Source organism: Tiliqua scincoides, chromosome 2 (genome assembly GCF_035046505.1).
Source record: "Tiliqua scincoides isolate rTilSci1 chromosome 2, rTilSci1.hap2, whole genome shotgun sequence".
NCBI classification, from domain to species: Eukaryota; Metazoa; Chordata; class Lepidosauria; order Squamata; family Scincidae; genus Tiliqua; species Tiliqua scincoides.
Genome location: NC_089822.1, coordinates 22,429,761 through 22,648,824, shown reverse-complemented (window position 1 = coordinate 22,648,824; position 219,064 = coordinate 22,429,761). Strand labels below are relative to the sequence as shown.

The 219,064-nt window shown below is 42.2% G+C and overlaps 4 protein-coding genes across 5 annotated transcripts; 3 read left to right on the top strand and 1 right to left on the bottom strand.

The window, feature by feature from the left end:
* Positions 1-21,753: 21,753 nt before the first annotated feature.
* Positions 21,754-122,346, top strand: PLPP1 (phospholipid phosphatase 1). Of its 2 annotated transcripts, none has more exons than XM_066614564.1 (6): positions 21,754-21,989; positions 64,519-64,670; positions 68,750-69,030; positions 100,065-100,122; positions 117,663-117,839; positions 118,313-122,346. In XM_066614564.1, exons 1-6 carry the CDS (start codon positions 21,932-21,934, stop codon positions 118,442-118,444), a joined length of 858 nt encoding a protein of 285 aa, XP_066470661.1. In that variant the 5' UTR covers positions 21,754-21,931; the 3' UTR covers positions 118,445-122,346. The 2 variants fall into 2 exon arrangements, with proteins under 2 accessions (XP_066470661.1, XP_066470660.1); XM_066614563.1 differs by lacking the exon at positions 64,519-64,670 and adding an exon at positions 47,176-47,330.
* Positions 118,598-164,228, bottom strand: MTREX (Mtr4 exosome RNA helicase). Its single transcript, XM_066614561.1, has 27 exons — positions 164,089-164,228; positions 162,369-162,506; positions 159,389-159,455; positions 158,196-158,258; positions 157,076-157,188; positions 154,926-155,100; positions 153,289-153,379; positions 152,771-152,895; positions 151,916-152,014; positions 150,967-151,069; positions 150,712-150,843; positions 149,514-149,593; positions 147,429-147,539; positions 146,501-146,602; positions 145,848-145,973; positions 141,211-141,361; positions 139,874-140,046; positions 138,574-138,642; positions 135,126-135,254; positions 134,191-134,301; positions 133,860-134,048; positions 132,577-132,740; positions 129,685-129,790; positions 125,714-125,770; positions 124,477-124,639; positions 119,206-119,310; positions 118,598-118,934 (listed from the first exon to the last, which is right to left on the bottom strand). The coding sequence occupies exons 1-27, from the start codon at positions 164,199-164,201 to the stop codon at positions 118,882-118,884; spliced, it is 3,108 nt and encodes a 1,035-aa protein (XP_066470658.1). The 5' UTR covers positions 164,202-164,228; the 3' UTR covers positions 118,598-118,881.
* Positions 164,229-167,048: 2,820 nt separating this feature from the next.
* DHX29 (DExH-box helicase 29) lies at positions 167,049-207,746 on the top strand. The gene is made up of 27 exons (XM_066616197.1): positions 167,049-167,229; positions 172,212-172,285; positions 173,485-173,598; positions 174,575-174,704; positions 175,819-175,955; positions 176,725-176,847; positions 179,148-179,274; positions 180,648-180,806; positions 182,271-182,436; positions 183,455-183,578; positions 184,282-184,884; positions 185,942-186,085; positions 186,205-186,381; positions 187,611-187,751; positions 188,284-188,428; positions 188,846-188,966; positions 190,624-190,708; positions 193,111-193,199; positions 193,930-194,058; positions 196,491-196,566; positions 197,405-197,629; positions 198,394-198,530; positions 200,028-200,121; positions 202,609-202,896; positions 203,662-203,793; positions 204,163-204,259; positions 205,553-207,746. The coding sequence occupies exons 1-27, from the start codon at positions 167,061-167,063 to the stop codon at positions 205,606-205,608; spliced, it is 4,062 nt and encodes a 1,353-aa protein (XP_066472294.1). The 5' UTR covers positions 167,049-167,060; the 3' UTR covers positions 205,609-207,746.
* Positions 207,747-213,401: 5,655 nt separating this feature from the next.
* Positions 213,402-218,752, top strand: CCNO (cyclin O). Its single transcript, XM_066618345.1, has 3 exons — positions 213,402-213,734; positions 216,947-217,132; positions 218,269-218,752. The coding sequence occupies exons 1-3, from the start codon at positions 213,402-213,404 to the stop codon at positions 218,746-218,748; spliced, it is 999 nt and encodes a 332-aa protein (XP_066474442.1). The 3' UTR covers positions 218,749-218,752.
* Positions 218,753-219,064: the final 312 nt, after the last annotated feature.

Sequence of the window (219,064 nt, the reverse complement as noted above, 5' to 3'; positions counted from 1 at the left end):
GTTCTAAATTTAAGAACAAACAACAGTGAAACATTCTAGTGAACGTCTGACAATAGCCAGTTTTGTGTCATTGAAAGATTACTATATTGCAAAAATCAGCTGACAATAATTACATATTTCTGTTATTGCGAGTGTTCATAGAAACAAAAGGCAAGCGTACAGAGAAACCGTGGTCCTCAGATCATTAGGGAGTTATTGGAAGACAAACAAATCCAGCTGTTAATTTAAACTTGAAGATGAGTAAGACACATGGGGTAAGATAATTGACTTTGAACCTCTGCTGTAGGTAGTGGGCTCATCTAAATGGGCTGTAAAGAAACAATTAAATGAATTTCCATGTATCATGTAGAGAGAGCTAGTGTGGTATGTGGCAGACTAGGACTGGAGAGTCCTGGGTTCAAATCTCTTGTCAGCCATGAAGTTCACTGGATGATGATGATCATCTTTCAGCCTAATCTACCTCACAGGCAGCCCAATCCTAACCTGCACTGGCACAGTGGAGCTGCTCGGCTCACATTATATCCTGCGCTGGGAAGGAGCAAGCCGACCTGGATGTCTCCTTGAGGTAAGGGTACCCTTACCCAAGGTAAAGCCCCAGCCTGCACAATGGAACTACTTGGATCTGCACCAGCAAAATCACTGGCACAAGTCCAAGCAGTCTTGTGTCGGGCTTCCAAGCTCAGGAGGGGGAATGGATTCAGCATGCACCAGCACTGCCACTCCTAACCCCTTCCTGCCATTCCCCCTGTACCACCTAGGGAACATACCTGCTCCACTGGGTGCTCCTTCTAGATCCAGTGCCAGCAGGAGAGTGTAGGCTTTCCCACCAGTGCTGCTTTTTTCCAGGGTGTTGCAAAGTGCTTTACAGAATTTTTGCGACACCCTAAACTGGCACTCATCAGGAATAGGATTGTGCTGTGGCTTGTTAAAGGGAGTCACATATGCTGTATTCCAACTCTGGAGGAAAGGGAGGCTAGAAAGGTAATTTTAAAAATTGTAGTTTTTGCCTACTAGCAACTAGAAGACATATATTTGTTTGCTTGAAGATTTTATATCCCTCATGTCCCATGCCGACCCAAGCAGGGCTGACCCATGACCTGACACTTGAGGTGCCATGCCAAATGCTGCCCCTCTTACCTGATGATATGACAGCTTGGCACTCTCCTCCCTTCCACATTTCCTCTCTGTCACCCTCTTCCTTTTCCATTCCAGGCTGGAAGGAGGAGTCGGAACAGTGGAGGAAAGTAGGCAGACAGTGATGGGCGCATCCCACCAATCTGCTGCTTGATGTGACTAATTCAGTTGGCCTCATGGAAAGGCTGACCCTAGACCCAAGGGAAGGCAAGAAAGAAGAACCCCGAGCCAGGGTGATCTTATCATTCACTCTTGAAAGGCTCTGAGACAACACAGAATTTTTAATGCTCTGCAACATGTTTTGGTCATTGGGTTTAGTATTGTGAACTGTCTTGGGAGCCTGCTTTGGCCAAGGCATAAAGGTGGTGAATAAATGCAAGCCGGCAAGGAAAGAAATGAAGAAAGGTAGGTTATTAGTTCATAACTCATGGTGTGCCTGCAACTGTTTATTCAGCTGTTGATTGTGATTAGCAAGAAGGGGACATCAGCCTAACATATTCTTAGGCACATTTCTCTCATACCATAATCTGGCACATTTTAGTTTTGTCTGTTCAATTGCTTGGGATGAGCTTATTCACTGAAAATTCACCTCTTCACTTTCTGATTTTATTCTCCTGTCTTTTATATGCACTGCTTTTTGTATTTTGTATTTTTTGTATTGTGTTGTATTGTATGGGTTGTGAACTGCCATGAGCATTTCAGTTTTTAAGAGGAAAAGTGGCATACAATTTTTTTTTTAATAAACAAGTGTTGGAATCCAAACTGGGGTTTGGTTGCAGTCAAAAGATCAGACTTGATTAGGCCTAGGTTTTATAGCAACACTGTGTCAATAGGAAGTGCGAGAATAGTGTCCAATCACACCTGATCCAGTGGCATGGAAGAATAATCTGCAGTGCAGATAGACTGAACATATAAAGCGGTTTTCAGCTCACTGCTCCATCAAGGTTTGTACTATCTACACTGATGGGAGGCAGTTCTTTGGGAATCTTTCCCAGCCCAGGGATTAAACTTGGAGCCACTGAGCTACAGCCCCAGACGGGAGAGAGACAACCCTAAAGTTACCAATCATACAAGAACTTGATGGACAATCCTCCAAGTAAATACTTGGGGATCACATCCTAAATAAAAGTATCTCATTCTTTATCATGGTCTGTTTAAGGCCTTCTTTTGTTGCCCATCAGTGTTCCAGACAGCACACTGTTCGTGAATTACAGAGCTAAAGCTGTGATCTAGTTTTGCTTCAAAAGAATGTCTGTGGGGCAGCTTTTATGCACAAAAGGATGAGGCAAATGAAAGAGCTTCTGACAGGGATTTAGAGGCAGACCTGGTTTGGTGCTCGCTCCACCCTCCTGTCTCCATTCCCTTGTTTCTCTGTGCCATCCCTAATGCAAACCATTCCAGAACTAGTTACTAGACTACAAAGAGTCAGTAATATAACCAGGGAGGAGGAGTGACAGAAGCATCTGTCCTGGGTGCTACTGGGCCAGGTGTTACAAAGACCATGTAATATATTAATAGTTATTAAAATGTGTGTGTGAGTCATTCAAACTTTATTTCTCCATTTGAGTGGTTCTTGGTAAGGCATTCAGTGGCAGCTATAACGCTATTCTCCCTAAGTTGCCTCCCCCTTTTCCTATTGACATTTCTGTGTGTGTGAATGCAAGTGTGTCTTGCATCTTGTATCTTGATTGCTTGTTGTCAGTTTCTTGCATGGCCATATTTTTAGAACTGCGTGTTCATTGGGCTCAAGGATATAACAAAGGGAGGAGGGTCAGAACACGAAGGAGAGGTGGGGAGAACTCTGAAGACAATCAGTATATGGAAATAAGTGTCAAGGTTCCTCTGCATTGTATTTGCTGTAACTATAAAAATAGCAAAGCAAGTATAAATAGAAAGAACATAGTTTTCCCCAATATGAAATAATTATGTTTCCAAATAGAAGAAAAGCCATATATCAGCTTGCTTAGAGGCTTAGTGAGAGCAGAAGGCCAGCTGTCACCTTAAACTTCAACACCATTTTATAAAACTTATTTTTAAATGTCCATGTAAGTGTCCTCTCGATTATGTTTCTTGCATATCACAAACTTTTGAATGGCAATTTCAGATAGTTTGTATTAGATGACATCCCTGGATTATAAGCAGATGGCTGTTATTGGAAGTGTCCCTTTATCTCGAGTTTTAAATAATTAATGTAGACCACAATGAAATGGGACAGCTGTATACATTTAAATCAATACGACTGAAAGCAATAAATATGCCTTAGCTGAAATACGTAATTTGTTTGGAACAAGGAAAACAGGTCCTCTTAGTGTCCTTTCTCCAAATCATCTGGCTAAACTACAGGTATTTTGCTAGATCAAAAAGTCAAAGATACGAACCCTTTGAAGGTGTGATGTCTAAAACCGGTGGCATTCATGCTGCTTTAAGAGGCTGTGCTGTTTGAGGATAAAGCTCATCTTTGCAAAATAAAGCACATGTAGCCAGACACTCACAAACCCTAATTTAAACTAATAAAATTACTGGTTGCTTTTGTTGGTGTTTTTTTTAATGAATCATTATTCTTTCATGAGCTTTGCTGTTCTTTGTTATGCTTTTCAAGTAATTTTATAGTGCCAAGATTAACAAATAGCTCCAGCAGTTCTGATCTCCGTTTCTTTTCCATGCTACTTGCCGTAAACTAGGTGACTGATATCAGACTCTTAATTTAAAAAGAAATGATGCCAGTGCTGTCAGAGTGGCCAATTCTTCAAGACTGGCCTTGAGTCTCCAATAACCAGCATGAATCTCCAGGTGACTACCAAAAGCAATTCTGGAGATTTTAACAGGGCCCCCAGGAATTTCTAACATTACATTCTGCTGATAACAAAAACAAATCTCCAGGAAAAAGCTTTAGTCAGAGCTGGCAGCTGTAAGTGCTGTAGAGACCAGGGTGAGAAGGAAGTGGAGCCACACAACTGGAAATGTAAGAAAGGCTAAAATAGAAATAAGATGCTTTCCCTTAAGAGAACAATGCAGGGCCTTTTTTGTTCTTGCCCCAGTGACAGATCTTGAGCGCATGTGAATTTATTTCTCCCTCTTCCACTTCCTTATTAAGCCAAACCAGAAGAAGCAGCCTCTCTAAGGAGATAGGCAGTGCAGGAAAGACCCTCCCTCTCTCCTTGGTCTCTTTCTCTTTTTTTTAATAGTCAGTTTACCAGAAAAGGGAGTAAAACTGTGTTTCCTTCCCTGCCCCCAGCCATATTTTTTTAATGCTGTACACCTTAGTGAATAGACTGCTTTTGTGTGGGTTCTACTCATCTGAAAATACTAGGTACTGCTTTTAGACCCTGCCCTGGAACCAGAGTTGTTGATTACAGACATGAGACGAACTGAAGTGGTTGCCTCAGGCAGCGGATTGATGGGGGGCGGGTTGTTACCATCTATGTCAGCCTACTTGCCTATTTTCCTCCACTGCAAGAGATGAAGAAGAGATGTGGAGAAGAAAGTGCTTAGCTAGAACATTGGAGTATGGGAAGAACAAAAGCTGGCACATCATCGGGTAATGGGGGCAGCATTTGGCATTCTGCCTCAGGCATGAGGAGGTATATGTCCAGCCCTGCCAGAAGCTTATAACTCTAGGACCAGTTCTGATGTACAAGTTTAACTTGTGATGAGGTAATTTGCAGGATTAAATACAATGTATAAATCCATTGGGTTCCCAGGGTACAAGTTGTCCTGGGGTACAAGTTGCCCTGATTTCCAGCTTGCTACTTTTAAAGAAATCTTACCATCTATTTTTGTTTGGGATTTGGTTGTAATTTTTTTTTGCTGCATTCTGGATTGTTTTTTAACAATAAACCTCAGTTTATTATAGACAGTTGAAAATGTGCAGTAATGTAAATTAACTAGCACAATCAAATAAACAGGAGGCACTTCTATTTTAAATCTCTTTTTCATCTCTTTTTCTTGGCAGCATCAATTAATAGGCCATTATGTTCCTGGTTTCTTTCTATAAGCTGCAGATGTTAAAAAAGGGGAGAAAAGGGGTAGTCTGACTACAGTATGCTACATGTTACTTCTGTCAACTGAAGATACATCATCTGAAGTCAGCACAAAGTACTGCAAGCCTTGGAAGCAATGTTAGGAGGCCAAGGACCATGTGGACAGTGGACTGTTTCTGCCTCCAAGAGTCCCAGATGTGAGCATGGTACGCAGATGGAGGGGATGTGTTGAATATTTATCTCTTCTCACACAAAGGTCCCAAGGCAACAAAAGCACTTGGGATTATTACGAGAATCTGGAAAAAAAAATACTGGAATACTTGGATGGCACGAGGGAAAAAAGCTCCAAAACAAATAATTAAGTGACACATATAATCCAAAACTACTTCCAGGAAAAAAATTGGCTTCACAGGGAGTCCATTCCACTGAGCCAAAATCCCTCCTCCTTCCACTGCAAAAGCCAGGCAAAAGCATTGGTACTCAAATGACTTGATTTTAATCTTTGTCATTCCTAAAGTTGCAAACCTAAGCAGGCTCACTAGGAGCTCAGAGCTCTACAAATCCTCACCACAGAGAAGCTACAGAAAGAGGTATCCCCACAATGTAGTGGCATCACTAGGGGGGTGTGGGGGGTGCAGCCCGCACCAGGTGACATGCACAGGGGAAGTGACATCACTACTGGTCAAAATTTTTAAAATCTTGGTATTTTTGAATAATACCATCTTGTTATATATCAACTGATGCGTAATTTAATTCGGAATGCAATGAGGCAAACCACATTGAAATAACTCTATGCTATCAAATGTTATAGCCAAAAAAACAGTGGGGGTGGGGCAATGGCACATCACCATGCCCACTGCCCAGGGCGTTGCCCCACCCACTGAATGGGAGGAGGTCCATCATAGGGGTGACAGGCTGGCCTCCCGCTCTGGGTGACGCAAACCCTAGTGACACCGCTACCACAGTGAATTATATTTCTGCACACACATACATTTGTCCAAGCTAATCACTGCATCTTGTGGCAATGAATTCCACAAATTGTATGCTGTGTGAAGCAATACTTCCTTTTATCTGTCTAAGGGTCCAATCCTATCCAACTTTCTAGGGCCTACGCAGCCACAATGCCGCCCTGAGGGAAGGGAACAAATACTCTTTTACCTTGAGGTGGCCTCTGTGACTGCCTCCCCCACTGTTTGATTCAGTACATGCCCCATTGGCACAGCTGCAACAGTGCTGGAAAGTTGGATAGGATTGGGCCCTGAATCTCTCACCCATCAGTGTATTAGAATGATGTCTGGTTCTAATATTGTGAGAGAAAATCTTCTCTGTCTCTACTCTCTCCACACCATTCATATTTTTAGAAGTCTCACAGTCTATTCCTACTTAACTCCCCATGCCATTGCCATTGGCTGGAGTTTCAGGTTTCAGGCTGGAGTTTCAGTTTCATTGAATGCCATTAATTCAGCCATGCCATTGGAGGAGTTTCAGGTTCCAGAGCTCTCCTCAAGGTAGGAGAGCATTTGTTCTCCTTTGCTGCCCCACTGGGTCTAGTCTAGCAAGGTGGATGGAGGCCAGGAAGGGGGATTGGATATCGGCACCACTGCTGCCATAGATACAGCGCCCTTCTCAGTCTTGATCCAGCCCCTCGTTTATCTGCTCCTCCCCTTCCACCCACTCCACCCCTGACACTGTTGGCAGCACTCCTAAATGGCCAGTGGTGACACTCTGTACACACCCCAGAAGCTATTTTAAAGCAGCAGAACACAGTTCCTCTGTTGTAAATGCTTCTGCGTGCTGGTCCAATTGGGGATAGGATTTGGCCGTCAGTGATGTCCCCCCTTAATTGCCATTTTTCCAAGCTAACAAAACCTACATGTTGTAGCATTTATGGCATGCAACCCTCTGATCATTTTAGTTATCCCTTCGATTGTCCTATATGGGGATAGCAATACTCATCTTACAGGATTACATCAAGGTAAATAAAGATAAATAGATAAAAGGCTGTGAGCAATATACAAATGATGATGATGATTGAACTCAGTAGGATATTTGGGAGTACGGATGTGCCTGGCCAGACTGTAATGTCCAAAGCTGATGAGCTGTATGTAAAAACTTTTTAGAATCAAGGTTCACAAGATATATATTTCCCATCTTTGCTATTTATCCTTTCCTGGCATTGCAGTTCAAGACTTTCTCTTTCCTCAGGCACCAACCCTGTAATTCTCTTTGGTCTCCCTCACTTTGACTAAAACAGAAGGGTTCTAGATAACCTTCTCTCTACATGGTAGTTTTCTGCATGAAGGAAATATACAGGTTGGTGTCAGGGGTTGGCATTGGGCCAGCTTAGACAATAAAGTCGAAACTGGCCCAATGAAATTAAGGAAAAGTGCTCTCACAGCTTATGTACATCTTGACCTCTCTCTTCACATCCAAGTGAATTTCTCTAATTGCCCAGACCCCAGAGACATTTCAGACTGTAAAGTATCCTCTGAACCAGCCCAGTGTTAGGCAACTGCCAAGAGTCCAGCATTTCAGGAAGGCCCATCAGCGCTGACCAGTGGCATAGCTAAGGGGGTGCAGAGGGTAGCAGTTGCACTGGGCATCAAGCTTTAGGGGGGCAGCAAGCTGAGCTTGATACTAGTGACCAAAATTGTGAAAATCTTGGTACATATGAACAATACCAGCATGTTATATATCAATGGAAAGGTAATTTAATGCAGAATGCAACAAAACAAACCACACTGGAATATCTGTATTCTATCAAAAGCTATGGCCAATTAACCAGAAAATGAAAACAACTGCCTTATGGAACAAAAAAGTAGATTTCTTTAACTCAGAACTGACCTATGAGACAGATTATTCTGAGAGCCAACGACATGTTATTATGTTTATTGACATGTTGCAATGACATGTTATTATGATACAGCATGGAACCAATTAGGTGTTAATTGGGTCAGCTCTCATTGCCATATAATACAGTTACCCCTGCTAACTGGGTAAGGATGCAATTCTTCAAGTGGTGCTCTTCTTACATTTAGCAGGGGAAGAATAACCTCTTCACTCCAGTACAGTGTCTCAAAACAATGAGGGGCACACTTTTTATTTGTTTACTTAAATTTGATTTTGTCTGGCGGGGGGGGGGGGGCTACAAATCTTCTTTGACCCCAAGTAGTAGATAGATGCCTTAGCTATGCCACTGGCTGGGGGTAGATGACAGGGCAAGTGGGCGGCAAACTGCTGGAGGGAGAAGACATGTTCCCCCCCACCAATTTTCACTTTTTAAAAGCCTGGGCATGACATCACTTCTGGTTGTGATAGCACTTCTGGGGTATCATTTTGAGCTTGGCACCGGGCTACACAATCATTAGCTATGCCACTGGCACTGACCCCTGACCATTGTTGCAGCAGCCAATGATGAAGACTGAGCTGCCTCAAACATTTAGGCACCCTTCTCTATGCTATACAGGGAGCGAAGGCACAGGGCCAGCCTAGTGGTGTGCCCAAATGAAATCCTTACTTCAAACAGTGAGTGGGGGGGGGGTACTGCAGACCCCACATCTGCCCACTGCCTCCCTCTAGCCTACCACACATTGAACCACTTCAATCAGCTCTCTGATCCTCTTCCCGCTAGCTGAGAACCAGTAGGAAGAGGATACAGCCAGCAGCAGCCCACCTCTTCCTCCAGCACCACTTTCCTAAGCAGCTGCATGTGGGCAATGAGCTAGTGGCAGCACCCCTGGAAGAGAAAAAGATGCAGTTAACACCTCTTTCCCCTCGTCCACACTCAGCTGCTTAGGAAAGCAGCCAGGCAGTCAAGGAAGGCATGGCGATCCACCCCCCAGAGCTCTGGCTCTGCCTTCTTCCTTTGTGCCATCCTGTTTAAAATAAAGGGCAAGGAGGGGGCAGTGTGTGCATGCAAGCTTTTGTGGAGGTGGTATTTGGCTGTTATTTGGTATTTGGCTGCTTCAGCTGGCATTGTGGCTTGGGCTGGGCCTGGTTGAGTGAATGGGGTTGGTTGCTGCGCCTACCCACTGTCACTGTCCTGCTTGCTTACTCAGGAGGGTGTCCCAGATAACTTTAATCTGTCACAAGAGGCCTGACTGCTTATGTATTTTCAAACCTTTCTCTGCAACCTAGAGACATCTGCTCTTTACATAGTGAAAACTGTGATTCTCAGGGAGTGATTTTCTTAGTGGACACCACAGAAGATATACAGCATCGAATGCATAGTACATTCAGGTGAAACTGATGATCTGGCCAAGGGATTGTATCCAGTTCAGGCAATAACCAAAAACTGTGGAATACTCCTGTCTTCTGGAAAGGAAAGAACAGTGCAGAAAGAAAAGAACTTGGCGGTTGAAAGGTGACATGGAGTGTGTGGGAGCAACTCCAGCACTGACTTTGTCAGTGGATTAGTGGAATGGAGGTGCGAAAAACATGAGGCTAAAGCAATGAATTCATGAGCTAATGTTAGGGTTGCCTCCTCTTTCTTTTTCTGACAGGGTTCCTGTGCTACATGATAGGCAGGAATTCAAGAAGTACAGTTTTTCCCCAGCAGGACAGCCAAAGTACAGAATGCTTCAAGTGCTCAATGTTTTAATATCATACTGATGTTATAGTCAAAGAAACTCTTCCAGTAAAAGATGGCAACCCTAGCAGCTATTAGATTTCAAAACAAATGTTTCACAAAGATTAGTGCATAGTAAGATTTTTTCGTCTTCTCTTCAACCCTTCTAGATCTTATTTCTACAGGATGTGCAATTGACTGTACAATGAATTCCAACACAAAGAACATCATTCTAGTCCAGTGTTTCTCAACCAGTAGTACTCCTACAACAGGTGGTACTTGAGGTGGTGCGGGATCTCCAGACTCCCACCGCATGGCAGCAAGACCAGCAATACAATTACAATGCAATAAGCACCAATAGGAGGTTTGGCTTGGTGGGCAGAGCTCCAGTGTGCACTTATTGTGTGGTCAAAAAAGCCCTCCCATCTGCTCTGAACCTCATACAAGTATTTATCGCATTGTATCGGGCCTTCCAATCCAGAAGTAACTGGTGATGACATCACTGCCAGTGGTACTTCTAGTAGGAGGACCCTGCAAAGTGGTACAGTGGGGGGCTGTTACCCGGCACCTGGCTCTGCTGCCATGGGTCTCCTTGGGAGCAGGGGAATTGAGTAAGAACTGCCCAGATCTGGCCAGGCCTGAGATCTCACAAGATCTCAGGCTGATCACACAGCTGGAAGGGCTGGGGCCAGCTGGGCTGGTTTGTAGGGTTTAAAAGGAGCCCAGCAGCTGAAGGGAGAGGTCATTCATCCTTGGGCTCCAAACCAGGAGAACATGGGGAAACAGTTGTGACCCCGGGCCCTTCCCAATACCTGTCCCTGGCCTGGAAGGGGCTCAAAGAACCCCTTGGAGGAATGGAGGGCCCTACCGCCCCGGGGCAAGTGAACCCCAGCAGGGTGTAAGGACCGCCCAACCCCTGGCTGCCCAGGGGTACCAGGTGCCCAGCTCCCATGCTACAGCCCCCCAGAGGAAGCCCTCCAGAGGTAGTCCCTTCATGGCTGCCAGCCCAGGCCAGCAGGGACAATACCAGCAGGCTAATGCCAGTGGCAATAAGCCCACCTGGGGGCAACGCTTCAGACATCGCCTACTTGCAGACGCCTCATCCTGTGAGGTGCAACAGGGTACGGTCTTTTTGACAAGGACTATCAGCAAAGACTTTTGGACCCCCATGATCCCTGTGACATAACAGAACTGGGTGCAGCCTTCTGAAAGGACTACGGTACTGGCATGGCTATTGTGAAATAACAGGGTCAATGAATGTGAAAGCCTTAACAAGAATAAACCACTTGCGCTGACCTCTCCAGAGGCGTTCTCGCCTCCTTCTCAGCCAGGGTAAGTTGGGAAAGTCCTGAACCCTTGACAGTAGAACCACATCCTGGGGAGAAGCTGAGCGAGCCCCCGCCAAGGATGTGACATGGACGCAACAAGGACAAACGTTTAGAAACACTGTTGTAGTCTACTCTTTTGGACTAGTCTATTATGCTACATCAGTTGTGAAATTCTGGAAGAATGTATATTTGAAAAATTGCTTCTTAAAAGCAAGGGAAGGAATACCTAGTCATCATGTATAATGACAATCCACATTATCTATGTCCAAGGCTATACGTTTCTCTTTCTTTCTCTCAATAAATAATTTCCAGCACATTCTCAAAACTACAAGTCTCTGGTTATTTGAAGAAAATTATGACACTTCAACCAGTTTCAAGAATTTTAATGTTTCCAACAAGGCAAGAATTAAATCCTCAACAAAGGAGGGAATGAAAGATAAAGGATGAAATAGACAAGGATATGGGTACATTTGCAATTTAGGCATATCCTTCTGTGAGACCACAGTGGCTGATCTAAAATCATTTGGATATGAATTTTGAGCATTTCTGAATGTGATGATTTTACATTTGCTAGCAAATGGCCTATGAAGATCATTTGGCACCCGGAGCCCATAAATTTTTGGCACCCCCAATGACAAAATTACTTTCAGTAATAGTCATGACATGAAATTTATAATAATGATGACCAGAGAAGAAGCGCAGACAGTGAACAGTTTAAGAACATAAGAACAGCCCCAGTGGATCAGGCCATAGGCCCATCTAGTCTAGCTTCCTGTATCTCACAGCGGCCCACCAAATGCCCCAGGGAGCATACCAGATAACAAGAGACCTCATCCTGGTGCCCTCCCTTGCATCTGGCATTCTGACACAACCCATTTCTAAAATCAGGAGGTTGCGCATACACATCATGGCTTGTACCCCATAATGGATTTTTCCTCCAGAAACTTGTCCAATCCCCTTTTAAAGGCATCTAGGCTAGACGCCAGCACCACATCCTGTGGCAAGGAGTTCCACAGACCGACCACACGCTGAGTAAAGAAATATTTTCTTTTGTCTGTCCTAACCCGCCCAACACTCAATTTTAGTGGATGTCCCCTGGTTCTGGTATTATGTGAGAGTGTAAAGAGCATCTCCCTATCCACTCTGTCCATTCCCTGCATAACTTTGTATGTCTCAATCATGTTCCTTTTCTTTTTCTCATGTCACAGTTTCTTTTATTGAACTGTGCATATATAATATACACTAACTTTGTTGTGTATAGATAGATAGATATATTGGATATACCCTTCTAATATATCTATATCTACATATAGATATATTTGTATATCTATATATAACTTTGAGTATATAATCATACCAATGAACAATTTAAAAAATTAAGAAATTTATAGCCAGCGTCACACCCGCTGCCATCTTAGGATGGTCCCTCTAACACTCCCCTGTGGCCTAGCATCGGGGGGCCAGTCCCTCTCTTCATATGTCACTGCTGCTAGCCAATTGGTTTTGTGGTTTGCCTGCTATCCAGGATGCTTGATTGATGATTCAACAATGAGAGCTAATGGAAGGAGATCATCTCCACATACATCCCTTGAGTGTTCTGAATTTTTATGTGTCAGAGCTTGGAGAGACACCCCACCAGCTGAGAAGGGTAAAGAAAAAGAAAAAGACAGAGAGAGAGAGAGAGAGAGAGAGAGAGAGAGCGCACACAGGTTAGAGTTTTGAGCTTGGAAAGCTCAGAGTTTCCAGCTGGAAACTGTTCACTGTAACTAGGAGTACAGCCTTGAGGGGACTGCAGAAGGATTTATTTTCTCCCAATATTCTCTGCTTGCTAAGTGGTATATGATGCAAACATTAGGAAGACACTACAAGTTTTTAGTGGTCTCCCTTTTGAAGGAAACTGAAATCCTTAGTACTGCCTTGAACTTCTTACCAATCAGAGAGCAGCGCCACTATACAAGCTGGGGCTTGACACAGGCTAAGACAGTGGTTCCCAAACTTTTTTGACTGGCGGCTCCCTTGATCTACTGGACCATTGGCTGCAGCTCCCCATTAAGGTTACAATTCTGTACATTGTATAGTGACTGGTTTTTCATGATGATTCTGTGACTTCCCGGCTGGTTTCCGGGGCTCTCCAGGGAGCCACGGTTCACAATTGGGCTAAGGCAGTGGTTCTCCCACATTTAGCACCGGGACCCACTTTTTAATAATGAGAATCTGTCAGGACCTAAAGGAAGTGATGTCATGACTGGAAATGACATCATCAAGCAGGAAAATTTTAACAATCCTAGGCTACAGTCCTACCCACACTTACCCAGGAGTCAGTACCATTTACTATCATTGTTAAAAGAATAAACATAGTAGCTTGTTAAAAGTATAGTTCTATAACATTTCCCCAAATGCAGTCACATACCATGGCAGCATCAAGTCTAATATATTAAAAAATAAAATATTGAAATAAATGGGGACCCACCTGAAATTGGCTTGTGACCCACTTAGTGGGTCCCGACCCACAGTTTGCGAAACACTGGGCTAAAGGAATAAATATCCCCTTACCCTGAAGAGGCTTCTGGCCTGCCCAATTTCAGCACTGGATCCTATTCAGTGCACCAGCACTGAATAGGATTGGGCTGTGGAAATTCAGACAGTTTTGCCAGTTGTAACCATGTACAGCTTTTTCCAGCTACAAATGTGAAAGCTCCTTGAAATTGATCTGTCCAGATCCACGTCTGTATATACAAAATAATAAAGTTGGACAAGCCCCAAAGACAAATCCAGCTTCTCCCCCCAATCTACCTAGGTAATATACACATCAGAAAACTGATGTATTGCACATAAGTGCTTAAAGAGCAAACAACTTTAGACAATTTGCCAAGTGATATAGTGCCAGGAAAGATAAAATAATCTTACACAATCACTGGTCAGCCTGACCTGTAGAAAAATTAATTTCTGAATCCAAATAACTGTCAGCCTGAGTGTCACAGGACTGTCCAAGTAAGAGCTCATGGCTTGTAAAAATGATGGTATTCTGCTTGTCCAGCTTTCAAGCTTTACGTACTTTCATGATGAGAACATCTATTATCCTCTTCAACCGAAGGAGTATAATACATAATTATATTCCTGTTTATCAAGGAAATCCAATCCAGCAGAACAAACAGTTCCAACCAGATTTGAGTAATAATACAGCCATGATTCTCTTTCTTCAGCATAGTTTGCTTACCTTAGCTTCACTAGCATTCAGCCGCAAAGAGATTGTTCACAGTCCAAGTGGCTCATGTATGTTGTGATGAATGCCCTTTCTTTCTCCCTATTTTTCCCCTATTTTTTCATATTTTAGACACTTTTAACTTCCCAGAAGCTCCTATGTAGGTTCAGAAATCTAAAAAACAGCTGCCAAGCAGCCGTCATCCTTCGTCCTGTGTTTGAAACATCAGTATTCACCATCCATGTGTTGATGTGGATTAACAGAAATTCTTTGCTGCCTGCGGGTAGTTAGTCTGCCTAAGACAGACATGCCCAGCCAACTAGGCAGCAAACCTGTCTGTCATAGTAACAAGGTGGAATGGAGAAGTCAGGTGGGGTCCACACCACCAGACAGATAACTAAATAACATCATCAAACCTCAGCTAATTAAGACCAAGGACAAGGTAGCTCAATTTGCTCTGCCAAGTTCTATCTATGATATCAGATGCTTAGCCATTGGGGTGCACCCATTTACTTTCCAGTAAGCCCCGGTGTTGCATAATTGGCAGCTTGATCATGAGAATTTAAAATTTAAATTTCAGTTAAAAATTCAAACATAGCCATTAACCTGCATTATAACCTCCTGGTACATGAGAACATATTTGCCTGGTGCTAAAAGATCATAAATGCAGGTGCCAGGAGTATGGTCTGAAGGCCAAATCCTTACTTGTGCTGGAACAGGCAGACCAAGTGGCCTGCACTGTATCCAGCACAAGGTAGGTGCTGGCTGGAGCACAACTTGGGATAAAGTGTCATGTGCCAGCCACCCAATGGAACTACTCGGATCGGCACCAGCAAATTTGTTGTTACAAGTCTGAACGGCCTGTGTAAGGCCAATTGGGCAGGGAGATGGGGTTGGGATGCAGCCTAAGGTGCCAAGGTCAATCCTACCCCTCCTGGCCCAATCCACCCCCCCAGTCTTCCCACTCCTGCCCCCAAACACTCCCTCCTAACCCTCAGAATGCCCTCCCACCACCCTCTCCAACCCCCTGCACTGGCCTGCCTTAGCCAGTGCAAACTCACCCAGTCCTGGCTGGGATCTGGCTACGGGAAGCTGGTGCATGTCCCCACACTGGCGGATGCTGCTTGCAAGGAGCTGCAAACATGTACGGTCTAGATTGTGTTCTAAATGTGTCATTGGCTCTGAAGTGCTTAATTTTTACAAAATAGCTGCTGGGGGCCCAATACGGCTTGGAACTGTGGCGGGGGGGGGGGGCGTAAATTACAGCCTGCAACCCTGTGCCTTTGGGTCCCTGCTGCTGCTACAGATCTTGAGAAGAAAGTTCCCATTGGCTCCAATCTCTTGGACATACTCCAGACTGAATCCATATAAAGTTTTAAAGGTTAGCACCTGCAGCTTGAATTATAATTGGAAATAACTGGTGAACCTGTCTCAAGGCTGATGAGGGTGCCAGTCAAAGCTGAGTACTACTCAGTAAACCAACACACACTTAAAGGAACATCCAAACCATTTCAAAAGGCAGTTTACAAAACAAGTTGTTTACAAAAATAGGAAACCAATAACACTGAGGATGTGTAAAAAGAAAACCAGAAAAATTCTAAGTACAATGTGATTGCTTGCATCTTTATGCCATCCAACACTCAACCCCCCAATTGTGGCAGTTTCTGGTGTCCCAGAGGAAGAGGGAGGAAGAGGTCCTCATACTCAATGCGATTGGATAAGTTGGTTCCCACAGTTACAACATTTGGCTGAAAATGAATTTGGCCTTTTGTTATTGAAATGCTTTGGGATGTGAAATATGGTTGCCACACAAACCACAATGGATAATCCCATGGATGGTGAGAATTATGTTGCTATGTCTGTTTTTAACTTAGTTCTGTGGGTTTCCTTTCCCCCTCTCTCCTTCTGACTTTGATATTATAACCAAATTCAGTGGGTACTGGGAATTAGGCTCACATCTGAGAAGTTTGAGCTTGGTCCAATGGGTTTTTATTAATAGTATGAAATAAAAAATGTTGTGAACTAATGAGTTCCCTTGGTACAACTGGGAATGGAAAAACTCCTCATATCTTTATGGCACACACACAAAACTCTGCTGACCTTTGTGAGTCCAGAGAAATAGTATTCTTATGAGTTTGCAAATCTTGCCCTCCAGAGATATTTTCCACAAACTTTCAAGTTATATTTATAGAAATATAGGATTGGTCTTTGTCAGTACTACTTATTGCATGTTCCCAGGACCTCGGAGATGGTTTAATGTTCGGGCAGGGGCTGCATATCTGTATGTTAATTATTTGTGTTAAATCCACATGGCATTCTCTTGGCAAATACTTTCATTGCAAAGGAACTGTAGTTTCCCAGCACTCAAATCACTAAATTGGTTTCTGGGAAACAATGAGTCTTCCAACAGCACAACTATTACCTGTTGTGTTAATGTCAGCCATCTATTGGACAGAGTCTTTAACAGTACCACAAGCACCAACCCCACTCACTGCAGCTATTTTAAAATACATATGGTATATTTTTCTTGTTTTTAAAGGTAAAACACAGAAAATTACAACAAAAATAATTACAGTACAAATCCCTTGTGCCAGCCCAAGAGTGTTGCAAAAGTGCCGTAAAGCACTTTTGCACCACTCTGCTGGGAGTTGGGCTGGTACACAGATGTGTGCTGGCCTCCCAGGGACAGGGTGAGTTGTGCCGGCTGAGCTCAGCCGGCACAGGGGTCTGGGGGGAGGATGTGGGGAGGACAGGGAGGAGGTGGGAGGGAGAGATTACGAGGTGGGGGGAGGGCAGGTGGCGGATGTTCCGGGGGGGCAGGCGGGGAGCAAGAGGTAGGGCCAGGACTTGGCAGTTATGCTGGATCCTGACCCCCGTTCCTGGGTGGCGCAAAGCAGCCCCTGGCTGCTCTGTAGTGCTTGGATCTGCGCCATCCCTTGAGGAATCTAAGCAGACCCATTGGGGCCACTGCAGTGTGACGTGGGGTAAGGGGAAGTGATTCCCCTTGCCTTGAGCTGTGCTGCTTTTGGCCCCAAACTTGCGCTGGATACTGCACAGGCCCACTAGCTCGCCTGTTCCCGCACAAGTTAGGACTGGACTGTTAGTAGCATAACTGTATCTAACAGAAAAAGTGTGTATAGGAATACAGTAATTGTAAGGAGCCACTGAAATAGAAGAGAACATTCCAGGCATCAATTCACTGGCAATTTAACTACATGTATCTTTGCAAAACTCTAAATGGGACTTGGATGGCCTGGAGTGGAAAGATTTGCCATTACATGAAAAATAAACGGGTACCTAGTTATGTAAACATATCCTGACTTGGCTAAACCTCTTGACAATTCTAACTGGGTGAGTCAGCTTCACCATGAGTGCCAAACGGCATACATGAGGCTGCAATACTATAAACACTTTCCTGGGAGTAAGACGCACAGAACGCAATAGGACTTCTGAATAGACATGCATCGGAATGTGGTATTAGAAGTCTAATTTGATACAGTGAAACCAAATGTACTGAATATTTTTGGATTTGGGTTCCCATGAGGTGTTCAAGTATACCCACATTCTTTTTAGTTTTAAAAATATTGATATTATGACAACTGTTTTTATTTACTACTGTTTCAGGAAAAAAAATCTTTTTACTCTCCCCCCCCCCCCAGTTTTAACATTGGAGGAGTATATTTCCCAGTTCCAGACTTGAGCTATATGTCATAGAAAGGATATTTCCTGTCATTACGTAGGGATAGAAAAGTCCCTGGAAATGATTTACATGATTGTGTAACCATGGAGCAATTTAAAGGGGTTGTCTTATGGAAAAAATGACCTTGACCCTAAACCACAGTTCTAATTACAAGCAATAATTACTGGATGGAGATGAGTAACCCTATCAGCATCGAAGCATTTCAACAGGTTCAAAATAAACTTCGAATGCACATCTATATCCATACTGACTGTGTACAGAAGTGAGCTTCTGTATATTGCCTGGAAAGCCAGTTGCTTAGAAAGACCCTTAGTCTTTTGGGTTGGCTTTGTTTGCCTCTCTTTGTGTTATCTGTCCTGTTATTGTTGACAGATGAAAGGAAAAAATAGTGCCTTTAAAAAGAAATACTAACTTTTTCACAAAGAAACTTTGTAGTCATCAGGACTACCAGTGAAAGAACCCTGTTAGAATCAGCAGTCAGTTTCACCTTCACAAACTGCATTTGGATTGCTGAACTTATATTTTGAACTCAGTGCTTGGATTTGGATCCAGAACTATATTTGGATTCAGTGCTTATATTTTCAATTTGATTTTCTTGGTCACATTTCCAGGTTGATTTATAAGACAAGACACTAGGGTTCTAGTGCTAATGTACTGATGTACTGATGTAATGTAATGTAATGTTGCTTTGGCACTGATTGCCTACTGATAGGGGTAGCCTATGGCAACCCAAGGGTCTATGTAGAATTAAGAGCCTCCGTGTCAGGCTGGTGGTCCAACACGGAGGCTCAGAATCTGGTGAAGCGAAGCTCCATTGGTCCCACCTCCCTCCCGCCCAACTCCCTCCCCTGGCATGCCTCCTCCCTGCCTTCTCCCTGCCCTCCCTCTGCCTCCCTCCACCCCGGAATGCCTCCTTCTCACCTTCCCCCACACCCCCACCTACCTCTCTGCTGCCTGGCTGTCTGTGCGACTACTGAACAGTAGAGCACCAGTGCTCCACCAGCACTAGCTCAGTGCTGGTCAGCACTGAGTTAGCACTGGTGCTCCACCAGTGCTGAGGGCCGCAAATGTGCCTTACAGCACATTTGTGACAGTGCGCGCCAGCGGTCAGCCGGCATGGACTGCATAGGATTGGGCCCTGAAACCCTAAAGAGCTACTACTAGAAAATGCTGTTTGAAGGACCAATAGCCCAATTCTGTGTGAAGCTATTCCTGGATTTTTTTTTCCAACATGATGTAATGTTTGGAATTCCTGAAGTCCCCATTTAAAATATCCAAGATTGCTTGGTAGTCATGTAGGGATTGATACAGAATCCTGGAGACTCCAGGCAATCCTGGTTGGTTGGTAATCCTAGATCTGACTCACTAGGGCAGTTTCTTATATAACCTATGTAAAGCTAGATTAACTTTACATACTGAGTGATGGCCCCTCCCTTATAGATATACATCTCAATTATAGACAATTATCATAAATATATGTGTATATTTTTAAATATGGGGCTTCAGGTTTGCATGCAAAGCTCATCTAATTTTACGAAGGTGATGGAATCAGATCAGACCTGGGGATGCCAATCTGCCAGGATTGGCCTGGAGTCTCAAGGATTCAGCATTTCCAGGGGAATAATGAGTAATCCCGGAGTTCTTTGATCATATGATATGTTTATAATAGAGGTGTCTGTCTTACAGGGAGGGACTGTAGTTCACTCGTAGGGCACACTGCATGCACAAAGTCCCAAGTCCAGTCTTTGGTATGCTTGTGCCAGATAGGGTGGAGAAAGGTCGGTTTCTTGTATAAAACCCACCCAGGTGAATGCCAGCCAGTAAACGAATTGCATTCTCCAATATATTCTATCAATGATTTGCTAAATAAGTCTAATTTTAGTCTGATTTGCTAAATAAGTCTGCTAAAAAAACTGGCTGCATATTGCCTGCAACTCTTGTTGGTGTGGTTGCACTTCTGTGACCTCCTACAAAATTCCCTGCTTCTCTCCCTGAAGGGAACAGACAGGGGTCAAGCCATCTTCTCAACCAGTTAGGCCCTAACTGCACTAAGGCCCAAATCCTAACCAACTTTCCAGCACTGTCATAGTGGTGCCAATGGGATGTTTGCTGCATTCTGCAGTTGGGTGGCACTCACGGAGGCCTCCTCAAAGTAAGGGAATGTTTGTTCCCTTACCTCGGAGCTGTGTTGCCCTTATGTTGGTGCTGGAATGAGGTTTAGGACTGCACACTAAGTCTTAGAATGTATGACAGGTTTCTGTGTGATCTAGATTAGGACCGTGGTCTCCCATATGAGAATAAACACTGCTCTGTGATTGCTCAGGATGTTAATTGCTCAGGATATTAATTGCTCAGGGGTATTTTAAAGGGTATATATAGATAGACATGTTCTTCTGATCCCTTCAACACTTTTTAAATTTTTTTTAATCAGTTTGGTATTTTTAACAATACAGGAAACAATATTATTTTCTGTGAAGTCTTTGGTATAATGCCTTATAGCCCAATCCTAAACTCAGGCGCTGCTGCGAGGTACAGTAACATCAAAATGGCTGCTGCTGTATCCTGTGGAGCCAGAGCAGCTGCCAGAGTCTCCCTAGGGTATGGGAACATTTGTTCTCTCACCCTGGGTAAAGCCTTGCTGGTGCCAATGGTGCTATTTAGTGGGTACAGAACCGAGGAGGCTCATGTCAGGTGGCTTGGCTTGGGAGGGGGCTTGGCAGGAAAGTGACTTACGGCATTTTTATGATACCCAGTGCCAGTGCTAGGGAGGGCAGGATTGGGCCCTTAGGCTGCAATCCTAGAACACTTTCCTGGGAGTAAGACCTATTGAACACAATGGAACTTACTTCAGAGTACACATGCAAAGGATTGTTCTTGTTTCCTTTCCCTGGCATAACTAACAGTTCAGGTCTATGTACATCTGCTCATTAATGAATTCATTAACAGTAAATTAAATTCAGTAGTACTTACAGAAAGTACTCCTGTACAGAAAGTACTTACTTACTTTCAGAAAGTACAGGAGTACTTACTCCTATACTTTCTGTACTTTCTTTCTGTACAGAAAGTGTGCACAGGATTGCAGCTGAGGCTTAAGTACAATATGCCTAACTGAAACAACTGCATGTTCTTCTCTGCCTGCCCCATCCATGCCCCCTCCCCTCCCACCCCCGTATCTACAGTGTAAACCTTTGAGAACAGCATTGCTTATATTACGCCATGTACACGGATGGCGTTGTGTGAGAGGGGAAAGAGCATCCCTCTATCCACTGTATCCGGCACCACGTCCTGTGGCAAGGAGTTCTGCAGACTAATCACATGTCTGTTCTAACTCTGCTAACACTCAGTTTCAGTGGCTGTCCCTGATTCTGGTGTTGCGTGAGAGGGAAAAGGAACATCTGTTTATCCATTCTGTCCAACCCATGGCACATCCTGTGGCAAGGAGTTCCACAGACACGCGAGGGGAGGGGACAGAGTGCGCGCGTACCTGCCTACCTGTACCTGCCTGTGGAGATGCGTGGCAGCTGATTGGTTGGTTTCTCGAGGAGGCGGGGCCAAGCGCGAGTGGAGGCGGAGTGGAGCGCGAGGCGGGCCGTCGATGTCAACTGAAAAGGAAAGAGACATGTAGAGCGATGGGGCGGAGCTTGAGGAGCGAGGGGGAGGAGCCTGAGGATGAGGGGTGGAGCGTGAAGAGCTAGGGGAGGGGCCTGATGCGCGAGGCGGCCTGAAGGGAAATCATTCGACGGCGCCTCAGCTCTGCGCGGGGGCACGTGACTCTGAGTGGGCGTGGCCTGGGGAGCAGGTCCTCCTTCGCCCCGCCCCCCATTCAAGTACCAGCCCGGACGCCCGGCGAACCGCAGTAGTGGCGGCGCCGTTTTAGCTGTCGTTCTGCAGGGCTGCGCGCTCGTCTCTCCTGGACCGGCCCCCTCCCTCAGCTGCACCCCGTGACTGGATGCGGCTGAAGCCCTCTCGCTGACCTTCCCCGCGCGCGTGTTCCGGCCGGAGTCCGCGGGCGCCGCCGCGATGTTCGACAAGGCGCGGCTGCCTTATGTGGCGCTGGATGTGATCTGCGTGGTCCTGGGTACGTGGTCCTGAGGGGTTGCCTGGCCTCTGCCTGCCCCGGCCGCTCGTCCGCTGCGCGCTGCTCCCCGCCCCGCCCGGGGCTGCTGCTGCTGCTGCTTCTGCGGGCTGCTGAGGGCACTGCGGGGAGGCTGCGGGGGCGGTGGCGTAGCCGGAGGGGGACAAGGCGCTGAGTTTGGCGGGGAGCCTCACAGCTGATGCTGGTGGCGTAGCCAGAGGGGGCAAAGAGCTGGGTTTGGCGGGGAGCCTCCGGGCGGCGTGCAAGGGGCCCCTTCGGAGTCATTCCAGGCGGGTGGGGGCAAGGCGTACGCCTCCATTTTGCCCCCCACGCCTGGAAAGGCTCCGAAGAGGCCCCTTGCACGCCGCTCGGAGGCTCCTCGCCAAACCCAGCGCCTTGCCTCCCCTCTGGCAATGCCAACGGCCATACCTACTGCTGCTGCCACCTCCACAGGGAGGGCAGAGCGGGTGAGACGGCCCAGCCCTGTGCTTGCCTACTCAGAGGTAAACCCCATCCTAATCCATGGGGCTTCCTCCCAGCTCAGTGTGCAGCCTCTGTGTCTGTCTGTGGGGCAGCTTGGCTAACATCGCAGCCTCTGTCTGTGGGTCTGTAAGAGGGCAGCTTGGCTTCTTCCATCGCATGTTGGGCAGGTTCTGTGGCTTCCTTTGCCCCCTTCCATCTCCCCCTCCAGTCTCCCATTGGCGAGAGAGGGATTTCAGAATTTGTAAGCTCCTCATCCCAGTTTTCCTGGTCCTTCCCACTTATGCAGGTTTACTCAGAAGGAAGTCCCATTAGAGTCAGTGGGGCTTACTCTTGGGTAAGGTGGATAGGATGGCAGCCTTAGAGCCCAATCTTATGTATGTCGGCTCAGAAGGAAGTCCTGTTAGAGTCAGTGGGGCTTTCTCTCAGGTAAGGGTAGAAATGATTGCAGCCTGAAATGCAACAGGGAACAAATGTGTACACCTGTGGGCCAGGCAGAAAATAGGTTAAAACTCAATTCTGCCCAACCCACAGATGTACACATTTGGTCCCTGTTGCATATATGCAAAGTAGGGCAGAAATGGCGTATCTCGTTTCGATCTGCTTGTCACAGCTTTGTCCATCCTTTTTTTTTTTTTTTTTTTTGCTGTGGTTATTTTATTTCTTGTCTTTTTGTCTGTCTGTTCATCCATCCACCCATCCATAAACAAGTTTAGTGGTAAAGACTTGAGGACTGTCTTACCTGGAGGCACTTGGTTGCTGTGATTCTTCTGGCTCAAGAGAACCTGATGTAGTAGTTGGCTTCAGTGATGGGCACACCTTGAGTGACCCACTGCGGAAAGCTGGTAGCGAATGGGCAAGCATTTATTGTCTGGAAGCATTTATTGTCAAGGAGCTGAGAGCAAATGGAAAGCTGGTGATCTCCTGTTTCCCTCAATCTGGACAGGCTCATGCTTCAAGAATAGGAGTGAACAAGTTGACTAGGTTGGATAGTGATGTTCAAGAATGTGGTCATGCGTCGCCCTAACAATGGCCCCCAACTTGCTTGTTGGTATATTACGTTTATTGTCTGTTCAGGCAGTCAAGAAGCAATTTTTTCATATTGGCTACATGAAATTGGTTACATAGAAATCCTTCTATAATCTTTCTCTGAACATTATTTTTCCATTCTGATCTTTTGGAGAAATATCTCATATTGAATGTCTGTGTGATCTGTATGAAAGCAAGCTTGGAAAAAAATGTATGCATGTGGTATTTGGACATGGCATACAGGTTTTCAAAGGGGATCTGATTTTTCAACAGTTTTTGGGTAGGAGATGTGTGTTAAATATGGCATTAGAGAGTTGTGCTGTGAAAAAGTATCTGGATTTGGGATGTCCTCTCAAAATCATATGTACTCCCAAAAGTACATATTACTGATGTAATATTGGACTAAGGGGCTCACTTCCTTGTAACTAAATGTTTCCAAGTGTTACCTGTGATGATGACAGCCTGTTGATGGTGATTCAGCATCCTTTGTTATAAATCTGTTACCTCTAGGACTTGATAGAGGTTTACATTTTTTAACTTTGCTATAAGGAAGGATGGGGCTGTGAGTCAGTGATAGTGCACATGCTTGCATGCAACTTCTCCCAGGTTCAGTCTTTGACATCTCCAGGTGAAGCTGGGAAAAGACCCCATCTGAAACTCTGGAGAGCTGCTTCCAATCAGTACTGAGTTAGCTGGACCACTGGATAAGGTGACTTAATGTTTTAGTCTGCTGCAGAGTGAGCTGCTGTGGCATACTGGCTGAAAGCCTAAAGCTGCAATCCTATACACACAACTGTCCTTTTGAAGCATCATTCCTACAAAATTATTTTTGTACCATGCAAAGATTTTTTATTTTCCCAGGCCACTCAACTAAGTTTTATATACTGTTATATCTGCAGCTTTGGGTTGGTGCTTATATTGTTGTTTTTTGTCATTCTCTTTACTGATGGTTGTTTTGGGGGTCTAAAAACAGGATGTGAAGAAAACAAATTCTCTTGTACCATCTACGTACCTGGGCCTTTGCAAGAAATCCCTGAGTCCCTGTCCCAAGGAACTTACTATCTAAAAAACATATAAGGGAGTCAACAAAGGAAGGGGAGAATATATAGGTAGGATAAACAAGGAAAGTAGGTATGGTTATTGCAGTTGCATGCAGATTTTTTAATTCTGACAGGGAGGACTCAACTGCAACGGTGACATTTGAACAAGGTGGCCCGATTAGGCCAATCATTCTCTCAAGTCTTGGGCCTCCATTTCTAGTGGAAGTATAATATGGACCTTAGAAGTAGAGGGAAACATTAAATGGAAATGACTTACCAACTTGCAGCTGTTATGCCTTTCATAGCTATCCAAACCCCATGCATATGTAGTGGGGTTGGCTGTTTTAATAAAAATGCAATGCAAATCATACTTTTATTTAATTATACCATTAATTGAAGAGGGTCTTGGTATAGTTTAATTCAACATCTTGGTTCAGGATGTTGTTGAAGTAGATGGTAGTAGATTTCAACTGGCTCATTTTGCATACATCATACCACACTATTGGTGTGTTGTGGTTTGGTACATGGTCTGAATTGACAAAGCTTGGTTTGCAGTCAGCTAACAGACCAGAGCAGAAATCCATAGTTTGGGTTTTGAGTTATTCCACCTGCTCTTTGGTGTGAGCGAAGAAGCGTCTTGGCTGCCCTTAAAGTGAGAGATGAAGGAGCTGCTTGTCAGCCAGCGTGGGAGGCAACTGGGGGCCAGAAGTGATAGCAGACCATGAAAGATCCATCTGAAATGTTGCACGGTTCTTGAAAGATAGAACCTTTCTGTTGTTGTAAAAATCCCCTCGGGGGTTTGGAGGTAGCCTGCCTATGTGAACTGACTTGAATAAAGTCAGAGGAGTAATCTGATGACCAGAAAGGTGGTATATAAATGCCAGTATTATTATTTATGAACCATAGTTAGTGCTAACTATAATGTGGCATGTGTATGAACTTATTGTCTTGGTGTCCATTCATTGTTAAGAACATAAGAATAGCCCTGCTGGATCAGGCCATGGGCCTATCTAGTCCACCTTCCTGTATCTCACAGTGGCTCACCAAATGCCCCAGGGAGCACACAAAACAACAAGAGACTTGCATCCTGGTGCCCTCCCTTGCATCTTGCATTCTGAGATAGCCCATTTTTAAAATCAGGAGGTTGCACATATGCACCATGGCTTGTAACCTGTGATGGATTTTTTCTCCAGAAATTTGTCCAAACCCCTTTTAAAGGCATCTAGGCCAGATGCCATCACCACATCCTGTGGCAGGGAGTTCCACAGACTTAACTACACACTGAATAAAGCAACGTTTTCTTTTGTATGTCCTAACTCTCCCAACACTCAATTTTAGTAGATGTCCCCTGGTTCTGGTGTTGTTTGAGAGGGAAGAGAGCATCTCTTTTTCCACTCTTATCCTTCCTGTGCATAATTTTGTATGTCTCAATCATGTCCCCCCTCAGGCGGGCATGTTCAGAATGAGCATGTGGACATGTATATGTCTTAAACGTTTCTAAAAGAGGCATTATGAATTAGCATTTCCATCTGAGGCTAGAGAAAATGGAATCTTTGGAGAGTTAACTTTGAATGGGCACACTAGTCAAATGGCATTATCCAAGCAATATAGATTCTCTCTCAAATGAAATTTTAGACTGGTAAGCACAGTTAAAATAGTCAGTACTTATACCCTCTCCATAACCTCTGAGGCCATTTGAGAGAGGGGAGGAAGTAGCCAGACATCTTTCCTTCATACCTGAATGCAGGCCTGCTGCGAACCCCTTCTTGCCTGAGCAACATTTTGTATTGCATTTTAATTAGTATTTGCATTGGATTTTAACTGCTGTTAACTTCTTTAGGAGCCAGTTTTGGCTGCAAAGCAGGAAAACAATACAATAAGTGCTGTAGCAGCATATAAATGGATTTTGAGGTATGGCTCTAGTGCAGCTATTTTCAAGCACTGTGCCATGGCACACTGGTGTGCCACGAATGGTCCACAGGTGTGCTGTGGGTCTTTGGGGAGAGTCATTTATTAGTAGGGCAAATGGGGGATTTGAGCTCGCTACCAGCAACATGGTATGTGTTGTCAGTGGTCAAAAAACTGATGGTGTGCGTTGACAATTGCCTTGTCAGTGTACTGTGAGATGAAAAACCTGCTCTAGTGTCTGACCTGCTTCTCACAGTATCTACTTTTGGAGTAAGGAAATTACAGGATGTCTGTTTCTGTGTCACTAATAAGATTATAGGATTGATTTGATACAACCATGGTTCTCGTGTTTATCCCAGAGAGAAACATGAGAAGGAAACTATTCAGATGGTATGTTTTGAGTGGCCAACTGCAGTGCTAGAGCAGAAGCAGAGAACTTTTCTTTGGAAAGGGGAAAATAATGCATTCTTATTTGGTATGCATTTTCTCTGAGCTGTATTGTCATGTCCAGAGTTCATGGAAAAGATACGAATCAAAGATTTTACAGGAAGTGCAGAATGACACTCTGTTGTTGTTTGCATCCTTCAGTCTTGGAAGACTATGGTATCGCGCTCTGAATGGTGGTTCTGGAACAGAGTGTCCTCTCCAGTGCGCGAAACCTGGGTAAAGTAGATATGGAGGATAGACTGTTTCCCATGCAGCAAATCCCCCCTCTCCACGTCGCTGAAATGGTCCAATGGAAAGGCAGAAGCCAATATGGTTGGTTTCAGTGGCATCGCAGGAGTTGCCAGAACGCGACTGTGTTCAGCCATGAACTGCCTCAGGGACTCTGGCTCTGAATTTTGCCTCGAGGTTGACTCCTGAAGCCTTTTCCATAACTGGATGTAGCCACAAGGCAGTGGAGGTTTGGGATCAGAGTTTTCCTTCTCTCAGATGAGCTGCCTTCCCAGGCTATCAAGTCCCATCTACCCGGTGGCTGTTTAGTTGAAAGAGTGGAGCGTGCATTGAATAAATGACTTCTGGGTATAATTGAAATGTGTTGAAAGAGTGGATTGTTGAAATGTGAACTGTCGGAAAGTGGTTTCATTAGCTACATGATCTGTTAGAAGGGACCCATTCCTCTTCCTCGGAATGATGTCCTCTTTCTTGATACTCTCATTTTCTCTTACTCACGGTGGAACTGTCAGCTCAAAAAGAGATACCTCTATCTCAGAGGTGTCCAAAGTTTTTGGCAGGAGGGCCGGGGGAAAAAAGAACTAATTTACATTTAAAATTTGAATAAATTTGCATAAGTTTACATAAATGAATATATTAAAGATGGAACTTGTATGAATGAATGAAGATCTTGCAATAGCTCAAGACCTATAAAAGGCCTTGCACAAAGCCAGACTGGCCTTTCCTTTGCTGCTGCTACTGCATCACAGATGTGAAACAACAAGCAGTGGAGGGAACCCTCATCCACAGCTCACGTGAGATGTCGAACAGTTGCCCTCAGGTTGAGAGCAGTTGTGTCGGGCCAGTGTGGGCTCCAACAAAACTACAGAGGGTCAGAGGCTCATTGGAGACTGGGGGCTCCCTGAGGGCCACATTGAGAGGCCTCGAGGGCCGCAAGTGGCCCCAGGGCCGGGGTTTGGGCACCCCTGCTCTATCATATCATCCACATACTTGTTTCAGTTTCTCTAGGTCAGCTACCCGGGCTTCAAGGGAACAAATTTGTTAACTGAGAGCCAGTTGCTCATTGCATTGAGAACATTCCCACAACATATGCCCAACAGGCAGACAGTCATAGTTAACGGCACTCTGTTCAACACATTGGAAAGCACCCACCTCCCTGCTGGCTTTACTTTCATATCTAGATGTTGGTTCATTTTGTTTTAGTCTTCTCTGGTTTCTTTTTTTTTAAAGCTTGTGGACCTGAAAATCTAAGTCTGCAATCCTATACACACATTCCTGGGAGAAAGCCCTGTTAAATACAGTGAGATGTACGTCTGAGTAGACATACATAGGGTTAAGCTGTAGGTCTTGCATTGCTTCATTGCACCTAAAATACAATGTAATGAGGACGTGCAGTATACTTTTTCCAATTTCCTGTCAATGATTCTAAAATTACTAGCTTCCTAATGCAGCCAATGAAGCCATTCTGAAGAACAATTTTCAGTTGGCCTTAATTAGCTTTCAAAGCTGTGAATAATTTTAAGTTCCACTGAATTTCAGGTTTGTTTGCCTGCTTCATGTAATGCTGCTATAGTGACTAAAACAGTGCTTGGGGCCCAAAGTACTTATTGTGCTTCAATGTGTATAATAGTAGCCTTATGGCCTGTTTCAATGAAGGAAAAACTGCTTTTGTCTGTGGCAATGAGGAACAGAAAATCTGTGGGAGGAAAAGCACTTAACCCATTTCTGCCCAACCCACAAATGTAAACATTTGATCCCTGTTGTGTGTATACAGTGTTGGGCAGAAATGGCTTGACTTGTTGGTTGTTCCTGTCTCAAATGCCACATTTGCAAGTTCCTTTATTTAAAACTGAGGCATGGGAGACCACTGGGAGGTGACTTTGAATGAAGAAGTGTAAGAATTGAATGCACTTCCATTACCTTTTCTGGAAGCAGCTTATCTGATTGGGCAAGCTGAAAATCTAGCTTGAAAATCTTGCTTTTTTTCTCTTGAATCATGGGAGGTCATATTAAGAATGTCCTCAAGGGAGGACATTATCAAGGAGGACATTGAGGGCACCAGGATGTAAAGGGAGGGCACCAGGATGCAGGTCTCTTGTGCTCCCTGGGGCATTTGGTGGGCCACTGTGAGATACAGGAAACTGAACTAGATGGGCCTATGGTCTGATCCAGTGGGGCTGTTCTTATGTTCTTATGACGTCTGAGTGGTATCAATGATTCTATCATTAAAATATTTTCAGGTTTTAGTTGCAAGATTAAATTAAAATGCCTTTAAACAGCTCTGTGAAAAGCACCAAGTACTGGGATTGTGAGACTTGCAAATATGTGAAAAAGTTAGATCAAATGAAGAGCGTGTATGTGGTTTCCCTAAAGATGTAGCCATAGTGTGATCCAGTCATTTGACTTCTGTGAATCTCTTCTCAGTAGTTCATAGGCTTCCGCCTGAAACTCTTTGTTGTAATGTAGAGCTGAACTTGGTTCATGTCACTGTGGCCTTGCAATCCTACATCCTTGTAAAATTCATCCTTGTAAAATTGTGGATCACAATGTTTTGTGCGACCCTCAGTCACAGGGCTGATACATTCACAGGGCTGATAAACTTTTATGATTCTTAGGTATTCCAAATGACAGTCTGAGAAGTCTAGATTACAAGCTGAGATTTTTTGACTATTATGTAGGATTATGTAGGATTCTGACTGTTTGCCTGAGGAATTGGAGCATGCTATGTATCTTTCTTCTAGAAAGGGCTCACCTGATTAGAACATAAGAACAGCCCCACTAGATCAGGCCATAGGCCCATCTAGTCCAGCTTCCTGTATCTCACAGCGGCCCACCAAATGCCCCAGGGAGCATACCAGATAACAAAAGACCTCATCCTAGTGCCCTCCCTTTGCATCTGGCATTCTGACATAACCCATTTCTAAAATCAGGAGGTTGCGCATACACATCATGGCTTGTACCCCGTAATGGATTTTTCCTCCAGAAACTTGTCCAATCCCCTTTTAAAGGCATCCAGGCTAGACGCCATCACCACATCCTGTGGCAAGGAGTTCCACAGACCAACCACACGCTGAGTAAAGAAATATTTCCTTTTGTCTGTTCTAACTCTCCCAACACTCAATTTTAGTGGATGTCCCCTGGTTCTGGTGTTATGTGAGAGTGTAAAGAGTATCTCCCTATCCACTCTGTCCATCCCCTGCATAATTTTGTATGTCTCAATCATGTCCCCCTTCAGGCGTCTCTTTTCTAGGCTGAAGAGGCCCAAACGCCGTAGCCTTTCCTCGTAAGGAAGGTGCCCCAGCCCCATAATAATCTTAGTCGCTCTCTTTTGCACCTTTCCATTTCGTCTTTTTTGAGATGCGGCAACCAGAACTGAACACAATACTCCAGGTGTGGCCTTACCATCGATTTGTACAACGGCATTATAATATTAGCCGTTTTGTTCTCAATACCCTTCCTAATGATCCCAAGCATAGAATTGGCCTTCTTTACTGCCGCAGCACATTGAGTTGACACTTTCATCGACCTGTCCACCACCATCCCAAGATCTCTCTCCTGATCTGTCACAGACAGCTCAGAACCCATCAGCCTATATGTGAAGTTTTGATTTTTTGCCCCAATGTGCATGACTTTACACTTACTGACATTGAAGCGCATCTGCCATTTTGTTGCCTATTCTGCCAGTCTGGAGCGATCCTTCTGGAGCTCCTTACAATCACTTCTGGTCTTCACCACTCGGAAAAGTTTGGTGTTGTCTGCAAACTTTGCAACCTCACTGCTCAACCCTGTCTCCAGGTCATTTATGAAGAGGTTGAAAAGCACCAGTCCCAGGACAGATCCTTGGGGCACCCCGATTTTCACTTCTCTCCATTGTGAAAATTGCCCATTGACACCCACTCTCTGTTTCCTGGCCTTCAACCAGTTCTCAATCCATGAGAGGACCTGTCCTCTAATTCCCTTACTGTGGAGTTTTTTCAGTAGCCTTTGGTGAGGGACCGTGTCAAACGCTTTCTGAAAGTCCAGATATATAATGTCCACCGGTTCTCCCACATCCACATGCCTTTGGTGCATAACTTCAAGATATCCAACAGATATTGCCTCTTCTATCACTGTACGTCAGTGCTGGGAAAAAACTGCTGCTGTTAAGGAACTGGAACCATGCTGGCTAAAGGTATCAACCTTGGGTGTATTGCCTTCCATCCCCCTATGCTTTTCCAGTATAATAAAGGTGACTGTGTGCCTCCACACCTGTGGTGTTGAATGGTGAAGGACTTCATTGTTCCTTGGATCTGTTCCCAACTGAATTGGGATGGAAGTGCAATGGAAGACAAAGACTATAAACAGCTTTCATGGAACAAAGTTTCCTTGAAATAAATGGGAGTCATTTCCTGGTAAATGTGTTGATGATTGGTGTATTATGTTTGGGAAAAGGGATGGTCTTAATTTGGAGTGACTCTGCTTTGCTTTGCATAGTATGAAAATCTGTGCTGAATACAAAACCTTAACAACATATCTATTACTGGAAAGCAATCTGAAGTGTCTACTTGCTAGCCCTTTTTTCTTTTTTTAATTTGGCATAGTTTCTCAGTCCTTGACCATGTCTTTGATGTAGTCTTGCTGTCAAGTACAGCACAAAGGAGCATTCCCTTTGTGGCATAATGGAGATAGTTGCACTTGTTCCATCATACTACTTCCTATGCAATACACAGAACAAATCTGTGCTTTTTCCTAGGCTGCAGGTTTGTTTGAAGCCTCTGTCTGTTTCTTACTTTTAAAAGGCAGAAGAACAAAACAGTTTAACTGTAAATTATCATCTTTTCATAATTTATTACATGAGTTGTAAAGGATCATCTTAGTTTTATTCCCAGCTGTTGATGGTGCATTAAATTTTAAGGACTTGTAACTGGGCTCTTATTTCTCTGACTTGGTGGGTAGAAAACTGTTAAGGTAGTCAGGTTGCTAGGTTATAAAAAAATATCTCATCAAAATGGTCTGGAAAAAAGGATGGGGATGGATGTAGCTGATAAGATAGTAGCTGAATAAGGGGCATTTTTCAGTTGGCTCAACTATATTAGAGGCTTTGCCTCTTAGGTAGTTATATGTACCTTAATCTGTTACCTACCTCAAAGTCTGTCATGTTTCCTTTGGCATAGTTCTTTTGATCTGTCATATGGAACTTTTTTTCTTATGATGTTTACCATTCTGCTTGCTTGCACCCACAGACATATAAATATCAACAAAAAGCTGATCTCCATCCCACCCTCTTAGCCCATATGGGCCAAATCTGGATGATACGTATGCAGAAGCATGTTGATGGAATTAGCACTGCATATGTTATGAAGAACTTCTGAAACCTAGTGACTCATTTTGTGGAGTTTTAAGTAAAAGCAAGTGAGATGGTTTGTTTTTTAGCCCTGCTAACTGGTTAAGAGGCACTTTTTCAAGTGGGTGCTCCTCTTTTATTTAGCAGGGGGAGAGTAACTGGCCCACCTCACCCCAGCAGTGTCTTTTCTAGTGGCTGTCTGCTGGTGTTCTTTTTGCATCTTTTTAGATTGTGAGCCCTTTTGGGACAGGGAGCCATTAGATATTTGACTTTTTCTGTAAACCGCTTTGTGAACTTTTTGTTGAAAAGCGGTATATAAATACTGTTGTTGTTGTTGTTTTTTACGTGACCAATTTATGTAATGACTATCAAGTCAAAAAAGTTTATCATATGATAAACTGATGCATTTGTTGGATGAGATAGCTCTGTGATGGCTGTTGTGGTGCTTGATAATTGTGTGAGTGTGGATATGGGAATTAGCTCTTAGAAGAGAATAAATAAAATTGTTCCATACAGGTGCCTTGTCTGCTTCTTGGTGTATGTTTGTAAAATACCCTTTAATCATGAATAATATGGGTCTTTTTCAAAACCAAGTTGTGTACAAATGACTTTGATTTAAATAGCCCACTAATCTAAGTGCCCAAAGCCCTAAACTTGAATATCTTTATAGCACAATCCTATGCAGTAAATTCAGCAGTAAATTTCATGATATTCAGTGGGGTTTACTGAAAGTGTGTATAGGATTGCAGCCTTAGTAAGGTCATTACATACATACATACATACTTACCACTCCTGTTACCAGTATTTGTCAGCTTATAATATTAATAGAATCCAACTAGTGCACATTTGAGAAACATCTGACTTTACCTTGAAGCAACATTCATAGTCCTAAGAACTAAAAACTTAAATTCTTTGTTTTTAATTACAGCTGATGTTATTGCAATGAAGTGTTCACCTTCAACCAAGCAACAGTTCCCAAACTAAGTACATTCCATGTTTACTTCTTGGGTACCTGTTGGCTGCCTTGGAAATAGGAGTATCTTGATTAATTCTATTAAAGCACTTTGCAGTGCTTTAAATGTGAATTGCAGTTTGGTTTATGTCCCGCAATGTAGTAATGACATGGTTTTAAAGATAGAGCTAGTACTGGAAATGCATCCCATCTTGCATACTGTGGAAACTTTCAGTGTGCCAAGGGAAGAGATGGTTCCCATTACACCCAGAAGGGTTTTCTGTTTTGCATTTTGTTGCATTGTATGTTTCACATACTATGGGGTAATACTGTACTTTTGGACGTACAGGGCTGGCTCAGGCTCAGTAAAGCTGTTATGAAACTGATAATAGTTGCTCCCATACTTTGTTCCTCAAGTCTTGCATGAAATGATAAAGAATTGCATCTTTTCCCCCAGTTAGAGTGTGCGGTTTACTCTTAACACATCTGCTCATCCAAAAGCAGTTATCTATTGCATTGTATTAGTGCCCATTAAAGTGTTGCACAAGAAAAGTGAGCAAACATTTGAATAGTTCACCACATTGTGAAGTTCTTGTTGGTCCTCATAACGTGTTGCTCTACTGTTTTGATTTTTTTCTAATGGAACAGCATGGCACCTGCATTTTTTTCCTGCTTGTGCAGCATGTGAGTACCAGTTTAGGATGGAGAAATGTTTTAAATAATTGGCTGAGTGCAGAGGCTTTGTGTGCAGTGGGAAACTACTAGACTGTTATAGAATGCCTTTCTTGTTGGAAAAGCATACCTAGCACTTCATGAACTTAGTAGTTTCTTAAGCAGCTGGTGGACCACTGTGGGAAACAGGATGCTGGACTGGATGGGCTTCTGGTCTGTTCCTGCAGGGTTTTTCTTCTGTTCTTAGGAAGTGGTATCAGTTAAATGCCCCAGTGTGGGAGGTGGATTGTCCAACATGAAAATGAATTGAATTATTTGTCGTAGACTGAGTTATAGATGCACGCGGATAATATCCTTGATGTGTGTCATGTTCTGGATTACCTATTAAGGGGCTTCTCTTCCCCAGTGTTTGAAGGAAATAATTCAAAACTGTAGTTGTAGCTTATTTTGGATTGTTTTGTCATGGATTCTACCGTAAATGCAAGAAAGATTGAGAGTGCAATCCAAAGCTGAATCTTTTCTGGTGCAGCAGAAGCTGTGCCAGTGGGGGGTGTCACGGACGTGCTATAAATCACATTCATGGCACCCAGAGAACAAGCGGTGCTGGTGGGGAAGCCTACACCACCCTGCTGACTCTGCGTCTTGAAGAATGGCTGCCAGTGGAGGTAACAAATGCACCATGTGGTAGGAGGGTGAAAATGAGGTGGGCAAGGGGTGTTTTGGGGTGAGGAGGGTGGAATGGGGGGTGAATCAGACCTGGAGCAGGTTTGGCAGAGCAGGTCTCTGCTGTATCCTAACCCCCCATCCCAGGCCTGCTAGCCTTACGTGGGGCTGCTCAGACTTGCACCTGTTATTTAGCAGGCACAGATTTGAATTGCTGCATTGGGCAGGCTGGGATGTTACTTGACATAAGAGGAGGGATATCTTCTTATCCTGAGGAGATCTCCAGCCTGCTCTAAAGCTGCACTGGATACAGCAGAGGCCATGTGCTGCCACTGCACCAGCATAGCTTTGAAATGGGCTGCCCTTTGCTTTCTCCGGACTTGGCATCTAGGTGCAGCCCTTTCCATTGCCTTCTGCAACTCCTCCTCTACTCATCATCCCTGTCCTTTTGTGGGTGTGACTGTCTTGCTGCACTGTCACATCTTTAAATAGAAGAGGTGAGACTAACATGAGTGGCCTTGGGGAGGCCTGGTTCTGTCAGTTGTAATTAGATTACAACTCATACAGTTGGGATGCAGTTTGGTAGGCTTGGGCTTGTGTAATGTCCCAGGTTCTCTTCATGGCAAATCAAGTGGCTGGGTTGGAAAAGACTTCTGCCTGTGACCTTCGGAAGTTGCTGCCAATCTGGAAATATAGTATTGGGTTAAATGGGCTAATAGCCTGACTCCGTTAGGCAGAAAATTAGTGTATGTGAGGGGAGACAACTTAGTCTTGTGCATTGGGACCTGATCCTAGTTAACAGCTCTTCTGTAGAAGTAGCTGTAGGTAGCTTTTTGCAGTTGTAGAAGTAGCTTTTTGCACTGGTACTTCCCTTCTGAATAATAGAGCTGATTATTACCTCTTATGTGGCTTTGTGTCACCCTTTTAATACTAGTGGACGGAAGCACAATGTAGTGCTTTGTGTTAAGACAAAACTTGGAATCTCTGCTTCTGAAAGCAATACCTACTGCTTTGTAAGATACCTGTAGTGCAGGCAAGGCACCTGTATTGTCCCTTTACTGGTTAGTTTGGCTCGGGTCCTCACTTACATATGTTGAACAGTATTATTATTATTATTATTATTATTATTATTATTATTATTATTATTATTATTATACTGCTTCTCAACAAAAAAGCGGTTTATAGGCAATGTGAAATGTTCCAAAAGGGCTCACAATCTAAAAAGACGCAACATAACATTACAGCAGCCACTAGATAAAAACAGTGCTGGGGTGAAAAGGGGCAGTTACTCCCCCCTTGCTAAAGAACACCACTTGAAAAAGTGCCTCTTGCCTAGTTAGCAGGGGATCTACCTTATTGTGCATGGTTCCATTTCTACAATAATATTTCCACATCAAGTTTTTTTCATTTTGTTCTGTATTTATACACTGAAATTTATATTCCTGTGCTTTAGTGAAATTCTGCATGGCATCATATAAATTTATATTCCTGTGCTTTAGTGAAATTCTACATGGCATCATCGCTGCATTCTCCTTGGAGCTGTTAATTAGCTCTGAATATAGCCATACAGTTTGGTTTCAGGAGATGAATTTTGATTTGTGTTTGGTGGTTAGTCTTAAATAATCAAGATATGGGTTGTCTTGGAGACTGTCAAATATTGGAAGCTAAAGGTATCTGAATTTGAGCAGGATTTTACTTTGGAGGCATCCAGCCCACCCATGTAGGTATGTTGAAGGAAGCCAACAGAGTGAATTTGGCACTTGAAATACCTTTCATTATTGTACGTGAACTAGTTCTGTAAAACTGTTTGGAGAAAAACTGAGAACACAGTCAAACAAATGCAAGAGTGTGTTTTCTCTGAGTTTTAGAACACGTTTCAAGATTACTTAAAATATGCCTAATTTTCTCTGAAGAAAATATCCCTGTACGAGTTGGATTTACTGCATGTTGTGTGTTGGGGGAAGCTGTGGCCCATCTGCAAAGTCTAGTACGTGTACAAACAAAGAAGTATTGCATGCCTGTCATAATAAGCAAATCTAATTGCAATGGTTATGCTTTTTGTTTCACAGAATACCTTTCTGTGCAGGAAATCTGTCACATTTGAAGAGGTGCTTCTTCCTTGAAGTCATAAAATAATATACTGTAATGAGAGGAGGATGAGACAAGATGGATAATACATTAGATTTGTAGTGTGTTCATATAACGGATTTGTCCAACACCAGTGTGACACCAGTTTTGATATTTCTAATTTTTTAAATTGACAAAACACATAGTTTAAAAAGAGCTAATATACTTGGGTACATTTCATTTCCTGTTTTTATTTTGGTACACCAGTAATTGGAATTGGATCAAGCATGTTTGTTTTTCAAGGTTCTGTCTCCTTTATACTTTTTATTAAAAAATACAAGGAATTTAAAATTTTAAATAAAGATTAGAGCACGCATCAGTTTTCATTAAAGATTAAAGGCGTAATCCTAACTGGCAGATGGGCCAGTGTAAGTCCCTTGCGCAAGTTCCGTAAAGCAGTTTCGCACCGAGTTAGGAGCAAGGAGACCAGTGCACAGATATGCGCCATCCTCCAGGCATTGGCCCAAACCCTGTCTGGCTGACGCTACAGTAAGCACACACTGGTTGAACCAGGCCAGTGCAGGGGTGTGTGGGGAGGGTGGGAGGGAGGCATTTTGGAATGGGAGGAGGGCAAGCTCATGGTCTGGCAGCAGGTGTGCAGGGGATGGGGCCAGGATCTGGCACTTGTGCTAGATTCTATCCCTGGTCCCAGGCAACCCCGGACTGCTTGGATCTGTGCCACCTCTTTAGGTAGCACATATCTGAGTAGCCCCATTGGGGCTGCTGCAGCTTTACCCTGGGGTAAGGGAAAGTGATTCCCTTAGCCTTGGACTGAGCTGCTTTTGGCCCCAACCTCGCTTTGGGTATGGGGCAAGCCTGCTGACCTCTGCATTCCAGTGCAAGTTAGGATTGGGCTGTAAAATTCTCATACTTTTGTAGATCATGCTATGATTTGATAAAGACAATTGTATTATAGATGTAAACAATTGTGTTAATGAATCTCCATCCACAGTACTTGGGGCTGTGCTTACAGTATTAACCTTCACTCCTCTCCAGTAATGGCAAATTGAGCCATCACAAACCAGCCTGTGTAATTGTTCATCTTGTTGCACCCAATATCTAGCTAGTAGTTGTTTTGGATCTTTTAATTCAGGTTTTACCACTTCTAAACTGTAGATTGATCAGAGAGATATTAATTTGAATAATTGGAGATGGTCTCTAGTATAATTGGCAAAGGGGAGCTTTAGTGGATGGGAGAGATTTAAGGGTACATGTATTTAATTATTGAGGTTGTTTTTGGCTTATTACTCTAATAGGGAGTTAGAAAATGAAAGAGAACCTTTGCTTCTAAGAGTGAATGGTAGCAATAGTTTTATTTAATATCTCCAAAAAGAAAACCTGTGTTGAAGCTTTGGTAATATAGGAATTTATTTAAATGTATTAATTAGAACTTATCTAATCTGTTGACAGTCCTACTACTGTCTGGTGTTCTGAATTTTTAAAAACTGTTTTCTGCCTTTCTGGTATTCCTTGGTAGTGATGCAAGTGGACTCTCCCAGCTTTCTTTTTCAGTTTGAGCTACAGAATACTGTTTACCAGCAAAATACTGCTAAAACCAAAGCTCCCTTTGTGTGAGGCTGTAACAAAGGAAAATTACTTGACTCTCAGAGCAGTGTCTAAGGGAGTTCTCTGTATTACTAGAGCCCCATGCACACACTGCCGGATATAATTCTCTGCTTGTCTGTTGCCCTAGCACCAGCTCCTTTAAATGGCAAGTGACACCAGCCAGAGACTGTGCAGCTGCATGCAAGTTCACCTCAGCTTCTGTAATCTAACACTTGGGACTAAGTCTCCCTGAGCCCTTTCCTCTGTGTTTCACCCATGAGAAATATCAACTGTTAATTAGGATATTGATTTAAAAAAAATAACCTGACTTGATGCTGTGACTTCAACTGTGAAGTTAGAGTTTTGTTCAATAAAATTTGCAAAAGGTTATTTAAGGCTTTCTTATTATAGTATTAATAAAGCAAATTGGGCTGTTTTTGAAACATTCTTTGCTTGCCTCTAGGGTTAAAATCTTCACTTTGAATGGGAATATTTTCCTAATATAAACAGATTAATGAAAAATTAGTGAACGGACTTGCTTTTGCCAAGGGAAGCACATTTTTCACCTCAGAGGATATTAACATGTTGGTACTCCTTTCCTGTGGATGTGAACTTGTTTAAATGAGGATTTCCTGTGAGCTTCCCCTCCCTGCTCCTACTTCCTTCCTTGATGGCACTTGTGCTGTAACAATTGCTTAGAGTTCTGTTCAAGACTGATACAGTTTGTTCTTTGGCTAGCTAGTGCTGTGATTGCAGGAATTGCTATAAATTGGAACAGGGACAGAATGTCTGTATTTGTGTTATGATTAAACCTTTAACATTTCCAAAGTTACAGGATAAAATGTCATTTTGGTTCTCAGCATTTTTTAATACTGAGATTTTTCTCTTTGACTTTGTGGAAGAAAAGCAACAAAACTGATGTGTAATTGTGCACTTGTAGTTTTCCAGTCTTAATTGAACAGCAGAGTAGAAGCATATTATTTTGGGAAATTGGAAGCACTATTGCACCAAGTCTGGGAAAAGTCTATTTTTCCAAGTATTCTCTGGCAGCAGTTCTTTAGGGTCTTGAGCCAAAGTCTTTTCTAACCCTATTTGGTATCCCTTTGACAGGGAGGGGTACAACCTTTCTGTGTTCAGAACTGCTGTAGGAAACTGCTTTATACTTAGACCTGAGTCATCTAGCCTAATATGGACAGACAGTGGCTTTTCAGGCTCTTCATCTAAGGTTGTTTGCTACTTGACAACCTCTGCTGCAGATTACAAGGATTAAACCTTGACCTGGGGATTTGTGTTCTTGACTCTTTCCCTCCCTCTTTCAGAAATGACAGCCTCTAGTAACTCTGTGGGTGTTATAGGGATCTTCCCTCTAGGACGCAACTTCTTTGAGGGATGTGACATTTTTTTAGCACTTGCTTAGGAATTTAATGGGGGGGGGTGAGAATTCAACTGTTCTCCTTCCCTGCCTGCACCTCTACTGCTATTGAGATTGTTACATGTGTTTTGGTTGTGTGATTGTCATAGGTACCTATTGAATAGTGTCTGTGCATCACTAACAAGAGGCGCAATCTTCCACATTATATTTAGTATTCAGAGTTTATTTTGTGCTAGTTGCTAAAATTCATTTCCATAATGAGGTCTTCCATGAGTCTGCATGAGGACTTGCATGCCCTTTTTTAGAACAAAAGCATAACAAAATGTGACAGTTACCCCTCGCCTGAAGCACCAGTTCGTCATTTTCAGATTCTCATTTGATCTTTACATTTTAAAAATAGTTTTAAATAGTTGCTCCACTGCTTTTTCCAGTTTGTATTTCTAAAACGTTTCAAATGCTAGTATTAGGATGTCTGCTGAAGAATGATTGGCAGCACCTACGGAGAGACTAGCACAACTTTTGCCTGAAAGTAAACTCTGAATTGCAGTGAACGTGTGGTCCCAAATCCCATGTAAGTTGAAATTTATGGATACATTTCCCAGGGAATACAGTAGCTGCTTATTTGGTTTGAGCTGAACTGTTGTCTCATGTTGACTTAAAAGTTTTTTTGTATTGATCTTGTAGATGAAAGCCTGTCTCACTGTTGCAACGTTATCTTGGTATTGCTTCTCTTCAGAATTGTGTCCTAGCATCAAACTGTTCTGTCTAATTTTATAGACTAATTTTAACATAACTAAATAGTCATTAATGGTTAACAGAAGCCAGGCTTCCTTCCAGCCAGACCCAGTTCTTGCTGCAGTAGCTGAAAGAGAGAATTTTCCTTATTAGATGGTTAATGTTCGTTGATTTTGTAAAATTGGAGTAATCCTGGAGCTGGTAGTTTGAGAAGGATTGTGTACTTCACCAAAATATTGAGTTGGCAGGTAGCTTTAAGGGTATAAGAGGTACTTATGTGAAGCAGCTGGCATAGTCAAAGTGCTGTTGAAGTGGCTGTTAAGAGGCATACTCTGCTCCTGATTGCACTCATAACAAATCTGATTGCAAATCGGAATACTTAACTTTCTGAATGAAGTCTGATAACTTTGCTAATAGTGCATTTTAACTTAAGCAAGTTAAAATGCACTATTTGGGTATAAGCCTGATAAGTTACATTGTAAGTCAGTGGCACTTTGTGTGTATACAAGTACAGTGGTGCCTCGCATAACGGAATTAATCCGTTCCGCGAGTCCTTTCGTTATGCGAGTTTTTTGTTTTGCGAAGCGCGTTTTCCCATAGGAATGCATTGAAATTTAATTCATGCGTTCCTATGGGCAAGAAAAGTCAGAACAAAGTCAAATTTGCTTTACAAAGTGATTATTAAGTGCTCTTTAAAGACATACATACTGTACAGAGGATTTCAAAAAGGGGGGGATGCTGAGTGGGGAGCTTGAAGGCTGTAATCCTGTGCACACTTTCCTGGGAGTAAGCATAATGGGACTTACTTCTGAGGAGACACGCACAGGATTGTGCTCTAAGCTGGGGAGGACACAGCAGTTGCATTCAATTGCTTGCTTTTGCTGTGATCATGGGGGGAAACGTGAAGGAAATGGGGCAGTGAGAGGGTGAATGAGCGATGGGGGGATGCTGAGTGGGGAGTTTGAAGGCTGTAATCCTGTGCACACTTTCCTGGGAGCAAGCTGACATGAAGATCCGCCCCTTACTAGGGTGGACGGGATCATAAAGTGACATGAAGATCCGCCCCTTACTAGGGTGGACGGGATCATAAAGTGACATGAAGATCCGCCCCTTACTACGGTGGACGGGATCATAAAGTGACATGAAGATCCGCCCCTTACTACGGTGGATGGGATCAGAAAGGGACATGAAGATCCTCCCCCTTAAGACAAACCAGGACAATAAAAAAAAAATTCGTTATGCGAAGCATAAGTCATAAAAATTCGTTATGCGAGTTACCAAACTTCGCACACCGCTTTCGTTCTGCGGGTTTTTCGCTGCGCGGGGCATTTCTTATGCGAGGCACCACTGTACATACAATCCTGTGTATGCAGGGGCAAGCTCCTTTCAACACTGTGCAAATTTTTTCTGAGTAGACTTAAGTAGGCTCAGATTGTAAATATGCTAAAGAAGTTTAGTTGAAATAAATTTTTGGTTGTATTAGATTGTGGATTGTGCTGCCAGTTTCTGTACTTTCGGGTATAGCTTATAGCAGTGGTACTCAAACTTTTCCGGCCAGTGGCTCCCTTGACCCCCGTGGCTGTTGGCCATGACTTCCCATCATGTTCCTGAGGGCTGGAAGTGACATCATTAAATAGGAAGTGGCCAGAAATATTAACTATATTAAATATAATATAATATTGTATGTATTATAATCTATTAAATATAAACTATATTAATATTAATTATATTAATTATATCATTAATTAAATGCAGATCTTAAAAATATATTATTAATACGCAGCAATATACATGCTTTATAAATGATCAGCTGCTGATCAGTGTTGGAGACAGGATGCTGGAGTAGGTAGATTTTGTCTGGTTCAGGAGGATTCATTTTTAAACTTTGTAAGCATACCAATAGAATTGTTTTATCAAATGAACTTTGTGAACAACCAGTCTGACCAACATTACACACACACACCCCTGTGAACCCCAATCCAACTAGTCATTTCTCTCATTCTCCTTGGATAGGATTGAACCCTTTATTAATTTAATGAAATTAAATTTTTCCAGCAGCTGGTGGGGAAAACAAAAATAGACCATAAAAATATATCAGAGCTGTTAAGGGTTTGGTTAGGAAGCTGATTTGTCTCCTATACTAGGAGATGCACAGCTCAAGCCTATGCATGCCTACTCAGAAGAAAGTCCCATTAGAGTCAATGGGGCTTACTCCCAGGAAAGTGTGGATAGGATTGGGCTGGCAATCACTTCATCAATGGCTGATAAGTATTCCCTTCAAATAGCAAGATTCATCACTTTAAAAATACAGCCTTTCCTCTTCAGTCAAACAACAAGATTAATAAATCACTTTCAAAACAGTACCCCTTTTCTGCTCCTGGCCAAGTAAAGTTTGTGCTTCTCTCTCTCTCTTCCCCCCCCCCCTTTGCCAACTGCATGGAAACAACTTTAAGACCCCTGGTGACTGGTAAGTGTTTTATTTGGGGAGGGGGAGGAAAGTGGGAAGGTTTGGAGATTGAAAGGGGGGAGTGGAAGAGGGAGGGGGTTGAAAAGAGAGATTTCACTTTGATGAGAAGTGATCCCAGGCTGGGAATTAGGAACCAACCAGACAAGGATCAAGGAGGGTTAAGGACTGCAAACTGAGCATGCTCAGTACTTGCCAGATAGGGGTTGGAGTCCAAGAGCTTTGGAAACAGCAAGCAGCGAACACAGAAGGCGGCAGCCTCAGAGTGGAGGGAGAAGAGGGTGAGGCGGCAGCAGCCACTCTCGCAGCTGAGCAACTCCCATTTCTTCTGCTTTAAGAAAAAGCACAGATGACGGGCAGAAGATGGGCTTGTATTCTGCCCAGGGGTGTAACTGTATCGCTGCGAGAGGACATCCCGCACCTCCCCTTTCAGTTCCTGGCGCTTCCCTAAAGAGCCGTGCCGCACAGTTTGAATAACACTGGCTTATAGCTACAATTAGATTAGACTCTAAGCAGGTTTTTAAGGATCTGGACAGCCTCTTCTGTTTTGCATGACATTTTAGAATAGCTATAGTAGTGGCTGTAGTTGAATAGCTATTAGTTGACAACCTTCAGTCTCAAGAGACTATGGTATCGCGCTCTGAATGGTGGTTCTGGAACAGCGTCTGGTGTGGCTGAAAAGGCCAATTCGGGAGTGACAATCCCTTCCACACTGGGAGCAAGTGCAGTCTGTCCCTGGTGTGTGTCCCTGGCTGTGGGCCTTCCTTCTTTGCCTCTTTGCCTCAGTCTGTTGGCCAAGTGTCTCTTCAAACTGGGAAATGCCATGCTGCACAGCCTGCCTCCAAGCGGGCCGATCAGAGGCCAGGGTTTCCCACCTGTTGAGGTCCACTCCTAAGGCCTTCAGATCCCTCTTGCAGATGTCCCTGTATCGCAGCTGTGGTCTACCTGTAGGGCGCTTTCCTTGCATGGGTTCTCCATAGAAGAGATCCTTTGGGATCCGGCCATCATCCATTCTCACAACATGGCTGAGCCAACGCAGACGTCTCTGTTTCAGCAGTGCATACATGCTAGGGACTCCAGCTCGTTCCAGGACTATGTTTGGAACTTTGTCCTGCCAGGTGATGCCGAGGATGCATCGGAGGCAGCGCATGTGGAAAGCTTTCAGTTTCCTCTCCTGTTGTGAGCGAAGAGTCCATGACTCGCTGCAGTACAGAAGTGTACTCAGGATGCAAGCTCTGTAGACGTGGATCTTGGTATGTTCCGTCAGCTTCTTGTTGGACCAGACTCTCTTTGTGAGTCTGGAAAACGTGGTAGCTGCTTTACCGATGCATTTGTTTAGCTTGGTATCGAGAGAAAGAGTGTCGGAGATCATTGAGCCAAGGTATACAAAGTCATGGACAACCTCCAGTTCATGTGCAGAGATTGTAATGCAGGGAGGTGAGTCCACATCCTGAACCATGACCTGTGTTTTCTTCAGGCTGATTGTCAGTCCAAAATCTTGTCAGGCCTTGCTAAAACGATCCATGAGCTGCTGGAGATCTTTGGCAGAGTGGGTAGTGACAGCTGCATTGTCGGGAAAGAGGAAGTCACATAGACATTTCAGCTGGACTTTGGAGTTTGCTCTCAGTCTGGAGAGGTTGAAGAGCTTTCTGTCTGATCTGGTCCGGAGATAGATGCCTTCTGTTGCATTTCCAAAGTCCTGCTTCAGCAGGACAGCGAAGAAAATCCCAAACAAGGTTGGCACAAGAACACAGCCCTGCTTCACTCCGCTTCGGATGTCAAAGGGGTCTGATGTGGAGCCATCGAAGACAACAGTGCCCTTCATGTCTCTAAAAAGTCACATGTGTAAACTTTTTAAAAACTCAGTTCCCTTTTTGGTCTTACGACTGATGTTTACTATAGTTAGCATTTGTGTAATATAGTGGTTTTAATTCTTTTTCATTTCATGGCACACTGACAAGGCGCTAAAATTGTCAAGGCATACCTTCGGTTTTTTGACAGTTGACAAGGCGCACCCATTGACAGCAGGGGCTCACATCTCCCAGTGGCGTACTAAAAATGACTCTCCCCCAAATGCTTGCGGCACACCTGTAGATCTGTCACAGCAAAGTGGTTGAAAATGGCTGGTATAATGCATCTGAGTGTTTGGAGTGTTTAAGCATGTATTCTCAGTAGTGATGGAAGGTGTATTTTATTTTATTTTTGTCAGTTTCTCCTTCCTGCTGCATTCTCAATTGTGCCACATCCTGTGGTGTTGTGGAAAGTTCCTTCAACCAACACAGAGGCTTTTGGGAAGATCCAGGAAACTGTACTAGGAAAGGGGAAATGGAAAAACTTTTCAGCTTTTTCTTCTGGAGTTCTGCTCTTGGAGGCTGGTTCTGCTCTAAGCCATCATGTTGTAGTACAATTCTCTGTGTCATAGACTTCACTGTTAAAATGTGCTTTAGTTGTGTTCATTTATGATGCATGACTAAACACAAGTTGAAAAATGAAATACTGCTAATGCAGGAGAATTTTCAAACTGTATTTCAGAAGAAAACTGCAAACAGATGCTTATGAGGAGTTCCTGAATGAAAAAGTTTGGATTCAGTGAACAAGGCTCTCTGGAAAGATAGCTTGTCCATTGCTACCAATCTTTCTGTGCAATCATATCTGTAGGGTTAGTGTCAGCTCAGTGACACACATTAAGTTCACACATTACCTTCACTAGAAAAGATGCAGAAGAGAGCTACCAAAATGCTGGGGCACCTCCCTTAGGAGGAAAGGCTGCAGCGCTTGAGGCTCTTCAATCTAGAAAAGAGGTGCCTGAGGGGGGACATGACTGAGAGATACAAAATTATGCAGGGGATTGATAGATAGATGGATGCTCTTTTCCCTCTCACACAACACCTAAACCAGGGGACATCCACTGAAACCAAATGTCAGGAGAGTTAGAACAGACAAAAGGAAGTATTTCTTTTCCCAGCATGTAATTAGTCTGTGAAACTCCTTGCCACAGGATGTGATGATGGCATCCAGCCTAGATGCCTTTAAAAGGGGTTTGAACAGATATCTGGAGGAAAACTCCATCACAGATTATAAGCCACGATGGGTATGTACAGTCTGAGATTGGTCACTGTCTTTAATAAAATAACACGAGTTAAACTCAATTGCAATCTGGTGCCTTTGCTGGGGGGCTGTGAGCATAAATAGAATACCAGATGAAGGGGAGTGGCAGTGAGATTCAAGTATTTTGTGGTTTTGTATGTGTTCCCTGAGGCATCAGATGGGCCACTGTGAGATACAGGAAGCTGGACTAGTTGGGCCTTTGGCCTGGTCCTGCGGGGCTCTTCTTATGTTCACATGGGGCAATGCAGGCAAAAGAAGTCTATGAGTGTCCTGTGTAAGTGGAATATGCTCCTTAGAACATACCTCATAACTACGGTCATGCCCCTGTGTCTGCAATGTATCCGTTCCATGGACCACCTTTTCTTGGGTACAGACTGAGGGTACAGGCTTGGGGTACAGACTGAGGCTCATGAGGGGGAGGGAGGTGGGCAAGTGTTTGTGGACTCCTGGAGGAAACACTTCCTTGTTGCAGTGAGCCTCAAGTGGGAAAGCAGAATAGAAATGGTAACATAATTTTGGTGAGTTTTAGAATCTTTTTTTCTTTAAACTAGTGGTGATTCCACCGCAGTTCAAGAGATGCTGTTCCACAGTTCAAAACCTGCTCCTAATTCATGAATTCATGAATGGTCACCACATTGCTTTCAAGAAATTATCTCAATACTTCCTTTAACTAAACTGGACAGACTAGCTTCTTGAACCTCTTTTCATTAATAGGTACTACATTCTTTGTCATTCTGGCTGTTCTTATTTATGTTGTATCCGTGTTTCAAATTCTTGTGCTTGTGTTACTCCCTTTCCCTCGTGAACAGGCCAGGTAAATATAATTTAGAACTTGCTTATCTAGAATATCATCTGGGATAATATTCAAGATCTCTGAACTTTGCACCACTCTAATTTCTGTGGTTATCGGCAAGCCTGGTTGCTGCTAATTAAAGGGACACACGGTTATGTGGGACTTTGGTGTATATTGCATGTTACTGAATACCCTGTTCTGACTTGTCAAAATTCTGCAGTGTTGCATGTTGCTCACTAGCTTCCTCCATGCTGGTAAAATATATTTAACTTTGTATTTTTTTTTCTTGATTTCCCCCAACAGTTGGCTTACCCCTTGCTGTTCTAAACTTGGCAAAAGTAAAACCGTTTCAGAGAGGCTTTTTCTGTAATGATGACAGCATCAAGTATCCGTTCCATTCCAGTACCATCACATCCACTGTCCTCTACACAGTGGGGTTCACCTTGCCCATTTGCTCTGTAAGTAGCTAAATATCCAGGCCGCTGTGTGGGGGAAAGTGTGTGGTGAAAATTAATCATTGTAATAAAGTTTTTGAATGAGAAATATTGACTTAAACATCCTTAGCAGTCTAAATATTTTGAAGAACCCCAAATTGTAAAAAATATTAAAATTATTACTTATGTGCCTCTGAAGTAACTTTTGAGTTTTTTTGCCATGAGTTTCACAGAAATCTCCAGGTGATAACTTTGCATTTGATGGAAAATAATTCCATCCATGTTAGACTATAATTATTACAAGATAAATAGATGTACAAAGAGATCAGAGGAAAATATAACTAGAGTGTTAATTGCGATTGAGAATAGGTTAGTCATAATTGAATAATGTCCTCTTTAATGTTAGAAGCTACTGTAAATAAAGTAGTTATTATAGAACTGGAGTTACCTTTTGTAATGCCACAAGCATGTGATAAAGTCTTAGCTCTTCAGAGACTGCTTTATAATGAGATTGCCTACAGGGAGCACATTAACTCATTATTAAAAAATGAATAGCTTGCATAATTTGATTTGACCTGGGAATTACTTGTCTAACCAATGGTAAATGCAAAAGCAAATAGCTGTACAAACTTAACTAAGAGGCAGTAGCTAGGCATCTTCTCAATAATAGTTGTCAAAACAAGACAGTTCTCCGCCTCCCCCAAAAAACCCTCCTGTGAATACAAAGCTAGGTGTTTCTGTTCTTCATTTGCCAGTTTTTGATACTTCTTGAGGAAGTATTCAATCATGTAGCTCACTCCTTGTAGTCTGAAGTGTACAGTCCAGAAACCATTTTACCACCTCAACTACTGTTTGTGTGAACCAGTGTAGTTTGCAAACTAGGATTTGATCTTTGATTTGATCCAGCCAATATCCTGGCTTGTAAGTCATAATTAAGCAACAGCTCCTGGGCTAGGTGGACACATAGAACAGTGGTATAATCAGCCTGAATTTTTCTCTCTCAACTGGGTACATGAGATGAGAAGGAAAGAGGAAAGGTTGTCACATGAGTTGTCACTCATTCATGTCACATTTCTTGAAGTGTGTGGCATGGGATGGTTGGGGTTAGGCAAGAAGGAAGAGGTGGTGATGCCTGTGCAGTCATGAGTAGGAACAAAATTGGAAGCAAGGACATTAGCCTGCTATGAATCAGTGGGAAAAGCCGCATGGTATAGTTTCAGTGTACATCAAGTCCTCACTTTAAGTCATTTCGCTTAAAAGTTGTTTTGTTATAAAGTTGTTGAGAAAAAAAATCAACTCCTGCATCTGTGTGGAGTTTTCATATTCTCTCCAAGTCTCCAGCACAGAAAGCTCATATTTATTTCAGTGTTTAATATTAGAAGCGTTTTGGTTTTTATTTAGAAGTTTGGTGAATTTTTTAAATCAGAAATATGCTGTGGCAACATAACTCTTGTATATGTATATCAATTAGCCTAGGATAAAATTGTTTTTGTTATGTTGCTTTGCTTAAAGTTGCAGTTTCCAAGAGCCTATAGACAACTTTAAGTGAGCACTTGCTATAAACTCCTGTATTTTAAGATACTGTGAGAAAAAATGTAAAGGCAGCTTTAATAGACAAAGACCTTTTATAGAAGATTGAAATGGACAGAATTCTTATGAAAACATAGGAAATAAGCATTATTGCAGTTTGGTTAAAAGTAGTACTGAATGGAAAGAATTTCTGGTTCTGTAGTTACAATTAAACATATTTAAGTATGGCCATGTTTGTAATTAGTGAGTTTGAAATGCAAGTATTGAACTCTTTTTTTAAAGTGATATGCTTTCATTTCTGTGTTTAAAAAGAGGTGGAAATATGATTGATTTGCATATTATAGTAATCAAGAACTCTCATTTTGGCATAGGAAGAGCTGCTGGTGAAAGAATGGGTAGGTTGAGGTTAGAAAAATAGGTTTGCTGCTCAAAGACCTAAGTAGACATGTGCCTGCACTGAAAAAGCTCAAAATTAGGTTTGCCTATATACTGCAGGTAAAATTAAAATAAACATTTGAGAGCTTTAGCAATACTTTTAAATGCATATGTAGGATTAATCACATGATCCTTTTGCATACTTGTTTGGATACAAGTCCTGCTGAATTCACTGAGCTTATGCTTATTTGGGTGTGTGCATAGGATTTGTTTGATTTATAGAGCCCCAAAAATTGCAGTTTTAGGATTTTTAGTAAGGCTGCTTCTTTTGTGGTGTTCCTAAAATGAGAGATCTGCATCTCAGTTAAGTGTAGCCCTTTATCACCAAAGTACTGGTCCACATTTTAAAAAATCGATAGTTAAAAGGCCTTTGGAAATACTGCATCACATGCAGTAGTGCAGTCTCGTTGTTAAAGGAAAATTGAAATGTTCACTGAAATGCATGGAGTAGTTGTAATCTTAACAGCAAAGATTATACTGATTTGTAAGAGTAACTTTTTGGAAGTAATATTTTTGCTGTTCGTTTATATTGCCCAAAGTCAATAGTGCTCATATGTTTGCTTTTTACTTTACACTTTACATTACAGTGTTAATACTCCAGATCTCTGTAAAAGCAAATAATCTGGATGCTTAAGCTTGTACATGCTGCTGACACTTAATGTCCAAATAGTTACTTCAGCCAAGAGCTGTTTGAATGCTGGAATGTCATTTTGCTTTCTAATGACTGTATGAAGAAAGTTGCTTGCCTTTAAGTTATAATTAAAGTAACCTAAAGCAGTATTTCATGTACAACAATTTCTTTTGCCATGCTTAAAACTGGAAAGTAAGAAAATGAAAACAGAAAATTTTCAACAGTGCATCCCAATTAATGTTTTTTACTTAAATCCCTCATTTCCATTCAAAAGGCAGCTCAGAGCAGCTTACTTGCAATTGCTGAACAAAGGCAAGAAATAGGGATTTCAGGATATATATTCTGTTAAGAATCTAACTTTCTTAGTGTTTCAGAACACATCTTGAACACAGGGATTATGAGAAGATTTATTTAAAGGAGTTAGGACACATTTATATAGTAGAAAGTAATACTGAGAGAAGAAATGTTGGGCTCTTACATTCTGTCTCCTTCAATGAAGATATTTGTGTCTATTTATAAATATATATACTACTTTGTTCCATTGAGAGAACAATGGTTCCAGATAGTCCATATAACATCTAGTTAAGACAGTGATTCTCGAACTTTTCTGGCCCGCAGCTCCCCTGATCCTTATGGCCATTGGCCACAGCTCCCCATTACAACACCATTTGGTGGGGAGAGTTTTGGAAAGTGATGAATTTGCTGGAGGAGGAGAAGACTTTGTTTTGTGTGTATCTGCTAATTGCAAACTGAGACCCAGAGACTGTTTGACAGCAATCCTAACCTCACTTTCCTGGGAGTAAGTCCCATTACACACAGTAGGACTTACTTCTGAGTAGACCTAGCTAGGCTTGTACCTTTTGTCTTACAATAGCAGCCAACATGGGAAGTATCCCCCCCCCCCCCCAAAGGAGGCAGGAGGAAAAAGGGGCTGAAAAGGAATGGGTATTTTTATTTTTTAATCAATTTTTGGAGACAAAGCCATCAAGAGTGGATTTTTTTCTTTTTTGAAGGGGGAGGAAAAAGAGAAAGGTGAAGATCCTTGGTTAAGCTGACACAGATGCCAAGCCTATGTAGGTCTACTCAGAAGTAAGTCCCATTTGAGTCAATGGGTCTTACTCCCAGGAAAGTGTGACTAGGATTGCAACCACACAGAGCAAGATTACAACTCACCCCCAAAGTAGATGGGAGCTGCTCACACACATACACCCCAACTTACAGATGCCACCCCTGTTCCCCCCAGGCAAGATGGAGGAATGCAGTCTGGGGCATTTGGACACCCCTCCCCCACTAAGAGCAGGCTGGGCTCCCTCCTTCCCAAGTGGAGGAAAGCGCTGCATACCTTCTAGCTTCTCCCAGTCAGCCTTGTCTCTGCACCTTCTAGCCAGCCTTCCCAGCCTCCCAGCCAGCCTTGTCTCTGCTGTGCACCGTTTCTCCCCCTACCCTCTTCTCTGCCCCCCCCACTGACCCGGAAGTAATTGCAGTGATGACTACAACACAATTACTTATACGCAACTACCTCCTTTGTTCCCTCTTTGAAAACAAGGGGGATCGGAGCAGGTAGCCGAGGCCCCCACGGAGTCTTATGTGCCGCTTACAAGCGGCGCAGAGGTCTCCATTGCAGCGGTCTGGGGCTGCTTCCAGTGGCCCCAAACCACTCCATTGGAGACCTCTGCGCCGCTTGTAAGCGGCACGGCTTCGTGGGGGCCTGGGAAGCGGCACACATCTCCTCTGAGATCAGAGGGGGTGGGTGCTCCTCCTCTGCCTCTGAGGGATGCCCTTCAGAGGCAGAGGAGGGGCACTCCAGCGGAGCGTTCCGCGCCGCTTGTAAACGGCATGGAGGTCTCCTCTGGAGCAGTCTGGGGCTCTGGAAGCGGTACTCCAGACAGGCGGGCTTCCAGCAGCCCAAGACCGCTGCAAAGGAGACTTCCGCGCTGCTTACAAGCAGCATGGAAGGCTCCGTTGGAGCCCAGAGGAGGAGGCGCGCACCACTTCCCCTCCACCTCTGACGGATGCCCTCAGAAGTGGAGCAGGGGTGCCCAGGAGCGCTCCTGGGAAGCAGCGGGAAGCAACGTCAGTGCCTCTCTAGGGCACCTGTCTCCTATCCTCCTATAAAGGAGAAGGGGAGGCGGGCGGCTCAGTTGGCAGCAAGCTGCCTCTCCACAGCGCTCCTCGGCACTCCTCCTCCGGTGGGGGGGTGAGGCTTGGGGTGGCGCCCCTGGAGAGTCGACACTTGAGGCATTTGCCCCGTTTGCCCCCCCAGGTCAGCCAGTGGCAGCAACAGTTTGCCCCCCCCAATATAGGTGGTGTCAATGTATAAAGATTTTTGTGTAGTGACCTGAATAGAGTGTTTGTATGGTTTTTCAAGGAAATGACCAGCTATGTTGCCTTTTAAGTGTTGGGACTTGCAGCACAGTTCGGTGCTCAGGTGTTTATACCACTTTATTCAATAAGGAATAGGATTACACCTATGTGTTCTTTTGGTAAAACAGACAAACCAAAATCCTGGCTGCCATAGGAAGGGGGTGCAGATCATAATACAAAAATTTGTTTTCCTGTTTTAATCCCCGAAATTGGCACCTGTCTTGCTGAGCCAATGGTTGTGGCTTGTCTTTTCATTGTTTCACATTTTGATGGTGTGACCATTTGCAAGTGCAACCTGTCTTGAATACTTGATGGTGATAAACTAGAAAGGTTTACTTTAAACCTTTAAGTTTTAGGCCAGGTCAGGTGGTCAGGTGACACTTGGAAGAATGAGCAGCAGAATGAATCCCAGCCCCTTGCCCTCCCATTTCCTAGCATGTTTGTGGGACTGCTGCTGCACACCCTTTTGATACTGCATCCTTCCCAAATAAGAGAACCTGCCTCCTAGTGTGGAAAAAGAGCAGAATGGCAAAGTGGGGGAGGCGGCCCTTCTGCTTTACTGCTCCCTTGCCATGCCACTAACAGCAGGAGTTAGCTGGCTGGTGCAAGAGAGATGCGCGTGAGGAGGCAATACCCTTGGTGACAGATGAAGCGTGGCTGCAAAGATGATAGGGAAAATTGGACAAATGCCACGCTTGTGTGTCCCCCAAATTATTAAAATAAAAAATTAGTGGGGGTGGGAAACAGTGCTAGATTGTTTTATTTTTTGAGAAAGGGGTGTTTGGTCCCTCCCAGACTGTTGATTATTAGATGTGTTCTTTATAAACAGGTTAAAGTTTTGCTCTTCAGTAAGTATAATGCCTCTTTCTGCATTATTAGTCTCAGTGCCGTGTGCTAAATTTGTGTGTACCACAGTGGGTTGTGATGTGGTGCATACCTGTGTATGGAAAACATTGCAGATACTGTCCTGGCTTTTTGGGATGGTTTGGATGTCCCTGTTGAACTGTTTTATTTTGCAATTTCACTACATAGGTAAATAAATTGGTATTTGGTATGGAAATCATCATCCTGCAAAACTTAGGTTTGACTGTTGCTTTTGTATTTTTATTACTTTTTGTAAGGAAGGTTTCTCACTATGTAAAACTGGGCAGGTAGGCTGGAAAGCAGGTACCAAGTTAGGCTGAGCAAAAGTGGGTGCAGAGGCATTTCATAAATTACCATGAAATGAGTCTCCCTGATGTGGCAAGGGGAGGGCACCCTAAGAGGGGATAAATTAAGTTTACTTGCCTCACAGTGCTATACAGAGTGTGATTTCTACCCTCTTCACTGACTTGACCAGAGAAGAAGTGGTTAACACTCTGTTTATCAAGCTGTGGTGTAAATACCTCCTTTCAAGTTGTTTCAGTGTAATCCATTTATCCCAGCTCTTGTTTAGAAAAGGAGTGAACTGTGTTCCCCCACAGCACTGGGAATTGTTTTCCTTAGTGACTGCAGCAGAAGTAAACTGTAACCACATGAAGCACCCCTCTTTTTGAGGGGTTGCCACATTTCAAAAAATATAGTGGAAATGTAAAAGGTGCAAAAGAGAGCAACCAAAATGATTACTAGGCTGGCGTACCTCCCTTACAAGGAAAGACTACAGCATTTGGGGCTCTTCAATCTGGAAAAGAGGTGCCTGGCAGGGACATGATTGAGACATACAAAATTATGCAGGGAGTGGATAGAGAGATAATCATTTCCCTCTCACATAACACTAGAACTAGGGTATGTTCACTAAAATTAAGTGTTGGGAGAGTTAGGACAGACAAAAGAAAATATTTATTTACCCAGCTTGTAATTAGTTGTGGAACTCCTTGCCATAAGTAGTAGTGATGGCATCTTGCCCAGGTGCCTTTAAGAGGGGATTGGACAAAAGTTTGGAAGATAAGTTGATCACAGGTTACAAGCCATGATGTGTATGTGCAGCCTCCTGAATTTAGAAGTAGGCTGTTTCTCAATGCCAGATGCAGGTGAGGAAAAGGCCATCACAGGTTACAAGTCATGATAGGTATGTGCAAGCTTCTGATTTTAGACATAGGCTACTTTAGAATGCCAGATGCAGGGATGGGCACCAGGATACAGGTTATCTCGTTACCTTGTGTGCTCCCTGTAGCATTTGGTGGGCCACACTGACATACCGGAAGCTGGACTCGATGGGCCTTTAGCCTGATCCAGTGGGGCTCTTCTTGTGTTCTTTTTAGCAAGTGCTTTTGTCGAGAGAGGAAGTGTTTCAATTTCTCAGCAAAAGGCATTGTTCATCTTGGAAGTCCTGTTTGTTTAGAGAGAATATATATATATATATTTCCAAGAAGTACTGTAGATACTCGTCGCGTAAAATTTCTTCCCAGAAAGGAAGCCTGAATCATTGCCCCGCCTTATCTCCGGGGCAGGCAAGCAGCGAGGGTGGGGAGGGGGGAGAAGCGAGTGAGCCAGCCAGCCACTCTCTATTGTGGGAGGGAAGGAGGGACGCTGAGAGGAGGTGTTGTGCAGGCTGCTGCTGCTGAGCGCTCCACGTGCTCCTCCAGGCTGTTGCCCAGCTGCAGGAGCTCAATGCGCTGGGCAGGGCAGCACAGGACAGGGGCATCTGCCACCGAAGCCATCGGCTGCCCCCCTCGCTCAGCACCAGCACCCACGGAGGCATCCTGGAGCGTCACCCAAGACAGCAGGACGTGCAGGAGACAATGAGCTGTGTGTGCATGTGTGGGAGGGGGTGTGAGAGAGGGAGCTGTGAGCAAGGGAGAAGCAGTCATTTGAAACAGCTGAGTCCATCTCCTTTTTCCTTCTTGTTCCCCCCTTCCCCACTGTATATAAACTTCAAGCACTTCATTGGAAAGCCCAACTTGCTAACCCCCTTCCTATCTCCCCACAGATGAAGCTGGACAGGGTGGGGGAAGGGGGGAGAGTGATCTTTTTACAAAAATAGAAGAGAGAGAGAGAGGCAGCCTGCAGAAGGCTGTACCTTTGTTTCTCAAGCCATTGAAAGGGTTAAGTCCATCTCCTCTTTCCTTCTTGTTTCTGCCCCCCCCTTATTGAATCCAAACTTTAAACTCTCTGTTGCAAAGCTGAGGCTTGCTAACCCCTCTCCCCATAATCATTCACAACAGATGTGGAGGAAGAGGTGGGGGCAGAGAGGAGAGAGTGCACTTAAAATAGTTAAGGCTACAATCCTATCCTCACTTTCATGGGAGTAAGCCCCATGGACTATTAAGGGACTTGCTTCTGAATAGGCATGCCTAGGATTGGGCTCCCAGTCTATTCCCTCTTCTGGTTTTCCTCTCTACCTCCCCCCCTTACTGTATACAGTCGCACTTCAATTTCTCCCTTGCAAAGCTTTTTGCAAACCTCCTTGTTAACCCCATTTTCCCCTATCCTCACCAATGATATTGGACTGGAGGAGAAAAGTCCCTGCATTTGTCTATGTGGGGGGGAGCATCTGTGTGTGAGAGAGAGAGAGAGAGAGAGAGAAGCAATCTTCCTGTGTGTGGAAGAGTCCAGGAGACCTTGCAAAGATGAAAAACACAGGAAAAGCAGAGTAGAATTTTAAAGTAGAATTATTCTACAGCAACAGGTATTTTAGCCAGAGATCTAAGCTGCATGCTAGCAGGACCTATGAAGCACTTGCAACTGCTACTTATGTGGTAAACTTTTAGGAGAGCGTGCTTGCTTCTGCAGTATCCCCAGGCAATTGGGCATATAGATGCGGGAGAATCCGTGGACATTATATATCTGGACTTTCAGAAGGCGTTTGACACGGTCCCTCACCAAAGGCTACTGAAAAATCTCCACAGTCAGGGAATTAGAGGGCATATCCTCTCCTGGATTGAGACCTGGTTGAAGACCAGGAAACAGAGAGTGGGTGTCAATGGGCAATTTTCACAATGGAGAGAGGTGAAAAGCTGTGTGCCCCAAGGATCTGTCCTGGTACCCGTGCTCTTCATCCTCTTCATCCTGTTCATAAATGACCTGGAGACAGGGTTGAGCAGTGAGGTGGCTAAGTTTGCAGACAACATCAAACTTTTCCAAGTGGTGAAGACCAGAAGTAATTGTGAGGAGCTCCAAACTGGCAGAATGGGCAGCAAAATGGCAGATGCATTTCAGTGTAAGTAAGTGTAAAGTCATGCACATTGGGGCAAAAAATCAAAACTTCAAATATAGGCTAATGGGTTCTGAGCTGTCTGTGACAGATCAGGAGAGAGATCTTGGGGTGGTGGTGGACAAGTTGATGAAAGTGTCGACCTAGTGTGTGGCGGCAGTAAAGAAGGCCAAATCTATTCTTGGGATCATTAGAAAAGGTATTGAGAACAAAACAGCTAATATTATAATGCCATTGTACAAATCGATGGTAAGACCACACCTGGAGTATTGTGTCCAGTTCTGATCACCGCATCTCAAAAAGGATATAGTGGAAATGGAAAAGGTGCAAAAGAGGGCAACTAAGATGATTCCTGGGCTGGGGCACCTTCCTTATGAGGAAAGACTATGGCATTTGGGCCTCTTCAGCCTAGAAAAGAGACGCCTGAGGGGGGACATGATTGAGACATACAAAATTATGCATGGGAAGGATAAAGTGGATAGAGAAATGCTCTTTACACTCTCACATAACACCAGGACCAGGGAACATCCACTCAAATTGAGTGTTGGGAGGGTTAGGACAGGCAAAAGAAAATATTTCTTTACTCAGCGTGTTGTTGGTCTGTGGAACTCCTTGCCATAGGATGTGGTGATGGCATCTGGCCTGGATGCCTTTAAAAGGAGATTGGACAAGTTACTGGAGGAAAAATCCATCACAGGTTACAAGCCATGATGTGTATGTACAACCTCCTGATTTTAGAAATGGGCTATGTCAGAATGCCAGATGCAAGGGAGGGCACCAGGATGCAGGTCTCTTGTTATCTGGTGTGCTCCTTGGGGCATTTGGTGGGCCGCTGTGAGATACAGGAAGCTGGACTAGATGGACCTATGGCCTGATCTAGTGGGGCTGTTCTTATGTTCTTAATCAGGCATTTATGCAGCAAAGTTTAGCTGTCTCTGAGATCCCATTGCAATGTTCTGTGCCCATGCAGGAGCCACTGAAACCCTCCTGGGGGAGAAGGAAGGGATTATTTGCCATCCCTGAGGTCCCCACCCCCCACTTGGGGTTGTGTGTGAATAATGTTATTGGCTTGCTTTGCTATACTTAACACTTCGGCTTTTTATTACTTGTGTTCTTGCAGCCTTGCTTATTGTCTGTTGTTTGTTATAATATGGATATTTTAAATTAAATTCTTGTATATGTGTTCCTAGAGGCTTTTGATGTTACATTAACCACTGGGGGGGGGGAATAATCTTATGCTTGAGAAATTATCTCTGAGTATTTTCTTGATCTTTACTAGTAATACATTAAATTTTGAAAGGGTCAGGAGAGAGAATAATTCCTTTAGGTGGAATAGGTGCTTTGATGGCTGCTAATTCTTGCCTTATTTCCAGTGGTCTTCCTTCACCTCACCCTCTTTCAATAGTCAAAAGTGGAGATAACTGGACTAAATTGTGAGGTCAGAGCATGCTGAATTTCACAGCAAGAGATTGATAGTGCATTAGTGCTTCTTAATAATTTGAATTAATTGTAGAATATATTCTTTAATTTTTATTTCATTGTATGGGACGTGCCAAAAATTTATGGGCCCCGAGTGCCAAATGACCTTTGCATGCCACTGAGTCAGACACCCCCCTAAGTTTAACCCCTGACTTATCCAAGGGTCATAGAAAATTCAATGATTTGTGGCTCAAAACCTGCCCTCAACTTATCTGTGAGGTCGACTTATGCCTGTGTATCTGTGGTAGATCGTGAGAGGAATTTATTTGTGCTGTGCTAGTCAGGCAGTTTGGGGGATTGCTTGATGCAGCGCTTTTGTCTGCAAAATCAAAGAGTGCTGCATTTTCTCATCATTGTGTTTGCTTCAGAAATGACTGTTGGTGGGACTGGGGAACAGTGAGGAATGGAGGGGGTGCTAGAAACTAGGAGTGAGGCATAAGCAGAGGTTAGGGTTCAGGAAACCTAAAAGTGGTCCTGTTGGTGTGCTGACAAGCTGCAGTGGAAGATATATGTGGCTTGCCATGTTGGAGACAGTAGTGTTCTATCAATTCATCCTTTTGGGTTCACTTTTACATTGGGTCTGCTGAACTGGGAAGGAGGCTGCCGTGTCACAAGAGAGGCAAGCCACAGGTAGTCAAGCTCCTTTCCAGCCCTGCTTTAAGCTCCTGCTGTTAGTGACACCTCTGTGTCAGATTGGCCACTCAAGCTGTGTTAGGGCACTGGTTGACTTCTCTGCCCCCCATTCTCTTGTTTAATTCTAGTTCTTTTCACTCTTTCTAAAGTAATAGAAGTTTATTATGTTCTAAAGCCTAATTTATTTTATGGTCTCTCACAAAAAAACTGAATGTGCACATGACAGGCCAGACTTGTACAAACTTTTTGGACAGTACATTTAGAGCCCATTTCAGGGCTGTCCCAGGGTGTAAACATGAGTTCAGGTGGAAAAAGGAACAGGTTTTGCAGGAGTGGAAGCAGGTTTCATGGGAGTGGTAAAATAAGGATGCAGATAGCACATGGGTCCTTTCAGCATGACTTGGTAGCATGCATATTATTTAAACAGATTTCTACTTCTGTGTTTTCTGCTCCTAACACTTCCTTTTTCTTTTCTTGCCAGTGTGATGCAGGTGATAAATAGTTTGGATTCCTAGTCAGTCATATTACTGATTTGTCTTAGTAGTGTCCGTTTGGTTCCCTACTGTTTATAAATCTAAATTCTCAACTTTAAATTACTATATATGGTTAGGGCAACTTCACATATTACATTTCTAGGTATACACCTAAATAGGCAAAGTTTGTTGCTTATTTAGGTGTACACCTAAATAAAGGATTTGTAAACCATGTACAGGATTCCCTGGCAGTCACCTAACCAGGCACTGCCTGACCAGATCTAGACCATCTTGGCTTCAGCAGTTGACTGTATCCTGTGCCCTCAGACTATCCTCTGGGACGCCTGAGATATTGGTTGCCTATTTAGGTGTATACCTTTTGCTGACAAACCTTGATTTACCTCTGACATTTGAAATGTTATTGTAAATAGAACTTAGACAAAATTGGTGAAATTCTTTTCTTGTTAAAAGGCTAAACATACAGTCTTGAAGTCTACATCTCATTGAGGCAATGGTGTTGATAAACAAGGTTAAGAATCTTCCAGGTAACCATTGTGGTTCAGTCATTAACATTGGGTTGGATATGGTACACCTAGGTTTCAACTCCTACGCAGCCTACTGAGTTCCTTTGACCAGTCAATATCAGTCAAACACGCGTCATAGGATTGTTTGTGCGCTACATTACAATTGTGAACTCTTTGGAGGAAGAGCAGAATGCAGTCGATAAGACTGTTAGTTTCAAATTCCTAATTAAGAAATTCTTTTGTCAGGAAAGATTTATGCAAACAGACTTAAGCATAGCCATTAGATATTTGATTTTCTCTGTAAACCGCTTTGTGAACTTTTTGTTGAAAAGCGGTATATAAATACTTTTGTTGTTGTTGTTTTTATGTTTTAATTACCTTTAAGCACGTTTACCAAATTAATTCAATTACTGCATTAATCGGCGTGATACTAGGCGTGTACAAACAGCATTTGGTAGCCTTCTGATGTCTAAATTTAATCCATCACATTACCTGATTATATTATGTTGTGTTTTGCACCACCCCATTTTCCCATATTAGATGTTGGAAATACATCCGGTGTGTCAGTTGCTGTGGTCTGGTTGCCTCTGGAGGACTTTCTGAAGCCTGCAGAGGCCGCACGTGCCCGCCCTTGGCTCTGCAGGCTTCAGAATGCCTTCTAGCAGCAAAAAAAACTACTTCCAGTTTTCGGAGGAAAATCGAAAGTGATGATTTTATTCCTTTAAAAGGCATTCTAAGGGCTGGGGAAGCCTCTGGGTGGAGGGTTCAGGTTGGGCTGACTCTGGCTCATTACGGTTCTGCAGGTGATAGAAAAACTGTGGATAAGTAGGCTCAGCCTGTAAAGATCTGGTCAACATTAATGTATTTAAATCTTTTGCTGCAATTGTATTGCTGCTGTTAAGAAGTTTGTGCTGTTCCTATATCTCCAAATAATAAACCTTTTTGAATAATGCGGAAAGGAATAATCATTTGTCTCATAAACTATTGGACTTCGGAAAAATCAGTGCATCCAAGAAAAAATGATCTTGTTAAATAGTTATTGATCTTTAAGGCTTAAAATAATAGTTATTTGGCTAAATTGGAGGGTAGGCCAAAAGTTATATCTGCAAAATATTGTTTGCTGATTTAACCAGTGGAGCTGATTATTTCTTAAAAATTATGTAAATGCTCTGTATTGCAAGATTATCATAATGTTGTTCTGGGTGTCTTTACAGAGGAGAGAACTTCCAATTTATAGGAAACATTAGAAAGATAGCTTAGCACCTTGAGAAATGACTGACGAAGGCTTGGAAGAATATGGAAATAGCCATTTTCAGAAAACCTTGCTAGAAAATTACCCTGTATGATTTAAGAGAGTACTGTATAACCTAGATAACAAATGTGACCTGACAGAAAGTTGTTATCATCTTGTATTGGATCTTGTAGATATTGACCATGCACTTGGATATACAGTACCTATTTATATGAACTAGGATGGGGAGGAAGAAGAAAAACAGTGCTTGCAGCTAAGAATCTCTAATTTTTTAATTAGATCTTCCTGGGACATAGCTGGTGAGGTTAACGATGAAATTCTGTCTTAGCTGATTGAATTAATTCTACCCATCCTCTTAGTTTCCTGGTAACCACAGATTGTTCCAGAAAATGCTTTAAGAGCCAGCTGCTCTTTGTATAATGAGTGGAATTGTGAATTCCTTTGCTGCCGCCCCCTTCTTCTAGTGCACTTTCTCCCTTTATCTTATCTTGTTGGGGAGGTATTTTTCTGTCCCCCCCCCCACCCCTGGGACAGTTGAAAGGTATACTGGAAGGAGGACCAGGGTGTGCACGGTCAACTCAAAAGCCAGTTCTTAAAGTATCCTTTGAATTGGCTCACTCTCAGGTTCTTGGCTGCTGAGACTAACAGTTTCCAAGGGACCTGTACCAAAGTGTACCTTCGGTTGTAGGTGAGATTTGGAAATGTCCAACCTTTCATCTTTCAAAGATTGATAAAAATTTTTGTCAATTTCCTTTGAGAAATTAGGGAACAAATTAGGTTTGTTTACATGGCATAAAAGTACTTGAAGTGGAAAAATTGTCCAAATTGCTGTATGAGATTAAGATAAAAAGCAGAAGAAAACCATGGGATTCTTGAACTAGAAAGCTTTCTAATGTCAACATGCTGAGCTACTGTTTATATTAATGAGGCTTACCCATTGCCAAGACTATGTATACCTCATGCAGAACGAAGTCTGGCACTAACACGGAGCTAGCTTCTTGAGCATATTGAGTTTCTAAAGCTAACTTATAATCTTTAGAATTGTTGAACAGTTTTGAAAGCTTTGGACAGAGGGTGTTGATTTCTAAGCTGAAGGTGTCGTGGTATGTGAATGATAGGAAACAGATTAGGACAGTAGTTCTCAAACATTTTAATGCTGCAACCCACTTTGTCAGCTGTAGTGGTCATGTTGCACCACAGAATTCCTTGTAGCTTCCGGGTCACGTTCCAGAATGCAAGGTTATAAGGAATTTTGGGGTGTGATGCAGCCAAAGAAGCAGGTCATGTGCCTTGCCACCCAGAATCCACAAGGCATTCTGGGTTGTGATGTGGCCCAGAATGTGTTGTGGCCTTCAGGTAGCACAGGACCCATGACTCACCAAAAATCAGGTTGTGACCCATGACTTGAGAACTGCTGGGTTAGAATGTCTCTGCCTGCTTGGCTGACTTTTATTGTGATGCTTTGCTTCTACTAACCTGGACCTACCCTGCTCTTGTAGAATAAATTTTTTTTAATGTCCTAACATCAAAAGCTGTCGTATTGAATCAGATCATTGGTCTTTCTAGGTCAGTGGTTCTCACACATTTAGCACCAGGACCCACTTTTTAGCATGAGAATTTGTCAGGGCCCAGCAGAAGTGATGTCATGACCGGAAGTGACATCATCAAGCAGGAGATTTTTTTAACAATCCTAGGCTGCAATCCTACCCACACTTATCCAGGAGCAAGTTCATTTACTATTGTTGTTAAAAGCATATACATAGTAGCTTGTTAAAAGTACAGGTCTGTAACATTTCCCCAAATGCAGTCACATACCATGGGAGCATCAAGTCCAACATATTAAAAACAAAATATTGAAATGAATGGGGACCCACCTGAAACCCGACCCACAGTTTGAGAAACACTGTTCTAGGTCATTTGTCTGCTCTGACTAATAGTAGCTCTCCAGTACTTCAGACAGACTTTCACATTCCTTCCTGGAGATACCAGGGATTGAAACTGGGACCCAAGTTCTATTTAAAAAACATAAATATAAGTGGAAATGTTTAGTTTTCTTCAGCACATATTTTTGGAATATAGTGTGTTTAGATCTTTCGTTTGTTTCTAAGTTTCAGGTCTGTCTTTTATCAGCTGTAGTGGTGGTAGCGAACAGGAAACTTAATATTGTTCTAATGTCTTATGTTAGAAATCCCTGGATGCTAGTACTTTGTGGTTGGCAGCTCTGAAATTCATTTTGTGCCCCAACATTTTTCCTCTTTATTAAAATGTTTAAAAAAATGTTGAGTAGGCACCATGCCTTCCAGCCTTTCTGGGAGGACAGAGATTAACATCCTGGATTTTATGCTTGATAGTTTCATGGGCGGTTCAGCTGAACTCTTAATTATGGAACACACCCCATTTCCCAATTAAGACTAAACCAACAGAAAATTTTGATATAGGTGTCATGATGGGCATATTCTGTAATTGTGGTGAGGCAAATGGGTGATGTGTAAGCTTGTTTACAACCATTTGTTTTCCTGAACATTTTAAAAACAAGCTTTTAAGGATGACAGCAAGCAGGCTTTCACTTTTTTGGAGTTGGAGCAGAACATTGCTAGGATTTGTACCCTTTTAAATAATTTTTAGAAATTACTGACTCACCTCTGGTGGGAAAGCATTCCACTGTCTTGAGCTTTTTCTGGTTTACTTCTGTCTATTTTTGCCATCTGCATCTTTTTTGTCTACTGTATTACTAAGTTTGGAATTTTTCACCCCTTGTGACCTTGGCATCATTTTGAGAAATACATTGTAGGTATGATGTATGGAAATGACTGGGTGGGTGTGCATGCCAAATTAAAACTGCCCTGTGGGTCTTCATCAATGGAGCTGGTGGAAAAACTGCTTTTGATTCTTTCTACAGTCTTGGGTCCAATAGGCAGTTATGAAGACATGAACATTCCAAGGCTGAGAGACTGAATGATCAAAGTGGAGCTAAACCTCAAACAGACATTTATCTGGCTCCTTATTCATAGTTTTCTGGTAGTGTCTGGATATAACTTCAATCCACTTATCTGCGTATAGTCCCCAACTCTTGTCAGATAGGTTTTGAGCCTCAACTAAATGTGACAAAAATGCAGGTTCGTTCAGACTTATAAATCCTGCTTGTTACATTCATTGAGGGATATTTTCTATTTAATGTTAAAATTGCAATGAATATATAGTTTTATACAAGATCTACTTGTAAAAGGAAATGTACGAAAGAAAAGTTGGTAAATGTGGTAACTAGTTTACAAAACAAGCAGCGACCAAGTTTTTCCTAGGTTCCTGTATGCGCTTTCCCTGCTTTTCCCTTCCTATCTTACGTCCTCCTTTGATAGTGCACTTGTGATTTTGTGAAATGGTATCACAAGTATTGATAACAGACGTTGTAGAACAGACAATACTAATCTGACTTGCTTTAAGGGTAAAGAAATAAAGGACACTGGAGTGGCCGTAAAATCATTTCGAGTATTTAGTTTTTGCAAACTGAATGTGCACTTAAGCACATTCATGTGGGTAAATAGAGTTGCTGAAAAGTCTGTGTCGTCCCCCCCCCCCCCGTTCACTCCTGTGAATCTTACTCAGTTGGGAGCCTCTAAACATGTATTGAAAAGAACCTAAAACATTCAAACTTTCTGCATGTATCCTTCGTGCTGTTGCTTTGCTCTGGATGGAATGTGCTTGGGGTTATAGCTTTTCGAAACATCCTATGTAATATAATTATCTTATTCTTTTTGCTAGCTGGCTTGCCTTTTGCAATTCTGACTGCGAGGCATACTCCCTTCAAACGAGGACTGTTCTGTAATGATGAATCCATCCAGTACCCTAACAAAGCTGACACCATTTCATATGAATTATTAGCGGGGATAATTATTCCTTTCGATATAATCGTTGTAAGTTTACACCTCATTTTCCTCCATTACACTGCATTTTAGAAGTTGTTGTATCTTGCTGTTTGTAAACATGATGTCAAAGGGGGGGAGTATTCTTGCTGGTTTGGAAGAAAGTAACATTTGACCAATAAAAATGGAATTGCTGTAGGTGTAAGCATTTTATTTATTTAGAGATGATTAATAGTAACATCGCACTAGGAGAGGTTTGCACATATTCTTGAAACATTGAAGCACAGTATTTGTAATTGCTTTTATTTATTTGCATATATACTCTATTCTAAAAGCTCAGGCAGGTCTTACTAAGTATTTGAATTATGGAGAATAGGTAAGATTTAATGAAATTCACAAGCACCCAACCCTGATTCACTCCAATTTAGCTATATCATGGCCCTCTTATAACTATCTAAAGAATAATTAAGAAGAATAAAACAACCACCTCTAATTTGAGCGTTGCATTTGGCAACCTTTTTTAAATGGCCATGGACTTCTGGCCAACTCCCCATCTGCTGGAAAAACTCCCTGTGTGTGCTGAAGCCTGGAATTTCAGTGGTAAAGGAGCAGTCCAATGTTCCAAGTCTGTGATCACAGGAGATTGCATATCTTTCCAGGGGCAGGTATCTCTCGCCTATTGATGATCCCTGAAGCTGACTCTGCCCTTGCTTATATTATATTAAACTTTGTTCAGGCTATGTGTAAGCCTTGAAATTGCAGGCCTTGGCTTAGGTGCAAAGGATAATGGAGGGAGAGATATATTAATGGCATGGAGCTTGATATCTGTATGATCTCACCCAGTGGCTTTGTGTATGTTGAAAAAATAGGGGCTATAAATTCAAACCTCATGGGAATTGCTCTCAATCTTCTGTCATCACTTTCTGTGTCCCATTAAATTGAACTGGATCCAGATTAACAGAAAAAGACTGAACCTCTGACAAAAAAGCCCTACTGGATCAGACCCAAGGCCCATCTAGTCTAGCTTCCTGTATCTCACAGTGGCCCGCAAGATGCGTCAGATCAGCTAAACACAACCAATTTTTGTCTGTGCATCTGTGTGCTCTGATTCAGTATTTCCCAAACTGTGCGTTGTGACCTGATGTGCGGTGGGTCATGATGCTCTCTGTTGCATGGCAAAGCATTGCTGGGAGCTTATGGAGGCTGCTTCCAGGTGTTCTGTAAGTAGCAATAGAACTGTTAAGTCATTAGGCAAGAAATGTATAGTTGTGTATTTGTTGGAGTATTGATAATACTGAACTCCATGATTTCTATATCTCCACATAGTTACACTTATTTATGATAACCAGTAGATAGAATATTACTGAATACTACATCCTAAGTATTTCAGAGATGATGAATCCATCACTGCTGATTGACTGAAACCAGATTGGCATTTCCAGTTCTCCTTATAAATGTGTAGCAACCCATAGTGATTCTGTACCAAATGTTAAGTCTGAGTGACTGGGCTGGCCATTTTTCTTCAGCTCAAAAACATCAGTAGATTTAATGACCTTACCACACGTGGTGCCTACCCCACAGCATCATTAAAAGTTAGATTCTGTTGCAGCTGTAGCACTGCTGGAATATTTTTTCAGTTACCTCTTTCTGTTGCCTGGGTTTGGAAGCCAGGCAACAATTTAGCAAACACTCAAATGTCAAATTAGCATATCAGCTCATTTAAGACTGACCAATATCATCTTTATGATGTATGTCAACAAAAGTATCACTATCCTGGCACTTACCTTGAACAAACCAGCATGTACAACTGATAGATGTGAGTCCCTGGCCTATGCCTTTTGCTTCCTTAAATCTACAAATTTCTGCTAAACCACACCTCCTTGTAGACCAGGGGTGTCCAAACATTTTGGCAGGAGGGCCACATCATCTCTCTGACACTGTATTGGGGGGCCGGGGAAAAAAAGAATAAATTTACATTTCAAATTTGAATAAATTTACATAAATGAATTTATTAGAGATGGAAATTATATGAATGAATGAAGGTCTTGCAGTAGCCCGAGGCCTATAAAAGGCCTTGCACAAAGCAAGGGCAGCCTTTCCTTCTCTGTCACTGCTGCATCACAGATGTGAAACAGCAAGCAATGGAGGGAGCCCTCATCCCATAGCTTAGGTAAGAGGTCATCGGGCCAGTACGGGCTCCAGGAAGTCTCTGGAGGACCAGAGGCTCATTGGAGACTGGGGGCTGCCTGAGCGCCTGATTGGGAACCCCTGAGGGCCGCAATTGGCCCCCCGGGCCAGGGTTTGGGTACCCCTGATGTAGACCAAAGATACAAATAGTCTGGCAGGAGTCAAAGCACTGAATGACGCTTTCAGCAACTGAGAGAGGCTGGTAGTGGCTAAAGGAGTGATTCTATCACTCATCCTAAACCTGCTAGAAACATGGATTGAGCAGTTTCTGTGCCATAGGATAATGGATATGATCCTGACATTGGGATAGGTTGCTATCAGTCTGAAACTTTCAGCATGGTAACCAAGCAAGCCAACAAGTTTGACCAAGTACCTGAGACTGAAATCTACCTCAGTTTAGATTAAATACTTTGTCAGTGCCTGAACTAAATATGGACTGGGTGGACTGCACGGACTTGTTGATAATTAATGCTAGGATTAAAAGGGCCCCCCACCCCACATGAACAGAAATCACTTTTTCATGCATATGTTACAGAAGTTCAGTGCAACCTCTTACTCTGAATAAGAGCCAACATAAAAAGCCAGAGCTTTCCAGAGCTTGTTGGTTCTCTCTGGTCGTCTTGGGGATGAGATGGACAGGGTAGGCAAGAGGAGGACTGTAAAGCTTTAGTGCAGCCTTATGGATGCCAGTTATTTTTACCCCCATGGTTTAGTTTTAGTTAATAAAACAGTATATGGTATTGGCAAAAGATGGGCATGTTGGATATTTTTGAAGGGCCAGTTAAAATATTTCATCCAGTTTTGATTTGTGTCCTGTGTTACAATTAGGTAGTTCACTTGCAGCGGATATTCCTTGCAGGCACTTGTGGTAATAGTTAATCTATGTGAACGTTCAGCTCATGTTCTCAAGGACACAATAATACCTATAGTCATGGGAATGAGCCACAGTCTCTGTGCTTAATGAACTTTGCACTCTATTTTAGAAGGAGATTTTTGTCAAGTATGTGCTGCATTTAATAATGCTTTAGACTTGACTTGAGATTTGCACTAAAGGAAATACCTTCCAGATCTTGATCACTTTAACTAAAGGCTAACTTCTCTTGTGTGTTTGTATTTTTAAAAAATGAATACTGTTTTAAATAGTCACTCATGCCCATTCAGTATGTTGAACTGCTAGCAACCAAGGAGAAATTAAGAGTAACTAAAATTGGGCTCAAATTATGAATGTGCAAGAAGAATTTGTCCCTGTTCTGTCAGACTAACTGTAAAAAATGAGCACCCCCTCAAAAATGCTGAAATACAAAGCTACTGTTCACCTCCTGCACCTTTGTTATTGTTTCAGTAAAACTTTGCTTCCTGGAGGAAGCTGCCTCTCTTAAAAAATATTCCATTTTCCTGAAGTATGGGAGGTTACCATGTTAATTTATTGACCTTTAACATCTCTAGCAAAAGTGTTCTTGCCTAGTTCTTTGCTTGGTTCTTGACTTTCCCGGGTAATGTTCTTGGCAAAGAAACCATTTCTTCTGAGCAGAAGGTTAAGAATGAGAGGAAACATGATGAAGAATAAAATGTTCTGCATGCTTAGGGTGCTTACCATTGGGTCTTTTGTGAAATAGTGTGGGAAAGGTTGTTATCTCTGGAAAAAACAGAAGGTTTCCAGTGCTTATGCTGCCCATTTAATTGAACCTTCACCTTATACTCAAATGGAAAAAGACCAGAAGTTCCTGTTGACTGTAGTGACTTTTAGCTCAACCATTTGAAACAGAAGTCCAAATAGCTTCCAGAAATTGTTTGGTTTTTTTCCTAGTCTGATGTTCACATTATCAAAAATCAAATGTATATTTGTGCATAGCAATGTTAGAGCAACTCCTACATGCGATAGCTTCTTTACTCTGAAGATATGCAAGTGTTTAACTCGTGTATTTCTGTGTTTTTTATTCCAGATACTCCTAGGAGAGGCCCTTTCTGTGTATTACAACCGTTTACATTCCAACTCCTTTGTCCGAAACAACTATGTTGCGGCTATTTACAAAGCCATTGGGACGTTCATTTTTGGCGCAGCTATCAGTCAATCTCTGACGGACATTGCCAAGTATTCTATAGGTAGACTAAGACCTCACTTTCTGCACGTATGTAAGCCAGATTGGAAACTGATCAACTGCAATGCAGGTTACATTGAAGATTTCCATTGCACTGGAGATAAAGTGCTGATTAATGAGGGAAGGTGAGTCTGCTAACCTAACATGTTTGGTCATGAAGGCTTTTATTTTGTTTAATGAATTTCCTGGCATCAGTGGAAAGTCTAATTGCTCTAACTGGGGTTTTGATCCCAGTAGGATGGGTTTTGTGCTGATAATGGATTTGAAGTACACCTCAAAGTACAAACTCAGTCTTTTCCTCTGTCAGCATATAGAATGCATTGCATATAATTCAGAGAGTGCTTCCATTAACAGAAACCACATTTCCTTAATTTTGCTAACTGATTTTTCAATTACAGATTGACAACAACTGCATCACTCTGTATATTAGATTCAATTTATGAAGCACTCATAATTATGGAACAAAGTCGATGACAAATTTGGTAACAGTTACTAAACATTGTTCTCATTATCTCTGCTTCCCTTTTAATATTATCAAGTGCAGGATGGCAGAAGTAGTAGAAAGGATTAATTAACCCACTAATCACTCTAAGCTTCTCCTTGTTGGTTTTTAAGCAAAAGTATCTAACACTTCTGTGACAGCAGTTAAAACAAAAAAGAAAAGAGTTTGGTACTGATACTGGAGGATGCCTGTATAGATCCAAAAGATTACATAATTTAGCTCCAAATGCTGAGGGTAGTAGATTTGTATTTCTTGAATAGCAACCTTTCATGCTGCTTGGAAAACTTGTTTGAGGGGAGCTTTAAAAGCAGTTTGTGAAGTGGCATAGGGAAGGCATGCTGTTCAGAAGGGAAAAAAGTAAAATATTCCTTTGAGGGTCCCCAGTCCCTTGTGCCTAAAGTAACTCTCTGAGTCTTAGCCATTACCGCTGAGTGGTCAGCTATGGCACCTTAGTTGATCTTCCAAAAGCAAGTTCTATAGGACAGTCTCCAGCCTCCTAATGACAGAAGACCAGATACTGCACTGTATTGCCTTGGAACCTCACAGTTGCCTTCTCATTTTGCTTATTCATAGAAGATTTTTCTGTCTTCAGTAGTATATCTAACCAAGTCAGAGTGGCAAGAAGTTTACTCAGCCAGTCTTGTTTTATGGTAGTTGGTTGTGTGTGTGTGTTTTAGGAAACATTATATAGATTATAACCAGAGGAAACCACTGGATATTCTACCCCATTAAAAAGCAACGTTAGTAATAAAACTGCTCTCAAAGATGTTTTATGTGAATGTTTTCAAGAATGGAAGAGAAATAAAAAATATATTATGAAAGCTAATGAAAACCAGAGCAATCTCTCTAGTAAGACATGAAACAAGAGACTAGCATGAGGTCTATAGAACAATAGTATACTAGTAAAATACAACTTGTAGTTTCTAGTTCCATTTATGTATTGGAAATGCTTACCATAGTTCTTAAGCTTCATATGTAGTGGTCCCTTGACATTATAGGCCTACATGATTGAGCTGGTACGCAGAAATTTAGGTCTTACTGTTCTCCTGACTTACATTTTAAAAATCTGTTTAAAACTGAGATTTAAAAAACCTCTTAAAATTGTGACTAGGAGTTAGGCAAGAGCAAGAGTTGGGAAAACTGGAAAACTTTAGAATAGCTCTTTCCTCAGCTATGGTCTATGTTCAGCATAAGTCTCAATTGATAGTGAAATCAAGGTTGCATAACGGTACAAGTAAAAAGTTGGACAGTAGATAAAATCCAGAATTAACAATGGAAGAATTTGTAAATAAAGTATTAATTCAGTTCTTCAAAATACTTTTCTAGCAAAGATACTACGTATATATAAAAACTAATAGTTTAGGAACCCTTGGCCTATACTCTGCTTCATGATGCCCTGGGGCATCACAAGACATTTCCTGGGGTGCCACAGGCTGCTGGTTGGCTGTCTCAGACTGCAAAGGGACCGTGCAATGGTAGTACAAGACTTGGCCAGGTAGGCTGAATTCCTGGATGTGGTTTTTGTGCACTTGAAAAAACACGCCTACCCTGAGCCATTTAATGTCATTTGTAGCTCCTGCCCCACTCTCCAAACCCGGAAGTAAGTGGCAATGATGTCATCACCAGTTACTTCTGGGAGCTGTGCACTGTGTTTGCAGCATGGGGGTGCATGTATGTTATGAGACACTGAAGATTGAGAAATGCTGGTGTAGGCCATTGGCATGGCTGCATACTGTTGTGTCTTATATTGGTTAACAGGCATTGGATAGACAGACGACTATCTGGCGACACACTTGTGAATGTGTGTTTGCTTTCTCTAGTGACTTCTGTACTCAATCTGGTTAGTACCAGTGGTGTTTGTTTTTTGGTAGTTTGATAGCTTTTCTACTTTTGGTTTGGAATTTAGGGTGTGTCTCTTTTCAAAACTTGTATGGATAGAACTAGAAGTCTAGAACTAAAAGTCTGAAGTATCATAAATACAGAATAAAAATTGTATAAATCCTCTCTGCAGCAGTCACATACTTTAAAAGAGTTACGGCCGACCTAAATGCCAGGAGATAAGAGGCCAAGTGCGACTTGCAAGAAGGAGTTTAAAAATCTAATTGCTGCAGCTGTGAAGTTGCTGTCTCCTGTGTCTTCCACCCATATTTCAGGCAGAATGGGTCATGGAACAGGGTCTCCCCAGCCAATTGGAGGGTTAGGATCATGCGGGTGCAGGTAATCTTTAAGGCCATGTCTTTGGCTGTATCTGAGTACAGTGGTGTAGCTAGTGAGGGACGGGGGTGTGTGGTCCTCCCTAGTTACAAGCCTTGGGGGGTGACACCACAAGTGATCTCAATTGCTAACATTGCGGTGGTTAAGAATAATACCATCATTCTACATACCATTGGATGCGGAATTTCCAGCAGAATACAATGAAAAAAAATCGGAATGAAATACTTCCTTTCTATCAAAAGGTATGGCCAAAAAACCGGAAAACAAAAAATGCATGGAGTCCTATGGAAAGTGAATCTGGGCTATATTGTGCGTTTACTTGCGAGTAGATGAACTTTCCCTAGTCCTTCAGAAAGGGCAGGCCAAGAGGAATCCAATGATATCAGAATGGTCCTGATTAAATGAATGCAGTCCCCCAAAAACACCTGAGAAAGAGATCCCTCTTTCCAAGCTGACGAATGTATTGAGTCCTATGGAAAGTGAAACTAAGCCACATGGCCGTGTTTACTCGTGAGTAAGCAAATATGTATTGGCTCTTGGTCAAGTTGGGCACAGGGGAATGCAAGGCTAGTAGCATGGTCCTGATCTGATGAAAGTGAAGCTCAACAAATACTCCAGAAGGCAGCACCCCCCCCTCCAAATAATAAAACAGGCTTGAGCTGGTAAGGTGGACACTGAGGAGGGCTGAAAATCTCACTTATTTATTTGTGTGTGTGTGTGTGGGGGGGGGGTGTTATTGTGGGCAGGCTACAGAGTCAATTCACATGGTGGAACAGGGCTGGCTTCCCATTATTTAATTATTTGTTTTTCTTTAATTTAATTATAATTATTTATTTTAATTTGCTTGATAATGTCACTTCCAGCCATGACATCATTTCTGGTTTGTCTCAGACAGATTGTCATTCTAAAAAGTGGGTCCCTGTGCTAAAAGTTTGAGAACCAGTGCCTTAACTCAAAATGAACCAATAAGACATCCTGGGTGGGGGTGACCCCCTTGTGACCAAAGTTGTGGAAATTTTGACTTTTAGGAATAATACCATCATGGTATATACCAGGCATGTTCAACTTTGAACAGGTCGTGATCTACTTTTTCCGGCCAAAAGTGCCGGTGATCTACCACCATGAAAATTAAGTTTCAAATTAGTTTCAAATTAAATTTTAACCCAATAAAGTTGGAGGATTCCCCCCCCCCATTTTTAATGAACCTTGTCATTTACTTGGATGTGATCAGCTGTTAAGCAAATTAAGCAAAAACAAAACAGAGACGAAGATCCAGTAAGAACTGCGAGGGGAAATTGTTGTGTACGTTGTGTACTCTTTGTCATTTTCAGATGGGAAAACGCAGATTTGCACAAATAAGTTGAACCGAAACAGGAGTGTACAGCTTCACTGCATCTTCTCAAGTTGGGAAATTTGTCTCTAGGCACTAGCTTCCAAAATGATTCTTGCTCAACACGGGTCTTGAGAAAAATGTTATTTTTAAGGGTTAATATTTAACCCTTAATATTAATTTAATATTTTCAAAAGATGGCTTGTTCAGTGAGTAATTTTTACTGATAGCAGCTGCAGTTTCTTTAATGTCCACATCTACTTTGAATGGGTATGATGAGTACTCCACAACTGTTCCAATTTTTTGGAAGTCACAGAATCTATTTTCGAATTCCTGGATAACAGAACAGATTTCTGTCACATACTTCTGAAAAACAAAATTTGGATATTGTCCCAGATAGACCTGCGTATTAGGAAAGTGATCAGAAGTGTTGTTTGCAAGGTCAGTCATCATTAGCTCAAATTTGCTCTTGTAGGATGAAACTGTACTCATCATCTTGCCAATGCATTTGTTTTTACCTTGTAGTTCAAGGTTCATATCGCTTAGTTCGCCTATAAAGTCAGCGAGAAGTGCCAGATCACATAACCACTCCTCATCTTCCAACTCTGCTTGGTCATCTCCCCCCTCATTCAAAAAACTTCTTATTTCATTCAGCAAATCATGAAATCTTTGCAGAAATTTGTGCCTACTTAGCCACTTTACATCTGTGTGCAAAATGATTTCCGCTGCCCCTTCATCAAGAGTAAGATTGAAAAGCCGTCTTTGAAGTGATCTTCTGCGAACTGAATTTACAATTTTGAAAGTGATGTCCATGACAGTCTTTGTATTGAGTCTCTTGCTTGCCAAAACTTGCTAGTGAATGATGCAGTGGTAAGAAAGGAAATCTGGGAAGTCGTCATGCTGTCTACAGAGGGCTATGAAACCGTTAACCTCACCTGTCATTGCTCTTGCTCCATCAGTAGTGATGGGAACAAGTCTATGCAATGGAAGATTACACTTTGTCACAAAAGAATGGAAAGAACTGAATATTTCCTGACCGGTAGTTCTCCCTTTTAAAGAAATCATTTCAAGTAGATCTTCTTTATCCGGATGGTTTTTGAAGACTTCAGTTTTAAAGACTAGTTATTGGGCTATGTCTCTTATGTCTGTAGATTCATCCAGTTGGAATGAGAAAGCAACACAATTTGAAACATCCTCCAACAATTGTTCAGTTGTGTCTCCACACATCTTTTCTATTTGCCGCACGATGGTGTTTCTTGACAATTGTACATCTTGAATAACAGCTATGATCTCTTTCTTATTTTTAAATCCTTCAAAAAGATTGTCAGCTGCTTCAAGAAAACAATCTTTTACAAATTCCCCTTCAGTGAAAGGTTTGCATTTCTTTGCGATCAGGTTGCTGACCTTGAAGAATGCTATGGTTGCATTGACCGAATGTGACCTTGGCTTCGCCATTAACTGTTGCTGAGCAGCCAATTTCAATTTAAATTCTTTGAGCTTCAGTTTATGAATTTCACTTTTGGGTGGAAAATCAGCATCAAACTTATTGCTATGCAGAGCCTTATAATGATGTTCCAGATTACCCTTTTTGGGCAAGGATATTGGGGTGTTACAAATTAGACATTTGTCTTTCACCATGATGAAGTAGTAGTCCATTTCCCATTCATCATGAAAGTGGTAGGTTTTGCTCTTCTTTTGCACTGCAAAATAAAATTGCAGTGTAGAATCAATGCAAAGGCTAGGCAATATAAAATTACAAAGGCAAGCAAAAGTCACAGTGGTTTGAACCAATTCGAAGGCAAGGCATAGGCAAGTTAGAACAAAATTGGAAAAGCCTGCCAAAATAACCAAGTTCTTGACACTTTGTTGTGTCTGCCCGAAAATGTTTAATGAAAGCGAACTATAAAGCGACCAATGACCAGCACACAACGCAACTAATACGGTAAGTATATTCAGTTAAAGCCCAGGTGAATGGATATCGCCCGGTATATAACACACTTCTAAGGGGTGTTGGGGTGGGGTCAGGAATGGGTGATTCTGAGAGGCAGGAGACCAGGTATGACATCGGGCCTGTGACGTCTCATCACGGGGCGCGGGCAGCAGCCCCCTGGGGTACCCACAAACTATTGGCACGAAAACAACGCCCCCAATACACCTGCAGGCAAGATTCCCACAGGCAGGGAAAAATGACAGGCAAAGGATCAGCGGCAGCGGCAAGCCCTGGGCAGACGACCTGCTGGCACGAGCTCTCTCCTGGCGACGGGGCGAGCTGCTGGAGAGATGGAGCCAAGTGGGGCTGGCAGTCTACCTCTGACCCCTCCGCGATCTACAGGTGGATCGCTATTTACTTGTTGGACATGCCTGGTATATACCATTTGATGCAGAATTTCATCCATTGCTTGTGGGAAATATTCACTGTATTTATTATCTGGCCATTGTTATTCATTTCATGTCATGACTATTACTATCTCTCAGTCTCACAGGGTTGTTGGGAGGACAAAATAAGGGAGGAACCATGTAACCCTGAGCTCCTTAGAGGAAAGGTGGTATAAAAATGTGTATACTTAATTAATTGTGTCATATGGGATGACAGAAATGTATGGGCCTCAGGTGTCAAATGACCTGAGTATCAGTATGATTACAAAACGACTTTGAAATCTGTGTGTTAGGCAGTAATTTCCAATCAGCAAGACTCAGAATCCTTGGGAGGATATAGTCAGTCATCCCTAGAAATTTCTATGCAAAAAAATAGTGACTGACAGAGATCAGCATACGCTTTAATTATACTACTTGCCTTCTACCTTTGTACCAGAAAGTGGATTTTAAAACAGGCAGAAATTTTATGATTAAAAGTGGTTAGATATGATTGAAGTCCTGATGTGATGGCAGCAGTTTCTAAAGTTGTGGCAGGAAGGGAGAATTGGACAGAAGCACTGAGAGAAAGCTTTGCCTATATCCTCCCAGTGCCCCTTCCAGATATTAAATATATGGGCAGATGTTGCTCATACTCAGAAGAGCACAGGTGTACAGCTAGCAACTGAGAGAAGGTTTTGGGGAAGCTAAACATACTGGCTTCCTGCTGTGAATTCAGCTACTGTGCCAGCTTTATTATTACTGCTCTGGGGTTTAGAAATGCTTGTCCAACTTTGAAGCTGCTTTTCCTACAGGTGATTGAGAAACAAAGTTTCTCAGATTTCTTATTGCCACACACACCTTTTTTCTCCTTCCCCCCTTCTTGCCTCTGCTCCCCCTTAATAAGGAATTTTTGAGAACAAGAACTCATTTGACTAATTTGGTGGTGGTGTTGAGGCTGCTTCAGAGGTATGAAGGACTTTGTAAATGTGACTTCAATTTTTGCAGCAGGCACCAAAATGTTTAAGACCAACACTTGCAACTGGCCACTGTTTCCGCCATGGTAAATTTATGAATGTGCCCATAAAGATAGTTTCAATCAAATTCCTTTGCTATCACTTTAACCCTAGTCTTCTGCCCAGGTTTAACCAACACTATTTGTGTTTGGTGAAAGACTTGCATTCCCATAGTATTTTGTATAGAAATAGGAATGTAGCAATACCCTGAGAAAGTATGGAAAATGAAATTTTAAAAAATCTACTCTGTGCCTTGTAAAAATTAAGACAGATCTACAAATGAGTCTGTTGCTTTACTACAACAGCAAGTGTTGTTAAAGCTACAAGTGTTTGAGAAAACAGTATGTTTTGAAAATTAACTTCCTAACTTGGTATAAAATTATATCACTTTCAAGGAAGCATGAACTTTCCCTTGCTTGGTCAGAAGGGCTTGGATTTGTGCACATTCCAAGAAATGTGCTTGAATCCTTAGGCCTGTGAAAACAGTCACTTTGTTTGCTCAGAAAGCACCCAAGCAGTGTTGCTAACATTATTGATTACCCCTGCTAATTGGGTAAGAGGCACTTTTTCAAGTGGATGCTCCTTTTTTTAGCAGGGGGAGAGTAACTGGCCCACCTCACCCCAGCAGTGTCTGTTCTAGTGGCTATCTGCTGGTATTCATTTGCATCTTTTTAGATTGTGAGCCCTTTTGGGACAGGGAGCCATTTAGTTATTTGATTTTTCTCTGTAAACCACTTTGTGAACTTTTTGTTGAAAAGTGATATATAAATACTGTTAATAATAATAATAACAACAACATCTCCCCTTGCTCCTCTGACCCAAGACACCCAGAAGGTTCATTTGAGGCATGAAGGGGGCTGTTTAACCCTTTTCCTACAGTGACAAGTCTTTGCACCTATAGCAGCTTAACTTCTAGAACAAGAACAGTTTTGGATTTTTTTGTTTGTGGTGGGTGGACTGTGGTGCAGAGAGAGTTAATTCCCATGCTGTGATCAAGATTGGCGACCTCTGACTCCTATCAAAACAAAACAGAAAACGAGAGAGCAATTTTATAACACATTTAACATTTACACATTTAACAGGGGCCCTAACAGGCATTCTTGGAAATCCTCTTGGTAGGTACAGGGGTCAGAAATTTCTGTGCTAATTGATTCTTTTTTAGCTCCTTAATGAAGTTGGCACTATGCAACAGTCAGTACTTCTCAGTTAGTGAAACATAAGTTGTTGCATACTGAATCAGATCATTGTTTTACCTTGCTCAACATTGTCCACATTGACTTGCAGTGGCTGTCTAGAGTTTCAGGAGGGATTTTTTTCTCTCTGCCTTACCTAGCAATTCTGGCAAGTTGAAACTGGGATCTTCACATGCAAAGGATGTGCTCTTTCATTGAGCTACACAGAACCTTAGAGAAAGCTTACATGTGATTTTTCAGATTGAGAATTAAATTTGAGTAGGAAGGATGAGGGTTTCTTTGCTTTCAGCAAAAGATGCTCATCTGTTCATAATATCTTTTTCATTTGTTCTGTTATTGCTAAAAGTGGAGCTCCAGCTTAAACTAAGGAAAACTTTTCTATTTGAGGTGAAGATAGAGTGCTAAAATGGAAGCTGAAAGGAAGTTAAATGCAACCCTAGAGGACGTGCTACATACACGTTATAATATTTTTAGCATTTAATGTAGGACTTGTATTGCCAAAAGCATAAATGTCCATAGTGGAAAATGATACATCACAGTTCTTTTTCAGAAAGGTCAGGTATATGGAGATGATCTTCCTAAACTTGCTGCTCTAATTTTTCAGTGTGGTAAGAATAACACTGAAGAAAAGCAGAAGATCAGAACTTACCATGTCTTTGTTTGGCTTTTTCACACCAGTCCTTTGTAAACTGGTAAACACAAACTGTGTGTATAATAACCGAAATAGTCCTGTCTTGTTGCAATTGATTCTTTAATTAAAACCAAACAAATAAAAAGGCAACATCAACTTTGGCAGAATGCTCTTTGTTTTTTAATTATTCCAGTGACTTATCAGTTAGTGAGCTGTTGGTGCAAGTTTAATTACCAACAGAAGGAAATGTTTAAACTGACTGTGAAACCACAAAAATGCAAGGCATTTTTTGCATCAGAGGTACCTGGAGCTAGCTTTTGCAGGCAAGGTGAAAGGACCTAGATTTTAGTTGACCAAGTTTTGGCATACAAGCGGTGGCATAGGTGGAGGGGGGCGTACGGCTCCGTTTTGCTCCCCCCGCCAGGAATGGCTCTGAATGGCTCAGCACTTGCCCACCACACTGAATCTCCCTGCCAGACTGGGTGTTCCGCCCCCCTCCAGCTACGCCAATGCATACAAGAACTGTTTTTATTTGAGAATTCTATTGCTCCAGTTCACTCTATTTATAGTGCAATCCTGTGCATGTCTGCTCAGAAGTGAGTCCCACTGAGCTCAAAGGGACTTACTCTTGAGTTCATAGGATTGCAGTCTTAATATATATTGGCTTCCCAAAGCATGGACATTCAGTTCTTGGACAGCTGTGTTTGCTCTTTTGCACAGGCACAATGTGTCCTTTGTGGTGCTTTTGCATAGGCACAATAGACTTAGGCTGGCAAGTGCCAACTATTTCAAGATACTTGTGTTCCAACTTCTGTACAGACTTCTGGGCAGGAGGTCTGGTCTAGAGGGTAGAGCCTCCATTTGCCTGAAGATTAACATCCACAAGGTCGGCAGTTCGAGGCCACCGGCACCGTGCGACCTTGAAGCAGCTGGCAAGCTGCAGCTGAGCTGTTCCATCTGCTCGGAGCGTGGGAGGATGGAGGCCAGAATGTTAAACCAGATCGGAGTGTAACACCTTGAATATGTAGTGGTTCTTGAAAGAGAGAACCTTCTTTCAATTTGTAAAAATCCCTGCGTGGATTTAATAAGCCTGCCTGTGTAAACCGCCTTGAATAAAGTCTTGAATAAAGACCAAGAAAGGCGGTATATAAATACTGTATATTATTATTATTATTATTCTGGAACCTGTACATATGCAGGGGACACAGATTCAGGATATCAAATATTATTGATTTGATATCTTGAATGAACTTTCCCCACTACATTACACTTTGAAAGAACTTCCTCCACTACATGCAAATATTTTTGGCAGTTTAGCAAGTGATTGTTCATCCATTTTTAAAGACTCAAATCTTTAGACCTGCACTTGACAGAAATGTCTACATTTCAGCCCAGCAGAATCATGGTACCATATGCTTTAGACAGGCATCAGAGAAGAGGATGGCTGTTCTTTTCATACCCTGTTTATGAGCTTCCATAAGTGTTTCAGACACTCGAGTGTTTGAAAACAGAACCTTGGTCAGATGGATTTTCAGTCTGATCTGGCAAGGCAGTTCTTTTTATCCATTTCAGTTTGTCAGGCTGCATATTGTACAGCATCATACTCTTAGTAGGAGAACATAAAAACATAAGAACATAAGAACAGCCCCACTGGATCAGGCCATAGGCCCATCTAGTCCAGCTTCCTGTATCTCACAGCGGCCCACCAAATGCCCCAGGGAGCACACCAGATAACAAGAGACCTCATCCTGGTGCTCTCCCCTACATCTGGCATTCTGACTTAACCCATTCCTAAAATCAGGAGGTTGCGCATACACATCATGGCTTGTACCCCATAATGGATTTTTCCTCCAGAAACTCGTCCAATCCCCTTTTAAAGGCGTCTAGGCTAGACGCCAGCACCACATCCTGTGGCAAGGAGTTCCACAGACCGACCACGCGCTGAGTAAAGAAATATTTTCTTTTGTCTGTCCTAACCCGCCCAACACTCAATTTTAGTGGATGTCCCCTGGTTCTGGTATTATGTGAGAGTGTAAAGAGCATCTCCCTATCCACTCTGTCCATCCCCTGCATAATTTTGTATGTCTCAATCATGTCCCCCCTCAAGCGTCTCTTTTCTAGGCTGAAGAGGCCCAAACGCCGTAGCCTTTCCTCATAAGGAAGGTGCCCCAGCCCCGTAATCATCTTAGTCGCTCTCTTTTGCACCTTTTCCATTTCCACTATGTCCACTAGGAGGAAAGAGCCATCTTTCTTACCACGCAAAAAATTATTTTGTATTGAGCTGAGAGATCTGATAAGACCGACAATTCCACAGGAATTTCCATGTGCTAGAAAAACCTCTGTGTTTCCTCCAAGAAACTATTAACTGTTTGCCTTCTAAATGTTCACTTTATCAGAGTGTTCAGGTTACAGGGGTGTGTGTCTGTTTTTTTAATTGGCACCTAACGCTTTTACATTTATTCTGTTCTGGCTTCAGAAGCAGCTAGAGATCTGCTTTTTAGCAAAATATCTTTTTGGCTCACAAATTTACGACACAGTGCTGCCAAACTTGCCACATCACAAGAACATGCTGTAGGGATTTTTCTGTGTCACTTTTTCCATGGGTTGGCATACAGTTTGCCATTGGATATATGACAGTCCTGAGCACCAGGGCCATTAACACCCCAGGGTGGCAACTTTCTAGCTCCATTTTGTCCTTCAAATTTTCTTCATTGTTTGTTGTAAAATGCTTAAAAGTATATTAAGTGCTATAGGAGGTTAAAGGACCAGTCTGCTGAAACCATTTGCAAGCTAAGTTTTTGAAAAGGAAGGAGATAATCTACAGCTGCTTAAGTATCCTCCTTTATTATATAAATATATGGTAAAAGTATATATAATAAAACAGCAGTATGGGAGAGATAAAACATGGGAGCTTTAAGCATTTATTAGAAAGAAGCATGATCAGTTGGAGAGGGCAGGGAAGGATATTTCAAATGGAAGGACTACTGAAGAATGGCAAGAACATTATGTGAGGAAGAACAGCAGGATAGGAACTTTAAAAAAAAAATGAATAACCTTCACCAGGGTGTTAAAACATAAGACCCACAGGTCAGATACAGCCTGCAGAAGCTCTTTATTTGTCCCATGTGATAATTGGGCTCTTCCAGCCCCACTATTAGCTGTTCTCAGCTGCTGAGCTACAAAGTGATGCATTGGCAGAAATAGTGCTGCTGAAAGTGCAGTGCTGGGAGAGCCCATTTATCATATGGGCAGCCCTTTCAGTGGCACTGCTTCTGCCAAGTCCTTGGGAGGCCTCAGAATGAGGAGTGGTACAGGGTAATGGACAGACCAAGATAGGGGGAGAAGTCAGATGCTGCTGAGGTACTCGGAAAGCCTAATTATCATGTATTGCACTCTTTCCAGCAGTGCTGCTTCTGCCAAGGCATTACTGCTGAACTGTGAAATGCCTTGGCAGAGGTAGTGCTGCTGAAAGGGGCTGCCCATGTGATAATTGGGTCTTCCTATATCTTGAAAATATGGTCAATACTTGCACATTTTCTCTTCTGTCATTTGCAGCTAATGAGTGAGAAAAGTGCTTATTTCTGGTCATCACCTGATCATCATTAATGATGTCACTACTGGCCATCAGCAGATGCCATGAATGCTATTCAGTCTGCTGTATTAAATGAGTTGGATATCCCTGACTTACCCTTAGTTACATTTATATATGTATACTTTTACTACTCTGATAAACTGTAATTTTCAGAGATCGTAAAAATTAGAGGAAGAAAGTACTTGGTCAAGAAGAGAAGCAAGAAACAATAAGACCCTAGAAAACTCAGAATCCAGAGAGTCCTTGAGAGCCAGGAAACTAGGCTGTACAAGGGAAGGCTTTGGGCCAGCCTGTAGCAGGCAGCTAGAGTCAGCCAGGAGTTTTATTGCTCAGCCATGCTCTCTGGCAATAGGGTAAAGGTATAGAGCCAATCTCCACAGTGACCTCTGCTTGTGTCCTATTATATTCCAGTGTACTCTGCTGCTTCAATTTGGCTCCAGGTCAGAACCATTTAATGCTTCCATGGTGCTGTTCGGCTAGTTGGGTACCTAGTAGGAATGATCTGGTCCAACTCCCTGCATGGAGAGAGAATTAAATTTCATTTTGGATTAGATTGAGTCTCTTCTTCTAAATTCACAGTTGAAGATACTTCATATCACAAATGGGAAAACTTGTTTGTTTACACTGTGTAGTACATAATGCTGAATTTTTAATGTTACACAGAGTTGCTGATTCCAAAGTTAATAGTTTTTTGAATCAAAACATTTGTTACCTTAAATTTAGTGTTTTGATTAATCTTATTACCATTGTAATATGTATCTTACAAATGCATAAATCTTGGAATAGCATAACTATTGCTACTATGCCATAACTATTTTCTATGCTGAAATACTAGTGGCATTTTAGAAATCTTTGCACCAAAATTAATAAAGAAGCATCATAATATTCAGACAAACACAAAATTGTTTGAATTTTATTACACCCTATATTTGTACATGGAGTTAGAAGGAATGATTTCTAACCCAAATACTTATCCTCTTCTAGATTTCCTGCCCCATTTTTATGGCAAGTTTATCTCATGGTAGCCTTTTGGAGACTTCTTATGCCTTTGCTAGTTTTTTCCCCCCAGGACTACCATTCAAAGCATTCAGCACTTTTCATTTTGAACGACAGTACAGTTCTACCCACACTTGGTTAAAACTCAGTATAACAGAGGCCAGACTGAGTTTTGGATCTGCAAGTAAAGCTGAGCCCTAACTACTGCTGACTAGAATGATATAGCTGTTTTGTACTCCAGTTTAAAAACTCCAGTACCCACTTCGTAATATTTAATCTTTTAAACCAACATTTTAGTTTACATTCATTCCGATGCATTTAAGAGCATCTTAAATTGGTTGTTCCAGTTGAAGACATGAGAAAAAACATGACCCACAGGAATAATTGGCTGTCCCATGTCAGCACAGCATTCCATTCCCTATTTATTTCTGGTGATCTGTTTTTCATTTATACAAATAAAGATTGGATATAAATTTTCCAAGTTAAATATATGTATTTGCAAGCATGGAAACAGTGCACCCAAATAGGTTTTCTTCCTTCAGAGGAGATCTCTCCTTTAGACACTCTATGAGCAAACTTTCCCCTCAGTGTTGTAGAAAGCATTTTTGAAGACAGATGTATGACATCAAGATTTAATGCACTTGACCTCTTTTGTTGAATTGATTGTATTCAGATATTTATCTTTGCGGACCTATTGAATACTGAGCTTGCCCAGCTCTGAGGCTTTTAATTTATTTTATGCTAGTTACTTTGGGTTGTATCCTAGGTGGCAGTAATATGAATGGAAATTGTTTATCTTTCCTGTTAGAGCTTCCTGTGCTGCATGTCATCCTTCTCTGGAGGGTTCCCTACCCTACAGGAGAAGATTTCGGAGAAATGTTGAGGGGCAGGAGGAAGGGGGATTTGGTAAAAATCATTCTTCAGTTGCATGAATAGATGACAGAGTGGTACTGACTTCATAGACATGTGTCAATGAAACAAAACCCCCATCAGCTTCAGTTCTGCAAATTTTCATAGAATAAATCAGTGTTCCTGCGTGAGAAGGCTCCCCATGCCGATAATTTTTCAGAAATTGTATGTGTCAGTTCAGAATATGAAGGAAACTCTTGTCCCCCTCTATGCATCTTGGCCTCTGGAATATCTGGAAGCCCACTCACTGAGGCCCATGTTCCCTTTGAACTTGTAGAATTGTTTCCACCAGTACCTCGCAAATCTGATTTATAGTAGAATTTTGTGTATGGGAGTCTTTTGAGGTGAGAGATACATATTCATAGATTATGGATAGAAGTTTGTATGGTTTATGCAGGATAAGATTTCCCTGGACACAATAGACGGGTACTCTGTCTTTCTCATCAAATGAAACCTGCAAGGGCTCTGTTACTGAACTCTTACCTCTCTCTATTTTGGAAACTATTTCAGGCACAAGCCAGGAGAGGGATAGAATTTCGTTTGACAGAACTCTGAAATCAAATCGTCAGATGTTTTCAAATTAACTGTCTTCTAAACTTAGTGAACCAAAAACAAGACTTCAGATTTTAAAATTATGTATGATCAAAAGCTGCCAAATAATCTTAGTGGGAGGCTTGATTAATCGGCTTGGATTTTCTGAATTTGGTGCCATTGAACAGGACTTGGCAATGGAGTACAAAAATAGTTTACAATCCTGATCTAGCCTGACAGACTCTCTTAATTGCAGCATGCGTCAAAGTCTCCAGAGATAGCTCTGCAGAGTTGTTTCAACAGATGTTTGTGTCACTTTTGACAGAGAAGATGAATTGGTATGTTAGCACATAAACATTTTTACAAATATTTCAATTCGATAAAGGGGTTGCCTGTAACTTCAGAAGGCTTGCTGAGTAGGAAAGTGTACCTTCAGAAGCATAAAAGGTGGCTTTCTTCCAGTGCTCTTGAAATCGGGAATGACAGAAATGGAACACACTTCTTAAAATGCTTCTTTTAGGCAAGAGAAGTGCAAATCATTAGTCACAGAAGAGCAGCCACTGCTCCATACTTCATACCTGTGGACTTGAGGTTCAAGTAAGGAATTTGAAATGGTCTCCAGTAGCACTGCCTTTGAGGAGGTTTGATGCTTTTCCAACCAAATCTGAGTAATTCCCTGCCCTCCTGCAAATACTTCTCTCTTTAGTTCCTGGATTGCATATTCTGAAACTGAAGGGGCACTGAGATGGTCACTGGCATGGCACAAAATGTTGTGATGGCTTGAAAAAGAAACTTGGCTGTTAGTCTGTTCTTACTAGAGATGGAACACTGGACTAGATAGGTCTGTGGGGAGATTGTTCATTATTTGAAGCAAGTTGATGTAAAATGTGAGGTCTTTGAAATGGCGATAACAAAGCCTTTGCTTAAGGCAGGTGGTGTGGTTTTTTTAATTGTCAGGTGTTGTCTTGTCTCTTGCCTTGGATCATGGTTATAGTTTTAGCATTGGAGCTACTGGTCTAGACTAATCTTTGAGTAGTAGGTTTTAGGTGGGCCGTGAACATCATCACCATGCTTGCTCAGTGGCACATGTAAATGCACTTATGTGTTGAATGAAACGTGAGGTAAAGATGATTTTATGAACCTTTGATTTGTGTTGCATCCAAAAAGAAGTTGGCATTACAAAAGCTGAGGTGCAAATATAGATGCAAATGTAGTATTGGATGGGTTAAGCTTATAATCGAATGGCAAGGAAATAAGAATGAATCAACTCTGTTCACAATAGTGTTGCCTAGGAAATGATGCTTGGCTATTTAGCAGTGGTTTCAGGGAACTTGAGGTGAAGAGAGAAAGTAACATTGCTCTTTGAAAGAGGAAAGGGGTGGGGGAGGGGCCAGCCAGCAGCTGAACAGACGTGCCTCTCTCAGGCTCTTGAAAGGCACTCTGTTTTTCCCCAAAAACTGCGGATCTGAGGAAATCCGAGGATTGTTTGTCAGGAGAGACAAACTCCTCCATGTGATGGCACGATTCCTGAGGAGATAAAAGCCCGACCAGGGGGCTTTCCCAGGAGACTCCGCCATCTTGGCAGCAAAGGTGAAGAATTCAGGTTGAATCGAGCTGAAGGGCCCCTGGAGGGAAAGTCGTTGAAAGACTTAAGTAAATGTTATTCCATTTGTGTATGCCTGGTGTGAACTGAATAATTTGATTGCCTGATTTGTTTTCTTGCCGTGAGAAGAGGGGGGGGGCTCCCCAGCTGTTTATCGATGTGAGGAGAAATCGTAGAGGAGATTTACCAAGCTTGCTATGGATATATGAAAATATAATTACAACTTTATAATTTTGAATTTCAGTGGATTACAAATTAACTGTCCTTAAAAAGTTTGTGTATTGGAGCATTTATTGCCTTGGTTTGTTACTATCATTTGGGAGTGCCTGAAGGAGCGACTGGATGTTTTGACATTCCTGCGTTGCCAAGGCTAAAAGTCTAAACAAGATAAGAGAAATATAAATAAAACTGCACCAGTGACATCTAGTGGATTTTGAAAGACATTGCAAGAACTGGATTTGTGTTTATAATTAAAGCAAGGAAGATAATACGCTGAGGAGATCTAGTGGCCTCTAGACATCTAGAACACTGCGAGCAGAAGGAAGGAAGAATGAAGATGGTGGGCAAAACAGTGAAAGTCCAAGGCTCACCAGCGTCGGAGACGGGACTTGGAAAATTACTACAAGGGGAACCAAAAGGGAAAGACTGGAAACAGACTGTGCAAGACAACATAGAAAAACTGTTGGTGATGGTACAGCAACTAACAAACCAATCTGTACAAACTCAAGCTAGTGTGGATGCTTTAACTAAATGATTAGATGATCTTATTGGACAACTGATGGAGGTGAAAATTACATCAGAAGAAAATAAACAAAAGATTGAGAGACTGGGACAAAAGATAAGAAAAGATCAAGTTAAAATATCGGAGATAGAAGAAAATCAGCATGATGCGGAGATAACGTTAATGGAAATTCAGATGGATAGTGCAGCCCGAGTGGTGAGGATACAAAATATACCAGAGGAGAAAGGAGAAGATACATCGCGACCGATTGTCAGATTAATATCAGAATGGATTGCTATACCGATGGAGGAGATATCTAAAGAATTGGAGTCAGTGAGAAGAGTGAGCACTTCTTATCTGAGAAAACACAAATTACCAAGAGAAATCCATGTGAAATTCTTCAGAACCTTTTACAGAGATAAATTATTGAAGGCCTCACAGGAAAAGGAATGGACAGTGGATAATAGTAAAGTCAACATTTTGAGACATGTTCCAAGGAGAGTGAGGGAGAAGAGAAAAAAATATGAAAACCTGACAAAATTTTTAAGAGAAAAGCAAATACCATACAGATAGCTTTCTCCGGAATGTATGCTTTTTCAGTATCAAACAGAGATATAATATACTCGTAAATTCAGCAATGAAAGCAGAAAACTTCTTGAGTACAGTGATGAGAGATGAGATAAGAAAAGAAGAAAAGGAGGAAGAGAGAGAAGAAAAGAATTAGAAGAATATAGATCAGAAATGGAGTCTGATGAAAAGAAATCAGATGATTTAGGAACAACAAATGAATCAGAGAGGGAAGAACCTAGAGGAGCGAGTAAGAGGCACTCACCAATAGCAACAAGAAAAAGACAAAAAGAGAGGAAGACCAGTAAAAAGAAACGTGATGACTAATGAATAGGGCATTGTTGGTGAATAAAAATTAGAAGTTTTTGTGACTTCAGATGAAAAAAAGTGTTGCTATTTATGTTAAAGAAAGATTGAGAACAAAATCAATATATGCATTATAAGATGGACTATTGGACTTTGAGATGTAAGAAGAAACAGTAAAACAATGCCTGATAAAATGGGCGTAAAATATAGGCCATAATATCACAATAGATATATGGAAACAGATTTGGAAGCATAATTTAAAAAAAATTTGCTAGAGCAACAAATTTTATATTATTTTAGATATTATAGATAAAGAAAATGATGTATACTTAGTTATTATGATTTTAACTGTAGTGAGGATCTTATGTTAGATAATGGAAGGACTCTAAAATACTAATGAAAAATGAATTAATAGAGAAAATAATGAATGTGACGGAAATGGACAGACTTTTAAAAGTTTTGGATTAACAACGAAAACTGACACAAATTGAGCAAGGGAAAAAACCCTTTTTGGGTCGGTTGGAAATGAAGTTTTAGAAATACATACGTGTGTTGGCAACCTTCAGTCTCGAAAGACTATGGTATCACGCTCTGAAAGGTGGTTCTGGAACAGCGTCTAGTGTGGCTGAAAAGGCCAATTCAGGAGTGATAATCCCTTCCACACCGGGAGCAAGTGCAGTCTGTCCCTGGTCTGTCTCCCTGGCTATGGGCCTTCCTTCTTTGCCTCTTTGCCTCAGACTGTTGGCAAAGTGTCTCTTCAAACTGGGAAAGGCCATGCTGCACAGCCTGCTTCCAAGCGGGCCGCTCAGAGGCCAGGGTTTCCCACTTGTTGAGGTCCACGCCTAAGGCCTTCAGATCCCTCTTGCAGATGTCCTTATATCGCAGCTGTGGTCTACCTGTAGAGCGCTTTCCTTGCACGAGTTCTCCATAGAAAAGATTTTAGAAATATATGATAGGGCATTTAGATGATTGCATTACATATATATTATCTTTGATATGATATGATACATGTATGATGAATGAAAAATGATATTAAGAGGTAAATTTAGAAGAGGAATTGATCAAGATATGTAATGATTTATTAGTTTTAGTGATATATGATAATGATATATGATTTCCTGCACCCTTTGTGTTTTTTGTATAGTGAAGTGTGTTATGTTTTTGTGTTATGTGTTATGTGTTATTTGTTTATAGTTTTTGGAAAAAAAAGAAAAAAATAAAGAGGAAAGGGGCAGCAGAATAAAACATCAGCATCTCTCCACTTGTATATTTACCTAGGAGGCAAAGAGGATTTTGGTGAAATCAAGGCTTACGGACAAGAGAAATTCTGTGACTAGGCATGGAGAAAGTAGGAATTCAAACCAAACTGCAGAGATGCAGCTGTGGCTTGCTTCGGAATAGTTAAAGGAGTAAATCTCGAAATGTGGTATAAGCTTCCTAACAGCTGGGACACAAATTCCTAACCTTTAGTGGGAATTTACAGAAGGGACAAAGTTCTCTTAATTGATGCACAAATGTCTCTGAATGCGATAGGGTCTCGATTTTTCTGTGCATGTTCTGTTCATTTTATAAGACTTGATGGATTGATTTAAAGGAAATTATACTTTTAGGGAATATGAAAGAAAATCTTCTGGGGGCCTGCCCTAATTGGTTAAAAGTAGAGGTCTAACCTTGTTATATACGGATCTTTTATACACGGGTTTGACTCAACACGAATGGCCACTGCAAATGAGAAGGAATGTGCTGATCCCTGAAGAAGGGGAAAAATGCATCCCTTTAAAATAGTTTTAAAAACGGCTTTTTACTGTTGTAGAGAGACTGTCATGCAAGTGATTACAGGTATAATCTAATTATCCACAGATTTTTCTATCTCCACATGATGGGAAGTACCCTTTAATTAAAGGAAAACAGTCCTTTAACAATAGCCTCATTAATGCAAGAGAGGGCATCCAGCTGACAATCTATCAATCATTCTTTCTCCAGGCCAAGGCAAACTCCTCCCTTCCCCCTGAGCATGTGAAGGAAGGCTAAATGGCAGTGATTATCACCCATTCTTTCCCCCTCACTGGGGCTCCTAGTGAAGGGAGGAATTGATGCCTCCTAGTGAAGCCTATACGCCTGGAGAGAGACTGATTGCCTCTGTGTGCATTACAAAAGGTCAGCAAGGCCAGAGCAAAGCAACTAAATCGCCAGAGCAAAGCAACTTTTCTTTTTAAATTGATTAGTGGTTTTTTGCAATCCAGGTTAACAGAAACCTCACCAGTAATGAGACACCACCTGTAGTCTCCAAAATACAGACATAGCCTTTGGATGGAGATTTAACACACATCTTTTGGAGCTGTTAAGCATGTAAACCTTGTAGAGATGTGCAGAAAGAGCAGCGGAACACACTGCCTTGTGGTCTCTCTGTGGAGGAAAGGGAGAAAGTGGTCAAGGTAACATCTCCTAAATCTGCTGGGACTACTTTCATAATGACCTGCATAGGTGACATGGAAAAGGATCAAGGTTCTGGGTAACATACTCAGAGGTACTCTTTGTTATAGCAGTAAACCCTATAATTGAAAATAGGTTCCATCCAAGTACTGAATTAAATGTCAGTCCTGGGAAGAAAATAAACTACTTCTCATATTTAGTCATTCCGTCAATGATAAGCCACAATATTTCCGTCAATGATAAGGCCACAATATCAGTGTATGATATACACTGATATATACACTGATATATACACTGATATACATAAAGCCCTTGGATTCTTGTAAATACCAGTTAATCCTGCTTTTACAGGAAAAAAATGTGAAAACTGTATGTTGTGCTTAGCAGGTTAGCACATCATTGAGAAATATTAGCATTTGCAATCCAGCGACCCCTGGCAATCACCTGAAAACAGCTTCTGGATATGGTTGAATAACTGGAGTAATTGGTGTGTGCATTTGCTGAAAATTTCCTCAAAAGCAGGGGTTCACTTTCCAATGAACAGAAAAAGGAAATTCTCAGGGGCATCTGCAGCAAAGGCATGTTGCCCAAATTTTGGTTCTAAAATTCTGTGGCTGAACGGTGGTCGTGCTTAAGATAAGTGTAGTCTGGTTTTATGCAGTTTTATGATAAAGCATTCTGCAGGATCTGCTTGTATTCTTTCTTCTCTCATAAATGAGGTGGTGAATGCTGCTGGAAAATCCCTTTTATGGAAAATTAGAAATGCTTAGTTCTAATCTTATTGTAGTCACTTGTCCTGGGCAAGTTTTTGTCTCCTCAATAGGGATAGTTCTTATAAAAATCAAAGGCTCAGGTACAAGTTGTTTTGGGGATATGTACTAAGGTAGATTAAATGAATAATTCCTTCAACATCAGTGTTTCTCAGCATTTGTTCCCCGCTGTATCACCTCACATGGTCCACCTATTGGAAGTACCATCAAAAGTAACTGGTGATGATACCATCGCCAGTTACTTCTGGGTTGGGAGGCCAGATGCAGCACGACTAACACCCGTAAGAGGCTCAGGGTGGTGGGAGGGCTTTTTTGGATGTACGAAAAGCACATTTTAGAGCCCTACCTGCCAAACCATGCCTCCTACTGCTGTTTGTTGAATCACTTGTCTCGCTGCTGGGTGGGAGGGATCTCACGTGTACCACCAGACACCACCTCAGGTGCCACCATTGGTGCCCATACTACTGGTTGAGACGCTGTTTTGCACTTAATGAATGCATTCCAAATTCTACATAGGAGTGGAAAATTATTTGATTCAGTGGTTTCCAAATGTTATAGTGCTGGGACCCACTCTTTAAAAAAGCACTATATTGGGGCCCACCTAACTTGACGACGCTAAAAAATGTTTCACTTTACCAGATGCTCAAGCCTTTGTTTTTATCCCTTTTATTATGTTTGGGGAACGGACGGATGGACTGCTTTGTGGAGCATTTGTTGAGCTCCAAGTTCATAGGACTGGGACAATTCTGGTAGTCTTTCATTCCCCTTTGCCTGGCCCTTCAATGAGAGCTGAGGCACGGATGCCTACTTGTATGTAAACACGCATGTGTGACTCAGTTTTGCTTTCCATAAGGCTCAATACATTTTCCTTGTCAGCTTGGGGGTGGGTGGAGAGAACTCCTCCTTGAGAGTTTTGGATGTGCATTCATTGAATCAGGACCATTCTGGTGGCATTGGCATTTCTCTCAGCCTGTCCTTCGAAGTGGATTGACATGCACTAGCGTACTCATGAGTAAATGTGCCCGTGTTACTCTGTTTCATTTTACTCAGGCCTCAATACATTTTTCTTGACAGCTGTCAGTTTCAGGACCCACCAAGAATCTGGTTGATTGTAATTATAGCCTGCTGGTTTTCCAAGTTGTTCAGGGCAGTGTGTTTAGAACTTCTTGCCAATCCTTTTATCTTCACAACAACCCTATGGGGAAGCTTAGGCTGAGAGATAGTGATTGACCCAAGGTCATTTTCACTTTCATTTGCAGAGACGGGCAAAACTGCTTTCAAGGGCAGCTGCATCTAATTTATGGGGTGCTGCTTTAGAGGGTCCTGTACCCTTGGAGGGAGTTTTCAGGTTTGTGGGGTGCTGATGCTTAAAAGTGTTGGTGTGTGAATGGAGTAGCTCTTTGCTGGTATCTCCTTTTTGTTAATTCTCTTCCGAAATAGGCTCTCAATTTTCTATTTTCCATTTCCTGTATAAACTGCTTTGGGAACTTCTTGTTGAAAAGTGGTATATAAATAGTCTTAATTCAGTTTACTTGGCTTATGTCTGAGCTTAAATGTCTTGATTGAATTGTGGAGAAGATGAGTGGAGATTGAATATTCTGGGTAAAATGAAAAGATATGCAATATCCACACCAAATCTATTTGATTTTTTTCTCAGTTTTGCTCCAGATGTTCTGTTAGTGGGCCGAAGAGGGATTATTCACCTCTATAAAATGTCTTAAAACTAAGAAATGCAGAATTTTCTTTGAACCTCACATTTTGTATTGCTTGAAGAAATATTACTATATTAAGGAATTTGTGGAGAGTTACCTCATTTGCTCTTCATCTAGCTTAGGCTAAATGTGCATTTATAAATAAATGCTTCCCTATTGGTTGACAAAAGCCATTTATAACTCTTGAACTTCATGTAATGTTTATGAATTTGCAGATGTAGGTAAATACTTTTAGAACCTTTATTGGCTTAAAGATGTAAGTAAATACACATAATACGTATGGAGAATGAGTGCTTTAATGGTTCTTCAGAATGTTTTTTGTGAGTGCAGTTGTGTTGGGGCAAGATGTGCTAATGGTTTAGAAAGAGAATACACTGTACACTTTGTTCTTTTAGAGAATGCACAACTTAAAGCATGCTGTGGTGGCGTGAAAAACCATGTGTGTGCTGTTTCTTAGGTTATCTCCTTATCTTTAAAGGCTGACTTAAGAGCACTGCATAATCTATGTTGTTTGAACAAGTCTGTTTCTTCAATGTGCTGCACTTTTCAGTTAATCCTGTTGAATGTATTCTCAGTGGCAAACCTAGGTTTCTTGTTGCATAATCATGAAATGGTCAGGCTTTATATGTTTCCAGAATGAGAACCTGGTTGTTTCTTTTAAAATTCACCTATGATGATGCTCAGTGTTGTATTTCCATCCATTCGCTTGCAGGTCCCTATTTTGTTTCCTACATTTCAACCAAAGCACTGTACTCACTTTTGTGAACACCACAGGTGCTGTTTCCAATTTGTCTGAAGTGTGAGTTTGTAGTAACAGACTGAAATGCTAAACATAATTGAATCACTTTACTCTTGGGAATGTAAAGCTGCCAAAATCTTGATTCCCCCCCCCCTTTAAATGCAAAATATGCAGCATTTTATGACAGCTTTATTATGAAGGATTTGCAAAAACTCTGCAGAACTTTTGGGGGGTTACAGATCTCTTTTGTGTAAACTGCCATAGTTCAAAATTGACAATAGAGTATTTTATAAGTATATGACATACTATGTCAAAAAAGCATTAACAGAGTAATTTTCAACTGACTTGACAATGCTTTTCAGATGGATCACATTAGATAAGTTTCAGCATGTGTGCATGGAAAGAGTCCATGTTGGATTATTTCCTCCTAAGTGAACCTCTAAAATAGGCTTTAGTGCAAGTTATCCTTGTATTAGCAACTCTTTCCTAAATTTAAATAGTTTATTCAAAAAAGAAGTGTCAACATTAGACTTAATGGCCAGAGTGAAAAGCCAAAATAAAATATGTGCTCTAGGTTTGTATTATCTGACTTGTTGAAATAAACCCTTCCAACAGAAAAATATGTGAAGTCAGTTGTAATGAAACAATAATATACATCTTGACAGCTCTGGAGGCCTGATGTATGAACTGCTACTGGAATTATTTCAATCTCTTGAAAATTTGAAGAGAGAAGAATGCAGCAAAATAAAAATTTTATGTTTCCCACTATGCAGCATTTTCACTTTGGGGAATACTTTACTGACGTGATGTTGGTGAGATCAGTGGGTAGGAAAGGTGACCGTGCAAAGACCAAGGAACTTTATGTTCACTAACGCTGTGCACTCGGGAGCATTCAAACCCTTAGCTGGCAGGGGAGACGGAATGTTCCGAGAGCTGCTTTTGGAAGAAGGGGCTTACTGCCTGTGAAGGAATGTTGAGCAGGCCCTTCTATTGTCTCTCTCTGTCTGTCTGCTTAAAATATTAAAATTGGAGTGGGAAAGAAGAAAAACATGTGTGACTGACAGGTTGATAAGGGGCAGATATTTCCAGCTGGAACCTTGGCACCACCAGTGGTTCTGCTGAAGCTGCACTGTGTGGAGACTTGGTTTTGGCCTCAGCTTGTGCACCCAAAGCACACCTGTAAGCTTGAAAATGGAGGTCCTCTACTGTTGGCAGAGCATGACTTTCTCTCCAAAGGAGAAAGCAGTTTTTCGTAGTGTGACTTCAGACTCTTTAGTTGTGTACCTGTCTCCACTAATCATTTTACAAGTCCGTTGTTTGAATGCTATGACTTGGTGGCCTTAGGCTAGCCTTTGTCTTTGTCTCAGTCCTCCATCTGCAATGTGAGGATGATGATAAGAGAACAATCTTATGAGGTCATTGTTTGAGGTACAACAAGTTACTGCATGTGAAGTGTTTCAATATTTTAAAGCACCCTATAAACTCTGCTATTATCTGACTTATCAGAGCAGCCATTTGTTTGGTACCTTTGTTTCCCACCTTCCTTGTCAACTTCTTTGTAAGAAAGGTTACTTTCTAAGACAATTTGATCAAGACTCTTCAGTGAGCTTCATCAGACTCCTTTTTTCTCTCATCAAACATCAAAATGTTTATTTGCTACTTCATACTGGTTATCAGTTATGTGATAGTTTATATTGCATGAGCCTAAGTTGTGCATGTATTGCAAATATGAGGGTGAATCAGAAACAGTGTCTCACTGACCTTGGAAGGACTGCAGCCTTAGCAGCTGTCCAGATCATGGTCTGTGCAGTACTGTTTCTTGTTCCCCTCCATTTTGTGCTGCAAAGTCCAGCAGACTGCCAGGAGATGTGCTAACGACTACTGGCTTCAGCTCTGCTCCCAGGTACAGATAGCAGCTGACACAGGCAACATCAAGGGGATGTATGATGGTATCAAGCAGGCCCTAGGTCCAATACAGAAGAAAATTGCACCTCTGAAGTCTGCCACAGGCGAGGTCATCCAGGATCGGGCGCAGCAGATGGAACGCTGGGCGCAGCACTACTCTGAGCTATATTCCAGAGAAAATGTAGTCACCGAAGAAGCGCTGAACAACATTGAGTGCCTGCCTTTGCTGGAGGAGCTTGACAGTGAACCAACCCTAGAAGAACTTCATGTGGCCCTGGACTCCCTTGCCTTTGGCAAGGCACCTGGAAAAGACAGCATCCCTGCTGAAGTCCTAAAGTGCTGCAAAGAGATCATCGCTACTGAGCTGCATGAAATCCTCTGTCTCTGCTGGAGAGAAGGTGAAGTACCTCAAGACATGAGGGATGCAAACATCATCATGCTGTACAAGAACAAAGGTGACAGGGGTGACTGCAACAACTACCGTGGCATCTCTCTCCTTAGCGTTGTAGGAAAGTTGTTTGCCTGAGTTGCACTAAAGAGGCTCCAGGTACTTGCAGAGAGCGTTTACCCAGAATCACAGTGCAGATTCCGAGCCAGCAGATCCACCACTGATATGGTATTCTCCCTTAGACAACCACAGGAGAAATGCAGGGAACAATGACAGCCACTCTTTATAGCCTTCATAGATCTCACGAAGGCTTTTGACCTGGTCAGCAGGGACGGCCTCTTCAAGATTCTCCCCAAGATCGGATGTCCACCCAGGCTCCTCAGCATCATCAGATCCTTCCACAAGGACATGAAGGGCACTGTTGTCTTCAATGGCTCCACATCAGACCCCTTTGACATCCGAAGCAGTGTGAAGCAGGGCTGTGTTCTTGCACCAACCTTGTTTGGGATTTTCTTCGCTGTCCTACTGAAGCAGGCCTTTGGAACTGCAACAGAAGGCATCTATCTCCGGACCAGATCAGACAGAAAGCTCTTCAACCTCTCCAGACTGAGAGCAAACTCCAAAGTCCAGCTGAAATGTCTGCGTGACTTCCTCTTTGCCGACGATGCAGCTGTCACTACCCACTCTGCCAAAGAACTCCAGCAGCTCATGGATCATTTTAGCAAGGCCTGCCAAGATTTTGGACTGACGATCAGCCTAAAGAAAACACAGGTCATGGTCCAGGATGTGGACTCACCTCCCTGCATTACAATCTCTGCGCATGAACTGGAGGTTGTCCATGACTTTGTGTACCTTGGCTCAACGATCTCCAACACTCTTTCTCTCGATACTGAGCTAAACAAACGCATCGGTAAAGCAGCTACCACGTTTTCCAGACTCACAAAGAGAGTCTGGTCCAACAAGAAGCTGACGGAACATAGCAAGATCCAGGTCTACAGAGCTTGCGTCCTGAGTACACTTCTGTACTGCAGCGAGTCATGGACTCTCCGCTCACAACAGGAGAGGAAACTGAACGCTTACCACGTGCGCTGCTTCCGGCGCATTCTCGGCATCACCTGGCAGGACAAAGTTCCTAACAACACAGTCCTGGAACGTGCTGGAATCCCTAGCACGTATGCACTGCTGAAACAGAGACGCCTGCGTTGGCTCGGTCATGTGGTGAGAATGGATGATGGCAGGATCCCAAAGGATCTCCTCTATGGAGAACTCGTGCAAGGAAAGCGCCCTACAGGTAGACCACAGCTGCGATACAAGGACATCTGCAAGAGGGATCTGAAGGCCTTAGGGATGGACCTCAACAAGTGGGAAACCCTGGCCTCTGAGCGGCCCGCTTGGAGGCAGGCTGTGCAGCATGGCCTTTCCCAGTTTGAAGAGACACTTTGCCAACAGTCTGAGGCAAAGAGGCAAAGAAGGAAGGCCCATAGCCAGGGAGACAGACCAGGGACAGATTGCACTTGCTCCCGGTGTGGAAGGGATTGTCACTCCCGGTTTGGCCTTTTCAGCCACACTAGACGCTGTTCCAGAACCACCTTTCAGAGCGTGATACCATAGTCTTTCGAGACTGAAGGTTGCCAATACCATTTTGTGATACATGCACAACTTGGTTTATGCTTCTTATTCCTAGTTCCTCATTTGAACGGAACTGCTGCATAAACAGCCTGAATAAAGAGCGGAAATTTACATACCATGGCACCCCAGAGTGAACTTTGAGGTATCCTGTATTCTGCAACTCCGTGATTGGAGGACTTTCTCCTTCAGTGGTAACAAGGATTCTGACCAGCCCAAAAATGTTGTACAACATGCTTTAAATACGTGAAGCTTGCAATCAAAAGGTTCTGGGCCACCCACCAAATTGTACCCTTGGAGAAAGGTGGGCACTGTCTTACGAGACATGCTAGTGTCATATATGGCCCATTGCTTTGTTTTTGCACAACAAATGATCAAGCTCTGTATTTGAAATGAAGAACTGGAAACCATAAGAATATATGAACATAAGAACAGCTCCACTGGATTAGGCCCATCTAGTCCAGCTTCCTGTATCTCACAGCGGCCCATCAAATGCTCCAAGGAGCACACCAGATAACAAGAGACCTGCATCCTGCTGCCCTCCCTTGCATCTGGCATTCTGACATAGCCCATTTCTAAAATCAGGAGGTTGCACATACACATCATGCCTTGTAACCCATAATGGAGTTTTCCTCCAGAAACTTATCCAATCCCCTTTTAAAGGCATCCAGGCCAGATGCCGTCACCACATCCTGCAGCAAGGAGTTCCACAGACTGACCACACGCTGAGTAAAGAAATATTTTTTTGTCTGTCCTAACCCTCCCAACACTCAATTTGAGTGGATGTCCCCTGGTCCTGGTGTTATGTGAGAGGGAAAAGAGCATCTCTCTATCCACTTTATCCTTCCCCTGCATAATTTTGTATGTCTCAATCATGTCCCCCCTCAGGCGCCTCTTTTCTAGGCTGAAGAGGCCCAAACGCTGTAGCCTTATCTCATAAGGAAGGTGCACCAGCCCAGTAATCGTCTTAGTTGCCCTCTTTTGTACCTTTTCCATTTCCACTATATCCTTTTTGAGATGTGGTGACCCGAACTGGACACAGTACTCCAGGTGTGGCTTTACCATAGATTTGTATAATGGCATTATAATATTAGCTGTTTTGTTCTCAATACCTTTTCTAATGATCCCAAGCATAGAATTGGCCTTCTTCACTGCCGCCACACATTGGGTCGACACTTTCATCGACTTGTCCACCACCACCCCAAGATCTCTCTCCTGATCTGTCACAGACAGCTCAGAACCCATCAGCCTATTTGTGAAGTTTTGATTTTTTGCCTCATTGTGCATGATTTTACACTTACTGACATTGAAGCGCATCTGCCATTTTGCTGCCCATTCTGCCAGTCTGGAGAGATCCTTCTGGATCTCCTCACAATCACTTCTGGTCTTCACCACTCGGAAAAGTTTGGTGTTGTCTGCAAACTTAGCCACCTCACTGCTCACCCCTGTCTCCAGGTCATTTATGAAGAGGTTGAAAAGCACTGGTCCCAGGACAGATCCAGCTTTCAGCTTTCAGCTGCTTGGACCATCAGAATGCTAGACAACTGGTTTCTCTAGCCGAGAGTCTCTGTGTCTGCATATGGCAGCACTTTAAGGTATAATATGTTGTCCACAGGCTATGTTTTAACATTTTCTTTTATTAAAACTTTCTGAATAATTTTAGATCTGGGTGGGCATGTTTGTTTATTGGGTATGATGGATTATTGGTCCTTTGCATTAGCAGCTGTTCTTATTAAAACATCCAGTTTTGTATTATACAAATGACAATAAAACACTAGCAAACTAAGAAATCCTTCCACTATCCCGTGGTTCTAGGAGGAAATGTAACTTTTGAAGAATAACATACGTTTAACTAGAAACACAAAAGCAGAACTATGTAATGGGCTGAGGGTGGGGAATAATTGTAAATTTCTCCATTGTAATTGCAAGTCATGACTCACCATGTGCTGTGTGAGCCTATTCTCGTGCTCTCAACTGTTTTATACTTGTGTACAATTTGAGTCTGATAATTTATGGCACTTTCAACATCAACTTGGCAAATAAGAACAGATTTGCCTAATGATGTTCAAAATTTCCTGTTTATCCTTTAATCCAAGGTTATGGTGGCTGTGGTCCTAATGATGTTGCTTGGCGGCTTCTAGGTTCCATGTTCCTCTGGTGTTTCTCAGCAGTCTGTCTGCTATTACAGGTCATCCTCTGCAATGTGTAGTGAAATGGTTGAGCACATTCTAGGATATACTTTCAGTTCGTCGAGGACAATCACAGAACCTAGGAGACTAGTCTGGTGCCCAAAATATACTTGGAGTGCCCCGGGGTAATGCATCCTGAATCCCTTCTGACATCTTGGGACTCTTTAGTAGTTGCCTTCATGCCCTTTTTGTGGGTTTCCCAGAGGCATTTGACTACTTTTGGAAACATGATACTAGACCAGTTGGACTGTTGGTGTGTCTTACGCATAAAGGCTCCTTGTCTAATAAGCTATTACAGGTGGACCTGTATTACTCATTGGGATTCTGTTCAAGAAACCCCTGCGGATACCAAAACCTGCAGATGATGAAATCCATAGGTCTTGGGGCCCTCTAATCGTCTGGATGCTACAGGAGCTATGCTTCCATTGCCTCCAGTGGATGTTCTCAGGGTCTTCTAAGGCCTTCGGAAGGCCTTAGAAGATTACTTCCAGTTTTTCTCAAAACTGGAAGTGTTGTCTAAAGGCCTTTGGAGGGCCAGGGAAACCTCAGAACACTCTCCAGTTGCTTCTGGAGGGTCCATGTGGGACCAAACCTATGGGTTTGGGACCTGCGGATAGTGAGATCTGCAGGTCCTGAATCCATACATACAGCAGGCTCATTGTATGAGGATAAACTTGAAGATAGAAAGCTTGAAAACCACTAATGCAGATGTTTTTCTTTAAGAAATATACTGGCAAAGTGCTCTTTCCTTAGCGGTTGCAAAAGTTTCTGTTGGGAGCTACAAAGTGCCATTTTATGTGAAGTGGGAGTTCTTTGTACTAGTGTCAGTGTTTTACCTGTCCTTGTTATTTACAGAAAGATTCAGATCATGTCTAATATTAATGAGCCTGATGTAATAAAAGATAACAAATGTGTCTGTTCTCTTATTTTTCAGACTGTCATTTTACTCTGGACATTCTTCATTCTCCATGTATTGCATGCTGTTCTTAGCAGTGAGTATAAGCCTTATTATAAAAATCTGTTTTTGCTGCATAGCATGAAGTTGAAAAACTGCTGTATTGGCATTTCCTTTGGGCAAAGGAAAGCATGGTGTGCAAAAGAGGCACACACATAAATGAAACTGGATGGTCAAAACAACATGTAGTCAAGATGCAGAAGGATAAAGCCGACCTGCTAACATTTTGCTACTTGTATTCTGTCTCAGTTAAGCCTGGCAACAACATGTGGGGAAAAACTGGTGTTAAGCTGGGAACAAACAGATGTTGCCTTTCAGGGGGCAGTCTTTTTCTAGTGATCCTTTACTATTAGAGTGGCTGTGATCTTAATGGATAAGTAGGAGCATGAAATAGATGACTGCTACGTCTGTTAGAATGTAGGTCCATTCTATTTATGAAATTTTTAAAGCAGCTTTCATCCAAAGACCACAAGACAATTTACAATATAACAAAAATACCATAAAACCTTAATTCCAAATTCAGTAAAAAATTTTCAAATCTCTACAATGTAAATGCAAATAGAGAAGAACAACAAAATCTAGCATTAATCTGCAGCAAAAGAAAACAAGCAGCAGGTCCTTCATCTCCTTCCACCAAGTACCTGAGTGAGCAAGATGGTCTTCAGTAGTCTCCAGTGTCTGAAAGGAGGGAATAGTCCAGATCTCCCTCAAGAGGCTGTTCTGCAGCCTGGAACCAACTAATCTTTGTCCCACATGCATGACAACAAAGTCTCAGCAAGTGACAGCACTTGGAGCGGAGTCCCTTACTGAATATAGACATTCCTTACTGAGTATGTAGAAGCAGAGTTCCTTACTGAATATATGTAGAAGAGATAAGGCCAGTGGAAGGTGATATTTTTTTGCCTCCCCTGAGTAATAACCCCTGCATAAGCAGACAATGCATCCCAGAGCCACTTGTGACACTGCTGGAAATACTGGGGCTTCACCTCATTCAAGTAGGGAATTGGCCACAACTGAGTCTGGACTTTACTCTTTTATTTTCGACCTAGGCAGTAGTCTACTTTGTCAGTATGACTGGGCCAGTTCTGGAAAGAGTTCAGCTCCTAGAGTTCAGCAATCACTTCTTCCTCTGAGCTTGCAACAAACCACATAGATGCAGAGGCAGTTAGAAAGGGCAGAGAGTCATCTTTCCTTAAGCCATTTCTCTTCCCAACCTTAGCCTTGGGAATGTGAATGGTGTAACAACCAGGCTAAGCAGGAGGCAGGGATGGTGTGCTATAGGCACAACAGCTCACTTCCATTAGAAAAGAAAGGAGAGGGAAAGGGTAACAGGCTTCAACAGCATAAATATCAGTTTGTAATTGCCATCCAGTTTTGGTGCAGTACATAAGAACAGGCCTGCTGGATCAGGCCATTGGCTCATCCATTCCATCTTCCTGTATCTCACAGTGGCCCACCAAATCCCTCAGGGAGCACACAAGACAACAAGAGACCTGCATCCTGGTGCCATCCCTTGCATCTGGTAATTCTGAGCTAACCTGAGGTAACCTGCTTCTAAAATCAGGAGGTTGCACATACACATCATGGCCTGTAACCTGTGATGGACTTTTCCTCCAGAAACTTGTCCGATCCCTTTTTAAAGGCATCTGGGCCAGATGCCATCACCGAATCCTGTGGCAAGTAGTTTCACAGACTAACTGCATGCTGAGTAAAGAAATATTTTCTTTTGTCTGTCCTAACTCTCCCAACACTCAATTTTAGCAGATGTCCCCTGGTTCTGGTGTTATGTGAGAGGGAAAAGAGCCTCTATCCATCTCCTGCATAATTTTGTATCTCTCAGTCAAGTCCCTCCTCAGGTGCCTTTTTTCTAGACCACATTCTGTTTGTTCATGTTTCTTTGTCCCATCTGCTTTGGAAGTTACTTCTCTCTTGGCCAGTCTATGGAGGGTTCAACTTCATGTCTGTGTTTTTAAACAAACAACAACAAAAAATGCCTGCTGTCTTTTCAGTGAGGCGTGCAGGAATGGGTTTTATAAATTATTCCCCACATGACTTTGTGTACGTTTAGATTTATTATAGTCTGCAAACCTGAAAACTTTTTAAGCACTGTGTTTTCATTTTGCAGAGAATTGGCTCTTGTCAGATTGATCATACAGAGAGTGTTTTTTAAGACAATGTCATTCTTGTGCCCAACTAGCATGTCTCTGTGTAGGATTTGCTTTATGATCTCTCTGACAAAATATGAGTTTCTATGACTTCCACCAAGTTGACAGGTCTAGTTTTCTTGACTAGTTGTGACATTAATGAAATGGCCTCTTTTGTTTTATCTGAGGCAGTCATAAGCGCTAACTATTCTTGGTTGGATCTCGTGTGTTTGTGTCTGTTCTGGGGACACATGAATTGCATGGACCAGCTTTGTGATGTGGAGAATGAAGGCCTTCATTAATAAACAGTGGCAGTGCTACAGATCATGGTGTCTTCGAAAGCTTTGCTGGCCATGTGTAAAAGAGCTGCCTGATGCCTATGGTCATTCTAGTCTGGTTCTTAAAGATCTCAAGCTGAGTCTTTTCCTAACCCTGTTTTCCTAAAATCTTGCAGTGCCGGAGACTGTGAGACTCTAATGTGTGCAAAAGCATACGGTCCAACATTGAGCTGTAGGTCAGACACTTACAAGGAACTCCTGCAAGGAGCACCAACACTACATGTGCCTTTTTGTTTACTCTATACAGGGTAGAAGTAATGAAAAGCATGATATTTCTCTCGTCTTAGTAAGTTGAGTATTTAGCCTGAAAACAGAGGGATGAGCAATTTCCATGACAGTTTCTTTAGGGTGAACAGACATTTAGGTTTCCAATGATGTTCTGGTGCTTTTGATCTACTCTTGTCAGAGCTTCAACATGTCTGACTTACAAATAGTCACGTTCTGAAAAGGCTTTGAAAAATGGGTTGAACCAGAATGTCAGCTGGAAGTTTGTTCAAATAACAAAAAAAGCCAACTTTCATTGACCTCACTGCATTTTTTTAACAGGCATGTGGATTTCTCTTTGTTCTTTTTTTTGGGGGGGGGGGGGAGAGTGATGTTCTGGCACAAAAACTTTTGAATTTGCACCTTTCTTCTGATTACTTTGTAACTCTGTTTCTCTGACGCCTCTTACTCTTATATGGTTGAAGAACAACCTATTCAGTACTTTAACATGCAGAATGATGTAATGGGTAACAAGAAGCTTTGGGCTAGCTTTGGAATCCCAGAGTGTTTTGGAACCCAAACTTCTAGACATCCCTTTAATAGAATGGAAATAACTTTATATGATAGTGAAGCAATCATAAAGTTTCAAAGGGATGATGAGTTTACTTTTCTGACATGGAGCTGCGCAGTTTCCCCAGAACAGCCTTGCTAGATTGAGGTGGGTCCCACTGCTAATTCTTCAGCTTGTTACAAAAACCGTTGCTGTACATGCCATCTCCAGTGCAGCAGAGTTTTCAGCTGGCTGCACTTGTTTTTGACTCAGCTTCATATACTTAGATAGATGTTGAATTTCTAAGTAAACATACTCCTTGACAGTTTCACAGCTCTTTCTAGTGATGGGCTAGTAAACATATTGAACTTTTTGCAGGGTTTTCCTCTCTGTTGGTATCAGCTGGGATGAACTAGAAAGAGCAGTGAGAATTTCTTTGTGTTGGAATGCGCTCAGTCCTTAATGAATTAAGTGGCAATATTTTGTGCACTAGGGAAGGGCTTACTCGAGCTGGTAACAAAAGGCAGCTGCAATTGTGTCCATCTCTGGATGTTTCATGAAACTCCTAACTTTTTCACGTGGCAACATGGAGAATTTTGTCACTGGCCCGGTGTCAAGCCTAATGCATCTGATAACCTGTTTCAAATGTACTTTCTGCCTGCCTTCTGCTTGCCATTTGCACGGTCAGCTCCAGCTGCAGTTCTGTACTGTGTTTGCGTCCCCAGTTCTGAACATGTGACATTACTCATGGCCTGTGTTAATCATAACCAGACATTTGAAACTTCAGCCTCTTGAGGGCTGGAGGAATCTGATGTATGTCACCGTGACTGAAGAAACAAAACAAAAACCTCAATCAAAAAGGATTACAGTTGTGAGACCAGCTATACTGACAAGTAGATTACAGGTCTGCAGGCCTAGAGAGATCAACAGAACCCCTGTCTCCTCATTCCATTTCAACATTTGCTGCAAAATATCCCCATGAACTTCCTCCGGATTGCAAGAAGGGGTGGTGGAAGTATTTGCTCTGGCCTGTGGGCTGATACCACAGTTTGTCAGTTAGTTAAAGCTATTTGCTGAGCCACAAACCTTGGATTGTAGCAGCTGCTGCCTGTGTCAGTGTATGTATTGTCACTGTGAATGCTTCTATTTTCTGCTGTATAATACTGACCCTGTTGCAATAGGTAATAATCCAGTATACCTACTCAGTGCTCTTAGAAAAGTATAGGAATGCATTTATTTTGTAGCATATTGCTCACATCAGGCTACTGTGACAGAGAAGCGCAGTATATGGCAGTAATGAGTCACTCTGCTTCTACATCAGAGATGAACAGAGAACATGCTCACATTTCTTCCTGCACATACTTGCTATCTTACTCCCATTACTTACAAGTATCTGAGGATGTGTAAATTGGTTTAAGAGGCTTTATTTTCTGTGTACTCTTTGTCAAGGAGTTGGTGCACTTGAATACATGTGGTCTGGCTTACTGGTAATCTCTAAGTAATCCCTGTTGTCTTTATAGAGGGGTTGATTAATCCCCTGCTCTTCTTTGATCCATTGTTGATAATTTATCTGATGTGCAGACATGATCAGTAACACCACCAGCATGGATTTGACTGGCTGGTGTATTTGCAAATAATTTGCAGGTTTTCTAGAGTGCTTTGGGTGCCTGCTGTAGGAACAGTGGTTCTGAAATTCTAAGTAAATAAAAATCACAGTTGACTACTGTTGTTGATCACATAAGAGAAGTTAACCCATTTTTGCCCAGCCCACAGGTATACGCATTTGATCCCTGTTGCGTATATACAACGTTGGACAAAACTGGTTTAAGTAGGATGATTAGCATTGGATTAGTGTTTGCAATAATTAGCATTGAATTGATGAAGTAACTCGTGCATTGTCACTGCAGTTGCACAACAAAGGAGAACTCTGGCTGCTGTTTTCTTCCCTGTTGCCTGGTAAGTACCCTCTGAACTTTCTTGAGATGAGTGGGAACAGCAGCTGTAATAGCCTGTCCTTCTCCTCCTTCCTGGGCGCTATTTAAAAATTCTTGGGTAACTTGGCCCATGATGTTTTGTTAAGAATGGAATATCTGGGAATTTTAAAATTGTGCCTGGGGAGGATAGACTCCTGCTGCTGATCTCTCCCATGTCATCTAGTCAGTGATGGGAAAGGTTACTGGGTAATGGGGGGCCTGTTGCTGGGGGCTAGATGGGGCTTAGCTGGGCACAGTCTTCTCCAGAGGCATGAGTACCTTGGCATATGCTTGACCAGGTGCTACCTGTCATAGCACTTCTGATCTGCAAATTTGCAATTATTTTTGTGTAGCGTATAACTTTTACCCTTTTCCTAACCCCTTTCCTGGCTTATAGATTTCATTATTTAACTCCAGGAGTTAAAGTTCTCGCTACAAAGATGTCATTGGCTGACCACCGAGTAATAGTGGCGCCATTGACAAACTTAGAATAGAAATGCTGCTTTGGAATTTCAGGCCACCTCACTGCCAAGGAAAAGGAACTGGCAAACAAATATGTGGTAATGTTTGTTTTTGCTCTGCAATGTTCTTACTAGAAGAGAAATTCTTTCCAGATAGCAGAACATTTTTGCTCCTGTTCCCATTGAACTGAGCATTGCTGGTATGCCTTGTGAATACTGAAGGCTGATGAGGAACGAGCAGAACACTGGGTGAGCTAATGATAGTATGCCTCTTGGCCCACCCTTTGCTTCCTTACAAGGTACAGCAGGTTGGCTGTAAGGGGTCACCTGTATTTCAGGAAACTGAGTGTTTCATATAATGTGCAGTCAGTCCCCTGTGGACAGTTAAGAGCGGAGGGGATCTAGACTATTCAGCTGGCATAATAAGGACAGTTAAGAATAAAAATGCCAAACCAAGCAGTGCTTGCTTTAAAAATTATGAAAAAATAAATATTTGTAGAACTGTTTTTTAAAAGAAAATCAGCAAGATTGTAAGGAACATCCATGGGATTTAAGATGTGGACTTTGGTTCTTTCTGTGTTCTTGTTTGGAATCTACTCGTAAGTTCTGGTTAACTGGGCAGCTGTCCTGAGACTGACTGACTCAGGAATGGAAAGATTTACTTGACGTGGAAATCGGACATGTCCCTGCCTATGAAAATGCAGCTGTCGTCTTGTCCTTCACATTTACGTTTATTGAAAATGGGCTATCCCTGCCTTTTCCCCAGCACGGAAAAATAAAAATCCTATAGAGGTGATTCATGACTTTTTGCTCTTATATGGGTATCCCAGGAGACAGGTCTGTATGATCATGTGTAGCTCACAGTTAGCAAATTGTGCTCAGAGGTTGATATTGGATGAAATACTTCAAAGCGTAGTTGACTGCAAGGTGGTTTAGCGCTTCTTTAGCCTTTGGGAGAGGGGGGGTCAGAATGCCTATAGATCAGTGATTTTCAACCTTTTACATCTCATAGCACACTGACAAGGCACTAAAATGGTCAAGGCACACCACCAGGTTTTTGACAAATGACAAGGCACACCATGCTGCCAGTGGGGGCTCATATCTCCCATTGACCCTATTAATAAATGACCTCCCCCCAAATTCCTGTGGCACACCTGTGGACCACTAGCGGCAAACCAGTGTGCCAAGGCACAGTGGCTGAAAATGACTGCTATAGATATTACTCTTGCATAATATTGATGTAAGGTTTAACTGTAATCCACACCACTCATGTTGCACTGTTTCAGAATCTAAAACAGAATTGTTAATGGAAACAAACCCTTCTTATCTGTCTTAAACAAACTTAACCTGTTACTGTAGAAAGCTCTTACTGTTCAAGAGAAGGTTGTTCCATTTTCCTTGCTGATCATGGAGGCCTTTGAGATTAACACCCTATGTTCATGAATATGCATAGAGCAGGGAGGCATTCTGAAGCATATTGGCCATTTGCCCACACACCTCTCTCTCCTGTTAGAAGTCCCACAAAGGCAGGACCCCAATCATGGGAAAAACACGTGTAGGACCATGCAGAGGATGTAGGAGGCAGAGCCTGCTTCTGCAGTGTTGCCCATTATGTGTTCACTGAACTCATGGAGCTCTTCCTGATGGGGCTTATTTGGAAGACAGTGTGATGCAATCATCCAAAGTCCTCCTCTTAGCGAAGACTTGGGAATGACTTGAAGTTTATAATTGGTTCAGCCTTGCAAATTAGTCCTCGAGTTACTAGCCCACAATTTGTTACTAGTGGGCGCAAAGCGCCTCCTGCCAAACAGAAGTGCTTTGTGCCTGCTTTCAGGGAAAGTTCCAAGCCTAAGGGAGTGCTGTGCAGGGCTCCCCCACCAGTTTGAGAACCACTGCCTTAGAGGATGGGTGTAAATGGGGCTGTCTGTGTCATGCACTGTGTCATGTTTAAAAAGAAATATGGGACATATATGAGTTATGCAGATGCACATGGTTTTGCTAGTCATGGGAAAAGACAAGTTGCTATGTAGAGGCACTGAAGCCCTACCTCCTGAACCCCTTCTCTTCTGGAAATACGTGAAGTAAGTTGTTACAGCCGCCTTGTTATTGCTTCTTGTTCAGACAAGTGCAATACAGGTCCAACCTTGTTATACACAGATTTGACTCAACACAAATGGCCACTGCAAATGGGAAGGAATATGCTGATTCCTGGAGAAGGGGAAAAATGCATCCCTTTAAAATCACAGTTTAAAAAAACTGCTTTTCTTACTGTTGTAGAGACACAGTCATGCAAGCGATTACAGATATAACCAAATTATCCACAGATTTTTCACCTGTGGAAAAATCCAGACTTTTCTACCTCAATGTGGTGAGAAGAGCTAAGAAGGGCCCTGTAAATTAAAGGAAAACAGTCCTTTAACAATAGCCTCCTTAATGCGAGAGGGCAGCTGGCTGACAATCTATCAGTCATTCTCTCACCAGGCAGCTCCAAGGCAGCGACCCCTCCCTTCCCCCTGAGCATGTGAAACAATAACAACAATAATAACTAGGTATTTATATACCGCCTTTCTGGTCATCGGATTACTCCTCTGACTTTATTCAAGGCGGTTTACATAGGCAGGCATTTCTAAATCCCTCAAGGGGATTTTTACAATCATAGAGGTTCTCTCTTTCAAGAACCAACAACATTTCAGATGGATCTTCCTCCTCTCATCTCACTTCTGGCCTCCAGTTGCCTCCCACGCAGGCTGACAAGCAGCTCCTTCATCTCTCACATGGAGGGAAGCCAAGACGCTTCCTCGCTCACAGGGAAGAGCAGGTGGAATAACTCAGCCCGGCTTGTCAGCTGCTTCAAGGTCTTGCTGTTCAGGGAGCTGTTGGTGGCCTCGAACTGCCGACCTTCCTTTGGAATAATGGAGGCTCTACCAGGCGACCTACTTTGGAGACCTTCCTTTGGAATAATGGAGGCTCTACCAGGCGACCTACTTTGCCAGGAATAATGGAGGCTCTACCAGGAAGGTCTACTGGCGACCTTCCTTTGGAATAATGGAGACCAGACCTCCTGCCCAGAAAGATTATCATTTTGCATTGGTGAAGGGAGGGGTTGCTGGCTCAGAGTGAAGCCTTCTAAGTGCCTGGTGGGAGGCTGATTGCTGATTGTTTTCTTAATGACTCTATCTTATATCCCAAAGGTCAGCAAGGCTGTTTTTAAATTGCCTAGCAAAGGGACATTGTTTTAAAATGGATTTGCTTTTGAATTCTGGGAACTGAGCCCTTGCAAATAATGAGACTCAACATGTACAGTTACATGATAGTGGTAGCAAAAGACAACCAATGAAGAAGAGAGGATCCATATCTGACTTATAAACTAGTTCAGGTGTGTTTAAATTTAATCACAGATAAAACTAGAACTTATATAGAACTCCCTTCCTGCCCCCACCCCAACTCCTGTATGTTGGAGAAGCAAGGGCGAAGCGTTTACAGACAGCCACCTTTCCTGAGACACTACAAGCTGTGTCGGCCAATGTTTTTCTTTTACTTGACTGAAAAAGTATACTATAGGCACCTGTACTGTGCCTGTACGGTATAGGCACCTGTACCTGTACTGTGGCTGTAGCAGCTGCCAGGGTGTGGAGATTTAGATCAGGAAAATTGTAGGAAGCTGCTTAAAGTGAAGAATAAAAGCAAAAGGTATAGTAGAAAAATGCGATCAAGTTTCACTTCTGTTCTGGCCCTAAGTGAAACACAGATCTGTATCTTGTTTCCGTACTGTAGTCTCTGTGCTGGATAATGACTGCAAGCCCTATAAACCATGCTGCAGTCCCATCTGAAGTGCTTGAGGAAGTTATCTCTGCATAGTGATCTTTTATTGCTTACAAGTATATGAAATGCTGATGTGTTCATTTTGCCTAATAACAGGTTCAGAGCCAGTCAATGAGAAACACAAAGCCTAGTTATTCATAAGACTCATGAAGAAAGGTTCTCCTTCTGCATTCTAGCTCTGCCTTTCCCACACACTGTATATAAGATCTGTGTAACTTACTGCTTTCCTATTATGGAAAGGTATTTTGTATAGGAAAATTATGTATAGATAATCACACATGCTCACTGAATGTGTGCCCTGTTTATGACAATATACACAAAGCTTTCACACTTTTCTCTGCTAGTTTTGCTCTCTTTGTGTGGAAAACAGCATCTGGAGGTGCCTCCAGAGTTTTGAGTTTATCTTGTTGCATCTCCAGTTCTGTCACTATAATTTATTGCTTAATTTTTTCTGCAAGTGCTCTTTGTGGTGATGGATGGCTGACTTGCTCTGTTGTAACTGGAAGCCATCTCTGTGTGGTCTTGTCCTCCCTTTCCCAAAGGGCAGGGTGACCTGACAGACACAATAGAGAAGCCTCTCCTCTACAGAGCTGATACTGTTTAGATGACAGCTTTCTTGCTGTTAATAATTGCATATTCAAATGTGAAGCCACTTCTGAGGCTGCTCATATTCTTCATTTGAGGGAACAGCTCATCACAAGCTGTTCTTTCCACTCTGTTCTGTTAGAGGTGAGGGGGAGGAAAAGGTGTGAGCAGATGTCAGCAAAGAAAAACCCTTGTGAAACACCTCCTCTCTCCCTACCCTGGAGGTAGGTTTTTTTAAAATATATATAAAAGGAGCACCTCAACTGCTAAGTCCTAGTACCAGATGAGGCTTCTGTGGTTTTATGATTCACTCCCCTGAAGCTAAGGAATTGCTTGGGCTGTGTTCTGTTTGCAGTGACTGGCACACAACTTAATGGCAATGGGGGTTCCTAGTACCCTCTCGCAACAATGTTTAAAATGTTTTATCGGTCACAGCTTATAGCAACAACCTACAGCAAATTTTAGGGTGCTTGATAAACAGTTCATTTCCTATATGGAAATTTCATTCACCTCCAGTATTTAGTCATTTAGGATACATACAGTCTCTTTCGCCACACTTGCATACCATATAAATCCACTGCCAATTGGAAACTTGATGTATGAAGCAGCCTTTGGAGTGGTATGTAGAAGGGGTGAGCTTCCCACCCTTATTTCTCCACCACTGCCTGATCCCCAGCCGGCCTGAAGCACACAGCAGATGCTGTATCAGCACTGGATAGGATTGGGCAATAAGTCATTTTGAAATGGGGTAGAACTCAAAGCCTTTGATCCCTTTTATATTTAATTTCTTTTGTGTATAAAATCTCTTTTGGGTGCCCTTAGGGGAGAAAGGCGGATTATAAATCAAATAAATGGATGGACGGGCGAGCGGGCTTGTTTCTGGTAAGATAGGATTACAGCCCAAGTCTTACTGAATACAATGAGGTTACTTCTGAATAAAATAACAGTTTTCAAACCTCTCTCTATAATACATTTAAGATTAATTACCTTATCAAATACAATGGTTTCTCCAACTGGGTGAAGGGGGTAGCTTTGCTAATCTGTTGCAGCAAATATAACACTTGTCCACAAACGTTTATGCTGTAAAAATCTATTAAAGACTTGTCAGGACAGTTTTGCACAGCCTGAAGAAATCTGCTGTCTGAGCATGGTTGGCAACCTTCAGTCTCAAAAGACTATGGTATAAGCCTACAGCAGCTGGTCTCCCATCCTGAAAGCCTGGGGACTGTATCTGTGTGTAAGCCCGTGGCCAGAGTAAGGCAGAATTTATGTGTGCCATATGACCCTGGACTGACCAATCAACACTGTTTAAATGTGCTGAGTCACTGTGACTATGCATCTTGGGAAGATGATGCAAGAGAATCACGAGAGTATGAGGTAATGGAGATGAGGTCATCCCTTACCTGATTGGTCGAGAGGGAGGTATAAAAGGGAGGTTTCCAGAGCCTACCCTTGTGGATTGTGGTGAGGAGTTTAGAAGAGCGTAAATTTGTGTTGGAGCGTTTCATGACTGTTTGCTGTTTTGCTGCTGGTGAGTCCAGCTATCTGTAATACATATAAATACAACTTGGTGGTGGAAATCTGCCTGACTTTGTATTTTCATTCCTTCTCCGAGCTATCTTGTATCACTGCTGGTGCAAGCAGTACGCTGCACTACATCGTCTGTGGGTTGTGCACGCCGCATAGCCCCGACAAGACTCTTCAGCATAAACAGCAGTGAGAAGACCCTGTGTTCTACAATGGCTTATGTACATGGTTGCGTATGTGAAACATAATCTGAGTTAATAGAACAAGTTCTGGGAGGTCAAGTCGCCAGACTTAATTCAAAGGACAGAAACAGAAAATTCAAATATTGATTCATAGATTGCTTATTATTCCTTTTTTGGTCTGATCTTTTAAAAAGCGGTTCTTAACTGTGACTCTAAAAATCCCCGTTCTTTTAAAAAGCGTTTCTTAACTGTGACTCTAAAAATCCCCGTTAACAAGAACTTCTTGTTGAGATGTTAATGTGTTGTTATAAGAGCAAATCACTTGACTTGAAAAGATGTTTCCACTTGTGTCTGTGGCTTCTTCTAAAGGGGGTGAATGTTGAATTTTCAGTGGGAGAAAAGGAGCACTGGACTGAAAAGTGGGAAGACTGCTGCTCAGGATGTATGTGGCGGAGTCTGTATTTTCATTATGAATGAAAGCTTAACCACATTCCATAAACACATCTAAGAAGGAGCCGTGAGGGTATTTTATTAGGAAATCAAAAGCACTTTTAAAAGAGGACCACCAAAGCTAAAAGGATTTGGTATCAAAGGTAAATGGCAATGAACAGAGCAGAAAGGATTCTGGAGAAACTCTGCATCTGTGCCACTTGCAGATTAACACTGCTATCTCCCTTTCCTCAAAGCCAAAGCTGTTTCAGAGGTGTCTTCGCCACCAGCACCTTGTGGCAGGTTTCTCTTGCTATCTGTGCTGTAAGCACATACCATAAGTAATGGATTTTCTTGCCCCTATTCTCATTGGCAGTGGTTTACAATCTTGCTTTGTGCCATTTTGCCAATTATGACTGAACTGCTGCTAAATGTCACCTTTTGGGAGGTGAAAAACTCATGCTATAAGTGCCATCCTATAGCAATTAATGTAGCTCTCCTTTCTGGCTTAATCATGTCAGGCTGAGCTGTAGGTCACTTGAATGTTAAAATCTTAAATTTTCTTTCATCTGACGAAATGGGCCATAGTGTCCAAAAGCTTGCTGCAGGACTCTGTGTGTGTTTAGAAGAACTTTAATTCTAAAAAGCTTATACTAGTTTAGGCCTAGCTTAATGAATAGTGTGCGTACTCAAATTTTGAAATGTGACTTCTAGGCCAAGAGGTTGCAGGACTGTTGCACATTTGAGTGAAAGACACTAAATTAATACTAGGTATGAGTTCTTGGGTGGCAGATACTTGAAGCTTGAAGCTCCAAATCACACATTTAAAAGTAGTCTGAGTAATAAAAGCCTGAAGCTGCCTCTTAATGTCTTATGGCAGTCTGGAGCTGCCATAGACAAGCCTTCCTCCTATGTACGTTTCATAGCATATCAGAAGACCATTGCTGCCATTTCTAAAAAGCTATGGTAGGTGCCAGCATTTGCTCTTGGTTGAATTATTTATTAATTATTGCTTCACTTGGGGGATGCTGGGGAAAAAGGGGTACAGATAACAGTACCTGCTGTTAAGTTGCAGTTCAGATGAGAGGGCAGCTGATGTGCTTTAATACAGATTACCACTGTTAACAGGCATGAGAAATTAAACTATGCATGTGTAACAAGCAGCAGCTGCTGATGTTAAACTTGTCAGTTCTTTGAAGTGAATTTGATGGCATTGGGGCTAGGAGGCTGTAGACTTGCTAGTTCTATCCAGGCATTTGAGACTGAAGGAGGATGCTGTGCAACTTGGAAGTTCTGTTCTCTGGTTTAAAATGTTACCACCAGTACTGATGCAACAAAACAGGTAGCTGTGTGATTCCTTTTCATTTAGGACCAACACAGCAACCACTATCTTTTGTAGTAAAACAAATGTAAGAGCCATATGTCTGTGCTATTGATGCCTAGCTCTTACACCTTAAACAGCTATGGCTGTGTCAAGAAAGTCCATAAACTTGAGTTTCCTGTTTTGCCATGGGGGTTGTGCAGTCTTTCTTGGTGACTGTATTGTGCTTTAGTAAGGTTCAAACGGCCTGTTGACAGACCAGCAAGTGGCACAAAATCCTGAATCATGCATTCAGATCCCTTTGCACTCTTCCAAGCAACTGCCTTGAAGTCCGCCTTCTCTCCCACTCATGCCCGCATATACCACCTTCCCTCCTATATGTGTGATGTTCCTCTGCCAACTACAGCAATGGCTTCTATGTGGAAAACAGTATTAGCAACGGAATGCATTTTTTCACTGTCTTCTGTGGAATTTCTCAGCTGGAAAGAAGGAAACATGCCAGCCAACTGATGTCCTGCTCTCTGCAGACCACCAGCATGACTCGTGTTCTCACTGGGAAGAAATGATTTATGTTGGTGTAGAAATGGGTCACAAATAGGCCTTGTGAAAACAATCTATTGGCTTGTAACTCTACTGTGTAATTTTACTGTGTTGAACTTCAGCAGTTAGAGCAGCTGTCAGGCCTACTCTGCTCTTGAAACAGAGTATGTGCACGTCTTTGAAAACATGCCTCTAGTGAGCCTGATAACGTTCATGTACAAGTATGTTAAAGTTTGAAGTATAGCTTCAGTTTATGGGAAACTTCTTCAGTCAGGCTTTCCCAGTATTCCTCCGTAGAGTATGAAACTTTGGCCTATCCTTTTGTAGCATTGAAGAGCTCGATACAAATACTAATATAAACTGCTTTGAAAAACTGGTTAGACATTTCCCAAATATTTACCTTTAGAAAGTAGCAACTCCTGCCCCACTGGACATTTAAATTCAGGTTGATGACTAGAAAACTTGGACTAGTAGTAAAGCAACTCATAAAGAGGAATTTTCTCTCTACGAAATAAGGTGTTATAAAGAGGGCTTACCACGGAATTTGTGGTTAATATAGTATCTGTACAGCAAATATGAATATCCAGGGAGGGCAAGATACATAGGTTAAAACTGAATAACATTTATCTTGGAATAAGTTCGGTTGAACTCAGTGGGGCTTGCCTCTGCGTAGACATCATAGGATTACACTGAAAAAACCTGCTCCCTTTTGTTCTAGTTAATCACACAATGCCAAAACAAATGCTAGCACGATAATACTATAAATAATGATGTCCTTTTAAGACCCCAGAAGGTTTGGAGGAGGAAAACAGGGGAGAGAAAGAAGTGCACAGACACAGTAAAAGAATATTCACATATTCAAAATGTGAATATCCAGCACTGTCTCTTTAAGAGTTTTGAGGACAAAAGAGCCTGCAAGTGCAGTGAAGGCTAAATCCAGGGTTGTTGCTTTAAAAGCTCCAAGAATAAAGGGAAGTCTGCATGAGGTTAAGGATATAAGTGTGGGGAATTTCATTGTTCACATCTTCAAAAAGTGGAGGACTTAGCTCTGGAGAAATATACTGTAGCTGTGGGGGGACTTATAACAGAGACCCCCATAAATATTCCAACTTGAGTAGGTCCATAAGCTTTGAAGTATCCTATGGCAGTGCTAAGCACAACTTGCATCCTATCAAATAAGGTGTAAACATATCTGATGCTAGGTGCTGCAGTCCTAATAATCCTAGCACCCAGCCTATCCTACAAAGAGAGCTGGTCTGGTTCAGCCTGTTTTGCACAGGAAAGCACCCCATCTCAGTGGCATAGCCGGTGCCAAGCTCAAAATGTTGCCCTGGAAGTGAGGTCACAACCGGAAGTGACATCACGCCGGGGCTTTTTGAAAAGTGAAAATTGGGAGGAACCCGCCTCCCCCCCCAGCAGCTCACCCAATGATATGATGGTATTATTCATACATACCATGATTTTCACAATTTTGGTCACTAGTGTCCAGCTCAGCTTGTTGTCCCTCTAAAGCTTGTTGCCCGGTGCAACTGCTACCTCCTGCACTCCCTTAGCTATGTCACTGCCCCATCTGAGGGTGCAGGTGCACAGCCTGGGGATATTCCTAGAGACTCAACTTCTACCTGAGCCCAGTGTGCAACAATTCCAGTTGCAACCCATTTTGAGAAATCATATCAGCCTGCCATCACCTGTGCCTTTAGTTGTATCCTGATTAGATTTTTGCAATCTGTTTTACATAGGGCTGCTCTTGGAAAAGTATTTAAAAACTACAAGTGGTGTAAAGCACTGCTCTCAGGTTCTTTTCTGGGCTGTCTCACATGAATTGCTACTGGTTAATCGGCATCAGTTCTTTGTTTCTAGATGCAATACAGAGTCCTGGTATCCAGCTGACCAACAATTAGGGCCCAATCCTGATATCCAACCTAACCAACAATTGGGACTCTCAGTATCCAACTGACCACTTCTCTTCTATTTGTCTACTCTCCTGCTAAGGTTGTTTGAGAGAAGCTCTGCTCTGCAGGCCAATGCCTGTTGAGGCTCACATCACAAACCCAAAGCACCATGTCTTCTGCGGGGATATAGGCCTTGCCTTGGAGGCTTGTGCTGTCCCCCCCCCCATCCCTCCCTGTTTATGCACTTCTAAAGACCTGCTTATATTGGTGTACCTTTTGGGACTGTTTATAATTGAGAGAATACTTAGCCTAACTTTAAGAGACTGGTATTTTTGTTACAAAGCTAGTAACTGTTTAATGTGTTGTGAGAATGGATGATGGCCGGATCCCAAAGGATCTCCTCTATGGAGAACTCGTGCAAGGAAAGCGCCCTACGGGTAGACCACAGCTGCGATACAAGGATATCTGCAAGAGGGATCTGAAGGCCTTAGGGATGGACCTCAACAAGTGGGAAACCCTGGCCTCTGAGCGGCCCGCTTGGAAGCAGGCTGTGCAGCATAGCCTTTCCCAGTTTGAAGAGACACTTTGCCAACAGTCTGAGGCTAAGAGGCAAAGAAGGAAGGCCCATAGCCAGGGAGACAGACCAGGGACAGACTGCACTTGCTCCCAGTGTGGAAGGGATTGTCACTCCCGAATCGGCCTTTTCAGCCACACTAGACGCTGTTCCAGAACCACCATTCAGAGCGCGATACCAGTCTTTCGAGACTAAAGGTTGTCGACACAGGTGTTCAAACTTTTCAGCATTGCATAGCTTATCTGTAGTTTATCCTCTGCAATAGGTCATGACCAGCATCTTAGTTGGAGGCCTGGGAGGTCTCTTCTGGGTCATGCTGGACTGCCTACTCACTCGGTTGTCCTTCACACAGAAGCAACCAGAATCAACTTCTGGTCAAACTGAAAGTTGTCTGCAAAATGGAATTTTGAGTTCTCCCAACCTGCTTCTCCTTTCCCTGGTGTCTTTAGTTTGTAATGGTGTCAGTGGATTCCAAATACCATGGCTTTCCCCTTTTAGCTGCTGGTGTAGGGAAAGTGAATACAACAGGAAGAGTTGTGTACACACTATTAGGCACTACTTAGTCAGCCTGCCTTTTTCCAGGACTTGCTGTGCACCATGCACTATGAAACACTATACAGCTTAAATCTAAAGGTAGATACTGAAGATTAACCTTTCCCAACCCCTCTAAAGTCCATTTTACAAGCCCAGCAAAAAATGCATCTGTGAGACTAGGGCTGACACAGCAGACACCATTACATGTTTGTATTACATCAGAATTAGGTTGACTCTATATTTAAGCTTCAGTAGATAGCAAGCTCCAGGTAGGTATATCCAGAAATTAACAAAATGAATCACCTTTTCTACCAACCAGTGGACTAACATAAGTTGTATTGAAACATGTAATTGTGTTGATGCAAGTATAAAGATGCATGCAAATCATTGTTCTGTTTAAGTTACCTTATGTACTTGTGATATTTCAATAAGAGCTCAGAAAATGTAAAAAAAAAAAAGCCCTAAGGTTCTTGTGCTAAATGTATGTCCTTTTGGTTTTAGCTTTATCTTCAGGCCAGAATGAAAGGTGATTGGGCAAGACTTCTGCGTCCTACAGCACAGTTTGGTTTGATTGCAGCATCCATCTATGTGGGGCTCTCTCGTGTTTCTGATTATAAGCATCATTGGAGTGATGTATTGACTGGACTTATTCAGGGAGCACTGGTTGCCATACTTATTGTAAGTAGATACTAAGTTACTTTTGCTATGTTTATTCTGTTTCCTGATAAGTTGAGTTTAATAAGTTTTAGTGACATTAAGTTTCAGGATAATGTCTCACTGAGAGTAAACAATTAAGGAACCTTTCTGTTTACTTAGCTACTTCAGTGGAAGGGTGGAGAAAATGGTATGGTAAATTAGGCATTTTCTGGGTAACTGAAAAGCAGGATGCCCCTTTAGCTTTATTGCATTTGGTCCAGGTCTCAGCTTTTCTCCTGCTCTTTAAACCAGCTGCTGCAAATGTGTGTATAGCCAGGGTATATTACTACATAAGCTCCTACTGCCACCTAAACTGTTTTGAGAAGCAGCATTTCCTGTCAGCTAGGGTACATATTGTTATAACACCAAAGGTAGAAGGAGCTTGGAGCATGGCATTGGCAGAGTTTTCCTCTGCAATGATGTGTTGTCTAATGATGTCCAATCTGTTCCTCTAGGCTGTATATGTATCAGATTTCTTCAAAGAGAGGGGTCATTCATTTAAACAGAAGGAGGAGGAAGATTCACACACAACTTTACATGAGACACCTACCAATGGAAATCACTATGGCAGTAATCACCAGCCATGAGATTTCAAGAACGACCCTGTGGAAAAATCACAATTCTTTCTGGGCTATATATGTATAAATAAATTAAATACCTTTTGAAGGGACTGCTGCTATACCTCTTGAATGCTCACTTTAAGTGTGTGTGTGTATATAGTAACAGATGACAGACATATCTTAAAACTTCAAATTTTTATGGGTTCAAGCTTTTGCTTTAAAGACACAATTCTGGCTTTAATTAAAACAATGTGGTAACACTTATGTACAAACTGATTGTATAGTGTGCTTTGCTAGCATGAGACTTGTGGTGAAATACATACAAGTTAAGAACATTAAGCATTGTCTTGCTCAGCGAGAAGGAGGAATGGCAGCCTTTCCCATTAAAACTTCATGTTTAGTGGTGGATGCCTCTGCTGCAAAATTGGTGTTAGCAGTCTTCCTACTTCATTTTGGAAACACTTTTATAGATAAAGACTTGCAGCAAACACAATGTCTCTTTTGATTTTGGTAATACCTGTTAAGGAGAAAAATACAAGTCAAAGGCAGCTTGGTATTAAGTCTTGAAAATGTATCATTTTCAGTTTCCCATCCCAAAAGCTTACACAGCTATCTTGATGCAGTGCAGAGACATGAAGAGCCTTCCCATTATCTATTACATTAAAGAGAATAAAGTGGATAGCCCCATAACACATCAAGCCTACATTCAAGTCAGTAGGGATATTTTGGCTTGTGCTAAACAGACTTCACATTTTAAACTGTATGTATAAGATGCTGAACATACAGACCTTCTGCAAATTTATTTTCCAGTTCTGTGTTTCCAATAGCCTTCGCTGCTTGGCACATCTGACGGAGCAGTTCTTCTAGTCGTCTCATACAGCGAATTATGCTGCCTGCAGGGAACAGGAAAAGACTTCCCTTAAAATACATTAAAGCAGATTTTCCAAATATGTTTTCTGCACAAAATTAGTCTACATTTTCACTGTACTATCTCAGAGGCATAACCATTTATTCCCAGGCCTGTACAAGATCATTCATGTTCCTGATCTATACCACTAAATCTAAACTACCCCCAATTATATAGCATTCAAATAGCTACTCCACAGTATGGTGCACTCTCATTTCTTGCAACCTTCCTTTCAGCTTTGTGGTTGGCCCCAGCCTCTTAAGTGTACACATCCTGGCCTACCAGAGGGAAGAGCAGCTTCTGCTTGGTCATATGTTTCATGTCTTAAGTCAGGGCTTTTCAAACTGACTTTTCTTAAGTCAGGGCTTTTCAAACTTTGAAGGGGGGGCAACCTGGAGGCAGGGAGGAGACAGCAGCACCATCCCCAGGACCGCACTGCCCAGGGGAGCTGCAGGAGGCTTGGGTGCACTTACCCAAGCCTCCTGCAGCCTCCCCAGGCTGCAGGGAGCCAGGCATGACCTGCAGCAGGACTCCCGCCAGCAGTGAAAGTAAATGCAGCGAGATCGCGCTCCACTTCCGCTTTAGCGGAGACAGGGCACAATTACTCTGCATTTACTTTCACTGCTGCCAGGCTCCCCCTACATTAGTGCACCCAAGCCCCTGCAGCCCCCCTGGGCAGTGTGATCCTGGGGATCACGCCGCTGCCTCCCCCCCACCCACGCAAGTACTTAGTGGCTCTCAAACTCTCCCAGAGTTTGAGAACCACTGTCTTAAGTGAACAGGCATAATGGTTAGTGCATCCTTGCCTTTGCTCAAGCACAGGTGTCAGCAGCTGGCATGACTTACTTTAGTCATGCAGAAACTGAAAAAGGAGGTGATCTTATAACTTAGGCCAGGGGTGACAAACTCATTTCTTACAGAGGGCCGAAGTTAGCATTCATGGTGGCTCTAGTGGCTGAAGCAGCTGATGGCCAGAAATCAGCACTTTGTTATCATATAGAAGCTTATTAACTGCAAATGGCAGAAGAGAAAATATGCAAATCTTGATAGTATTTCAAGATATGGGAAAGCCCAATTTTCATGTTTGCTGCTGTTTCAGCAGTAACACTCAGCACTGCTCAGCAGTTGAGAGCCTGAGGACCGGATTAAAAGCTTCCAGGGGCCGCATCTGGCCCCCGGGCCTTATGTTTGACATCCTTGACTTAGGCAGTAGCTTAACTCTTGCAGGTACTCAGACATCCCGCTAGAGCAGGGGTTGCCAAACCCTAGCCCAGGAGCCACATGGAACGATTGCTTCCATGACTGTATCTCTACAACAATAAGAAAAGCAGTTTTTAAAACTGCTTTTAAAGGGATTCATTTTTCCTGCTTTTCCAGGGATCAGCACATTCCTTCTCATTTGCAGTGGCCATTTGTATGGAGTCAAAGCCATGTATAACAAGGTTGGACCTGTGTATCGCATTCAGCTACTAGAGGTACTGAATGTAATGGAAAGAGTATTCCATTACATAGCATTACATTCAGCACCTCTAGTGGCTGAATGAGGTACATACCAATGCTGGGAGACTTAGATATTAATTTTACATTTATATTCCATGTTAAACTTACATGGAGCAGAAACAGACAACGTTTGATTTGCATCGTAGGTTGCTTGATGCTGTTTCAAAACCATTTCTCATTCCATTTGTGCAAGTCAGTTTTGCCTTCTGCTCCCTTCCTCCTTCCACCTCCACCCACTTACTGTATTCAAACTCTCAGCACATCGGTTCTCCATGTATATATTATTTATTTTCCAGCCCTCTACACTGCATGAGTAGAGTACACTGCTGCAGCCCTCATGCCAAAAAGTCTGGGCACACTTGCTCCAGCTGCAAAGAAGTTCTGCTAACATTCAGCATATATGCATAGTAAATCCTATAATATGAGGCACGGAGCCAAGAATCATGATTTTCACCACCAACCACCCCACATACTTTACAATACACACAGTATGATATAAAGGCACATTTTTGCCTAAAACATTTTTGGGTATAAATGGGTACATGCTAAATCTGTAACAGGTGGGGTGGCCTAGAGCTCAAGAGTGAGTTTTCCTTCTAAGATCATAACTTAGAAATTAGGCCACTGATGTATTTTTTCCCCCAGCTAGCTTCAATGTGAGATTAAATTTGATGGTTTGATTCTGGATCCAGCAATACAAGCCACCTGGAGTCAATTACCAAAAAGACACAAGTCTGAGCCAAAAGAAGCTGGGATACATCCTCAAGAGTAGGCCATGCTGTACGCTGAGCAAGCAATCATTAGGCTGACATATGCTTGCAAGACTTGTTATGAAAATGCAGCCTAAGTACATTGACACCCACATAAGGTTCCTTGTAGGATTAAAATAAGCATGTGTGGGTCCTGTTTTATATAAACACATTTTTTGTATACAAACTTGGTCAGTCCTTGTTAAGCATACTGAAGTATCTATAGCTTGTTGCTCTAGTTTTCTTTAAAAATACCACACATTTCCAGCCCTAGCCACTGAAATCTTAAATGTCTTTTACATAATAAAAAGTGCCTTCTTATAGACATTGCCTCTTGCAGTTACTAGAAACAGCATCCTTTTGTTAAAGGACTGCTAATTTACCATAAGAAAATAAGGATGTGCCATTTATACTGAGTTAGCAAAAAATGGGTGGGATGGTGGTTTGGGATTATGCTATCATGGTCAGTGCCTTGTCTGGGTTTTATATAATTTCTACCCTAGCAACGGAAATCGCTGTTGTGGGCAGCTTACAAAGCTTTATTATCCCACTCTGCCTGATGCCCAACAACAAGACACTTGCCTCATAATGCAACTCTGACCTCCCTATTGTAGCAGAGAGTTCACTTACTGTGCAAGACCCATTACTATCTACTTGCATGGGGAGAGGGTATGGGGACATCTTGATGCAGTATTTGCAATTGAAACCAGCCACAGAATTGACTGCTTACCTGCTTCACTGCAACCAATAAAGTGTATCTGACAAAAATGAAACCAAGTCTCTTTTGTTCTCCCACCTTACCCTTTCTGCTGCTTTTCACTACATGAAAGTTAGAGGGGTGGGGACATACAGGACATCAACAGCCTTCATGTGGACCCAGTGACAGAATTTCTCCTTCTTGGTAAAGTTTGAAGAGGAGGTCAAGAGATCAAGTGTGGATTGTTTATGTCAGTGGTTTTTATTTAACCATGGACATACACTTGAACTGCATCAGATTCTTTAACCAGCAGGTGTGTGTCTCAGCATAAGCATTACACAGAAAGAGAGAGCTAAATCATGGGATTCCTCACCCTTCTTTCAACACAAAACAGCATGACCTGCTCTTATAAATACGGGTGGGACAGCAATTCAACCATGATTCTGTAGTCATTAATTTACCAGGACTTATTGAAGCACAAAGCGTTCTCAGAAACAAGTGACGCTCTCCATTAGCACAACAGTTTTTTGTATAAAAAGAGATGGACAATTACTTGTATCCATTTGTTTTAAGGCTTTTGTAAGCTGTGATCCAAACAACTGGTGCCTTCAAAAAGGCTGTAATGAAGCAATACTGACATCAGGATTACATCAAAACATTAAACAAGCAAACATAATACTGCTGACAGTTTTGTGCAATAGTCCTGCAAAGACTTGACAGCTTTTATGCTGGCAACATCAGCAAAATGTAGGATGTCCGCAGACAACCTCTCACCCCGCTTGGAACCATGGCATCATGTAAGAAAATCATCTACAAATTTTGCAAATGGGGTTCATATTTCACCATCAGCCTGCTAAGAGTTTCTAGAGAATTCAACCAAAAACACTGAAAGTCACATTTTCACCTGACAAGAAAACAAGCAGAACAGTTCTTTGTGCTGAATTGAATTCAGCACATCATTTTTCCCCAAGATCTAGAGAACTAGTAAGATTATATCTGCAGTCCTGTCAGAATTATGTTGTGTTTGTTGTAGTGGCGACATCTCCTCATGAACAAGCCAATGTGTCAGCCTGGAAGGCAAAGACTTTGTTGCAGCCTGATCCTAGGTATGATTACTATTTTACTCTGTCCCATTTATTTCAATGGAGCTCACTCCCATGTAATGTTACATAGTATTGTGATCTTCACCTATCTTGTGCTCTGAGGAAAAGGAGAAGCTACAACTGTGCCTCCCTGCATATCAGTCTGATCCGCTGGTTTGCACAGACAGCTGCAATGATTAAAGTAGATAGTGGAGAAGGAGAGAAGGTGTATTGGCAAATTGCAGTAATGGGCAGCCCAATCCTGAGCTGCGGGACCCAGCGGCTCCACGGAGGGCTTCCGCCGGATCCAGTGCCTTCTGCGCTACTGCGGGAGGCTCCCCAGGAGAAGGGGACGTTTGTCCTCTTCCCCTGAGTAACGGAAGCAACCCCACAATGGGGCTACTCACTTTAGCGGTGATTGTTTGGTCGCCGCTAAAGTGAAGGTGCTCCTGTAGGATGAGCAGCCCTGCCCGAGCACCCTGGATCCTGCGGAGCTTGGCTCCGTGGATCCGCCTCTCCCCCACCACACCTCACCCACGCCCCCAGCCATGCCTCCCCCCACACGCCCGGACACGCCCATCTCCCATTCTGCAGCCCAGCGGTCACAGAGACTGGTGAGCTGCGGAACCCGGGTGCCCGCTGCGCGCTGGTTCAGCACCAGCCAGAGCTGAGCCAGCTCTGGCAGGAGCCCGGCGGTAAGCCCCGCAAACGTGCTTTATGGCATGTTTGCGACTGTGGCCCGCGCTGTGGATCAGGCCCTGATTCTCCTCATTTTTCTCCTGCTCACTGCAGTGCAAAGAAGAAGAAAAAAAGATTTTGGTACAAGGCACAGGTATGTGGGAATTAGTCCCACTCAGCTGAAATGGGACTTCTGAGTAAGTAGGCACAAGAACAGGCTGTAAACATCTTTTGCATCATGTTCAGAAGAGAAGCAAGAGACTTGGAAAGGCCAGGGCAGGGAACAAGATTGTCCCACAGGCCTCTGATAAGGTGCCTGGAGGTGGTGAAGGATTTGTACACTGATATTTTACCAGCTAATACACTGCTTGCAGGACTAGTCTATCTAGCCACATATGTGTATAAAAATAATGGATCATTAGAAGTAGTAATCAGAAGCATCGTACCTTCAAAGACATCTGTCATTTTACATATGTGGGCAAATGTAGCTCCATTGGCCCAAGTGTATACCACATCCATCAAGTTTGGCCTAAAGGAATTGAGGTAGTTTTCTTCATCGATTTCCAATTTAGCTTCTGCTGACACTTTAGCAATTCGTTTTGCACATTCCTTTAAAAAGAAAGGCCTTTATTAAACACAAGTACACACCAACAGACACCATCACCAGACAGGAAAATCTCTTCCTAGAGTATGCACAACACCAAATACACAGCTGGCATTAATTATCTATTAAGTAAGAGAGAGACTTTATTATTTATATACCAGGAGTACATAAATAAACCAGGAGGATATTTACTGTATAAATATACAGTATTTATACACCACTTTTCAACAACCTAGTTCACACAATACCCCTTCTCTCCTTGATGTCCTAAGGAGGATCAGAGGTGAATATCTCTGCACTACAGGGAGAAAAGGAAAAGTTTCATGTGAAGCCCATGAGTGCACAAGACCACAGGTGCACAAGTAAAGTAGAGCCATTACTTTTTCTTTCTAATGGGATGTCATCTTCCATTTCTCTCTACCGACTGTCTACCAGAATTCAAATTTAAAGTCCAACTTTCAAATATTTCTTTATATCTCTAATGGCCCAGTCCTAATGCCACTGCAACTAGTGCCACTAGGACACTGAAAAAGCCATGGCACTGTAATGCGCACTGGGGCACGCACACACGCCAGTAGCCCCTGGAAGCCATGCTGGTGCAAATAAGGTCATTGTGGGTGGTTTGAAGGTGGAAGAATCAGGGCAGGCAAGGGACTGGTTTGAGAATGGAGGGGGTGTACATCAGCTCATGCTAGATCCTATCCCTGTTTTACCGGCCCAAAATGCCCCCTACTTTTCCTCACACGACACCTAAGTAGCTGATGTAGGTCCAAGGAGACTCACTAATGGTCAGGTGGCCTATGAAGAAGTAAAAATTATTTTTACCTCTACTGGGCCATCTGGTTGTGGACCCCCCCCCCCCCAGTATGCAGGACATGGTCATGCAGTGCAGCTGAATAGGGTATGATGATAGGGGATAGATTGGCCGTTAAAGAGTATCAGATTAAATACTACCAAAGAAATCCATTTGACAATTAATGTTCCAGCCTTAAAATTTGAAATCTGTAATGCACATGTTTAATTCTTCACCAAGAGAGCTCTGTATGAAGTCAGCAAACACTTGGCTGAAAGATGTTTACCTGCATTTGGCGGAGGGGACCTGCCAATTGTTCTGTTAGTTTGGGCATTTCACTGGACTGGAAAAGGATGAAAAGAACATCAGTATTTAGTGTTAACATTATTTAATTTCAGAACTGTTTAACTACACAAGTTATTTCGCTGGTGCACTGAAACAAATGGAGGCAAAGCTTGATTGAGTATGCTTATCATCTCCCTAATGATCCTGTGGGGTGTCTTTGAACAAAAAGGTACTCATGCATTAAAACATAAGAACAGCCCCACTGGATCAGGCCATAGGCCCATCTAGTCCAGCTTCCTGTATCTCACAACGGCCCACCAAATGCCCCAGGGAGCACACCAGATAACAAGAGACCTCATTCTGGTGCCCTCCCTTGCATCTGGCCTTCTGACATAGCCAATTTCTAAAATCAGGAGGTTGCACATGTACATCATGGCTTGTAACCCCGTAATGGATTTTTCCTCCAGAAACTTGTCCAATCCCCTTTTAAAGGCACCCAGGCCAGACGCCATCACCACATCCTGTGGCAAGGAGTTCCACATACCAACCATACGCTGAGTAAAGAAATAGTTTCTTTTGTCTGTCCTAACTCTCCCAACACTCAATTTTAGTGGATGTCCCCTGGTTCTGGTGTTATGTGAGAGTGTAAAGAGCATCTCTCTATCCACTCTGTCCATCCCCTGCATAATTTTGTATGTCTCAATCATGTTCCCCCCTCAGGCGTCTCTTTTCTAGGCTGAAGAGGCCCAAACACCGTAGCCTTTCCTCATAAGGAAGGTGCCCCAGCCCAGTAACCATCTTAGTTGCTCTCTTTTGCACCTTTTCCATTTCCACTATGTCTTTTTTGAGATGTGGCGACCAGAACTGGACACAATACTCCAGGTGTGGCCTTACCATCAATTTCTACAATGGCATTATAATATTAGCCGTTTTGTTCTCAATACCTTTTCTAATGATCCCAAGCATAGAATTGGCCTTCTTCACTGCCACGGCACATTGAGTCGACACTTTCATCGACCTGTCCACCACCACCCCAAGATCTCTCTCCTGATCTGTCACAGACAGCTCAGAACCCATCAGCCTATATCTAAAGTTTTGATTTTTTGCCCCAATGCGCATGACCTTACACTTACTGGCATTAAAGCGTATCTGACATTTTGCTGCCCATTCTGCCAGTCTGGAGAGATCCTTCTGGAGCTCCTCACAATCACTTCTGGTCTTTACCACTCGGAAAAGTTTGGTGTCGTCTCCAAACTTTGCCAGCTCACTGCTCAACCCAGTCTCCAGGTCATTTATGAAGAGGTTGGAAAGCACGGGTCCCAGGACAGATCCTTGGGGCACACTGCTTTTCACCTCTCTCCATTGTGAAAATTGCCCATTGACACCCACTCTCTGTTTCCTGGTCTTCAACCAGTTCTCAATCCATGAGAGGACCTGTCCTCTAATTCCCTGACTATGGAGTTTTTTCAGTAGCCTTTCGTGGGGGACCGTGTCAAACGGCTTCTGAAAGTCCAGATATATAATGTCCACGGGTTCTCCCGCATCCACATGCCTGTTGACCTTTTCAAAGAATTCTATAAGGTTTGTGAGGCAAGACTTACCCTTAGAGAAGCCATGCTGATTCCCCCTCAGCAAGGCCTGTTCGTCTATGTGTTTTGAGATTCTATCTTTGATGAGGCATTCCACCATCTTACCCAGTATGGATGTTAGGCTGACCGGCCTATAGTTTCCCGGGTCCCCCCTCTTTCCCTTATTAAAAATAGGCGTGACATTTGCTATCCTCCAATCTTCTGGCACCGTGGCCGTTTTGAGGGACAAGTTGCATACCTTAGTCAATAGATCTGCAACTTCATTCTTCAATTCCTTAATAACTCTTGGGTGGATGCCATCTGGGCCCGGTGACTTATTGATCTTTAATTTATCAATGAGGTCTGAAACATCTTCTCTTTTAACCTCTATCATTATAACCTAACCTCATTAGGTCAGAGTATAGTATATTAAGACAACAACTCGGAACAAAAATAAACACTGCAATTACAACTGAATCACAGAACTTTTAAAAAGTTGTCTGTGTTTGACACAAACTAGTAGCTGCAAATAGTATTGAAAATATTTATAAGCTTTTCTATTAAATATTCAAAGCACTAAGACCTATAACTACTGACAATGTTATTACTAAACTATGCTATTTAACCATAAGTGTTTATATTTTTCTTTCTACAAAAATGTGTTTTCCTATCAAATATTAGCTGGGATGTGGTTGGGATCCACATCCCACATGGTTCCACATGTGCACCAAGACACTTCTAGATGCCACTGCAGCCCCTCACACCCTCAAAATGCCATCTTGTAGGGTCAGGGGGTTCTTTGGAGCAGCAAGAGATGAGGTACAGGGGCAACATGTCTCCAGGCATGCTGGTAACTGCCTTCTGCTTATATGCAGGACTGGAGTACTGTGTTCAGTTCTGGTCACCACATCTTAAAAAGGACATAGTGGAACTAGAAAAGGTGCAGAAGAGAGTGACCAAAATGATTACTGGGCTGGGGCACCTCCCTTATGAGGAAAGACTACTGAAATTAGAGCTCTTTCGTCTAGAAAAGAGGTGCCTGAGGGGGGGACAGGATTGAGACATACAAAATACAGTGGTGCCTCGCAAGACGAAATTAATTCGTTCCGCGAGTCGTTTCATATTGCGAAATTTTCGTCTTGCGAAGCTCGATTTAAAACAAACCAAAATAAAACAAAACAAAAGCAATAAAATTCGTCTTGCGAAGCACGGCCATAGAAAAATTCGTCTTGCTTTCGTCTTGCGAGTTTTTCGTTGCAAGAGGCATTCGTCTTGTGAGGCATCACTGTATGCAGGGGATGGATAGAGTGGATAAGGGATGCTCTTTTCCCTCTCACACAACACCAGAACCAGGGGATAGCCACTAAAATTGAGTGTTGAGAGTTAGGACAGACAAAAAAAATATTTCTTTACCCAGTGTGTAATTAGTCTGTGGAATCCCTTGCCGCAGGATGCGGTGATGGCGTCTTGTTTAGATGCCTTGAAAAGGGGATTGGACAGATTTCTGGAGGAAAACTCCATCACAGGTTACAAGCCATGATGGGTATGTACAGTCTTGCTCATCTCATCATGAGAGCTGGGCAGGAATTTCTTTCTGTCATCTGAATTGGCATTGGATTGCAGTTTTTCTGCCTACTCCAGACTGGTGAGGGAGGGAAGGTATAGTCAGTCAGTTTCATGCATTAAAAATTGGTCACTGTGTTTAATAAAGTGGTACGTGTTAAGTCAAGTGCAGTCTGGTGTCTTCACTGGGAGGTGTGAGGGTAAGTATCTTGTGGTCTTGTGTGCCCCCTGAGGCATCTGGTGGGCTGCTGAGAGATACAGGAAGTTGGACTAGATGGGCCCTGGGCCCGATCCAAAAAGGCTCTTCTTATGTTCTTATGCTGGGATAGTGGAAACGGACAAGGAAACGTTTAGCAGCTTGGAAACAATGTACTTTTATGGTGTTTACAGCAAGTAAACGTTACAACAAAGGAGTTAGACCAGTGGTTCCCAAACTGTGAGCCATGGCTCCCCAGGGAGCCACAGAAACCAGCAAGTTGAGCCACAGAATCCTCATGAAAAACCTGCCATCCTATACAATGTATAGGATTGTAGCTCTAATGGGGAGCTGTGGTTAATGACCCAATAGATCAAGGGAGCTACCAGTTGACAAAGTTTGGGAACCAAACTGTATGAGTTAGACAATATAAAACACTGAGTTAAAATGCAAACATTTTTCACAGTAAATTTCTCTGCTATAAGAGAAATCTTGATAGCTGTGAATGTTATCTAACTTCCTGTGCCACCTACCACTTTCTCTGCCTGCCCTACATTATGTTGCATTTAAAGTTGCCCAGAACTAACTTACCCAGGAAGTGGGCTCTAAAATAAGAAATGGATTTAAGATTATATCAAAACTCACATTTTCTTGAAATACAAAGCAGCTTAGTAAAGCAGTTGCTTGTTCTGAAGACAAGTCATTGAAAAGCCCATTGAACATCATTTCTGTCAGCAACAGTTCATCTGCGCTAAAAAGAGGGAGAAAAACATTACTGGCACTTTTAATGGCTTTCTATTTTAAAATCAATTTTCTGAAAAACTCAAAAGTTTTTGTTAAAAAAGAAAAAAAGGAAAAATAAAAACCTCTAAATCAAAACAATGCTTTGCATAAGTAACCAGAAATTGAAAGAGGAAAAAGAAATGAACATGTCTAGATGTAGTCATAGCTCCTATGAACGGAATAGCAGAGCACTGCAGAGGTCCTGAGAAACAAAACAAGACAGACAAGGGCTAACAGGAACCTGTTTATGATAAACCACTGGGAAACAGATAGACTTACATGATGAGATTTAACTAAAAGCATAGAATCAATATAGTTTATGAATAAAAGCTTAGTTCAACAATCTATGGGGAGGTAAACAAGCACTGGTTATGCCTGACAGAAGACTACATTAGATTATAGTCCAGACTTTAAATATACACTATTGTCAATTCATTTTGTATATTGCTTAATTCTGCAGGACTAAACCAAGATAACTTTTTAAAAAACAAATTCTTGATTTTCTGATGCAACGTTTCGCTTTCCAACCCACTTATTGCAATATAATCAAATGACAACAAAAGATTATATACTGCTATGTAGTCAAAATATTGGAAGACAGCAGCATTTCATATGCTGAATACAAGGCAGGTTCATAAAGTCTTATCAGATTACCAGCAGCACATAAATCTATACAGTGAGTTGCACCCTAAGCATTTACATAGACACACTCTGCCATGCGCAACTTCCCCAAGTGGAAGGAAAGTTGTGTACATGCAAGGGTCTCTGCAAAAAGGACCTGCTGTCATAAAGCACCTCCACTGGGAGGCTCAGGAATCAACCCAGCGCAGAACCACTCTTTTTTAGATCTCACTATTGTTCTACCGATCAAGAATTTTGTATTAGGGAGTCAAATGGAAGATTTACAAATGTCTAGCATACATAAGATATGTCATTCATATTGGCTGAATATTAAACAAATAGAGGAATCCAGAAGAAATGTCTTGAGAAATGTCTCTGGCATGGCATGGGATCCAAACAGCTGCCTTAGGATGAGCACACCCTATCATAAGAACATAAGAACAGCCCCACTGGATCAGGGCATAGGCCCATCTAGTCCAGCTTCCTGTATCTCACAGCGGCCCACCAAATGCCCCAGGGAGCACACCAGATAACAAGAGACCTCATCCTGGTGCCCTCCCCTGCATCTGGCATTCTGACATAACCCATTTCTAAAATCAGGAAGTTGCGCATACACATCATGGCTTTTACCCCATAATGGATTTTTCCTCCAGAAACTTGTCCAATCCCCTTTTAAAGGCGTCTAGGCTAGACGCCAGCACCACATCCTGTGGCAAGGAGTTCCACAGACCGACCACACGCTGAGTAAAGAAATATTTTCTTTTGTCTGTCCTAACCCGCCCAACACTCAATTTTAGTGGATGTCCCCTGGTTCTGGTATTATGTGAGAGTGTAAAGAGCATCTCTCTATCCACTCTGTCCATTCCCTGCATAATTTTGTATGTCTCAATCATGACCCCCCTCAAGCGTCTCTTTTCTAGGCTGAAGAGGCCCAAACGCCGTAGCCTTTCCTCATAAGGAAGGTGCCCCAGCCCCGTAATCATCTTAGTTGCTCTCTTTTGCACCTTTTCCATTTCCACTATTTTTTGAGATGCGGCGACCAGAACTGGACACAATACTCCAGGTGTGGCCTTACCATAGATTTGTACAACAGCATTATAATACTAGCCGTTTTGTTCTGAATACCCTTCCTAATGATCCCAAGCATAGAATTGGCCTTCTTCACTGCTGCCGCACATTGGGTCGACACTTTCATCGACCTGTCCACCACCACCCCAAGATCTCTCTCCTGATCTGTCACAGACAGCTCAGAACCCATCAGCCTATATCTAAAGTTTTGATTTTTTGCCCCAATGTGCATGACTTTACACTTACTGACATTGAAGCGCACCTGCCATTTTGCTGCCCATTCTGCCAGTCTGGAGAGATCCTTCTGGAGCTCCTCACAATCACTTCTGGTCTTCACCACTCGGAAAAGTTTGGTGTCATCTGCAAACTTAGCCACTTCACTGCTCAACCCTGTCTCCAGGTCATTTATGAAGAGGTTGAAAAGCACCGGTCCCAGGACAGATCCTTGGGGCACACTGCTTTTCACCTCTCTCCATTGTGAAAATTGCCCATTGACACCCACTCTCTGCTTCCTGGCCTCCAACCAGTTCTCAGTCCACGAGAGGACCTGTCCTCTAATTCCCTGACTGTGGAGTTTTTTCAGTAGCCTTTGGTGAGGGACCGTGTCAAACGCCTTCTGAAAGTCCAGATATATAACATCCACGGATTCTCCTGCATCCACATGCCTGTTGACCGTATCAAACCGTCTACCATTTCTTTCTCTGAACAACAATTCTATATCCTCCAATACTGCATCACAAACTCCTTAATTTCAAAAGCTGTTTGATATGGGTGGGGGGAGAGGTTCTATTGCTGCAATAAAAAAACCCGAAGCCTCTTGGGAATTGTGCACATTCGTGCTGCCCAGCCTTCAGAAATCAACATTGTTACTAGAGAGAAACTCTTCAATCTTGTGTTTTTAAAATTTTTGACACATATAAATCCAAGATTTTTCTATAGTGTCCAAACTCAAAGTCCATCATAGCAAAACGGGGAAAAAATATGTATACAGAAACTGTGAGACACGCGTATGTTTATTAACTAGGATTTTAAAAAAACACACACAAAAGCAGAAGCATCTTTTACCTGCTGATTTCACAAGCAACTCGTCCTTTCATCTCTATGACGTCTGAAGAGGTTGCAAAACCCAGCCGTCTTAAAACACGTTTACGACACTTGAGCTCATCCATTTGTAATACAGTCCTGGCTTTCTTCAATTCTCTTTTAGCCACTTTAATGTCAATAGCGATCTAAAGTTAAGCAGAAGTATTTGGAGAAAACAGTTTTGATCCTAGTTTTGACAAAGAAGTTGTATTTGGAATGTACAACTTTAATCCTCATGATTTCCAGTCCCACACAACTACTGATATGTTAGTGAAGAGAGTGAACTATGAATTAGGACTTCTCTGGTGTGAATCTTGCCTCTGCCATGAACTCACTAAGGGCCCAATACTATTGGGCTGTTGCACTCTGATGGCACAATGGCCTCGCCAGCATCGCAAACTGATACAATGTTGCACGGAATTGGGCTGTTGCTAGAAATGGCAGCTGCTGCTGCACTACAGCAGCCTGGAAATATGTCCTATGCCAATACATTGGCATGGGAGTGGGAGGGAAGGGGGAAAGAATGGGGATGTGTGTGGTTATTGGTGGCAGTGGCTCCACTGATATCATCCCTGCCTTGTTCTACCTCTCTGACAAAAGAGCTGGTGTAGGTCAAAGTAGATCGACCAGGAAAGTGGATTAAAGTTCCTGTACCTTGACGAGGCCTCCAGGACTGCCTCCCCAAAGGATACAGCACACACACTGTGGGCATGGCTGCACTGGTGGGGGGGGGGAGTTAAGTAGGATTGGGCTATGTGACCTCAGGCAAGCCATTAGCTCTGCTCCCCAGTTACAATATGTGGAATAATAATACTACAACCCTGTAAAGTGTGTAAGAACAATAAATATCAAGGTAACACATGTGAAATGTTTTGCACACTCAGTATTATACAAATGCAAGGTATTATTATTATTAGCATGATCCAAGTCACAGTCCGCCACAGACTGTGGTCACTACTTTAAGATGAACAATCTAAAGCACTCATAAATAAGCTCCACTGGATTCAAAGTGCTTATTCCCAGATTTAGGAAAATCAGGAACTGTCAATTCACAATTCCCCCCTCCAAAAAAACCTTCTAGTTTTCCTGCCAAAAATAATCTAAACATTTTCTAGCCAGTCACTGTATTCACACTGACAAGTCAACCATCTTCCTTAATAGATTCTAGAACAGAGGAAAAAACCCTCAAATTTAAATTATGAAATGTGTAGGCATTCAACATGGTTACTGCTTCAAGTTAACCACCTAAAAAGGCTGCTTCTTACCTGTGCTTTTCTTTCACAAAGTTTGTACACAGTTTCTAAATTTGCGTCGTTGTGAAGAGGATGAGAATACATCCTGTGTTCAAACGCTTCTATTTTTTGGATTACTTTTTTCAGGCCTGGATCTTTGATCCCCATGTCATCAACAGGATCCAGCAAAGGGACTCCATCAGGGAACCGTTTCTGCACTTCCTTAATGAAAAATAAAACACAAAATGTTAAGGTTCTGCATAAATCTTTATTTCAAAAATAGTCTGATTTCGATTGTACCATTGCCTGGAGTAGGTTATTTTCCTTGACTTAAGAAAAGCAAGTTACAGTGGAGATACTTCACCTGTATTGACTTCAACACACTCTGCCTGTTATCAAGAGGTCTCAGGTCTTTGGGTATATAAAGGCGAACACTGCTGATTGCCGACAGAAGATGCACCAAAACAGGAACAACCTATTAAAAACAGAAACTGATCAGCAATCTAAAAATGTGCTCACTGACCCTGGATTGATACATCATATCCCGAGAATAACACTAAATGCTGTTATCTTGTTTTGTTACCAATTTCCTAATACAAACTGTTCATCCAATATAAACTGATCATTCATCATTCTGGCACTTCCCTAAAATCCAAGAGTGTGCGATCCAACCAAGTGATCAGGCTATACACATGCAATTTAATACTACCAGTTATGTTGGCAACCTTCAGTCTCGAAAGACTATGGTATCGCGCTCTGAAAGGTGGTTCTGGAACAGCGTCTAGTGTGGCTGAAAAGGCCGATTCGGGAGTGACAATCCCTTCCACACTGGGAGCAAGTGCAGTCTGTCCCTGGCCTGTCTCCCTGGCTATGGGCCTTCCTTCTTTGCCTCTTAGCCTCAGACTGTTGGCCAAGTGTCTCTTCAAACTGGGAAAGGCCATGTTGCACAGCCTGCCTCCAAGCGGGCCGCTCAGAGGCCAGGGTTTCCCACTTGTTGAGGTCCACTCCTAAGGCCTTCAGATCCCTCTTGCAGATGTCCTTGTATCGCAGCTGTGGTCTACCCGTAGGACGCTTTCCTTGCACGAGTTCTCCATAGAGGAGATCCTTTGGGATCCGGCCATCATCCATTCTCACGACATGACCGAGCCAACGCAGGCGTCTCTGTTTCAGTAGTGCATACATGCTAGGGATTCCAGCACGTTCCAGGACTGTGTTGTTTGGAACCAGTTTGGACGTTTGTTTGGACCAGTTATATGGCCACAAGAACAACAGTGATTTACACTCAGAACAGAGACTTGCCTGCATTTCCCCTTTCTCATCAGGTTTTGCTGGTTTTGCAGCCTCGGTAGCAGAATTTTTCAAGCTCTCTTTGCTGCAGTGCAGGAGGATTTCAGCAACGTAGAGGGGATCCAGTTCACCAGAATTAGGCTATGGTGATAACAAGCAACAAGGTTAGTAAGAGTCTTCTTGAATATCAATAAAGGAAACAAAGTAAGAAGTATGTGACTTCTTACAGCAGAGTACTTCTTTCAGATAAAGATGTGTGAGTTCTTAACTAATAGGAAAAAATATACTTCAACATAAGTTCAGTTACCTCCTTTCATTCTATGTAAAAACTGAAAAATTTCATGAAAATCCCCATTAGCATTTAGGGTGTTGTGGTTATAGGATCTAGATTTCTTTTAATTGTCTAGATATGGCTTTTCATTCCAAAACATAATGGGCTGGTAACAATTCTTTGGTTCTACTTGGGTTCTTTAGTCTCCTATGATCCACAGTTACAAAGATCACAAAGTTTGTGCTCTTCTCTCATTCTACCCCATTCTCCCATACTTTTGGTAGAGAACTGAATCATATCTGAAACCAGCCAGCAAGACTCCTTGACTGAATTAGGGAGTCTCCACTACACCACACTTTCTTGTAATCCTCTCACTTCTAGCCGCTACTCATAAACATGTGTCTCTTGCCAGCCTGAAAGGAGAAGGACCAAAGCTGGTAAAGCAGACGATGTTAGCAACCCTAATTTCTTAGTTTAACATAGCAAAATCTTAAAGCAAATATTTTTACAAAGTAAAAGAAATGGAAACCATCACTACAACTGTGTGTGTTTGATTTGCTGGCAAGTTTCCCTTCCCTGTGATGTAAATGGATCGTCTTTTTCAGGCAAATGAATAGAAAGGTGTAGACTAGAGGGTCTTTCGAGCAGGAAAGCTGGTAGGGCTTGCCAGAGCTTGGATGTTTTTTGTGATAGGGATCAAGAGGACTCCTCAACTCTCGTCCAATTTATTTGTGGTTGCCACTGACTCACTAGTCCCCTGGTATTATTATAGTCTTATTTCAGACTGCAGGTAGGGGGGTTACATATTTGAATGCTTCCCTATCTAAATATTGCTCTGTGATCACAAAACAAGCATAGATAAGAGTGAGCAAAACAGACAAAACATCTCCTCCAATGTATTCATTTTTTTTTTTACTTGCAGGAAGTTTGGTACATGAAAGAACAATACAAAATAGCATTTCCTATCTACAGTCTGAATTAGTACAGTATTCTACCTCCCTATCATCACTTCCCTTTGCTGCACATGTAGATCAGGCCTCAGTCTCACAACGGGCTTTCAGGGCACTCAGAAAAAAGACTCCCTGATAGAATATACCTCCAAAGTCTAGTGAGGGATTGAGCCTCCTCCCTTCCCCAAGTTCTCACACTTGCAGAGGATTTAGGAGATGGACAGAGTCCACTGCAGAGTCATCAAACACAGAGCACTCAGAGCTCTTTCCAATGTGTGGAACAGACAAGGAAAGGGAGGCATCTCCCACTCTGCCCTGGGCTACCAAGTGCAGAGAGTCACCAAAGAGACCTGTGGTCACTGATGATCTGCTGATCACAGTAGTGGACTACCATGACACAGTCAGATAGTTTATCACTGCCAGTGGCTCCTCCATTACATAGCTACAAAACACGGTTAGAGCAAAAGCTGCTTGGCAGAAAACCTAAATTAAAGAGCCAGGATAAAATCACTTCATCAAATAGTACCACCTCAGGACATTTGTGGCCCATTTCCTTCTGAGAAAGAAAAGAGAAGAATTTGCTTAACAGGGCGCAGAACTTGAGAAATATTGTTGGAAAACATTATAAGAATTTCACAGTGTATCACAGATAGTTTTAAGATGCCCAGTTGTAAACAGAAACACATGACTTGTTCTACTATTAGATTACCCAATAATCAAAGTATTTATTCATTAAAAATAGTTGTGAATAATACTATACCGTTCCATTCAAAACATATTTACAGCAGCTGTTTTAATTTATGTTTAAAGATCTCTGTTTATACTTGTGTCATCTGAACTGCATTTGAAAATGCAATCCATATGTGGAAAAGCACCCTTAAGCCAGCATTAAAAACATGTGTTGTTTACTCAAACTTGGAATAGGCTGACATATGCATAAAATACTCCAAGGGCACACAAAGTAACCAACACTAAATTACATCATCAACACCAGTTGCATTCTACAACAAGTAGCCAAGTATGTCATATAGAAATCCTCAAAAAGATGCAATCTCTATTCTTATTTTAAAGTGTGTACTACACGGACCAAATGTCATAGGGCTAAAGTTCGCAATACTTAATTTTATGGCACTGTTACAGAAATGGAAGCCAACCTTCTGACTTTGCACCTTAGTTTATCCCCCCCCCCCAATAGTGTTAAACTTAAAACAAAAAAAGACTTTAAAAAAAAATTGTATGTTGCCGGCAATCTGTCAGTGATGCCCAAATTCCCTTACGAAAAGAAATTCCCAAATTATCAGGGAATCATTATGATAGGCATAAGCTAGCAGAGGTGAAATAAATGCATAGTATTATAATTTAAAAGCATAATTGTATTCATTTTAAAGGAGGTTAGGAGTTCACACAAACTTAAAAGTTACTTATTCTGGAATAAAGCATAAAAAACAGGAACACACAAGATTTTTTTTAAGCAAAATGTCTTTCCTGTACTAAAAGTTGAAATAACAGGCAAGAAGTGGTAAAAACAAGTTGATTTTGCAGAAATGGAAGGAGTTTCTGTTCATATACAGGGAATTTCACCAATTCACCCATTAGTCTCCTAAATCGCACAGTATCCTGCTTCAGAGGATCCCCCTATCCTCAGGAATTATTTGGTTGTGTAGGAAGATACTGCAAGGAGCAGGAAGCAGAACTTGCAAAACAAAGCTGCATACCTTAGATTCACAGTGTTTCTCAAACTGTAAGTTGGGACCCAACAGGAAGGTCGCGAGCCACTTTCCGGTGGGTCCCCATTCATTTCAATGTGTTTTATTTTTATTAGACTTGATGCTAACATGGTATGTGACTGCATTTGGGGAAATGTTACAGATCTGTACTTTTAACAGGTTACTATGTATATGTTTTTAACAATAGTAAATGAACTTGCTCCTGGATAAGTGTGGGTAGGATTGCAGCCTAGAACTGTTAAAAATTTTCCTGCTTGATGATGTCACTTCCAGTCATGACATCACTTCTGGTGGGTCCTGACAGAATCTCATTCTAAAAGTGGGTCTTGGTGCTAAAGGTTTGAGAACCACTGCCTTAGAACATCAAACACTATAAGAAACTAGGCCTTCTACACACTTTCACAAAAGTGAGCATCTTGGTCAGAACAGAAGTATCGTTTTTAACTACCACTAATGTCCACCGAAGCACATATTTACACATCAATGAAAAAGACTACTGGACATTGTTTTACCTTAACATTGGATTTCTTGGAGAAATTTACTACCACTCCCCAGCCAAAATCATCATCTTCATTTTTCACCTGAAGAAACAAACATGAAGCTCATGCATAAAGTTATACAACAGTAAAATATTAAAGTATTACATTTAAATGAGGCGGTATGATGTCAGCTAACTTAATATGAGAAAATGGCTGTCTAGTAGATACATGCTGGGTATTCAGTTTGAGACATTCTGCACTGATTTGCTTAGCAGCGCAAATGCCTATTAGAGGTTGAAGTCTATCAAAGGCACACCATTACGTTGGCCAAATGAAACTGCAATAGAGTGTTTTGAAATTTTTTTTAAGCTAGTATGGTGAACAGGACCGTCTAATAAATCCTCTGTGCATAAAATGCAGCTAATCTGGCTCAGGAGATGTTTGCAGCTCCATTTTTATACTGCCTGTACCTACACATCCTCTGGTAAGACATAAGTTAGGATGTGCACTGTCAGCACCAGCATGGCTGCATCCATAAAATAATGGGCCAGCCCGAAAGCACCAGCACTCTCCTGGAATCTGCTGTCAACTCTCCATTGGACAAGTTCATCCACCTGACCACAGCCACGGGTGGTCCAGGAACCTGGGTTGGAGGTTCCTACTTGTAGAATAGTGAATAGAGGAGGCAGAATCTCAATTTCCTAGATTCTAATCTTATACTTATTTTTTACTACTTAAATTTTTTCCTTTTAATCAACTATTTTTTTTTTTTTAAAAACTCATCATCCTGTTTCATCCAGACCAGAACAGAAAACAATTTGCTCTCTTACAGATCACTCATGTTAATGCTACAAGTCTCGTGTACATTGCACATGCGTGCACAGAAAGTGGAGTGGACTAGCCAGGTTAGTGGGTCCCCAGATGCTTCTACGTCTGTAGGAGATGGGAAGATGGATGTGGAAAGACACCCTTTTATTTTGGCTTCCCTTCCTATGGGTCTGTTTCTGTCAAGGTGGCTGCATCTGTAACAGCCACCCCATGAGATATCCAAGGGTATGTAGGAAGTTTACGAGAATGGGTTGCGTGTTTCTTACTTCCCATACTGTGAACTGCGGCAGCTTCAATAGATCATCACAGCTAAACGGGTTTTTTTCCAGTTTTTAAGAAAAAAAATGATACGCATGGTAATCTCTATGTAACTGCTTGTCAAAACCCACAGCTGCAGAACCCCAATTTTAGAACTGCATACAGAGCAAAAAGAAGAAACTAATGTTAAAAAGTTGCTTAACAGAATGCACATTTCAAATGACACAAGATGAAAAATACAACTTACTTTTACCAGCCTGCCAGGTTGCAAAAATGGTAAGCAGTACTTTGGCTTGTGAATGTACTCTTCTATTTCTTTACCCAGTTTAGCAAGTTGTTGCCTGATTTTATAATAGATTACCACATTTTCCTCATTTGGAATGTCGATCTCATTGTACTGTTGTTCCAATTTATTTACCTCTGCAAATAATTTTGAAAAACTGATTATATCAAACAAATTCTCCTTCCATATACTCTTATAATGCTTAATAATAGATTTGATGCCTACATTTGTACCCAAAATAAAAAATGTGGAAATAAGATGAAATAATTCACGTGGGGGGAGAAGAAAAAGGTACCCACTCTGATCCAATAGCCTATTACTTTGATCCAGAGGCACATTTAATTGGAAAGGATTGAAATAATAATAATAATAATAAGAGATTGGAGAGGCACAAAGAGCGTGAAGGAATGGGGGGAGAAATGAAGACAAAGAGTTAAAGACAGGGGAAAACAATGGAACACAGTAAGATATGGAGAAGGAAAACTGGAATGAAACAGAAAGAAAGAGGGAAAAGTATAGAAAGACACAAAACAAGGGGCAGATTGAACAGAGAAAAACAGGAATACAAAACAGAAAAACACCTGCAGAAAGGTGGGACAAACAAGTACAATTAATAGAAGTCAACAAAAATTATTTTAAGGGCTGGTTAGATGCGGCAGCATCTTGTTGCAACCCCTTCTTGTTTACTAAGAATGATCCAAATGATCTTCTTTAACACAAGTGCAGCAAGGTAGCTGCTCATAGAAATAGCATAAGGTTCTAGCAACATGACAATAGTTTACGCTTTACTAGAAATAGGCCCTGGCCTTACAGCAAAAGTGGCACAGGCTTCACTCCCAGGACTGAAACACTCACCTGTCATAGACAGGCAGCTTTTACACAAGATTCAGAAGTCATCCACTGGCTTGCAAGTAACATTACAAGGTATCAGGCATACAGGCATTTCAGGGATCACAAAACTGCAAGTCAGGAGCAAGCTATCCCTTTGAAGACTCATTCAGTTGCGATTAGTTGCCTAGGGATCTGAAGAACCAAACCAGCTAGTTCTGCATGTCCAGAGGGCTTGTATTTCTTGAACAGTAGCATCATGTGTCACATGGCAAATCCTTTTTGAAAGTAAGAGCACTTTCAGAAGTGGTTTGTGGTTTAACATGGAGGCCTGGTCACTGTCAAACACGGTTCCTGCCAACTAAAAATTTATTAACTAACAGGTTAACTGGCTCTGTAGAAAACACTGCAAGCCAGCCCTCAGAGTACACAAACTAGCAGATAATTCACTATACATTTCATATCACACTTACTTTCAACTACTCCTGGAATAGCTCTGTAATGCTGGAACTGGTAAAATGATTTCTCCAACATATATTCTGGGTTAATTTCTTCCACACGCAGCAAGTTTAATACCATATTGTATGTCAAATGGAAAGCACTATTTAGAGGGTCAGCAGATCCCTAAAACAGAAAAAGGAATTAGCAGATGTAGGCAGTACTGTGTAAAGGATCTGAAAAGTTTTACCTTGGGACTCCAGCTGGAAGCCTCACATTTTGTCTCTAACGTTTACATACTCTATTAAGCAGGGGTGCCCAAACCTCGGCCCACAGGCCATTTGCAGCCCTCAGGGACCCCTAATCCAGCCTGAAGGGAGCCCCCAGTCTCCAGTGAGCCTCTGGCTCTAGATACTTGCTGGAGCCCACTCTGGTCTGCAACTGCCTAACACATGCCGCAGGCCAAGTTTATGCAAGACCTTTAATAGGATTTGAGCTACCACAAGACCCTTGAAGGTCTTATGATAGCTCAAGGCCTATAAAAGGCCTTGGGCAAAGTGAGGCGAGTGACAGCAGCAGGGGAGAGCCCTACACCACGGCGGTTCTCCACAGTGACTGCTGCGTGGTGCTCTCTGTTGCTGCCACCAGCCATCCCTACACCAGGGCCACCACCAGCGAGCCAAACAGTGCAGTTGCTGCTACTTTGCACCCTTCACAGTGACCACTGCTTCATGCCCCCTTGCAGAGGGACTGAGGGGAGCACAAGAGCAAAGAGAGAGCCCTCCACCACGGACACCACACTGTACAATTTGTAAGTGCCTGGTGCCTCCCATTTTGTCCTTTGATGCTTTTATTTTGTTTATTCTGCTCTCAGGTGGGGAGGAGTGGGGGTTAAGCGGGAGGGCAGCATGGCTTCACATCTGTGTGTTCCTTTCTTTTTAAAAAAACTTGGTAGTACCTGGTGTTCCCCATTGCGTCCCATGGTGATGCTCATTTTATCCCAGATTACACAGGCCAACACACATTTTGCTTCCTTAAACGTTACACCCATTTCTGGGTATATTTGGGGTGCTAATTCCAAAAATGGCATCCGTTTTGCCCTATCATGTCTAATTTTGGAGATATAGTATAGCCTCTTTAGTGAATGGTTCAAGCAGCTTCCTCATGAGGAAACCTACACCATGGCTTCCTCATGAGGAAGCTGCTTGAACCATTCACTAATGAGGCTAAACTATAAATCCAAAACTAGACGTGATAGGGCAAAATAGATGCCATTTTTGGAATCAGCACCCCAAATTCATATCAAACCACTATAAAGTTTGGGAAAAACTTTTCTGACCCTCAGTTTTGTAGGCCTGTGTTAACTGCTTTTACTTTTCTTCTGCTCTCTCTGGTGGGATGGGGGTTTGGGCAACACAGCTTCATACTGGGTTTCCCTTTTCGGTTTGGAAAATATTACAAATCCCTGGTGTTTCCCATTTCATCCCACAAATATACCTGCTTTTATTTTTTTATTCTGCTGTCTGCGGTAGAGTAGGCAGCATGGCTTCATTCTGGTTTTCCCTTTTCTATTTGGAAAAATATTAGAAGTCCTTGGTGTATTTATTTAAATTTTAAAATTTATTAATTTATTTTTCGGGCCCTTGACACTGTGCCAGATATATGATGTGACCCTCATGTCAAAAAGTTTGGACACCCCTATATTATACTAAACATGACATGTTTAATAAAAGTTGTAAAGTATCCCAGGATGTTCGTTCAAGACAGGTCTAAGAGTTAGAGGGAGAAAGAGATCGCCATCAGGGAAGATGAAAGCTCTACTCACAAATTCTCTGTAGTTGATGGACACGTACACATATATTACAGAGTGGACATCCGTAGACTTGATGGCTAAAGCTGGAGATCACCAGCTGTCTACCCTATTGTAATCTGGATTCAGTTAAAGACTGGACCACTTAAAAAATTCTAGTTTTTTTAGAATTAAAACCACACCCATGGAGCTCACAGAATTAGCTTCAAGGAAAATCTCCCCCCCTCCTCAACCTAATCAAGCAGCGGTTTTGCAAGGGTAAACAGATGGAAGAGAGGCATGTGCTTGTGTGCAGTCAAGAGGAACATGCACATTACCCTGGGCTTGGGAGAAGGGTAGAATAATAACTGCAATAACTGTTTAAGAACTGCCACTGTTCCTTTATCTTATCTACAAATATGTCTGACATGCTTCTTTTGGAAACACTGAACACAAATAAATTTTGAACAACCACCACCACCTAAAGATCCCCTCTGGTAGAGTGCATGTAATAATAATAATAATAACTACTTTATTTTTACCCCGCCTTTCTCCCCGAAGGGACTCAAGGAGGCTTACAACAGGTTAAAAACAGATTAAACAACATAATTAAAAAAACAGATTAACAACATAATTTAAAAAACAGATAAAAGTATATTAACACATATCATAAAAACAGTAGTCAGATAACAAGTAGTAAAAAGGTAAAAAGAGCATAGAGCAGCAAGTCATAAAAGAATCAGGCCTGTAAAAAATTAAAAGATGTTGAAAAGATGTTAAAAAGGCCGAGAACTCAGAAGGCTTGTTTAAACAGAAGGGTCTTCAGGCTTCGCCGAAAAGTCTCAAGAGAGGGAGCCATTCTTAAGTCAAGGGGAAGGGAATATTTTATTATTCTTATTATTTATAAGTAGATTATAAGTTATTTATATTAATTATCTATAGATTTAAGAACATATAGCTAGATTCTCTATCCACTGGGAGCATATAATATTCTGATGAATTGTTTCATTTTAAGTGTGCCTGCAATAATTACTGCACCAAAGCGCTGAACACGCTGACTCCTCTTGAACTGCCCTGGTGGCCCTCCAGCTGAGTCCTTCATGCCAGACTCTGGTTGACAGGTCATGTCCTTCAACAAACTAAGGTCTATTAAGTTTTCCAAACCCTGCCCACACATGTGGATGTTTGGAAACACATTGTGAATGAGCTTGATGTAAAACCAACAGAGAGCCTGCAATTAAGTCTGTGTGTTCAGTTGATGTTTATACATGGACTCTATACAGCTGGACAGATTCCACTCCAGCAGCGTATTTGAGGGCATGCATCTCTGTCTTGTCATAAACAGTGAGGTCAGAGAATGAATTTCAATGAGAAATTAGCTTCAGGAGTAAATACTGTAAAATATAGGTTCTCCTTCTGGGAAGACACAGAAAAAATGGGAGTATACACATCAAAGAGATGCTTTCATCAGAAAATATTCACATACATTCTTCAGGACAGTGTTCTTCAACCTGTGGGTCACGAAACCAACGGGGTCAAGAAGCCTCATCTTGGGGGTTATGGTAACCTTTCAGAGCCTGTGCAAGAGAGGGTTTGGATCCAATCCAATAAATGGTTCTGCCTTATCAAAACTGAGTTCTTGATATAATCCTGCACAGCCTTTTCTTGCTGTCTTGCTCAGGTTGCTACCTCACAGGGTTGTTGTGAAGGTACAAGAGGTAGGGAAAGTGGGCAAGGGGTGACTGGGTCCTGGGAGGGGCAGGTGGGATCGGCAGTGAGCCCCCAGTTTCATACTTTAAACTAACTTATTTATTTGGGTCATGGCACAAAAATGGTTGAAGACCACTGCTTTAGGAAAATGACCAACTGTCTAAAGCAGAAGCATTTCTCATAAAGGTATGTGAGATGTGTAATGAAGTTAAAATCCTAAAGGCACAAACTCCTATCTCTTACAGGTAGCAAAAAATTGTACAGAAATATGTTCAGGATTCCAATCTACATAATGACACTTTCAACTGAATTGGTATTATTCTGAACTAAGGTGCTAGAAACAAGAGCCTGCAAAAGCTAATGGAGAGATTTACAAATTACTGGGAATCTGGGAACTTCAGGAACACAAATACACTGTAACCTTAGTACTGAGCAGCAGCAGCAGTCGCACCCAATCTGCCATCAAGAGACAGACGGGGGCACAACAGTGACTCAGTACAGGGTTTTGCCCCATCGTTCCCCAGCAATCTGGCACTAGCACTGCAAACAATACTAAATATATTGCACAACGGTGCTCCCAAAGAAAAGATTGGATGGGCAGCCCAACTCTGAGCTGCCCGGAGCTCCCGGACCCGGCGGCTCCATGGAGGACTCCCGCCAGATCCTGCACCTCCCACGCTACCGCGGGAGGCTCCTCGGGAGAAAGGGACATTCGTCCCCTTCCCCCAAGTAAGGGAAGCAGCCTTGCAATGGAGCTACTCACTTTAGCGGCGACCTTTTGGTAAAGGCGCTTGTGTAGGATGAGCAGCCCTGCCCAAGCACCCTGCTGCGGATCCACCTCTCCCCCTGACATGGCTCCCCCACGCCCCCAGCCACACCTCCTCCCTCCCCGGAACACCTCCCCCACACCCCAGCCACGCCCCCATATCCTGTTCCGAAGCCCAGAGGTCCAGGAGACTGCTGAGCCACGGAACGCGGGGACCCGCCGTGTGCTGGCTGGAGCCGGGTTAGCTCCAGCAGGAGCCCGGTGGTAAGCCCCGCAAACGTGCCTTACAGACCACGCCACAGACCTCAGGATCAGGCTCCAAAGCTGCTACAGTTAACTAGTGTTTGGAAAACAAGATTTCATATCATGCTCCATATGTAGTTTAGAAATATTCAGTCAGCTACTACCTTTAGAAGCTGTTTTCCAATGGTTGGGCTCATTTTCTCATCCACCATAAGAATTACTATCCCCCTATCATCCATGCCTCGACGTCCAGCACGACCAGACATCTGAATGTATTCACCTGAGGAGATCTGAAAGCATGTCAAAATTAGGCAATAATAAAATAATAATGATGATATTTATTACACCACCTGTAACTAAGAACAGTATAAAAAGAGCTGAGTAAGACAGGTCCTGCCTACAGGTTCTTAGCTATAGAAGAGATAAAAAAAGAAGAAATAGGAAGTAGGATGGAAAGGCGGGAAGAGAGTACGTTTTAAAGTTAAATACAGGAAGTGGTGGGCCTGTCAGAAGAAAAAGAATTCCAAAGAAAGAGCATTGTGAGAGAGAAGTAGTGAAGACAGAAAAAAGCAGACTTAAATGTTTGAAATAAGTAGAGACAAGGAAATGAATAAGAGATCAAAGATAAACTGAAGCAAGAGAATGTAGTCATCTTTGGAATCAGCAACAGTAGCATACTTGCAGTTAGATACTATGTTCCAAGTTCTTTAGTTAAACTGCTTGTGGTGCTCATAAGCAACTGTGTATGCCCTTCATTACACATCAGGTCCTCCTGCCTTTCCAATATGGCTCATGTACAGCGTAATAATTTGCTTACCCATCTGAAATCTTTCCCATCAAATTTTCTGGCACTTGTGAACAGCACTGTCCTTGCTGGCATGTTAATTCCCATAGCAAAAGTCTCAGTTGCAAATAAGGCCTAGGTCAACATAGTAATGAATAAAAACAAAGGAAGCCTGTTGAGGTATTTTAAAATAATCAGACAGTATTAGATAATATTCTCTCAAGTTAAATCCCTGCTTCACAGAAACAAGCAACTAGAGGCTAAAGGCTAAATCCAATTCCTTGAGCCTTGCAATCTAGTCTGCAGCATAGCCTTGGATCACAAGAATACCTCTTTATTAATAGCTAAGTTATTCCACAAAAGCCAAGACATAGGTAAAGGGGCTGCTTAAGACAAATCCAGCACCGAAGGCAACCTAGGCTGTTAAATGAGTGTTCAAGAGCTGTTTGCCCTCTTTGGCTTGCCCTGCTTCGGAAAAAGTTGCTAATAAGGGGAACGGCTCTGGCAAAAACTTCTGTTCCTCTCTACACCAAGGAGACAGTTGTTAAAAAGCCCTCTGTCTTCTCTACATTCCTGTGGGATTAAGTCAGTGAGAATGTTGTTGGCCCTTCCACTCTTGGCTCAATTTAAAATTTGAAAAATGTGTTGCCAGCCAGGGCTCTACTGTATAATTCACCTGAAGCACACATCATCTTAGATCAGGAATGAATATTCTGCCCACGAGACCATATGAGAAAACTCAGAAAGCAACCCTGATAAAATCCCATGAAACAACAAGAAATCAAACACTGTTAAAGCCAATTAGGTAAGAGAAGTCACATGCCACATCGTGAGGCAAGGACTATTTTTAATCTAGTACTACAGATTAAAGTAGCGATTTTTGCAGGAAAAACCACCCTATGTGTAAAGACAATTACAAAATTGCTAATATATACCTACTAGATGGAAAGGTAGTACATACCTTTATCAGTCCCTCAGAGAAAAGGATTTCTATGGTCTCCTTTAAAATGGGAAGCAAGCCCCCATGGTGGATTCCAATACCTCGCTTCAGAAGTGGAAGCACATGCTCAACCTGTGAATACACATGAATGCATATTTTACCTCAAAAGAATAAAATAGGGGTATTTTAATACATGTAAGACAAGTGTATAAGTCTGCCTTGATGCCTGTGGGAAACAATCATTTTCTCCAGGCTAAGGTAGAAAGATCAACAAAAACTGGTGGCACTTTTTCAAGCTAACAGTGCAATCCTCAACACCAGTGTTTCCCAAACTGTGGGTCAGGACCTGATAGTTGGTGGGCCGTGCAACCGACAAGCTGATAGCTAACAAAGAAAATGTATTGAGCCCTATGAAAGGGGCAACTGAGCCACTCTCTTTCTGCAACCCACTTCCGCAACCCTCTTTGCCTGGGCCACCAATGAGTTGATCATCCCTCTCTTTTGTCTCTGATGGTGATTAAAGGATGAATGTTTCACAGGCACTGGAACAATTTAATTCAAGTATCAAAGAGATAAAAAGAAATACAAAAATACTGTAAACAATATGAACAAAAAGGAGGAGACTTTGAGCACCAGCAATGCTTGGCTACCAGCCTTTATAAATGCTAGGATCCAGGAATTTGGAACAGGAAAAGAACTGGGTTGAGGAAATAAAGTACATAGTCCTTTAAGGAACATACGGTGAACAATAAGATAGTGACTGTTATTGTCAGTTGCTCTGGGGTGAGAGGAACAGTCTGGGGTTCTGACATCTAGTCCTTTGAAAATGACCACCATAGTTGTTGGTGAAATGTTAGGAAATGAAAATCTCATAGACCGTGGCCAACAAGCCCGAACAATTCTTACTGCAACATTAACAGTACCAGCCATGAAAGCCTTAGGTTATATGTCTAAGTGCATTGAGTTCAGTGATGCTTACTTCCTGGTAAGCGAGTTCAAATTTGCAACCTAATAGTAAAAATTTCTTGGACTTTTGCATATTACTTATAAGGCTTATACAGAACTTATAAGAATACAAGAATCATATTTTGTGTCTTTGGAATAAATCACCAGAACTTTGCCTTCAAAGGCAATGGTCTGATCTATCTTGCCTATGATGCCATTCCAACCATTCAATAGTATTACTTTTCTAATCTCATTTGTGAGTACTAGGATGCACACAGATGTTGGAAATTGCTTTTTGTTGGTCACTGAACAGTAATTAGAATGTATATACTGCTCTCAAAAAGTACAATATAGTATGAGAATGTTGGGTTATTTCTTCTCTTCTTACATGAAAAGACTGCTTTTAAAACCTATGAACATTTACAAGCTAAATAGTGCAATGTATCCAAACTGACATATGACAGATTTATATTATTCTGCCTGCTAGAAGAAAATGTCATATATATAAAAAGGACAATACTAGTGCTCAGATAGGTAGTTTGTACAAGAAGTCATGAGTTTCCTTACCAAATTCTATACTATAACTCCACACGGTTCAGGATTTAACATCACTTGCATTTACTTGCAAATGCAGTAGAAAAGAATATGGAGTATGTAGTGGTGCGATGGATTTCCTGTGCTATAGTCAAAGAAGCATGAGTGGAAGGAAACTTGTGCAAAAGAACTTTCCCCACTCTCTCCTCCCCACAGCAGGCCCTGTGCCCTGCAAAACACCATATCTGGGAACTGTGGCACCCTCAGAAGCTAAGAAGCATGCGGGGAGGGGGCGGACTGCAGCTTCACTCACTCAAGATGCCTCTTGTCCTACTTGGCAGATCTCTCCCTCCACTTTGTGCCATAACCTGTCCTATTTCCAAGGATTCTCTGACACTTAAGAGAGGGTCATGGGGGAGGGCAGCATGAGAGGCTACAGTAAAGAGCAGGACAGGAAAGTCCTGCTCTGTGAGCTTCCTTCTGTTCCCACATCTTTGGATGCAATTTTCTATATTTTCTAGGGTAACACAGGAACCATTCCCCACATGACACACAACAATCCTGCACCAATTCATGTGACCAAGCCATTTGGTACTCACATCATCTTAATTGTCCTGAAGTACTCACCTGAGGAAGTTTTTTATCTTCGTCGGACAAACAGTCAATTGCATTATTAAATACTTCTTCAACCATCCTTTTTTCCTCATCTGTAAAGAGGCACATTCATATATAAATGTTTTTCCCTACAAAAACTACTATGCTTGTGATCTAAATGATGACAAAACGCCACACTAAAGTTCTTTACAGACATACACATGCATATTTCAGAAGAACTGATGGGATTCCACAAAAGACTACTAGAATGCCTCGCACTCAGACTGGACAGTTCAGATACTGTTCTGGAAGCCCGTGAGATACCTTCACCACACCCCCATTATAGAATTGTAACTCAAGCAAGATAAAACCAGAAATGCCTTTCAGGCTCTGGAAGGCCTTCTGAGGTGCGTGGAGAACGTGTGCGGACTCCCCCGCACCTCAGAAGACATTCCAGACGTGAGCTCTGATTGCATCAGGGAGATCCTCTGAAGTCCTCCATCACAGGTTTGCGATCTGCAGTGAGTCAAATCCACAGACTGCAAACTCGAGGATGATGGTAACCGACTGTATACGTAAACAAGATCAGCAAAGAAGTCTGTTTTTGTCTGACAGAAGCCACAACAGAGGAACCATAAGAAATTTTGATACACCGCTTCTCTCTTCTGAAGCACTGCATAGTTTCATGGTAGAGCTTTTCTGGGGACTTGACAAATATAACTTCTTCACTGTGGAAAGAAGTATGCATGGGTATGCAGAACTGGAGTATTTAGAAAGTTATGTATGCAATCACATAACCGCTTCAAATAACAAGTAACTTATTTGGATAATCAAACAAAAAGTAAAAAATTGAGAATTAAAAAAATATGCAGGTGCTGCTAAGGAAATATAAGCACTGTCTTATATTTCCCTATCAAGATGTTGGCCAGAATCCAAAGAATCATGAAACTTGTTCTGTGAGCCCCTCCAAGAGCTTTAGATTTGTTTTGCCTCAAGTAGTGGTTCTGCATGCTACATTACTCCTCCTTTAATTAATTAAGGAAAGATCCAGAAGCAATTTATGGTATGTCCAGGCAGTGGGGGGGGGGGGGGGGATCTAGTCAAAGGAAACAAAGGTCCAGAATTCTACTGGCCTAGCCAAGACACACTTGTGTGAATCTCAACAATCCTTTAGCTCCTGGCCATTGACTAAAGCATCTTAGAAGCAATGGTACAAGCTATTAGTACGCACCTGTGTTGAAGTCAAGTTTTGTCATCTGAAGGGCATAAGCTTCACAGTCTTTTTTACTGAAACTGAATATAATTACAGGTTGAAAGTTTCTTTCCATGATCATCTTTACAATCTTAAATACGTTTGATGGTCCTAGGAAGACAGCAAAGCCAGCAAGACATTAAATTTCTAGGGAGAGATAATAATCTTCGTTTTAGCTGCCAGTACTACATGATTTATTTCACAATACACGTTATAAGAAAATGTTAAACTCACCTTTTGTTCCTCCTTTTCTGCCTTTTTGGTCTCCTTTGGCCAAATCTCCTGCATCTCGAAGTACCTGCATAGCTGTATTAAAATTATCTTCCCTAAAATCACCCTGGGAGGGAGAGTGAACTTTGTTAGCATGCATGCATTTCATCTGCATATACATTACTTTCATTGCAGTTTGAATAGAACGTGGGATTTTTCATCATCATTTGTCCTTTATGCTTTTAGAGTTCCACTACCAGTAACCACAACAATGTTTGTAATGCATGCCTAAAGGTATTTGAACAACTTTTTAATGGCAATCTTTTATATATAAAATAGAAAGGTGTTGCAATTTTTATTTATGGCCCTATGCATGTCTATATCTATATAGGGCACATAGCAAGTAGAGCCACCCAAGTTAATGGCTGTGCAGCTGAACTGAATGCAGCTTCATAATTTACCAGTGCAACATCGCACCATCTCTCTCTGCTCAAAGTCTAGCTTTCCCATGAATCTACTGGCTTAATACCAGAGTTGCACTTCATTTTATTTTGCATTAAGTATGGGCAACTCCACTGTCCCTTGTGAAGCAGACCAGGCTCTGGCTTGAAAGTCTCATGTTTTTGGATGCATTTAACCTAACAACTGGCATGGCCTGAGAGCGCCGTGTACCTGTCCAAACATGGGGGGTGGGGAATAGGGACAGAGGGGGATCATCTTGTTCTTCACTTCAGACAGAAAAGTATCTAGGGCCCATCTTGTCCATTACAAACTACTTTTGACACCGAGAAAAGCTTTAAAAACAGTTTTCGATATGGCAAAAGGCTTGCTGTTCTAAGTCAAATATCCCATAAGGCAACACAGAAGCCCACAAATGCACCTGAACTAGCTCTGGATTCTGATCTGTATTCAGCTTACATCCTACACTCCAAAGTACAAGACACCATACATTCAAATAAAAAAAAATTCTTACATTTTCATCAACCACAAGGTGAAGTCCATCTCCCCCTGCTGGGAAAATATAATGCTGTAGTGGAGTGGGTCGGTAATCTGTATAAATCACATGGCAAGGCTGGCACAAAAAAAGAACATTACCATTTGTAACATCTATATATAGTGTTTCTATACACAACAGAGTGTCTCCAATTCTTAGTTCATTAATCTTCATAAGAACCTGAGTAATACATCAAGACAGTGAACCCAATTAAAGAGGTGAATGGCACAGAATTTGTTGTAGTCTACAATTAATGAGATATTACTATTTCGAGCCTGACAACCCAGGCAACCCTAGACAGTTCAGTCAGAATCCTACACACAGGAATAAGCCCTGTTGAACTCAAAAGCTATGCAAAGCAAAATTATGTGTTCAAATGTTCTGTGTTTTTTAGTGTAGCAACAGAACATTATGCAAAAATCATGATATATGTGCTATTATAATATACCAAGTCAGATAAAATCTCCAGCTATCCCAGCATTGACTGGCAGCAGCTCTTCGGAATGTCAGGTAGAGACCTTTGCAACTAACTGGCTGAACACTGAACCATTCAAAGCCTGTGCAGTACTACAGGGCAATGGCCACCTTCCAAGTCTGTTGCTCACAGCAGCCCTGGGATGTTGCACCAGTAAGCTGATTAGAGTGGCATCACTATGCAAGGAATCCCACAAGTCACAGCAACATGTTAGGTTTCACTTATACATAACGTGAGAATACCGTGGAAATAAGCAGCAACTTCTGAGACATTACTCCCTAGTCATCCTAGCTTTCTAGTCTGGCATGATCTCAAGAGGTATTTCACAATCAATGTCTGACAATGAACAACAAATGTACCTGTTTGTGAAGATGGCAGATCCATTCAGCAAACTGGCGAGCATTTGGAATAGTAGCAGAAAGAAACACATAGTGAACATTGTCTGGGAGTAAAATAATGGTTTCTTCCCATACCACACCACGTTCTAGAAACAGAAAATTCACAGGTCAAGTTATAAGGTACTGTCTCTTTATTTCACTGTCGGCTCAGAGATGAAGCTTTTCATAAAACTACCTACATTTTCTGTGGTATACGAGGCTTTTCAAAATCATTTTCCACAACTTACAACAATAAATATAATTCATTAGCACTAATTTTGAACTACAAAGACCACTAATGGTAATGATCTATGGAATTGAAGTCAACGATGAAACAGTAATTCCTAAAGTTAACCTTAAGCAAACAACAGGTCTAAGTACTAGAATCAAACGAGACACCTCCATTACATCATATTTCTCATTTCTTTATACTGCATCTTTCTTTCACTAGGAGTTCCAAAGTGGATTTCTGTATGCATATAATAGCAAATAACCAATACCTGCATCTCTCATGTAATGGATTTCATCAAATATAACCCAAGCAACTTCCCTCATGACTTCAGAACCTCTATATAGCATACTTCGTAAAATCTGAAAAAGAAATGTATATTAGGTATGTATTAAAATGTTAATTGGAACAGAAGTCTCTCAGTGTCAGGAAAGTCAGAGCTGTAGTTCACTCCAAACCCTTGAGAACTGAAACTCCTTTTCATAAACGACTATATTTTATGTCCAAACCTGATTATAACAAAACACTACAGATATTCAAAAGAAACCATCCCCTTTTTGATTTAAATGTCCAAGTGAAATTTCACAGGCTTCTACTAGTAGTGAATAAAAGCCACTATACTGTAACATGGTGGCTCGCGGTGATGATTTGCAAAGCACTTCATTGATCAGACCCAATGTGACTTGGACTCCACATCAGGAATATCTAATAATGTCCCTTTAGCACTTACCTGTTCTATCACTTGGGATTCTTTTCAGCTTATAGAGCTTGAGGATGTGGGCAGGATTCTTTGGAATGTAAGATTGCCTGCTTGACCTCTGCCTGATGCGGCTCATTAGATCTGCCTGGGAGGGTGGCTGAGTGGACAATGATGAATTCATCTTTAAGGGAGGGGATGGTGCCACTGGCACTGAAAGAGATGGCAGTTCATTCCCTTCCAAAGAAACCTTCCCTGGGCCCTACCTTTTTGGATAGTTTCTGGTCAGTCTCAAATATCTCATTTTTGGGCAAGGTGATTGAGCAGTTGGTGGTGTCCCAGCTCCCGAATGACTTGGAAGAAGCTGGTTACCTGAATTCATTTCAGTCTGACTTCAGGCCAGGGTCCAGTCTGCCTTGGTTGCATTGAGTGATGACCTGCATCAGGGACAGGTAAGGGGGAGTGCATCCCTGTTGATTCTGCTATTCATCTCAGCAGCCTTTGACATCACTGACCACTGTGTTCTTCTGGGTCAGTTACCTGAGCTGGGACTTGCAAGCACCATTTTGGAGTGATTCTGCTCATTCCAGGCCATCAGATCCCAGAAGGTGGTGCTGGGGCATTTCTGCTTGGCACTTTGGCCCTTGAGGTGTGGGGTGCCACAGGGCTGGATTTTATCCCCCATGCTACATTTATATGAAGCTGCTGGGAGAGGTCATCCAAAGATCTGGGGTAGGAGCCATCAATACACTGATGACACCTAACTCTTTCTCTCCTTTCCACCTGATTCCAATGGGTCCTGGAATCGCTGTTGAGGTCCTGGATTGCTGTGCCTGGAGCTGAATGTGGGCAAACAACATGAAACTAAATCCTGATAAAAGGTTCTCCTGGTCTGGAAATCCTCGATGCAGGTATTGTTTTTAAATGTTGTTAGCCCCTTTGGGTACCAGGAGAGAAGCAGGGTATAAATTCAGTAGATAAACTTAAGATTACAGAATAAGGACTGCTAAAATATAAGTTCTTCACGTGATCTTTAAAGCTATGATCCCACACTCACCCACCCTACAATTACCACTTAAATAAATGGGACTTCTGAGCACACATGCATAGAATTGTGCTTGTAAATTAATTTGCTAAGTCTGCCTTAACATACTTTGAATATCATCCAGCACAACCAATGAGAGTTAGGGTAGGATAATGAATAGCCATACCTCTGTTGTCATTACAAGGCAAGACGCTGTAGGATTGATCGTGACATCTCCAGTCATCAAACCAACATCCTGAAATTCTTCATACATCTCACGATATTTCTGGTTACTTAGAGCTTTAATAGGACTGGTAAATATCACCCTCTGTTTTTCTTTCAAAGCCAAGGCAATGGCATACCTGAAGTGTATGTCCAATGGAGTATATGTTATAATCAAATATATTTTGCAGTGTCTTACATTTTTACAACATCCACCAAAAACTTTGTCTAGGGCAGCATTTCCCAACCAGTGGTTTGGGTACCACTGGTGGTACACATGGGACCCCTGGACACCTGCTGCCCATCAACGAGACCAGCAACATGATGCATCAAACAGAGGTAGGAGGCTTGGCTAAACAGGCAGAGCTCCAAAACATGCTTTTCTACACTTGAAAAAGCCCTCCCATCCACCCTGAGCCTCTTACTGGTGTTTGTTGCATCATATCTGGCCTCCCAACCTGGAAGTAATGGGTGATGACGTAATTACCATCTAACATAAGAACAGCCCCGCTGGATCAGGCCACAGGCCCAACTAATCCAGCTTCCTGTATCTCACAGTGGCCCACCAAATGCCCCAGGAAGCACACAAGACATGACCTACATCCTGGTGCCCTCCCTTGCATCTGGCATTCTGACGTAGCCCATTTCAAAAACCAGGAGGTTGCAAATACCCATTATGGCTTGTAACCCATAATAGATTTTTCCTCCAGAAACTTGTCCAATCCCCTTTTAGAGGCATCTAGGCCAGATGCCATCACCACATGCTGTGGCAAGGAGTTCCACAGACCAACTACATGCTGAGTAAAGAAATATTTTATTTTGGCTGTCCTAACTCTCCCAACACTCAATTTTAATGGATGTCCCCTGGTTCTAGTGTTGTGTGAGAGGGTACATCTACTTCCAGTACTACTTCCAACAGGCGGACCTTGCAAAGTGGCACAGTGGAGGACAAACACTGAGAAACACTGATCTAGGAGCTTCATTATATACAGTTTTTCATTCTGCATTTACAAGCTGAAATCCAGGAAACACTAGACCAAATGACAGCAGAATAAGTGCATCACATAAGCTCAAGTCACTTGAATTCTGTGTTACCCTATTTCCATTTGGTGTTGAAATTCAGTTTTTGCCACTTGCTAGAAACTTTCACCAACTGTCAGTCACAGCTTGAGAACAGATTTTATAGCACTATGAAGTTAAGCCATTTCTGCCCAATGTTGCATATATGCAACATTGATAAAATGTGTAAACTGGTGGGCTGGACAGAAACAGGTTAGATAAAGGACATCTCAACAGTATATAATAGGCTACAGATATGATTTCTCCTAATTTTACATGATGGTCTCAAAAAAGCAAGACAAGATGTAAAACTGAAGCACCAACATCCAAATGTTGCATATAAGCACACAACATAAGGACAACATCAGAAGAGACTGCACTTTTTTTTTTTTCAAGAAATGAGACCTCTTGGTCCCTTGCCAAAATGTGATACGGCAATCAGGCAAAAAAATTTTCTTAAATATTTACTACTACAGTATATACTTGAAATTACTAGATAATATGAACATCAATGTAATGTGTTCCCAATATTAAGTATATCTTATATGGAATATTTTGATTTATTTTTGCATGCTGAAAATGGTGCTATTTACTGAGAATTATGCTAACTCTGAATAGCACATTTCCAGAGCAGAAACTTTGGAGAAAAAAACAAACAAACCCACTCACTGGAAAAAGCAAGTAGATGAGAGAGAAAAGAACTGCCTTTAAGCAACATTTCTTAACAAACGGCAAATACAAATCCAAAGATCACACAGGTTCCTGGAGGTTATTTTATTTTTTGTCATAAGCATCAGATCAGTGTTCACTAAGGGCCCAATCCTATCCAACTTTCCAGCACCAGTGCAGCCAAAATGCAGCCCTGAGGTAAGGGAAAAATGTTCCCATACCCTGAGGACGCCTCTGTGACTGCTTCCGCACCATAGGATGCAGTGCACGCCCCACTGGCACAGCTACACCAGTCCTGGAAAATTGGATAGGATTGGGCCCTTAATTAGGCTTGCAAAACAGGCACATTATCACATTTATTGTTTAGTACATCACAGAATTACTCACTCTGCACACACTGTTTTCCCTGCTGATGTATGAGCAGACACTAAAACTGACTGATTGTTATCCACGCACAGGATAGCTTCTCTTTGGAATGCATCAAGGATGAATGGATATTCCTGAAAAGAACACACTTTACTATGCATACTTTATAGTTGTCAATTTTCTGAGCAGAACATGAAAATAAAAGTTTCACATTAAGTTCCACTTTATACTGTTTTTCTAACAGCAAATCAGCATTTATTGATTATGCTGCTGCCATTATTCTTCCTCCTCAAACCAAGGTTTGAAGCTTCTACTGTTTGTATTTGTTCTGTTAGTTGTCTGAATTTTACAAATAAATGACAATATAAACATAGTAGCAATCTTTCCCGATATCACAGTTTTATCATATATTGTTTTAGAATTTAGAGGAACTGAGAATAAACCAGGCCAACTTCTATATCTATTATGAGATGAGGCCCCATTTATGCTTTTTAAAGATATTTTGAATATGTATCTCACTTCTAGATGTGAGAAATCTATGGCAAAAATGAAAAACTACTAAAAGTCATAAACAATGCACACTCTTGATATTAGCCATTAGAAATTGGTATATTTCTACAGGCTATTTGGTCTAAGCACAACATCCTGGGCAAGGATTAATCATTTCCTTAACATCATCACACTGGTATTTCCCCAATTTTCTTTCTAAAAATGGTTTTAATGGGATTCTCAGTACATACAGATATTAAACACAAACATAAAAAAACAATAGTTCACTAGCAAAAAAAATATTGTAATCAATACACTGGCAATTAACATCAAAATATTCACTTAAGGCCCAGCTTTCTTCAATGACCTACCTGTCAACCAGAAATGGGCCTTCCAATCATATCAAACAAAGGAATGACCGGGTCTGCTTTAGATCAAATCATAGTAAGGTGCCAGAAAGAATCATGGCTTATTGCAGGTTTCAAATCATATAAAAACCAGAGATGTTTAAGAAGAAATAATCCACGCAGAAACTTTTGAACAAAGTTATGTTAAAAGTTTACCTGCTCTGTCCTTTATTTGTCCTATCTAAACCATCCCATTTTTTTCTTTGTTATTCACTATGAAATTAAAAGAGTGTCAGATAACTAACCTTTGCAGCTTTTCCAGTTCTTGGCTTTAGGGCTATAAAGTCGTCATCTGCTGGAAGAGCAACCTAACAAAAACATTATTTAGTTTTAATGCCTTTTTACCTTTCTTGGTTGCAACACTTCAAGCCATCATCCTGCCAGAATGTCCAAAAAAAACCCTATTAATATTAACTATTACAAAAAAAATGAAGAACTGGATAACACTGTCAAGGAGGATCCAGGAAAGGATTCTACATTCTCTCTCTGTGACATAATTATTTTTAACAGAAATGCAGTACTTACTCTCCTTTAAATCCATCCCTTCAAAATTTCATGAATTAATAAATCCTACCACTAGCAATTAATTCAATCTAATATTCAGTGTAATTAAATTTTTTCCACCTTAACTGATCATTATTCTGGAACAGAATGTTTTGAGTAAGGTGATAAATAAAATACTGTCCCATAACTACCTCCGACTCTAGCTCTGCAGCTAGTCCCAGCTTAAAAGAAACAACTCAGCCTCTTTTTTCTAGGACTGGGATCTGTAATAGCCCCTTGTGCATCACTCATGCACCAGGTACCTTCTGTGAGGAAGAGGAAGCAGAAAAACAGGTGACATTCCAAAAGCTGAAATTCTAAATTCAGTAAAAATGATCCCACTGCTTAACCAGTGTAAGCAAATGAGTGCAAGGATCATTTTCATTAACACATTTTTGCCCCGCCCACAGGTGTACACATTTGGTTCCTGTTGCATATATGCAACTTTGGGCAGAAATGGCTTGATTTTTTAAAAAATGAGAAAAAGTTGGACAGCTCTGGTAAACTTTGCTGATTGCTAAACATGCAAGCCCCATGACAGTAAGTATGGCGAAATATCTTGTTACATGGACTTCCACAATCTCCCTATACATAACTTACTATCAGCCAGGAAATACAAGGCAGGGCAAGAATAAGTAAATGTAAGAGTAGGGCTACAGACAGTGAGGTGACTTCTCTGGTTCAAATCTCACATCTGCCAGAGAAACTAGGAAGCTTTGGGCAAGCTGCTCTCCCTCAACTTCAGCTCTCCAGTTGCAAAATGGGGATAAAACTTATAGGGTTGTTGTAAAAACAACATCAAGATAATGTGTGAAATGCTTCACACAGAGTAATTATATTACTGCATCCTCATGCTAGTAGTAGACAACAAAAGATAATTCCTTTTGGCACTCACCTCATGTGTACATCCTTCAATAGTTTCAACAGCTTGCACCTTTACTTTTGGCATCAGGTCTGCCAAACTGAAAAACGAATGAGTGAATTAATACAAAAAGTGAATTAATACAAACAATGAATGCAATGCATGAATGCAACTGGTTTATCAGTTAAATGTTACAATGATAGCCTGTTGCAAGATTTCAAACCTATGATGCTTTCCAATAATATCGCTAAGTACACTAATTAAATATTTCCAGACCGTACACCACTACTAGAATTGAGGAACCAGTTTACAAACACTCCATGGCAATCTGACACTCACTTTTTTCACCTGGAGCAAATAATGATTGACCCAGATAAGAAACAGCATGGAAAACTACATCTATACACCATATATACTGCATATTCCTGTCAATCATTGTCAATGATAAGCTATCATTATAGTGTCAATCACTATACACCTGATTGATTCCTGTCAAACCGCTTCCCAGAATCATTAGCGTTATTCCAAGTGCGTATGCTAGCCCTTTAAAATGTGGAGAGGAATCCCAAAAAGCCCCAAGGAAACAGCACAGAGTTTTGGAGACTGAATGGACACAAAGCTAAAGATTGAAAGCTGAGATTTAACCAGGTATGCTCATCTTATATTCTTAAATAATTATTGGCTGGCTACACATTGTTCCATGCAATATTTACAAAATAAGATTTACAAGATGTTTGTTCCCTTAAAAACCAAGAGGACATTCACTCTTAGTTTTGCATAACAAGGCACTAGCAGAGCTCTGCAGCATGCAAAGCTAATGGCACAGCACTATTTCCCTGCTTCATATTCAAAGGCTATATGGGTGTTAACCTATTTTTTAAAATAATTAAAGTAGTTAAGAACAGTTTCAAAGCTGTATGGGCACTTGGAAGGTAGAATAGGGGTGAAAATTGGGTCTCATTGGGGATGTCATTACTGACACCAACAGACACCTGTGACAATTGCACAAACTTGTTAAATCAAATCCACGGACTTGTTATCTTCGGATTTTTCTCAACCCGAATGGGATGGGGGTACTGAATGTCACACACTGCCCTGCACTGGCATCTCACTCTGTTTCCAGGCAGCCCAAAACACTGCAAAGGCTCCGCCTCACCCAGGCAGGGAAACAGCCCTGGAAGAGGTTCCCCTTGCAAGGAACAGTAACATTCCTGGAGACCCTGAGCCAGCAAAGAGGCTGAAGAGGGGAAGGGAGGGCAGAAAACCTCTGTAGCCAGAACACATGCAGCAAGGTGGAGCGCGCGCGCGTGTGTGTGTGCGTGTGTGTGTGTGTGTGTGTGTGTGTGTGTGTGTGCGCGCGCGCTCTCTCTCTCTCTCTCTCCCTCTCACACACACACAGGTGTGGTGGCAACAGACAGGATTGCTTTAAAAAACCCAGGGAGTGTTTGCTTAAAAGTTCAGGACAGCTGGCAGCAGGGAGGGCTGAGTTTGGAGGGGAGGGGATTGATAACAGCTGCCTTAGTTTCCTTCCATCTGGAAGTGTCAGGCTGCAGTGTATTTGCATAACTCTATGGAATTTAGCACAACACGTTTTTGTTAATCACACCAAGTCATGGAATGAAACTAACGTGGAAAAATAGGCTGCACCTGTATTACAGTAGAACTTGTTGCATTTCTGAAGAGCAACAGATTGTGAGAGAGTTGTCTTCGCACAAGTGTGCAGTACTCTTGTGCAGCCCCTGTTCACTTAAATGAACCTTGTATAAGAGTTTTTTGGGTTAGTTCATTAGTATTCCCATTGGATGCTACAAAATTATTTAAAACTCAATTAAATTCTTAAAAGATTCAAATTGCCACTGACCACAGCACTACAGAAAAACACGCACAAGAACATGAATCATCATATTCAATAAAACATCAAACAAGACTTCAAACACAAGAACTTTCAAGCCCTAAACTAGAATTCCAAGCTACCTCTATGTCGATCAAAATGTATCCTTAAAGTTATTCACCTAGATAAGTCTTAACTGGACAAAATTGAGATGTTTCATAAGATTATTGATGGCCATGTGTTCCACACTGTCACTTGACCTCACTCAACAAAGCAGCAGAATGCTGCCCCTGGTGAAGAAGACAAGTGAACCTCAGATTTCTGCTCTATCTTAGAACTGTAGTAATTCCCCCACAAAGATCCTTACTAAGCCCCAAAGTGTGGAAGAAGGCTGTGGTTGCATGATGTTGTTTTATCAAGGCATCTAGAACACTTTTGCCATGCAGGATCAAACAATCAAGTCCCATGCCTCCCTTTCCTGTTCTTGAGTAGGAAGTGAAGTACAGGAGTTGATGCAGAGCACCACAAATAAGCACTCCCTCCCAGCATTTCCCCTTGCTATTCAACAAAAAAGGAAGACACAGTGGTGTGTGTCTGTGTGTGTGTGTGGGGGGGGGGGGCTGCTGGCTTCCACAGCACTTCTAAGCACTGTGATTGAATAACAGACAAACAAGCCCAACTCCTACAAATTTCCCCTTGCAGCTCTTGAGCATACATATGGCTACTACTGGGCTGTGACACTCACAAGCACCATGACTAGGTAGCATCTAAGCCAACACATCCTTACATACCATCTATTCCTGCTTAAGAGCAGGAAGAAGAAACAGTAGTGGGGTTGTTGGTTGGTTGGTTAACTGGGCAGCTGCAAGGTTGAGGCACTATGGAGAACTGCAACCAAACCCCCACCCCAGTGCATGGAGGGGATGCATGGGGTGAGGAAGGCGATCACCATTTGCCTCAGAATACAAGGCCAAAACAAGTACCACTGTGGACCTCTGTTTATGGCAAGCTGCTGTGGTATGTGGATGAGTCTACAAAACTCATCTAACAGCAAAATACCTTTTATTGTAGTTTTCTTTCTCCCATTTACCGCACAAGCACCATTAATGCCTCAAGAAACAAAAATACAAATTGCTCTCTTTGTAACCATTTCTTAGCACCAGATAAAAAATGTATTCTTACTTGAGCTCTTCTGCAGTGAAATCTTCCAACTTGGGCTTCTTCCCAAAGACTGTAACATCTGCACTGTCAATCTCTGCATCTCTCCTAGCTTTTGATGGGAGTTTAGCAGAAGCCGTAGATTTGCCATTTGCTCGTTTCCTGAAATATAAATATGACCAGAAATCATAGTAAATACTCAGAAACCATATGCTAAAGCTCTAAAGGTACTGAAATACGTCACAGAACACAACATTCTTTACGCTTACAGTGACATGTCGGTCAGAGTTAAACAACCAGCGATACACTGTTTTGTATGCAGAAAATCTCAGATTTGATCTCTGGCATGATCTCTGCATAGAGAAGGGAAAGATCTCCATCTGAAACCTGGGAGCACCATTGCCAATCAGTGCACACCAGTGTTTCTCAACACTAGTCCTCCACTATACATGGTCCACCTATTTGAAGTACTACTGGAACTAACTGGTGATGGTGTCATAGCCAGTTACTTTGGGTTGGGAGGCCAGATGCAAAGCAACAAACCCTAGCAAAATACTCAGGGTGAACAGGAGGGCTTATTTAGGTGTGGGAGAGTATGCTTTGGAGCTGTGCCCACTGAGCCAAGCCTCCTGCCACTGTTTGATGTGTCACGTTCCTGGTCCCACTGCTGTGTGGCAGGTGTCTAGGAGTCCCAAAAGTACCACCAGACACCTCAAGTACCACTGATGGTACCCATACCACTGGTTGAGAAACACTGGTGTACACAATTCTGAGCCAGTTGGACTGAAGATATCACCAAATGTTCACAGAAAATCACAGCTGTCTAGAAACAGGAATAGCAGAAAGTTAATTCTCAGGAGAACACTTACTGCCACCTAGGACCAGGATAAAACCTTAAGCCAGAACCTGACAATTGTTCCATCCTGACAATCAAGAAGGCTTTACACAGGGTTCCCAGGCAGCCCCTCAGTCAGGCACTGAACATAAGAACATAAGAACAGCCCCACTGGATCAGGCCATAGGCCCATCTAGTCCAGCTTCCTGTATCTCACAGCAGCCCACCAAATGCCCCAGGGAGCACACCAGATAACAAGAGACCTCATCCTGGTGCCCTCCCTTGCATCTGGCATTCTGACATAACCCATTTCTAAAATCAGGAGGTTGCACATACACATCATGGCTTGTACCCCATAATGGATTTTTCCTCCAGAAACTTGTCCAATCCCCTTTTAAAGGCTTCTAGGCTAGACGCCAGCACCACATGCTGTGACAAGGAGTTCCACAGACCAACCACACTGACCAGGTCTAGATCTGAGTAGCTTCAACCAGGTGGCTGCTGGATGCTGCAATCCTATCCACTTACACATTGACTATAATAAAATTTGCTTCTGAGTAAAAAGACAGAGGATGGGCTCTGAGGCTGCAGTCCCATCCACACTGCCCTGGGAGGAAGTCCCACTGACTGTCCTGGGACTAGCTTCTGAGTGGACAGGCACAGGCTGGGCTCTGAGGCTGCAGTCCCGTCCTCACTGCCCTGGGAGGAAGCCCCACTGACTCTCAGGGGACTGGCTTCTGAGTGGACAGGCACAGGCTGGGCTCTGAGGCTGCAGTCCCGCCCACACTGCCCTGGAAGGAAGCCCCACTGACTCTCATGGGACGGGAACGGGAACGGGGACCAGCAGAGGGAGCTCGGCCGCCCTCAGTCCACTCCCCCTCCCGCCTCCTGCGCTCACAGGCAGCTCACCCAGCCCTGCCCTCCACCACGGCTGGTGCCGCCTTCGCTTTCTGAGAGCCCGACGAGGCGGCGGAGTCTTCCTCGAACACGCTGAAAAGCTCGTCGCCGAAGGCGTCCGCCATCTTCCTTGGTCTCTCACGCCGGCCCTCCCAGCACGCAACGCGCGTTGAAAGCGAGTGGGACGGCTGGAGCGACACATGTAGGACTTCCGGTAAGAACCGGAAGTGCTCCTGGCAATGGTTTTTCTCCTTGAGGGAAAGAACAAAGCCATCCCATACCATAGAGGTGCCTAGATGGTCTCCATACCAGTGCTTGGTTCCCAAACCATTTAGCACCAGGGCCCACTCTTTAAAATGACACTCTGTTGGGACTCACCTAGGTTAACTACAGTGTAAAAAGGAGGGCTATAAGTAATAACAACCAGAAAAAGACCCTCAAACACTTATCTCCCTTTATTGACACATCCTTGCAAACCGCAGGAGCTGAGCAGTTTGGTGGCACTCTGCAGGGCAGTTTGGTGGCTGCCTTGCAAACTGCAGGAGCTGATCTATTTGCAGGGTAATCAGCAGCTACAGTATCTGGATTTTCCAATACCCTCAGGACTTTTTGTTTTGTTTTGTTTCCTGGATGAGATTATTCTGTCATAGCAAATAGAAATTTGAGTTTTTAATACAATTAAAAATGGTTGAGCTGATGGTGCCTTAAGCTCATTGGTGGCTTGATGGGCTGAAGGCTGTAGGGGGAGGCAGTGGGCAGACACTGGGTATAGGACATCCCTTGTCAGTTTTCTGGTCTTCTCTAACTTTGTGCTCAGAGCCCAATTCTATGCATATCTATTCAGAAGTGAGCCCCATTATACTCAATGGGGCTTACTCCCAGGTGGGTAGGATCGTGGCCTCAGTTGACCTGTCTGTTAGAGGCTCTGTTCCAAGCAGACATGCATAGAATTGAACTGGAAGAAAACAGACAGATCTGTGGAAAAGTTTAAAAGCTGGCATTCCAAGGAAGAAACTGTAAATGTCAGAGTCCTGACTTCATTGAGGCGTGGTATGATGGTCATAACTCAACAGGACTTCAGAGCAAACATGCATAAGTTTGTGCTATAAGTAAAATAGGCAAAGTAAAATGTTTGCCTGCCCCCTTTTTTGAGGCCATGATTATTTAAAAGTACTGCAACAGCAGCTTCTAATCCTTGTCTTTATCTGATTTTAAAAAAAATGGTTTCATGCCAGTTATTCCAATTTATTTGCTCAGTTTCTCCCCTGCACCAAGGATTCTATAAAATATGATCAGAAATCTACAATGTAATATATATATATTATATATATATATATATTGGCAACCTTCAGTCTCGAAAGACTATGGTATCGCGCTCTGAAAGGTGGTTATGGCACAGCGTCTAGTGTGGCTGAAAAGGCCAATCCGGGAGTGACAATCCCTTCCACACCGGGAGCAAGTGCAGTCTGTCCCTGGTCTGTCTCCCTGGCTATGGGCCTTCCTTCTTTGCCTCTTAGCCTCAGACTGTTGGCAAAGTGTCTCTTCAAACTGGGAAAGGCCATGCTGCACAGCCTGCCTCCAAGCAGGCCGCTCAGAGGCCAGGGTTTCCCACTTGTTGAGGTCCATCCCTAAGGCCTTCAGATCCCTCTTGCAGATGTCCTTGTATCGCAGCTGTGGTCTACCTGTAGGGCGCTTTCCTTGCACGAGTTCTCCATAGAGGAGATCCTTTGGGATCCGGCCATCATCCATTCTCACGACATGACCAAGCCAACGCAGGCGTCTCTGTTTCAGCAGTGAATACATGCTAGGGATTCCAGCACGTTCCAGGACTGTGTTGTTTGGAACTTTGTCCTGCCAGGTGATGCCGAGGATGCGTCGGAGGCAGCGCATGTGGAAAGCGCTCAGTTTCCTCTCCTGTTTAATATAGTAGTTAGAAAAAGAGCTACAGTCTTATACCTGTACACATTTTTCTGGGTGTAGATCCCACTGAACTCAATGGGATTTACTTCTGAGTAAATTAGTCTGTAATTAGACTGTGCAACTCCTTGCCACAGGATTTGGTGTTGGCACCGGGCCTAGATGCCTTTGAAAGGGGATTGGTTGATGTCTAGAGGAAAAGTCCATCACAGGTTACAAGCTGTGATGGATATATGCAACTTCTTGGTTCTAGAAGTGGGCTACCTCAGAGTGCCATGTGCAAGGGAGGGCACCAAGGATGTAGGCCTTGTGCTGTCTGGGTGCTCCCTGAGGCACCTGGTGGGCCCCTGTGGGGTGCAGGAGGCTGGACCAGACGGGCCCTGGCTGCTGCAGCAGGCTCTTCCTGTGTTCTTCTGTGCAGCTGTTCAGTCCTACTCAGTCGCATGATGCTCTCTCTACCCGAAGCAGTGCCACTGGTTCAGAAACACTGCTCTGTGCCTCTCACACCAAGTCCCTCAAAGGGTGAGCTGCCATGGGGTAAGGCATGTGGGGTGGAGGAACAGTGTACTGGGGCGGCACAGGGTGGACAAGAACATAAGAACAGCCCCACTGGATCAGGCCATAGGCCCATCTAGTCCAGCTTCCTGTATCTCACAGCGGCCCACTAAATGCCCCAGGGAGCACACCAGATAACAAGAGACCTCATCCTGGTGCCCTCTCTAAGGACAAGGAAGTGGAAGACTGTCCCTATAGAGCACCTTGCTGGGGAGCAGCAGCAGCAGCAGCCGCCACCCTGTTTCAGAAGAGCAAGGACTCAGTCTCCCAGAATGCACAGCGGCAGGAAGCCCCGCCCTGCCGGCCAGTGCGGGCGGAAGCGGCTGCCAATGAGGGCTCGCCCTCGTCCAATCCGCGAGCGGCCGCCTTCTGTGCCCGGATGTCTGCAGCCGGCGTGGGGGGCGGGGCTCCGCGAGGGTTGCGTGGTGGCGCGGAGCGGAGTCATGGACCGCAAGCACAAGAAATCCAAGGGCGGCAGCGGTAGCGGTAGCGGTGGGGCCGCGGGGGCCGGGATGGTCAACCCGGCGGCTGTGGCTGCGGCTCGGGCCAAGGCGGGCGGTCCTGCACCGGCCGAGTCTGGAGCCGCTGGGGAAGCCGCGGGCAAGAGACCGGCCACCTCCCGCCCCGGCGCCGCCGCCGCCGCCGCCGCCTCCTCTTCCAAGGACCCGCGTCTCAAGCAAGGTAAGGGGAGCCTCCGCAGGGCTGCCCTCGCAGGCTGGTCCGCCCCCCACGTAGCCTCCGTCTGCCGCCGCCCCGGGAGACTGCATTGGGTTGGGGCTGTGGCGTGGCAGACAGGGACCGGGTCGCGCAGTGTCAGAACCTCCGTTGCCGCCCTGACCCGCGCTGGGCTGCAACCCTCTCTGTGTCAGTCGGTTGCTCAGTTAGTAAGTCAGCCAGTCATCAATCAGTAAGTCAACCAGTTGGTCAATCAATAAATCAGTCAGTCAGTAAGTCAACCAGTTGATCAGTCAATAGATTAGTCAATATGTCAGTTGGTCGATCAATAAATCATTTGGTAAATCAATAAATAAGTCAGTCAATCTGTCAGTTAATCAATAAATCAACCAGTCGGTCAATCAATAAATCAACCAGTCGGTCAATCAATAAATCAGTCAATAAACAAAATCAGTGCTTCTCAAACTTTTTAGCACGAGATCCACTTTTTAGAATGATAATCTGTCGTACCCACCAGAAGTGATGTCATTAACCTGGGAGTTATGTCATGGTCAGAATATTTTTTAACACCCCCATATCATCAAAATCAATCAATCAAGTAAGTCAATTAAGAGTTTAGAATAAATTAAAAAACTGGCAGCCCAATCCTATCCAATTTTCCAGCACCGTTGCAACCATAATGCAGCCCCGGGAACAAATGTTTCCAAACCTTAAGGAGGCCTCTGTGACTGCAACCCCAACATAGGAAGCAGTGCTTCCCCCACAGGCACAGCAGCACCAGCACTGGAAAATTGGATAAGATTGGGCTGATAGTTATTTGATTTTTCTCTATAAACAGCATGAGCATATGAATAAAATGTATTTAAACACTGAATTAAATGAAATATGAGACTCGGGACCGGTCTACCAGCCCCCCTTCTAGCACCCTATCCACTCACTCCTTGCCCCCATCACCACCCACTCCCTTCCCCTATTATGTACTCTCACCACTGTTCACTGTAACCAAATATTCTTATTAGAGCAGAAAAAGTTACCATGAAGCCTGGCACTAGTGAAAGCAATTTTAGCACAGTTGGTAAGACCCTGAACAGGACTGGAACACAATCTCTTGGTATCTGAAGTGGTACACCAGATGTCTCCCCCTTTACCTGGTGGTATTCTAGTCCAGTGGTTTTCATCCTTTTCCAGTCCTGTAATTTGCCGCAACCTGGCAACTGAGGCTTTGTGACTCCATTGGGATCTCAATCCCAAGGTTGAAGAACACTGCTTTAAAGAGAACCTTATAGGTAGGTCCCCAGTTGGTGAACTCTGTGGCTCACTGCCTTCCCCTGGCATGGTTTATACAGGTTGCAGAGAAACTCCTTACTTGTTTAAGTTTTTCCATGATTTCTCTCAGTTGCTTTATAAAAAATACAATATTCTACATGCTTTTGCATTTTTTCAGAACAATATATTAACAAAAATGGGATGTGATGAGGGGCTGGCTGGAGTGGGTCATGTTTAACATACGCTGATGGCTGCTTATCCTTTTATGTGTGCTTGCCAAGATAGTCACTGGCACTGCTAACATCAACATGCAAATGGACAAGCACATATTGTGAATAGATATTAAATGTGAATAGGTGTACGTGGAAAACTTTGGTAAGGATTTTCCCTTTGAACTGAATAGATTAAACTTCATTCCAGTCAGCAATTCTGCTTTTGTAATATACAACTTCTAGGCATAGGAGGCTTTTCAGAAAATAAAGCTTTCTGTGGGGCAAATCCAGCCACCAGCCTTCATCAGCTTCATTTTGCTTACTGAAATTGATGGAACTATAGATTAGTAAATGTATATAATTGAACCTTTACTGCTGTGGTTTTCAATATCTCAGTGAGTTTGAAAACTGCAGTAAGTCCTTGCAGGGGAGGGGAGGAAAGCAGCGGGAATGGGGGAAGCGGGGCTGCAGGTACTGGGAAGTACTCACCTGCAGCAGCCGTCCTGGGGTGCAAGGAGCCCTGTGCGAGTGTCTGCAGGGCTCCCCAGAAAGTGAAAGTGGAACAATCGCGCTCCGTATCTGCAAAACCAGAAGTGGAGCGCAATTGCTCCACTTTCAATTTTGGAAAGCTGGTGAGCCATGCAGATGCTCACGCAGGGCTCCCCGCACCCCCAGGATGCTGCTGCAGGGACTGGTGAGTACATCCCAGTCCCTGCAGCCCCCCTTAGCGACGCTACCCTGGGGATCGCGTTGCTGCCTCCTCCCTGCCCCCTCCCCCTTTTTAATTTTATTTATTTATTTATTTATTTTGAATTAACACACACATACATACAAACACATAACATACAATTAGGAGTGCTAAATACCATATACCATTACTCATTAATCATACTATATCTCCTAGTCTACTACTCATCTACTTCTGCCTCTTATTAGTTTATCCATTTATTTATATAATATATACTAAATTTTTCCTAATGCCCTGTACTATGTTCTCTAAATTTTCACTTTCTATCAAACATAAACTTACTTTAATTACTCATTAATATGAAAACAAAATAATCTAATTAGCAAAGTATAACAACATATAAAACAGTTCTTCCATCTACTTCTAACTCTTCTACTCATTTATATATTTCTTATATCAAATATAATAGATTTTTCCTAATTCCCTATATAATTCCCTTTTCTAAATATTCACTTTTTATCATCTCAACTAGTTCAATTATTCATTAATATCAAATAATAATTAATTTCCAAATTATAATAAAACCAACAATCTCTTATAATATGTTCTTTACCATTCTCCAATCTAATTCTCTAATCTGATTACATTTTTTTCTTTAACATAATAACCACCTATAAAACAATTCATCCACACGTTAACATTTCCTGCTATTTTTTCTAATTCATTCTAATTCATATGTATCAATTTCGTATATATTTTTTAAGTAAACTTAAACTAAATAAAACATTAACTAAATAAAATCCTCCAATTTTCTTTAACCCTCAGGTTTCTTTTTCTTTCTTTCCATTTTTTCTCCTGTAATATTTTTAATCATTTATCTCTATAATAGTATCCAGTAAGCCCACACTTTCTTGTATAAGGTATGTTCATTCTTCCAATTAACTGGGATATGTTTTCTTCTTGTTCCAACAAATTTTGTATCTTGTGCACCCATGTTACTCTGCCCATCTTCTCTATTTCAGTCTCCATCAATGTCCCCTCTAGATCCTGTTGATTTTCTACTCTTCTAATTTCTGTATCCACTCTTCTGATGATGATTTCATCCCTTACCATCAACTTTTCCGCTTTCTCCTTCTGTTTATCTTCTGTTTTCTTCACATCTTCCAATTGCTCCTTGCACACATCTATCTGTTGAGAGAGAGTCTTTAAACTGGCTTGAATCTACAAGGACCAACTCAACTGCTGTCTTCTCATTGTGAGCAATTTTTCCAAATTTTTGAGGATCATTTGAGTCCAAATGTCTGGAACAGGATCCATCTTGCAATTTCTCTCTGATCCACAAGATGTCCATAGCGTATTATTCTCCTTACTTCCACCACATGTTTTTTCAGTCAGGCATTTTTTGAATTTTTCTTACAGATAACAGTGTGATTAATGGAGAAAAACAAAATGAAAGAAACAGTCTCAAGGAGACAAAACTCTTTCAAGTCTAATAAAAATTATGTCCACAAGTAATTCTGGATTTTAGTCCATGCACCAAATTATATTTATAATTATAATTCACGACCGATTTATTCCACTACAAAGATAAAGAGCGCTTTGAACATCCTTAAAAAATTTCTCATTAACGCCTTCAGTGTATCCAGGGCTTTTAGCCAAATCAGTCAATCAAAGCTGGGGACAATATTAACACATACTTATCTTAAATTTCCAACTTAAACTTTACGCTTCATTCCATATAGTTTAGCACGGAGCCAGCAGCTTGATTATAGACACTGCACCTCCCCAAATACTGATGATTAGGTTTCCGAGAAGAAAGCCCCCCCCCCCCCCCCGGTTGGGCTTTCAACATCTCTGGTACCTGCACCGTGGAAAGATCTTATCTCTCCTGATAAAGATCTTCAGATCCTCATCAGACCTGCAGTTTTTTTGGGGGGAAACAGACTGTCTCTCAGGAGCCCCAGGAGACATGTCTGTTCATCCACTGTTTGGCTCCTCCTCCCCCCCTGCCCCCTCCCCTTAAGGGGGCAGAGGCCAGGGCCTTTAGGCTGGGGTGTCACGACGCCTCAATTTGAAAATCACTGCTTTACTGTAATATACAGCTATTTAAGAATATTCAGCAATCATATATTTCCAAAAAATTTTTGTTGCATAGGGTAGATGGGTTTCAGCATTGATTGTGTTAGTTTCACAGATATCACATATGGCAATATGAACATTCCTTTCAGACATAGCACAGTCTCTCAACCAACTTTATCTTCACAGACTTGGAATGGATATGAGAAGTTGTTCTTTCCAACTGGTTGTAGTTATTTTGAAGTCTCTAATACAAATTCTAGAAAACAATCCCAAACATGTTTGACAAGTTTGGTGCAGGATCAGAGGGGTTGTACATGTACAGCATGTAGACAAACCAGCTCACTTGCAATGGATCTATACACTCTGTCCCTGACATACATACTGATTCAGGTCCAGAGATCTCCTTAGAATCTGAACATACATAGCTTAAAACAGCCAGCTCTTGCTGACACAGCACTATTGCCTTTGTGCAAAAGCATCACAAAAGTTTACTGCACCTATTGAAAAGTGCCGACTTGGTTTTCTATAATTCAAAGAGCCAGTGTTCACAATTTAGGAACTTTTTTATGTTTGCTTTTTACCTATATACTTCTCATTTTTCTTGAACACAGATAATGATATTCCATATTTTTGTTAGAGCTGTAATTTTTCAATTATATATGCAAAAAGTGGCTCCAATAATCTAGCTATCAGTTTTGTTCTTGTGTGGTATTACTCAAATAATTGTTTCCTCAAATATATAGGTCCCAAAACTTACAGTTTCGGTTCTGTAGCTGACTCTGGTGCTTCTGCAAATGCAGATAAATCAGTTCTTAAGGTAAGTCCTGGAGTGAGGGGAGAAAATGAAAATCTTCTCTGTGAGTAGTATTGCAATTAACAGTTAGGGAATTTGCTGTTGTAGGATGTCATGACTGTTGCTAACGTAGATGGCTTTAAGAGGGGATTAGGCACATTCATGGGAGAGAGGTCTCTGGTTGATAGCTGTTAGTCATGGTGACTGCATAGAAACTTTGTGTTGAGAGGCAGTTTGGCACTCAGTTCCAATTGCAGGAAAGCAAACAGCAGGAGAAAGTTGTTGTCTTCATGTCCTGTATGCAGATGCTTTCAGATGCATCTGGTTGACCACTGTGGAAATCAGAATACTTTACTAGATGGACCTTTGGTCTGAAATTACATTCTTATGTCTTATTTTTACAAATATTTCTTTTTCTGGACATCAAATTTCACTGAAGACGCAATTCAGACTTGTCCTTCGGCCAGCACAAGTCTCTTCCGCCGGCCCAGGAGGGTTGCAAACGCGCCGTAAGGCACATTTGCACCTCCTCAAGAGCTGGCTGGACTGGTGCATGGAGGCTGAATCCAACCTCCACGCCTACATAGGGAGCAAACCTTGCATTGGCCGTGCTCAGCCGACACAAGACACTGAGGAGGGTGGGGAGGAGGTGGGAGAGAGGCATTCTGGGGTGGGAGGAGGGTGGGCGGAGGGAGGTCTCGGGGCGGGCAGGGAGCAGGAGGCGGGGCTGGAATCTGGCTGTTTTGCCAGATCCTAGCCCTGATACCTGAGCAGCGTGGAGCGACTCCAAGCTGCTCTGCTCTCCTCAGATTTGTGCCACCTCCTTAGTGTTCCAAGTTTGAGGAGACCAATAGGGGCTGCAGTGGCTTACCTGGGGGTAAGGGGAAAAGTTTTCTCCTACCTTCAGCTGAGCCACTTTGGAGCCCTATCTTGTGCTGGATACAGCACAAGCCTCCTGGACTGAAATCCAATGCACATTTACCTGGGAGTAAATCTAATTGAACTCTCTTGGCTTACTTCTGAGCAGACCTGATTGGGATTGCGGTGTGACTTTCTTATACAAATGTATATTAAGCATATAAATTTTCATGTTGAAACATGAAATATACAGTGCATGGCCCCATGTAGAGGCTGTTTCATGGTTTTATCTTTCGTTACTAATTTAGTTCAGCTAATAATCTGCAAGAGCTTGTTCAGGTTATAACTAACTTTTCTCTCCACAGGTAGTGATTAACAGTAATTTGGAAAAAAGAATTATTGATGTAATCAATGAGCATAAGAAACAAAGTGGTGAAAAGGGAATGATTTCTAGAAGACTTACTGCTAAAAAATTACAGGTACAGTGTAAGCTCTTTTGCCTCTTGTTCAAGAATACATGCTTTGAAGCATGTTCTGGTAGTGAAGTCTGGGGACAGGTGCGGTGTGATTGAAAAAGTCTAAAATGTCTGAAAAACAAATCTGGCTTCACTGAAACGGTGTGGAGAAATTCTTATATTAATCTTGACTGTATTGAATATCCCGCTATACATGAACAAGTTAAAATCAGTCTTCATTTTGCGGGAGAGAAGATATTTATGGTTGAATTTAGTTAATCAGCATGTTATGCATCTTTGGGCTGGTGAGATGTAATGTGTTGCATCCTTATCTATCCTGACCATGGCTGAACCATGGGTTCATGTTCTCCCTGCCAGATCAAGAGCATTTTCTTCCCCCATCCCATTCCAGTCTGTACAAACCTTAAGGTTAATGTGAATCAGGGTTCTTTTTTTAAATCCGAATTTAATTCCAGCATTTGGAATCTGGTTAAAACCAGAGTTTGAATCTGCTTAGCAAATCCTGCTAAAACTATGGTTATAGTCAGAACTGTCAGAACCCTTAACCATATTTGAGTAGTGGGGATTTATATTCAGAAATGGAGGGCTGGTGGAAAGAAGTATGCAATCCCACAATTTGACCCTGATCCCATGGCTCTCATAGAATTTGCACCAGTAAACACTATTTGATGTATTCTTTCCTGGGCAATATAACATCTTTATACTGGGTTCTCTAGCTCTCTGAGATGTTTGCTTGCATACAGGCATGTGGACTGATCCAAAGCTCCATGGGCACTTAATGTACACATATGATCTCTGTGAGCATGGATTTTTTACTCACTACAGACATGACTCTTTGCAGTGGGATGCAAGCATGGGACTATTCAGCTGTACCAGTGTGAACAGGGATTCAGTGTTCCTATGTGAACATAGAGTCTCTAGGCTGAGTGGAAGTATCTTCTACGCCTTGCCATTTTCCTGAACATGTTGTTTTCTATAGGATGTATATATGGCTTTGCAAGGATTTTCTTTTAAGACTGAAGATATTGAAGAAGCTATGAAAAATACTATCTTGTATGGTGGTGACCTACACTCTGCGCTTGATTGGCTGTGCTTGAACCTTTCAGATGGTAACTATAAAGGCAAATTGTGTTGTATAGTTGTTACTTTTAAATAATTGAAACTGACCTTTTCCATATTTGCTATCTAGCAATATGAAAAATCAATTTTAATTAAAATTTTCTAGAACTTTGCATTTACGCCAGTATTTTAACACTGGCTTCCTGGAATTGCTACTAGAAGTACCTCACAACTGCAATGTGATATTTTAGTGTTGTGTTAGACTGCTAACTCTGTAGGTGTTAGTCAAGGCCAGAAGGTGGTACAAGAAAAAACAGACCCTTTATTTTACTTTTTACCATACCAGAAAACCCCAAGGTGGCTTACAATATAAACTAAAAAGAATAAGATAAAAATTTCATTTAATAACACAACATAAATCAATAAAACTTAATCTGAGACAAAAAGGTCACAAAGCAGCAGATGCAGCATACTACCAAGCCAATGGTCAGATGGAATTTGTTTTTAGTGCTTTTTTAAGGCTGGGAGCCATCCCATGTCCCCTGAAAAGGGATACTCCAGCACTGGGAGCTAATATAGAAAAGGTTCTGTTCCACATCAACCACATTTAGGGCCCATTTCTAAGGCAGGGCAGCGCTGGTGGCCAGCACACTGTCTTGGCAACCACCTTAGCAAAAGTGCTGTAAGGCACTCCTGTGCTGGTGCTGAGGAAGCAGTGCCAGTTGGTGTTGGGCCATAGTGCTAGGAAGACATCTGTGTAGAGTGGCCAGCAGTAGGTGCTATTGCCAGCTGTGTGCCATTCTTCAGGGTGGTGGAAAGGCAAAGGGAGGCCAAACTATGGAAAGGATTGGGCCCAGGAGGGGTGGGGATGGAGGCAGAGACTGTTGGCCACAGCTGCTGCCTGATCATCCAGGAACAGAGCCAGGTTCATTAGCATCCCCAGAGTGTGCACTTGCTCCTTCTTGGTGGAATTGCACTCCCTCTGAACAGTTTGAATCTTAAGTCCAGGACGTTGCACATAAGCATGTTAGATTCTCTTTCAGTTTGTTAGTGCGCGTCCAGCCCATCACTGCCTCATCATTTATTTTAGGCATTTATATGCCTAAAATAATTTATATAAACAGCACATTCTAAGGTCAGTATTTTTTGCTTTGTTTCTTTAAGATGCTTTGCCTGAAGGTTTCAGTCAACAGTTTGGTGAAGAACAACAGGAAACTAGGGCAAGATTTTATTCTCCTTTATCACACTGTGAAACTCCCCAGGCACCAATGCATAAAAAGAAAGATGATTGTGATAAAAAGGTACGGTATTGAACGTGGGAGATGTATAAAGACACTTTTAAAAAAGCTTTTTTTCCTTACGCACTTACACACTTTTCCCCTAGACTAATAAAACACTTATTTTGTTTAGCCTTTTCTTCATTTGAATGCTTGTTTCAGAAATCCTTAAACTAGGTATTTGGTGAGGTAAACTCTGCCCTCACCAAATAGAGGTAGGAAGGAACAGGCATATTGCTTCCCTTCCCTAAAAGGGAAAAACCCCTCTATTTCTGGACAACATGTTAATAACACATTAGAATCTGAACTACCTTGTTATGCCCCATACTTATAGAAGAGAGATGTTTCAAAAATGCAGAGTAGAGAATGCTGGAATATCCTCCTATGAACAGAACAGTGCAATATACTGCTATCCAACTTCCTAGCACCGATGTAGCAGCAATGCAACTCTGAGCTAATGTTTCCTTACCTTGAGGAGGACTTTGTGACTGCCCTACCACCATAGGTGCATGCCATAGACCGCATGCCCCATTGGCATGGCTACACCAGGCCTGGGAAGTTCAATAGGATTTGGACCTAGGCATGTGTGAGAAATTTGGGGAATGTAGTCCTCTGCCTACAATGCACACGTGAACAATACAGAATTAAGGCACGTCCTCCAGAATAATGCCTACTGAAGTCCCTAACACATTTTGCATTTGTTCTGTAATGCAGTACGATTTCTGTAATGCTATTTTTTAAGGCAGATTTAAAAACATTAACAAGAATTTATTTGTTCTTACAATATCGCAAGGTAAACACAGAAAAAAAGAAAGAGATCAGCATGAAGGAATGGATCTTGCAGTATGCTGAGCAACAGAGTAATGAAGAGAAAAGTGAATCTATGAAAAATTCAGATGAAGAAAAATTTGACCCAGTAAGTTTGTGGCCCTCTCTTGACTTAAAACTCATTGTAAAGGCCAAGGCTGATTTTGACAGGGATCATTTATAGTAAAGCACTTACGTTATTGATTTCAGTGAGACTTAGGGCCCCGTCCTAGCTAACTTTCCCATTGTGATTTCCAAATACTGCTGATCAAAGCTACGGAATGAGCAGAGCAAAAATGCAGCTTCAGAAGAAGAGCCAATTCTTTGTTTGCTCATACTACCCTCCATGGATAAGGTCATAGTGGTAGTGACAGGAGATACCTGCCAATTTATTACCTGCTCACTTCTTCCAGCCAATTGAAAGATATATCAGAGATTCTTTCTACATATTTTCCCTTTATAAGAAGGAAATTATTTTATTTTCCCTTTATTTATCTTCATAAGGTAATTTAAGAACAAATTAAGTGTAGCTACCAACAAAATATCAAGAGCAGATGAGTTGGGATGCTAAACCCAAGATTGAATTAGGACAGTGGTTCTCAAACTGGGGCATTGTGATGCCCCAGCCCTGAGGTATTCAATCTGTGCGTCGGGCCTCCCTCGGGAGGGTGGCTAGCTCCCAGGGGCGTTGTTCGGTATCTGAGGGAGAGAGGTGGCCGTAGCTGCTCTGCTCAACTGTATGTGCTGCGTCCCAACTTGCTGCTTTTCTGCAGCTGTGAACAAGTGGGGCAGTGTGGTAGGGAGGGCTGTGAAACATGGGGGGGAGGTAGTGGAGCCTCCCCACAAAATGGCGAGAAGTCTAGCTGGGAGGTGCGCGGTGGAGAGAAGGCAGGCTGGGAAGGCTGGCTGGAAGGTGTGGAGAGAAGGCTGACTGGGAGTAGCTGGAAGGTGTGCAGCACTTTCTTCCGCTTGGGTAGGAGGGAGCCCAGCCTGTTCTTAGTGAGGGGGGGGTGTCCAAATGCCACGGCCTGCATTTCTCCATCTTGCCTGGAGGCAATAGGGGTGGCATATGCATGTTGGGGTGTATGTGTGTGAGCGTGCCTCCATCTACTTTGGGGGTGAGTTGTAATTTTGCTCTGTGTGGCTACAATCCTAGTTGCACTTTCCTGGGAGTAAGCCCCATTGACTCAAATGGGACTTACTTATGAGTTGACCTACATAGGCTTGGGGTCTGTGTCAGCTTAACCAAGGATCTTCACCTTTCGCTTTTTCTTCCCCCTTCAAAAAAGGAAAAAAAGCCACTCTTGATGGCTTTGTCTTCAAAAATTGATTAAAAATTAAAAATACCTATTCCTTTTCAGCTATCCCCCTTTTTCCTCCTGGCTCCTTGGGGGGGGGGGGGTACTTCCCATGTTGGCTGCTAAAGACACAATCCCAGCTAGGTCTACTCAGAAGTAAGTCCTATTGTGTTCAATGGGACTTACTCCCAGGAAAGTGAGGTTAGGATTGCAGACAAACAGTCTCAGGGTCTCAGTTTGCATCAGTGTGCAATTAGCAGATACACACAAAACAAAGCCTTCCCCTCGCCCAGCAAATTCATCACTTCTCCCCCAGCAAATTCATCACCCTTGCTGCCAGGGTCCAGGGGGTGTGGAAAGCTCCATGGAGCCCTCTTCAGGGCTCCTCTTGGCTTGTAAGCAGTAAAAAAATAGATTGCACCCACTTCCAGTTTCGCGATTGCAACCCAAAAGTAGATTGCAATTGATTTTTTTAACAGTTTACAAGCCATGGGGAGCCCTGTAGTGGCCTCTGCAGGGCTCCCCGCAGTCCCCCAGACCCCAGCAGCAGGTAGGGCACTTTAGAAAAAAGTCCCCACTGCCCCTGCAGCAGGGAGATCCTTGAGATCGCATTGCTGCTGTTTTCCCCACCCCTGCAAAGACCTTGGGGCTCAAACTCTCAGGGAATTTGAGAACCCTTGAATTAGGGTCATGGAGAGTCTTACCTCTTCTGAAGGAGACCTGCCATTTTCTTTTCAATGTAAGAGAATGACTTGCACATAGCTGCTACTGCTTCTGATGCTTTACTAATTCTGAATTGCCGTATAAACAAAATATAATGTACTGTATATATCTTTATTGCAAAGTTGAGGTCCTTTTTGACACTAATTCTAGCTGCATGGGAGTTGCTGCAGTATGGCTTCTTTCCCTGTTATTGAGTGGTATAAAGAGCCTCCAGAACCTCTATTGGCTTGGAAAGGAGCCTATTGTGGACACTGAGGACTAAGTTCGCGTTCGTTCATATCTTTAACAAATCAGTGGTGTTGGTTTTTAAAATGCTGATGATCTTCAAATTGTCTTGCTAGCACCATATAAATAATTGTTGCAAAATTAATTATTTGATCCGGAACAGAATGAGAGATATTTACACTTGGCTGGGAAACTTGTGGAAGCCAAAGAACAAGCAAGTTCTTCCAAGCAAGACAAGAACAAGCAAGGCCAGAAGGTGGCGCAAGAAAAAATAAGACGCATTCAAAATGGTAGGAGCATTCAAAATTCGGTGCTTATATCTGGCAGCCTGGACAAATGTACTTCTGCTGGCATTTAACACACATGGTGCCTTGGGTTGTGATTCTAAGCATCCTTACTAGGGCGGAAGCACCATTGGGCACGCTGGAACTTACTTCTCTCTAAATATGCATATGAATGAACTGGTAATGTGGGTGTTTTTTAAATTAGTATGTAACTAAGAACCTTGCATACTATCCCAAATGTAATCACAAGAAAAAAGAAATGAAATAAACACCAGCAAGCAATGAGAAAAGGGATGAATATGCTAGGATGAATAGGGAAATTTGCTCTCATCCTGCTAAATATAAGGGGACCAGCAATTCTAAAAATTGCCTTCTTGCCCATTTAGCAAGTTTACCCTTTTGATATAGAAACCACTACTGAAACTCCTTCATGAAGGACAGTCCTCTCCCTTAACAAGCCACAGAAAAGGCTGTTTTGTGTTGCACAAAAGCATGTAGGGAAGTGACCAAAATTGTGATCTAACTAGCGAGATTGGCTAGGCCCACACCTCTTATTTAGGCTTGACATTTCCAGGATTAGCCAAGTGCCTGTAATTTTTCTGACCACTTTTCATAAGGCAAGGAAACATAGACTGAAAATGAGCTCAAATTAAGCAGCCTACAGTAGCCCTAGGCAGGGAAAGATCAGGTGCATCTGGACAATAGAGTACCTGCTTGCAGCTTTTTACTTTTCATTTCTGCTAAATGTCTTCCTCTTCTAGCCATCATACAGATTTAATCTGCTTTCCCATTATTGCGAATGGAAACTCTTAAGGCATTATTATTGCTAGCCTATTCCCCTTTGACAGGACTTGTCCAAGATTTGAACCTGGGATCTCTTGCACCTTAAACAAGAATGGCACCCAGGATGCTTTAAAAAGATATTAGCCATAATGGAACCTGTGCTTCAGATACTGAATACCAGTTAGTGGTGAGCAACAACAGGATAGGGCTACTGCCTGCAATCCTGCTTGCGGCCTTCCAGAGCCATTCAGGTGGCCCATGTGGGAAACTGAACTAAATGGATCTGATTCAGCAGGGCTCTTGATATTTTTTCGAAAACATCAGATTCTCAAAGGCCACTTTAATAAAAACCTGCTGCTTCCTTTCCCTGCATTGAAGTAAAGGCACCAGTTTGTCCAAGTATCGGTTCTTACTCATGTTGGTTGTGGTCTTTGGAGTCTCCTGATAGACATATTCAGGAATCTGAGATTCTAGTCTGATCAGAAACCTTTGGCTATGCAGCCCCACTTCAGCAGCACAATTTTACAGAACTTAAGAAACTTACAAAATTTCTGAATTCTGTATTTCCTTCTATAACTTATATTTCCTCTTGGCAGAAATGTCAGTGCTGGAAGAACACCCTGTGTTCGATCCTGCTATTAAAATTTCAAGCCAACCAAGTGAAAAGAAAAAAGCTCCTGTGCCTCTGGAAACCGATGGTGCTTTGAATCTGAAAATGCTTGAACAATCTCAAGCTGCTCCTGAGGAACAAAAAGGTAGGAGAAATTGCTTAGTAGATTCTTAAAAATCTTTTAAGAATTTGCTAGAAACACTGCATAGAAATACAGTAAGACGACTCCATGCGGTAGAATGAGGATTTCTCTATTAACTTTCTTAAACTGATTCATAACATCTGTAATTCCAGGTACATTTCTGTATGTCTTCAGTGTTCTGAAAAGCTTTCCTTGGCTGATCTTGGGACTCTTGACAATTACTGCTTTGCTTCTTTTTTTATTCACCTGAGCCATCAAACAAACACTTAACTTTCAAAAGCGAGGAAACCGAGTTGTTGTTCTGTTGGCTCAGACTCTAGGATCCACTCTAAAGGATTTGCTCAAAAGACATACTCTTCCAAAGCCCTGGTTATTCGCATCTGTTTTGTCTTACTTGTCTTTGGGGGTCCAAAACTCCTACCATTCATTTCTGTCTGATTGGAGAAATTTCAAATTTCTGATGAAATGGATGAAATGATGAAATGGAAGCATAGTCCTCTATCTCTGTCTTCCCTGTAAATGGAAGGTTTTACTATGTAATTTTGAAAATTACTGTTCTTAAATTAGGTTTTTGTATTAATTTTGTATTAATACACGTTACTGTATTTCAAAAATTTGCAAATCAAACCTGCCTGAAGGGATAGGTATCTGTATCCCAGCCATTTTCAACCACTGTGCCGTGGCAGGTGTGCAGCAGGAGTTTGGGGTAGGGTCATTTTTTAATAGGGCCATTGGGGATGTGAGCGCCCCACCAACAGCATGGTGTGCCTTGTCCATTGTCAGAAAACTGATGGTGTGCCTTGACAATTTTAGTCCCTTGTCAGTGTGCTGTGAGACGAAAAAGGTTGAAAATCACTGCTGTATCCAAACATAGCTGAAACAGGTTTATAAAAGCAAACACGAGAAACTTTTAAATGTTTGATTAAACATTTGAGATTAAATATAATAAAGTTGCAATCCTTTGAACTTAAACTTGACAAGTTGCTCTGGAATTGATCCCTCTGGTGCATTCATAATGGAGAAATGGGCCAGAGTGTTATCATTCTTATCAATTATGCACATCCTTTCATGCAGAATGATGAATTTCTAAGATGATAACAATATTAACTGAAGTGGAGCCTGGAGACACTAATTATGTTGTATGTAGCCATAATGAATTGACAGAGAAGAGTATCCCAGTTCCCTTCTCTAGACTGCTCTTCCGCCCTTCTCTTGGAGCAGGACAAATGTTGACGTGCATATGCAGGACCTGTTACATTACCAACAAATGTTATCTACATCAAATGTGGCATCTGGACTAGTTAGCAAGTTTCAAGGGAGAAAAATCATTCTCTGTAGTTTTGCTGTATGCTGCATATATAAACACGTTCACATGTGTGACTCTATTAAATAGACCTTCAAAGTCTGGTAATGGTTCATGTGCGTTTCTGCTTTAAATAGTAACAAATTTTATTTTACAAATTTTAGTGAAAAAGAGAGAACCTCAAGATGTAAGGAATTTTGATTATACGGCTCGAAGCTGGACTGGTAAATCTCCCAAACAGTTTTTGATTGATTGGTGCAGAAAACACTATCCTAAGTGCTCAAACCCTTCTTTTGAAAAAGTCCCAGCAGGGAGATATTGGAGATGTAGGTATGTACTGCTGATGAAATGATTTTCCTGTTGATTTTGTTTAATATGTTTAATTCCTTTCAGTCATTTTCATATAATACTGAACACATACACTAATTTAAAAGTCTTATTAAGGTGTTATGAGCATATGTATCTACAGTGTTCATTTTTAAGGGGTGCATTGAATTTGCAGTTCTATTCTAATTCATTTTTCGATACCTTTGAATGAAGCTGTTGTATGTTCCCATTTTTTTTCTCAGTTACTGATTTTACAGCTGGGGAAAATCGATGCAGAGGCATTATGCCTTATACGAGGCTGTTGTAAACTAATAGTGGAACGAGGCCCTCACATATCACCTACTAAAGGTGAACCTAAGTAGTTTATCTTTCATCCTATGACAAATAAAGCATAGCTCTCTCTATAGATATAGATAACTGAAAGAGTATAGCCTTTTCATTTTAACTATAGCATCAGCATTACTATGTTTTGGTTACAGTCCTACATGCTCATATTCAGGAGTTATTGGCTACAGGATCCAGTCCTGTCCAATTTTCTAGTTCAATGAAGCTGCAATGCAGCCCCAAGATAAATGAACAAACGTTCCCTTTCCTTGAGGAGGCCTCCCTGACTCCCTCCCACCACCACAGAATTCAGCCCGCACCCTGTCGGCATGGCTGCATCAGCACTGGAAAGTTGGATGGGATTGGGTCCACAGCAAAACTTGCAGTGCAATCCTATGCAAGTGTGTTCAAAACTACATTCATAAAGTTTTGACTTAATTAAACTCTCAGATTAAAAACAAAATCCTGAGGTGGAGAGTTGTTGAAACACTTTAGAACAAAAAATACAGTACTTGAAATGGCACAGAATAGGTGAAAACTTCCTACATTTTTAATTCTTCATTTGCTCAGTTATGATCTCAGATTTGCATGCAAGTTGAAATCTGAGAACATGCAGATGAAAACCATATTTTACTATTAAGTAGAAAAGGATACTTAATGACCAAATAATCTTATGCTTGATTTATCTGTTTTTAAGGGTGAGAGTTACCAAGTCGGCTGACGATACAATGGTAGTATGTCCAACAATTCTTACTGAGGACAGCATGCAGGCTCAACATTTGGCTGCTACATTAGCACTCTATCACTTAACCAAAGGACAGGTGAGATTTTTAATGATGACTGGCAGGGGGCATCCATTTCCATCCATCAACTCACCTCCACAGTTCCACTCCCTGAATTGGAAAAGGAAGAGGGTGGCAATCAGAAGTCTGGATGGGAGTGATGAATGTTGGAGGAGGAGAGACTGGCACACACCAGCTAAGGCGGCGACATTTGGCATGCTGCCTCGGGCACCAGGAGGTGTTGGGCTGCCACTACATTGCATTTGGATTTTTCTTTTTAAAACAGTAGAAATCCTACTGGATGTGTCTAATCCTATCAGGACCTTATGGTAGCAGATCTCACGATCTCTCACCATAAGTTTCAGAGTGATGGCACAAATGTTGCTGTGTTTTGTGGGCCACAACCACCTGGGCAAATGGTTGGAGGCTGTGCACAGTTGAAGACTCATTGAGGGCCCAATCTTGTCTAGTTTTCCAGTGCACCCCTACCAATGGGGCATGCACTGCATCTTGTGGTGGGGAGGCAGTCACAGAGCATTTATTCCCTTACCTCAGGGCTGCATTGAAGCTGCATCATTGCTGAAAAGTTGGATAGGATTGTACACTGGTTCTCCTCCATCTCACACTGCAACTGGTGTGGGTAGAATGGCAAAAAGTACAATTATTATTATTTTTTTTTAAATAGTGAATTAGATATCAAAGATCTAAAGAGTATTTCTTTTGGATTTTTCCTCTTCTGCAGTCAGTCCATCAGTTACTTCCACCTACATACAGAGATGTTTGGTTAGAATGGAGCGATACTGAAAAGCAAAAGGAAGAAGAAAACAAGATAGAAACCAACAAGCCCCGTGACCATTTTATTGCTAAACTCTTAAACAAGCTGAAGCAGCAGCAGTCTGAACAGCAGTTTGAAAGCAAGCCCAAAATATCAGAAGATGCTGAGGACTCTTGGGAAAATTTAGTTTCTGAAGATGTTTTCAGTGGGCTTTCTCTTGAGAGCCCAGTAATCGATGACTTGGAACCTGCAAGGGCCCTCTTCAGAAAACAGCAGAGTACGCCAAGATACCAGAGGCTTTTGAAGGAGAGAGAGCAATTACCTGTGTTTAAATACAGGCATTCCATCATAGAAACTCTAAAAAAGCATCGGGTTATGGTTGTGGCTGGAGAAACAGGCAGTGGCAAAAGTACCCAAGTGCCACACTTTTTGTTAGAGGACTTGCTACTCAATGAAAGAAATTTGAGTAAATGCAATATTGTTTGCACCCAACCTCGAAGAATCTCAGCAGTGAGTTTGGCAACTAGAGTATCTGAAGAGCTGGGCTGTGAAAGTGGACCTGGAGGAAGAGTAAGCTGTTCCTTTGGTCTTTTGTTCCACATATGCATGAGACTGTTTTAATCAGGCTTTATAATAGGAGCATTGTGGCCTTCCCTGACTATTAGTTTATAGTGGAATCAGTTCACATCTTGCTTATATAGATTTACAGCGCCAGCCTATTCATATCTAGTGAGTTTATTAATTCAGTGGAACTGTCAGCATATCTGCTCAGAAACAATTTCCATCACATTCATTGGGGCTTACTCCCAGGAAAGTGTGTGTAGGATTGCAGCCTAAGCCATGGGTAGGTCTCTCTGAGGCAGAAATGCATCACTGCTGCATCGGTTGAAGCTGGACAAATGCAGTCCTAGCCACAACTGCCATCTGCACTTCTAAGATCAATGTTGGGTCCAGGGATAGACCCAAACTACATACCTGATGGCTATATCCACAACACACTTTTGCAAAGACTACTTAATAGTAATTTCAGTCCCTCAGCTGAGCTTAATGGGCCCTTCAAGACACTGACTCTCACAAGGCTGCCTCTGGTAAGCCCTGCAGTGAAATAGTACACACCTGCCAAATTCTGTTTCTATGTGGTTTTAAACTCTGGTTTTAAGATTTTAGATAAATAGGTGTATGGCTTATGTGCTGATCAACCTAATAAACTTGAACTTGATACCTGATGGGTACAAGTTCATCAAGAACAGGTTGTCATACTATCACTGTCTTAGTAGGTCTCCTAAAAGGAGAAACTCTGTCTTGTCCAGATTTAATTTCAGTTTGTATGCCCTCATCTAGTCCTTCACAGACTCCAGAGAAGAGTTCAGAACTTCTATAACCCATCCAGTGGGATTAGACAGATAAATACAATTAGGTGTACAAATCTGTACAAATACAGATAAATATATACTGATGTCCCCCACTGCCACACTCCCAGATGAATATATTATGCATTGACTTGAATTGGACCCATACAAACTCTCCAGGAATAAAACTCCATTTTAAATAAGGCATAAATACGAATCAGTAATAAATTCACTATTGAAGCATCCAATGAATATTAAACTGTTTTTTTCCCCTTAAGAATTCCTTATGTGGCTATCAAATCCGCATGGAATCTCGAATAGGTGAAGCCACTAGATTGCTTTATTGTACAACAGGAGTCCTCCTTCGGAAGCTGCAAGAAGATCTTCTTCTTTCTAATGTGTCTCATGTTATAGTAGATGAGGTTAGCAATTTTCACATTTATCTTTGGGTGATGGGAACTCTCCAAGGCCACATGTTTTCTAGAAAGTCCTAGGCTTTTGCCTCTCATTAATTCCTTTTCTGTTCTTTTCTTTTTTCAAGGTTCATGAAAGAACTGTCCATTCTGACTTCTTGCTGATTATCCTTCGGGAGATTTTGCACAAGCGTTCAGATTTGCATCTGATTTTGATGAGTGCCACTGTAGACAGTGAGAAATTCTCCAGGTACTTCACTCACTGTCCCATACTTAGAATTTCAGGAAGGAGTTATCCTGTAGAGGTAAACACATAACTTCATTTTTGTATTTAGACTGCTTCAAAAAATTACTTGATGATACCCAGTAATGTCTGCTTACTGGCTTACCTAGGTCAAGAGGGGGTCAAGGTGGAATGTGCCCATGGGCAGCAAGCCTGGGGAGTTGCCATTGCCATCCACCACCCCCCCCCCCCATTTTTTTCTGCTTTTTTTTCAAGTGCTGCTGCTGGCTTCTTTCACTGGCAAAAAGGCCAAAAAGGGGGGTGGCAATTCAGAGCGACCTGCTCCAAATGACTGTTCCTTTTTCCAAAGTGACTGAAGCTGCTGGTTTTTGTCGCTTTTGAAAATGAGCGAAAAAGGGTGAGGGGTGGCTGGCCAGAAGTAATTCCTGTGATGTCATCGCAATTATGTCTGGGTGAGGCAGAGGGTAGCACTGGCATTCCTGACTCCTGGGTGGCTCTTGCAACAGGAGATTTGGTGACTTTGAGGCCTTATTGGAACCAAATTACCTATATCGTTTTAAAAAATCTAAAATGATAAATTCTATAAATTCATAGATTCTTACAAGGTCACACATCGATGCTTATTTTATTCTTTTGAAGAAATTGCATAAATTGTCATCATTTAGGCATCCTAAGATGAGAGGCAGGGCCAGTTCCAGAGGGTAAGTCTACCTGAGCATTTGCCAAGAACTTTTGACTCCTGTAGGTACCTGCCTGCCCCTCTGTTGTCCGCTACAGGAGTTATGACAATGTCAAGTCCACTCAGGAAAATCTAGAGCAGTCATCTTCAACCTTTTTCATGTCATACCTCCAATCAATAAATGAGACTGGGGCCCCACTGTCAATTCCCCCTCCACTCCTACAAATATTTGTAGCTATTTTCTTGACTGTTTGAAAATATTTTTATATTTCATAATTATGTTTATTGTCCAGTGCAGATCAGATTGTTTAGGGTCTAGAGATTACCTTTTTAAAGTTACTATTTAGAAAAAGATTTTATAGGGGAGTGATTTCTACTTTTTAAACCTCTCAAAAGGTGCTGGGCTCAAGGAAGGGAATCCTAGGATTCTATGAGCACTAATGCCTTGATTAATACACTTTATTGTGGTTTGGAATAACTGGGCTCAGCATGTAACAGTACTGAACAAGAGGAATACTCTTAACAACAACAATAAATCTTGCTTGCTTTATAGTATTGGAAACATGCTCAAGTTTGTTCAAAATTCAAAGGTTTTTTTTGTGTGTATCTAGGTTTACCATGTTGAAGATGTGATAGAGGAGACTGGTTTTGTTCTGGAAAAAGACTCTGAATATTGCCAGAAATTCTTGGAAGAGGAAGAAGAAATAACAATAAATGTTACCAACAAGGGAGGAGGAATTACAAAATACCAGGTAAGAGAACTACTTTATCCAGGGGTTGATCCATTTAATGAAATATTCCTGATGGGAATGGTCTGAAAGCAGATTTCCAAGTTTGGCTCTAAAGCCACTCATTAGGTTAAAATCTGAGCATTGACAGGCGGAAGCTGAGTGTATGAGCCCATGACACATCTTATTACTTATGGATTTCATCCTTCCTTGAACAAAATTGTAGGTGGCTATGTTGGTCCACTGGAAGAAAAATTCATAATCCAATGATAAATAAGCAGTGGTCAGTTATGCAGCAGACTCTGACCTAATTCCCTGATGAATACAGTACTATGAATGCAATTGCATTAAAACAGTATTATAATTACTTCTGTAGTGCTGTAGAAGCACATCCACAGCATTGATATTGACTCACTGTATCTCACAGTGCTGTCCAATTCAGGAATGATTTGTATTGATGTACAGGCTTGGGGGCATGGTGCTGGGTAAGCAGGGAGGAAATATATTTGGTCTATACTATTATATTTCTGGGGGTTCCCTCTCCCTGTTTTTTTAGGAACATGTTCCAGTTCAGGCTGCAGCAAGTACTGATCTAAGTCCTTACTACCAAAAATACAGCACTCGAACTCGGCAAGCCATCTTCTACATGAACCCCTATAAGATTAACTTTGATCTCATTTTGGAGTTGCTTGCATTTTTAGGTATGACTTTCAGTATTTATTTATTCAATTTATGTCCTACTTTCTTCCTGAAAGAGCACTCAAAAAGGCTCAAAATATATTGTGGATTATAAAAAATTTGGGTTTTATATTGCCTAAAAATATATTGTGTAAAACCTACACCTTTTTGTCTGAGATTTTCCAATTACTTATTTTTTTTCTACAACGTAATTGTTCAGTCCTATGCATGTTTACTCAGAAGTTATGTCTCACTATATTTAATGGGGCCTACTCTCAGAACCATGTGCCTTAAGACTTAATTAGTGGTTTGTTTGCTAGCTCTTGTTCATAGTTCAAAAATTTATGCTCGTGTGCAAGTCTCTAAATACTTCTTTTTAAAGAAGCAAGCACATTTTTAACCTTCTCTTCTGAATTACTTTCTGTTTGGTATCTTTGCAGACCGAAGTCCCCAATTCAAAAATGTGGAAGGAGCTGTCTTGATTTTTCTACCAGGACTTGCTCATATTCAACAGTTATATGACCTCATTTCAACTGACAGAAGATTTAATCTACAGGAGAGGTAATAATCTTGAAAAAGTGCCGTAATTATAGTTCAGTTTGAGAACTATGTACAATATTTGCGTGAATAATTTCTTATACAATTAAGAGAGAGAAAAAGCTATCCAATTAAAAACCTGAGCTAAGCTTATTTAATGCGCCAACTGTTTTCTCCTTGTTTTTAATGTTAATTGCATCTCCAGTATCTCTCACCATGCATAAACATTTAGCATTCTCTGCTCACAAGCTTTCCCTTAGTGACTTGTTTTCATGTGTGTAAAACTGAATTGCCCATGTGTAAAGTTTCATAGTTGCTTCATGTTAACTCTTAATGTGTGATTGAATTATAAAAGTTTACATGGAAATAGTGCTTACCTATATCTCTTTGCTGTATATAAACCAAAGCCATCTTGTATCCCTGGACTTTATCCAATGGCCCACTCAGTGGAGAGGGAGACTCCTCTGAGTCATTGGAAACCAGGCTTAAGCACTTCTTCCTTGCTGTCTACTTCCCCTATGTTTTTTGACATGGCAGTGTACCTCCCCTGCTGGCACCATCCCTGAACTGCTTTTTTGGGATATAACCACCCTACAAGCCATGCAGAGGAGGTTTGGAGGGTCAAGGATGTCAAAGTAGGGCATGCTTGTCCTGGAGTGCCCAGAGCAGCTTTTGTTCTCCTTCACCAGTTTGTAGTTCCTTAACTTTGCCCCTTCATTCCTCAAAGTCCCTCTAGTAGCCCATGAGCTTCTCTGAAATATAGTGGAATTGCTCCACATTTTGGTAATTTTGGGTGAGAGCCACCTGGACAACCTCTTTCCACCAAACTCTGTGAAGACTTTCCACTCCTCCTCACTCCACAAAGGGTTCCTCAGACAGCAAGGAAACTCATCTGCTGATAGGAGTAGCTGGAACACTGGTTTCCTCCATCATGAAACCAAAGATCCTGAGATTCAGTCCAAATTCAAGTGGTCTACTTTTGTGCCCTTCTCTCCTCCTCACAAGTTTCCAAGAGGAAATGGCTCCCTCTGAAAGACAAAAGCAAGGAGAGGGCAAACTGTAGTGGAGGGCTTTGGGAGGAGCCAGTTTAGGATGCCATTTCACCACTCACCACTTCCAAGAATTCAAAATTTCCTGATATAAGAAAGGATTTTTTATACAGGTGTGTGCCACTTAATGACAGGGATACATTCTCCCATCATGTTGTGATGTGATTATGTTGCTAAGTGAACATTTGGCCCAATCTAGTGCCTTTGTTGTGTAAATGGTCCCTGCCAGATACTCACTGGCTGCACAGACTACTGGAGATAGATTGCCTTTTCTTTGCATTAAGAGACAGTTTGCTGTGTTAACACACACTCTGCTGCAGGCTATGGGAGACCAGACTACTTCATTAAGAGCCTCTTTGTTGTGCTTTGACCATCGTCGTATATGCGTTCCGTCTTTAAGCGAAAGGTCATTAAGCAGCACATGCCTGTACTGCTGTAGAAGATTTGAAATCGTAGAATAAAAAGGGTGGGCAAGTATTTTGATATTCCATGGGAAAACACTCATGGATGTCTCACAGATAAGAAAACCCACATTGGTTTGCTATCAAACAGTTACTCCATTGCAAATACCCACTTCCACATGAGTTTGTGCATCTTAGTTACTTCTATGTTGTATTTCTTATTTCTTTCAGGCACCAGTTAATAGCTCTGCATTCTATTCTAGCCACTCAAGACCAAGCATCTGCATTTATAGTGCCTCCTCTTGGTGTTAGGAAGGTATGTCTGTCACACACACACACACACACACACACACACACACACACACACGTTACTGTGCTACCTAACTTGTTGATTGCTTCTTCCTTTCTTCACAAATTAAACACTTGCTTTCTAGATAACGTTTTGATTGCTGCTGCTGAATTCCACATACCTCTCAAATATCCTAGATCAGTGTTGGCAAACCTATGGCATGCGTGCCAGAGAGGGCACTCCGAGCCATCTCTGTGGGCACGCGCGCTGAGCCAGGCAGCCTGGAGAGGGGCGCTGAAGCTGCTGTCGCTCTAAAGAAAATGGAGGCTCTCTCTGAGACTCCCAGTGTGGGGAGGGCGGGCTGCTTCCCTCCGCCCCCTGAGCTCACTACCCTCCTCTCCCTTCGCTCCATTGCCCCCACCTGCCCTGAGTTTGTTTCCCTTTTCAATTTTGCCCACTCTGCAGGCTTAAGGTCCCTGTTTTTCCCTTCCCCAACTCTCCAGCAGGCTGAGCCAATCCACATCCAGCAGGCTCCTGGCTTTTTCTGTTGTAATGGCTCAGGGCCCTTCACTGGCTCACCACCAGCCAATCCTGAGCTGCCCTCCTCTTCAGCCATTTCGAGCCTTTGCAGCCCGCCTTTCCGTGAGCAGCTCCCCACTCAGTGCCAGGAGAGGCTTTTCCTCCACAGCACAGGCGCAGCTGGGGGTGAGCAGCGCAGCCAGAGACAAGTCCTGCGTGTCTACTCAGAAGTAAGCCGCATTACAGTGGATGAGGCTTAGTCTCAGGAAAGAGTGGCTGGGATTGCAACCTTGGAGCCCGCTCCTGTGCGTGTCTACTCAGAAGTAAACCCCACAGAAAATGAGCAGTGGCAAGGTCTTGCAGCCACCCGCTCCCTGCCAATATTTCTTTACCCAGCATGTAATTAGTCTGTGGAACTCTGCCACAGGAAGCAGTGATGACAACTTGCCTAGATGCCTTTAAGAAGGGATTGGACAAATTTCTAGAGGAAAAGTTCATTATGGGTTACAAGTAATAGTAGGTAAAAGATGTTAATGTATGAGTTGTTTTTTCTAATCTAAAACCTCAGTATTCAGGTTAAATTGCCGTGTTGGCACTTTGCAATTAAAAAGTGGGTTTTGGGTTGTGGTTTGGGCACTCGGTCTCTAAAAGGTTTGCCATCACTGTCCTAGATTAAAAAAAACATTATTTTGCTATCTTGGAAAATCTTTGATTCTTTTCCGGTATTCCTAAATTCCTTTGAAATGTCAGCACATGTAGCTTCTAGAGCAGGGGTGTCCAAACATTTTGGCAGGAGGGCCACATCATCTCTCACACTGTGTCGGGGGCCGGGGGAAAAAAAGAATTTACATTTAAAATTTGAATAAATTTACATAAATGAGTTTATTAGAGATGGAACTTACATGAATGAATGAAGGTCTTGCAGTAGTAGCTCAAGGCCTATAAAAGTTCTTGCACAAAGCAAGGCCAGCCTTTCCTTCGCTGCCACCACTGCAGCACAGATGTGAAACAGCAAGTAGTGGAGGGAGCCCTCATCCCACAGCTCAGGTGAGAGGTTGAACAGTCGTCCTCATGCTGAGAGCAGTAGCGTTGGACCAGCATGGGCTCCAGCAACTCTCCTGAGGGCCAGAGGCTCATTGGAGACTGGGGACTCCCCATGGGCCAGATTGGGAGCCCCTGAGGGCCACAAGTGACCCCTGGGCTGGGGTTTGGGCTCCCCTGTTCTAAAGATTATTGCGCTGATTAACAGAAGTTAACACAAGTTTTTTGTCAGCTGCATGAAATGCAGAAAAATGTTTGCACCTGTTAGGATTCTTCTGGGGATGAGTTGATCTGACTGGGTATATGGTGATAGATAATGCAGAATGCATTAGTGTCAGATTACAAGGGGTCCGACAGGCTGGCAGGTTTAGCGTGCCCTTCATCCTGAATAGGCTATTGCCCCCTTCCATCCCACTGCTGATGCAAGCTACAATGATCTGCTGCCTCCTCTCTATAGCATGCAGGGAGATCAGTAAGGAGGAGAATGATCTGCTATCATCAAATTAGGGAGTGTGAGACTTCCATTTTTATTTACAAGGACAATGTGAGTGTTCATTCTGTCTCTGTAAACGAGTCTGGAAATCCTGCACTTCCAGGTTTGACAACAACATGTGAGAAACACAGTAAGGGTTTGTGGTTTTTCAGTACACAGGTGGCAGATCTAAGATGGCATCAGGTGGTGTTATTGGTCACATAACCTCTGAGTGGTGAAGTCAAAATATTTTCAGCTTCTATATTTACTTTGGGTTGGCTCATTTAGATAAGAATCTGATATCATTAGTCATTCAGTCATGGTTTCCATATCTGTAAAGGTACTGACTCCCAAAACCATTTTGTTATTAAAAGTATTATTTTTGTTTCTTTTACAGATTGTATTGGCAACCAATATTGCCGAGACGGGTATTACTATACCTGATGTTGTTTTTGTAATTGATACTGGGCGAACAAAAGAAAACAGGTAACATTCAGTTACAGTGCATTGTGTATATTGGGTGGGGGTAGGTGGGAGAATTGGTATTGGAAGTGTTCTTGGAATTTGGGCAGTCAAATGCAGCTCAAGAGGCATTTGACTTACCTTAACCATTAACCCACATTCCAAGAAAGCCGCATTCCTGATTAAAAAGAAGTCTTCGTACATGATTGTTTCACGCAATTGCATGAAGATTACATGACACTGAGTAGTTCCTCTAGAATAAGATAATGTTCATTTGGAAGGTAATGATTCCATGGCACGTGTGACTTTTGTGTGCTAAAAAACTGATGCTTTAAAAAAAATTAAGATTCTACAATTAAAATAAATGATTTATGTTTCTATTCATGCTGCAAAATTTTGAAAATTTTGAGTACTTTGGTAATAAAACAATACTTGGAATTGAAGAAGGGTTGGAAAGCAGAATGATGGAAAGAGCTACCCATTTCCAGGGAGATCATGTTAAAAAAATTACTGGAAGCTTTCTTTAGTAAGAAGTTTCTCAATTTTTACCTACATTCTCTAAATTTTAGCAGAAAAGCACTGCCTACGAGAAGTCTACAAGCAGGTGAAAAGGTATACTTCTCTCCTGCCATTGCTCTCCTATACTTAGTACTCAAAGACATGCTGCCTCTGAATGCAGGTCTTGTACATAATCCCATGACCTATGTAGCATATGCTGGGCTTTATCACTCCAAATTTTTGTATACTTTTTCAGGTACCATGAAAGCAGTCAGATGAGCTCATTAGAAGAAACTTTTGTCAGTAAAGCTAGTGCCCTTCAGCGTCAAGGGAGAGCTGGCCGTGTCAGGGACGGATTCTGCTTTCGAATGTATACTATAGACCGGTAAGACTACTTTGACCATCAAATTTATGCTGACCGCTAGCGGGACAGACACGTGTACTGTTACAAATATACCAAAAGGCATATTGTGGCAGTGCAGAGGACCCTGGCACTGGCAATAATTACTCTGTTAGCTGGGGGAGGTGGGAGTGTGGTGAGGGGTCAAGGGATGCATGATCGGGCAGGGAACTGGATGCATCAGGCCCAGGAGAGGGGCAGGAACATTGGAGAAGGCCTCTGCCATATCCTATTTCCCTTCCCGAGCCTTTTCCCCAACACAGAGCAGCTTGGATCTGACCCCCATAGAGGCTTCTTGGGGATCAGTTTACTTAGGGGACAAAAATCTCCTTACCCTGAGGAGAACTCCAACAGTGTCTAGTCCAACAGTGGATGCAATGGAGGCTGCACTGACCCTGCTAGATCACAGCATGGGACTGTCATTAGGATTTGGCTGTAAGCCAGTTGTATTTCATGCAGAGCCAGATATTAAAGTGCAGCATGGTGCTTGCAAACATCCTTTTTGACAGTTCACTTTTAAAAGACTACATATATTCCATTACAAGAATATTTACCTGTATAGTGCTTATATGCAAAGGAACCACCTTTACCCCTAGCACAGTGATCTTCACAATAAGTATGAAAAGGCTTTGGGGACAATCAAGAAAAACTGGTGAATTATAGTTCTGAATATGTTATCCTCTGCTGTCTTTTCCAAAAGCCTCTGCTGGTTTTTTTCAAAAACCACAGCCAAAGAAACAGCTGCCATTTCAGTTCACATGAATACACTGGCGTCGCTAGGGCGGTGCGGGGTGTGTGTGGGTTGCACCGGGTGACGCGCCTGGGGGTGATGCGCTAACTTCACGGCATTAGGAGCTACCCCATCGTGCCTACACCGTTGGATGCGGAATGGCCAGCGGAGTGCAATGCAAAATATGGAATTGAAATAACTCATTTTGTTCAAAAGTTATGGCCAAAAAACCAGAAGGAAAAAATGCACAGAGCTCTATGGAAAGGGAAAGTGAGCCGTATCGCACATTTACTTGTGAGTAGGCGTACTTGCCATAGTCCATCGGAAAGGGCAGGCTGAGAGGAATCCAACGACACCACAATGGTCCTGATCCAATGAATGCATCCCCCCAAAAACAGCCAAGAAGCTCCCCCTTCCCAGCTGCAAGTCTGAGCCCGAAACGAAGCCACGTGGTTGCGTTTACTCACAAGTAGGCGGACTTGCCTTAGTCAAGGCAGGCTGAGAGGACTCCAAAGAGGTCAGAATGGTCCTAATCCAATGAATGCAGCCCCAAAAAACACGGAGAAGGCGTTCCCCCTTCCCAGCTGCAGTCTATGGAGCCCTATGGAAAGTGAAGCAGCCTCATGTTGTGTTTACTCGCGAGTAGGCAGAAGTGCCTTGGCTGGTGGTCAGGCCAGGCAAAGGGGAATGTGAGGACACCAGAAGGGTCCCGATCCAATGGAGCTGGAGTGCAACAAATGCTCCAGAAGGCGGCTTCCCCCCCCCCCACTATGAAGGACAAAAAATAGGCTTGAATTGGTAAGGGGAATGTTTTCTATTTTGCACTTGCAAAGCCAGGTGGGTCTTTATCCTGATATGCTTGAAGTAGAAGAACTTTAAATTGGGCACTGGGGAGGGCTGGAAATCTCACTGATTCTTTTTGGGGGGTATTATTGCAGGCAGACTACAGAGTAAGCTCTATTGACCACTTTGGGACTTACTTCAGAGTAGATATGCATAGGCTTGGACTCACAGGCTGCAATCCTACCCACACTTTCCTGAGAGTAAGCCCCATTGACCACTATGGGACTTACTTCAGAGTAGATTCACTTGGTGGAACAGGACTGGCTCTCCCTTATTTAATTATTTTAATTTAATTTAATGATTTATAATTTATTTTAATTTGCTTGATGATGTCACTTCTGGCCATGACATCGCTTCCAATGGGTCCTGGACAGGTTGTCATTCTAAAAAGTGGGTCCCAGTGCTAAAAGTTTGAGAACTGCTGCAATAAGGTGTTAGTAAGTTGACATGGGGTGTGTGTGTGTGAGAGAGAGACCTCTACAAGTTTTCAAAATCACTAAAATCAGTTTGGAGGAATAAGACCATCATGTTATATATCAATCAATGCGTCATTTCATGCAGAATGCCATGAAACAAACCACATTGAAATATCTGTGTTATAACAAAAGGTACAGCCAAAAAACCAGTGGGGGCGGGGCAATGGTACATCACCATGTCCAGCACCTGGGGTGTTGCCCCACCCACTGCATGGGGTGACGCGCAGGCCTCCCGCACCGGGTAACTCTAATCCTAGTGACGCCACTGCATGAATAGTCAGCCGCACAAGTGGTCTGATTAGAAATTGCATGGAAGAACTTTTAGCAGCATGAACAAAGTCCTTTAGTCTGTCCTGTGGTTTTTGCAGGTTTCAAAGCTTTCTAGAATATTCTGTTCCAGAAATACTGCGGGTGCCCTTGGAAGAATTGTGTCTTCATATCATGGTATGACCTTTCTGCTGTAATTTGGGCTTACTAGAAAATGATAAGAATTAGTCTTAATTTATAGTCTCTCTTGGGATTTCTGAAGGCCTGCAGAAAATTGTAGCTCCTTAGAAGAGAATGCAAAAAACATAATTTTGATCTTGAGAAGCACCCATGTGATCTCTGTAGGTGGGGAGAGAGAGGAACAGATAACTATATCATTTAATATTTGTCACGCAGACTGATGCAGCTGAAGGGAAATACTTCTGAATATTAGTTTTTGTCCAAACATACAGTGTACTTAGTACATAAGAACATAAGAACAGTCCCCCTGGATCAGGCCATAGGCCCATCTAGTCCAGCTTCCTGTATTTCACAGCGGCCCACCAAATACCCCAGGGAGCACACCAGATAACAAGAGACCTCATCCTGGTGCCCTCCCTTGCATCTGGCATTCTGACATAACCCATTTCTAAAATCAGGAGGTTACACGTCATGGCTTGTACCCCATAATGGATTTTTTCCCCATCATGAAATCCTAGAACTAGGCACAGCACAGAAGGCCACAGAAGGTGAGGAGAGCAGAATAGGTTGAGGAGAACAGAGAGAAGGAGACTGAGAGAGGGCTTTAGCTGTATAGCAAGTGTTCAAGAGAATTAACCTAAAAGGTTGTCCCTTCATGAAAACGTTGTAAAACATACACTCTGTTAGAAGCACCAGGCTAATGTCAAACTGTTACTTTTAATCTGTAATTGAGAGAGTGGGTTGGGAGAGAAAACAAATCCTTGAGGTTTTACTGTATTTATAATGTATCTTCTGTCAGATGTATTTATCTCTTCTTCATCTGGTTCATCTACAGAAATGTAATCTTGGCTCTCCTGAAGACTCCCTCTCAAAGGCCTTGGATCCGCCTCAGCCTCAGGTGGTTGGTAATGCCATGAACCTTCTCAGGAAGATTGGGGCTTGTGAATTAAGTGAACCAAAGCTGACTCCTTTGGGCCAACACCTTGCAGCATTACCAGTCAATGTAAAGATTGGTAAAATGCTTATATTTGGTGCTATTTTTGGCTGCTTGGATTCTGTGGTAAGTTGATAACAACCATTACCCTGTCCTTGTAAGCATCAATATCTTAACTGCCTGTTGATGTTAGCTGTGAATTTTTGCATTGCAAATTGGCATGCCCTGCAGTAGAAGGAACTCTTCTGAAATGTATGTTTTGGTTGATACACCCAAGCAGGATGTGAATAATCTTAACTGAAGCTCTGCCCAGTTAAGAATATGGTGGGAAAATATGTTTATTGCTTATATATCCTGCCTTTCTGCAATGATGAAGCACAAGGCAATGCGCATGGGTTTTCCAGTCTCCCCTCCAGACACCAGTTAGATGCAGACCTGCCTAACTTCAGCAAGGTTGTTGTATCATGTATTTTCAGATTCCATACAGTGGAATCTAAGGGGAAAAATGGTCTTTATCATGCCTTACTTGTGACTTTTTTAGAAACATTACGCTTGATTACATAGTGCATGGTGTGATCTGGCAATGCAGTCCTTACATCCTGTTATTTGTTTCTGTTTCCAGAACTGGCACAAATGTCTGACTTTATTTGCTTTAATTTTTCTATTAATGAAATTAGCAGAAAATGCTTTCCTCTTCGTTTGCTCAGCTGTTTAGATCCCTAAGCTTTGCAGCAAGAAATGATTCTAAGCTAAGTATCTTATTGGGAATAGTGGTGTGCTATTGTAATTGCATTGTTCACTATTATGAAGCAGGTGGTTTATCAAAAAGTAATTTTTATGGGGGTGAATACATTGCTACTATTAGATTAACATTTTGCTGTGTTCTGCAGGCCACTCTTGCTGCTGTAATGACAGAAAAATCTCCATTTACTACACCAATTGGAAGAAAAGATGAAGCAGACCTTGCAAAATCTTCTCTGGCGGTAGCAAACTCAGACCACTTGACAATTTACAAGGCATACCTAGGGTAACTGAAGTATATTTTCTTTAAAAAATTATCACAGATAAGCACCTTCTAATGGTACCTTATATTACTAATAATGTATTATTCCATTCATATAATGTGCTTAAGCATCCCATAGTTGCTTATGGAGTATCTCTTGTCTGCATTTCCAAAGTGCTCTGCTACCCATCTAGACCAGAGAAATGCAGTGTGGTTGGGGTGCATTGTCAGCTTCTTCTGATATTTCTGATACTTCTTCTGTCAGAAGTTCCAGAAGACACACTGTTGCTAGTGCAGCTGCTATAGTAAAGGGCTATATTTTCCAGCCCCAAAAATCCAAGTGTGTGTATATTTCCTCTTTCCAATGGTACTAAGGTCAGAGGAGAGACTGGCAATTGCCCCAGCACCATGCTGCATTTTTCCACAAGGGAAGGAACAGTATGATAGATGTGGTTCCTCTTTGTGTGTTGGACTTAAGAATTACCAGCCCTTTGAAGGTATTGGGATGATACAGGCTTTAAGCAGACACACCAGCAAAACTGTAGATTGAAGAAATGTAGTGCTGACTCTTTGGCAATGAAATCTGGATGGAGAAGCTGAGTTGGTGATGGGAAAGCTCCTGAACCAGTATTTGCAAAACTGATTTCCTTTTCAATTCATTCATTTTTATTTATGTTCTTATACGTGTAAATTTTTCCTTTTTTGTTTGGTCATAAAGCATTTATTGTTGATCATTGTGTCATACTCATAATATGCAAACTACAGGGGGGCCCATATCCATGGATTCACTTATCCGTAGATTGGGTCTGGGACCACCCAGCGTTTCTCTCCCCCCCTCCCCCGAACACTCCCCCTCCAGGCCATCAAAAGAGCTTCTGAGCCCAGCAGAGTACATCCGTTCCCTGCCTCTGCTGGGCTCAGACTGAACTGTAGAGCTCAAAACACATGACTTCAGATTCATAGAGAAACAGGAATGCCTTATAATTTTTAATGCCTTATAAGGCACTGGGAAGCCCAGGGAAGCCCTCCAGGGGCATTATAAGACTTTAATTGGAAGTGGTTTCTGATCTCTATTTTTAGTTGATTGGAGGCTTGGGGAGCCCTGTAGTGGAGAGGATTCCGTGGAGCTCCCCATACCTCCTGGAGGCCAGCACTACCTAAGGTAAGTGAAGGAAAAACCCTCTTCTGTGCCAGCAGCAGCATGATTCTGCAGCCCCGCAAAGACTTAACATGGTTCTTTCCTCCCACGGAGAACTTTGGTAACCACTACCTTACGGTATGTTAAAATTTACTTTGGTGCGCATGCTAAGTACTTAGGTTCTAGATCATAGATCAACTTTTTAAAAGTGCATTGACATTTTATATTTTAGAAGCTGTTGAAATTGTGGCTTATTTTCTGACAGAACAGTGCTGAGTGAAATTGTGTTTTCACAATTCATTATTGAAGGAGTTTCTAACTTTTCTTTCTACAGCGCTAATTCCTATGGTGTTAAATACTAGTATTTTTTTGTGTGTTTCTAGGTGGAAGAAAGCTCGTCATGAGGGAGGGTACCGTGCTGAAATGACTTATTGCAGGAGAAATTTCCTCAACCGAACTTCATTATTAACTCTGGAGGTACCACCATCAATCTTACCCTATTTTTCAATGCAAGAAAACTAATAAACATAGGGAGTTACCTTCTACTAAGTCAGACCATTGGTCCATCTGGTTCAGTATTAACTAACACTGACTGGTAGTATCTCTTCAGAGTTTCAGTTGAGCAATGCTAAGTATTGAACCTGGGACATTTTGTGTTCTTTCATTGAATTATGGCCCCCTTCCACATCTAATTACTGTAATGCAGTAATATTTTGTGGTTTATACTGTGAACTTAAACCACCTGGAAATAAGTGCCACTAAAATAAATAGGATTTATTTTCATGTAGTTGCTTTAAGCAGGTGGGTTGAATTCATCCATGGAACAGAAAAGAGCTTTTTCTGTTGGGGGGGGAGGAGCCCCATGTACATGTGAGTTTCTGGGTTATTGTAACGCTTGTACCAAGTAGTAGAGAGACCGAGGCTATATATCTTCCATTATATAACCCGTTATATATATATACCCCTGCACTTTTTCAAGTGGGTGCTCTTTTTTTAGCAGGGGGAGAGTAACTGGCCCACCTCACCCCAGCACTGTCTGAACAAGTGGCTGTCTGCTGGTATTCATTTGCATCTTTTTAGATTGTGAGCCCTTTTGGGACAGGGAGCCATTTAGTTATTTGATTTTTCTCTGTCAACCGCTTTGTGAACTTTTAGTTGGAAAGCGGTATATAAATACTGTTAATAATAATAATAATAATAATTAATATATGTAGTTCCTCATGGTGACTGTACAGGCATGTGAATGGGATTCTGTGCCTGCTCAAAGCTTATTCCAGACTCTTCTAGAACTTTAGCCTGAAGACTTTTGGTGAGCCCCACCCGTCTCCCAGGAACGGACATGCCCAAATGGGCATGCACTTTACCTTCTTCGACCACCACAGTGGCAGCATTATGGGGAATTTTCTATTGGGTACAAGTCATTTGGAAGAATTTTCTGGCTTGATTCCTCTCTTTTATCCCATCTTTCTTCTTTATATGTACTTATCCTTTCTCTGTTGCATTTTATTTTTCTCTCACATTTTTGCCTCTTCAACCCACCTGGGTCAAGGCTTATGGCACTCTGAAGTTCTTTTAAAAAGTGTTTTGTGTGTGGAGCTAAACTTCAATCAACAGGCAGCTGTGAACTCTGTCTAGTTCATTTGGGAAAGAAGCACAAGGTTGCACCTGTTTGTGTTACCAAATATTTACTAAGACTCATCCTAATCATTTTTCCTGCCTTTGACTACTCTTGTGAGAGAAGGCACTGCCTCATTATAATTCTAGTCAGATTCCGTTCTGTTCAAGACTGTTGAAAAGACCCTATCTGCCTTGTCCTCAAGTACTTCATTCCCTTCAGGTCCTGTAATCTCCATTATTATAATTCAAAATTGCCTTTCTAGTTGCTATAACTTCACCATGACATGTTGGGCTCTTCTGATTTCTCACAAAATCAAGGTCATTCTCCATCTGGACACTACCTTTTTTAACCTCAGATTGTTTCAGAATTCCGTGTTTCAAAATGCTTCTTTCCTTTGCCCAAAACACAGGGAAGCTGTTATCTCACAACCACACACTGGATATTCTTTGACCTGTCGCCTTCTATATACATTGCTTTTTGCCATGACCTCCCTTGTTTGCTATTCAAGCCCACAAAAGGGTTACCAGGTTTTTTCTCAGTATCTCTCCCATTTGCTTGCTGAGAAAATTCATCTAGTCTACCAGTTAGTGGGACATTCTTCTCCTGACAAAACCAGAGCCCATTCCACACCAGCAGTTTCCTAGGATTTCTCTGAGGGACTGTTCTTACCTGAACTCTGCTGAGCTGCCTCATGGTCTTAACCTTTTGTCAGTCTGCACTAGATGTATGCTCTTGAGCAGGCATTTACAACTGCCTGTTCTGTATTCTTTGTTCAGCTGAGAGCTCTGCAGCCTCCATCCAAAGTGAATAAAACTTATCAGTCTTCCATATGTGCCTTTACAGAGACCACAAAGAAAACCAACAGGTTGTTGACCTATAAGTGTTGTTCTTTGAGTGGTCAACTGTGTAGTCACACAGCTCAGCTCACCTTATTGTTCCTTTTCTGTGATTAGCAAGAGAATTAAGGAGATAGTCCTGTGAGATGGGTAGTGCTTGTGCCAAGTCTTGATGCTAAAGGTTTTGGGGATTCCAAATGAAGCTCTGTGCAGGCACAGAATCTCTTATGTGTGACTGCATGATGACCACCCAAAAATGCCATCCAGATAAGCAGCCTGTTCTTTTTCACTGTTAGTTGCAAAAGAGTAAAAAAGCCATGGGTATAACTTGAGCATGGTGGATGGAATGTTCTGACACACTTTTATACAAATTTGTATATGCCTTTATTATTGGAATAGAAATTGTAGATTTTCTGAGTTTCTAGAGACTATACTGTACTAGTGGGATTTTTAAAATGTGGGTTTGATTTAAGATGAATGAATGGTTATGATTGTCTTAATCTATTTCAGGATGTAAAGCAAGAATTAATTAGGGTAGTGCGAGCAGCAGGGTTTGCTGCCCCATCCTGCCTTAATGGAGGAACACACGCCCTTTCGCAGCAAGAAATGGTCCTCCTTAAAGCTGTGCTGACCGCAGGGCTGTATGACAACGTTGGAAAGATAATGTATGTTAAGTCTGTGGATATTACAGAGAAGTTGGCATGCATGGTAGAGACTGCTCAGGGGAAAGCACAAGTGCACCCCTCTTCTGTGAACAGAGATCTGCAGACTTATGGGTGGCTGCTGTATCAAGATAAGGTAAGATCTTGTAACAGCCTGCCTGTTCTTCTGTCACTAAAATGGCTAAAATAGTTTTATTCCAGTGTGATACTTTAAGAAATTACTGAGAGCTTATCAGGTTAATCCTGTGCAAATCCTTTACATGTCTAATTGGATGTAAACCCCACTGATGCAGATGGTTCTTACTACTAGGTAAGTATATATACTATTGCAGCCTTAATTTTTTTCATTTCAAACAAATTTTTTATAACAGTGTAATAATAGCAAAATACTGGGTGTTTTAAAGATGACTGGATTCAACTGAGTTTGTCACTATTAGAGAGAGGCTTTCAAACCTCGTGGCTTGTTAAGATTTTTTTCTCTAAAAATGTCTTTTAGTGGCCATAGCATGGTTGGCCTTCAACTAATTACCTCTTCCTTGTGTAAAGATTTATCTTGTCCCACATGCCCACCATCTGGAGATCCTCTTCTGTGTGCTTTATTGTTTGTGCAAGGACCTGTCCTATATGCAAAAGACAGCTTGAGCAGGAGGGTGAACGGCCCCACAGAATAACACAAGGGAGTTTTGTTTTCTTCCACGTCTTAACTCTCTGGATAGTGGCCAAGGGATGTCAGACTTTTATTGGGAGGCATGGCATTTTATGTAATAGCTGACCATGTTTTACAATGGGAGTGTGTAACAAGTTTCCAGGGGCAGGAAAATAACATTTTGCTATATTTAAAAATTACATATTGGTGTTTTGTAAAGGAACTGAATTGCTTGTGTTTGTATTTTGCACACAGATTAGGTATGCCAGGGTGTACTTGAAAGAGACGACTTTAATTTCTCCCTTTCCAATTTTACTCTTTGGTGGCGACATAGAAGTGTTACATCGTGAACGGCTCTTGTCTGTTGATGGCTGGATCCATTTTCAGGTATTGCTAGGTTCTGGTGGCTCCTTATACACTATGTAGCCCACAAGGTGGGGTGGTGGTGGTGGAAGCATTGTCCTCGATTATGTAATTGATGCGTTCTTTTCTTCCAGTGCTAAACTAAGCAGCAGTGCAATAAGCTCCTAGGCAGACATGCCCTAATATAAGGCATAATGTAAAGAAAGGTCTGTTCATTGCACCTATTTTCATAAAACTATCATGTAGGAAAAAGTTGGGGCATTCCTCAGTTTTTCCCATTCAGGTGCTAAATGAAAAAGATTTTGCATAATGATTTGCAGAATTTGATTTAATCTTTATGTGTGGAAAATAGTTTTAAAAGTTTGGTTTTACATTTAATCTTTGATCTTACAGGCCCCTGTAAAAATTGCAGTCATTTTCAAGCAACTGAGAACACTTATTGAATCGGTTTTAAAGCAAAAACTTGAAAACCCTAAAATGCCACTTGAAGGTAATTTTATCATTTTTCGTATTGCTTTGGATGTGTCATGTAAAAAATGCACTGTGTACCATGCAGAATAGCAAAACATATGCATCTTGTCTAAAATTAATCACATGATGTGGATAACACCATTTTTGAGAAACACGTTACTCAAAACATGTAACTGGGCGTGTTACTTTGCCCAGGAGTCTTCCACTTGAGATCTTCAAAAGCAAGGAAACTGTGGAAAAGTTTGTTTCAAGCTGAGTCTAATTTACCTACTTTTGATGACATCTGTCATAACAAATGGATGTTGGCATCCATTCAAGCTTACTATGTGTCTTTTGCCAAACGTTTTACTTGGCATAAGTAACAACTTGTACATAGGAGTTGCAATGGCTGCATGGAATTCTCACCCCCCCCCCCAAATAATAATTTTGCCATTTATTTCAATAAAAGGATCTAATTGATGTAAACAGGAATGCACATGCAGATTGGGCCCATCTATCAAACCCAAATGAAAAGCCTGTATACCCACGAGAAACACATTTGTTTATGCAAACTTAAGACTTCTGGATTGGTTGTCATATACTTCCTTTGATTATGAATAGAATGACTAAACTACCCAAATGAAATTCAGAATAGGTAAGGTAAACCTAAAGTAATTTGACAAAATTCATCAGGTAGACTGGAAAAATAAGTATCTCTGCTTTTGACTTCAAAGATTATTACAAGCACATTTAAGCCACTTCAGATATTGGCCTAATCCAACATTTTTTAAAATTTTAGACATAGTACTTCAACCAACATTGTAATAGCCTCAAAACAAGGCCTCTCTTCAGCTCATTGCCATTTGTATTCAAGAGAGTGATGTGTGCAAATTCCTTGGCATGTTTCCCAAATTTTATTCAAATTTTCTTTTTGAGACAAAGATTGAAAGGAAGTTTGGGCATCAATTTGCATGCAAATTGGTGGCTTCAGTCACCACAAATAACTTACCTCATACTACCTCAGCTCTGTGAATTTGCAGAAGACATATTTGGACTGTTGCTGAATGTGTTGGCTGTATAAGCTAACCTTCAGAGTACGAGTGTTCTCAACAGCATATTTAATTCTGCTTTTTTAAACTGACTCAAGGGAACACTCATGGGTTATCAATTTTATAATTCTAATTGGAAAAATGTCACCTCCCTCGCGACCCCACTGATAATACACATGACAAAAGTGACTGGGAAAAATACTATGGTTCCACCTTGATAGTGGGGGATGTAAAAAGACTGAAGTTAACATTTTGATGCACTTAACTATTGTTCTGTCCCTCAGATGACAAGATTTTGAACATTATCAAAGAACTGATAAAAACAGAAAATGCTATCTGAAACAAGAATTTGTCGGCAGCTACGGAATCATAATAATCGGAAGAAGAAAATGTATACATAAATTTTAAAAAAATCTTTGGTTAAAAGGGTCTTAGAGCAATCGTCATGTGCAGACTGCTTGAACTTTGCATATAAGTACATTTTCTATGTCACTTTCATTGAACAATAGGAATATGTTGTAAAATTTCCAATAAATTTTGGTGCCATTTACTAGAAAGTCTAAATGATGATTGAAATGCAAGTTGTTTCAGTATAAATAAGAAAATAAAAAAATGCCAGGCCCTGATGGATTACCAGCTGAATTTTATAAGAAATTTGAAGAAGTATTGTTGTTGCCATTCAAAAAAGTGATTGATGATATATGGGAGACTGAAGAAATACCAAATTCATGGAAGAAGGGAACAATTACTTTGTTACATAAATCAGACACGGATGAAAAAGAAATTAAAAACTATAGACCCATTTTGCTTTTAAACACAGACTATAAAATTTTCACTTCAATTCTAGCTACAAGATTTAAAAATATATTAAATCAGATAATTAAAGAAGATCAAACTGGTTTTTTTACCAAAAAGACAATTGAAAAACAATGTGAGAACTATAATAAATATATTGGAATTTTTTGAAGCGCATCCAGATAAGAAATTAGCCCTAGTGTTTTTAGACACCCAGAAAGCTTTTCCCAATTTACATTGGGACTTTATGATTAATTGTCTTCAAGAACTACATTTTGGTCCAAAATTTATCAAGATGATACAAGGAATATATTCGGATCAAAAAGCAAGGATAAGAGTAAATGGAGAGTTGACGAGAGAGATTAACATTCAACAAGGAGTAAAACAAGGTTGTCCACTTTCACCATTGTTGTTTATTTTGAGGCTAGAAATATTGAATAATAAGAGAAGATGACAGGATGAAACCGCTCAAAATTAAAAGTGAAGAATACAAACTACAAGCGTTTGCGGACGATTTGGTATTTGTCCTGGAAGATCCACTCAATTCCATAGAATTTTTGATAGAAGACTTAATATGGGGAAGTGGCAGGCCTAAAAATAAATTACCAGAAGACCAAAATGATACTTAAAAATATAAAAGACAACGATATAGAACGATTAAAAGAATTTGGACTACAGATAACAAGCAAAGTAAAATATCTAGGAATTGTGATTGATTGATTGAGACCTTTATTGGCATAAAACAATTTCCAGGAGATAGAAACAATGGACAATATAAAATGCACACAATAAAAACATGAACGTAATTTAAAAAAATCAAACATTATACTACTGTACTCAGGGCACAAGATAAAGAATTGTAATTACCAAAAAGACAAGTTCATTAATGGAAGACAATTAATTATATTAAATTAATGAAAGAAATAAAAAAAGATTTGGAGAAATATAATAAACTGCAACTATCCCTAATGGGAAGAATAGCTCTACTGAAAATGAAAATATTACCAAAATTAATGTTTTTATTCCAGACTATTCCGATTATTTTGAAGAGAACTTTTTTTGAAGAAATGAATAAAATTACTATAAAATTCTTCTGGCAAGGTAAAAAAAAAAAACCGAGAATAAGACTGAAATTACTTCAAGAGGATAATAAAAGAGCAGGATTCAGATTACCGGACTGGGAATTATATTATCAAGCAGCAGCCTTAAACTGGATAAAAGATTGGGGTCTTATACCAAATTCAAAAATTTTAACATTAGAAGCACATGATCTACAAATAGGCTGGCACGCATTCCTGTTTTATGATAAAGTCAAACAGCACGAATATTTTAGACAACACATTTTAAGATCTTTAATTTGGATATGGGAGCAGATAAAATACAAGATATATTCTAAATTACCCAGACAGATAAAACCGCTTGAAATAGCAACTAATCCGAACTGGATTAAAAAAGACCAAAATAAACCATATAGCGATCTGCTAAATATTAAATGAGAGATCCTAAGTAAGCCTGAGTTAGAAGAGAAAGGAATAAAATTGGACTGGTGAAATGAAATGCAAATAACAAGATTACGAGAAGACCAAAAAATAGGTTTTTATGAAGAAGATATAAGTTTTGATAAAAAAAATTTTGATTGAGGGGAAGTATATTAAAAAATGTACAATTTTCTCCTGGAGATAAGAATGAAGGATGAGACAGTTAAAGATGCAATGGTGCGTTGGGCAAAAAATTTCGGATATAATATATCAATGGATGGACTGGAAGCAAATTTGGAATATAAATATTAAGATAACTAGAAAGTCTGGTCCAACAAGAAGCTGACAGAACATACCAAGATCCAGGTCTACAGAGCTTGTGTCCTGAGTACACTTCTATACTGCAGCGAGTCATGGACTCTTCGCTCACAACACTCCCGGTGTGGAAGGGATTGTCACTCCCGAATCGGCCTTTTCAGCCACACTAGACGCTGTTCCAGAACCACCATTCAGAGCGCAGAACCATAGTCTTTCGAGACTGAAGGTTGTCAACAACATGTCTTTTAAAGAGAATTTATATAAAATGTTTTATAGATGGCATCTAACTCCAGAGAAATTAGCAAAAATGTACTCTGGGTTATCAAATAATTGTTGGAAATGTAAAGAGGTTGAAGGAACCTTTTATCATATGTGGTGGACATGTGAAAAAGCAAAGAAATATTGGAAAATGATACATAAATTGTTGCAAGAGATATTGAACTGTGTATTACCATTCAAACCAGAAATATTCCTCCTAAATGTGACATCAGAAATTAAAGACCAATGTAAGAAATACCTAATTGTACATATTGTTACAGCAGCAAGAATATTGTTTGCGCAAAAATTGAAATCTACAGATGTGCCAACTAGAGAAAATTTAATAGACAAAATTTATGAAATAGCAGAAATGGAAGTTTTAACAGAAAGAAAGAGAGATTTAGATAGAGTAAGAAAATATTGGAAGTCTTTTTATGACTGGATAATTTTACGTAGTTAAACAATATTGAATGTTTCGGTAAATCTAAATTTTTATATTGATAAATATGATAGCCTTTGTATTGATGATTATTGTGTTTTTTTGTTGAATGATGCATGTTGTAATCTAGGGCCAATATCCTCATGTGTAATCTGTGTTGTACCAGCCCTAAGTATAACCCATTTTCCTTACCTGTATCTGTAATAAATAAAAAAAATATTTTTTTAAAAACTAATTAATTAATTAAATATGAAAATAAACACTTCATACTTTTTTTGTTTCCATTCAATGTTTATCTTGATAATGGCTTTTAAAAACAGAATTTGAATTTTTAGAGTTGTTTAGTTTGTTTAGGAAGATACCCTTAAGAAGGTGAAGTTACTTTTTTCGTATTTATCACAATGTGCTGGTACTTTTTTTTTTTTTTTACATTATTATCTGTTGTGAGATAGGCTTTTACCTACATCATGGTAATTTTAAGCAATACATTTGAAGAAATTACTGCTTCATTTGTTACCCATGAGGTGAGTTTAAGTGGAACAAACTATAGTTCTGTTGAAGCTGTTATTGTCTCTGGAACTCCAGTATTTTGGAAGCTTTCGAGTTAAAGTTTGGTACTTGAATTGAATATACAACATGCCTTGCAAGGTATGTTAAAGGTTTTTTAAAAAATAAATATTTACTATTGTGCATAAGAAGTTTTAAATTTTCTCCTTTGGAAGAAAGGATGCAATGAAGTAAACCAGGTTACCTTGCGATCACCTCCACATCCCAATGAAGTAGCTATTATCCTTTGTTCTTATTGTTTGAGCATCATTCCCAAATGACCCAAGTTACTTGTCTTTGAGCTAGCTTACTGCACCATGAAGCCCACCTGATTTCCAAGAACAGGAAATTCCAAGATCCAAGGAATACCTACAGGCACCCAATCCCACAGGTGAAACATGGGACACAAGGGTTATAAAAAGCAAGGTTGCAAACAGACCTTTTCACACATTTGCTCAAGTCTGATAGCAGGAGCATCTGATGCTTGGTGGGGGGGGGGGCTCACTGACTTGTCAGGCCTCTGTCACAAGTATGGGTATTAAGACCGGAATCTTGGACAGTATAAGTAGGGACGGTAGGAAACTTGGGGCCCAATCCTATCCAACTTTCCAGCACCAGTGAAGCTGCAATGCAGCCCCAAGGTATGGGAACAAATGTTCCCATACCTTGAGGAGGCCTCTGTGACTGCCTCCCCACCACAGAATGCGGTGCATGTCCCTTTGGCACAGCTGCACTGGCACTGGAAAATTGGATAGGATTAAGCCCTCAATCAGTTAATCACGTCAGGGTTTTTGTTTTATTTGCTTCTTGCATTCCAACCACCTTGCCAGGGTTTTCTGTTCCTCCATTTGGTATTGATCAATGATTTGTTTTCATTTCATGCACGTTTCCACCATTGTTTGGATTTCTCATGCTTCTAATAAACTATTTTTACTACTCAGTTTGCTTGGAAGGGAGCAGGTTATTCTGTCTACCAGACTGCCTGTATTTCACTACTGGCTGGTTTGAAGCAAACCTGCTCTGCATCTTTGCTTTGGGGTCTCTGTTAAGTAGGGAGGGAGGATTTTCTAAGGCAGTTTCCACTTGTCTGGCTCTCTGGTTTTAGGTAGTGGTAGTGAAAGCTACCTATCCTTTTCTAATCCCAGTTTACCCAACAAAAAAATTGAAGGGAAGAATAAAGGGGTTGATGCCGTAGCAAACTGGTAGATAATGCACTCATTTTGTCTCTCTGTTAAGAATTATGTTCATCTTTAAAGTGCTGCAAAACTGTTGCTTCTGCTTCTAAAATGAATGAAAGGGTCACACTACCCACTAGTTCCCCAACTTACATGAGGATTCTGTTCCAGACAAGCTTAGTAAGTCAATTTTCACATGTTGGAATCAGTCCACCTTACCAGCAGCAATCCTGTTAAAGGTTGTATGCTGGTGTGTGGACCTTTGACAGCTGCATGCTGCCTCTGGCCATTTAGTTCCGGGTTGCCAAGCTCCATGCTCTATGAAGCTTGGTTGGGAGTTGCACAACCACTTGACTGCTTACCTTGGGGAATTTTATTTCCCGGTAGATTCCTCTGCACACATAGTCTTTAAACAAATCAGAAAATGTAGAATGTGCTTGGATTGCTCCCAATGTGTTCTTTGTTTTCTCTCTTGTTTAAAGAGCTCATGCAGTCCTTAGAGCACAGCAATCTGGCCCTTGCAAAAGTAGGAGGGAGCAAGGTGAGAAGGCACAAGGGGTCTGAGTGTGGAGTCTTGCAATTTCTTCTGCATGCACTCCTTAAACACAAGAGAAAATTCATAGCCTGCTGGAAGTGATCCCAGTGCTTTCTGTATTTCCTGGTTTGTTTGTTTTAAAGAGCAGATGCCTCCTATGCAAGTTTTCATAAAGTTGAAATATAAATTAATGCTTCTGAAATTTGGGAACCTACTGTACAAAACTAGACTGAAAGCCTACATTGCTGCACCTGTAGGGGGAGCGATTTATTTGGACAGATTATTTTGCAGAGAGGTTAAGATGAAGCTCCAAATCATAAGTAAGCTGTTTTCCTTTCTTATTATTTCAATCCTAGCAACAGATCGCAACATAGCTTTTTTCATTTTCAGAACAGCACTATGGTTTTGAAATCTTGTACAACCTGCAAGGGTTTGAAAAAGCAACTTTTTATGTGTTCCTGTTCAAGATGTTTGGGAGCTGTTTCTTTTCAAATTGTTCAGTCTAATCTACTATTTTGAACTGTCATTCCTATGGAATATTTAGTGCTAGAAAGAATTATAAAACTATTTCCTTATTCAATCCACCTCAACTTTTTAAAGTCCCCCCTCATTGTGCAGGGGTGCTCTTGACAGTTCCTACAACCCTACTGTGTCTTCACAACAACTCTGTGAGCTAGCAGCTTGAGCTGGTCTGGCCTTAGGAACTGTGGGGCAAGACAGTGAGAAGAGGCTGTGCACAATTATATCAAGAACTCAGTTTTGATAAAGCAGTACCATTATTGGAATGGATCCAAGCCCTCTCTTGCATAGACTGAAAGTGCCATGACCCCCCCCCCCCGCCCAATGAGGCTTCGTGACCCACAACACTCAGTAAGTTGTAGAAAACTGTGCTGCTAGGTTATATGATCGCTGCATCATATCCTGGAGCCTATGCATCAAGGGAGTGACTTGAAGGCAAACACATAAGCCCTGGTGCTGCCTCTGAATCTCCTCAGATATATGTGACCTATTTTGGTGGGTTATGTCCAAAGAGAGAAAAGGGACAAGATGGTTTTTGAAAGAGGGTATAAGATCTGGTGTGCACTATTGCTACTGGATCCACTCCCTCCCGCCTCCTCCCCACCCTTGCTTCCACCCCCAGAACTCCAAATTCCATCCCTTCCCTGCCCATGATCTGCCCACCACACAATCTTACCTGCTGCCACTACTGTTTGTGGTGGTGCTGGCGGCTCCAAAATGGCTGCTAGCCGCATGCTGTGTGCACTTCTGTATGGCCAGTTATGACAGTGGAACTCTGTTCCGCTGTCATAACTAGCCCAATAGAATTGGGCTGCAATCTTATATACACTTGAGGTCCTAACCCTATCCAATTTTTCAGCACAGTGCAGCTGTGCCAAGGGGATGTGCTGCATCCTGCAATGAGGGGGCAATCATGGAGGCTTCCTCCAGGTGAGGAGACATTTGTTCCTTTACCTCAAGGCTGCATTGCAGCTGCATTGGCAGTGGAAAGTTGAATAGGATTGGGCCCTAGGTCCTATTGAACTCAATGGGACTTCTGAGTTCACATTAATTGCACTGTTAAAGGCCGCAGGCCTATTTTCAGTTGCTGCGACTACATGGAAATGTGTCATCTGTCACCATATGACAGCATTTCTGGTGGCCTTTCCGTGTTCAATGGGCTGAGTGTAGAAAAGGCTGAGAGTGTAATAGTTCTGGACCGGCATGTGGTGGGTGGGTGGCAGGCGAGGAACAGCCTTCCCATAAGCATCCTTTGAAAAACACTGCCACCATGCGAGGTGTGCAAGCACATACAACCCACACACAGAGGCAGGTGAGGCAGAGCCTCCCCACTGGAGTCCTTCGAAAAGCCCTGCTGCTGTGTGAGGCACCCAAGCTCCCACAACCCACGCACAGAGGCAGGTGAGGTAGTCTCCCCACCGGAGTCCTTTAAAAAGCACCACCGTTACGTGAGCTGCCCAAGCACTCACACTCATGGGCAGGAGCAAGTAAGGCACAGCCTCCCCACTGGAGTCCTTTGAAAAGTGCCGCCGCCATGTGAGGCACCCACAACCCAAGTGCAGAGCGCGTGAGTGCCTCAGGACTCCAGTGGGGAGGCTCTGCCTCACCTGCTCCCACACCCACCACACATCCCTGGTTGTGAGTGAACAAGGGAGTCCATCTTGCAGACCTGGTGAGCTGCAGGCAGTTGGATCAGTGAACCTGGCGGGGGGGGGGGAGATTGCGTCCTCTCCCCTCAGGTACTAATGCGTCCTCTGAGGGGGCGGGAGGGAGGCCACCTCTGCACCAGAGCAGTGTCTACTCGGGAGTAAGCCCACTGTAGTGAGTGGGGCTCAGTCCCAGGGCAGCGCGGACGGGACTGCAGCCTCACAGCCCGCGCTGCGCGTGTCTACTCGGGAGGAAGCCCCGGCGCGGCTCACTCGCGGGCGCCAGCCGAGAGCGGTTCTTCAGCCGGGAAAGCCGCGGCGTGGGTGGGCCGGGCCGGGGGCGGGGCGGCGAGACGTCCCCGACATATAGCGGCCCGTGCGCTCTCCTCGGGCTGCCGGGAGGCGGCGAGACGCTCGCAACGCCATGGTGACGACCCTCCCCGCCGGCCAGGAGCGCCCCGTGCCCGCGGGCGGGCGGCGCAGCTGGAGCCCCGCGCGCAAGCGGCAGCGGGCCGAGGACGTCACCCCCGAAGAGCGGGCCGAGCCCCCGAGCGGCGGCGCCGGTGCGCCCGTCAAGAAGAGCAGGGCCCCCCCGCAGGAGCGGCCTCCCGGCCGGCTGGGCTCCCCCCGGCACTGCGAGCCGCTGCGGCCGCTGGAGCTGCAGACCTTCCGCGACTACGGGCAGAGCTGGTACCGCTTCCGAAGGGGCCTGGAGGGCAAGTTCCACCCGCTCGACCCGCTCGCCCAGCAGCCGCAGGTAAGCGCCGGTGGCCGGAGGCTCTCAGGACAGAGCTGGGCGAGCCTCGTCGCGTGAGAACGTGGACAACACGCGTGCCTCACACTCATCACTTGAAAACGTGAACCAACACGCGTGTTCTCGTGTTCATCACGTGAGAGGCGAACAGCAACACGCGTGTTTTCACGTTCATCACGTGAGAAGGCGAACAGCAACACGTTTTTATATTCTTGCTCCATCTCCACGGATGTTGCTTTTCCAGTGTGGATATCACTTTGTACATAGAGAAAAAACACTGACCCGCATGTCGATTGACTCATGTGACTCTCATATGTGGCTATTCCTGCTCATGCATATGCACTGAACATGTGGAAGGGCAGGGGAGCAGCATTTTGCCTGCTGGCCTCCTTGCTGATTTCTGTATGTTCAATGTGTGGGTGTTTTGCTCGCATATAGCAATGCACAGCATGCAGTTGAGAAGCCTGTGTGATCAGTGGCCCTGATCCTGTGTACAGTTGTGAAACATAGTTCATGCTGTGTATTTAAACCAGGTGTGCACATTTGGTCCCTGATGCGTATATGCAACATTGGGTGGAAATGGCTTAACTTACAGATGGGTCATCCAGTGCAACCCTCTCACTCTCCAGTGAACAAGTAGTGAAGATGTGAAGAGGCCTGTTGTACCTACAGGTGCTAGAGGAGGCTGTGATTCCAGCACATCCACATACAAATGTGAACGTTCATACATCATGTGGTGGTCACACAATAGCTTTGTGTGACAAAAGTCACAAAAGTGGTTTCTGAGAAAGCAAATATCTGAGATGTCACTTCAGTTATAAGTTCTTTATTGCAAGGATCTTTCTGTTTTAGAGGTGTCAAGTACTTGGAACTTATGCAGAAGCTATATAAAAAGAGAGGAGAGAGAAAAGCTCCCTTCACTTTTATTTTAGTGACATTACATTAGTCTTCAGCAGCACAACTATACATAGTGGTAGCCAAATCCCAGATTTTAGGAAAACATAATAGGAACTGAAGATTTTGTAGAAGTAATGAGAGGTGTTTTTTTTTAAATTAGCGTTAAAATCAAAGATGTTCCTGACCATGAGGCAAATTTAGGAGTTATGATCAAAGGTTGAATGGGCAACCTGAGCTGTTGCAGATTTAGGAGGAAATAGAGTACCAGCTAAACACAACATTCTGGTATGTATTTGTCTAGAAATTGCAGTCCAGAAGGTATGATTGATATTCCTCATTATAGTTTTCTGTTGCATGCATTGTAATTTTGTTCACTGCACAGAATCTGATAATAATCTGGATGTAGTTGCCTGCCGCAATGTGCTTATGCTTTGTAATCTCATTTCTGCCCTGGCACATTGCCATCCCCAGAACATTTTGAGATGATCCATACATACCAAATGCAAAGCTACTTGTGTGCTGCTTCTTTCAATCACTTCCTGCAGATTACTCTTAATAGAGTCAGTAGAAGCTACTGCTGAACAGTAAGGGAGGCTTTGTAATCACAATCGTCTTGTAATTTTAAGGTATTGTGGCATTTCTTCTCAACTGTTTCGTCAATTTAATTGGGTAGTCCTATTCCTATGCCTTTCATGTAAGACTTTTCCTACAACAGTTAGAGAAGGGAAAACTGTATATATACCATTATTTGTGAAATTTGTTTTGTTTCATGTGCACTTTGACAGCAAAAGAGACTTGTTGATTTCTTTCTTATATTGATAATACTTGAATATGCCTGGTCTTTTTGGTAGACTCATTGTTTAAAACAGCCATGGAGTGGCAACACTGATGTGGAACTAAGTTCTATGTTACATAATTGAATGGTGCCATTGTTCTAAAATAGTTCTATAATAATGTTAACATACTGCCTGCTGTTAATATTGTTGGCATATCTTTGCTATGATAAATAAATATGCCTCGGAAATGAAAGTTAACAACACTGCTGCTGACCAAGTGGTAGTAACTTATTGATGGCATGGAGTTACATCTCTCTAAGTTAAGTCTAAGTCCAAGGATACAGTATCTTCCACTAACTGAAATCTACTTGTGTATCTTCCTTTTCAAAGTGAAAGATCCTAGCATAGAAGGGGAAGTTATAGAAGGAGAGTGCCCCTGACCACTGGATAGGGGTGTGTGGAGAGTCCCTTTTCTGCTTTCTCTTCACTTTCCGTCACCCCTCAGATCTTTGTTGCCAATTGGGAGGCACTGGAGAGAGGGAACTGCGTTTCTACCTTTTTTTCTGATTGCAGATCCCCAGTTGCAAAAAATATTAAACATCCTCATTCAAAACTGTATTCTGTCCTTATTTTTAACTCCCATTTGTGCATATGAGACATAAAGTACATTATTTGAGAACCATAATAGAACTTGCTTCCTTCAAACACAAGAGAAGTAAAGCCTATCATGTGTAAGCAGACAGCTCTTCAGATAACCTGGTTGCACTGAATTTCCTGCCACTTGGTGATCACAAATATCATTATCCAATGGGGAAAAAATTATTTTCTGAATTTACCTTTTCTGTTGCAACTATATATCACAACTATATGTCCCCTGGGGGCTGGGGATAAGAATAGGCCCTCAGTTTGACTGTACTTGTCATAAGAGGCGACTAAATAGCCACCAGGTAGATGGGACTCGTTAGCCTGGGAAGGCAGCTCATCTGAGAGAAGGAAAACTCTGATCCCAAACCTCCACTGCCTTGTAACTACATCCAGTTATGGAAAAGGCTTCAGGAGTCAACCTCGAGGCAAAATCCGGAGCCAGAGTCCCTGAGGCAGTTCATGGCTGAATACAGTCACGTTCTGGCAACTCTTGCAATGCTGCTGGAACCAACTGTATTGGCTTCTACCTTTCCATTGGACCATTTCAGCGACATGGAGAGGGGGGATTTGCTGCATGGGTAACAGTCTATCCTCCATATCTACTTTATCCAGGCTTTGCGCACTGGAGGGGACACTCTGTTCCAGAACCACCATTCAGAGTGCGACACCATAGTCTTCTGAGACTGAAGGATGCCAACAACATATATCACAGAGACATACATATTTACAAGGCAGTGCTCATCATGAAATAAAAGTTAAAAAATCCTAACTCTGAAGTAATTTCATACTAATATTTTGGTTGTCATCAGTCATTCTCAGTAATATTGTCAATGACTTTTTCAAGGTTTCATCATACCCTCTTTTGCATCCTAACTCTTCCTGTCCTTAACTTCACAGGTAACTGCAGAAGCCCGGTGCAAACTGATCAGCTGGCTAATTCCAGTACATAAACACTTCGGTTTTTCTTTTGAGTCTTTATGCTTGGCAGTAAACACTCTAGACCGCTTCCTCACCACAACCCCCGTGGCTGCTGACTGCTTCCAACTCCTAGGGGTCACAGCCCTCTTCATCTCTTGCAAACAGGTAACAGGACCTAAAGTATATTTTTGTTAAGGGGTAAGATTTGTATTTTCTACTGGAGCGTGGGAGGACAAACTGTAAAATGTAAGTTCACCTGTAAAGCTAGAGAATATGGAGTGTTTTGAACTGGGATGTCCAGGAAGCACCAAGAAATTACTAGGAAAATGCATACAGCCTTGTGCTGGATATGAATGGTAAAGATGAATGCACTTTCTTCACATGACACTTGCTTCAGTGCAATGCAGTGCCATAACAAACTGCTATCCAGTATCCGCTGCTACAGGAGTGAGAGTCTTGTTTCAGGGTATCACTATTTTGTGTTTTTCCACATCTCTGAATCAGGGGAAATGTGCCGTGCAGCTTCAGAGATAAGCTACGACCTTCAAAAAAATCCTAATGTCATGTCCAGTCAAGTTAGCCCCCTTTTAAATTTCTCTTAGTTTTTCAGTGAAGAAGAATTAAACAGTTCTCCCCACTGAAATAAATGGAATTGGAAAAAAAGTTAAGGTTGGCTGGATTGTATTCCATGAATTAGATCAGGGGTGCCCAAATCCACTTGAGGCCCTCAGGGACTCCCAATCTGGCCTGAAGAAAGCCCCCTGTCTCCAGTGAGCCTCTGGCACTCCAAAGACTTGCTGGAGCCCAACCTTGACTGTTCAACCTTTTGTGTGAGCTATGTGATGAGGGCTTCCTCCACTACTTGCTGCTTCACGTTTGTGATGCAGCAATGGAAAGGTCAGCCTTGCTTTGTGCAAGGCCTTTTATAGGCCATGAACTATTGCCAGACCTTCATTCATTCATATAAGTTCCATCTCTAATACATTTATGTAAATTTATTCAAATTTAAAATGTAAATTCTTCCCCCCCCCCCCCGGCCTCTGATATAGTGTCAGAGAGATGCTGTGGCCCTCCTGCCAAAAAGTTTGGGCACCCCTGAATTAGATTACAGATCATAAGGACAGTGGGAAGTGTTTTACTTTGGGGTATATAACAGCAGATAGTAACATACTTTTGTACTTCCAATACTACTGGGGTCTCGTAAAACACTTTTGGGGGGGAAGGGAATTCAGATGTTCTTCTTGTGAGCATTCTGTGTTTATGGTATTGTACATTGCTTTCTCTCTTTGTGTGACTTTCAGGTGGAAGTGCACCCACCCAAGGTGAAACAGCTGCTTGCCCTTTGCTGTGACACTTTCTCTCGCCAGCAGCTCTGTAACCTGGAGTGCATCATTTTGAACAAGCTCGAGTTCAACCTAGCAGCCCCCACCATCAGCTTTTTCCTGGAACACTTCACTCACGTGCGGATGGAGGCTTGTGAGGCTGATGCCTGGGAGGCTAACAATGCCAAAACTCTAGCCAAAGGTGTGGCTGAACTTAGCCTGGCTGACTATGCTTTTAATAAATACACACCTTCTTTGCTAGCTGTTTGCTGCTTGGGGCTGGCTGACCAAATGTTGCAGCACCAGAAACCACTGGACCTCCACTTAAGTGACTATCCAGAGGGTATTTTACAAGATTGCTTGGACAAGCTGCATTTGCTGGTGTCTCTGAATGAAGACTCTTTGCCTTTGGTACTGCCCCCAGATATTTCAGATCAGTTTCTGAACTTAGAAAAATGACCTAGCCAAATAAAACATACTTGAAGCATTGTTTGTAGCCATGCATTTGAAAATGTATATTGTCCATTTTATCTGATGTATGTACAGAAGCATTATTGATGGTTACAATAACTCTTAATAACAGTATTCATTTTGTTCTTTTGCTTAATAGTCTCTTCAATATGTTTTACATAGTATTTATATTTATTTGTAATGGAAGCTATTACACTGGTTGAGAATATGGTCATCTAAGCAATGTCTTCTCTAATCTTTTTAACATAATTTTCAAATTTGATTTTGCACTTGTCATGTATTGCACTGGCAATATTTTGAGAAA

Coding starts and splice junctions, on each gene's coding strand:
- PLPP1 (XM_066614563.1), top strand. CDS start 21,932: ATGTTCGACAAGGCGCGGCTGCCTTATGTGGCGCTGGATGTGATCTGC. Junction 47,331..68,749: donor TCACCTTGCCCATTTGCTCT/GTAAGTAGCTAA, acceptor TTTTTATTCCAG/ATACTCCTAGGAGAGGCCCT. Junction 100,123..117,662: donor ATTGCATGCTGTTCTTAGCA/GTGAGTATAAGC, acceptor TTTTGGTTTTAG/CTTTATCTTCAGGCCAGAAT.
- MTREX (XM_066614561.1), bottom strand. CDS start 164,201: ATGGCGGACGCCTTCGGCGACGAGCTTTTCAGCGTGTTCGAGGAAGAC. Junction 138,643..139,873: donor AACCTGGCAGGCTGGTAAAA/GTAAGTTGTATT, acceptor TTGTTTCTTCAG/GTGAAAAATGAAGATGATGA. Junction 118,935..119,205: donor GGAAAATAAATTTGCAGAAG/GTCTGTATGTTC, acceptor TCTCCTTAACAG/GTATTACCAAAATCAAAAGA.
- DHX29 (XM_066616197.1), top strand. CDS start 167,061: ATGGTCAACCCGGCGGCTGTGGCTGCGGCTCGGGCCAAGGCGGGCGGT. Junction 172,286..173,484: donor CAGATAAATCAGTTCTTAAG/GTAAGTCCTGGA, acceptor TTCTCTCCACAG/GTAGTGATTAACAGTAATTT. Junction 197,630..198,393: donor TTGGCTGCTTGGATTCTGTG/GTAAGTTGATAA, acceptor TGTGTTCTGCAG/GCCACTCTTGCTGCTGTAAT.
- CCNO (XM_066618345.1), top strand. CDS start 213,402: ATGGTGACGACCCTCCCCGCCGGCCAGGAGCGCCCCGTGCCCGCGGGC. Junction 213,735..216,946: donor CGCTCGCCCAGCAGCCGCAG/GTAAGCGCCGGT, acceptor TTAACTTCACAG/GTAACTGCAGAAGCCCGGTG. Junction 217,133..218,268: donor TCTTCATCTCTTGCAAACAG/GTAACAGGACCT, acceptor TGTGACTTTCAG/GTGGAAGTGCACCCACCCAA.